Genomic DNA, 288,358 nt, shown 5'->3' on the forward strand with positions numbered 1-288,358 from the left:
AGGCAAGCGCTATGTGCTCACAATTGTGGAGGCCACCACCGGATGGCTGGAAACCTACCCTGTGCCCCATGCAACCACCCGGAATACCATCCTGGGCCTGGAAAAACAAGTCCTGTGGCGACATGGCACTCCCAAAAGAATTGAATTGGACAACGGGACTCATTTTCGCAACAGCCTCATAGACACCTGGGCCAAAGAACACGGTATCGAGTGGATGTATCACATCCCCTACCATGCACCAGCCTCTGGAAAGATCGAATGGTACAATGGGCTGCTAAAAACCACTTTGAGAGCAATTGGGGGTGGGACTTTCAAAAATTGGGATACCCATTTAGCAAAAGCCACCTGGTTCGTTAACACCAGAGGATCCACCAACCGGGCTGGTCCTGCCCAGTCAAAACCTCAGCGCCCCGCAGAAGGGGACATAGTCCCCATAGTGCACATGCAGAACATTGTAGGGAAGACAGTTTGGGTTAGTCCTACCTTGGGGAAAGGCAAGCCCGTCCGCGGGATTGCTTTTGCTCAAGGACCTGGGTGTACCTGGTGGGTAATGCGGAAGGATGGGGAAGTCCGATGTGTACCTCATGGGGATTTGATTTTGGGTGAGAATAGTTCATAAATAAATAAATTGTATAAAGTTAATTGTTATAATAACCCTGTCACACTCTGTTATCACTGTTATAATTATTATATGTTATACCAGTAGTAGCATATTAGGAATCGTCCGGATTAAAGAGGGATGGAATTTTTGATGAAAACCTAGCAGAGCACAGCGATGATGGAACTGGACCTGGTTTTCAACAACTGGCATCCAGCAACTTCATCAAGATCAACATCTCCTGCAGACTGTGGGCACGGGCCACACCAGATACATCAGCCGTGAGCTCTGGATGCAGCAAGTGACCGCCCATCACCACACATCACCTCTCCTGCCACGGAAGACCATTACGACAGATGGAGCCCGAAGTCATGGATTAAATGAACTCAACGGACACTTTAGAGTGATGATCCATAGACTAAGGGAATGATATCTGGAGACAGGAGAAGTGGTGGTGATCAACTGGACAATGGGGGATCTGGGCATGACATAGATGGTATAGAATAAGGGGTGGATAATGTCCTGGGTTCGGCCCGGACAGGGTAAATTTTCAGCAGACTCCAGGAAGGGGCACTGCCGGGCATGCTGACCCCACCTGGCCAAACAAAGCCCGGTATTCCATACCATGTGCCGTCATGCTGGGTTCCGATGGGGGGGCGGAGCTGTGCGGTGGGAACTGTCTCGTGGCTCGGGAGGGCACAGCAGCGGTTCGGTCTGGGAGAGAGAGCGGCTTTGTTCTGCTGGTTCGTTTTGTGTATTCCCCTTATCTGTATCGTTGCTGTTCCTGTTCCCTTTGTTTGCTGTTCTGTTCAACTGCCCTTATCCCAACCCACCGGTTTCTTCCTGTTTCTTTCCATTCTCCTCCACACCGCGGTGGGGGGAGGGGAGGCCGTATGGTGCTTTTGTTGCCGGCTGCAGCCAAACCAGAACAGCAATGCATATTATAATAAAGTTAAAGCATGGTATGCTGCTCATTGAGTGTAACAAAACGTCTTTATCTAGAAACTGACCTATGGAGGATTCATCTTTCTAGGGACAATAATTTGAAGATATTAATAAAATATAAGCAAAGAAATTTTAAGTACAAATAATCACAGTTTCAACACTAGATGCCCTATTTTTCATCCCTGATGGGGTTGTATAATGATAATGAGGGACATCTACAATATGGAATTTAATATACGTTCAATAAAATTCTGCAAAGAGGAAGAACTCAAGATTTTTTAAAGACTAAAAAAGATCTTTGTCTTAAAAAGTAACAATTATTTCAGATGTTTATAGAATGAGGAGGAAAAGGAAATGTCTCAGTGTTAGATTGATAGTGCATGATACAGAATGTTTGGGGGGGGGCTGTTAATGTCAGACTTAGAGATGTGAGCAGGAAGAGTTGGATGGCTTATCTTACTACCCATCATTTAAGTTGTTGCTTCAATAGAAGCATAGATATCACAGAATTACACAAAAGTCAGGTTTCCAAGGGACCTCTGCAGATTAACGGACCTAACCTTCTGTTCAAAACAGGGACTTTGGTGAGTTTATCCAAGAATCCATCAAGCCAAGTCTTAAATAATTCCATTGAGGGCGTTTCCATCACTTCTCCAGGCATTCTATCCCAATATTTAATTGTCGTCAAACTTTCCTTTTTTTTTTTTTTTTTTAATATATTCTGTATATAGATTCAGTCACTTCAGGCATTTCCCTTGAAGTGACTTCTTGTCTGTTGATTTGTGTCCTGTCACTGTGCACCTTATAAAGAATGTAGGTCCATCTTCTGTTTTTAACTGTATTTTGAGTCCTGGAAGACTGTGATTAGATCTCCCATGAGTTTTCTCCTTTCTATATTGAACAAATCCAGTTCCTTCAAACTTTCTTTACATGTTAAATACTCTCCAGTAGCTCACCTTGGAAGACTGTCAAATTTTTAAATAACACTCATGAATGAAGGGGAACAAACCTGGTCATAGTATTCAAGGTATGGCACAGCAGGTAGCAAGCAGAGTGAAACAGTCACATGCCTTGAAGTGCTGATGCAGCACAGGACATGAGTTGCTTCACCACTACACTTTCCAGCATTGCTACACCCAATCAGATCTACTTCAGCATGTACTTCTGCTGGAGATTAGTCTGTCCCAGATGCAGTACTTTGCATTCCCTTTTGTTGAACCGCTTGGAGTTTTTATTGCACAATGTTCTGGTTTTAGCTGGGATAGAGTTAATTTTTCTCCCAATAACTGCTGTGTTTTGGATTTAGTATGAGAACAATGTTGATAATACACTAATGCTTCAGTTGTTGCTAAGAAATCAAGGACTTTTTTCCAGTTTCTCATATTCAACTAATGAGCAGGTGTACAAGAGCTGGGAGAGAGCACAGCTGGGCAGCCAGCCCAAGCTGGCCAGCAGAAATATTCCATACTATAGATGTCATGCCCATTTTATAAATGGGAGCTGGCAGGGGGGCAGGAAATCTCTTTTTTGTGGATAGGTTGAATCTTTTCCTTGAATTCAAACCTTTTTCCATGAGTTTGGCCTTTTTCCATGAGTTAGGCATGTTCTGCAAAATTCATGCGTTCAGCAAAATCCATGAAATCTGCGAGATCTGCGAAACCCATGGATTCCATAATCACTGCTCAGGGACTGGTTGTGCATTCAGTCATCAGGAGGTAAGCAAAATTGCATTGTATATAGCTTGTTTTGCATATTCTTTTATTCTTCTTCTTATCATCATTTCCTTTTTTGTCTTATTAAACTGCCTGTATCTCAAACCATGAGTTTTATTTTTTTCTATTCTCCTTCCCATCCCACTGTGGGAGGGGGAGGAACAAGTGAGCGACTGTGTGATCCTAGTTGCCAGCTGCTTGTTTAAACCACAACACCCAGTCTTCCATTTCTTCCTTCTACCCTGTCTACATCCCCCCTCAGGTTGGTGTTACTTGCAAATGAGATGTCAGTGCATTCATGCAGATAATTTATAAAGGTATTGAATAGTATTGAACCCAGTATCAGCTCTGGAGGAACTCCACTCTTGATACTGCCATTAAACACCATCCTCTGAACTTGTCTGTTTAGCCAATTTTTCATACAACTTGCAGTCCATCTATTCAATCCATCTTACAACAAAGATGTCATTGGGAGACCACGTCAAAAGCCCCTCATCCTTCCCTTCATCTTCTTAGCAAGCTGTTTCACCATGCAAAACAATCAGGTTGGTCAAGCACAATTTCCCCTTGGTAAATCCTTACTGCCTTTTCCCAGACTGCTTCATGTGCCTGGTAATAGCTGCTGTGAGGATGTTATGCAGACACTGAAGTGAGATTGACTCTTCTGTAGTTTTCTGGATTTATATTTTTGATCTTTCTGTACACGTGCACAGTATTTATCCCCTGGTCCCAGTTGCCTTATGCCTAGTGGGGGCAAAACACGCAAAGGGTGCTAGCTAATCCAGACTTATGACTTACCAGTAGCTGATCTACAGACCTCACAGTTTCTCCACTATTTGGCTTGGACTGCCCTGGTTCATCCAGTAGTCAGTGTTCAAACAGCTCTGATCTCTCCAGTATCCAGGATAGACTTATGGCTCAATACTTGGCTCCCAAGCCACTTATTCTACTCTCCAGATAGTCCATCTTGATGTCAACCAGTGCTTACACACTGACTTATGTATACACACAATATTTGTGTCTCTCCAGTTCCTGACACCCCAGACACACAGGCCCCTATGACCTATAATCCCCATTCAAGCTGACGGAACTTAGACTTCACATACACTTACACACACAGAACAGAGAGTTCTTCTGCTCAGAAAAATATCCATAAATGGAGCTGGACAGATTCTGGTGATCAGGTATACAGCATGACCAGACAAGCATACTTACCAGCAGTCTATTTACATGTCTCTTTAATTCCCCCGTCCATCTATTTTCCCATGTTTGTTCCTCCCCAAGGCATCTTTACCTCTCCCTTTCCCCACCTTTGGTTTCTCCAAAAAACACTCACAAATGTACAAAGTAAGTCTTGTACATGCTCTAGATGGTCTTCCCCTACATCCTGTGCCTGGACAATGCACTTAATCATATGGTTTAGTTTTAGATAGTCCTGTGAGGAGCAAGGATTTGAACTCAATGATTGTTATGGGTCCTGTCCAACCCAAGAGATTCTATGATTCTATGATCCCATAATGAGTCTTGTACCTCTATATTCAGTAATCCTCTTTAGTGTGTACAGTGATCTAGATGCTCTGCCACTCATTCGTAGTGAAGGATGTCACCCCTGACACATAGGATTGATCAGCCTGTGACAGTCCTGGGAGGAGCCATGGAAGTTTCCTTCCTGTTCTCTGATAAGGTTATTGGAGCTCCTCCATCCGACATTGTTCCTCTATGCCCCTTTGTATTTGCCAGGATAAACCTTTAATTCCAGAACCCAACCATGAGAACAATATTTCTATATTCTGCTTTTGGAGTCTGTTCCCTTTACTATCTCTCATATGTTTCTTGTATTTGAGCTCACTCTTTAACCAGGTTGATTTTTTTTTTTTTTTCCAATTTCTTGCTTAGGGGGATGGACCACTTCTGTGCTTTGAAAAGATCCTTTATCAGTATCTCCGGCACTCCTAAGTTCCTTCGCCCTCCAAGGCAGATTCCCATGGCATCCCTTCTAATAATTCCCTGAGCAAGTTAAAATCTTCTCTTCTGAAGGTCATGGGTTTTATTTTGCTATTTGTCTTTCTCACCTGCCTTAGGATATTAAATTCTATGATCTTATGATCTATGATCACTACAGCCTAGGCTGCCATCTAGGGTCACATCTGCTAAGACTTTCTGCTCTGCGAGCATTAAATTCAGAGGAGCACTAATCCTAACAAGTGGCATGCCCAGGTGCAGAATTATGAAATGTTCCCTAACAACACTCCAGAAATATGCTAGATTTGCCTGTACATTGCTGTGTTGATTTCCCAGCAAGTATCAGAACAGTTGATGTCTCCCATGAGAACCAGGGCCTGCAGACCTGAGGCTTCTTTAAGTTGTCGACCTATTTTCCCTGACCAGGGGGTCTGTAGCAGACATACTACAAGGTCCCACAAAGCGATACCTATAATTTTGACCCAAAAGCGTTCTACAAACCTGTCCTTTTCTCCATAGCTAGCCTCCATGCACTTTAACTACTCTCTTCTATAAAGCTCAAACCCTACTCCGCTTCTATCCTTTTTGTTGTTACTGAATAGCTTGCAACCATCCACTGCCATCCTCCAGTCACGTGCAATGTCACACCAGTTGTACTGTGGAGCTCAGAACTGGACACAGTGTGTGGCCTCAACAAAGCTGAGTAGAGCGAAAATATTGCCACCCTGCACCTTCCGTTCGCCAGCTTGGGCTAGCTGCCTTGCTATGCTCCCTCCCATCTCCTACACACCTGGTCATTAGTTGAATATGAGAAACTGGGATAAAAGTCCTTGATTTCACAGCAACAACTGAAAACATCAGTATTATCAACATTCTTCTCGTACTAAATTCAAAACAGAGCAGTAACTGTGAGGAAAATTAACTCTATCTCAACCAAAACTGAGACACATATAGAAGAGTCATATGTAAAGTCCTGCAAACACAGAAATGTTTGTGTCTAAGCACAAGACAAGCTAACAGATCACAGCTACCATCCACAAAACTTTTGTAGGGGCATTCAGATGTTGATTATTTCACTTGCACTGCCCAGTTTCCTGGGTACTGTATGAGTTCTGCTAAGACCAGAAAGTGGAATTTGAGATTAGAAATTATGTAAATCATCCTCACAGAGCTGGCAGATATCATACAGGGCCTACTGAGGTTTGTGTCCTTCCGTCACAGCAGCTCAAGGCTAGACATGATATCTGGACTTCTCAACTGTCATTTGTTGCTCCATATAACTGAATGAAAACCACAGTGGAGGGAGATGCAGTCAACACAGTCGTTGAAGTCTGTCCATCCCATTGTAAAATGCTACGTGTAGTAACCCAGACTGTAGAAATTTAAAGTTAAAATTAGCTCAGTCCCACCCAGTCTGTGTTTCAACTCTGGGTGGAGGGCTTGTTATTCTGGACATTGGCAAAAGAAGGATCTTAAGCACAGGTGCCTTAGAAGCAAATGTTTATTCGAAAGGCACACAAGAAATCTGTCAGAGATTTAAAATTTGTATGTAGTTCTATTGATCAGAGCCTAGCTCTTCAATCCCAACCCTTTATTTCTGGAGTTACTTCAAAACATTACTTTTGGAAAAGTACAATAGTATCATCATTTTCTACAATATTATAATCACATAATATTTTATGTATTTTTAACATTTAAATTCTACTGACATACAAAATTAATTATATTTATCTGTATAGAAAACACTTGACCTAATCAATTGAGTTGTGCTTTTAATTGCAAACAACTCACCGCATATTTTAGGCTGTTCTTTACTAGAAGTCATGTTGTTTTCTGTATTTGCAATGTACTTTTTGTCCACCTGCTGTCTATAAAGAACCACAACAAATAACACCAACATATTTGTGCATTTCAACAAGCTCAGAATATTTGCCAACTAAATCAGTTGGCCTCTATCTGACTGATTGCAGGTAGCAATAAGAATAATTTATTTTTTTCTTTTTACTGGACGTTAAAGCCGTGAACAATGGAACTGTATTTTCTACTTACTGCATGAAACACCATGTGCATTCTTCATTTTGCCAGTATCCCATGTGTAAAGGCATCAGGCAACTTGCTCTCGGCCAGGTGGTAAAAACGCATGTCTGGCCATTTTTCTGTTTTTCGGGTTGCCTGTGTTACTTTGTGTTTTGCTTCCCTCTTACTTATTTGTTCTTGAATGTGTTCCCTTGTGCCCTTGCTTTGCCATAAAATTGCCTTTACTCAAAGAAACAGTAAGCTGTGTGTTCATGTTGTGTAGGCTTGACACTCTGTTTTCTCTCAGTGGGTTTCCCAGCACCTGCTGTAGTATCCATAATCTGAGCCTCCTTTTTCTCCAGTGTTGAAGTATTTTTTATTTTTGGAATGTAAGTGTCAACAGGTGTGACTGAAGATAATGAGATATGGTACTACAGTTGGGGCGGGGGTGTGGGGTAGAAGCATGCAGAACAGATGGCCCACACAGACATATGCTGGTTGTCCACCTGTAACCAGGATGATTTTCAGTATACTGTCTGGATTACATGAATAGATTAAACTAGGTCAAATCATTAAAATATAACAAAAACACTCAGATACAAGCTATAAATACAGCCATTAGAAGGAGAATTTCAGAGTTTACTTAAACTCCAGTACTAACATTACATGACATTATGTTTGCCTGATGCAACACACCTTCATTAAGCTAAATACAAGTAATTGTTCACCAGTTCTAGAAGGCTTACGCTGTTTTGAAAACTGAAGCTTTAATCCCCTCTACTTTAGTTTAGACACCAAAATGGTGTCTAAATCAGAAATACAGTTGTTGCAGTTTCCTTCTGTAGTTCAAGAAAGTAAACACTTTCAGGATCTTTTGTATCTCCAAAATCTGAATCTGAACACAAAATTCAAATGGAAGAGGGCAATAGTTATGCAGAGATTTCCAGGGACTGCAGTTAGGCTTTGGAACGTCTCCCTTCAAAAACACAGAACACAATGAAAGTTACGGATAAATTCAACCCCTCCCTGAGATACCCCAGTGAGTGAATTTGAGAGAAATTAAGTCAGAAAAATTGATTTATGTCATCAAGATTTAGGATTAAGATTCAGGTCATCTTAAATTTAGGTGTTAAATATAGGTGTCCACAATAACATAGTCATCTAAGGTCACATTTATGTTAACAGAGAGGCAATCAGCGCAGCAAATGGAGTCTTTCTGAACTGAAGAATTCTCTAGACTATATTCAGCAGAGTTTTACTGAGTATGATGACCTCGCAGACTCTTAGTCCACTTGAATACAGCTACACTGCAGACAGCTACATTTAGAAACTTAGTCCCACCCTAGGAGTGAATTTTGCTTCCTACTGGTAGATTTCATCTACCTAAACATGGACATCTACTGGACAGTGTAGATATGACATCCACTCAGATACAGAAGATAAAGGACAGAATACGGAGGGGACATGTTTCTCTGAAGCAGCAGCAAGATGTTATGCCAAGGAATCTGAAATTACAAAGAATATAGATGTATAGGAAAAAAAAAAATCACTACATGTCTACAGGTGTAAATCTCTACTGAACAAGTTACTAAAGATCCTCCCTCATATACAACAGACACCTAAAGATATTTTTTCATTTGAATAGTGTGGCCAAGTAAAGATCTGTACCTTAGGATGAGAAGGATCACTCCCTAAATGTACTCATCTTTCCCTGTTGACTTAAGAAAAATCATAAAATCATAGAATCATAAAATAGTTTGGGTTGGAAGGGATCTTAAAAGGTCATCTAGTCTAATTGCCCTTCAATGAGCAGGGATGTCTTCAGCTAGATAGGCTTTCAGACCCCATCCAACCTGACCTTGAATGTTTCCAGGGGATCTACCACCATCTACAACCTCTCTGGGCAACCTGTTCCAGTGTCTCATCAACCTCATTGTAAAAAAATTTCTTCCTTATGTGCAGCCTGAATCTAACCACTTTTAGTTTAAAACCACTACCCCTTGTACTATCACTACAGGCCTTGCTGAAAAGTCTAACCCTTTATTCCCCATAAGCTCCTTTTAAGTACTGAAATGTTGCAATAAGGTCTCCCCACAGTCTTCTCTCCTCTAGGCTGAACAGCACCAAATCTCTCAGCCTTTCTTCATAGCAGAGGTGTTCCAGCCCTCTGATCATTTTGGTGGCCCTCCTCTGGACCTGCTCCAACTGATCCATGTCTTTCCTGTACTGAGCTGGACACAGGACTCTAGGTGGGGTCTCACCAGAGCAGAGTAGAGGGGCAGGATCACCTCCCTCGACCTGCTGGCCACGCTTCTCTTGAAGCAGCTAAGGGTACGGTTGGCCTTCTAGGTTGTGAGAGCACATTGTTGTCTCTTGTCCAGCTTTTCATCCACTAGTACCTGAAAGTCCTTCTTGTCATGGCTGCTCTCAATCCCTTTATCCCGCAGCCTGTACTGATACCCGTAGTTGCCCCAACGCAGGTGCAGGACGCTGCACTTGGCCTTGTTGAACCTCATGATGTTCACAACATCCCACTTCTCAGGCTTTTCCAGATCCCTCTGGACCATCTAACCAATTCCTCATCACCAAACAGTCCACCAATCAAATCCGTATCACTGCAACTCAGAGAGAAAGATGTTGTGGGGGACTGTCCCAAAGGCTTTGCAGAAGTCCAGATAGCTCTTCCCTTGTCCACTGATCTAGTCATGCCATCACAGAAAGCCACTAGGTTGGTCAGGCAGGACTTGCCCTTGGTGAAGCCATGCTGGCTGTCTCAAATCACCTCCCTGTCTTCCATGCACCTTAGCATAGCTTCTAGGAGGATCTGCTCCATGATCTTGCCAGGCATAGAGGTGAGGCTGACTGGTTGGTAGCTCCCAGGGTCCTTCTTTCTACTCTTTTTAAAAATGGGCACAAAGTTTCCCTTCCTCCAGTCGCCAGGGATTTCACCTGAGTGCCATGACCTTTTAAATATCATGGAGAGTGGCTTGGGAACTACACTGGCCAATTTCCTCAGGACTCTGGGTTACACCTCATTAGGTCCCATAGACTTATGTGTTTTCAGGTTCCTCAGGTGGTCACGAACCTGATCTTCTTCTATGGTGGGAGGGACTTTGCTCCCTCAATCCCCATCTTTCAGTCCATCCACTTGAGAGATTTGGGAAGAGAGGTTTCCTGTAAAGATTGAGGCAAAGAAATTTTCGAGTACATCAGCCTTCTCATCTGTTGTTACCAGTTTGACTGTCTTGCTCATCAAGGGGTGTACGCTTTCTTTGGTCTTCTTCCTTTTCTGGCTGACATATCCGTAGAAGTTTCATTATTCTTAGTATCCCTTGCCGAGTTCAGCTGCAGCTGCGCTTTGGCCTTCCTGATACCGTCCCTACACAACCAGCCAGCATCCCAGTACTCTTCACGGGATACTTTTCCCTGCTTCCACCGTCTGTGCATTTCCGTCTTGCCCTTTAGTTTGACCGGTAACTCTTGACTGACCCATGCTGGTCTCTTGCCTTTCTTTCCTGCTTTCTTACACCTGGGGATTGACAGCTCTTGCACTTTACAGATAGCATCCTTAAAGCTCTGTTCTGCTCCCTTGATCCTGAGGGCAGTTTCCCAGGGGGTCCTATTGACTAGCTCCTTGAAGAGTTGGAATTTTCCATTCCTAAAATTTGAGGTCCTGACTTCGCTCTTTGCCTGACCCTTATCCCTCAAGACAGCAAACTCCACCAGTGCATGATCACTGCAGCCCAGGCTGTCTCTAGTCTTGATGCCACCAACGAGCTCACTTCAGTTGGTGACCAACAGGTCTAGTACCACATCCCCTCTGGCAGGGTTGTCTATTACCTGGTTTAAGAAGCTATTCTCAATGCAGTCCAGGAGTTTCCTGGATTGCGTATAGCTCAGCGCACTACTTTTCCAGCAAACGTTGGGATGGTTGAAGTACCCCAGCAGGACAAGAACCTGCAAGTGAGATGCCTCCTGGAGTAAGAACTCTTTGTCAGTAGGCTCCCCTTGGTCAGGCAGCCTGTAGGAGACACCAACCACAAGGTTCCCTCGTTTGCCTCAGTTGCAGATTCTTACCCATAAGCTTTCAACCTACTCGTGGCTATTCTTCAGAGACAGCTCTTCACACTCCGTCTATTTCTTGATGTGGAGGGCAATGCCTTTGCCCCTCCTTCCTTGCCTGTCCCTTCTGAATAGCCTGTAGCCATTGGTAGCCACACTCCAGTCATGGGATTCATCCCACCAAGTTTCTGTAATGGCAATGAGGACATAGCTTTCTAGCAACACAGTGGCTTCCACCTCCTCCTGTTTGCTGCCGATGGTACTTGCATTGGTTTAAAGGCGCTTCATCTGGGCTCTTAGCCATGTTACCTTTTTAGAGAAACACCCCTTAATTCATTTGAGGTATTTCAATGGTGTTTACCTGTAGGCCCTTATTACCTCAGGAGCCCCTAGCTCATTTCCATAAGACTTCGAGTGTGCTGCGGCGTAGCCAGCACATCTCAGAGCAACAGGCTGAGGGTCCTCACTATTACCCCATCTCCCTAACCTTGGTGTGTCTGCGTCATCCCACTGCTTCTCACGGGCAAGCCTGTTATTATCCCCCTTTGTCTTTAAGTCTAGTTTAAAGCTTTGTCGATGAGCCCCGCTAGCTTGTGAGCAAAGACCATCTTCCGACTTCGAGAAAGGTGAATCCCATCTGACGCCAGCAAGTCTGGTGCCATGTAGGCCATCCCACTATCAAAAACTCCAAAACTGTGGCAGTGACACCAGCCTCTAAGCCATGTATTAATAGACTGGACCCATCTGTTTCTTCCAATGTCACTTCCTGCAGCTGGAAAGAGAGAGGAAAAAATAATCTGTGTTCCAGATAACCTTGCCAACTGTTCCAAGGACCTGAAGTCTCTTTTGATTGCCCTTGGACTATGCATCCTGGCTCTATTGCCACTAAAACCCCAAAAAGGATTCTTGGGGGGAGGGGGAGGACACAAAGTTAAAGCAAAATTTAGGTCACATTTTTAAATAGCTTGTAAAACATTTTTCAAGAACTGTCCCTAATGTTAGAATTAGCATATATGTTTTTTAAAATATTCTGTGGATAAGATTTCTAAATCAGTGAAATTTCTCCTTCTTTCTTCCATAACAGTTGCATTTTTTACACATAAAAAATTTTCTTTCCACAGTGCTTTAGGCAATTTTCCAAACATCTACACCTACGTATTTTTGTAATGGATTATGACTGAACCAGTGATTCTGCTCATGAAGTTTCAATAGTAGGGTCTTTCCCGTAATACTGTTGTCACTTATTGCAGGGGGAAAGAAACACCCAACGATGTGACACATCTAAGCTCAGTTTATGAAGTGACAGAAAGACACAGAAGTAGTACAGCCACCACTTTTATGCAAAAGCAATGTGTGCCCCACCCCAGCTTCAGGTAGAAGTCCTGCCTGCCTGCAGGCAGCCACACGTTCCATTCAACACAAAGGGCACTCCCCTCTTCTAGTCATGCGAAGTGTTGTGACTGGAAGGACATCAGACCAGAAAGTCCCTTCCTTACATACACGGGAGGCGCCATTTTGTTTCAGCTACTGTTTCATAACAGGGTGCTGCCTGTCTTAAACAGATGTTGTAACACATATGTTTTTGCAGGTTTTTTGGTGTGTTTGCTCTGACCTAGCAGCCATGAATCAAGACACTCAGTTATTCAGCTCTTGACTGGGGCAAGATCATGATGTTCCTGTGACAATTTTTCTCTGTTTTTTTTCAAGTTTGCTGCAGGTTTCTTTGCTCTACACAATGTATTATATGGAATTATAGCCATATCATAACATGTTTCTGTACTGTTTTCATCATAAACTAAGAAGAAAGGAAATACAGGAATATAATTATTTGATAATGTTGGAAACAAGTACGATTGATTAGGGTAGTACAGAATAGTTTAGATTTTTATAACTTGGTAGTTAAAGTATAGAGGGGGTTGCCATGTCATTACTATTGCTTTCAGCACACAATGGTTGAGATTTTGATTTGACAAAGATATTTCTATTGAAGCTGAACTGTAGTTGAAAGTAGAGAGTAAAAATAGAAATATCATGTGATCCCAGCCTTTATTTCTGTGGTGTCTTTACTTACTAAGTTCCAGTTAATTGTAAACATGACCCTCAGAATCTATCCTTAGAAGTCAGAAAAGCACTTTAGACTTTGAGCTTCAGTAGACAGTGAGAATAGAAAAGCTGTGATGACATTTTTCAGCTATCTTCTGATGTGATTTGTTCCTGTCAGATATTAAAAAGACTTTCAGGTGTTCTGTAAGTTTTTTTACTTCTCTTGGAGATAGTTGTTACATCTAGAGGAAATTACTTTGGAAAACATTTTCCATGTCTGACACATAGTCAAGAGAATTTTTGATATGCAAAAGTGCCTCTCAAGTGTCTGTGTTGTATACAGGACACCACCTATACACACATGCACACACACGCATATTTCATACTGAAATATTTCAGAACTACTCCATTTTGCAGCAGATTGTGCTACAGTCTTAATGTTTAAGCACTTGTTCATCTCTTCAATTTCATTCATCACAAAATTCATCTGTTAAGTGGGGGTGAAAAAATAGGTGTCCTTTACTCTGTTAGGACAATGAAACAAAACATTCCAAGTAACTGACTCCTCAGAGAAAGTCCAAAATAAAGATTGTTTTTTAAAAAGACCTTTAAAAATCATACATTTGATATTTTTACCTTATCACATTTTATGCAAATGGCAGATGTTCAAACTGCATTATGTCAATTTTCTAATTCCATTAGAATCATCTTTGAATATGCCTAGTGCACTTTTTTTTTTTAGTATTGCAAGCAAGACACCTACTAGACAAATACTAGTAAGTAAACTACCGAAAGAGGAACCTTACATTTTAGATCACACAGAAAAGCAACAAATTGTTTATTTTACAGTATAAATATTTTTATTGCATATGACTTGCATTTTTAAAAAAATTTATTATTTTTCCATATAAAGAACTAAATTAGAACACATTGACATGAAATCATAACCCTTCAGTCAAACCTGTGCTATCACTGTGTTACTAAGCAGTGAATCACATGTATGTATAAAGACAGAATCTCTTACTATAAGAAACCCTATGGTAAGTTTTTTATCACTTCACATTATTGTAAACTTCAGATACAAAATGTATTGGGAAACTGGATTTTTCTTACTTCTCTTTGCTGTGCTAAGAGCAAACAAACAGCGTCTTTAACATATTTATTTGGTATCTGCTGTTAGTTTTGATACACCGGAAAGTAAATTGCTTATTCTAAGTTTTTGATGAATTGTTTAGTTTAAGGTGTTTATGGAAAATGTAGTTCTTCATTTGTTCTATCTTGCTTTATTTGCTTCTGCATAAGAACCAAAACTGATATTTGAAAAGCAGAACTCTTCAATGTTAGTTTGTCCTCTATTAATGCTGTTTCACCCTATATAAAAATAAAAATCATCCTCATTCATTGACAATATCCAATTATTACTATGTTGGAGGGACCATATCAACACTCCTTCTGCTGCATTTTGTTTTTTTCACATTTTTCCTGCTCTCCTTATTAGTTTCCAGTGAAGGAGTAGCAGAGGGATGTAGAAACTGATTTTTTACCTCATACATCTTTTGGGGGGGTAAATGGGGACTATGCCTGGAAGGGATCAGATAGTGCCAGAAAGACTTACTAATGTTATCTTTTCTCTGGAAGGCAACCTGAAGCTGTTCCTATCTGACCATAATCTTATCTAGACCATAACCCATCAATGTCTCAACCTCATGCTCCCCTTCTACACTTTTAAACTGGTAGCACCTTCTTATCAAAGATTAAAAAAAAAAATGCACATGAAAGAAGAACAAAGCAAAGGAAAAGACTAACAAAGAAAACCATGAAAGTGCAAGAAAAAGAGAAAGGAAAAGAGAAAACAAAGAAAACAAACTTTTCAGAGTTGTGCTTATTTTGAAAAGCTAAATTTTAAACAAAAAAAGTATTTAACGTAAAAGGTCTAGCTTTTTCTCTCTACCTCTGTGATAGAATAAAGTCAGTTTCCTGTATCAATTACGCGATATTTTTCATTACCAATGTCTTCTACCTCTTCTAAGGCAACTTGTAATGGAAATTGTGGAAGAAATTAAGAGACAGGGCAGTTTCCGAAGCAGAGATTCTCAAGAGGACACAATACTAAAGTCCTACTGGAATGCTGATTTACTTGTTCACAAAGACTTGTTTAAATATAAGACTTCAGAGAGAATGGGTCAGAAAAGGCATGCATAGTCCCTGTACAGATAGTACACCAAGTACCATCCTGATATCTTCATCAAGCAGAGGTGTTTTCACACTCAAATCCATGTAATGATTTTAGTTTTGAATTTATTTCAGAGCATTCTTCAAAGTTTGCTTTTTGGAAGTTGCACAGTATCTGCCTCTGTGTGCTGAGCATCCGTGGGTGGGAAACCTGTAGGATCATTTGTCAAGATCTACGCTTAGAAAGGGTTTTCTTTGGAATGCAGCAGAACTCCAACATTTAACGTTAAGCAGCTGTAGGCTGAAGATATTTTCTTCGCCTACTCTCTGAGCATTGAGGAAGGCTTAGTCCACATTCCTGAAAACACCCACTCCTTAATATTAGTAAGAATACTCTTAGTAAAAGTTCATTATGGTAAAATGAAGTATGTACAAGATAATTCAAAGGTGGAGTGTCTTTTTAAAATACTTCACCATGTGAATTTGGTTAATATATCAAAGAACAGATAAAATAGATAATTGTACCAGTTTATACAAAGCATGGATGTCCTACAGCATCTTATTAAGTATTCTGCAGCAGGATTTCTTCCTCTGAGACACTAGAAAAGCAGAGGAGAGTACAGAACAGTAAGTATGGAAGAGGCAGCACAAAAAATATTTCTACAGCTGGAAAGTGTTCTGATCTGACAAAGACTTCTCATTTATAGACTGGGAAATCTTAGCAGAATTCTAACACATTTCAAGCAAGTATTAAGAAGTCAGGTATTGACCTTTCAGTCACCAGAGAATCCCTGCAATTAAAATTACAATAGTTGTGTGAAACATGACACAGATGATGTGTCTCCTTTTAGACATGAAGTCAAGGAGACAATTCAGGTGTTTAAGAAAATATTGTCCCGAAATACGGACATCACCAGAGAGATGGTCATAAACAAGCTCTACAAAATATACTATGCTGCTCAGGAAAGCTGCTTATAAGGTATTGTAATGACTTGGATTCATGGCATTTGCAAAAAAAGAAAAACTTTGTGAAGGGAAGCCCACCTGAGAAAATGGGATGTCTGTCAAAGATTCGTGGACACACAGAATGATCTTCAAGAGACAACATACAGAAGCAAATGGGATGACAACAAAAACCTTTGCGCTTCCCATTAAGCAAGCCTCATGTGGTACAAGACAGACTCTCAATGCTTTCTCCTGTTTAGCTACTTGAAATTGTATCAAAATTTCTGTGAGGAACTAAGCAGTCTCATTTCTCACAGATGTCAGTGGGAGTTAATGGGGCTCAGTGCCATGCAGAATTGTAGCAATAAATGACTGCAGAGAACTTATTCTTTTTTTTTTTTTCTGTATTTAATGAGGCTAGGAGTATTCTGCAAGCCTATAAGTTCATAACCAAGAATTTATTTAGACTCTATTTTGTACTCTAATATCTTAAAATCTCTGCAGAAACCATAGCAAATAAATTTATTTTAAAAGTACATATTACTGAGAAATGAAAATGAAAATACAAAGTAAACATTTCCTATTCAAAATAAATAAGCTGCATAGATATTATAATCTAAACTGTTTTAAATAAAATATAGTGTAATACTTTTTTGTTAAATTCTGCTACTTAACACTACCACTTAGCATTTCTATTGTGCAGTTCATCCAAGGATATGAGAATGCTTTATAAACTTGCAGGAATTAAACCCACAGTAGTCTCATGTGGAGGCAGTGGAACAGAGGAGTCATTTTACATGCAACTTAAATGCAAACGCCTTTGTGGTGAAATGTGCCAGCTCCTTAAGGCTTCATAGCATCATTAGACATTAGATTCAGAGAAGAAGTGATTTATATTCAACTAAAACAACAGAATTAATGTACTTAGGTAAAGTCTACTTATATTGTGGTTTAATCAGAGCACTAAAAATGAATAATAAAATTCTATGTAAAGCATTTATACTTTTCACAGAATCACAGAATCACAGAATAGTAGGGGTTGGAAGGGACCTCTGTGGGTCATCTAGTCCAACCGCCCCGCCGAAGCAGGGTCACCTACAGCAGGCTGCACAGGACCTTGTCCAGGCGGGTCTTGAATATCTCCAGAGAAGGAGACTCCACAACCTCCCTGGGCAGCCTGTTCCAGGGCTCCATCACCCTCAGAGGGAAGAAGTTCCTCCTCATGTTCAGACGGAACTTCCTGTGCCTCAGTTTGTGCCCATTACCCCTTGTCCTGTCACTGGGCACCACTGAAAAGAGCTTGGCCCCATCCTCCTGACACCCACCCTTCAGATATTTGTAGGCATTTATAAGGTCCCCTCGCAGCCTTCTCTTCTTCAGGCTGAACAAGCCCAGTTCCCTCAACCTCTCCTCGTAGTGGAGATGCTCCAGTCCCCTCACCATCCTTGTAGCCCTCCGCTGGACTCTCTCCAGTAGCTCTTCATCCTTCTTGAACTGGGGAGCCCAGAACTGGACACAGTACTCCAGATGAGGCCTCACCAGGGCAGTGTAGAGGGGAAGGAGAACCTCCCTTGTCCTGCTGGCCACACTCTTCTTGATGCACCCCAGGATCCCATTGGCCTTCTTGGCAGCCAGGGCACACAGCTGGCTCATGGTTAACCTGTCGTCCACCAGGACACCCAGGTCCCTCTCCGCAGAGCTGCTCTCCAGCAGGTCCACCCCAAGCCTGTACTGGTGCATGAGGTTGTTCCTCCCCAGGTGCAGGACCCTGCACTTGCCCTTGTTGAACCTCATCAGGTTCCTCTCTGCCCAGCTCTCCAGCCTATCCAGGTCACGCTGAATGGCAGCACAGCCTTCTGGTGTATCTACCACACCTCCCAGTTTGGTGTCGTCAGCAAACTTGTCGAGGGTACATTCCAACTCTTCATCCAGGTCGTTGATGAAGAAGTTAAACAAGGCTGGGCCCAGTACTGACCCCTGAGGGACACCACTTGTCACCAGCCTCCAACTAGACTCAGCGCCGCTGATGACAACCCTCTGAGTTCTGCCATTCAGCCAGTTCTCTATCCACTTCACCGACCACTCATCCAGCCCACACTTCCTCAGCTTCCCCAGGAGGATATCATTTATTTGTTCCTTCTTCCTCTAGGTAGACAACCAACCCGCAGAAGGGAATCCCCCTGAATTTCTAACTCTTCTTATTGCTACTACTTATTAAGATACATTATAACTATCATTTAGGACTATTTTAAGGTAATAGTAGGGCAAACATTTTCTGCTTTCTAGCCTCTGTACTTAAAAAATTCTACAGATTGTTGACTTTTTTATAAAAAGGCTTCCTTCAGTTCTATATTAATGCTGTCTTTCTGTGGTTGCTTCATCTGATCTATCATACTGCAGAATTATTTCTGTTTAAATCAATCTCTGATACAAAGAAAAAAGAAAAAAATTTGGTATAACTGTTCATTTATAGAGAAGCCAAAATTTCCTCCATTTTAGACAGCAATGAAGTAACAACAGTTGTGGTAAAAGCAGACATTTTTAAGACATCATAAGGACATTCCTTGTCCTAATCAGAGTGAAATAAAGAAACATATGAAATTCACCATGATTAATGTTTTTTTTTTTTAAATATAGTTTAAAAGCCTAAGTATGATAGAGAATTTAAAAAATTCTCATTGGAAGAATAATATGTAGTGAATTATTTTGACAAGGGACCACTTTTGAAAATTATATTCTGCAGCCAGGACACATGTGGGTTAACAGGTTAAATAGCCTTAGCATATGAATTTTTGCAAAATTTGATATGCTTACAACCTGGCCAAAATTCTGTAAGAATTTAACATCAGTGCTAAAAGACAGAAAAGAAACTCCTGACACATATTTTAAACTTGCTCAAAATCTATTTACTCTTATGTCAGCAAACATGAAGAGCAAGAGACCTGAGAAAATTTACTTCACGATCTATCAAGTTGAAAAAAGTCAGCACAACAGATCTAGAGATGGGAAGGAGAAAAAACGACACGCAATTTTGGAAGATTAGTACAATAGTGAACTTAAATAAAACACATAAGGGCTTTGAGTAACCTGTAAATATTTATATCAATGTTGACTTGAATAATGGATTAAAAGAGTTAAGAAACAGAATTTTCTGCACAAAAGCCACAAAAAATGCCACTCATTGAGAATGTTTAGAATCCTTTGTCCCCACCCCAGAACTCAGCACTTCTTTTTGTGTTGCGCCATGAACATTTTGCTTGTATTGAAAAAAATTAGGTATGTATATTGCCTGTAATATCACAGTGTAAGCATACACACAAGGAATAACAGTAGGCCATCTATACATTATTTCAGGCTAGCACAAATCTTCTCAAGTATGTAACAGGAAACTAAGTTGTTCACCTCTAAGATACAGACAGAAGTATTAATTTGTAAGCATGAGCATTCATTTTTATATTGTTGGCTCGTTAAGTCATGAGGTGACAAAATGTAAGGTATGAACATACTGATTATGCTGGGAAGATGATTTGCTTCATGCTTTAACAACAGCTTAAGGATCTGTTATCCGAAACTGAACTGGAGTGTCTTTTTGGAGAATATATGGTCACGATCTGCCAGTTTCGTAAGCGATAAGGGACATCCTCTCCTTGTGCATTTTATTCTAGGACCCACTCTTCCTTACACTTTCCTCCATGAGATGGGACTTACTCTCCCCAGGCTTGTTCTTTCACACACTTACTGATATCACAGACACACAGATTTTATCCAAATTAAGTCTTTAACTATGTCTCTGCCTTGGTTGAGAACATAAATGACAGTGGAAAAGGTGAAATGGCTAGGATGGCACTTAGGATCTCCAGCACCTGTTAGTTAGAAAGAGGAGGATGCAAACAGGCTACAATTCTTCACTTCTCTTGGAGTCTTGAAAGGATGGGGGTAGGAGGCAGATGAAAGATTTATTGCGTTCTATTACCCAACAATGGTGCATTTTGTGGTTTGGGTGTTTTTTTTTGGGGGGTGAGGAGGGTGTCTCATAAGGGCCTGCACTTGAAACCAATAAAAGAGTTTTAGCACCTCCATGTTCAAAAAATCATGAGATATGTCCTAAATTAATCTCAGATACTAGAGGAAGGAGTACTGGAACGTCATTGGAAAAATTAGTTGTGCTAGTTTTCCCTCTTAGGGGAAAAAAGAACAGAAAGGTCTTCTGAGAAGATGACTGAGACAACTTTCACACTCAAAATCCTGTTATGACCAAAAGTGAGCACACTATTTATATGGAACTAAAACCTCAGACAGTACAACTAAAGATTTAAAAAGAAAGAACTTGTCCCAGCCTCTGGCAGGCTACTGCTGCCATGAGGGCTGCAGTGCTGCAGGGGTGGAGGGGATGGAATCAGAATTACGTTTTCTATTTACTGTAGAGAGCGAATAGGGAAACGTCCTCCTAAAATGCCACAGCTGTGTGCCCAAAGTTAGGTGGGATTATTCTAACCTGAAGTGCCTTAAAACCTGGGGGGGCGGGGGATGCTTGGGGTATGTATTTATTGATTTATTTATTACTTCTTTTACTTCTGTTTAAATTATTACGTTACATTTAAGATGTCCTTTCTAGTGGCCATGAAGTACCATGAAGGTTAAACACGTTTTACATTTTCAAAGGAAAGCTGAATTTACTATGGCTCCACAAACTGGGCTGTATGGAAAATGAAAATTACGAGAATTTTCTGTCCTTGAAACTAGGGAGATTTTACTCAGTATCTTCACTGTGAGCAAATATTTTAAAGAAATCCTGCAAAACTTACAAGAAAATTTAAGTGGCATAACTGAGAACTTTGCATACATGTTTTTCACTGTGTTTTCTCCCTTCCCCCCTACCCCCTCTCCTGCCTGACAATTGAATGCTTAACAACGGAAATTCAACATTCAGTTATCGCACATTTGGTATGGAGTAATGTTAATAGTATTACACAGAACCTTTCCTTGGAAATCTGGTTTTGATTTTGGTCCTTCTGTAGGCTGTGACAGGTGGAGAGAGATATTGAGAGCAACATGTGAGTAGCTCAGGCTCCCACCAATGGAATTTCCTGAGCTCCCTTTGCTTTGTTGCTAAGGAACAGGACAAGCTAACAGCTGCTGCTCCTCTCTCTGAAAACCACAACACCTAAAATGTGATTGAGAACTGTCTGTTTTCATATTGAAGAATCATAGGTTTTAAAGCTTCAAGCCCAGGATTCTCTGAAGCATAATGGAGAAAGGAATAAATTAAAAACAGGAGTAAGAAATTCTTACTAAAAATGTCTCAAGCAAGCTGCTGCTCTTTTACTTGAGCTATGTATAAATACAGCTATTTATAATCTGCTGCTGCAATCATTATGTCAGTATATTCAGTGCAAAACTCTTTGCAAATAGTGCTGTGACTCAGGAGATATAAAAATTTTTGTCAAGGGCACTCACTGTGCAACTTGTATCTCCCTTATATCTTTGAGAATTCTGTGACTCTTAAGAGAGTTATTTGATTCCAAGCTTACAATTGTGAAGTGCATAACTAATACTATGGCGCATTATTATTGGTACGTAGAAATTAAAATCTTCTCATACTGTCGCAGTACTGATCCAGAACTTTCCTTGCCTCATACAGCTGATGATTATGAAAAGATGTAACAGACAGTGAGGCTGACATCTAGGTTTATAGTTGGAAAGAAAGGTTAAAGATGAGACTTTTGGTTAAGTTCAAATATGGGATTATAGATAGGATTTTTCTTATAAAGACAGCAACATCTACAGCTTCAAAGCCATGACAGCATTACAAAGATAAAAACACGAAACAGCATTAAAAAAGAAGACACTGAAGATAAAGGTTCTTACACTGGAGTGTGACAGACTTTTTCATGTTGCCATATATTAAATATGTATTATTATATACATATATATTGGGTACAAATAATGTTTCGTCTATATGATCACAATTATTTTTGTGTTTTTATGTATATATAAGAAAATATGTGCACGTATGACTGTTATACAGACACCGATTTATAGCAAGTTAGACTTAGACTCTTCTGCAAGTTAATTTTCACTTTTGACAATTACTTCCAGGAAGAAAAAAAAAGATAAGTAAGCACAAACAAAACATTTGTATATGTAAGGACTAATAAAGTGCTTGAAATCTGTATCCAAAGCCAGTTCCAAGCACTCCAAATCATGTTTGAAGAGAAAAGTGAATAGGCTGTGTTTGTTAACTCCAGAACATGTGTCATACCAAAGCAGCAGAGTTCAGATGAACCGTAAGTACAATACACATGAGGAACACCCACTCTTAAAGAACTGCGGGAATGGAAGAAGCACAATCAAGTATTAAACAAGGTCTGCGAGTTTTGAACGGGCGTGGGCACCACCATTTCATGTCTGTTATTGTTTTTTTATGTCAGAAAGTATCTTCTTATTTACCCAGCTATTCACCAATGACAAATTCCATATCACTTCGGAGCTGCGTTGAAGATACTAATAGAATCATAGAATCATGTTTGGGTTGGAAGGGACCTTTAAAGGTCATCTAGCCCAACCTCCATAATATTGATGAGCAGCTGCAACTGTGTCTGCAATAGGGTTTTGATAAGGATAAAAAGCACCATTTTGAAGCAAATCTCTTTATCATACCATTTAGTGTGCTTGGTTTGCACCACGGAATTAACACTGTGCTCATGAGATAGACATATGTATGTAGTTAAACCTGAAGATATCTAGGACCATATCTAGCCACAAATAAGCACTGAGTCTGTGGAATAATCCAAATTTACTTTTGATATAAATAAATAAATACATGCATAAATAAAGAAAATATGAAATGTTTCTAGTGTAGAATTCTCAGGACAAAATATTTCACTCTATATATGCTTCTACCAATCTGCTTTACCTGCTACTGCAGGTGTAGCCTATAAGGATTACATAACTTCCCTGTGAAGTCCCAGTAACTTTTATGGAAGGTCAGTACAGGTATTATACATACAAATGGATTTTACACTCATAAGGCAAATTAATGAAGTAATATATTGCAGTCTGTAAAATTCAATAATGTCTAACACCAGCTAATGATCTGATCCTTTATATGATTTTGTAAGCAGCAGAAGTAGCAATCAGTGTCTCAAATCCTTCAAATAAACCAACTTTGAGAGCTGTGTTTTTCTGAAAGAGTAAAAGAATTTTTATGAGGAGGAACAAAAGATTTTTCTCTTTTCTTTCTGCAAATTTGACCTTTTGAATATGAATTCTAATTAGTTCTAAAAATCACAAAAATATTTTTTCAAACATGGTTTTATACTCAGTACATCTATGAAATTACTGTTGTTTAAAACAGTCCTGCTGAAATGATAGAACAAAAGCCAAAGTGAACAGTAACAGCAGATAAAAAAAAACAAAACAACTTTTATAATTAATTTCCTTGGAAAATTGAGAAAATTAAAGCCTTCTTGACCTGAACAATAATTTCTATTTCTTCTGTGAATAAGATAATGCTAAGTCACAGAATCACAGAATCACAGAATCACAGAATGGTATGGGTTGGAAGGGACCTCTGTGGGTCATCTAGTCCAACCCTCCTGCCGAAGCAGGGTCACCTACAGCAGGCTGCACAGGACCTTGTCCAGGCGGGTCTTGAATATCTCCAGAGAAGGAGAATCCACAACCTCCCTAAGCAGCCTGTTCCAGGGCTCCGTCACCCTCAGAGAGAAGAAGTTCTTCCTCATGTTCAGCTGGAACTTCCTGTGCTTCAGTTTGTGCCCATTGCCCCTTGTCCTGTCACTGGGCACCACTGAAAAGAGTTTGGCCCCATCCTCCTGACACCCACCCTTCAGATATTTATAAGAATTTATTAGGTCCCTTAACAGCCTTCTCTTCTTCAGACTGAACAAGCCCAGCTCCCTCAGCCTCTCCTCGTAGGAGAGATGCTCGAGCCCCCTCATAATTCTAGTAGCCCTCCGCTGGACTCTCTCCAGTAGCTCTTCATCTTTCTTGAACTGGAGAGCCCAGAACTGGACAGAGTACTCTAGATGAGGCCTCACTAGGGCAGTGTAGAGGGGAAGGAGAACCTCCCTCGTCCTGCTGGCCACACTCTTCTTGATGCACCCCAGGATCCCATTGGCTTTCTTGGCAGTCAGGGCACACTGCTGGCTCATGGTCAACCTGTCCTCCACCTGCACTCCCAAGTCCCTCTCCGCAGAGCTGCACTCCAGCAGGTCCACCCCAAGCCTGTACTGGTGCATAGGGTTGTTCCTCCCCAGGTGCAGGACCCTGCACTTGCCTTTGTTGAACCTCGTCAGGTTCCTCTCTGCCCAAATTTCCAGCCTATCCAGGTCATGCTGAATGGCAGCACAGCCTTCCAGTGTGTCTACCACACCTCCCAGTTTGGTGTCATCAGCAAACTTGCTGAGGGTACATTCCAACTCTTCATCCAGGTCGTTGATGAAGAAGTTAAACAAGGCTGGGCCCAGTACTGACCCCTGGGGGACACCACTTGTCACCAGCCTCCAACTAGACTCAGTGCCGCTGATGACAACCTTCTGAGTTCTGCCATTCAGCCAGTTCTCAATCCACTTCACCGACCACTCATCCAGCCCACACTTCCTGAGCTTCCCTAGGAGGATATCATGGGAGACCGTGTCGAAAGCCTTGCTGAAGTCTAGGTAGACAACATCCACGGCTCTCCCTTCGTCTACCCAGCCAGTCATATCATCGTAAAAATCTATTATATTGGTCAGGCATGATTTCCCCTTGGTGAATCCATGCTGATTACTCCTGATAACCTTCTTTTCTTCCACTTGCTTGATGATGGCCTCCAGGATAAGCTGCTCCATCACTTTTCCTGGGATGGAGGTGAGGCTTACCAGCCTGTAGTTCTCTGGGTAAAAAAAGTCAAAGTGTCTTTCACACTGAAATGTTTTTTAAGGACTGAACTGATGCATCCTTTTAAAGATACAATTAGTTATGCTATTATAAATATGTTAGTCTTCTCTCTGTGATTCTATATGGGGGGCAATAAAGTGCAGGTGACTTCTTTGCCTTAGGACCTCATCTGTATGCTGTATAGCAACATGCTACACAGTACAACCATGAGAGCATTATTTCATAAGCAGCAAGACATCAGTCTTCCTCCTCTACAATTCTTCATCAGGGAGCTACCTTTTTTAGTGGAATGCTGATGGGTTACAGTTCAGGTTGTTATGAACACTGAATAACAGGGCATAGTGGCATATTTAAATATACTGTAAAAACAAGCTGGTTCTTTTAAATTTTTTTCCATAATCTTAGTTACTTTGGACTGATTTGCTTCTGTTAGAATCGATTAACACAATTTATTTGTCCTGGAAGCAAAACCATCGCAAATTTCAGAGAAGTAGGGGACAACTGAAATTTCATCTGGCCTTGTATACAATTTATGACAAAGCAAGATTGTAATATTTTAGAAAGGCTTTATAAATTTACAGATATTCTCAATTTTTTCTTGTGAATATGCTGAAGTGTCATTGATTATAGTGATCACTCTGAAAGCAAGAAGTGGGAGATGAAGACATAGCAACATCAGCTGGAGTGAAGTTGACAGAACTGGATCACTTCTGAGATACAAAGGATTATATAAAATCATTCTTTTCACAATTATAGCAATGGAAGTATTTCCTCTACATGTTAGGAAGCTTGAACAGATGACACTTTTTTCCTACATATTCACATGGATCCAAAATAGTCTTTTTAAATGTAATTTCCAGGGATTTAGACACCACAATGTAGCTGATTTTTAGTATCCTGGCATGTTGATGGATTTGGAAATGAAAGGTAAAAATCAAATACTCTTATGTTTTGTGTCTGCCAGGACCACAGATAACTCCAAGTGTAATATGCTACTAACTGGATACCTGCAGCAATCCTTCAGTGTAAGGTGAAACAAAATACAGAAGAATATATATGTAATGTCTTTCCTCTCATATTGGTTACTTATCTAAATAGATTAATTGCAGATCATTTGCTTAGCGTTAGTTTTGTGCAGGAGCCCACAACCTCTGAAACATTTTAAAATTGTCTTTTAATAACGTCTAGCATCCTGCTAGTGTATGCCATAGTGCTGAAAATACAAAACTAGTGAGCATTAAGAATATTTCCCATTCTACAGGATAAGGTCTCAATTACTGTTACTATTAGTTAATTACTTATTACTTGCTTACTACTTTGACCGTAGATTTACCACATATTGACTAGATATTTACTAGTATCTATTTCTGTCTTTATTTTCAGTAAGTCTGTCTCTACTTCCATGTATGACTCTGGGGGAAAATCAGACGGTCTGATCATTCAAGATCAGTGTGTTTCCAGGAATTTCTTGGCAGTTTTCAGTTTACCAGCTTGTCAGCTAGCAGATTCAGCAATCTTACACCCGTCACTATGCAATATCATGTAATTCTCCAGGTTTCTGTAACTGATAACTTTTTATTAAATTGATGCAGCAGTTTTACTGTATTTTTGGGCAGAGATGCATTGCTTTGACTTGCTAATTATGTAGCTGCTGATAAAGGAGTTCCCCTTCAGCAGTTTCAGAATCAATAGCAAGAAACACAACTGCATGCCATATGCTTGCTTCTTACTTTATTACCTTCCTTTTTGCTATTATTGCAGTCTGGGGGCTCCCTAGACAGCTAACATGGTAGATTTTGATATTCTAAAATGTCAAGCTGCTGCCAGGACACTATTTGAAGATGTTTGCTATTGTCATTTTGGAAGGATAGCAATAGCAAAAGGAAACCTGGAGAGAAAGCAGTTTCCCCTCATTTATTTTTGACCTGAAGGTTCCATGTAGCACACATCTGTTATCCATGAAAAATATCATCCTGCATATTCACTGGTTGCTCTTACTTTTTAATGTATACTGGGTAACAAATTACAAATCCATTTTCCTGAGAAACAGTTTGTATTTCGCAGCCATATCTCTAGTTTTGTGTATTGCAACATAAAGGTTTCCCTGTACCTAACAGTGAAATCATATCCACCGATGTTGTAGAACCCAAAAAATTCAAAACGACCTTCACCTACTCTGGAAGATCTCTTTATATAGTTACGTAAATGGATTGCATAATCCAGCTGCTGTCAGTTTCTGTCTGCGTTTTGTCAAAAGTGTTTCTCAATGTACCTACTTTGATGGAACCTTTCAATTTCTCCTCTTCCTTTCTTCTTAGGTGACACTGTCATTCTCAGTAAGCCTTCATAACCCCTTTAACTTTAAATTAACAGAAAAGACGTAGACATTGAGGGAGAGGAACTGTTATCAGGAAAGGAAAAAATTATTACTCTCTAATTGGAAATATTTAAATCCTAAATAACATAAATAGCATATGCAGTGTTTTCAGACTGCAAATATATGTACAAACAAAAGTACTGTTAATGAGATCTGAAATGTAAAAATCAATATGACAGGTGTTGAAAAGTATCCTTTTCTTCATATCTTTCTCTAGATTCATTCAATCTCTACATATTTATTAATGTTTTAAACTTTTAGTTATTTTTAACAAATGTTATGATTTGGCTGCAGCTGGCAACAAAAGCACCACACAGCTGCCTCTCGCGCCGCCGGGATGTGGAGGAGAGTGGAAAGAAAAAGACAGAAACCGGTGGGTCGGGATAAGGGCAGTTTAGCAGAACAGCAAACAAAGGGAACGTTAACAACAATGATACAGATAAGGAGAAAACACAACACAAACCACACGAGCCAGAAAGCCGCTCTCCCGGAAAGCACCACCACCCGCGCTCCCGAGCGGCGAGAGTACCCGCCACCCCGATCCCGCCCCCACCGGAATCCAGCATGACGGCACATGGTATGGTATGGCATACCCTGCTCTGTTTGGTCAGCTGGGGTCAGCCTGCCCGACTGTGTCCCTTCCTGGATTCTGGTGAAAACTAACCCTGCCCTGGACAAACACAGGACATCATCCACTCCTTATTCCATACCATCTACATCATGCCCAGGTCCCCCATTGCTCTCAAAGTGGTTTTTAGCAGCCCATTGTGCCATTCGATCTTTCCAGAGGCTGGTGCATGGTAGGGGATGTGATACATCCACTCGATACCGTCTTCATTGGCACAGGTAACTATGAAGCTGTTACGAAAGTGAGTCTTGTTGTCCAACTGGGTTATTTCGGGAGTGCCATGTCGCCACAGGACTTGTTTTTCCAGGCCCAGGATGGTATTCCGGGTGGTTGCATGGGGCACAGGGTAGGCTTCCAGCCATCCAGCGGTGACCTCCACTATTGTGAGCACATAGCGCTTGCCTTGGCGGGTTTGTGGCACTGTGATTTAGTCAATCTGCCAAGCCTCCCCATATTTATATTTTAGCCATCGTCCTCCATACCACTGAGGCTTTAACTGCTTGGCTTTCTTGATTGCAGCGCATGTTTCACATGCATGGATAACCTGTGCGATGGTGTCCATGGTCAAGTCCACTCCTCGGTCACGAGCCCATCTTTATGTCGCTTCTCTTCCTTGGTGGCTCGAGGTGTCATGGGCCCACCGAGCTATAAAGAGTTCACCCTTATGTTGCCAGTCCAGATCCACCTGAGCCACTTCAATCTTGGCAGCCTGATCCACCTGGTGGCTGTTTTGATGTTCTTCAGTGGCCCGACTCTTAGGGACGTGGGCGTCCACGTGACGGACTTTTACAACCAGCTGCTCCAGACGGGCAGCAATATCTTGCCACAATGGGGCAGCCCAGATGGGTTTGCCTCTGCGCTGACAGTTGTTCTTGTTCCATTGCTGCAGCCACCCCCACAAGGCATTGGCCACCATCCAGGAGTCGGTGTAAAGATAGAGCACTGGCCACTTCTCTCGACTGGCAATGTCTAAAGCCAGCTGGATGGCTTTCATCTCTGCAAACTGGCTGGACGCATCTTCTCCCTTGGCAGTTTCTGCGACTTCTCGTGTAGGGCTCCATACAGCAGCCTTCCACCTCCTCTGCTTCCCCACAATGCGACCGGACCCATCCGTGAACAGGGCACACTGTTTCTTATCTTGTAGCAGCTGGTTATACTGTGAGGTCTCTTCAGCACGTGTCACCTCCTCCTCTGGTGATGCTCCAAAATCTTTGCCTTCTGGCCAGTCCATGATTACCTCCAGAATTCCTGGGCGACTGGGGTTTCCCATTCGGGCCCACTGGGTGATCAGCAAAACCCACGTACTCCACGTAGCATCGGTGGCATGATGTGTAGAGGGGAACCTTCTCTTTGAACATCCAGCCCAGGACCAGCAACCGTGGTGCTAAGAGGAGCTGTGCTTCAGTGCCGACCACTTCTGAAGCAGCTCGAACGCCTTCGTATGCTGCCAGAATCTCTTTTTCAGTGGGAGTATAGCATGCCTCGGATCCTTTGTATCCCCGGCTCTAGAACCCCAGGGGTCGACCTCAAGTCTCCCCTGGTGCTTTCTGCCAGAGACTCCAGGTTGGGCCATTCTCCCCGGCTGTGGTGTACAGCACGTTTTAAACATCTTGCCCTGACCGGACTGGACCAAGGGCTATGGCATGAACTATCTCCCGTTTAATTTGTTCAAATGCTTGTTGTTGTTCAGGGCCCCTTTCAAAATCATTCTTCTTCCGGGTCACATGGTACAGAGGCCTTACAATCTGACTGTAATTTGGGATGTCCATTCTCCAAAAACCCACAACACCCAGGAAGACCTGTGCTTCCTTTTTGCTGCTTGGTGGAGACACAACTGCTATTTTGTTGATGACATCCATTGGGATTTGATGGTGCTCATCCTGCCATTTTATTCCCGAAAACTTGATCTCTTGCGCAAGTCCCTTGACTTTACATCGCTTAATGGCGAAACCGGCTTTCAGAAGGATCTGAACTATTTTCTCCCCTTTCTCAAAAACTTCCTCTGTGGTGTCAACCCATACAATAATGTCATCGATGTACTGCAGATGTTCTAGAGCTTCACCCTTTTCCAGTGCAGTCTGGATTAGTCCATGGCAAATGGTGGGACTGTGTTTCCACCCCTGCAGCAGTCGATTCCAGGTGTACTGGATGCCCCTCCAGGTGAAAGCAAAGTGTGGCCTGCACTCTGCTGCCAAAGGGATGGAGAAGAATGCATTAGCAATGTCAGTTGTCGCATACCACTTGGCTGCCTTTGACTCCAGCTGATATTGAAGTTCTAGCATGTCTGGCACGACAGCACTCAGCGGTGATGTGATTTCATTCAGGCCACGGTAGTCTATTGTCAGTCTCCACTCTCCAGTAGATTTTCTCACTGGCCATATGGGACTATGAAAGGGTGAGCGAGTTTTGCTGATCACTCCTTGACTCTCCAGCTGGCGGATCAGTAGATGAATGGGGATAAGGGAGTCTCGGTTAGTGCGATACTGTCGCCGGTGCACCGTTGTGGTCATGATTGGCACCTGTTGTGCTTCAACCCTCAGCAACCCCACAACAGAAGGATCCTCCGAGAGACCAGGCAAAATGGACAGCTGTTTAATTTCTTCCGTTTCCAAAGCAGCTATGCCAAAAGCCCACCGATACCCCTTTGGGTCCTTGAAATACCCTCTCCTAAGATAGTCTATACCAAAGATGCACGGAGCCTCGGGGCCAGTTACAATGGGTTGCTTCTGCCACTCCTGCCCAGTGAGGCTCACTTCAGCCTCTAATACACTCAGCTCTTGCGACTCCCCTGTCACTGCTGAAATACAAATGGACTCTGACCCTTTGAAATCTGATGGCATTGAAGTACACTGTGCACCAATGTCCACTAGAGCTTTATACTCTTGTGGATCTGACATGCCAGGCCACCGAATCCACACCGTCCAATAAACGCGGTTGTCCCTTTCCTCCACCTGGCTGGAGACAGGGCCCCTCTAATCCTCGTCAGAGAATTTGCTGCTCACCTGCTGTAAGAATGACTTGGAGGTCCCTTCCAGAGTATTGGAATCAAGATCAAACTGCCTACCTGGTCTGAAGAGCTGGCTGCTGGAAACTGGAGCGGCATTTTTCCTAACAGAATCCCCTTTAGTGATTGTTTTACCTCGCAACTCATGTACTCGTGCCTCTAGACTTCAGGTGGGTTTTCCATCCATTTGCTCATGTCCTCTCCGTGGTCACGCCGGTAAAACCACAGGGTTCCCCGTGGTGTGTAGCCTCTGTATTCTCTCTCCTGAAAAGAAGAATGCTTGCCCCTAATATCTGAGATGCTGGCCCATACAGGTGGGGAGTAGGACATGCTCTCTTCGAGTTGCTGAACCTTCTGGGACAATTTCTCCATGACTGAAACAAGGGAGGAAGAGAGGCTTTCTTATATTGCCGGAGTTGGACAGCTACCTCATCCACTGTTGGTGCCTCCTTACCTTTCCAGTTTACTACTGCCAGTGAGTTGGCATATGAGAATGGTGCGCTTCGCACAAACTTCCTCCACATAGATGCTGTGCACTGGACTTCATCTGGGTCTGCGGGTGACTGCTCATCGTCTGGTTCATTATAAACCATCTCCCACACAGCTAATTCCCTTCAAGTACTGAATACTCCTCTCCATATTGGTCCACTTGCCAGGATAGCATACAAAATTGTCACTGAAAGGGTACCTCTCCCTCATGCCTGACAGAAGTCTCCTCCAGAGGCTGAGGACTTGTTCCTTCTTCCCAATGGCCTTGTCAATGCCCCCATCCCTGGCCAGGGATCCCAGCTGCTTGGCTTCCTTGCCCTCTACTTGCAAGATGCTGGCCCTGTTATCCCAGCACCGCAGCAGCCAGGTGACAATGTGCTCGCCTGGGTGGCGGCTGAAATCTTTCCGCATGTCTCGCAGCTCGCTCAGGGACAGGGACCGGGTGATGATCTCTGTCTCTATCTCCTGCGATGACCCTGGCTCATTGTCATCCCTCCCAGAGCGATCTGCTCTCTTTGCGTCTTTCTTTAGTTTTACAGGGGCAACTGCTACTGGCACAGGTTGTTTATTGGCCTCAGCCGCGATGCCTGCTGCTGGAGCTGGGGCTGGAGCAGCTGCCGTGCCGCTGGGGAAACCGAGGTAGACCCTGCAGCTGTGGCAACGGCAGCCGTGGTGCCGGTCGGGGGTGCTGTGACTGCCTGCTGGGCTGGAGCGGCTGCAGGGCCGGCTGGGGGGCCAGGGCCAGCAGCAGTGCCTGCCGCTTCATTTCCCCCCCTTTCTCCTTTAGGGCACTGAACAGTGTTGAACAAGGTTGCTTGGTAGGTGTGGGCCAGACCCCAGCACAGTGCTGTGATTTGTGTCTCTCTGGAGTTCCCAGGGTGGCAGCACACTTTTTGCAGATATTTTACTAGTTTGTCCGGATTCTGCATTTGTGCAGGGGTGAGTTTATAAAACATCGGGGGTGTCCACTGCCCTAGGTACTTGCCCATGCTGTCCCACACACCCAGCCACTCACAGCTATCCAGCCCCGGGGCAGGTCTCTGCACAATGTTCTTAACTGCTTGTTTAACCCTAAACAAAGCCTGCAACCCATTCAGGAAGCATAACAATAGAAACCCGCTGGCCTTAGCATCCCAGGGGTACTCGAAATTCTCAAAAGCCATTAGGACTAGCCTGAAGGAGATGGGGTGGGCCGAAGGAGTGGGGGAAGGTATCCCCTCCGGTTTTCCCCACAGATTGGGTTTGATTATTAACAAATTCAAAGACATACAATCTGAGGTATGGAAATGACCGCAGTGCCGCATGCAAATACAAGCCTAATTTCATGCACAGTGATGTTATCATGTCATAAGTCTATATCATACAGTACAGCAAAATCGTCATCCTGATCTTTTTCCCCGAGATAACAAACAGCACGGCAGCGAACACATACAACAAGTAAGGATTTACGTAGCAGAGACTTTTGATCAAAGTCAGAAACATTTTTACCAGCGACTTTAACTCACACAATAAATGAATATAATAAATTTGAACAAAATCTAAGACAGCTGTTTTAACACCCGCTGCTCAGCCCTGCTGTTATCCCCGCCCCACGCTTGGGTGTCAAATTAAATGTTCTGGTTTGACTGCAGCCGGCAACAAAAGCTCCACGCGACCTCCCCTCCCCCCACGGAGGTGCGGAGGAGAATGGAAACAAACAGGCAGAAACCGGTGGGTTGGGATAAGGGCAGTCTAACAGAACAGCAAACAAAGGGAACAGTAACAACAACGATACAGATAAGGAGAAAACACAACACAAACTTCACGACCCAGGGAGCCGCTCTCCCTGACAGGACCACTGCCCGCGCTCCTGAGCCGCAAGTGATTTCCTGCTGTCCAGCTCCACCCCCCCCCCACCGGAACCCAGCATGACAGCACGTGGTATGGAATACCCTGCTCTCTTTGGCCAGGTGGGGTCAGCCCGCCCGGCTGTGTCCCTTCCTGGATTCCAGTGAAAATTAACACTGTCCTGACCAAACCGGGTACAAAAAGTCACTCTATTGCATGACAAAATAGTTGTACTTTTATCAATCAAGATAAAATACTTTTTTGTTTTTAAAGGAAGAAATGAATATGTAGAGATATGATTTTAAACTCAACCCTGCAGGTACTTCTGTCTGTGGCATTTTTTTCTGTGATCAGTTTCTAGATAGTTAGTTGCAAGTCTATAAATCATATTTAAAATTACTTTAAGCAAAAAGGTTTGTTTTTTTATCACAATTCAGTGCTGTGAACCGAAACAGAATTAAAACTGTTAATTAACTAATTACTTAGTCAGAGGGAACAAAACAAAATCTTCAAATAAACTATCAGCACACTTAAGCAGAATTATTAGTTTATCTGTGACTTAAATAACTGAATATTATCAGGTATGGAAACCTAACTGATAATCCATGCAGATGATCAGCTGTAAACAACCAAAATTAGACAGTTGATCAAATAGCAACCATTTGGATATCAATTTAAAAAAAAATCTTTTGCCCTAGATGTATTTGACATGATTTATTCTCCGCATGTCAGATAAATCTAAGCAAAAATACTCTGATCAAGGATATCTGAAGGATATTTCATGAACAGAGTCTTCCTGCTGCACTCCTCACAAGATGAGATTGATTCATCAACATGCCTTGTACTCTGAGACTTACATTAGTAATAGATTTAGCAATTTCAGTGTCAGCAATCATTAACCGAGAAGGTACTTCCAAAGAAAGTTGGATAGATACCTGGTCCAAAATATTTTTATTATTATACTTAACAGAATGTGACAATGCCCTAGATTTAAAGTGCAGGAAGAATGCAGGAGTCTTTAGGCAAAACAAGAGGTAGTATTGCCTATTCAGAGCCAGGATCAACAGTACAATGATGCACCTTTTATCCCTTCTAAAAGTGGACATGAAGAAGTCCATCCAGCACATGTGGAATACAAACCTAGATATATTAAACAAGCCATTGGATTTGATGCTGTTTTAGAGCATATTTCGTATACTGAAGAAGACGGTCTTCCACCTTCACATGTGATTGAGACAGGGGAACTACACAAAGTTTGATTTCTGGTCTTCATCCAGATCACAAGCATTATCTTTTTCTGCTGGAGTCCCAGAGATGTCCATAGTTGTATTTCTGCTGAGACCTTGTTTTTTTTAGTGTCCTCCTAGGTAATGAAAACCCAGCTATAGTTCCAGCATCTGCAGGTCCCTACTTCATAGACAAGGAGCTCAGCTCTGATAGGGCTCTAAATTATTTTGAAAGTATATTCATAATACTATATCATAAACTTCAATTAAAAGCACTGGATCTCAGTAAAATTGCATAGTGGGTACTAGTAAAAATTAATCAATTACCTCTGTATTATAAAGAAAAAAGTTATGAAAGCACAGTCAGTACTGATTCTCTTAGAGAGGTTTACTGTCACCAGGGTGTAGAACTCAGAACTTGGGAAGGTGTCAGCAGAGTGATGAAGATAATACATGTTCTAGAGTGGTGGATTAGTTGTAACTGATTTAGAACAATAAAAAGAGCAAAATTCATGACAGTTTTCTTACAGAGAATTTTTACAAGGATAGTAGGTCACGAAATACTTTATTTTTCATCTATTTTACCCTCTGAACAAGTTTTTTCACAATTATTAAAATAAGATAAACAATTTTTTTGGTAGTTTTGAGGATGTGATTTAAGGATTTGAAATGGAAACATCAAATATGACGTAGAAGTCTCATTGCAGTTTCATAACATAATTCAAGTGATAATAATATAAAAGTTGTTTAATATACATTATCAATAGCAAAATTACTTGGGTTTTTAAACTGAAGTATTAGCTTCTTAGAAGTTTTAAACTGGAAATTGGTTTAAACCCTCACTGATGGCATACATTTCTACTATAACAGTGACCAATGCATACTAGGCATGAAATAATTGTGTTGCTTCTCGTGCAGACCTCAGTTCGATGTTAGAATGTTCACCAAATCTTCTTGTTTAATATAACCTAATATTTAGACTCTTATTTTAATGAGATGTATGCTAATTATGCTGAGTATTCACGTAGAATTAATATTTACATTTTCTGAGACAGAAAATTGTAGAATTACAATATATTCATAAGTAAACTTAAACATTCTCAAATTAAAAACAGACTGATAAAATCACATAATAATACGCTGAATATAAAGACCAAAACATTCATAATATAAAAAATATCTAAGACTGTTGAAGAACAGAGATCTATTTCTTGTGTTTCTTGAACACATTCTCTTGTATTGTTCTTATTTGAACATTTGCTGCCAAGTCTGAAATCTGCATGTCCAAAAAAGTTTTGCAAACTTGAAAATCTTATTACATGTGAAAAGATCTATTTTGAATATAGAATTTTGATAAAGTATTTTAGATCTTTAAATAGGAACAGCAATCTCTCACAATCATGCCTAAGCCTTAACTTTCTTTAGAAACACAGTTCAGGACTGGGTAATAAATCCTGACTTTGGTCAAAGAGAAGAACATGTACCTTTAAGTGGCATAGAATTATAGAAAAGTTTGAGTTGCAAGGAACCTTTAAAAATCATCTAGTCCAACTCCCCTGGAATGAGCAGGGACATCAACTAGATCAGGTTGCTCAGAGCCCCATCCAACCTGAATAAACCGGGTTTGCATGGCAAGGTTTTGGTAATGGTAGGCTACAGGGGTGACTTCTGTGAGAAGCTGCTAGAAGCTTTCCCAATGTCTGACAGAGCCAATGAGAGTCGGCTCCAGGATGGGCCCACCACTGGCCAAGACCAAGCCAATCAGCAACAATGGTAACGTGTCTGTGATAACATATTTAAGAAAGGAAAAAAAAAATACGTAATGGCATTTGCAGTGGGAGAGTGGAGTGAGAAGATGTGAAATAACTCCACAGTCACCAAGGTCAGTGAAGAAGGAAAGGGAGGAGGTGCTCTAGGCTCCAGAGCAGAGGTTCCCCTGCAGCTTGTGGTGAAGACCATGGTGAGACAGGCTGTGCCCCGGCAGTCAATGGAGGTCCATCGTGGAGCAGATATCCACCTGCAGCCCATGGAGGACCCCACATTGGAGCAGGTAGATGGACCTGAAAGAGGCTATGACCCTGTGGGGAGCTCACACTGGCACAGGCTCCTGGCAGTATCTGTAGACCCATGGAGAGAGAGAGGAGCCCACACTGGAGCAGGTTTGCTGGCAGGAATTGTGACCCCGGGGGACACACACACTGTGGCAGTCCTGAAGGACTGCAACCCGTGGAAAGGACCCACATTGGCGCAGTTTGTGAAGAACTGTGGGCCGTGGGAAGGACCCACATTGAAGAAGATTGTGGAGGGCTGTCTCCCGTGAGTGGGACCCCATGGTGGAGCAGGAGAAGATTGTGAGAATGAAGGAGAAGCAGAGATTAAGTGTGACAAACAGACGGTACCCTTATTCCCTGTTCCCCTGCTCCGCTTAGAGGAAGGATGTAGAGAATACGGGAGTGAAAATGAGCCTGGGAAGTAGGGAGGTGTGGAGGGAAGGTGTTTTTAAGATTTAGTTGTGTTTCTCGCTGTCTTACTCTAATTTGTTTGGCAATAAATTAAACTAATTTCGCCAAGTTGAGTTTATTTTGTCTGTGATGGTAATTGGTGAGTAATCACTCCCTGTCCTTATCTTCACACACAAGCCATTTTGTCATATTTTTTCCTCCACTATCCAGCTGAGGAGGGGAGTGATTGAGTGGCTTTTGTGGGTACCTGGCATCCAATCAGGCTAAATCATGGCACTGGCCTTGATTTTCCAGGGAGGGGGCATTTACCACCTCGCTGGGTAACCTCTTCCAGTGTCTCAGCAACCTCATCATAAAAGAATTTTTCCTTATATCCAGTCTAAATCTACCCTCCCTTAGTTTAAAATTGTTACACCTGGACTGATCTGAACAGGCCCTGCTAAAAAGTCTGACCTCGTCTTTCTTACAAGCTCCCTTTAAGCACTGGAAGGCTGCTATAAGGTCTCCCCATAGCCTTCTCTCCTCCAGGATGAACAACCCCATCTCTCTCAGCCTTTCCTCATAGAAGAGGTGCTCCAGCCCTTGGATCATTTTGGTGGCCCTCCTCTGGACCTGCTCCAACAGGTCCATGTCTTTCCTGTACTGTGGGCTCCAGAGCTGAACGTAGGACTGCAGGTGGGATCTCAGCAGAGCAAAGGGGCAGAATCACTTCCCTTGATCTGCTGGCCATGGTTCTCTTGATGAAGCCCAGGATATGGTTGGCCTTCTGGGCTGCAGGCACACATTGTTGTCTCCTGTCCAGCTTTTCATCCACCAGTACTACCAGGTCCTTCTCCTCAGGGTTGCTCTGAGTCCCTTCATCCCCCAGCCTATACTGGTACCGGGGCATGTAGTCCCTTGGACAGACCTAAAGAGATGGTAAACTGAATTTTAAATGTATGATGTAGAAGAGCAGGGAAACAAAACTCCTTCACCTACTCATCAGGTATTTTTATTTCTTGTTCTTTGAAATTAAACCAAAGATATTTTCATTCAGCACAAAGGAACTTCAGGAGACTCAAAGTTATCTTTTACAGTGGGAAAGTATTTCCTGTCCTTCGTTATCTTTAGAAGCTCTTACTGATTCATTTAACATTGTAATTATTACCTTAAAGTCTAATGAATTTAATAGTGCTATATTACCCGTGCCCTATTACGCAAAAAATTTAGTTTTTATTTATTTATTTACTTGTTATTTTTTATTTATACACAACACCAGCACCGTGTAACTCTTCTTAGAAGCAGAACTATCAGGGAAAGATCATAAGGCAGAATATATTATTGAGTATATACTAAATAATAACCAGACATAATGTTCCCTATATAATCTATACAGACCAGAAGTCTTAGAATACAGATTTTCACTAACTAGATTAAGAAGAGCTTAAAATCAGTATGTTGAAAACTAGCTGAGAGTCTGGACAACAGAAGTTAACATTATAGGTAGCAGCGCACACTGTTCTGTGTAATGTTTAACAGATTTTAAAGTGCTTGGAGTTTTCTAGTTCTGCGGACAAGGTGGATAGTGGTCCTTAGAACAAAGCTTTTTGATTCATTATTGACAGTGGAAAGTTAAAAATCTTGTGCTTATATCTCAGATTGTAAATTTTAAAATCTTCAAGAAAAATATGAAAATGTCTGAAATGAGTTAAAAAAAACAATAGACAACCAGAGGAAAAAATGTTGCTAAATGGAGCAAATTTTTATCAATCCAGTGTATTCCAATATATTACACATCAGAGAATAAGACTTTGGAGAAGAAATTGACACAGCAGGGCTGTTAGAACCACAATAGGTGAGGAAAATGAAATTTTGTTTTGTATAGACAATGATTTTCATAGTATATTTGTGAATAGAGGTGCATGAACTACTGTATAGGCACAGATGAGATAAGTGGCTCGTCCAAAATTAGAATTCACTCTCTCCCGGTCTGACAAGTCAGATACTTTTGTGCTTCTTGCACCATACCTTGATTATCTACTAAATGTAAGAATCTCTGATTTCATTCAGGTGGACATTGAAGTGAAAATACATTTCTTATATCAAGCACATATATTTCTAACAGGCTGCCTCTTACGTTTCAATTTGAAATCTTACTGGGCATTTTCAGTTTGATATTTACTTATTTTAGGTATAATTTTCAGTTACACAGTAAGGCAAAGGTCAGTACATTCAGCTTTATTTTCAATATTTTTTATTTACAGGAAAAAAGGAAAAGTCTTGAGTTTGCTGTTTACAAAATATGAAAGTTCATTTAAACTTCTTCCACACTTTAATTGTATTCATTTCCAGGAATTCCTCTCATGTTTTGATATCTTGTCAGAAGATTGTTCTATAAACATACCAAACTGATGCAAGCTGGTTTTCCACCCCCTGAAACCAATCTTTTAATGCTGTTAAGTTCATATTCTGCTACCTACACAGCACCTTTCTCATCATGTGGTTTTGCTGATGGCATTCACTGTTTATAGGAATTTAATAGTAGACTTTTTAGATTTGTACTGTTTTTTAGATTAGTATTTTGTAGTAGATGTAAGGAAGTTATTGGAAGAGTTCAGTCATTGATGGTGTTACTCAGCTTGAGATTCAGAATCCAGACTTCAGAAGCTTGATTCAATTGTCCACTTGAGATGTGCATTTCCATTTCCATCCATTTTCCATTTCCTCCATGATATTTGAAAAGTCATGGCAGTCAGGTGAAGTCCCTGGTGACTGGAAAAAGGGAAACATTGCACCCATTTTTATAAAGGGTAGGTAGGAGGACCCTGGGAGCTACCGACCAGTCAGCCTCACCTCTGTGCCTGGCACATGGAATAGATCTTCCTAGAAGCTATGTTAAGGCACATGGGAGACAGGGAGGTGATTTGAGACAGCCAGCATGGCTTCACCAAACTCAAGTCCTGCCTGACCAACTTAGTGGCCTTCTGTAGTGGAGTGACTACATCAGTGGACAAGGGAAGCACTACAGGTGTCGTCTATTTGGACTTCTGTAAGGCCTTTGGCACAGGCCCCCATAGCACCCTTCTATCTGAGTTGGAGAGATTTGGAATTGATTGGTGGACTATTCTGTGGCTAAGGAATTGGTTGAATGGTCACGTCCAGGTAGTGGTCAATGGCTCAATGTGGAGATGGAAGCTGATGACAAGTGGTGTCCCACAGGGGACCAGTGCTGTTTATATCTTTATCAAGGATATAGGCAATGGGACTGAGTGCACCCTCAGCAAGCTTGCAGACGATACCAAGCTGAGTGGTGCTGTCAAAACACCTGAAGGATGAGATGCCATCCAAAGAGACATGTACAGGCTTGAGAAGTGAGCCCATGTGTACCTTACGAGGTTTAGCAGGCCCAAGTGCAGGGTCTTACACCTTGGTCAGGGCAACCCCCCATATGAATACAGGCTGGGAATGAAGAGATTGACAGCAGCCCTACCGAGAAGGACCTGGGGGTACTGGTGGATGAAAAGCTGTACATGAGACAACAAAGTGCTCTCACAGCCAGGAAGGCCAGCTGTATCCTGGGCTGATCATACAAAAAAATGATCAGAGGGCTGGAACACCTCTGCTGTGAAGAAATGCTGAGAGGGTTGGGGTTGTTCAACCTGAAGGAGAGAAGGCTCTGCAGAGACCTTATTGCATCATTGCAGTACTAAAAGGGAGCTTATGAGGAAGATGGGGTCAGACTTTTTAGCAGGGCCTGTTCCAATCGGACAGGAAGTAATGATTTAAAACTAAAAGAGAGTAGATTTAGACTGCGTAGAAGGAAGAAATTTTTTTTACAATGAGGTTGCTGAGACACTGGAACGGGTTACCCAGAGAGGTGGTAGTTGCCCCATCCCTGGAAACATTCAAGGTCAGGTTGGACTGGGCTCTGAGCAACCTGATCTGGTTGAAGATGCCCCTCCTTGTTGCTGGGGAACTGGACTAGACAAAGTCTAAAGGTCCCTTTCAATCCAAACTATTTTATGATTCTATGATTCTAATAATAAACATATAGATTAGTGTAAACTCCCAGCCAGCCTCATAATTTTTTCTAATTTCTTAACTTAGTAAATTTAGAACATAAAAATCAGAAATAAATTTTGGTCAAAAATGTTTTATGAACTTTCTACCCAAAATACAAGAAAAATTTAAAGAGAAAATTTTAGTGTTTTTAAACCATTCAAATAAAATACAACAATCAGCTTTCCATTAATTTCAGTAAAGTTATAAAATTATTAGAAATACCTGTGTTTTCAAAGTTTCACATCAGGAAAAGAGGAAACGATATTTTATTTCCAAAAGTGAAATTTGATTTTGTTTTCTGATCTGGCTTGTTTTTCGTGTGAATAGAATAGCCATATTGGAGACATGGTGAATCATGGTATGGACAGAGAATGATTAGCATGATGCAGCCAAACCTTGCAGAGACTCTTTATAGCTGAAAGGAAGCAAGAACAGAGTGTCTGCCAAGCTCTGTTGACTAATGCTGCAGTAGTTCAGCTTCTGGGCCTGGATTCAGTCTTTATGCATATATATACGTATACAGACACAAGGGAAGAGCGATTTGTGGAGCACCTGTTGCTCCACATCTACTTGTACTTTTTAGTAAATATCTGAACTGATCCTTTGCTTTTCAAAGCGGTGATGACAGCAAAGTTACATTATTTAACCAGCTGAGAAGAACAATATCCCTCAGAATAGTCATACTGACCTGTTGGGAAAACACTGATTATACAAATAACCTTAGTAAGTCAACCTTAACAGAGGTGACACTGGCTTTGGAAAAATGAACAGCTCTGAAACACAGGGAAAGTTAAGCTTCTAAGGCACTGCAGAGTAGGTGGATATTGAATGATGTAGGGCATGGTAGAAAATTCTGGTATAGAAGTATACATTAATTTTGTCAAAACCATAAAATCTCCAGATACTGAATATTCAGGTTGTTGTGGGAATATGCCAGTGTGAATGAAACTTCAGTTAAAGAAATACCGGAAGGAAGGTTGGGCTGACTGGAAGAAAAGAAGGTTGGGCTGACTGCACATCTGCTTGCTCCAGAGCCACTAGCAGCAATGAGATTAGAGTGTTCAGCTGTACTTTGCCTCTTTTCTGTCTGACTTTGGCTCTTTTTCTCTGCTAAGCAGACACTTAGCTATTTTGGAATGTCTGATTCTCACTTTCTTCTGCTTGAGCGCTTCTATTTCGTATAAATACTGAAATATTTATTAGAAAATAAGTAGATTATTCCACACCAAGCATGACTATTGTAAATGCTGGGTAAAACTAGAGGAAGATGAGGATTAACTGCTTTGGAGTTAGGTCTCTTTTTTTTTTTTTTTTCCCTTCTTGAAAACTTTGAATGTTCCCTTATTATAACCATATCAGTCAGCAAGAAAATCCACCAGTTATGCATTTTTCCAAACTTTCTGGCCAACACTGCGTAAAAGCAGTTGGGAAATCTCAAAAATTTTCCAAGGCTGGGAAAACTATGTCTCTCTCTAGATCAGCACATTAGACTTCTACTGTCTAGCAATAAGAAGATGTAGCAAGTTTATCAGCACAAGAGCGACTTCTGGCCTTTCATGAAGTACTTACACTTTATTCACAGTTTTGCACAATTTGAGCTAGTATTTAAATAGTAGATATTGTAGTAATTTCTGTAAGCCTTCTTTCAGCGTCTGACTGCCATCAGTAAGTTCTAGATTCAAATTTAAGACATTATCTTCATTTTCCATGTAGACATCTAGAAAAATAAAACTAAATATTCTGATGCTCAGCTAAATAATTTGCCCCACTAATAACAAGAATCAATCAGTTTGATAAAAAATATTCTGTTAAAGGGAAGAAAAAAAAATGTGGTAAACTAGCAACAAAATGGGTAAATACTATCATATGCCATACACAACTATAAGAATAGAACCAAAAGTATTTCATAGTCTGTGAATCACTTGGGTGAGGCTAGTCCAGTTTACTGCTTTACCTCTTAAGTTGGAAAATTTTCACATTAGTTAAAAAAAAAATCCCTTTCAAAGGTAATCAAACAACATGCAGGATCTGATAATTTCTAAGATTTCCACTTTGATGTCTTAATCAATATCTTCTCCTTTTCAGCAAATGTCATGAAATTATCTTTTGGGGTTCATCTTTCCTGAGTAATGATCTTTTTCACGGGACAGAAAGGAGGTTATGGTTGTGGATGTTTTACTTTTTTGGTTAGTGCCTCAGCCACCAAGTTTATATCGCCATAGAAAGCAGCCCAAGAAAACATAAAATTGTAGAACTTCAGGCCTGGAAAAGACGTTTTGTTCAACCCTTGCACTACAACAAGGCCAGGAATGCTTGAATGACGGTACCAGGTATTGTCTTCTCTGTTTAAAAATAATATCAGAAAATTCCACACTGCCTATCAGCAGTTCTTTCCAGTCAACTGTACTGCCGACTTTTAGTAATCTCTGGTTTCAATTGTCCTTATTTCAATTTCAGCTGACTTCAAGTTGTTTTGTGGGGAGGCATGGTGAAAAATTAATTATCTGTACCAATGTGTGAAGTCTACTATCATGTTCCCTTTCCGTTCCTTTTTACTTTTGTTTTCATTTAGTAGGCAGAGACCTTAATATGTCTGTACAAATTTTTGTCTTCTTGTTGGCATGCCATCTCCACAGGCAATCAAGATAATTTTGAATTCCAGTCTCGTCTTCTAAATCTTAGCGATTCTCATAGCTTCAAGTCATCTACACTTCTCACTTCAAGGAATTACCATTGGTAGCTGATCTAAATACTGACTGAATCCAAACAAATTTCTGAAAAGTTATACAGGTGTCTTTTCAGTTTACAGTGAATAGATATAACTCTTCTTTTGAAATTATTTTTTCATATATGTGTGTGGATATTTCTATTTGTACAAGATTTACTTAGAATATAATGTAAAGAACAAGGTATTAACAATGAAAAATTTACTGAAGTTAATATTTATGTACTTTCCCTTCATCCAATAAAACAATTTTTTGTTAAAGAAGATAATCAGATTGTATATGAGTATGACTTCTTGGCCACCCCGTTAGCTATACTTTTGTGTTTATTATATCCACTAAGGATTTTTTAATATTTCTTTAGTAATTTATTCCAAATCATTTCAGACACTGAAGACTCTCATTACAAATCATTCCAGAGAATGCTAAATAGTTTACAGCTCCTCTTTGTCCTTTTTTTTTTTCTTATTACTGAGGCAATATTTGTCTTTTCTAGTCCTCCAAGATCTCCTTCGTCCCCTAAAAGTCAAGGAAGATAATTGCTAATCATTTAGAGGCTGCTTTGACTATCTTTTCTTAAAAACTAAGGGCATCAATTTCATCGGGTCACACCAACAAACCAAATATCTATATCATTTATATATATCTGCCATAGTTTATCAAAGCAGCTGGCAACTACATTCAAGACAGCCATTTGCTTACCCCTTCCCCTCCCCCACAGCAGGATAGGGAGGAGAAATAGACAAAAGTGAAAACTTGTGGGTTGCAATAAAGACAGTTTAACGAGACTTCAAAGGAAATACTGACACTAATACTAGTCCTAATACTAGTAATGGTAATAAAAATCACAATAATTAATATGCAAAACAAACTATATACAGTACAGTTTTTTTCACCACCTGACAACTAAATCACAGCCCAAAAAAAGTTTGAGTTCCTGGCCAAGTGAGGATTCAAAAAAAACCTCCCGGAAAACCAAAAAGCCAAATAGCTTTCTCCCCCTGGCCAACAAAAAACTGAGCATGATGTCTATGACATGGAGTATTTCTCCCTCTCGTCTCCTGCACACCTAATCTTTAGCTGCATATGCAAAACTGGAAAAAGTCCTTGATTTGTAGCAACAACTGAAAACGTCAGTGTCATCAGCGTTCTTCTCATACTAAATCCAAAACACGGCAGCTACTTCTAGGAAAATTAACTCTATCCTAGCCGATACCAGGACATTACCCATCCAAAAAATCTGTTGCTTTCCTAATCTAGGCAGCATCGACCAAATCACCGTTATTCTGTATTTAGTGAAGACAAAAGTAAAGAAGGTAATGATGCCACAGTTTTCAACTTTTGTATGTTCTCTGCTTTTTCTTAATAATGTTTCTTACTGTTTCTTTATCTTGTTTTGTTTCTGTTTATATGATATATTAATAGATTCTTTTCTTGCTACTCTTTAAATCCCTGTCAATTAAAATGTACCTTGCACAATAATTTTACTGGTTTTACCACTAAGGTTATTTTTTTTGCTTTAGTTACGTTCCCTTTTGTTTTCTTTCCAACTTTTTACATGTTTCATGTTGATTTTCAGGTCATCATTGAATTATAGAATGATAAGGTTTGGAAGGGACCTTAAAGATCATTTATTTCCAATCTAGTTCCATCCATTCAGAATATTTTCTTTGTATACTTTCTGTATTTTGTAAATATCTGGATAATTTTCTCCAGAGCAGTTAGTATAGGCTCTATCAGTAACTGATCAGCTCTCCTACCTTTCTTTTTCTTTGATTATATTTCTGAGACTATCTCGAGCATTTTTGGAAGTTTGCTGAAATTTATTTTTTTTTTAAATTCACTTTCTTCCTTTTTGCCTTCTTCCTTTAGTGCTTTACATCTGTCTTGTCTCACTGTACTTAATTATGTAATTTCACAATGATGTTTAGCTATATTCTTATCTATTTTTATGTTTTCACTCAAATTTCTCTCAAAAGAAAAACTAGAATATTTGCCTGTATTGCTACTTCATTCATTCATCTTCTTAAAGATTATTTCTACCCATCACAGTTCAAATCAGACAGACAGTGAGTTCAAATATATTATCTTTGTGTGTGTATGAGGAGGCTTCCAGTGAATACTTTGGTATTTAAAAATATTAACAAATTCTGTCTATTGGGTAGATGATTAAAATAAAATCCTCATTTACTTTTTCCTTTTGTCTGAAATCTAAAATTAATCACCTTTTGCAGATTTTTTATTTTAGAAAGTGACCTTTTATTTTACCCCAATATTCTTTTCAAGCTTGCATCAGAACTGTCAGGTTTTTGGTGTAAGAATGCATTTTTTTCATTCTCAGTTCTTCCTAAGTAAAGTTTTCTAGTTGTGTTCAATAAAGACTCTGGGATGCAAATTAGGTAATAATTCTGATATGGACTAACAGCGGTTTACTGCAAATAATATCTATACTCTCCTTATCTGCGTATCAATATCTCAAATTTTCATCAAAGTCTATGCTATTTGTCTCAGTTATATCCTACTGTTTTTAATCACCTGTTCTTCTATTTTCCACAACTGCTGATATTACCAATATTACTAGATTTTAGATTTTTTTCATGTGACTTTTTCATGCTTGTTCAAATCTCCTGTCATTAAGTTTACAAGTGGCTATATGAAGGCACTCTTTTCCTTCTTTATAAGTAAAATCCACTTCTCTTTTGCACAATGCAAAATGTTGATCAAAAAAGCTGGAGGTTTCCTATCTGCACACCTGTGTTTTAATTTCCATTGTTCTTCTCCAAGAATAATTTATTCTTCTATGCTCAGCTGGGACTAAAGGCAAGAATCTAAAATACACTCACAAGGAGATTACATCATTTACAATTACTTAATAAAAATATTGAGGAATTCACAAATAAAAAATATTTGACTTTCTAGCAAGGAATAGCAAAAAAATCATGAAGTTTCCCTTCAGTTCTCTCCTAGCTCATCAAGTAATTTCAAATACATAAAGTATTTCTCAAGTTTCATATACGTACATGAGAAATAGTGGCACTTCTTAAGTGGAACTGGCAAACTTACATTAGAAGTGATTAATTGGTGTCTAAGAAAAATTCACTGTTCTCAAATATATTAAAATAGTCCTTTAATCTTGTTGATTATGAGTGGTTTGGTTCCTTGTTACAGGGCACTGAGGCACCCATATGCCAACCTGACAGGGAGGTACGCGAGGTATACTGCCTTCCGGGAGCTAAGGTCTGAGATGTGGCTGAGAGGGTGCCACAGCTTGTAAAGGGCACAGACTACTGTCTGCTGTTACTCTTTCACGTAGGCACAAATGACACTGCAAGTTCAAACCTTGGCAGAATTAAGGAAGACTTCAAAGCCCTGGGTGTGCAAGCAAAAAGCATTAGTGCCCAAAGTATCTTTTCCTCCATTTCACCTGTTAGAGGAAGGGGATCAGCCAGAAACAGACGTATTATGAATATCAACTCCTGGCTTTGTGGCTGGTGCTGTCATGAGAGTTTTGACTTTGTGACAATGGGAAATTCTTTAATGATTCTTTAATTATTGTAGACTGTTAGGGAGGATGGGATCTACCTGTCTAGCAGAGGCAGAGGGGATCTTTGCCAGCAGGCCAGCCAATCTGGGGTGGAAGGCTTTAAACTGAAGGACATTGGGCGTGGGGGGCAAAGTCACAATGCTCAAGCCATCACATCTGGCAGGGGAAGAAGTATGGCTAGTCAGAGCAGTGACAGATGTTCCTCAGCTGTGTTCCAAGCTGAGAATCACAGAATCACAGAATCACAGAATCACAGAATGTTCGGGGTTGGAAGGGACCTCTGTGGGTCATCTAGTCCAACCCCCCTGCCGAAGCAGGATCACCTACAGCAGAAGCAGAAGACCAACAAACTTAAGGGTGGATATGGCTATGGCAGATCCTCTTGTATGTCTTCAGGGAAACCAGCATGCTTGAGTTCCCCTCTGAAATGCCTCTACACCAATGCACGCAGCAGGGGGAATAAGCAGGAAGAAATAGAGATCTGTATGCAGTCACAGGGCCATGATCTCATTGTAATTACAGAGACATGGTGGGACAACTCACAAGACTGGAATGCTATCATAGATGGCGACATAAATTTTAGGCAAAACAGGTCAACAAGGTGAGATGGTGGAGTTGTTCTGTATGTGAGGGAGCAACTGGAATGTATCGAACTCTGGATGGGGATGGATGAAGAATGAGTCGAGAGTTTACATGTTAGCATTAAGGGACAGCCTCATATGGGTGACAGTGTTGTGGGTGTGTACTACAGGCCACCTGACCAGGAAGAGGAAGTTGATGAGGACTTCTACAGGCATCTGAATGCAGCCTCACAGTCACAGGCTCTGGTTGTCATGGGGGACTTCAACCACCCTGACATCTGCTGGGAAGACCACACAGCCAGGCACACCCACTCCAGGAGGTTCCTGCAGAGAGTTGATGACAACTTTCTGATGCAAATGGTGGAGGAGCCAATGAGGAGAGGTGTGCTGCTGGACCTTATACTGACAAATAAAGTCAGGCAAGTTGAGGATGTGAAGGTTGAGGGCAGTCTCGGCTGTAATGACCATGAAATTGTGGAGTTCAGGATCTTGCATGGAGGAAGCAGGGCAATAAGAAGGATCACAACCTTGGACTTCATGAGAGCTAACTTTGGCCTCTTCCAGGACCTACTTGAAGGAATCCCAAGGCCTCTAGAAGGTAGGGGAGTCCAAGAGAGATGGTTGCTATTCAAGCATCACTTCCTCTATGGCCAGGATTCGTACATCCCCATGAGTAAGAAATCTAGAAAAGGAGACAGAAGACCCCCATGGATGAGCAAGGAGTTTCTAGCAGAACTCAGATGGAAGAGAAGGAGTGTGGAAAGAGGGACAGGCCACTTGAGAGGAACACAGGAATGCTGTCAGAGCATATAGGGATGCAACAAGGAAGGCTAAGGTATACCTGGAATTCTATCTGGCAAGGGATGTCAAAGACAACAAGAAGGGCTTCTTCAAGTATATCAGCAGCAAACAGAAGACTAGGGAAAATGCAGGACTGCTGCTGAATGAGGTGGGCGCCCTTGTAATGCAGCATAATGAGAAGATGGAGTTACTAAATACCTTCTTTGCCTCAGTCTTTACTGCTAAGACTGGAATCCCAGGGCCTGGATGTAAGAGAGAAAGCCTACAGAAAGGAAGACCTTCCTTTGGTTGAGGAGGATCGTTTGAGAGATCACTTAAACAATCAGGACATCAATAAATCCATGGTCCCCGAGGGGATGCACCCACAGGTGCTGAGGGAGCTGGCAGATGTCATTGCTGAGCCACTCTCCATAATCTTTGAAAGGTTCTGGAGGACAGGAGAGGTACCTGAGGACTGCAGAAAAGTCAATGTCACTCCAATCTTCAAGAAGGGCGGTAAGGGGGACCCAGGGAACTACAGGCTGGTCCGCCTCACCTCCATCCCTGGAAAGATAATGGAGCAGCGCATTCCAGAGGTCATCATTATGCAAGTGGAGAAAAAGAAGGCTATCAGCAGTAGTCAACAAGGATTCATCAAGGGGAAAGTATGCTTGACCAATTTGATAGTCTTCGATGATGGCGTGACCGACTGGCTAGATGAGGGGAGAGCAGTGGATGTTGTCTACCTTGACTTCATCAAGGCTTTTGACATTGTCTCCGATAACATCCTCTTAGGGAAGCTCAGGAAGAGTGGGCTGGATGAGTGGTCGGTGAGGTGGACTGAGAACTGGCTGAATGGCAGACAGAGCTCAGCGGGCTATCATCAGCGGCTCTGAGTCTAGTTGGAGGCCTGTAACTAGTCATGTTCCCCAGGGGTCAGTACTCGGCCTAGTCTTGTCCAACTTACTCAACAATCTGGATGAAGGGACAGAGTGTACGGTCAGCATGTTTGCTGATGATGCAAAACTGGGAGGAGTGGTGGATACACTAGCAGGCTGTGCTGCTGTTCAGCGAGACCTGGATAGGCTGGAGAGTTGGGCAGAGAGGAACCTGATGAAGTTCAACAAAGGCAAGTGCAGGGTCCTGCACCTGGGAAGGAGTAAACCCATCCACCAGTACAGGCTTGGGGCTGACCTGCTGGAGAGCAGCTCTGTGGAGAGGGACCTGGGTGTCCTGGTGGATGACAGGTTAACCTTGAGCCAGCAGTGTGCCCTCGTTGCCAAGAAGGCAAATGGTGTCCCGGGGTGCATTAAGAAATGTGTGGCCAGCAGGTCGAGGGAGGTTCTCCTCCCTCTCTACTCTGCCCTAGTGAGGCCCCATCTGGAGTACTGTGTCCAGTTCTGGGCTCCCTAGTTCAGGAAAGATGAGGAGCTACTGGAGAGAGTCCAGCAGATGATTACGAGGATGATGAGGGGAGTGGAGCATCCCTCCTATGAGGAAAGGCTGAGGGAGCTGTGCTTGTTCAGCCTGGAGAAGAGAAGGCTGCGAGGGGACCTTATAAATGCCTATAAATATCTTAAGGGTGGGTGTCAGGAGGATGGGGCCAGACTCTTTTCACTGGTGCCCAGCGACAGGACAAGAGGCAACAGGCACAAACTCAAGCATAGGAAGTTCTATCTGAAGACGAGGAAGTACTTCTTCCCTCTGAGACTGACAGAGCAGTGGCACAGGCTGCACAGGGACGTTGTGGATTCTCCTTCTTTGGAGATATTCAAAAGCTACCTGGACGAGGCCCTGTGCCAGGTTTCCTTTAGGTGAATGTGCTTTGGCAGGGTGGTTGTACTAGATGATCCTCAGAGGTCCCTTCCAACCCCTATGATTCTGTGATTATGTGATTCTGTTTTTCACGAGAGAAGTCATAGTACCTTTATATTCTACGGAAACATGTTGTCTGGAAGTGATTTTTATCACAGAAATCAATTTCTGACTGAAATGAATTAGAAATGCCATATACATTCTTAAATTCATTGCAGTCTTCACTGGTGATGTGAGTATAATAGAAATGGTCCTCAGGCGCTGATCTCTACCATACTGAAGATTTTATCACGTGTTTATGAGGAAATAGCACATTAGCACCAGTTCATTCACTGTCTGTATCATTCTGTCTCTCAACAAGAACTAGACTGTTTTGTTGTTAGTAGGAGAAAAAGATTGGTTTTCACAAATATTATATTGTTATATCTAAGACAACAAGATTTTTTCACACTTGCTGCAGTATTCTTACAGTTATCAACTACATGTTGCAATGTTCTCTGGAACAATAGCTTATCCAGCTCCTTCACAGAGCCTTCCTGCCCTTTCCAAACATATCCAATCAAGCTTACCAGACCATCATTACTGTTTAAGCAAAATTAAGCTCTATATTTTGAATCAGAGCTGAATGTGTGATCTAGAGTTCTCTGAAAGTATTATGTCATTGTTGTATGATGATTGTAGTATTTCCTGTACATCTGGAAGCTGAACTATGTTTTTCACTTTTGTGCTTTGCCATTCTGCTGTTCACATCTTCCCTTTTTCTTTTTCTTTTTTGACTGCTGTCTTCCACAGTTCTTTACATGTACTTACGTTGTACATTTTATCATGTTGACACTTTTAGTCATCCCCACCTACTAATCTTAAAAGGGAGATGTTCATACTGTTTTTTTTATACCTCAATGTTTTTAAGTGCACAATTTTTCATACAAATATTTTCCAGAATACTTCCCTCCCTCCCTTCCTTCCTTCCTTCCTTCCTTCCTTCCTTCCTTCCTTCCTTCCTTCCTTCCTTCCTTCCTTCCTTCCTTCCTTCCTTCCTTCCTTCCTTCCTTCCTTCCTCCCTCCCTCCCTCCCTCCATCCCTCTGTCGTTTTCTCTTTCCTTCTCTCCCCACATTTTCTCTTTCTTCCCTTTCCTCCCTGTCTTTTGTCTGCATTAAAATCCATAATAGGGAATCATTGTATAGAGGTGAAAAAACTGTTTTAAGAAAAAGGTCTTGAATAAACAATCAAAATATTCATGAACACCAGAATTTTATTAACCAAAAAAATGTAGCAGGCTTCTGGAACAATGCAAAACAAAAGAGTTTCTTAATTAACCAGTCTGCATGTAAAAGACTGCAGCATAACACAGAACACATAAATTAGCATTGCATATAAAATACAATATGTGATGGCAAACTTTACTCTCAGGCAGTCAAGCCATCTAAGGCAGTCTCACATTTTTCAGGACAATACTTCAGATAAGTATCTACGTGCTTCGGTTTCTGTAATTGAACGAAGTTATGTGTCCTCCTTGATGGTTACCTCTATTTATGTCTTTATCCTTCACTTAATACTATAGCCCCTTTGCCACAATTTTCTTCCAGCTACCCAGAAGAGTGGATTTGTGCATACAGCAAGAAAAGTACATGAAAGAGTGACAGGTCTTCTGTCTGGGAGTTACTTCATTGTATAATGATTTTGCGTATAAATGTGAGCTTGAATGAATATCAGCTTTATGAAATTCTTGAGGCAGCTATATTTTTGACATGTAAGGAAACACATAGCGTTGTAGTAAACAAATAGTTGAAAAAAAATATTTGTGAATGCTCCATAAGCATCACAGTGATTCAAGTTTTTCTTTTATTATTATGTTAAGATTATGCTTAACCATATTGCTGGGAGAATAATAAGACAGCATAAAACATCAGGTTAATTACAATAACTGTTCTACTGGATGAGAAAGTCTGGGGGGGTGATTTTCAAAATAGCAGGCAGTCAATTAAGAATATAGAAATGCATGCACAATTCAATGCTAGGGATTGTTTCACATCTGTGACAAAAATAGATATATGAATTATGGTTTACAGGTTTGACTCTAGAGTAACAGTAATTACTCACACAGACTGTCTACACAAATGGACACCTGTTTTTGCTCATGCAGTTGCTAGTCTGGCCCTTGGGCCATTAGTCTCATTTAGAATATAATCCCTGTGCAAATTAGACTCTGTTGTATGAAGTGTAATTTTCTCCTTTATTCTGGCTGAGATATATTATCTGACTGACTGTATAAGAGGTCTTAACTTATCTCTCTGCACATGACTACCTCCAGACAGCGCTGTAGCTGTCCTATCCATGAGCACCTGCAGACCTCGTAAACTGCCGAACTCATGAAAGTCGAACCTCCAGAGTGGGAGTCAGGAAATACATCTCTGGTCATAAAGACATTGGCAATATTTTTCCTGACTACTTACCTGAGGATGAAAACCCTTGCATCAAATACTACTTTAAACATACATTAAAAGTACAGAAATCCATAAGGTAGAATGTCTCTGACTCAGCACTTCTAGTGTTAATCTGTTAAAAGCTTCAGCTAACTCTAAGTACTCTGGCAAAATGATTACTACAGTCAATACAACTTTGGACTTATTAAGGCCAAAAACCCAATGCTAGATTCTGTTACTGAATAATCTGGAAATTGAATAAAACAGAAAAGCGTATGCACAGTGTAAGTTTTGATTCTGTGTATGTTCTTGAATATGAAGAATTCTGTCGCTTCTGTGTATTAGGAATAACTAGAGCAGAACTGAAAATAAATAAACTAAAAAAAGAACCCAAACCTAATATAGAACAGTTGAAAAAAAAAAGGAGATTAAAAAGTGACTGTAATGTGTAAAATAATAGCTGGGGAAAAAAAAAGTTAAATCAGAAATTCAAAATCTAATAATAATGTCTTGTTTTGCATACCCCAAATAAATTATAACATAGGTCCTTTATAGCTATAATGAAACAGTGTAAAAGGAGGCAAACACTGAGAAGCAGACATGAAAAAAAGTGTTTTCAGATGAGTTTTGAAACAGATGGAGAATCATGAGGCAAAAAATCCATTTAAATAAATGGCATTTCAAAAATTCAGGAAAATGGTGGTGTTAGACTGAAAATAGGGTATCAGGACAAATTAAAAAATAAAAAAGTATGAGGCAAGAAATATAACTTAGACGGTGACCTGAGGGGGGAGAAGAGGGGGGGAGGGGGAGAGAGAGTTTCTCCATATAAGTACTTACTATTTCTTTATGTTAGTTAATCCTAGTTGCCAAGAAGCTGAAAAAAAATACAAAAAAGTAGAAGTTAAAATTATCCTCTGTTCTACATTCATTCAAACCCTCAACATCTACAAGTTATATGTTAATTTACTCTTCCTGAGATATTTTAAAGCATTTTTTGAAAAATATACACTATTATTAATATACTTTAGGACATGAACAATCACTGTGAACAATTTTAAACATATAGTCATTGAGAATTTTATCAATGTTATTTTTACTGTCATATTCCTGTATGTCTTTTAACTGAAATGCAGGACCTCATGTTATTTTTCCTGCACCCATACAATTATCATCTATCTGCTAAGCAAGAAGAAGTTTAGATCAAATGACACTAAACTGTTAATATGGTTGTAGACTGCTATTCTTGATATAAGTTCCATTTTTATTACTCTGAATTTTAAGTACTATTACTACTGCATAGAAGTTCCATTTGGTATTTGGGCTATAATTTATTGACTGTTAGGAATATGCTTGTGGTGGTTTGACCTTAGCTGGCTTCCAGATGCCCACCTAACTGCTTGCTCCCCCCACTGCTCAACAGGACAGAAGGAGAAAGTAAAACAGAAAAGCTCATGGGTTGAGATAACAACAAGGGCATCACCTAATAATTACAATCATGGCAAAACCAGACTTGACTCTGGGAAAAACAGTTTAATTTATTGCCAATTAAAAAAAGAGTAGGATGGTGAGGAACAAAGAAAAACTAAAACATCTTTGCCCCACCCTCACCTTCTTCCTAGGCTCAACTTCATTCCTTCATTCCCAGCTTCTCTAGCTCTCCATCCCCAAGCAGTGCAAGGGGGATGGGGAAAGTGGTTTGTGATCTGTTCATGCATACCTGCCTCTCCTTACTCCTCACACTATTCCCCTGCTCCAGCATGAGGTCTCTGCCACAGGATATAGTCCTTCAAGGACAGACTGCTTCAGTGTGGGTCCTCCATGGGCCACAGTGTGCATATCTGCCCCAATGTGGCCTTCTCTATGGGCTGCAGTGACTACTTGCTTCGCAGGGGTCCTCACAGGCTACAGGGGGTCAACCTGTATCACCAGAAGAAGAGAAGGAACACATACACATTTCAAGCAATATATTGACATATATCTGCATATTTTTCAGAGTCTGAATCAGCCAAAGTATAAATTTCTAAGCATTAATTTAGAAAGTGTAGGAATCAATGGCCTTTATACTACCAATTGCAAAATCCTCTTGCACAGCGTCTAAACTTTTAATCAAAAATTAATGGTCAAAGATTGGTTCTTACTATGATTATGACCAAGTTAAACGAAGAAAAATCCTTTGTATGCTTATAACTCTGAAAAAAATAGTGTGTAATAGTCCGTGTTTGAGAAGTCGGAAATGAAATTATATATAAATCATGTCTATCCTTGTGGACATTTCATTTCTGACTGGTTTTGTGTTTATATGTCCCAAAATCACTCTCTATGTTTCTCATTACTGTTGGAAATGACTCCCTGTTACACTAAATGATATCTTATCCAGCCCAAGGTGTTTAAATACTGATTGAGCTTGATCAACATGTTGGATTTACCCTAAAGAAACAAGTTTTAAAGCCACTTTTTTTCATTGTATATCAGGAATACGTAGTATTCACCTATCTGTTCTCTGTCCTGAATCCATCTTGCGTGTGTTGGCACTTTTCTCTTAAACTTCCTCCATATATCATGCATTTCCAGTATTACTCAGTTTGAGGTTGTGGGCACAGACCTAATGTGAAATTTGCACAAAAGCCAACTAAACCAGAAAGGACAATGTCAGCTACATGCCAGTGTTTTCATTTTCTGATCAAACGTCTTAGAGTTCCAGAAAGCCAGAGACATTTAATAAGCTTGTCTGGCAAGTAGGATCAATTTTCACGTTTAAAGGATCTAGGAGAACAAAAAATTAATGAAGATTCATGTATTAATCAATTCCTTGAAAGAAAAAGGAAAGTAAATGCAAAACGTTGTACTAATGAAAATTGCGGTCCGCAAATTAAAAATTTATTTTATGTTCTATATTATAGTGCATAAATTAATGTATCTTGCAGTGTACACAGTTTGCTAATCAAGAAAGAAACAGATGATGAATCATAGACTCAGAATCATAGAATGATCCTAGGTGTAATGAGACTAAGACTATCTATTTACAATATTTCTAAACATTTTCTGTAATTTTTTTATGAGTAATCTTAAACATTCTACAAAATTTATTCTTAATTTCTGATTATTCTTTGCATTTTACATAACAGGTGACTAGAACAATGCATTTTCTGTTAGAAATTGCTGCAAGGATCCATACCAATACCACTTGCAGATTCCTCCTCAAGGCATGAAGTTAATAGTTTAAAAACTTGAAAAGATCCAGACTCCTTATTCAAATAGAATACACCAGAGAGAATTTTATGGCCTTAGAAAAGTTCTTAACATTCTAACTAAAATGAAATAAATCTTGAGTGGGAGAAAGAAAAAAATTCAGTGCAAAATCCAAGTGATGAACAAGAAATTTGAAGAAGTTTGTGCTTATATTGACTTTTATAAAATAACTGTATGCAACTAAAAAGAGTGATTTTTTCTTAGTACATCAAGAAAAATTGTGAAAAAGGATAAATATGTTTAACTGGGTCTGTACTGGATTATCTAATATTTAAAGACTTGCTGAAAGAATGTCCTTCAAATTAAATGAGATTTAGAGGTGTAACCCAAAAGAAATAAAATAATGAAAACAAACTTCAAAGAATTGTTAGTGACCCTTTTTATATACATATAAATCATATGCATATACTAGACACACACATAATTTTAATTATAGAATAATCCTCATACTTTTAATTAAGAATATATTTCTTCAAATAATTACAGGGAGCTTTCAGAAAAAAGGCAAGAATTACCTTTCATTCTGAATAAGTTAAGATACAAGGTCAGTTCTTCAATAGACAGAAAATAATTGATTCTGCTCCCCAAATTCAGCTTTTAATGCAACATGAAAAAACAAAACACAGAGTCATTACTAAATGGCTAAACATAACCATAACAGAATATCTCAGTGTGGTCAAAGAAAGTTTGCGACCTGATCAAAATAAACTGTTTTGATTTTTCTGCTATATTTTTTGCACGTTTAATAGATTCTCATAGGGCACATCTTCTTAATCCAAACAACTTTTTTTGCTTGACCTCTACCCCTCCCCCATCACATTGGGGATGAATGTGCTTGTATCAGCATTTGTAAGGCTATGAGAAGTACAATATATATGAAGAGGCCTTTCTGGAAACTGTTCAGACTAGTTACATCAAAATATGATGCACCCTCCCATGCAAATTAGAAAATAAAACAAGTGAAACAGCATATATGGTGGTAGCACTAATTAACTTTGAAATATAGAACATCTCATGAAGGAAAACCAGTTACACTAGCTTGTAGAGTAAAAGCTTTGCATGCATTTATGATATTTTGAAAGAAGTGAAATGAAATTGTGTGATCTCAGAAGGCATTAATTGAAGACTTCAAGACATTTATTTTTAAAGAAGTCAAGCCTGAACTATGTTTATAGAGCAAAAATCCCCTGAACTAATGGATTGTGTAAATGGCCAAAACAAAAGGTCCATGCTAAATATTTTCAAATTCCTGGCAGTTTCAAATCTGAAGCCAGTTTATGCTGTTTGACAGCATTTCACAAATAGAGTTAGCAAATTCATCATTATTATTCCAGAAGCTTTATATGTCTCATGGTTATATCACTTATACATTTATGAATTGAAGTAAAATAATCCCTAAATATAAATATTGTAGAGTTGGAGTTGTCTCCAAACCCAAAGAATTCAGACGTTTCTTAGGATGTTACAATACAAACAATAACCAATGACTTAGTAAAGAAAAATATAAAAAAAAAAAAATTGGGGGGCACTTGGCTACTTTTTTCAAAGTTACGAGTTGCTTAATCATCTTTAATCAGTTAAATATTACAAATGAGAAACAGCATTTCATACAAATGGCATGTTACCGATAATGCAGTATTGTGACTCTGAATTGTACAAAGGTGAATGAGTTAAGCTCAAACCAAAACAAAAATTCATTAAATGTGTGTAGTTTACACTGAAAATACCAGGGAAAATAATCTCAAGCAATAAATAAATACTGACAGACCTGCATTTATGAAGCTTGTGGCAAGACAGAAGTGTAGTGAGAAATGCTTGTGTTGAATATAAACAACTTTAAAAGCTTTCAGAGAAAAAAGGTCTCTGATGTTATTTAGAAGACTGGAAAATGTTTTCGGACAACCAAAAGGGATCATTTCACAAACACTACAGGCAAAAGGAAGAAAAGCGGTACTACAGATATGTCCTTGTTTTGTTCTAGAAACCATAACAATATGTCTTTCATTTTAGAAACAGACAGAAAATTAAAGTGCTTCACTAACAGAGCAAATAAATTTCCCTTATGTTCAAAGGGTGGAATGACTGTTAACTTCTTAAGAACAATAATGCTTTTTTATAATAAAAACCACTTGTCAGTGAAGGGACTAGAATTTATTATCTTTTAGTGTTGAAAGGAAGTTACAATGTGGTGTCTTCTACCTTGTACTGCTTTAGTTTCTTCACTGGGAGTTTCCATCAAAGTGTGTGTTGTTGATTACAACAAATGGATGGCATGAGGTCAGTAATGCATGCAGCAGAGGACATAATGTACCTCAGTAAAAATCAGAGCTTCTAACTTAGTTTTAAATTCAAACATTTCAGATAGAAATTCTGACAGAATCCCAGTACAAACAAAGATGGTGATATGTACTAACGTATTTAAACCTACTTGATTAGATGGTTTGGGAAACAAAGCCATACAAATTAAAAATGGATAGAACACAGCAAAAAATTTTTGGAATTATACTGTCAACGAAATTTGTGTAAGTGTCTTATTTTGACATACTTCTGCTTGCTAGTTGACAGAACAGGTCCTTCAAGATGCTCTGCCCAGGGGAGAGCTCAGATGAACAGCTCCTAGCAAGAATGAAACAGAAGGAATAAACAGCTTTAGAATATATTGATGCTTTTTGAAGGCCTATTGACAGCCTTAGAGGCTCCTGAAGAAAATAGATTCTGACAACAATTTTAATATTTCTTCAGCTGAACTGTTGAATAGATCTCCATAGTTCAGACAGAAAATTGTTGAAATGAAAGGTGCTATTAAAAGACGTAGTTTTAAGGCTGAAGAAAGCAGTCAGTTGTATGAAAAAAACCCACCCAACTAAATAAAGCAAACCAAAGGAAAACAAGGAGACTGAGTAGCAAAGTATTAGCAGGAGTAAATGAAGTTCATATTTCAAATCAAAGTGGACAGAGTTATAGAATTACTAACAGGGAGTGGTTTTGGCTGACAGATGGTCATTTCCTCCTTCTCTGCTAACCCCTTAAATGGCAGTATTCTTTTCCATATGCACTCTGTGGTATTTACTGATGTGAACCACAGCTTGTCCCACACAACTGGCACTCCCCAGTTCCTCACAAAGTATGTCTATACCATGCTGCAGTATGCAGGAAATCTCTGTGGTGCTAATTTCCCTTACTGTGCACTTGGTATGCACTCATATGTTTCACTGGTGCACTTAACAATGGTGCCCTGACGTGGTACCAGGGTTGAAGCTGTGCACTAAGGGACCTTTGGAAATTACCCTCTTGCAATGGGTATATTCAGTCACCTAGCACTTTGCTGTCTGTGCTTGTGGGGTGCACGCCTCAGACCAGCGACTGACATGAGCATCATTGCTGATAAAGTTGTCATCTGACAGTGAATATGTGGAGTCATGGTGTGTCAAACCCTGGTCCTTTTCTCTTTGCCTTTTCTTAGCTGTTAATAAAGATGCATCCGGGGTGCACTGTCATACTTTTCTGATGTTTTATATCCTATTCAGAGTAAAGATGACTAAACATGGTTTACTGTGTCTAATTTTGACATTAAGAATGTGTCCTTTTTTTCATTCAAAGGATTTATATTTCTACAATTTTGGCAAAATGAGTGTTAAAGACTAAACAATATCTTTTTTGCGTATTAGTACTTTTTTAATCACAGATTGCTTCTCGGAGCTGATAGCCTGTTTCTCAATATTAATTGTGCATGCTCCCAGGATGGAAAACATCACCAACTTCACCCTCTGTCCTCCTTTTTCTCCAAAGGTCACATCTTGAGAGAATTGCATCCGTGAGCCCCACTATAAGCAGTTACAGTTATTACTTATGATGAAGCAACAGCACACTGTATGGTCTGAATTGGAGAAGTGGTGCTACACATAATTATTGGAAAATCTGCTCTATATAAATCAAACACAGCAGTTTTTATGCACTGCTAGTAGCCACAGCTAGGGATTATTGGTAGAATATCCTGAAATAATAGGAACACAAGGAAAGTAATTCATAAAGACTGAGAAACATTGTTAGGTAATGTCTAGTACAAGGCATGGATTAATACAAAGAAGAATCTAGGGAGGTCTTCAGAATTTTGCTTAATCTCCTGGTCTGTCCTATTGCCTACATTGTGCCACAGGTCTCAGAGGACACATGTAGCTAATCTTCAGAAGGACTTTCAGTTTTTATACATACATGTATATATATATATATATATATATATATTTCCTGACACATGTACCCTATTACAGCAATACTCAAACTGCACAGGAGAGTTGCTAAACAAAGTAAATCCTTAAGGTGCCTCAGATACCTAAATTATCATATTGCAACCAGTTATCTTGTCCATATGGACAGAAATTCTCTGAAAAAGACGCATGGTCTATCTTTTAACACTGATCACTGTTTGTATGCGTTTCTTTTACCGAGAATGAGAGTGCTTGTTCTGCTTCTCTTCTGTTATCTAGGGTTTCCATAACAGTATCGTAGGATGTCTAAATAAAATCTCCATGTATTTTTGCAATGTTATATGCAACTGTAATGCATAGTAATGAACCATCTGTCACACTTGAACTTGAGCATTTTTTGTCTTCATCTGGAGGAAATAAAGATATGGTGGGTGAGATTCAGCTCCACATTAAAAGGTCAGAGTTTGTGCGTCTGCATATACTTGTTTATATCTACATGAATGAGGTGAAAGAAAGTCGCAGTTTGAGAACTGATCCTAAAGTACCTCCTGTAAGGTATTTAGTTCATATGAGGTCCAGTGAGGAAATGTAAAAAAGGCCAACCGTATCCTGGGCTGCATCAAGAGAAGCGTGGCCAGCACATTAAGGGAAGTGATTCTGCCCCTTTGCTCTGCTGAGATCCTACCTGCAGTCCTGCGTTCAGCTCTGGAGCCCTCAGTACAGGAAAGACATGGACCTGTTGGAGCAGATCCAGAGGAGCACCTGTCCTGTGAGGAAAGCCTGAGAGAGTTGGGGTTGTTCAGCCTGGAGAAGAGAATGCTGCGGGGAGACCTTGTAGCAGCCTACCGTTACTTAAAGTGGTCCTATAAAAAAAATTGAGAAAGTCATTTTAGCAGTGCCTGTTCCGATCGGACAAGAGGTAATGGCGTTAAACTAAAAGAGGGTAGGCTTAGGTCAGATATAAGGAAGAAATTTTTTATATTGAGGGTGATGAGGCACTGGAACAGGTTACCCAGAAATGTGGTAAATACCCCATCTCTGGAAACATTCAAGGTCAGATTGGATGGGGCTCTGAGCAACCTGATCTAGTTGAAGATGTCCCTTCTCATTGCTGGGGAGTTGGACTAGATGAACTCTAAAGGTCCCTTCCAACCCAAACTCTTTTCTGCTTCTATGATTCTATGACTCTTTTCCCATGTACTGCTTTTAGAACACTAGGAAGTATTTTTTTTTTTTTCTTTTTTATAATTTTTAAAAATTTCTCATTTTTCTTTTTATAATTTTTAAAACTTTCTCATTTATTAGTTATATTATTTTTCCCAAAAATCTATACGTACAGTGGTACTGAATTTTAACTCATCCTCTGGAAAGCTTAAGGAAGATAAATAGCCATTCATATTTCTTAAGAACAATTGTGTGGCATTAGAAAGCAAGATACTAACTTTCTGCTGTCTTTACTGAATTAAAAAAAAGAAAATTCATATCATTATGCTGAATGTTTGAATGTAACTTTTAACTTCAACCTGTTAGGCTCTGAAAATTACTCATATACACTAGTGGATGGAAGAGTACAAGAATGTATGTTTTATAAGAGATTTTAGTCACAGAGAACTCCTTTTTAAACTAGCAACAGATTCATTTCAGACCAAGGGTAGCTAGGATAAAAAGAGTCAGATGCATTAGTGGTTTTAATCTAATACCTTAGAAGCTTTTACATTTTTAAGGATTTTGAAGGGCCATTGTATTTTTTCTTGATTTTTAAGTCTTCAGTTCGTTCTGAGCAATAAACTTTCAAATCATAAAGCTGGAGGAGTCAATGTATGTTTATTTTTTTATTTCTTTTATTTTTCTGTTAGTAGTTCACTTGCAAGGGGATAAATATTCCTACTTAAGAATATTTTCCTCTTATTTCCAAAAAATGGCAACTGATTAATTTTCAGAAAAAAATCCATAATTATTTATAGCTAATTTCACACCTCCAAAACCACCAACCCTAAATCTTAGCTACAGTAGTCTCCCTGGAGTTCCTTTCTTGAGAAGAAAGCAGTCAGATACCAGAAGTCCCAGTTAAATAGAATTTATGCAGGTTAGTTTAACAGAATTAAGAGAAACTAATTAACTAACTAACTTTTCAATATCTAACACTGTCTGTGCAGGCAACACTCTGCAAAATAGGCTTCTATAGTGCCAGTCTCTTGAAGGCTGTACAGTTTGCAGAAAAATATAAAACTCTCCCAAGGAGCTACTGATAACCGGGGTGGCAAGAACCAGCCAACAACACAAAGGTGATATTGAAATGTCCTAAAAATAGCTAATATTGTGGGCCTCATCTCCCTTTTTTGTAAGTCGCATATTTAAAGGTTTCTCCCAAAACATGAGATACCACGGTGTTGCTGTCTTTCAATAGAAGCAGGTTTCAACATATAGGTGCAAGGATTACTTACAACTATTTAAATGGAATAAGAAATGATAATACATTGTTGTTTTGTTTCCTAAAGGAGGTGAAGGGTTTTGTTTATGTATCTGTCTGTTTAGAGACACAGTCCACTTGTCCTTTCTTTGACAATTTGAAAAACAATTTGAATATGTGAACATGTTACTTCTATGGTTTAATGCACTAAGTGTCTCTGTTTAAACTGGAAAAGGCATCAAGCTGTGTTTTAAATTAGCTTTTAAAAAGAAGGTCCTTGCAGTTGTTGTGGCTAGAATTCCCTTTGTAGAGGACTAATATCAGCAATCCTTTTCTAATAATACAGGTATATCAGAAATTGTTGAAAGTGGAGTAGTCATTTTGCACACAAGACACTTAACGTGATATCGGGAATATTATAATCTTTTATCTTAAAGACATTTCACAAATCTACTGGCCATTTCTTATTTTTATTTTCATTTTCATTTTTTTATTTGAAGGCCTTATAGTTCATACCAAATTCTTCTTAATGTATTGCATGCTCTGAATATCTAATCACTTTCATGCGATTACATCTACATTAATTTTTGCCTCCAGATATTTTAAAAAATTTTCCTGTTGATCCTTGCTGCCTACTTTTTTTTCAGAGATGAGTTTACTTTATTTTCATGTCTATTTGCTCTCAAAATTGTTTTCTTGCTCTCCCCAGGAACAGGAATTGTCTTTTTGTTTTGCTAGAACATCTTTGAAAAGTGATCAGTTGTCTTTTCACAAAGACCTAAAGAAATAAGTAGTTTGAATATTTCTATTTTTTTCCCTTGAAGCTCTGTATTTCCAATTCTGACTTAAATGTGCTTGAAGATTAAAAAAATAGTGATAAAGAAAATAAATTCTCTGATTTTGTAAAGGTATTTTGGGGGTTTGGGGCAGGTGGGGTGGGGGTTTTGTTGTTGGTGTTTGTTTGGTTTTTTTTGGCGTTGGGTTGTTTGGAGTTTTTTCCTGAGCTGAAGGAATATGTTCACATTTCTTTTCAGATGTGTTAAGTTCAAGGGCTTCTGAGCACTCTTCATTTGCCATGTATGAAGAAACTGTACATGTGGAAAAGGCCACTGACCTGCAATGTACTCTAGACCTTTGCTGCAGCATAGGGATGTACAGAATAACATATTTATGCATAATAGAGGTGTAGATGCATCCAAAAACATTCTTGGGATTTCCAAGCATTTTCAAGCCTGGAGAGAAACAGCAAAGGTTAAACAAGCAAGCAAACAAACAAACTAACAAAAAAACAACCAACCAAACAAAAGTGACAACTTGTTTGTTAAAACTAAGGTGCATTCTGCAGGTAAGTACTATCAATAAAATAAAAAATACTCGTGGTAAAATATTGTTTCATTCTGATGCAGTTGCTGATATGTGAAGACTGTGTAGTGATAGGTTTGAAAATTGTAAGTATAGCATGGAACTGGCTACAAAGCATACTGAACTACAGTTAAAAAAATTGCTTTAAATAAATAGTACTGTACTCATATCTTGATCTCCTCTGGACATGTTTGTTATAGACTTTGTGAATTTAGGTATACAACTATGTGTGATCAGCATTTTGTCCTCAATAACATCTACACAGTCTAATAACTTTTGAAACAGCTGGTCATGGAGACTGAGGAAGTAGGACGCACCTTTGAAGGGCCCTGAAAATTAAGAAAATATATCTGTCACTGTTCTTCAAAATATTTTGAAGTGGAAGAACCCAGTGCCTCTTCAGTAAACAAACTGTGGAATGTAAAAATTTCAGGAACACCACGTGGGTAACAGCTGAAAACTGAAAAGAGTTTGAGTATGCTTTGAACACCCACAATCAATATGTGTAACTTTATACAAGATGGAAATCACAGAAGAATCACACACTGTCGGTGAAGTGAGTCATGGCTGATAAAGACATAAACAAAATATATGACAAAGCTGAAACAGAAATTGTGAAAGTGTGTGGGTTTTCTCCTATTATTTGTGTGGATATTAAACTAAGGAAAAAATAACCATGTATTTTCAGTAGTTATGGTTTTTATATTCTCTCTCAAACAAAAAGAAAATAATTTGGTAGTTGCTGGGTTTCAAATGTACCCTAACATTCCTTTAGTAAACCTATCTAATATGTAATCAGTAACCGAATTACTCCAACAAAAGAATAAAAAAGGATACTTTTAAGAGAGATCATAGGACAAGAGGTTATATTTGATAACAAAAACTATGGAAGACTTTTTTCTGGACTATAAGTACTTCAGTATTTCTCATTGGGGCTAGGATTAACATGCTTTCAGTAAGACCATATCCAAAAGAAAATGTGCCATCAAATCCTGCCAGATATGCCTTGCTATGTCTCACTTGGTGCCACTGGATTTCTTCCAACATTCCAAAGGAGCTTAAGGCTAGGAACTGTTTCTCGTCTCTAAAACTGGGGAAATTACACTTCATGTGTAAGTTGCTGCTAAGATCCTCACATGACTGCTGTAATAAACGCTTCAGCTTAATGCCTCTGACCTTCCTCTCTCACCACATTTAAGATATTTCTTGTTTAAAGCTTTGTGCAGAAAGGTCTCAGTTAGAATAAATAATCTAGCATATTTGATTCCAGCTGTAGGTTTTACCAGACTTCTTGTTTGCTTGTTTCTTCTAGATAAAAATTTAGCACATGTATTCTGTTTTTATTTCATATCAGCCATCAAAAAACACTTTCTGATTTCATACACATTTGTTTGCATAGGCAATTTTTTAATGAATTGTGCCTGGAACTTCAAAGGGACAATTGAAATGAATGAAGCCAAACTGAACTAATCGGAAGGGCAAAAATGTTATTTAACTACATGCCTTGAATCATAAGTGCAAGCTTTACTTATCAGAATACAGATGCAAAGGATGCTGAAGCCATAAACCCTAAACAGTCTTCAGAGACTCTGTGTCGTACACAGAGGCATCCTGAATTTGCCTGATAGTTTATAATTAAATATTTTATTTATTAGGAAAAGTGCATCATGGTCTACATAGAAGTGACTTAAATGTTTCTCAAAAGAAGCTATTTATCAAATTCCTTCCTTACATTTTCTTTCAAATATTTAAATAATTCTAAATTAAACTTAGTTTTTGTGCTGAAAATTAGTGAATAAAACAGTATTATTAATAAAGTATCGATAGTATCTAATTTACTTGCAACTGGTTACTTTTTCCATTTTTGATCGTACTGCATCACTCATCAACCCACTTAGTTTCGTCACACATGTCCATTATATTAGTGTAAGTCTGTTGCTACAGAAGAGTGGGAAAAAGCCTAAAGAAGTTACACCTTATAAGATTTCTGTGTATTCTAAAGAACTGTCTGGGTTAAAAAAAAATGCTATTGGTTTTAATTCATAGAGACTTCTTAATTAGTACAAGAGCAGTCTCTATGTAAGCAGAACACATTTCATATCACAAGGTTTTATAGTGAATCACAAACTGATTCATCATATTCATATGTGCATTCCGCAAATAGCTGTGTCCTGTAGAGGTTTTTTTCGATTTTGAAGTTCAATCAAATATTTCTCCACTCATTCACAGAATCACAGAATAGTAGGGGTTGGAAGGGACCTCTGTGGGTCATCTAGTCCAACCCTCCTGCCGAAGCAGGGTCACCTACAGCAAGCTGCACAGGACCTTGTCCAGGCGGGTCTTGAATATCTCCAGAGAGGAGACTCCACAGCCTCCCTGGGCAGCCTGTTCCAGGGCTCCGTCACCCTCAGAGGGAAGAAATTCTTCCTCAGGTTCAGACGGAACTTCCTGTGCTTCAGTTTCTGCCCGTTGCCCCTTGTCCTGTCGCTGAACACTACTGAAAAGAGCTTGGCCCCATCCTCCTGACACCCACCCTTCAGATATTTGTAAGTATATATTAGGTCCCCTCATAACCTTCTCTTCTTCAGGCTAAAAAAGCCCAGCTCCCTCAGCCTCTCCTCGTAGGAGAGATGTTCCAGCCACCTCACCATACTTGCAGCCCTCCACTGGACTCTCTCCAGTAGCTCTTCATCTTTCTTGAAGTGGGGAGACCAGAACTGGACAGAGTACTCTAGATGGGACCTCACTAGGGCAGTGTAGAGGGGAAGGAGAACCTCCCTCGACCTGCTGGCCACACTCTTCTTGATGCACCCTAGGATCCCATTGGCTTTCTTGGCAGCCAGGGCACACTGCTGGCTCATGGTCAACCTGTCGTCCACCAGGACACCCAAGTCCCTCTCCGCAGAGCTGCTCTCCAGCAGGTCCACCCCAAGCCTGTACTGATGCATGGGGTTGTTCCTCCCCAGGTGCAGGACCCTGCACTTGCCTTTGTTGAACCTCATCAGGGTCGTCTCTGCCCAACTTTCCAGCCTATCCAGGTCACACTGAATGGCAGCACAGCCTTCTGGTGTATCTACCACACCTCCCAGTTTGGTGTCATCAGCAAACTTGCTGAGGGTACACTCTAACTCTTCATCCAGGTCGTTGATGAAGAAGTTGAACAAGGCTGGGCCCAGTACTGACTCTTGAGGGACACCACTTGTTACCAGACTCAAACTAGACTCAGTGCCGCTGATGACAACCCTCTGAGTTCTGCCATTCAGCCAGTTCTCAATCCACCTCACCGACCACTCATCCAGCCCATACTTCCTGAGCTTCCCTAGGAGGATATTATGGGAGATTGTGTCGAAAGCCTTGCTGAAGTCAAGGTAGACAGTATCCACGGCTCTCCCTTCATCTGCCCAGCCAGTCATGTCATTATAGAAAGTTATCATATTGGTCAGGCATGATTTCCCCTTGGTGAATCCATGCTGACTACTGCTGATAACCTTCTTTCCCTCCATTTGTTTGTTGATGACCTCCGGGAGGCAGGAGACCTGCATGGTTAAACAAGGAGCTTGTAGCGGAGATCAGGCAGAAGAGAAAGTTCCGTGGAAAGTGCAAAGAGGGACAGGCCACTTGGTAAGAGTACAGAAACGTAGTGAGAGCATGCAGAGATGCAAGGAGGAAGGCCAAGGCTCACCTGGAATTGAAGCTGGCAAGGGGTGTCAAAAACAACAAGAAGGGCTTCTTCAACTACATGAGCAGCAAAAGGAAGGCTAGGAAAAACGTGGGGCCTCTGCTCAATGAGGCGGGTGTCCTGGTGACGGAGGATGCAGAGAAGGCAGAGCTACTGAATGCCTTCTTTGCTTCAGTCTTCAGTGATAAGACTGGCCCTCAGGAATCCCAGGCCCCAGAAGTAAGAGAAGAAGCCCACAAAGAGGATGACTTTCCCTTGGTAGAGGAGGACTGTGTGAGGGATCGCTTAAGTAATCTGGATGTCCACAAATCCATGGGCCCCGATGGAATGCACCCACGAGTGCTGAGGGAGCTGGCGGATGTCGTTGCTGAGCCACTCTCCATCATCTTTGAGAGGTCCTGGAGGACAGGAGAGGTGCCCGAGGACTGGAGAAAGGCCAATGTCACTCCAATCTTCAAAAAGGGCAAGAAGGAGGACCCAGGGAACTACAGGCCGGTCAGCCTCACCTCCATCCCGGGAAAGGTGATGGAGCAGCTCATCCTGGAGGCCATCATGAAGCAAGTGGAAGAAAAGAAGGTTATCAGGAATAGTCAGCATGGATTCACCAAGGGGAAATCATGCCTGACCAATCTGATAGCTTTCTATGATGACATGACTGGCTAGGTAGACGAAGGGAGAGCCGTGGATGTTGTCTACCTTGACTTCAGCAAGGCTTTCGACACAGTCTCCAGTAATATCCTCCTAGGGAAGCTCAGGAAGTGTGGGGTGGATGAGTGGTCGGTGAAGTGGATTGAGAACTGGCTGAAAGGCAGAACTCAGAGGGTTGTCATCAGCGGCTCTGAGTCTAGTTGGAGGCTGGTAACAAGTGGTGTCCCCCAGGGGTCAGTACTGGGCCCAGTCTTGTTTAACTTCTTCATCAATGACCTGGATGAAGAGTTAGAATGTACCCTCAGCAAGTTTGCTGATGAGACCAAACTGGGAAGTGTGGTACATACACCAGAAGGCTGTGCTGCCATTCAGCATGACCTGGATAGGCTGGAAAGTTGGGCAGAGACGAACCTGATGAGGTTCAACAAAAGCAAATGCAGGGTCCTGCACCTGGGGAGGAACAACCTCATGTACCAGTACAGGCTTGGGGTGGACCTGCTGGAGAGCAGCTCTGCGGAGAGGGACCTGTGTCCTGGTGGACGACAGGGTAACCATGAGCCAGCAGTGTGCCCTGGCTGCCAAGAAAGCCAATGGGATCCTAGGGTGCATCAAGAAGAGTGTGGCCAGCAGGACGATGGAGGTTCTCTTTCCCCTCTACACTGCCCTAGTGAGGCCTCATCTGGAGTACTGTCTCCAGTTCTGGTCTCCCCACTTCACGAAAGATGAAGAGCTACTGGAGGGAGTCCAGCGGAGGGCTACGACGATGATGAGGGGACTGGAACATCTCCCCTACAAGGAGAGGTTGAGGGAACTGGGCTTGTTTAGCCTGAAGAAGAGAAGGCTGCGAGGGGACCTTATAAATGCCTACAAATATCTGAAGGGTGGGTGTCAGGAGGATGGGGCCAAGCTCTTTTCAGTGGTACCCAGTGACAGGACAAGGGGCAATGGGCACACACTGAGGCACAGGAAGTTCCGTCTGAACCTGAGGAAGAACTTCTTCCCTCTGAGGGTGACGGAGCACTGGAACAGGCTGCCCAAGGAGGTTGTGGAGTCTCCTTCTCTGGAGATATTCAAGACCCGCCTGGACAAGGTCCTGTGCAGCTTGCTGGAGGTGACCCTGCTTCGGCAGGAGGGTTGGACTAGATGACCCACAGAGGTCCCTTCCAACCTCTACTATTCTGGGATTCTGTGATTCTGTGATAAGCTGCTCCATCACCTTTCCCGGTATGGAGTTGAGGCTGACCGGCCTGTAGTTCCCTGGGTCCTCCTTCTTGCCCTTTTTGAAGATTGGAGTGACACTGGCCTTTCTCCAGTCCTCGGGCACCTCTCCTGTCCTCCAGGACCTCTCAAAGATGATGGAGAGTGGCTCAGCAACGACATCCGCCAGCTCCCTCAGCACTCGTGGGTGCATTCCATCGGTGACCGTGGATTTGTGGATGTCCAGATCACTTAAGCGATCCCTCATGCAGTCGTCCTCGACCAAGGGAAAGTCATCCTCTCTGTAGGCTTCCTCTCTTACCTCCAGGGCCTGGGATTCCTGAGGGCATGCCTTGGCACTGAAAACTAAAACAAAGAAGGCATTCAGTAGCTCTGCCTTCTCTGCATCCTCCGTCAGAAGGACACCCGCCTCATTCAGCAGCAGCCCCACATTGTCCCTAGCCTTCCTTTTGCTGCTGATCTAGTTGAAGAAACCCTTCTTGTTGTTTTTGACATCCCTTGCCAGCTTCAATTCCAGGTGGGCTTTGGCCTTCCTCCTTGCATCCCTGCACGCTCTAACCATTCCTCTCATAGCAAATCTCACATTAATCTAAATACCTTCCTTGCTTTTAAATTATGTATGTGAGAAATATACCTTCTTATTTATCAGATTAGTCATAATCAATTTAATCATTTGCTAAATTTCAGAGCAATAGATTACCAGTTTGCAGTAATGGAAGAGAATATCTGAAAAGAAGAAAAAAACAAAAGCATGATTGAAAATATGTTTTTTGAAGTTCAGTTATGATTTCTCCAGTGTCTCTGCATCTCTCTTAGTTTAAGCCGGGATTTCCATCTGGGATGCAGCTCCAGCTTTTAGACACCTGTCTGGGTTCGGCCTGGATAGGATTAATTCTCACAAGAAGCCAGGACGAGACACAGTTGGGCTGGCTGACCCAAACTGGCCAAACAAAGTAGGGTATTCGATACCATGTGCCATCATGATCTGTTCTGTGTGTGGGAGCTGGCCGGGGGACAGGTGAGTCGCAGCTCGGGAGTGCATGGGGCACTGGGCAGTGAGAGTTGTTCTGTGCATTTCGCTGTTGTTTTGTATATTCTCCTTATTGCTTTTGTTGTTGTTACTGTTTGCTTCGTTTGCTGTTCTGTTAAACTGCCCTTATCCCAACCCATGAGTTTTGCCTTTTTCTTTCCATTCTCCTCCCCACCCCAGTGGTGGGAATGGCAATAGAGTGACTGCATGATCCTTTGTTGTTGGCCACAGACAAACCGCAACAACACCTCAGTTTATTTATCTATCAAAGTTTACATGTGAAATAGGCTATCTAAACTCACACTGAGTTTAGTGGAAATCTGGCCTAAATCTATGTGTGTCCACACACAGGTGTCTAGTATCATTTGATAAGATTTAGAGCCTAAAATACATCCACACAATAGAAGAACACACAATAAAGAACTTATCGGACACCTATGTGCTTCTGGAGTGACAGCCTGACGGCAGTCCACTTTTGCTGGAGTATATCTCCAGCAAAGTTCTGGAGGCTGAAGAGTGTAAAACTACATTGAAGTTTCTTTGTTAAAAAGGAATTTTGGCTACTCTAACCACCACTAGTAAGATGTACTAACATAAAGCAAAAGGCTACCCTTTTCAAACCCAAGCTGAGATTCTTTAATTTTGTTTCTTTTCTTTCATGCTTAAGAAAATCTTTCCCTATCTCCAATAATATGGTGTTGATACAACTCGATAAGGAGTAAGGTGTTACTTCCTACCCTTAATTCTTGGCTTCAGATTATTTATTTCTGTTACAGTCTGAAGGCGTGCTGCTAAAATGTTATGAAACCTGAGATTAAAACTCAGGGGAATCTGCAAGTTTATTACTAAATTTGTATTTAACATTATTCTTTAAGACCCTTAGAAAGACTAAGTGTGGTAGCCAATCTGTTGAAATTTGGAAGATATTTTTTGGGTAGATTTTCAGTAACTTACTGCTTTTACAGACTCTTGTTTTCGTAGCATATCTGGTTGAAAATAATCATCAAATATTGTAATACTGTCTAATGTCTTCACATTACGAATTTAGCAGTCACAATGTAAGAGACTCATAATCTACATTACGTTTCCCGTTGCAAGATCAACATTTGCATATGCTGTCTTTATTTAAAATTTTTAAAAGCCTGAAATGAAGTACTTATTTTTTTCTTTTGTTAGGACTTTCTATTCATGCCTTCAATGAGTCCTCCTTCAAGTAGGAGAGGAAGAAACTTTTTAAAAAAATTGCTAGCCCTTGTGATTTAACCCCAGTAGGCAGCTAAGCCTCACACAGCCATTCGCTCAGTTCCCTACACTGGGGTGGAAAAGAGCATCAGAAAGATAAAAGTGAGAAATTTCATGGGTTAAATAAAGATAGTTTAATAGATAAAGCAAAGCTGCACACACAAGCAAATCAAAGTACGCAATTAATTCCCTACTGCCCATCAGCAGACAGATGCTGAGCCATTTCCAGGGAAGCAGGGCTCCATCATGCGTAACAGTCACTTGGGCAACCCAGGTAACTTGGTGTGAAACACTCCTTTAGTCAGTTAGGATCAATTGTCCTGGATATGTTTGTTCCCAGCTTCTTGTGCAAGTTCAGCTGACTTGCTGGCAGGGCAGCATGAGAAACAGAAAAGACCTTGACTCTGTATAAGCACTGCTCAGCAATAGCTAATACATCTGTGTGTTATCAACACTGTTTTGGTCACAGATCTAAAACACAGCCTCATATGAGGTGCTGTGAGGCAAATTAACCATACCAGCCAAAACTAACACACTCCTAGACTTCTAATACATTGCCAAGGCTTATAAGAGATAAACGAACTTTCCCAACAAAATTGAATTAAATAAAGTATCTGTTTCTACTGATTTTTTCTCAGTAACTGAGACATCTTTTCTATTACTTTTCTAAAAAACAAAGGAGCTACAGACTTCTGAAAAAATACGCTGTATAGGAACTTACGAGAGGAAAAGTTAGAAACTACATATTGAATGTGGAGATGGTTATTTGTTTTACCTAAACTGGTATGTCTCGTGTCTTTTCAAGCTAGATTTTTTGGTTTCTGCTGTAATCAGAATTCTTTGATCTCTTTAACCTGAAATCTTTTTTGACACATTAATCTTGAATCACTACAGCTAGGCAGCTTCACAGTCTTGACTTCGGATTCTCAATTTCATTAAAATATTTACATTGAATCATAAGCTAGAACACCAGAGGAACAATTGAGATTGTTATTTATTAGACTTGCTGTCATCTCAAAACGTCTCCTGCACCCTCTCCAAAAAAAGTCTCAAAGCACATTAATTCATATTAGCATGTAAAGCCTATGTTTCAGTGGAAAAAATGAAATTCTCTGTGTTAATTGTAGCCTGCTGTATTAGTTTCTTTACAAATATGTCAGAGGAAAATCAACCCAGCAAAATTTGCCATTTGAATTGTCAATGCAGAAATTCAGTAGTAGGCATGCAACTTCAGAAATACTTCTTTTAAGTATTTGTTCTATATGTAAACTGATGCGAGCTACCACTTTACACAGCTTTAACCCACAAACAAGTTTACTAGCTGACCAAATCCTTCCAGTCAATAATGCAACTAATTTTGGCAATGTGAGCTGGTGGTTTAGCTGTAATGCCCATTAGGACTTATTCAAGTACTTTGAGTTCATTTCATAGAGGACTGGAAAATGTATCAGAGAACAATAACTTTTATAAACAACAGACTTTATTCAAATGAATGACTTAATGTCTTTTTTTTCCATGAACACACTATTTAAGTAGTAATATTTTGTCCAACACTTATAGCTCTGAAATAAGAACTTGTCTGTAAAACAGAAATGTCACAGAAGTATGACTAAATTTCTACTAATTTTTTATCATAGAATCATAGAACAATTTGGGCTGGAAGGGACCTTAAAGACCATATAGTTCCAATCCCTCTGCTGTAGGCAGGGACACCTTCCACTACACCAGGTTGCTCAAAGCCCAAACCAACCTGGTCTTGAATACTGCCAGGGAGGGGACAGCCACAGCTCCTCTGGGCAACCTGTTCCAGTGCTTCACCAGCCTCATAGTAACCAATTTCTTTCTTAAATCTAATCAAAATTTACCCTCTTTCAGTTTACAGCCATTCCCCCTTGTCCTATCATTCCATGCCCTTGTACAAAGTCCCTCTCCAGCTTTCTTGTAGGTCCCCTTTAGGTACTGGAAGGCTGCAATTCATTTAATACACTGTAAATGAGAAAGATGAACAAAAATATTTCATCAAATACTTGAAACAGAATTCTGTAAAGCTGTAATGTGTTGGATAATATGAACACAAAAAACTGCAGCACACTGTAGTACATTCAGTTTACGTGGACGTGGCACATAACTCAGACATGATTTATGTTTTCAAATATTTACTTGGAGTATTGTGGAAGTATGATATACAAACTACAGAAACCATTAATCATGCTGTTTGATTCTAAACACTGATATTAGCTCATTAAGTCCCATGAAATTTAAATCTGTTTCCATTAAGCCAAAAAATTTTCCCATTAACATTAAGCATGAGTCAAAAAGTTGATATTCCAACTTCACTCATATTGTGTTCTGTGAATGTTCAATCTGCAAGATATTAATCTGAGATGAACCAATCATCAGAGTTAAAAATCATGTACACTCCAAGTCCTGCCTGAGTCCATTTGATTGCAATCAAGAATCATCTGATCATCTAACCAGGAGTGCTGGAAAAAATACATATTTTGATTTTTTGTGATATCTCACTTAAAGGATATATAATTCTGTCCTCCTTCATTCTGAAGGTGTTGGTTGGCAGTCTGGTTGTTTACCTACTCATGTACTCATGTGATGATCCCTGAACAAAAAATAAATTATGTCCATAAGTACATCTGTATATCATATGTAAACATCAGAATACACACAAGCACATCATCCTATAAATAGCACATCTTAACATGTATAGTATTACTCCCAAACCAAACGTATTTAGAGATAATTTTAATAAGAATGGAATAAAATAATATACTTTTCTGTAATTTAAGAAATTCTGTGACTAATCACAACTGACATATTCTGTGCTTTAGTCAATTCTTCCTCCTTGTTTCTTAAATTCTGATTTAAAAAACCTATTAAAAACAAAATACATTTCAGATATGTTTTAACATTAGTTTATACAAATCCTGATAATTGGTATGCCTTTTTAAGACACAGAAATAGCATTACAGAAATATTTAAATAAAATATATTTTTAGTGTACACACATCACGATGTTAATTTTACTCTCTATTTCGTCTTCCTGATTTTGATGTGCATATTTCTGTTATTTTAAACACTTGTTATATAAAAAAGATATTTTTACATCACAGCTGTCCCTCTCATCTGTAATGATGCTGTCCTAATCTGAAGAAGATTTCTATGTTTATCATTAAGAAAATGAATTTTTTAAATAAAATACTGCATTGATATCTGTCTTCCTTTAAAGAAGGGTAACACAGCTACTGTTTCGTGGATACTTTTATTCATATATTGTCAAGAAATAATAGAAGCTACTCAGAGATAACACCACTTTTTATTTCTGTAACAAATGTGATTCAGAAACAGAAGGGAATTCATAAAAGGGAAACTGTTTAGTCCAGGTCCAACTGTGAAAACTCTGCGAATATTCTCAGTAAAAACAGAGACAGCAGTTGTTTCACAGATCAATTAGTTTTATAGGTCAGTCAAGATAAAAATTTTGTTTCTTTTAGGCCTCAGACATGTGGCACAGAGTGCTATTAATATAGTATATTACACAAAAAAAGCCACATAAACCTAATTTTGGATTATTATCCCATTTGCACATTTTTTTTTTAAACAAATCACATTCTACTCCTCTTTACAAGCAATTCTCTCAATTTCTTCTGAAAGATAGATTTTGACTATACAAATAATACATTGAACGATTGATCCTTATTCTTGAAGGTAGTAAGGAAACATGGAACTGTTCTCCTACCACCAAAGTTTGTACTATGCAGTTAGTTATACAGACACCTGCAGAGTAAAGAACAAAAGGGGTGGTTTCGGCAGGCAAGACTTTCCCCTCTGTAGCATTCCAATACTACTATGGATTAATCTCAGAAGCATTTACCTTTATTAGACACATCAGGAAACTGGGTGACTAGCGATGTAGTAGATTTTCAGATACATGAGGAAAGGAAACAAACCCCCTTCTAAAAAGAAGACAGAAGTTCAGAACCATTCGTTGTAACATAAGAGACTGATTTTGAAATTTCATGTATTAGACGTAAAATAAACATTTTCAGTCTTCATTTTAAACCCTACTGCCGAGTTTCAGCATCCATGAAAGGATGGGAATGACTCTCACACGCATTGGTACGATGCACAGTCAGATTCTTTATTCTCCCGCTTCTGTGGTTATATACATTTACCGTATCTGTACACACGATTACGCTTATATCGGATAGGCTACAGACATAAATCACATGCTGTTCACACGCCCCACATTCCCTTGTGATTGGTAACTATGCACTAATGCCAATAGCAACAGACTGCCTCCACGTCCTTGAACACATCTTGTTTTTGCTAACGCACACCATGTGCCCTATCAGAACTTTCTCAATGGCTATTCTTAGCTGTCTTTTCCAGCAGCTTGTTCAATTATGCTGTTTTGCTTAAGCGGCCTAGTCGTGCTAATTCTCAAGCTACATCGACCCCAACATCTCCCCCTTTTTCTTTTCAAAAAGTTAAGCTATCTTATCATTACCTTAAAAACATTTGATCAATTTGTGTTAGTTGCATCACAAAAATTTTCTTCACAGTTACCTCTAGTGCCTTTTGTGTTATACGTATTATACACGGGACCAACAATCACGCCATAATCATTACAACAATAAGCAATAACATTTTGATTAGTGACATTAACCAGTCAGAAATTCCCCATCTGTTTCCTGCTGCATCAAATGCTTCTGCAGCCCCAATAAATCAGAATGCAGATACAATAGTCTAAAGTCAGAACCCGGAAAACTTACCAAACCAAAAGATGCAAAGGCAGTTACTTAGTCCAGACAAATCCATTAGATCACAAAAACCAAATAAATCTATCATAACACAGAAATACAAACACTATGACAAAAAACACATAAAATCACGCATTTATGGTCATGACCACACACACACACACAGGCACACCAAGTTTTCAACATAAATCCAAATATTACAAAGAGTTATGAACAGACAGCAGGCAGGCAACAAAAGTAATACTGGAAGAATACCTTTGTCTTATTAATAGTCCCTGCTCTGAACGTTTTGGTCCAGTGATCAGAGGTTCTCCCCGAGAATCCCTCGGTGCCGGGTGGAGGTCCTGCGATCCCTGGGACCATTGATGTTCAAGAGCAGGGTCCTACCTGGGTACCCAAACTCTACTACCAGAAAGGAGCAAAACAATTCACTCTCCAAAACTTAACCCCGGAGCCCTAGAAAGCAGACACTCATATTGACATTCGTCAGATAGTACAGATAACAGCTATACATCGTTAGGATTTACCATCTTTGTTAACCGAGCCCACTGTCTTTTTATCACCTCCCCTTCTTCTTCCGTGTTCATTCAAGATGGGTTTGATCCATTTCGCCGGCACCCACTCCGTCTGTCCATTATCTGTAGAAATACAAGCATATCCCCTCCCTCAAGTGAGCAGTCGTACTGGACCTTCCCAAATCCCTTTATCCAGGTGGAATACTGTTACTAACACCACATCATTGTCATAGGCATTTTTGTTTGTTCCCCTGTGCCGAACAGCGGGGGGGTCACTATGACCTCCTCTAACATTCAACCAATTCAGGACAAAAAGGGTTTTGTGTAGACAGTCTATTGGGGACTGCGCTCCCCCCTTTTTTAAAATATTTAAATGACCTTTTAGTAAGCTATGGGAATGCTCAACAATAGCTTGACCGGTGGAGTTGTGTGGGATGCCCCGTACATGCTTAATACCCCACCGCTGAAGGAAACGGGCCACCACCTGAGACCTGTAGGCTGGGCCATTATCAGTTTTAATTTGTTCAGGTACTCCCAACACAGCAAAGGCTTGCGCCCAATGTCATTGGGTTGCTTTGGCATTGGTAGAAGTAGCTGCTGTTGCCCAGATGGCAGCCAAACACGTATCGACAGAGACATGGATGTGCTTCAAACGCCCAATCTGGGGGAACTCGGTCACATCGGTTTGCCAAAGTTGTCTGGGCTGTAGACCTCGAGGATTTACACCACCATCCTGTGTAGGAGTGAGTCTCGCACAGTCAGGGCAGGCTGCAACAATAGCACGCACATCTGCTTTAGATAATGAAAACTGTCTTTGCAGCGCCGCCGCACACTGATGGAAAAAGTCATGCGCTGCTTGTGCAGCATCAAAGCTTGTGGACAGTTGTACGGGAGTGGCTGTCACTAGTTGGTCCGCACGGTGGTTGCCTTCTGCCAGGCCCCCAGGAATGGAAATATGACTTCTAATATGAGCTACAAATAGTGGTTCTTGCCGCTGTTGAAGCATGTGCCATAACTGAGTTATGGCACTGAACAGCAATGGGTTTTGTATCTTACTGATAAATGCAAAATGTAACCTTTGTACGATACCAACGACACACAGTGAGTCATCACAATATTAAGAGGTTGTTGAGGCCACCGTTTCAATACTTCCACTACTGCTAAAAGTTCTAAAATTTGAGCAGATCCTTCCGCCACAAGGCTGTGCGAGTACCTGTAGCCATGTAGTTGCCACACAAACCCAGCACACTTCGATTTGCTGCTTGCATCCGTAAACATTGTCAATGCGTCTAGCGGGCAATCAGTCACAATATTCCGTGGCAACAACCGTAAACATGTCTTAAACAATGGGTGACGTGGGTAGTGATTATATATTACAAACGTTTGGTTCAATACAGCTGCCGCAAATTCATCATTAGTTTCACAAAACTGTGCGACCAATTGGGATGTAAGTGGCATTGTTACTTGGTGTGGTACAGCTCCAGCAATAATTTTTGCTCGTTGGCATCCTTTATGGATTATAGCCGCAATAGCCTCAGTCTTGGTGGTCACAGTTCGTTTGAAATGGCTAGGACCGAAAATCCATTCCAGGATGCATAATGGGTCTGATAGTTGCTCCCGCCATTGAGCCAATATCCCAATGATCTCTTCCCGAGAGTCATAGATATGTAACTGGATTAGGGAGCCTTCAAGTATCCGGGAGACAGAACCGTGTGAAATCTTCTGCGTGATAATTTGAAGTGCTGCTTCTGCTGGTTGTGTTAAGTGACGTGGTTAGTGAGGATCCTTTCCGTCCTGCAATAGTTCATACAGGGGCTGTAAATCCGTATTGGTTATTCCACAAATGTTCCGAATCCATTGAAGGTCTCCCACCAACTTTTGGACATCATTAAGGGTTTTGACATTGTCAGCACGTATAGTCAACTTTTGCGACATAATCACGGTTTCAGTTAAAGTCATGCCCAAATATTTCCATGGGGGTTGTCGTTGACTCTTTTCAGGAGCCACCACTAAACCCCAATCTTCCAACATCCCCTTTAATTCAAGAACAATGTCATCTTGGATTGGACATCGTGAGGCCAATAATAAGTCATCCATGTAATGATAAAAAATTAGTTCCTAATGAGATCGTCGGAAAGGTTGCAGCGCCAAATCCACATACCATTGGCACATTGTTGGTGAGTTTTTCATACCTTGTGGTAGCACTACCCATTGGTATCGCTTCGTGGGTGATGCTCTGTTAATGGCGGGTACTGTAAATGCAAACTTTTCACAATCATCCGGATGTAACGGGATGGTAAAAAAACAATCCTTCAAATCTAGGATCAGGATATCCCATTGTTCAGGTATCATAGCTGGCGACAGTAGTCCGGGTTGTAGCGGCCCCATATCCTGCATTACTGCATTAAGTGCTCTTAGGTCTTGTAAGAGTCTCCATTTTCAGGACTTTTTCTGAATGGTAAACACAGGAGTATTCCAAGGACTAGTGGACGGGACCAAGTGCCCCAACTTCACTTGTTCATCCACCAATTCTTGGAGATGGGCGAGCTTTTCAGTAGAGAGCGGCCATTGGTCCACCCAGATGGGCTTTTTTGTCAACCACATGAGCTTCAGTGTAGGTCTGGATGCGCTTGCTTCAATGGCCGCTGTCAAAAAGGCGTCTGAATGACACAACCCCATTGTGATAATAAGTCGCTGTCTAATAGCCAAATAGTAGTATTCAAGACATAGGGGTGTGCTTGTGCCAGCAACTTATCATCTTGGTCTACAAAGGTAATGAACTCAGTACTCATTTGTGTCGCTGTTGCACCACCGATTCCTGTTACCATGCCCGACACTACCATCAATGGCTATGACTCTGGCCATTGGGCCCTCGGGATTATAGTAACATCTGCTCCGGAGTCTAACAACATTTTCTGGTCTTTTAGTACAATGCCGTTCGGTCCTTTAATAGTGATCTTTCTTATGGGCTGTTCTGTGGAAAGAGGTTGTACGAATGCCACCAAGGGGGGTCCACTTGAGCCAAAGGCGTCACTTCCCCTATAGTTAGGGGTTAGGGGGACCTGAGCAATAAACCTGAGCAATAAAAGGAATCAGTTGGGCAACCTTGCTGCCTCGTTTGATGGTTAATGGCGGCGTGAATACCTTTAACATAATCCCTATTGGGCCTGTGAAATCTGCATCAATTACCCTTGGTAGGACAAAAATTCCGTGACTAGATGCAGAGGATCACCCCACCAACAACGCACTCAGCCCATGACCTAAAGGTCCTGTGACTACTGAGGGGACGACATGCACCTTATCATCTTCTATAGTGATGTCTTGTCCCACGGCCAGATCGACTCCTGAGGAGCCGCTAGTGGCGGCTCGGAGCTCGTCGAGACAGCCATAGCTGTGGGGAACTTTCTTGTCCTCGCGCCCCCCATCCTGACTCTGCTCTGCCTGTTTCCCGACAGGGGGGTACCATCCTTTTTAAACTGTGACCTGCATTGAGCTGCTTTGTGCCCGAACTTGTCACATCTATGGCATGTCCCTACAAATTAGTCAGCCACCACCTTTTGCTTCTTGATCTGAGGACAGTTTGTTTTGTAATGGTCTTCCTCTCCACAAATAAGACAACCAGTTTTTGCTTTAACACCTCGATCCCCTTTTCCCGTTTGCATGGCAGGTCGTAAAGCAGTGGCCATAGCAGCCGCATGTATTCTGGCCTTCTCTCTTTCCTCCGCTAAGCGAGGTAATCGGGAACAAGCCTCCACGTACCAACTAAGGGTAGACCCACTAGGTAGGGATGCAATTATCTGTTGACATTGAGTGTTGGCATTTTGAAAAGCTAAATCCTTTCCTACTGCACCTTTTGCTTCACTTGGCAGATTCGGTGCCGCATCTAATGCTTCCTTTAATCGGTCTATCAAGTGCATGTATGGCTTATCAGGACCCTGACGAATCTGCATATAAGGTAATACAGGCTACCCAATCTGTGGTAACTCAGTTAAAGCGGCCAGGGCTAAGCTCTGTGACTGTTGCAATATTTGAGGGTGTAGCGCTGCTTTAGCCGCCCCATCGTGGAAAGCGCCAGTACCCATGAGCTGGTCTAGTGTAACTGCACGTAAAGGATCATCGGCACCTAGCTGAAGGTTTTGCATCATTGCAACCTCACATTTATCCCGCCACTTATCCTTCCACAACATAAAGGCAGTGGGGGGCAACACCAATTCTAACAAGGCTCAGGCATCAGCTGGCACTAATATCTGATTTTTGAAAAAGGTGGTAACCAGCGTCATAACTTGCTTGTTATCCAAACCATAGTTCATTACGGTTTTTTGTAACTGACTCACTGTTTTCCAGTCAAAAGGAGACCATATCTGTTGATTCCCCTGCGTAAATACGGGGAATGCTGTTAAACTGTTTGGTAGCATTTGTCCTTCAAATACAGTATTTTCTATTATCCCCATCCATCGTTGTCCCATATTAAAATTAGGGTCGCGTATTGGGGGCGTCCCGTCTCCACTCTGACCTCCAGTGGCCACACCACCCCCCTCTGTACCGCTGGGTCCCTGCAGACCACAGCCACTGCTCGCACAATCAGGCTTTTGAACACCAGATGCCCCCTATCCTTGCTCTCTCCACTTCACGCCCCTCTTCCATGCCTCACATTTGTCATCCCCCTCCCCCTTACCGTATTTGCTGCATAAATAGTGATCGGCGTCAGCTAAGCTCATTTCCCCGTCTTCCAGCATGAGCCTAACCCAGTGCCATTGTGAATGCCCTGGTGGTAAGCTTATGTTAATGCTTTCATTATTTGACCCCCCTGAAATCACCTCCCCCATCCCGTCCGACTCCCCACATATCTGCTGCTCGACCGCTCGCAAACCGTCCGTTATGACTTGGTGAGCCTTTCAATATGCCTGTTTAATCATGGCGTTACGGGATCCTTTATCTAGTCATTGCATCTCGTCCAACAGCTTTGTCATTTGATCCTGTTGCTTTCTCAATGTGTCCGTAAGTTCACTTTTATGAATCTTTGGGTATAATAGCGATGTTGCTCCTTCGGTCGAGTCAGTATCCATTTCTTGAAAATCAGAGTCCAGGAGCGGCACATTCTCCGGCAGTGGTGGGGCTGTAGGTGGCGCTGGTGCCCAGTCTCCCAATTCTATACACGGTCCTTCCCAAAACTCAGTTTCACTAGGACAGATGGGATACGCGGAAGGCACCGTACAGGGATCTTGATACTCTCCCGCCGGTTGACTGATTACATAAACAGCTCTCGCGGTGGCTGCAGCCACAGCAGCATCGTCCTTCATATCAGCAATCATATTTTTAACAGTTCGGAAAACAGGGGCTAATTGTCGCGCCTCTTTGTTTCCGACCTGCACAGAGTCCCACAAGTCCATCCCAACTCTGTGCCATGCATCCGGATCGAACAGCTGTTCCATTGTTATCAGCTTTCAGCGGCGGCACCATAATAATAGTCCCGATATGTCTCCTTTAGTTAGCTTAGCGTCGGCTCGATCCGCCAATTCCAACAGGCTTTTCAGCGCCGTGTTTTCTGACGCTGATACAGTGGAACCCATGCTGCCAATGTTCATGCCCCTCCCCAGCGTGCCGCAGATCCACTCCTGACTTTCTTGGGCAGCCTGACTTACCTCGCCAGCTGGCAGTCCCCTGCCTTTTTTTTTGGCTGCGATAAATCCTTAGGGTCACCACAATGCTGAGTTTCAGCATCCATGAAAGGATGGGAACGACTCTCACACGCATTGGTACGATGCACAGTCAGATTCTTTATTCTCCCGCTTCTGTGGTTATATACATTTACCGTATCTGTACACACGATTACGCTTATATCGGATAGGCTACAGACATAAATCACATGCTGTTCACACGCCCCACATTCCCTTGTGATTGGTAACTATGCACTAACGCCAATAGCAACAGACTGCCTCCACGTCCTTGAACACATCTTGTTTTTGCTAACGCACACCATGTGCCCTATCAGAACTTTCTCAATGGCTATTCTTAGCTGTCTTTTCCAGCAGCTTGTTCAATTATGCTGTTTTGCTTAAGCGGCCTAGTCGTGCTAATTCTCAAGCTACATTGACCCCAACACCCTATAATTTTAAAGAAAGAAATCGTTGCTGCCAATAACACCTCCAAGTGATCCTTTGTCTTTCAGGTCAGAACACAAACATATTTAATCTCCCTCTGCAAAGATCATTAAGTGTATGAAGTCTGAAGGTTAAAACTGCTTATAGAAGGAAGGAAAAGTGGGTATATGATGATAAAAGGATAAAAAGGATGACCTTTTTCAAGTCTGGTATATATGCTTTTTATTTTAAGCAAACTTATAGTCAAGACAAACAGCTTGATAAGCAAGATGTCACACTTGGTTTTTATTCACTTTGACATACCACCTTTCCATCACATCAATTACAGTATTTCAAAGTCTACAAAACAACACTTTTCAAAGAAGCATTACGATCACTAATTATAAGTGTATTAAAATAATCCTGAATGTTTTTGCACATGTTAACTTACTGTTTTTGTGTCTAAATAACATGCTAACTAAATCTGTTTTATCTGGCTAGGATGATTAGGGATTCTTGATAGACTCCGTAGAAATGTAGGTAGCAAACCGTCAGAGACAGAGGAAATTAACTTCTTAAATTTTCCTTTACTTTTGTTATGCAAGCTGTTATAAAGTAAATATCCATGCCCTCCATGACTTTTATCAGCTATGCATATCATCTAGTGCAGTTCCCTGCACTATATCCCCAGCAAGTGGTATAGCAAATGAAGAAACACTGTAAGTGTAAAAGATGATTATTGAAATCATAACTTCAAGAATCACTTGCCGTAACTTCATATCATCATGGACATTTTAAGCAAATCTGCAGCTGGGTTACTGACAAAAGAAGCAGATTTTCTTTGCTTATCCCAGGCTGTTGAGTTGTTTTTTTTTTTTTCTTTTCCCTGTTATCACGTTAATTTGGCAGAAAATAAACCCCCGTTGCATTCTAACTCTCTTCACCGGGGTGAGAGGCTAGGTGTCGCTAGGTTTAAATTCTGAGTGATGTCCAATTTACCACTACCAGTCCAGTCACATTCAATATGTATATTAAACTATCATGATTCTGGATACACTAATAGCAGTTTGCACCTTCAGTCCAGTCATGCTCATGAACTAGCATGGCGGCGCTTAGGGTTTGGTTGAGTTCAGTGAGAAACTGTGACAACTGGCTACTTAAACAGTGCACTTCTATTGGTGCAACAGGTATATAGGTTTTTTGAATTGCCGGTGATAGTGACTGTCTGCAAGAAAGCACATGCAAATACAAAACGCATGAAAAGGCTACAAATAATACAGCCTGTCTATAAACATTAGGGAGTAACTCTCTAGAGAGATTTCTAAGATTCCTGAGAAAAGCGCTTAATTTAAGTCTCACCCAAGGTGTCCCAAGGAGGGGAGAAACAAGGCTCAGCCCGTCAGACAATCCCAGTTGTCGGAGGCAGTCTGAGATGGAGTTTCCCTGACTTGCTCACAGTGTTATCTTCTTCTCTGAAGATCCCCTTTTTCCCTGGCTATTTTTATATCCTTTCTAAATTTAAGGTGAAGTTTGAGTGACTGTAGTCATACATACCTTTTATCACGATTGAAGTAATAGTCTCTTGCTTCACGTTTAAAGGTATAGTTTACAAAAAATTGAGAATGCAGACTCGAAGAGGAGTGGTCGCACCTTGGAGGCAGGTAGCCTTTGGGATGGAGGTATGTTTGGGTATTAAAATGATATTAAAACGAGCAAAGTTCACGAGAGGATAGCACTTTGGCAAGGTTTCGAAAACCTGTTGGCTCAGGGGTACAGATGAGCTGCTTATCGGTTCTCGATGACCATTTCTTCCCACTTTATCATCATGGAGCATGGCCATGGAATCTTCACTCCGCTCCATCCTCTATGGTATGTTGCAGGGAGTTGCTGTGTTAGTGGATTCCTCGCATGCCTGCTGCAGCTGTGTCCCACCCTCAGAGCTCCTTTTGATTTTATGCTTTTCCTCAATGGGTGAACAATGCTACGTTTTTCATATAAACCTTAATTTTCAGATGTAAAACCTTAATTTTACTAATAATTCCACACCTGTAAAACAAAAAAAAAAAAAAAAAAGTTTTTGCTCTGATCACAGAACCAATACACGTTGGAATTACCTTCCACAAATGCATGTTTTCTTGGATTAATTTTGTTTCAAACAAATACCTGTTTTTTTTCACTGTCTGCAAAGAAAATCTAGGACGACTGACCCAGAGGTAGAAGTCGAAGTTAAAGACTTCTTCGTCTGGTAACATGACTCTCATTGATAATATCTGGGGACAGCCCTAGGGTTTTTTCCACCTTAGCCCTTTGTGAAAGGAAGTCACTGGGTTCTTGACAGTTGCCAGGTCATCAACCACCAAATAGGCTTGCAGCAGCCCTTTCTCAAGTAGAAACCATTGCAGACTTCCATTATGACTTCTGAATTAAAGTAAGTAATTTCAGTCCCCAGATGAGACATTAAAACAGTTTGGACCTAAGCAAATTACATTACTTTATTCCCTGCTTTTGAGACAACACAGATGCAGCATAATATTTCATCCTGTCTACCTAATACTCTTTTGTTGCTTGTCCCTCAAAATTTACCTTGCACAGAAGCCATTAAGCTGGTGCAGAAGAGGACTTGAGACCAAAAGTTAAAGAAAAATAGAAACACTGGGTTATTTTTACTCTTCCTTCCCCTACTCCCAACAAGAAAACATGAAGTACTGAAATATATGTTGAGGTTTCCAGTTCACAGTAATATAATGCAAATATGATAAAATATTTTTCCTTTAGTTCATCATTAATCTAGACTAATCAAATCATGTTTTGTTATATGGGAATCAGATAATATAATTAGCATATACAAACTTGTTAAAGTAGAAGGAAGTCACCAAGCCAAGCCAAGAAGATGCCATGTGAATGCACTTCTTAGACCCAATGTTTCTTATTTTCTTCCAAGTAAAGACATCTCTTTAAAGCTATTTTTTTGTGGGTTTGAGGCTAAAACATTACCGAATCATAAAAAAAAAAAAATCTGAAGTCTTTCACAGGTTTTCTTTCCCAATTTTTGTTTTCTTTTTATATTTTATGTAGTGAGTAGCCTTTTGAAAAGTTTGGTAGACTTAAAAGAGATTATTACTCGTTTCACATTAGGATACTTTTTCATCTTATTACACATCCGTACATATCTTTGTGCAGAAAGATTTGTCTGCTGTTGTGTTTTGGAAAAACTCTGCAAAAGAGGACTGAATTCTAATAGCATGAACACATGGTAATTATTAAGCAAAAATATTAGTGAGAATAGTATGAAAAAAGATTACTCAGCAGTAATACATAACAGAATTAACATTATTAACTGGTCAATTTTAAATTATTCTTTTTCACAAATCCATTTATGGATTAAGGTGAAAGTTCAGCAAAACCCTGAATTATGTTTTTAACTTCAGCCACACAGCATACTTTAAATACTTCCTGAAGTATTTTAACAGAGGATAAACAACCAAAAAAATAGTATAAAAGATTAATGAAAAATAAAGATTGTTATATACTATAATTCAAAATTTTAAAGTTATTCTCCATAAAAGTATGAGTTTTTTAAATTGTTCAACAAGCCAATGAATTTTCAGTGCACATAACATTTAAAAACAGATCTTTGTGATCTTTCTTTCATATTTAAATTTTAATAAATTTCTTCACCAAAACTCATGCAATTTCAAAAAGTGTCAACCTGCAGAAAACATTTGAAATTTTGTGAAGTGTTTTGCTAAGGTGATACTTCAGCTTTTAAGTATACATACTATTTAATCACAAATTATTGACATTATATTTGCTGCAACATTAAAACCCTTTGAAAGACATTAGTGTTTTTAATAGGCAATAACTATGCAACACCTACTTAAAGGGAATATTATTAAAAGGTCTGTAATCTTACTGGTTCCATGCGAACATAAGGAAAAGTTTCTGTATTGTGACGATGACTGAGGACTGCTACAGGTTGCCCAGAGAAGCTGTGGAAACACCACCCTTGGAGGTATTCTAAAGCTGTCTCTTTTCAGTGGTGCCAGCGACAGGACAAGGGGCAATGGGCACAAACTGAAGCACAGGAAGTTCCAGCTGAACATGAGGAAGAACTTCCTTACTCTGAGGGTGATGGAGCACTGGAATAGGTTGCCCAGGGAGGTTGTCGATTCTTTTTTGGAGATATTCAAGACCCGCCTGGACAAGGTCCTGTGCAGCCTGCTCTATGTGGCTCTGCTTCGACAGTGGGGTTGGACTAGATGACCCACAGAGGTCCCTTCCAACTCCTAGCATTCTGTGATTCTCTGATTCTGTGATTCTGTCTGGACATGGTTCTGTGGAACAAGTCCTAGATGATCTTGTCCGAGCAGCGGATTAGACAAGATGACCTCCAGAGCTCCCCTTCAACCTCAACCGTTCTGTGATTGTGGTATTCTACAATACTCCATGACAGAGTTAAAAACAACTCTGTTTCTTGAACTGTACTTTTTCATTCAACTGTGGTATGGTACTTACTTGAAACCATATTTTTGTTCTCTTGGTATACCAAATTGATATTGTTCATAAGATTTTTTGGGGTATTTGTTAGTAATAGTTCTTCTATTTTTTTCTTTCTTATTTAGATACTCAAAGAAAAAATAATCAAAAGTGGAATATGACTGACTTCATACAGATATCAAAATAGAATCTATGAATTGTATCCAGAAAGGCATCTGTTTCCTTCTTTGATAATAAAGTGACCTGATGTGATAACTTCCCCCATAGATGTCTGAATTTAAGGCGGACGGATTTTTCCTTAATAATGTTCTATAAAATGATCATAATATTATGTCAACAAAAAGATCACAGAATCATAGAATGATTTGAGTTGGAAGATATCTTTATATATTATTTTGTTGAACTTCCTTGCCATGGGCAGGGACACATTCCACTAGACCACATTGTTCAAAGCCCCATGCAACCTGCCCTTGAACATTTCCAGGGAAGGGGCATTCACATCTTCTCTGGGCAACATGTTCCAGTGTCTCACCACCCTCATTGTAAAGAATTTCATCATTATATCCAGTCTGAATCTACCCTCTTTCAGTTTAAAACCATTGTCCCTTGTCCTGTCACTACATGCACTGGTAAAAAGTCTCTGTCTTTCTTATAAGCCCCTTTTAAGTACTGAAAGGTGGCAATAAGGTGTCCCTGGAGCCTTTTCTTCTCCAGGCTAAACAACCCAAACTCTCTCATCCTTTCCTCACATGACAGGTGTTCCAGCCTTCTGGTCATATTTGTGGTCTTCCTTTGGGCCCGCTCCAACAGGTCCTTGTCTTTATTTAGCTGAGTGCTCCTGAGCTGGAGGCAGTACTCCAGGTGGGGTCTCAGCAGAGCAGAACAGAGGGGCAGAATAACCTCCCTCAACCTTCTGGGCACGCTTCTTTTTGTGTAGTCCATATAAGAGATGACATGCAAAAATGAAATGTTATTACCTTCAAACACACAGAAATGTTGTACAAACAACAAACATCTTTGTATAATTGCTTTAAAAACTAAACATCTCAAGTTTTTGTTGAAGTCACAGAATTTAAAGATCTCTCATACTTCAGAGGGAAAAACGTAACAGTAGTAACCAAATCCAACAATATCGATCATGATTCATCTTTGCCATACAGAAATTCCATTATGGGAATCTAAACTGAAGGAAACTAGGGTGTAAAGTAATCATATCCTTACTCAACAAAACAAAAAGGACGAACAAAAATAGATCTTTCATTTGGGTGTTTTAAAAAATAATTGTCTAAGTGAAAGCAATATACCAATACAAAAATTATCAGCATTCTTCTATATATTCACATGACTTCTTGTTCTTTTTCTCTTTGCTTTTGTATTCTTGAAACTACCTTTGTATTAAAACATTACCCATGTCCTGAAGGCTAGATGAAGTATTCAAACATCAGATCTGCTTGAAAACAGGTCTTGAACTTTATCATGTACTATCTGCTATTCATATATAAAGTGAGAATTTAAAAACCAGTTCAGAATAAATGTTAGACTCAGACTTTGTATAGATATGTATTAAAACCAAATAATGTATGTATTTTTATATATAATAAAATATCAGACTTGCTTATTTCCTCAAAGGCCACTGCACTCTTTCATCTACGTGCTTGGTTCTGGAAAAGACGGGTTTGACTGCTTCCTTTTGTAGAAAATACCTTCTGTGACTGCAGAAGAGCTCTTTAAGCTTTTCTGAGTTACTGTCTAGTCCAGGAACAAAATTCTGAATACTTTTCTACTGCCATAATTCAATGAATGTGCCTGACAGCTAATAGTTAATAAGGTAGTTGAGTGCAAGACTAGCATAATTACTATTTTTTCATATCTTTTAAGATGTGAACTACCTCATCAAAAGGTCACAAAAGTTTTGTTGCTTCAGCTAATAGTGTCTATGTGCAAATGCAGCTTTAGAAGCCTCAAGAGTATCATGCAATAGCCATTTGCACATGGATTTTGGTAAAGTGGAAAAACAGAGCACTGAAGCAAACCTAGCTCTTGAAAGAGGGCAGGTTTTCCCTCAATTTGGTGAACAGGTTATTTTGCAAGATTTCTTGCAGAAGAGAGAAATCCACAACAAAACCTAACTTTCCATAGAGCATTATTGATAAAGACAAATTTGACGTAAATCAAGAATTATGATTTTAAGGATAACGCACAATTCTTGCCAATTGCTATCACATCAGAAATGATTTATCTGTATTGTAAGAGAAAGCTGAGGAGGACATGAACTGTACTTTTCAGCACTGCTTGTGCTCAGTGAGGATTATTCAGCCCTCTAAACACTGCTGGCTGCTTGTCACACAGTGGAAGTTGTGCTGATGCGAAAGTAGCTTTGATGATGTCTCACATATATATTCATGCAGCTCCCTCTCATTTTGCTTCTGATTGACTGCAGACACCTTACACAATTTCTCTTAAAACTGTTAAGTTGATCAAAGCCTTGTAAAGTCTTTCATCGCATTTCCAGCTACCAAATCTGTTTGATGATCAAGTTGATGAATAAGCTGTAAATTTTTGGAACTTTTTTAAGCCCTGTGCAAAGCATTTTCTTATATTCTGTGCTACTAGTCATTTTGCTAATTACTTCTCTGTTGCATTTCAACAATATTTTCATTGAGAAGCTATTGAGAAGCTAATAGGTTAGAAAAAATAGAAACAGACTTAAGAACAAGTCTTATGAGAGCTGGCTGAGGGAGCTGGGGCTGTTTAGTCTGGAGAAGAGGAGGCTGAGGGGGGACCTTATTGCTCTCTACTACTACCTGAAAGGAGGGTCTAGTGAGGCAGCTGTTGGTCTCTTCTCCCAACTAACTAGCGACAGGATGAGAGGCAATGGCCTCAAGTTGCATCAGGAGAGGTTTAGGTTGGATCTTTGGAATAATTTCTTCACTGAAAGAGTGGTCAGACATTGGAACAGGCTGCCCAGGGAAGTAGTGGAGTCACCATCCCTGCAGATGTCCAAAAAATGTATAGATGTGGCACTTTGGGACATGGTTTAGCAGACATGGTGTTTTTGGTTTGATGGTTGGACTTGATGATCTTAGAGGTCTTTTCCAACCTATGATTCTATGATTCTATGATTCTGTTGTGAGGTGTTGTGAGGAAAAAGACATAATACTATAAACACATACAATGCATTCCAGATGCAACACCAACCTTGTTTTCAAATAAAACAATGAATTGATTAATGTTAAAGTTCTTTGGCATTTTATCCATACTGTGAATATCCCTTGATCTGTGAATGTACATTATAGAAAGATAGATCAATGTAAAAAAGACCGAGACTAAACAAGAAGTAGGTTTCCACAGTTTCAATTGGGAACAAAATTAGCTATAGATCACAGGATTCAATTAAGCTTATAATTTTTACTGTAATTTTAGGAAAACAAGTAATATTAATAATAAGAGTGTGAGGGAGACATATGTAAACAAACCTGCTATCAAATGGACTTGAAAGTTTTTTTCTCTTTTTATCCTTTCTTGTTGTCCTTTTGATGAAGTTTCAGAAGAAAGAAGAAGCAAGGCTCTTTATTTTGCAAAGACACTGAAATTGACTAGAAACACAATTTGAGATTCTATGAAGACAGGAGAACAATTATGTTGCCTAAATATGGCTATCTAGAGCCATTATATGAAAGATATACATATATATATAACTCTGGCACAGGAGGATAAGACTTACAGGAGCCCCACTGAAGAAACAAGAGTTCAAGAATGAGAGCCAGGGCATCTAAAATGGCTCTAGAATTCCATTTTTAAGCATCTTCTCACACTATGAGGGTCAAATTTTCAGCTGCTGAGATGATGGAATGGTATAACCTTATTTCTGTCTCAGACCTCATTATAGTTCAAGAGGTGTAATGATATATTGTATAAGCAAATATGCAAACATTTTTTTTTTTTCTACTTCTTTGAGGGTTTTGTTTCATATGATGAGATTTTCACAGGTACATTGCTAAACATGCAGTGGTTGTCTGAACATCTTTGTTAGTGTAAAAATGGATACTTTCACTTTAAAATGTGAAGACCACCTTTTAAGAGAACATTTTAAGGAAAACAAACAGTTTTTATTTGATTTACAATTTGCCTAAGCCCACAATACCATGATGGAATATTCTAGGATGTTTATATATTGAATTTACAGGTCTTGAGATTCTGAGATTCTGATAAATATGGAGATGCACAGGTATATAAATCACTCACTCTGTTCTGGAGGTAACACCATCTCTATAGATACTGTTTCTGAAAAAAGTATCTGGGAAAAAAATGGAAGATTAAGAGACAAACATTCATGCTGTGACCCAGTGATTTCAGTGGTTGTGTATGCATTTGTTCAAAATCTAAAGTGAGCAAGACCCATGGAACTCAGGCTTACTAAAATAGATTGGTAAGCATAAAAGACAAGAAAGAGGTTTACTCTGTTTTATTTTACATTGGGTTTGGCTCGTCTAAAATGAGGTGGATGGAAGAAGAAGGTTCTTGTCAGCCACAATAAATGAGATGACAGCCTAATTAATACATGTTCAATATATGCATGGATTTACCTCCAAGTAAGTTCTGCTAAAATACATTAAACACGAGTCAAGGCTAATGATCACATATCTAAATAAATAGCTTTGTGTTACTTAAAGCAACATATCAATGAAAAATATAGTATATAGTGTACATAAAGTAATTTCATGCTTCACTTTTCACTTTTTTATTTTTTTTTCATTTTTAGATAAACAGTTACTGTCCTTCCAGTTGTTTCTGGGTACCGTAGTTACTGAAGGTTCTAGTGTGCATACCTAAACTAAATTATTTAAATGCAGTAAAACATTATGCTTCTTGAAACAGACCTCCTAAAGCACATGCAAACAGCCATATCAGTTAAATGTAAAGGTTTATCTGGCTCAGTCTCTAGAGGTAGTTAATGGGGAAAATCTAGGGAAAAATACAAGTCATTTTCCATATGGGTATTTCTCTAGAAAAATTCCCCAAAACTGTATGTAATAGAGAGATTTTCTCAGTTAAAGCACTTGTCTTTGCAGTTAATTTCAACATGTAGTGAAGTGGAGGGAAAGACAATTTGCAAGGAGATGCTATTCATTCTTATTGAGATAGGTAAATTTGGTTGACAGTTGAATTCTGCCACAGTTAAGAGCATATGTCTACTAGGCTCTTTAAGCAGGTGAACAGGTTAAGTGTTTACATGATCACATTGTCCTACTTTAAAGAAATGTTAAATAAATTTCTTACGGGAAAAATTAAAAACAGGTTCCTATGTATCATTACACCAACATAAATAAATAATTTTAAGCAACTAAACACAGACTTAAAAATTTACAGGTTAGAAATTCCTTCTCATATTTTCTGGCAGAACCTCCTACTTTGCTTTTCTTCTGGCACTTTTAGAAAGGAGATTATTATAGAGAAAGTCAGAATTTGTAGTGTTTTCTGTCACTACAATGCACATGCACTGTCTTTCCTTTACCTTTTCTGAATTTCCTGGCTTGAAGTGCTGCAGGGATCGTCCTTAGGTTATTCAGCAAGCATACACTGAGAATTTTTCTTCAAAGTTAGTCAGATCAATCAGAAATTTAAAGTAATAATTTTCTCTCTCCCTCATTATAGAAGCAAACTTTTTATGTCTTTGTTATAGTCCGTTCTGTTCACTGAATATGAGACTTGGCATAGCATTAGAGAATGAGATGCAGATGCAGGCTAAATATTAACAGGAAGAATAAAATGCTTATCACTGTTTTTCACAACTACCCATAAAAGAAAAAAAAAGATCCTAGAACCAGAAGTTAAGGACGACTTCGATATTAGTCTGAAAGACTACAATAAATTTGGGAAAGAAAGGAAATTAGGAAAAGGGAAAAGTCACATAAGGGCTGACATTATTTAGATCAAATAATACAATTCCACCCAACAGTGGTAGAATGTAGACAAGCCATACAAGTATGCAGAGTGCTGATTTTTCTCTTGTAACAATCTTTGGCAGCATACGTCTCTTAGGAAGAATGGTCCAGTACCTAAGACGTACCTAAGACATGTATAGTACATCATCAGCAAAAGGAAGGCTAGGGACAATGTGGGGCCGCTGATGAATGAGACGGGTATCCTTCTGACGGAGGATGCGGAGAAGTCAGAGTTACTGAATGCCTTCTTTGCTTCAGTCTTCAGGGCAAAGGCAGGCCCTCAGGAATGCCAGGCCCTGGACGTAAGAGAGGAAGCCTACAGAGAGGATGACTTTCCCTTGGTCAAGGACAACTGTGTGAGGCATCGCTTAAGCGATCTGGACGTCCACAAATCCGTGGGCCCCGATGGAATGCACCCACGAGTGCTGAGGGACCTGGCAGATGTCATTGCTGAGCCACTCTCCATCATCTTTGAGAGGTCCTGGAGGACAGGAGAGGTGCCCAAGGACTGGAGAAAGGCCAACGTCACTCCAATCTTCAAAAAGGGCAAGAAGGAATCACAGAATCACAGAATCACAGAATAGTAGGGGTTGGAAGGGACCTCTGTGGGTCATCTAGTCCAACCCCCCTGCCGAAGCAGGGTCACCTACAGCAAGCTGCACAGGACCTTGTCCAGGCGGGTCTTGAATATCTCCAGAGAAGGAGACTCCACAACCTCCCTGGGCAGCCTGTTCCAGTGCTCCGTCACCCTCAGAGGGAAGAAGTTCCTCCTCATGTTCAGACGGAACTTCCTGTGCCTCAGTTTGTGCCCATTGCCCCTTGTCCTGTCACTAGGCACCACTGAAAAGAGCTTGGCCCCATCCTCCTGACACCCACCCTTCAGATATTTGTAGGCATTTATAAGGTCCCCTCGCAGCCTTCTCTTCTTCAGGCTGAACAAGCCCAGTTCCCTCAACCTCTCCTTGTAGGGGAGATGCTCCAGTCCCCTCACCATCCTCGTAGCCCTCCACTGGACTCTCTCAAGTAGCTCTTCATCTTTCTTGAACTAGGGAGCCCAGAACTGGACACAGTACTCCAGATGAGGCCTCACTAGGGCAGTGTAGAGGGGAAGGAGAACCTCCCTCCTCCTGCTGGCCACACTCTTCTTGATGCACCCCAGGATCCCATTGGCTTTCTTGGCAGCCAGGGCACACTGCTGGCTCATGGTTAACCTGTCGTCCACCAGAACACCCAGGTCCCTCTCCGCAAGAGCTGCTCTCCAGCAGGTCCACCCCAAGCCTGTACTGGTGCATGAGGTTGTTCCTCCCCAGGTGCAGGACCCTGCACTTGCCCTTGTTGAACATCATCAGGTTCGTCTCTGCCCAACTTTCCAGCCTATCCAGGTCACGCTGAATGGCAGCACAGCCTTCTGGTGTATCTACCACACCTCCCAGTTTGGTGTCGTCAGCAAACTTGCTGAGGGTACATTCTAACTCTTCATCCAGGTTGTTGATGAAGAAGTTACACAAGAATGGGCCCAGTACTGACCCCTGGGGGGCACCACTTGTCACCATCCTCCAACTAGACTCAGTGCCACTGATGACAACCCTCTGAGTTCTGCCATTCAGCCAGTTCTCTATCCACTTCACCGACCACTCATCCAGCCCACACTTCCTCAGCTTCCCTAGGAGGATATCATGGGAGACTGTGTCGAAAGCCTTGCTGAAGTCAAGGTAGACAAAATCGACAGCTCTCCCTTCGTCTACCCAGCCAGTCATGTCATTGTAGAAAGCTATCAGATTGGTCAGGCATGATTTCCCTTTTGTGAATCCATGCTGACTAATCCTGATAACCTTCTTTTCTTCCACTTGCGTGGAAGACCCAGGGAACTACAGGCTGGTCAGCCTCACCTCCACCCGGGGAAAGGTGATGGAGCAGCTTATCCTGGAGGCCATCATCAAGCAAGTGGAGGAAAAGAAGGTTATCAGGATTAGTCAGCATGGATTCACCAAGGGGAAATCATGCCTGACCAATCTGATATCTTTCTATGATGACAGGACTGGCTGGGTAGATGAAGGGAGAACCGTGGATGTTGTCTACCTCGACTTCAGCAAGGCTTTCGACACAGTCTCCAGTAATATCCTCCTAGGGAACCTCAGGAAATATGGGCTGGATGAGTGGTCGGTGAAGTGGATTGAGAACTGGCTGAATGGCAGAACTCAGAGGGCTGTCGTCAGCGGCGCTGAGTCTAGTTGGAGGCTGGTAACTAGTGGTGTCCCCCAGGGGTCAGTACTGGGCCCATTCTTGTTTAACTTCTTCATCAACAACCTGGATGAAGAGTTGGAATGTACCCTCAGCAAGTTTGCTGATGACACCAAACTGGGAAGTGTGGTAGACACACCAGAAGGCTGTGCTGCCATTCAGCGTGACCTGGATAGGCTGGAAAGTTTGGGCAGAGGGGAACCTGATGAGGTTCAACAAAGGCAAATGCAGGGTCCTGCACCTGGGGAGGAACAACCCCATGCACCAGTACAGGCTTGGGGTGGACCTGCTGGAGAGCAGCTCTGCGGAGAGGGACCTGGGTGTCCTGGTGGACGACAGGTTGACCATGAGCCAGCAGTGTGCCCTGGCTGCCAAGAAAGCCAATGGGATCCTGGGGTGCATCAAGAAGAGTGTGGCCAGCAGGTCAAGGGAGGTTCTCCTTCCCCTCTACACTGCCCTAGTGAGGCCTCATCTGGAGCACTGTGTCCAGTTCTGGGCTCCCCACTTCAAGAAAGATGAAGAGCTACTGGAGAGAGACCAGTGGAGGGCTAGAAGGATGGTGAGGGGACTGGAACATGTCCCCTACAAGGAGAGGCTGAGGGAGCTGGGGTTGTTCAACCTGAAGAAGAGAAAGCTGCGAGGGGACCTAATATATACTTACAAATATCTGAAGGGTGGGTGTCAGGAGGATGGGGCCAAGCTCTTTTCAGTGGTGCCCAGTGACAGGACAAGAGGCAATGGGCAGAAACTGAAGCATAGGAAGTTCCAGCTGAACACAAGGAAGAATTTCTTCCCTCTGAGGGTGATGGAGCACTGGAACAGGCTGCCCAGGGAGGTTGTGGAGTCTCCTTCTCTGGAGATATTCAAGACCCGCCTGGACAAGGTCCTGTGCAGCCTACTGTAGGTGACCCTGCTTCGGCAGGAGGGTTAGACTAGATGACCCACAGAGGTCCCTTCCAACCCCTACCATTCTGTGATTCTGTGATTCTGTGATACCGTAATTCCAGGTTCATAAAAGAACTAGCAATCCTGATACATCCTTTGATACAGTACTGATGCAATATTATTCAACACCATTAACAAATGTTTATTTGTAATGTCTGTCCACCCACTCTTCAGAAACAGGTACAACCAACTATGGTAGAAAGCAATAGTTTAGTGTACATTTTTTCATATAATTCAGGACAGAACTGCTTGGATTATTTTTTCATTCAATGGCACTGGACAGCATAACAGAATTAATTTCATTGATTCCTAGACACTCTCTGCACTTACCATCCGTGAAGCTCAGACTACTTCTCTCACCTGATTTCGCTTTATTGACTTCAATCTCTCCATCATGTACAAACATGGTTAAAATTTCACTAATCCTACAGCTACATAAGCAATAAGATGATGACAAAGGGATTATCGTGAAAGAAAGAAAGTGCATAATCATGAACTGTGGGAAAGAAAGTGTCTTTAAAACAAAAGGTAAAAATATTGGAATCTCTGTCATATAGAAATAGATGCATAGGCAGATGAAATATGGATCCAGGATTATACAGAGATGTGAAAAGATTTGAAGAAACACAGAATTTTCCCGCCCTGTAAAGACAGAGGTTAATCAAGAGATTAAACCATGATTTGGGAGATGTAAAATCTGGAAAATAAGTGCATATTGTTTGTCAATTCTTTTGCATCAATATGTACTAGTATTAAAAAGAAAAAGCTATGTGTTTTTTAATGTTAATTATTACAGAAAAAAGCTTAATAAATATATATTTATCTGCTGTAAATCAGGGTAGTAGAAGTGATATCCAAATAATTAATTCATCACAGCCAAGAAACTCTTTCCTAAAATATCAAAACCACAACAAAAACTGTGAATATGCTTATCTGAAATGTGCTTAGTTTTGAAGAGTGGTTCATGCAGTCCTGATAAATTTTTGGTTTTGAAAACACCATGTATCTGAACTGATCGTGGGTGAAAATTAGAATAAATCAGGGTTGACCACTTGGGGCTTCGAGGAGCTCCTTTAGAGGCAAGATCTGGACATTCCCAGATTAGTGTCTTATGTCAAGGACTGGGGACTTATCTTATAAATTTGAAATGGTTCAAAAATAGTTCTAATCACATTCTAATAGCAATAAGTCCAATTTAAAGTGTCATTTGCATAAATGGTTACAGACTTTAGCCTTTACTCCACTCAAAATGCCAAAGAACAGTTATTTAAAAAGCTGCCAATTCATATCACAGAAATATCTAAATATCTACCCAGTCATTTCCTATATGATCCACATATGTTCTAACACTCTTTATTCTCACTTTTCCTATACAAGCAGCAGAGACATCCTGTTATTACTGTGCAACAAGACAGCTGTAGATTATAAGATTTAATTTGTAGTCCTGATATGGCATTTATCCTCATAATGCTAGTGTCCTAGCTTTCAATTGGAATGAGATCTTTTTACTTCCCGTATTTTCCTGGTTATGCTTCTGAGGAAAAGGCAGAATGGTGGTTCTAATTTGATTTAATTTTTTCTTGCTTGCTGAATTTACTAGCTCACCTCCACTTTTCCCTATACTTACCTTGCGATTCTTAAATATGGAATATTCCTTTCCTTTCCTTTCCTTTCCTTTCCTTTCCTTTCCTTTCCTTTCCTTTCCTTTCCTTTCCTTTCCTTTCCTTTCCTTTCCTTTCCTTTCCTTTCCTTTCCTTTCCTTTCCTTTCCTTTCCTTTCCTTTCCTTTCCTTTCCTTTCCTTTCCTTTCCTTTCCTTTCACAGAATCACACAGAATCACAGAATGGTAGGGGTTGGAAGGGACCTCTTGGGTCATCTAGTCCAACAATCCTGCCGAAGCAGGGTCTCCTACAGCAGGCTGCACAGGACCATGTCCAGGCGGGTCTTGAGTATCTCCAGAGAAGGAGACTCCACAGCCTCCCTGGGCAGCCTGTTCCAGGGCTCCGTCACCCTCAGAGGGAAGAAGTTCTTCCTCATGTTCAGCTGGAACTTCCTGTGCTTCAGTTTGTGCCCGTTGCCTCTTGTCCTGTCGCTGGGCACTACTGAAAAGAGTCTGGCCCCATCCTCTTGACACCCACCCTTGAGATATTAATAAACATTTATTAGGTCCCCTCACAGCCTTCTCTTCTTCAGGCTAAAAAAGCCCAGCTCCCTCAGCCTCTCCTCGTAGGAGAGATGCTCGAGCCCCCTCATAATTCTAGTAGCCCTCTGTTGGACTCTCTCCAGTAGCTCCTCATCTTTCTTGAACTGGGGAGCCTAGAACTGGACAGAGTGCTCCAGATGGGGCCTCACCAGAGCAGTGTAGAGGGGAAGGAGAACCTCCCTCAACCTACTGTCCACACTCCTCCTAATGCATCCCATGATCCCATTGGCTTTCTTGGCAGCCAGGGCACACTGCTGGCTCATGGTCAACCTGTCGTCCACCAGGACACCCAGGTCCCTCTCCGCAGAGCTGCTCTCCAGGAGGTCCGCCCCAAGCCTGTACTGGTGCATGGGGTTATTCCTCCCCAGGTGCAGAACCCTGCACTTGCCCTTATTGAACCTCATCAGGTTCCCCTCTGCCCAACTCTGCAGCCTGTCCACATCACGCTGAATGGCAGCACAGCCTTCTGGTGTATTTACCACTCCTCCCAGTTTGGTGTCATCAGCAAACTTGCTGAAGGTACACTCTAATTCTTCATCCAGGGCATTGATGAAGAAGTTAAACAAGACTAGGCCGAGTACTGACCCCTGAGGGACACCACTGGACTCCAACTAGACTCAGCACCACTGATGACAACCTTCTGAGTTCTGCCATTCAGCCAGTTCTCAATCCACTTCACCGACCACTCATCCAGCCCATATTTCCTGAGGTTCCCTAGGAGGATATTACTGGAGACTGTGTCGAAAGCCTTGCTGAAGTCGAGGTAGACAACATCCACGGCTCTCCCTTCATCTACCCAGCCAGTCATGTCATCATAGAAAGCTATCAGATTTGTCAGGCATAATTTCGCTTTGGTGAATCCATGCTGACTACTCCTCATAACTTTCTTTTCCTCCATTTGCTTGATGATGACCTCCGGGATAAGCTGCTCCATCACCTTTCCCCGGGTGGAGGTGAGGCTGACCAGCCTGTAGTTCCCTGGGTCTTCCTTCTTGCTCTTTTTGAAGATTGGAGTGACATTGGCCTTTCTCCAGTCCTCGGGCACCTCTCCTGTCCTCCAGGACCTCTCAAAGATGATGGAGAGTGGCTCAGCAATGACATCCACCAGCTCCCTCAGCACTCGTGTGTGCATTCCATCAGGGCCCATGGATTTGTGGATGTCCAGATCGCTTAAGCGATGCCTCACACAGTTGTCCTCGACCAAGGGAAAGTCACCCTCTCTGTGGGTTTCTTCTCTTACCTCCGGGACCTGGGATTCCTCAGGGCTTGCCTCAGGCTGACGCAAAGAAGGCATTCAGTAGCTCTGCCTTCTCTGCATCCGCCTTCAGAAGGACACCCGCCTCATACAGCAGAGGCCCCACATTGTCCCTAGCCTTCCTTTTGCTGCTGATGTAGTTGAAGAAGCCCTTCTTGTTGTTTTTTACACCCCTTGCCAGATTCAATTCCAGGTGGACCTTGGCCTTCCTCGTTGCATCCCTGTATGCTCTGACAACATTCCTATATTCTTCCCAAGTGGCCTGTCCCTCTTTCCACATTCCATGGACCTTTCTCTTCCACCTGATCTCCACTAGAAGCTCTCTCTTCAACCATGCAGGTCTTCTTCCTCCTTTTCTAGATTTCTTTCTCATGGGGATGCACTGCTCCTGAGCATGGAGGTAGTGATGTTTAAACAGCAACCAGCACACTTGGACCCCCCTGCCTTCGAGAGCCCTGGCCCATGGGATTCCTCCCAGTAGCTCCTTGAAGAGACCAAAGTTAGCCCTCCTAAGGTCAATGTTTTGATCCAACTTATCGCCCTGCTTCCTCCACGCAGGATCCTGAACTCGACCATTTCATGGTCACTGCAGCCGAGTCTACCTCCAGCCTTCACATCCTCAACCAGTCCCTCCTTGTTTGTTAATACAAGGTCCAGCAAAGCGCCTTTCCTTATTGGTTCCTCTACCACTTGCATCAGAAAGTTATTATTGATTCTCTGTAGGAACCTCCTGGATTGCGCCTGCCTAGCTGTGTGGTCTTCCCAGCTGATGTCAGGGTGGTTGAAGTCCCCCATGAGAACCAGGGCCTGTGACTGTGAGGCTGCTTGTAGCTGCCTTTAGAAGGCCTCATCAGTTTCCTCCTCCTGGTCAGGTGGCCTGTAGTACACACCCACAGTAATGTCACCCATATGAGCCTGTCCCTTAATTCTAACCCATAAGCTCTCAACTCGTTCTTCATCTGCCTCCAGGGAAAGCTCAATGCATTCCAGTTTCTCCTTCACATATAGAGCAACTCCCCCACCTCTCCTTGTTGGCCTGTCTTTCATAAAGAGTCTGTAGCCATCCATTACAGCTACAAATTGGGAGGGACCTCTGGAGGTACAACTCCCTGCCCAAAGTTGAGTAGTGTTATATTAGATTGCTTAGGGCTTTGTTCATCTTTCGAGGGATGGAGACTCCACAACCTCTCCGGGCAGCCTGTTCCACTTTTTGACAACTGTCACTGTGTTTTTTTTCTTTATATCTATTTGGAATTATTCTTGTTGCGATTTGTACCTGTTGCCTATCACCCTTCAATGTGCACCTCTGTCCCGTCCCACTCACTGAGTAAGGGGAGATGAGGTTTTTCAGTTCTCTGTGCAGTATCCGGGAGTCACGACAATGAGCCAGAAGGTTTGACTAAAAATAAAGCTTACTTGGAATTCAGCAAAATTACAAAAGACTGTAACTTCTTGACTTTATAACAACTTTACTTTTAATGCAGTGGGGTTACAACTGGTATTAACTTGGCAAAACTTACAACTATATAATGTCTGATTTTGTGAAACTGTAAAATATGGGGGACTGAGAAACTTACAACAGCATTACTCTTATGTGCCTATAAATCAAATCAAAGAGAAAGAGAGGAAAACAAAAGGAAAGATAAGACAAAAGATATCACCACCTTTGGATCCATTGGTGGTTTCTGCTGTTGGTCGGGGTCCTCCTGTGGTGGGTGTGCGCTGAAAGGCCTGCCCATTCTCCTTTTATACCCTTTGGGTGCCTCTCGTGCCTCCTCAGGGGAGAATTACTGTCAGGAAAGTTCTTCAAATGGGTTGGTGGGCATGGGAGGGTCTTTCTGGTCTCACAATCCCTCTCTGCGGAGTTGACCTTCAGGCTTCTATAAATGTTTAACTTCCTTGCCTACATGGCATCTCAGAGGGAGAGAAGTGGCATTTGCCACACAACATCCCTCCTCCACAGGGTTTCACTTGCCTGCCATGGTCCCTTATTCAGTGAGGAAGTTTGCCTGAGAAAGTACAAAATACAATGCCTACTTTGTAAGTTTGCTTGATTCGAGCATCTCTGTCTCGGTTTCTCAAGATGGATGCTTGCAATAATTGCTCACTCCGACCTGGGGCTGTACAACCTCTGCGAAGAGTTCATAAATTTTTTTCTCTATTACTACTCATTAGGTAGCTAAAGACAACCAATTTTCCCTTCCATGGGCAGGGGGTGGGAATTAGGTCTCTTCTTCAGGGCGAATAAACAAAAAGTTCTCACTCTACCCATCCAAGCTCCCAGTCATCTTTGTAGCCATTTGCTGAACTTTTTCAGTTTGCCAATGCTTTCCTCGTATCTGGGTCCTCTACACTTTATCAGTACCAGGCACTACTGCAGATGCAGTCTTACAAGTGGTGAACAGTGAAGAATAATTACTTCCTTGGACCCACTGGATACTTCTGACTCGGGACTGTGCTCCCACTGATGTAGTCAACGGTAGAGCTGGCCTTCACCACCACAAGGCTGATGTGCAGAGACACATTGAATTTGGTGTCCATCAGGACCCTCATCACCATTTCTGAAAAGTTGGTTTCTAGTATTGCTGGGTAACCTCCATTTCTCTGTTATTGTGAAAGACACCAAGTCTGACACATCTGTTCATAAACTGAGTGGAAGTTAACTATAGTTTACATAGAATTATAAGGGAAATGGCTTGTCCCAGGTGAAGAAAGGGATGGCACAAAATGGCACTTCGCATGGATCACGTCATCCAATTTCGGCAAAAAGGAAGTAGCTTGATATGTTACACGAAACTACCTATAGAAATGAATACATATGGAGGAAGAACATGAGACAACTAAACAACTTAACTATTAGAGGAGCAGCCAGATAAATATTATTCTAAGATAAAGAGATGAATAGAAGGAGATATTAGATGAAGCATAAAATTATGAACACTTGGAAGATGTTGAACAAGAGTAAAAAGGAATAAGTAAGTCTGAGAACAGAATACAGTAAATTGACTAGAGATCCAAAACAGAAATTGAATACAGGAGCAAACAATGAGCAAAGAATGTAAAGCAGCAAAAGAATATGGGAGCAGAACTGTGACCCAGGACACCTTGTGTGATGAGACAAGGCAGATGACTGGAAGATCTGAACTGAATATGTTGGCAGTGAGGTATAAGTGTTGACAAATTACTAAGTATATGAAATGAATAAATGATAGAAAGATTTTGAAAAGCTGTACAGTGTGGGATTACAGTAGCTAAAATAAGCCTGGAGAACTTTCTTTCAGGAGAGATTTGCCTCAAATAAATGAGGGAAAACAAATCTCATAATTCTGGCAAGAAAACATAAAAATATCAGTATGAAGCTTGACAAATATGAATCCTGGAAGAGGAGATAATGAGGACTGAAAAATATGACACTTTTGCAGTCATGCAAGAAAATATGAGAAATACAAAAACCACAAAATCCAGAAGAGTTATTACACGAATTCCAGAAAAGAGCAAGCATGAGCAAATAAGAAAACCAATCTGCAAGAAGGGAGAGAAGAACAAGTGAACGAACTAATGAATATTAACTTATTATTTCTGCTGGCATTCACAAGGATGCTAGAAAGGTGAATGAAGAAGTACCTTTCAGTCCTGCACCTGGGGAGGAACAACCCCATGTACCAGTACAGGCTAGGGGCTGATCTGCTGGAGAGCAGCTCTGCGGAGAGGGACCTGGGTGTCCTGGTGGAGGACAAATTCACCAGGAGCCAGCAGTGTGCCCTGGCTGCCAAGAAAGCCAATGGCATCCTGGGGTCCATCAAGAAGAGTGTGCCCAGCAGGTCCAGGGAGGTTCTCCTTCCCCTCTACACTGCCCTGGTGAGGCCCCATCTGGAGTATTGCATCCAGTTCTTGACTCCCCAGTTCAAGAAAGATGAGGAGCTACTGGAGAGAGTCCAGTGGAGGGCTACAAGGTTGATGAGGGGACTGGAGCATCTGCCCTATGAGGAAAGGCTGAGGGAGCTGGGCTTGTTCAGCCTGGAGAAGGCTGAGAGGTGACCTCATAAATGCTTAGAAATATCTGAAGGGTGGGTGTCAAGAGGATGGGACCAGACTCTTTTCAGTGGTGGCTAGCAACAGGAGAAGGGGCAACGGGCACAAACTGAAGCACAGGACGTTCCATCTGAACATGAGGAAGAACTTCTTCCCTCTGAGGGTGATGGAGCCCTGGAACAGGCTGCCCAGGGACGTTGTGGAGTCTCCCTCTCTGAAGATATTCAAGACCCACCTAGACGTGGTCCTGTGCAGCTTGCTGCAAGTGACCCTGCTTCAGCAGGAGGGTTGGACTAGATGGCCCACAGAGGTCCCTTCCAACCCCTACCATTCTGTGATTCTGTGATTCTGTGACTTTTCCAGGAAAGTCCAGCATAATATAGATCAGATTCTTGTGATAACACAGACTCTGGGAAATATCAGCTATTAGACAACCCATTACAGTAACTTCAAAGGACTCAAATAGATTTTTGATTACATTTCAAATAAAAGAATATAGAATGCCCAACAACTGAAGAATGAATGGCATTTCCAAGCAGATAAACTTATTGACACAAAATGTCTTTAGAGAATTAGTAACAGCAACAAGAGCAGATGAAAACCTGACCAGATGATTGCAAGCCAACAGAGAAGAAAGACAAAGATATTAACACATGTGTTCGTTGGAGTGATTAAAGCAGAAAAAGCTTTTGACCTGGGACCCAAAGCAGGAAAACTCATAGTGTGTGAGAAGTCAGTGAGAAAACTAAAGGGGAAACCTTAGATGTACAAATGATGTTGACTTCATAGTCTAGTTCAACAGCTCTTTACAGACAATGACAAGACAGACTCATTAAAGCCTTGAAGAAATTACTTGAAATCAAGATAAAGCACTGAATTAAAAAGAGTTGAGCCAATCCTAAAATTAAGATGTGTGCTGAAGTACTCAGCAGGAAGAGGTCCCTCCAGCTACCAAAAGGAAGGGCATAAATTAAAAAGCAATTAGCTAGGTTTTTTCTATAAGATTCAGAAACACTTCAGCTTTCAAGGTATTGATCCACGAATGAGTGGTGTGCACAATCCATAGTGAGGATATCTTCAGATGTACATCAGTTCTAATGAGTGTAAGTTAGGGCATGCTCCATTACATGTCCATTAGATGTTGTTTCTTTCGTAAGTCTTCCTCTCTTTTGGAGACTATTCAAAGAAAGACTGAAGAGATAGTGGTCTTGCACTATATTCACAAGAGAAAGAGGCTATATAAGTTGTTTTTATTTTGCTCCCCTCTTTCTTACTGTTGTCCTTTCGACAGTTTGTATCACAGCTGCAGTATTTTAGCAGAATTAGATCTTTCCTACTAAGTTAGTCATCAGAGACTCCGAGTGTCTGCTCTCAGTGCTAGTTGACAGCACTGGACAAAAGCTGGTAACTGTGAGACATGAGGGCTGTTGCTCCCCTATAGTTCTGACATGGCCTCTATCTCTGAACAATGCCTAAGGATCCCTCAGTAATGCTCTGTGTGTACAAAAAGAGACTGGCTATTTCATGACAGAATAACACATTTTACATCACTGAAAAAGGTGTCTCTCACATTTTCCCTTCCTTTCCTCACCTTTTCCCTCCTCTAAAGAAGTCAGCACTTTTTAAGTAATCCAAACCCTAAAAACATCCTGAGTCTTTGAAGATGAGTCAGATTTTTTTTCTCTGGGCCTCATTGGTCTATTACTAACTCTGAAAGTTGTTGCATTCATATTGATCCCATCCTTAAGAGCATACTTTGCAGTTATGATGTACACCAACATTCAACATATTTCATTCTGTCACGACTGTAACACAACTTCCCCTTTTATCTTCTCTGACAAAATAACTTATATTTTTTAGAAATGTCCACATTAATTGTGGTGGGTTGACTTTGGCTGATCATCAGGTGCCCACCAAGCTGCTCCACCACTCTCCCTCTTTAACAGGACAAGGGTTGAATATATAATGAAAAAGCTTGTGTATAAATATAAGGACAGGGAGATGACTTACCAATTATCATCACAAGTAGAATGGACTTGGCTTGGGGGAAATTAATTTAATTTATTGCCAGTTAACAAAAGAGTAGGATAATGAAAAAGAAAACAAAGCTAAAACCACCTTCCTCCCACCCTTGCTTCTTCTGTGGCTCAACTCCACTTATAACTTTTCTACCTCCTCCCTCCTTGAGCCATGCAGGGGGATGGGGAAGGGGGGTTGCAGTCAGTTCATTCATAATGCTTTGTCTCTGCCACTCCTTCTTCCTTGCTCTGTTCGCCTGCTCCTGTCTGGGGTCTCTACCATAGGATACAGTCCTTCACAAACTTCTTCAATGTGGGTCCTTTCCATGGGCTGCAATTCTTCAAGAGCTGTTGCAGTGTGGGTCCCACACAGGCCATAGTTCTTGCCAGAAAACCTGCTCCAGCATGGGCTCTTCTCCACAGGACACAGCTCCTTGCCAGGAGACTGCTCCAACATGTGTCCTCCATAGGCTGCAGCTTTCTTCATCTGCTCTGCCACAGGGCTCTCCATGGGCTGCAGTGTGGATATCTGCTCCTCCATTAACCTCCATGGGCTGTAAAGCAACAACCTGCTTCACCATGGTCTTCTTTGTGGGCTGTAGGGGAATCAGGTGCCTGGAGCATGTCCTCCCCCTTCTTCTTCACTGACCTAGGTGTCTGCAGGGCTGTTTCTCTCATATTTTCTCACTCCTCTCTTACACAGCTGTTGCACATCAGGTTTTATCCTTTCTTAAATATGTTATCACAGAGGCTTCACCAGCGTTGCTGGTTGGTTCAGCTTTGACCAGTGGAAGGTCCATCTTGGAAATTGTTCTGTTGGACATACGAGCAATTCCTGGCATCTTCTCACAGGAGCCACCCCTGAAACCCCCATCCCACTACTAAAACTTTGTCATGTAAACCCAATACAAGAATAAATGATAATTCTTTTCTTTATTTACTATTTACTGGATGATATTGCTTGGTAAAATGATGTGCCTGGGTGGCAGAGAGAAGGTTGTCTGCTTCCCAAATGCTAGCTTGTGCACTCTAGGTCAGACAGAATCTTTTGTAAGTAAGAAATGTAACCAGAGTTTCTGGAGTGACATGTTGCAAAGAGAGACTAAAACTGAGGTGAGCAGAGCATCTGCAGCATTAATGGAGACTGGAAGGAACAGTGCATAGAAAGATATACTGTCAGTCCTCACAGATAATAAAGACTGTTTTTCTATTTTTGAACCTTTTGGTCCTCCACACCTCATTCTTCCTTGTTAAGACTCCCTGCCCCCTTCATTTCTTCTGCTCAAGTACAGCTTAATTTAGTAAAGTCTACAGTTAACATACATAATGAAAAAGCAGAAGATCCATGACTCCTGGCCCTAGACATTGTCACTCTATTGGCAATGAGAGTTGGAAAGGACACCTTGGGGTCTGCTGTTCTCGTACAGAACTGCCAGTACTACACCAACCCACATTTCTAAGAATGCTCAGAAAACAGCCCTTACCTGGGGTTGGGGGGGGGGGGGGGGCAGGAATCAAGAAAAATTTGTGAAGTTCTGGGTCACTCATCCCATACCTACTACAAGAATTCACTCAATCTCAGAGCCAAGGGATCTGAGGTGCCAATAAGGAGATAAGGGAGAGGCTGGTACTACTTACAGTATCTTCCCCTCTGCCTTTCCTTTTACGATAGTTGTATTCAGTTCAGACCAGGGCTATATTTTGTCTGACCACTTTAGTCATACCAGAGCTACACAGGAAACACCCTCCAGTGAACCTAGCAATAATGATAGGCTATTGCAATAAATCACCCTATAGGCTTAAAATGCACAAAGAGCAATTTTAGCAGCTCTCTATGAGATATAAGCAATATAGATTTCATGTTGTAACACAAGAGGATAGCAGATATATCTGTCTGTACTAAACCTGTCTAAGCAGCCATGGAATCTCTCTCTTGCTGAAGGAGGATTAACTTCTTGTCAGATACTAAAATCTATAGTCATAATAACTCAAAGGCTTGGTGAGTCTTTTTGTGCAATGCCGAAAGGATCTAGCAGGTCTGTTGAGAAGATGAAAATTTTGAAATGGGAAACTAATTAAGTGTTATTAGTACTTAAGCAGGTATAGACTATGAGAACTGTGATTTAAGTGTGTGGATTTAAAAGTTTGAGAGGGGCTAATTAATAATTATAAATAAAATATTATTATTAAGCCATTGGTACATGTCAGAAATGATACAATTCTTTGTCTGACTAAAATTTCACTGTATTTCTAACTCATTGGCCAAATGGACTGAAAAATATTTATATACCACTGAAAAATGATTGTTTTTTAACAGGGTTGTTGAGTCCCACCTATGCGGAAGGAAAAGCGACTCAGGTTCTATGAATCCCCTCGGGATAAATTAAGGTGAAATGACACCAAACGACCAATTAAGCATTTTATTTACAACAGAGGTTACTTGGAAAATAGAAAGCATTGGCAAGGTAGGTTGTTATCAAAAATGTCAATAAGAGGGAGAGGGAAGGAAAAAGAAGAAAAGAAAGAGAAGAAAAGAAAAAGCAAGAATAAAAAAGGTATCACCACCCTAGGATCCTGTGATGCCAATGACAGGAGTGGCATCTTCTGGTGGTGGGCATGCACCAGGCTTTTTGCAGGTGTGTCTTTTGTTGCTCAGTCTCTGCCCTTAGTCACACCTCTTGGCGACTGATATGGTAGTTCTTCTAGAAAGTTCGTGACCTTCCGCGCAGGCACCAGTGGAGGGGGAAGGCATCACGAGGGGTCTCTCGGGTCATCTCAAGCCCCTTCCTCAAATGAGCTTTATATGACCTATGGCCATATTTGGGTAAGGCACATCAGAACATGGAACTCTGTATCCTCTGATTCGTCCTCCAGATCCTGTGTTACCTTGGTCCTTCTTTGCAGTCTACTGTTGCTGGGCAGACCCCCACTGTGGGTGGGCACCGTCCTGCCCACTCAGGACAGCCCCGGGGCTCGGGCGGCTATTTTACCCCAATGTTTGAGGCATTAACATGTATTAACCTTTTCAGTCTCTCACAGAATCACAGAATCACGGAATCACAAAATCACAGAATCGCAGAATGGTAGGGGTTGGAAGAGACCTCTGTGGGTCATCTAGTCCAACCCTCCCATCGAAGCAGGGTCACCTACAGCAGGCTGCACAGGACTTTGTCCGGGCGGGTCTTGAATATCTCCAGAGAAGGAGACTCCACAACCTCCCTGGGCAGCCTGTTCCAGTGCCCCGTCACTCTCAGAGTGAAGAAGTTCTTCCTCATGTTCAGACGGAACTTCCTGTGCTTCAGTTTGTGCCCATTGCCCCTTGTCCTGTCGCTGGGCACCACTGAAAAGAGTCTGACCCCATCCTCCTGACACTCTCATAGGAGTACTTCTCTTAAATGTTACTGGACATAGGTTTTACAAGAAATGCATTTGATTAAGGCATCACTGCTTATTGTTGTAGGCTTAAGAATGACACTTTAGCTTCATGACAATGTTCCAAGGTTCAAACTTGATTTACATTTTATATTGGAGCTTTTGTTTTTAAGACAGAATTACATACTGGATATTTTCAGGCAAGGTTGCTCATTCCCCTCTTAGTGAAGTCTAGTCTGGGTGTCCAATCCTTAACAAACTGGGAAGGGGGTGTCCCGTCCTGCTCGTTGGGAGTAGGGGAAGGTGATCTTTTTAATTCTCTGTGCACTACTGAGACTCATAACAATGACCAAGAGGCTTGATTAAAAACGAAACTTTACTTGGAGTAGCAGTGGAATTTCATAAGATGATAATTTTGGAACTTCGTAACATTACTATTAGTGCAGTGGGGTTAGAAATGAATAATGACTTGGCAAAAGGTCTCCACCACACAATGATTTCACAAAATCTCAGACTACAGCAGGTTGACAAACTTATATCAACATTACCCTTCCGTGCCAAAAAAGTCAGAGGTAGAGCAAGGGAAGAATTAAGAGAAAAGACATCAGCGTACTTGGATCCAGCAGTGGTTTCTGCTGGTGTTCAGGCCCTCTGGTGGTGGGCACGCAGCTGGTGGTCAGGGTCTTCTGGTGGTGGGCACGCACAGCAAGGGCTGGCCCCCTCTGCTTTTATACCTTTCGGGTGCCAGTCCCATAGCTTCCCAAAAGCTCTTAAAAATGAGTCAATGGGCAGGGAGGGGTTCTGGTAGTCTCACATTCCTCCTCCAAAGGCAAGTGTCCAAATTCCTTGCCTAGGTGACACAGGTGGGTTTCACAAGCCAACACCCTGCGTCCACAGGGTTTTACTCAGTCTTCCGCACTCCCTTATCAAGATGAGGAATTTCCCAAAGCACAATGCCTGATTTTGGAGTTTGCTTGATTCAAGAATCTTTATCAGTTCCTCAAGACAGATGTTTGAGACAATTGCCCACTCTGGCCTGGGGATGTTTGTGACAACTGTCCACCCCAGCCTGGGGCTGTACAGCCAATGGAGAAAAAAAGATTATTCTGCCTTTTGGCTTGATGAAGTAGAACTTTTCAAGATAAACAAACAAACAAACAAAATATTCTAATCTAAAAGCTTTGAACTAAAGCTTCATTTATTTATATTTTATTTATGTAGCAGAAAAAAGTCTTACCAAAATAAAGATCAACAGAATCCATACATTACTGTTCATTCAGTGAATAAGCACTACAGAAAGATTTGCTTTGTGTGAAAAATCAATTGAGAAAATATATCATTCTGTACAACATTTATTGGGACACTAAGAATGCAATAAGCCATAATTATCTGATTTTTCCCCCACCTAAAATGAAATGGTTGCACCAAATGAAATGATTACACCATTAGGACTTATTTTTTCATTAGTTTATCTTATCTAGTAACAGATAGAAGTACCTATAAATCAGTGAAAATGCTTTTTTTCATTATTGCATTTTCATGCAAAATGCAAATTAGAAGTAAATGTCTGGGGGTCTTAAGATTATGAACAACAGCGGGAATAATCACAGCTGTCCTCCTACCGATTCACTAGCTAATGACAAAGTCAAATACTGATATAGGTCTTCAAAATTTTAAGGCTTTACAATGCTAGGCAAGTGATAAACTACAGAGTGATTAATAAATTATATTGATGTTATTTTTACTAAGAAAGCAAAAATAAAGTTTGCATATGTGCTTCTAGTATGATATTCCTTGGTAATATTTTTTAGATTCCCTACTGAAAAAAGCAAACGTTGTTTCTCTGCCATGGGACTTATAAAGTCCATTTTCTTATGGGTTTATATTCTCTATTCCATTCATGATCTGCTGCAGCCAAATGCCTATGATAAGATATTATATGTAGAATGGTATTTTTTCCTGTGTCCCTCACTCCGTGCTACAGAATGTGTTTAGCTTCAAGATCCTCAGCTTGTTGAGCAAGCAATTGCAGATCTCTGTCTGCTTTGGAACTGTGCTTCTGCCTGCCTAGCAAACATGTGTATAAAACAAAATAAAGGAGGACTTATTTTTCCTAATTCCATTCTCAGTGCAAGGATAATAGTAGCTCTATGCTCTACTTCAGTTCTTAGCCCGTTGAAAATATTTAGAGTGGAATTTAGGTCTCTAATGGCTCCAACCAGTTACCTTAAGGTGGGTTCCTACTATCTACTAAGGTGCCTAGAATATCTGAGAAATCAGAGCAGATTTGACACAGAAAATACAGAATATAGCAACATATTTCTGGGATGGTAGCTGGAGGTCAAGAAGGAGAATTTAGAACACTGCAGATGGAACTGCATGCTTAGGGAATACCTGAAGAAAACACTGACTAAAGAATTCTACATGTTACCCAGATGTCTCAAATCTCATTATAGTCAGTTACAGATGAAGCTGGAACACTGCAAAGTCTACTCTGAAGTAAATATATACAAAGAGATTGGACAATAATCTTACATGGAGATTTGTACATTTGGGAGATTAAACTTGGATGTCTATGGTCTGAACGATGAGCCCATCCTCATGATTAAATTCATCTGTGTGTCTACAAGTGGGGAAAAAGACACTTTTATCAGCCTGTTCAACCTGCTGATGAGAGCTTTGAACGAGGCATATCAAGGGAGGGAGATGATGACTCCAAGTGAAATGAGGAAGCAGTGGATCAGGTTGGCAATCAAAGGATGAAGGATGATGTGGACAAAAGAGATCTTGAGAATAATAAAAAAAACATCCACAGCCAGGACTCAAGGGGGACAACCTTGAGTGTACGTAAATAAATAAAGATGTGTCAAGAGGACAGTATTATGAGGGAAGCTCTCACACTTTTTCTGAGAAATCAGCATGACTTGGTGCTTCTCTGAAGTGCTTATACACTGAATATTGGCTGTCTTATTGGTTATCTCAATTTTAACAAAGCTTTCAGCAGTACCTCCCATAACACCCTCATTGACAAACTGATGCAGTGCTAAATGAGCAGAAGCAGACTGCAGACTTCCAGGCTTGAAGAATTGTGATCAGCAACATGAAAACTCAGCTGAAAGCCAGCCACTGGAGGTATACCCCAGGGGTCAATAGTGAGGCCAGTGTTCAGCAGCTCCACTAATGATCTGGATGGGATAGAATGCATCCTCAGAAAGGGTCATATGCAGATGATATAAAACTTGGAGGAGTGGTTGATACACTGGATGTTTGTACTGATATCCAGAGGGACTCTGATAGACTGGAGAAATGAGCTGACAGGAATCTAATGAAATTTAATGAAGGGAAATGCAAAATCCTGCCCTTGGGGAGGAGTAACCCTGTGTTCCAGGACAGTCTTGGAAGTGACTGCATAGAAAATAACTTTGGAGTGGTAACCTGGGGGTCTTGGTGGACAAAAAGTTGAATATCAGCTAGCAATGTTCTTTCGTGGCAGAGCAGATCATCAACAACCTAGGTTACATTAGGGAGAGAATCTCTAACAGGTCAAGGGAGATAATCCCCTCTGTTCAGCACTGGTGAGACCATATTCGGAGTCTGATGTCCAGTTCTGGGCTCCTCAGTAAAAAGCAGACATAGACAGCCTCGAGTGAGTCTAGGGAAGGGCCACATAGATAATGGAGGAATTGGAGTGTATGTTATATGAGGAGAGACTGACAGCTGTGGTTCTTTAGGCCTTGAAAAGGCTCAGGGGGTTCTTATCAATATGTCTAAATACCTAACGAGGCGAAGTAACCCGATTCTTCTCAGTGGTGCCTAGTGAAAGGACAAAAGACAATGGCACAAACCAAAATACAGGAATTCTCTTTAAACATGCGATAACCCACATTTTTACTACAAGAGTGGTTAAACATTGGAACAGGTTGCTCAGAGACGTTATGGAGTCTCCATTCTTGGCATTAGTTAAAAATAAACTGGTGGTGAACAACATGTTCTTGTTGATTTTCTTTTTGACCCCCCCTTGTTAGGATATATAGAGACATGGATAAATAAATATGGATTAATAGCTATCCATATTTACATATCATCAAAGACAATGATATAAATTTGCATAAAAATTGAGATGACTGTTACCACTTCAAATTTCAACTGTTTCATATCTGAAGTAGATCAAGTATAATTTTTTTGTTTCTACTGTGAATTTTGATTGCATTTCGTTGTTGAAAATAATACTCATCTTCATTGAGATTACTTACATTTGATTGACATTTCATATTGTATCATGGTTTATTTCATATGGTTATTCCAACCAATCATGTGTATGTATTTATTTATTAACTGATAGTGCTAGTGGCCCAAAGCTTTGCCTCATTTTACCTGTAAAGGTCACAGCAATAATGGATAAAAATGACAGGATACTCTAGAAGAAAAGGTTTTCTTTTCCATGGTAGACAGCTATGATAGGTTGAATGTCCATCTGGACAAAGCTATTTTTCCCTTTGAATATAAAAAGGTCCTGTATAACTAAACTAAAAAAAGATTAATTTTTTGGATGCCTAAAAATAAATGAGATGAAAGTCAATGCTAATGCTTAAAACTGTTATGTAACTCAGTGTTACTGAAAACTAAGGTTTAGAACTCAGATTTGGCACACTGCATGAAATTTCTTACCCAGAGAAAAAGAAGGGGAATCCCTTTGCTCTACTAGCAAATAATTTTTTTTTTTTACCAATATAAAATACTTGTCTGTGTGACTTCAAAAACTATTTCTTTTCTCTGAAAGCATGTCTATGCAGAATTCAGAACAAGATTAGCAATGGTAGATCCAAATAATAGATAATGTAAGCAGTTATTTGAACATTTCCAGCTTAAAATTTTGCCCTTTATAAACATATTTGATGCTTACAGCAGGCCTCCTGGCTGATTATTTTCTATTACATCTGTTTGGATGGCATCATGCCTATTCCCAAACTCATCAAACCTTTACCCAAGGGCAAAGCTGCCAACCAAGCAAGCACTAGTTAAAAAAAGGCCAACCGAGAGGATACAACAGACTGAAATAACAGACTGGGAGATAAGGAAAATAGGAAGCTCCATAGATGCTTCAAATATAGAATAGCCTTTGGTAGTATTGAACATGCACCTTGGAGGAGTGGGAGAGATATTTTCTGAGATAATAGTACACCAGAGTTGTTGAAACACTGTCTGAGGTAACAGGCAACATTTTCTAAGGTATCATGGTAGACGCAAATATGTGTGCAAATAAGTACAGAAATAAATATTACCTTTTGTTAGCAAAAGATTTATAAACACAATAATGGTGGTACTAGTAAGATGAATAAGCAAGCAGACGGTGATGCATGTATTTGTAGTTCTTCACTCAGCCAACATTTCAAGCACTTTAATTAGTTCAGCTGTCCAACCCTCTTTCTCCCCCATGTAATCTTTTATATATTAAGTCAATAGGCAAGAAATATTAGAATTATTATCCTTATGGTACAGATGGAAAAGTGAGAGAAAATGATACAGAAATCATAAAATAAGATAGTAGAAATGCCTTGGATAAAATACCATTTTATTTCCAGTCATGGAGTATAATTTCAAAGAAAAAAATTGAAAATGACAGAGTGCTTAAAGCTACAGTGTATAAAGATACACAAATCCATCTGGATAGCTAGAGATTTAACAAAAGCAGAATAAAATGGTGTTTATAATCACAATAATGAGTTGCACTTTCAGTCTATTTTAAGTTAGATTAATAAACAGCACAGGTATTTAACAAGATACTTGAAGATACTATTCTTGAGGGTACTGGGAATAGTTATTAATAAAAATCACAATAACTGTTGTCTGGAGAATAGTTCTGGGTAGAAAAAAGGGGGGTTCCATTCCAGATTTCTCTGTTTCTTTCGTCATACAACAATTCTTTTACTTGCAATGTCAGCAAGCAAACAGAATGTGCATGCAACCCTGGTTCTCATTTCAGTTATTCAGAACATGCTATGAATGGAATTTTTGTATTAAAAAAAAAAAAAAGAAGGGAATTTAGAAACCCTATGCACACTTTCTGAGCTTAACATGCATATGCTAATTTAAAAGTCCTAGTTAAATCAAAATTCATTATTGAATTAACAGTGAGTTAATGAAGACAATATTTCATTCCTGCTTTTAAAAATTTCAGGTATTTTGATGTCTTTCACTTTGCCCTGGAATTATTTTTCTGTGTTTCATGGTAAAATCACCCATCTTCCTCAACACACAGATGTGCCCATGACGTTCTGTACAACCATAGTTTGCATAGAGTCTCTGCCAGTTTGTAAACTAATTTCACATCTACTTTAGTATATGCCAGTCGAAGTGATGACTGGTAACCAGGGTCGTTTATTCTCATGTTTGCTTCAGTGATTTTCTTCATGAAAATATTTGCAAGTTTGTTTTGTAAGCAAATTTGCAATGTACATCATTTTTTTACTAAGTTAACACCCAGGACAACATCAGTTGTCTACAATGAACTAAAGTAAAATTGCAATCTATGAATATATGTTTAAACTTTGTCTACTACTGCTTTGTAAAGTATAATAAAATAAATAGCTTGTGTTGCAACCAAAGACTAATCCCAGAAAATAATGGTAAACTTCTGTTAAAAACTTTCAACCCAAAGTTTTGTCTACCTAAGTATTGCCAAAGCAAGTCTATTAATCCTAGTAACACATACAATATCACACTACAATAAGAACATCTATGTTAATTGCATAAAAATGTACATATACTGTTACTGGTTTGATCTCAAACTATGTAAATATAGGCTATACACTGAAAAATCTATTTAGGACTGTAGTCAATCTCAGCAAGTCAGTGCGGATAAGTGGGCACCTCGAGAAGACAACCATCGTGCTTAGAACTGAAATTGCTTTGAGAGCTAACTTTGTCTCTCCATAGAAGGAGCTTGCAAACAGGACACCAGGTGTGCTGTCTTGATGAAGTGCTTATGGATAGCTCACAAAATGAATGTAAGCTTTGTTCCACTCTTCAAGGCCCACAAGTTTTAACATGAAAAAGACAATGCAACCCAATACAGGCAACGGGTTATTCAACAAAGCTGAACTTGGCAACAGCATTTAGTTCCAGATTCATACAACTAACTTGCAGCTATATGTGAATTAGATGGCTTCATAAACAATAGAGTCAATATATCAATACTGAGATATAGTCAGTACCGTCAACAATTTGAAGAGCCATTCATTTAATCACAATGTAAGCACCCACATGTGTCATTTGGGTAGTTCTCTAGGATCTATTAACTAAATTCACTACATGCACCCCCATTAAGGGAATTTAAATACACCTAGTTCACATACAGGTATCTTTAAAAAAGACACCTAAATTTGAGGTGAACTAAATCTGTTAACTTTGATAAATGGATAAGGTTGACGAATTTTACCGTGAGGGACACTGAAATATCTTATTTTCATTACTTAAAATACAATGGGTCAGATTTAAACAGACTGAGAAGCAATGCTAAGCATTATCATACTGGACAAGAACTACATCCAAATATGGAGGTAAGTCTCAGTCTCCTGTAAGTCCTAGACAAAAGCTCAGATGACGTGCTGTTTAGCAACCCTATAAATTCCTTCAGCTCAGTTAAAACCTTCTTTAGTGGACTGTTGAGATTTTTTGTTTGTTTTGGTTTGTTGGTTGGTTGATTGGGTAGGGGTCCTTTGTTTTGTTTTCTTTTCCCCTTCATATTTCAATCTGTGCTCCTGAAATATCCAGGAGACTGGCAAGATAGAGGCATGTGAACCCAAACTTCGCTAATATCCACATTTACACAAAGAACCACTCAATAAAATTTGTCAGAAAAATCTCTTTTGGTCAAACTATGGCTAACTCCATCACACTGTCTCCAGCAACTTCCTACTTAGGTTGCATCTTTTAAAAGGCACCAGAGTGGTCATAATCCATACTTACAAAACAGGAAACCTAAAGATTTCAAAACTACAGCTTATGCCTCTCAGGATATTGCTCCAACCACTCATACATGTAATATTGTGCATGAGTGTCTATCTGGTCTTAAATTCATCTGATATGCAATTAAAAGTACAAGATGCATGTATCTGGAAGGCAAGCAGTCAAAAAAAGAATATTCAGTGATCCAGACACCTGAGGTTGGGAGATCTGTAGCTCCATATTGCTTTATTTATCTACATGAAAATATAGTACACATCGTAATCTTGCTCAAGGACTCTTCTTATGGAGTAAACAGAACAAAGAAAGCAAGATAAACTTAGAAAGACCTGCATCATATTGCAGAAATCAAGCTGGGTTTTGATTTATAGGTCTCACTTTTGCAGACATTCATGACCTTAAGTGAGGTTGTTACCATGGAAATAAGATAGGATCACAGGATGTAGCATCGAGTTCCTAGAATATGTCTGTATACTGGACATGTCTGTATTCATTTGGTTTTCTATCACCTAAATTATTCCACACATGATCTGTTTCTAATCTTTGCCTTCAGCTCATGATAACATGCTGCCGTTTCCTCTTCAAAATGGTATTATGTGTGACATTAAGTGTTTTAAAAGAAAGAGTAGCATACTGTATTTGCAGCAGGTGAATTGTAATACCACCAATGCAAGATTAAGTATTACAAGAAGAGAAAAGTCTTCTGAGATCAGAAAAACCTTAAAATATTCAAGCTGCCAAAAAGAAGTGGGGATCTTGATGGCATATTTTAACTCCTTTAAAATCCCCTGGGAGTCTCACATAGCCCTGTTCACTTAAATGCTGTAAAACACAGCATGCAACAGAAAAAAACATCAAATAAGGTACACAGGTACATACAGACTTTTGGACAATCATTTTGATCACAATAGCTTTACTTATCTGAATTATGTTTACTTGTGCAGAGTTTTACTAATTTCAGCAATATTATTTCCATGAATAAAAGTTGCTCTAGAGACAGAATTCAATGTTCAAACAATATTTTCAGTAAAAAACAGCCAGTATTTTCAAGAAAAGAAAAAACCCTGTAAATCATCAAGAGTATTCAGGCTTTTCAATTTAACAACACTGTCTCTACTGTATTCTTGATTCTTTCAGTGCTTAAATTCTGATAATAAATTATGTCTTAATCATAAAATCATAGAATCATAGAATGGTTTGGGTTGGAAAGGAGCTTAAAGACCAGACAGTTCCAACCCCCTGCCATAGGCAGGGACAACTTCCACTAGCTCAAGTTGTTCAAAGCCACATCCAAACTGGCCTTGAAAATTTCCAGGGAGAGGGCAGCCACAGCTGCTCTGGGCTACCTGTTCCAGTGCCTCACAACCCTCCTAGGAAAGAATTTCTTTCCTATAACCAATTTAAATCTACCCTGGTTTAGTTTAAAGCCATTAGCCTGTTTTCTGTTACTACATGTCTTTTTAAAAAGTCCATCTCCAGCTTTCTTGCAGGCCCCCTTCAGGTACTAGAAGGCTGCTAGATGGTCTCCCTAGAGCCTTCTCTTCTCCAGGCTGAACAGCCCAAACTCTCTTAGCCTTTCTTCATTTGAGAAGTGTTCCAGTCCTCTGATCATCTTCTTGGCCCTCCTCTGGACCCGCTCCAACAGGTCCATATCTTTCCTGTGCTGAGGGCTCCAGAGCTGGATGCAGGACTCCAGGTGGGGTCTCAGTAGAGTGGAGGACACAGGCAGAATCACCTACCTTGACCTTCTCACCATGATTCCTGTGATGCAGCTCAGGATACCGTTGGCCTTCTGGGCGGTGACCACACCCAGTGGAAGCTCATGGTGAACTTCTCATCTACCAGCATTCTCAAGTCATTCTCATCAGGGCTGCTCTCAATTCATTCCCTGTCCAGCCTGTATTTGGGCTTGGGATTGCCCTGACCCATGTGTAGGACCTTGCACTTGGCCTTGTAGAACTTCACAAGGTTCACACAGGTCCACCTCTCAATCCTGTCAAGGTCCTTCAGGATGGCATCCCTTCCCTCCAGCTTGTCAACCGCACCACACACCTTAGTGTCATTAGCAAACTTGCTGAGGGTGCACTCAATCCCACTGTCCATGTCACTGACAAAGATGTGAATCAGTGCTGGTTCCAACACTGACCCTTGAAGAACACCACTCGTCACAGGTCTTGACTTGGACAGATAGCCATTCACCACAAACCCTTGAGTGCGACCATCCAGTCAATTACTTATTCACTGCGCGGTCCATCTATAAAATCCATGTCCTTCCAATTTATAGACAAGGATGCCATATGGGACAATGTCAAATGCTTCGCTCAAGTCCAGGTAGATGACGTCAGTTGCTCTTCCGTTATCCACCAATGCAGTAACTGCATTGTTAGAAGGCCACCAAACCTGTTAGGCAGAATTGGCCTTTAGTGAAGGTAGATTGGGTGTCACCTGTCACCTCCTTTTTTTCCATGTGCCCTAGCACAGTTTCAAGGAGGATCTGCTCCATGATCTTGCTGGGCACAGAGGTGAGACTGACTGACCTGTAGGTCCCCAGGTCTTCCCTTTTTTCTTTTTTTAAAAATGGGGTTTATGTTTCCCTTTTTCCAGTCAGTGGGAACTTCACTGCACTGCCGCAACTTCTCGAACGTGATGGAGAGTGGCTTAGTAACTTCATCCACCAGTTCCTTCAGGACCCATGGATGCATCTCATTAGGTCCCATGGACTTGTGCACTTTCAGGTTCCTTAGATGTTCCTTAACCTGATCTTCTCCTAAGGCAGGTGGTTCTTCACTCTGCCAGTTCCTGCTTTTGCCTTCCGCAACTTGAGCAGTATGGCTGGAGTACTTGCCAGAGAAGACTGAGGTAAGAAAGTCATTGAGTACCTCAGCTTTCTCTATATCCTGGGTAACCAGGTCTCCTGCTTCTTCCTGAAGGGGGCCTATCTTTTCCCTAGCCTTCATTTTTATCACTGACATACCTATAGAAGCTTTTCTTGTTGCCTTTGATGTCCTGGCCAGACTTAATTCCATCAGGGCTTTAGCTTTCCTAACATGCTCACTGGCTGTTTGGACAATTTCTCTGCATTCTGCCATGGCTATCTGTCCTTGCTTCCACCCCCTGTAGGCTTCCTTTTCGTGTTCGAGTTAGTCCAGGAGCTCCTTGTTTATTGATGCAGGCCACCTGGCATTTTTGCCTGACTTCCTTTTTTTGGGATGCATCGGCCCTGAGCTTGGAGAAGTTGATCCTTTAATATTAACTAGCTTTTTGGGCCCCTCTTCCCTCCGTGGCTTTGTCCCATGATACTCTGCTGAGCAGATCCCTGAAGAAGCCAAAGTCTGCTCTCCTGAAGTCCCAAGCAGTGATCTTGCTGTACGTACTTTATGCTTCCCTAAGGATCTTGAACTCCACCATTTCATGGTTGTTGAAGCCAAGGCTGTCCTTGAGCTTCGTATTCTAGCCGCTCCTTGCTGTTGCGCACAAGGTCCAGCATGGCACCTCTCCTCATTGACTCCTCTGTCACTTGCAGAAAGAAGCTATCATCAACTCATTCCAGAAACCTCCTGGGTTTCTTATGCTCACCTGTGTTGTCCCTCCAACAGACATTGGGGTGGTTGAAGTCCCCCATCAGGTCCAAGGCTTGTGAACCTGAGGCTGCTCCTATCTGTCTCTGGAGGGCCTCATCCACTCGGTCTTCCTGGTCAGGTGGCCTGTAGCAGACTCCCGCTTTAATGCTGCCAGCCCCTTCCCTGACTTGAATCTTTACCCCTAAGCTCTCAGTCAGCTTCTCATTCATCCCCAGGTGGAGCTCCATGCACTCCAGTTGGTCATTAACATAAAGGATGACACCCCCTCCTCATCTCCCCTACCCGTCCTTCCTGAAGAGCCCATATCTTTCCATTCCAACACTCCAGTCATAGGAGCCATCCCACCACATCTCTGTGATTCCCGTAAGATCATAGCAGTGTAGGCATGTACAAATCTCTAACTCCTCTTGTTTATTCCCCATGCTACCTGCGTTTGCATAGAGGCATTTAATTTGGTCCCCCGATGGAGATAATTTACTGGCTGGAGCAGCTGCAGTTCCTTTGTGCTGCTCTTCAGGTGCTCCACTGCTGACCTGTGATCCTTCCCCAAGCTCTGAACATCTATTGCTAGAACTGGCATCAAACTGGAAGGAGTGGGATGGACTGAGGCTCTCCTCCCCCTGAAATCCTGAATATGCCCTTCCCTTTCTTCTTTATAAAAATAATAAAATTATTCTGCACCAGATTCTGATAATCGTGCAAGAAAGAGTGAAATTTGACTTAATCAGTTCCTCCAAGGGAAACAGCTATGCAACAGCTATGAACTTTCGGACTGAAACTCACATTTGTCCTATGTTTGTAATGATGATGTTGTTGGGTGTCAGCACTGTGCCTGTGTACACTTCCAGCACTCTGAGTTCATTAATTCACAGAGTGGTTCAGGGTATCCTCAGCTGGTAAACTACATGGATGAGCTAGTGGACTTGTTTGGTATAGTGAATGTATGTGAGACAAGGAGATTGATTGGACTCCAGACTCCACAATAAATGTTTTAACTGATTGGTGTAGGAACTCTTCCGATATGATTTTTGGTCTGCCCTGCAGATTGCTTCAGGAAGTTGCTGCTGTCCCTAGACCAATCCAAACTTTTCAGTATGTTGAGCAATACCCTACGAGCCTTTTTTTCTCCAGGCTAAACAGTTCCAGATGTCTCAGCCTTTCCTCATATGCTCCCTCATCCTTCACTGATCTCTCCCATGTATGCCCATGTCTCTCTTGTACTGGGGAGCACAGAACTGGACGTAGTATTCCAGGTTGTGGCATCACCAGTGCCAAGCAGAGGGGAAGGATCACCTCCCTCAACCTGCTGGAAATATTCCTTCTAATGCAGCCCAGGATACCATCAGCCGGCTTTGCAGCAAAGGCACATTGGTGTCATAGGTTCAACTTGATGCCACAGAATCACAGAATGCTAGGGGTTGGAAGGGACCTCTGTGGGCCATCTAGTCCAACCCTCCTGCTGAAGCAGGGTTACCTACAGCAGGCTGCACAGGACTTTGTCCAGGCAGATCTTGAATATCTCCAGAGAGGGAGAATTCACAATCTCCCTGGGCAGCCTGTTGCAGGGCTCCATCACCCTCAGAGTGAAGAAGTTCTTCCTCACGTTCAGACAGAACTTCCTGTGCTTCAGTTTGTGCCCTTTGCCCCTTGTCCTGTTGCTGGGCACCACTGAAAAGAGTCTGGCCCCATCCTCTTGACACCCACCCTTGAGATATTAATAAACATTTCTTAGGTCCCCTCGCAGCCTTCTCTTCTTCAGGCTAAACAAGCCCAGCTCCCTCAGCCATGTCAACAAGAACCCCCATGTTCTTTCCTGCAAAGCTGAGTTCCACACGGAAGGCCCCTAGCATGTATTAGTGCATGGAGTTGTTCCTCCCCAGATGCAGGAATTTGCACTTCTCTTTGTAAAATTTCATCAGGTTCCTGTCAGCCCATTTCTCCAGCCTGCATTAAACATTACAAAATTTTGAATCTTTTCCATTTAAGAGACATCTAAACATATTCAGATTTAGTTCAGGTAGCTAAGAAGCAATTCAAAATCTCAACACCTTCACTGAACTGTTTGACATACCCCTAATGAGAAATGCTTGTAATCTGCAAAGTAAATTTGCGTAACAAAGCATTTCTGTTTAACTTCTGTTAATTATTTTGCTGTAATTATTTTTCAGGTGCTGTCCTCATTTTAGTTTGTGACCCTTTATGCACTCCACACCTGGATACTAATTTATTTCACCTTTGCTGAAGCATACGTGAAAGTGCATATCCTACTATAAAAGGCACAATCTCTTTGTCTTGGAGTTTTGTACAGATTTCTGTTTCAGTACTGTTTCTACAATTATTATACAGAATTCTATGTAAAGTTGATCTTAAGGAAAATCTATAAAAAGCAGCTGGGTTTTTTTTCAATATATAGAATATCAGAAATCAGTTTTTGTATTTGTAAGTAATTGAAAACACAACTTTTTTTTTCATGTTTTTCAATTCTTTTGCACTTCCGTGAGGCACAGAATATGAAGCAGTTATGGTAAAATTAAAAATACAACTGTGATACAATTAAGCAGATATATAGGATAAGATATGGAGTAGGTTAGTTAGGCATTGCTGAATCCACTAGCTGGATAGAGGCAAGGGTTTTTCAGCTCCCTGTTCCCTCATCCCACCAGTAGAGCGGCTGAGTGTATGTTCTCGGTAGGTACACAGAAACACATCTATACAATATGCATATAGTTATAAGTACAGTTGGACACACAGATCAACACTGTCAGGAAATACAGTACTTATACAAGCACAAACAGCACCAACAGTCTTGTTCCATTCTCCTCTATGGCAGTTCAGGATGAAGGTCTGTTAGTGGATCCCTTCAGTAACTGGACTTAGACATTCAGTCTGTCTCTGTATCTCCTTTCTCCCCCATTGCTGGTATCTTGGCATGTGAGTCACTGAGACTTGCAGCCTCACTCCAGTTCCTGGAAAAAAGCTCAATTTGCATGCATATGCACACATACACACAAGATCCTTCCAGTAACTCCCCCTAATCAAACACTCTGTCTACCCAGTCACAGGTCCTTAGATCTCCTTTTCTCCATTTGCCTTATGTGTGCACACACACGCAAATGGATTTCTTGATTGTACCAACAGCATCTCCAGTAGCTGACTTGGACCTCCTGGTCCCTCCAGTAGCCAACTTGTAGACCTTCTCTTTTCTCGAGTATTTTTTCTGGCCCAAATATATAGCTCCCAAGACTCTTATCCAACTTGCTGGCTGGTCTGGCTTGGTATTTTCTAGTGACCACATATCAATGTATGTTCCCTCCCTGGCTCCAGCTGCTGGTACCAGAGCCACATGGTCCCCTCTGACCCATGATTCCAGTCCATGTTCTGGTGTATAAACCTCCAGACACACACACAGAGGTACACAGAATAAAGGAAAGAACTTCTCACACAGGAAAACAGTTACAAGTGGAGCTCAATTTAACAAACTGGTCATCAGTTGCAGACTATGATCAGGCAACTGTACTGACCAGCAGCCTGTTTACACACAGCCATACATTTCAACCCTTTATCCATCAATTTTCCCATGATAGATCCTTCTCAAACAACGTCGATGTCTCCTTTTCCCTTCCTTTGATTCTTTTTCTAAACATACTGTATGTCCTGTACAATCCCAAAATGCCCTTCCCCTGCATCTCATTATGTGTCCCATGCCCACTAAGTTTTACTCACTCCGTCTACCTACACTGCTAATTGCCACCTAAAAAAAATCCTTCCAATCCCTTCCTCCTCTGAAATGTCTTTGAGAGTTCAGGTTCTGTCCTTAGCATTGAAACAAATGATAACGGATATCAGTTTTACTGAAACATAGCAAGGCAGGTATTTTGAAACATGCTCACAGAATTTTTCATAGCTAGTATCAACGATTTACTAGATATATCCAACAACAAGAGAACAGGAATTAGAAAAGATTAAAAGTATGTTTTGCGAGAATTCTGTTGGATATCATTTTATTTGGGGTTGCAACAAAGTGCAGAGATAAGGGATAATGTGATATCTAACTGTATTAAAGGTTAAAGAAAAGAAAAAAAGGAAGCCTTCATAGTTAATTTACTGTAAGACAATGACGCATATGGTTTATAATGTAACATAAATAAATTAATGCATAAATTATTTTGTGCATGAAAAGCAAATAGAGCTAAACTGCACAGCCTGTACGTTGTCCAAGTGACCTTTGAACTGTATAAAACACTGAGAAAAGAGAAAATTCATCCTCAGAGCGGGAAAAACGTCCAAAACCCCACTGCAAACTGAGAGAATATTCTTTGAATAGCCTTTCAGGGGGTGAAACGTAAGACATGGTTATATTACAATATTAAGAATCTCATTTGTCTGTTTCAAAAGAATCATGAATGCATAGTGAGACGGGAAAGAAAATTTTTGTAATACTTTGATACACTTCTACTCTTACATTTCTTTTCTGACTTTTTTCCTTGCCATGTGGGCGACTGAAGAGCAATAATGATAAACTCCAAATTAGTTCCAAATTCTTCCAAATCCCCTCATAGAAACAAATGTTCATACATTGCAGCTAGAGGTGCATTCAAACTTTATAGCTTGGGTTTCTAGTTTTCCACAGCCACACATCTTCTGGGAAACTCCAGTGATCCCTTTTTGAACAAATCATATTTCTCATATTAATTTCTGGGGAAAAAGCTTGTAGTGGTGGTCTGCTAGTCAGAAACTGTTTGAAGGTGCAGTCTCCAGATGGTTCTCCAGAGTTAAGACAACTTCTGGGATGCTATTGAACAGGTCCCCATATATCTGGTTCTACGGTCAAAATTGTCAAAAAGAGAGCTTAATAGCTTATTATAGAAATATCTATCTCAAATCTCCTGATCTATTCAGATGCTTCTGGGAACAAACATAATCTTCTTCAAATAATTCCATAAAATACCCTCTAGTGCACTACCTTTTCCATTTTCTCTCCCTTAAATAGGCTTTCAAAAGGAGATGGCTCCAGATTTTTCTTCATTGTCTCCATTAATTATAGCTAAGAAAATATTTTCCTCTGATTACTATGGATACTCCACAAAAAATTTTATTGGAAGAGATCATTAATTTGAAGCTACTTATTTAATCAGGCTGTGGGCAGGTCAATGTGTGATCTGCAAAATTAAACTTACAAAGCAAAGGACTAAATTCTATCCTGTAGAGCATGCAAATCTTTTTCCAATAGACAAAAATGGGGGTCAGGAACTATATTTAGTTTTAATCATCTGAAAATCACTCATACCTGGGCATCTTGACAAAGCAAGTCTTCTGCCCTCCTTCCCCTGAAGAAAGACAGGGATTTCTTTCGCAAAAAGGCTCAGAATTGTTAATTCTCTTGTGCATCTCTATGCCCACATGTAGAGAGACCCCTGAAGTCTCAATACCTGTGTTTTGGAGAAGTGATGTTAGGTGTGGAGATTCCCGTCCAAATATATATTTGGCAGTAGTCTTTCGTTAACCTTTTTTTTTTAAGTAAGAATGAGTTTTTAAGTGGAGATGAAGATGAAATTGATTGAAGTGTTCTGTAACATGCCAACAGCATTTAACTTATTTTTATGATATAAAAGTAAATGTTATGAGAGTAAAAAAGCTCTGCAATGAGATACAAATGATCATATTTAGGAAAAAAATCCTCTTAATAGCTTTGGAATTCATAACTTTAAATACAGGCAAGCTTTGAAAGCTGTATATTCTTCCTGAACAGAAGGTTGAAGAAATAAAAGAAGTGTTTAACATCAAAGAGGTCTTGAGGGCAAGAGCCAAGCAGGGAGGTAACAGGGACTTTTCATTTGAGTCTGAGAGGAGTAGAAACAATCTGAAATAAGCAATGTCACCCCAGGAAGAATGAACAGCTCCACTGGAGAACTGAGCTTACAAGAGTCAGTGTTAAACAATCAATTTAGGAATCAAACGTGATTTTCCATAAAGCATATGATTCTATTGAAATAAATCTATTCCATTTCTGTTTAAGACAAAGTTAGGGATGTGCAAATGAGTTATATGGTAATCTTGTATAAACTATCCAGACAAAATGAATTTTAAAAGTAATTAGCCAAACAGAATCGTGTTATTTTTTTCTACTTCCCCTTATACCTTTCTCAAAACCGAACTCCAACTTGATTTTAATTTCTTTTTGCATAGCAGATATATCTAGCCTGATATAAATAAGTCTAGAAATAAAAAAAGCATTTTCACTGCTAAAATGAGTAATTTTAGCTTTTTTTTATAATTAACAAAAATATAAATGTTTTACATTTACAGAGTAGACATGAAGTATTTATTTTATTTTTAAACTACTACTTCATTTAAGGGGAAACAGTCAATGCAGCATTCAGCTGTGCACCCCACCTAGCTTGGGCTTCTTGTCAGAAACTGCACAAAGTCTTGTCATACTAGGGGAAACCATTTGATGACAACAATTAACATCAGGCTGTATTTTTCTGAAATCTGTCCTGGGTTTGGCCAGGACAGGGTTAATTTTCACTGGACACCAGGAAGGGGCACAGCCGGGGGGTGGGGGCTGACCCCACCTGGCCAAACAGAGCCTGGTATTCCATACCATGTGACGTCACGCTGGGTTCCGGTGGGGGGGGCAGCGAGGCAGGAATTCACTCTCGCGCCTTGGGGGGGGCGCGGTGCCGGTACTGTTCACGAGAGCGGCTGTCTGGGTCGTACGGTTCGTTGTTGTGTTTTCTCCTTATTTGTATCGTTGTTGTTACTGTTTCCCTCTGTTTGCTGTTCTGTTAAACTGCCCTTATCCTGACCCACCAGTTTCTGCCTCTTTCTTTTCATTCTCCTCTGCACGCCAGCAGGGGGAGGGGCGGCGGCGTGGCGCTTTTGTTGCCGGCGGCAGCCGAAACCAAAACATTTAATTGGCTCTCAGACGTGGGGCACGGATAACGGCAGGGCTGAGCAGCGGCTGTTAAAACTGCTTTCTTAGATTTTGTTAAATTTTGTTGTAGGCATTTTTCTGTGTTACTTAAATAGTCGCCGGTAAAAATGTTTCTGTCTTTCATCAGATGGTTGTGTTTTTTGAATCCGTACTTGCTGTACTTGTTCCCTGTGGTGCTATTCATCGTCACGGGGAAAAGGATCAGGATTATGGTTTTACTGTACTGTACGATATCGACTTATGACATGATAACGTCAATGTGCATGAAATAAGTCTTGTATTTGCATGCGGCACTGCAGTCATTTCCATACCTCGGATCCCATGTCTTAGAATTTGTTAATAATCAAACCCAGCCTGTGGGGAAAACCAAAGGGGATACCTTCCCCCACCCTTTCGACCCCCCTCTCTCCCTCAGGCTGGTCCTAACCACTTTTGAGAATTTCGAGTACCCGTGGGATGCTCAGGGCAGCACTCTCCTTTTGTTATGCCTCCTGAAGGAGTTCTGGGTTTTGTTTAGGTTTAAGCAAGTCGTTAAGAACATCGTGCAGAGACCTGCCCCGGGGCCGGATAGCTGTGAGTGGCTGGGTGTGTGGGACAGCATGGGCAAGTACCTAGGGCAGTGGGCACCACCGGTGTTTTTTAAACTCACCCCTGAACAAATACAGAATTCAGACAAACTAGTAAAATATCAGCAAAAAGTGTGCTGCCACCCGGGGAACTCCAGAGAGACACAGATCACTGCAACGTGCTGGGGTCTGGCCCACGCCTACCGAGCTGCCCTGTTTAACACTGTTCAGTGCCCCAAAGGGGAAAGGGGGGGAAGCGAAGCGGCAGGCACTGCGGCTGGCGCTGCCCCCCCAACCGGCCCTGCAGCCCCTCCAGCCCAGCAGGCAGTCACAGCCCCCCCGACCGGCACCACGGCTGCTGCAGCCACAGCTGCAGGGTCTGCCTCGGTTTCCCTGGCAGGCACAGCAGCTGCTCCAGCCCCAGCTCCAGCTGCAGGCATCGCGGCTGAGCCCAATGACCAACCTGTGCCAGTAGCAGTCGCCCCCGTAAAACTAAAGAAACACGCAAAGAGAGCTGATCGCTCCGGGAGGGATGACGATGAGCCAGGGTCATCGCGGGAGATAGAGACAGAGATCATCACCCGGTCCCTGTCCCTGGGCGAGCTGCGAGACATGCGGAAAGATTTCAGCCGCCACCCAGGTGAGCACATTGTCACCTGGCTGCTGCGGTGCTGGGATAACGGGGCCAGCAGCTTGGAATTAGAGGGCAAGGAAGCCAAGCAGCTGGGATCCCTGGCCAGGGACGGGGGCATTGACAAGGCCATTGGGAAAAAGGAACAAGTCCTCAGCCTCTGGAGGAGACTTCTGTCAGGCGTGAGGGAGAGGTACCCCTTCAGTGACGATTTTGTATGGTACCCTGGCAAGTGGACCAATATGGAAAGGGGTATTCAGTACCTGAGGGAATTAGCTGTGCGGGAGCTGGTTTAAAATGAACCAGATGATGACCAGTTACCCACAGACCCAGATGAAGTCCAGTGCAGAGCATCTATGTGGAGGAAGTTTGTGCGGAGCGCACCATCCTCATATTCCAACTCACTGGCAGTTGTAAACTGGAAGGGTAAGGAGGCACCAACAGTGGATGAGGTGGCTGTCCGACTCCGGCAATATGAGGAAAGTCTCTCTTCCTCCCTTGTCTCAGCTGTAAATAAATTGTCCCAGAAGTTCCAGCGACTCGAATAGAGTATGTCCTACTCTCCACCTGTACGGGCCAGTGCCTCAGCTATTAGGGGCAAGCGTTTCTCTGCTCAGGAGAGGGAATACAGAGGCTATACACCACGGGGCACCCTGTGGTTTTACCTGCGTGACCACGGAGAGGACATGAAGAAGTGGGATGGAAAACCCACCTCAAGTATAGAGGCACGAGTGCGTGAGTTGCGAGGTAAAACAATCACCAAAGGGGATTCTGTTACGAAAAGTGCCGCTCCAGTTTCCAGAAGCCAGCTCTCCAGACCAGGTAGGCAGTTTGACCTTGATTCCGATCCTCTGGAGGGGACCTCCAAGTCATTTTTACAGCAGGTGAGCAGCAAATTTTCTGACCAGGATTAGAGGGGCCCTGCCTCCAGCCAGGTGGAGGAAAGGGACAACCGTGTCTATTGGACGGTGTGGATTCGGTGGCCTGGCACGTCAGATCCACAAGAGTATAAAGCTCTAGTGGACACTGGTGCACAGTGTACTTCAATGCCATCAGATTTCAAAGGGTCAGAGTCCATTTGCATTTCGGGAGTGACAGGGGGGTCCCAAGAGCTGAGTGTACTGGAGGCTGAAGTGAGCCTCACTGGGCAGGACTGGCAGAAGCACCCCATTGTAACTGGCCCCGAGGCTCCGTGCATCCTTGGTGTCTTAGGAGAGGGTATTTCAAGGACCCAAAGGGGTATCGGTGGGCTTTTGGCATAACTGCTGTGGAGACGGAAGAAATTAAACAGCTGTCCATTTTGCCTGGTCTCTCGGAGGATCCTTCCGTTGTGGGGTTGCTGAGGGTTGAAGAACAACAGGTACCCATCGCAACCACAACGGTGCACCGGCGACAGTATCGTACCAACCGAGACTCCCTTCTCCCCATTCATCAGCTGATCCGTCAACTGGAGAGTCAAGGAGTGATCAGCAAAACTCACTCACCCTTTCATAGTCCCATATGGCCAGTGAGAAAATCTACTGGAGAGTGGAGACTGACAATAGACTACCGTGGCCTGAATGGAGTCACACCACCGATGAGCGCTGCCGTGCCAGACATGCTAGAACTTCAATATCAGCTGGAGTCAAAGGCAGCCATGTGGTACGCTACAACTGACATTGCTAATGCATTCTTCTCCATCCCTTTGGCAGCAGAGTGCAGGCCACAGTTTGCTTTCACCTGGAGGGGCATCCAGTACACCTGGAATCGACTGCTGCAGGGGTGGAAACACAGTCCCACCATTTGCCATGGACTAATCCACACTGCACTGGAAAAGGGTGAAGCGCCAGAACATCTGCAGTACATCGACGACATCATTATATGGGGCGACACAGCGGAGGAGGTTTTTCGAGAAAGGGGAGAAAATAGTTCAGATCCTTCTGAAAGCCGGTTTCGCCATTAAGCAAAGTAAAGTCAAGGGACCTGCGCAAGAGATCAAGTTTTTGGGAATAAAATGGCAGGATGGGCGCCGTCAAATCCCAATGGATGTCATCAACAAAATAGCAGCTATGTCTCCACCAAGCAGCAAAAAGGAAGCACAGGTCTTCCTGGGTGTTGTGGGTTTTTGGAGGATGCACATCCCAAATTACAGCCAAATTGTGAGTCCTCTGTACCATGTGACCCGGAAGAAGAATGATTTTGAATGGGGCCCTGAGCAACGACAGGCATTTGAACAGATTAAACGGGAGATAGTTCATGCCGTAGCCGTTGGTCCAGTCCGGTCAGGGCAAGATGTTAAAAACGTGCTGTACACCACAGCCGGGGAGAATGGCCCAACCTGGAGTCTCTGGCAGAAAGCACCAGGGGAGACTCGAGGTCGACCCCTGGGGTTCTGGAGCCAGGGATACAAAGGATCCGAGGCCCGCTATACTCCCACTGAAAAAGAGATTCTGGCAGCATATGAAGGCGTTCGAGCTGCTTCAGAAGTGGTCGGCACTGAAGCACAGCTCCTCCTAGCACCACGATTGCCGGTCCTGGGCTGGATGTTCAAAGAGAGGGTCCCCTCTACGCATCATGCCACCGATGCTATGTGGAGTAAGTGGGTCACTCTGAGCACCCAGCGCGCCCAAATGGGAAACCCCAATCGCCCAGAAATTCTGGAGGTAATCATGGACTGGCCAGAAGGCAAAGATTTTGGAGCATCGCCAGAGGAGGAGGTGACACGTGCTGAAGAGGCCCCACTGTATAACCAGCTGCCAGAAGATAAGAAACAGTATGCCCTGTTCACGGATGGGTCCTGTTGCATTGTGGGGAAGCAGCGGAGGTGGAAGGCTGCTGTATGGAGCCCTACACGACAAGTCGCAGAAACTGCCGAGGGAGAAGGTGAGTCCAGCCAGTTTGCAGAGGTGAAAGCCATCCAGCTGGCTTTAGACATTGCCAGTCGAGAGAAGTGGCCAGTGCTCTATCTTTACACCGACTCTTGGATGGTGGCCAATGCCTTGTGGGGGTGGCTGCAGCAATGAAAGAAGAACAACTGGCAGCGCAGAGGCAAACCCATCTGGGCTGCCCCATTGTGGCAAGATATTGCTGCCCGGCTAGAGCAGTTGGCTGTAAAAGTCTGTCACGTGGACGCCCACGTCTCTAAGAGTCGGGCCACTGAAGAACATCAAAACAACCACCAGGTAGATCAGGCTGCTAAGATTGAAGTGGCTCAGGTGGATCTGGACTGGCAACATAAGGGTGAACTCTTTATAGCTCGGTGGGCCCGTGACACCTCGGGCCACCAATGAAGAGACACGACATACCGATGGGCTCGTGACCGAGGGGTGGACTTGACCATGGACACCATCGCACAGGTTATCCATGAATGTGAGATATGCGCTGCAATCAAGCAAGCCAAGCGGGTAAAGCCTCAGTGGTATGGAGGACGATGGCTAAAATATAAATATAGGGAGGCTTGGCAGATTGACTAAATCACAGTGCCACAAACCCGCCAAGGCAAGCGATATGTGCTCACAATGGTGGAGGCCACCACCGGATGGCTGGAAACCTACCCTGTGCCCCATGCCACCGCCCGGAATACCATCCTGGGCCTGGAAAAACAAGTCCTGTGGCAACATGGCACTTCCGAAAGAATTGAGTTGGACAACGGGACTCATTTTCGCAACAGCCTCATAGACACCTGGGCCAAAGAACACGGTATTGAGTGGGTGTATCACATCCCCTACCATGCACCAGCCTCTGGAAAGATCGAACGGTACAATGGGCTGCTAAAAACCACTTTGAGGGCAATGGGGGGTGGGACTTTCAAAAATTGGGATACCCATTTAGCAAAGGCCACCTGGTTGGTTAACACCAGAGGATCCACCAACCGGGCTGGTCCTGCCCAGTCAAAACCTCAGCGCCCCGTGGAAGGGGATAAAGTCCCTGTAGTGCACATGTGGAACATGTTAGGGAAGGCGGTTTGGGTTAGTCCTGCCTCAGGCAAAGGCAAGCCCGTCCGCGGGATTGCTTTTGCTCAAGGACCTGGGTGTACCTGGTGGGTAATGCGGAAGGATGGGGAAGTCTGATGTGTACCTCAAGGGGATTTGATTTTGGGTGAAAATAGTCCATAAATAAATTGTATAAAGTTAATTGTTAATTAACCCTGTCACTGTCTGTTATCACTGTTATAATTGTTATATTTTCTACCAGTAGTATCGTAGTAAGAATCGTCCAGATTAAAGAAGGGTGGACTTTTTCGATGAAAACCTAGCAGAGCACAGCGATGATGGAACTGGACCTGATTTTCAACAACTGGCATCCGGCAGCTTCATCAAGATCAACATTTTCCTGCAGACTGTGGGCACGGGCCACACCAGATGCATCAGCCGTGAGCTCCGGATGCAGCAAGTGACCGCCCATCACCACACATCACCCCTCCTGCCACGGAAGACCATTATGACAGATGGAGCCCGAAGTCATGGATTAAATGAACTCAATGGACACTTTAGAGTGATGATCCATAGACTAAGGGAATGATATCTTGAGACAGGAGAAGTGGTGGTGATCAACTTGACAATGGGGGACCTGGGCATGACGTAGATAGTATGGAATAAGGGGTGGATAATGTCCTGGGTTTGGCCAGGACAGGGTTAATTTTCACCGGACTCCAGGAAGGGGCACAGCCTGGGGGTGGGGGCTGACCCCACCTGGCCAAACAGAGCCCGGTATTCCATACCATGTGACGTCACGCTGGGTTCCGGTGGGGGGGGCAGAGCGGCGGGAATTAATTCACTCTCGCGGCTTGGGGGGGTGCGGCGCCTGTACTGTTCACGAGAGCGGCTGTCTGGGTAGTACGGTTCGTTGTTGTGTTTTCTCCTTATTTGTATCGTTGTTGTTACTGTTTCCCTCTGTTTGCTGTTCTGTTAAACTGCCCTTATCCCGACCCACCAGTTTCTGCCTCTTTCTTTTCATTCTCCTCCGCACGCCAGCAGGGGGAGGGGCGGCTGCGTGGCGCTTTTGTTGCCGGCGGCAGCCGAAACCAAAACAAATCACATATGTTTCTCTGAGCCTTGACTTCTAGAATGTACTAATTATTCTGATAGTTTGTTTTGGCTTTGCTTTGATTCAAATAATTTCCAAGAAACATGCATCTTTTCTGGAAATAGAGTTAGAGAGAGAGGTATTCTAGTACTTAGTGTTAAAAAATTTTAAGCTTAATGTTCATGATAATTAGACAAGCCAGTGAATGCTAGGAAGTGCAAAGTGTATTCTAAGAACATCCTTCACTTCTTTAATTTTTCTACTGAAGTTTTTGTAGGTTCTAAAATAGATTACAAGAAATTCTCCAGTTGTTGGGCATCTGCATAGTTATTTACGTAAATATAGAAGGTCAAGGTAGATTACGTTGCCCAATGTATGCATGCAAGAACAACTGTTACTCTTTCCTTAGGTTTTCAGAGACTCACAGAATCACAGAATCTTAGGGGTTGGAAGGGACCTCTGTGGGTCATCTAGTCCAACTCCCCTGCTGAAGCAGGGTCACCTACAGTAGGCTGCACAGGACCTTGTCCAGGTGGGTCTTGAATATCTCCAGAGAGGGAGAATTCACAACCTCCCTGGGCAGCCTTTTCCAGTGCTCTGTCGCCCTCAGAGGGAAGAAATTCTTCCTTGTGTTCAGACGGAACTTCCTGTGCTTCAGTTTGTGCCCATTGCCCCTTGTCCTGTCGCTGGGCAGCACTGAAAAGAGTCTGGCCCCATCCTCTTGACACCCACCCTTGAGTTATTAATAAACATTTCTTAGGTCCCCTCGCAGCCTACTCTTCTTCAGGCTGAACAACCCCAGATCCCCCAGTCTTTCCTCATAGGAGAGATGCTCTAGGAGAGATGCTCCAGTCCCCTCATCATCCTCGTAGCCCTCCGCTGGACTCTCTTCAGTAGCTCCTCATCTTTCCTGAAGTGGGGAGCCCAGAACTGGACACAGTACTCTAGATGGGGCCTCACCAGGGCAGAGCAGAGGGGAAGGAGAATCGCCTTCGACTTGCTGGCCACACTCCTCCTGATGCATCCCCAGATCCTATTGGCCTTCTTGGCAACAAGGGCACACTGCTGGCTCATGGTCAACCTGTCGTCCACCAGGACACCCAGGTCCCTCTCCATAGAGCTGCTCTCCAGCAGGTCCTCCCCAAGCCTGTACTGGTGCATGGGGTTGTTCCTCCTCAGGTGCAGGACCCTGCATTTGCCCTTGTTGAACCTCATCAGGTTCCTCTCTGCCCAGCTCTCCAGCCTATCCAGGTCACGCTGAATGGCAGCACAGCCTTCCGGTGTGTCTACCCCTCCTCCCAGTTTGGTGTCATCAGCAAATTTACTGAGGGTACATTCCAACTCTTCATCCAGGTTGTTGATGAAGCAGTTAAACAAGGCTGGGCCAAGTACTGACCCCTGAGGGACACCACTAGTTACCAGTCTCCAACTAGACTCAGTGCCACTGATGACAACCCTCTGAGTTCTGCCATTCAGCCAGTTCTCAATCCACCTCACTGACCACTCATCCAGCCCACACTTCCTGAGCTTCCCTAGGAGGATGTTATGGGAAAAGATGTCAAAAGCCTTTCTGAAGTCAAGCTAGATAACATCCACGGCTCTCCCCTCATCTACTCAGCCAGTCATGCCATCGTAGAAAGCTATCAGACTGGTCAAACATGATTTCCCCTTGTTAAATCCATGCTGACTACTCCTGATAACCTTTTCTTCCACTTGCTTCATGATGACCTCTAGAATGATCTGCTTCATCATCTTTCCCAGGATGGAGGTGAGGCTGACCATCCTGTAGTTCCCTGGGTCCTGCTTCTTGCCCTTTTTGAAGATTGGAGTGACGTTGGCCTTTCTCCAGTCCTCGGGCACCTCTCCTGTCCTCCAGGACCTCTCAAAGATGATGGAGAGTGGCTCAGCAATGACATCCGCCAGCTCCCTCAGCACTCGTGGGTGCATTCCATCAGGGCCCATGGATTTGTGGGTGTCCAGATTGCTTTGGCGATCCCTCACGCAGTCCTTCTCGACCAAGGGAAAGTCATCCTCTTTGTAGGCTTCCTCTCTTACCTCCAGATTCCTGAGGGCCAGTCTTAGCACTGAAGACTGAAGCAAAGAGGGCATTCAGTAGCTCTGCCTTCTCTGCATCCTCCGTCACCAGGACACCTGCCTCATTCAGCAGAGGCCCCACATTTTCCCTGGCCTTCCTTTTGCTGCTGATGTTGTTGAAGAAGCCCTTCTTGTTGTTTTTGACATCCCTTGCCAGATTCAATTACAGGTGGGCCTTGGCCTTCCTTGTTTCATCTCTGCATCCCTGTATGCTCTGACAACATTCCTGTATTCTTTCCAAGTGGCCTGTCCCTCTTTCTACATGCCATGGACCTTTCTCTTCCACCTGAGCTCCGCTACAAGCTCCTTGTTCAACCATGCAGGTCTTCTACCTCGTTTGCTAGATTTCTTTCTCAGGGTGATACACCGCTCCTGCGCTTGGAGGAAGTGATGTTTCAACAGCGACCAGCGCTCTTGGACCCCCCTGCCTTTGAGAGCCCTGGCCCATGGGATTCCTCCATGGGATAGCTCCTTGAAGAGGCCAAAGTTAGCCCTCCTGAGGTCCAAGGTTTTGTTCCAACTTATCGCCCTTCTTCCTCCACGCAGGATCCTGAACTCCACCATTTCATGGTCACTGCAGCCGAGTCTACCTCCAGCCTTCACATCCCCAGCCAGTCCCTCCTTGTTTCTTAGTAGAAGGTCCAGCAGAGTTCATTTCCTTGTTGGTTCCTCCATCACTTTTATTAGAAACTTATCATCGATAATTTTATTCAAGAGCATCGTGATCTGTTAAAGATTTGTTTCTAAAAGCAGTAAGTTCTTGAGACATCTCCACGTAAATGCTTCTGGGAAAGAGGCTTTCTCTTCTAAAGGAGATTTCCTTGAATACACATGGCTGTGTAACTAGTCATAAACAAAATTGATATAATCAGGAAAAAAATGAATAGATGTTTAATTCCTTTTATTTATGAAAGAAAGTTTAAAAGTTTTAAAATTTTCTTGTCTTAGCCACTGAGACACCTGTTAGAAACCTAGTGTTGCAAAGTAGACACAATGCTAAATACAAAGGCAAATACAGTAATCAGTCTCATATACCTACCTAAGTATGTTTGTATTCTCTGTCACCCATATTTTATGAACCAGATTCTGAAAAAAAAAGAAAAATTTAGCCCCTTCTCTGCATGTGCTGTTCTGTTGGTATATACACAGTGAGTTTGACATATTCAGGGCATGCTAGATTTACTCAACTTGTACAGATTGTTGGCATCGGCAGCAGATATGATTTATACCCAACATATTAGATATATTTTGTGTATATTTTGCCAGTGGTCTGTGTACTATAACATGTTTGACATTTCTGGTTGTCCTGTGGCCGTGTCAAAACTACAAATTCTGAATAGCATGTCAGAAGTCCTCAAGCTCCACTTGAACAAAATTTATTTGTAGAAAGAAGAAGAAACATTTTGGCAAACATGAAAATATGATAGGCTGAGTCTTATTTCCTGCAATCTTATTTTCACATAGAAAATGATGAAGCTGCAGGACATTGAGTGTGAATCAGCTTCTGAAATGTTACCTAGGAAACTCTTCTAGTAGGAATTAATAATTGTTCTATCTTGCTCCTTTCTATTTGGGTAGTCCTTCTTCACCCTTTGTCCCCACACCAAAAACCCAAGAAAATATCAAGATCACCTAAGGTTTTACATCACACTTTCAGGTAAGGCTTGAGGCTCAAAACACTTTTATTGTAAATGCAAACATAATTAAGATTTTTTTAATTCATTGTTAAAGCATTATGCTTACTTCATTTTTCATTCATATTTTTATAAAGCAGCCTATCTATTATCTTAAATTTCTTACTTCCATAGAAGATAACTCTAAATTGTGAGGGTATGTAGAAGGAGAGTATCTGCTCCTTTAAGGGTAGCCAGTCAAAGCAGCCATAAATCAGAACACACAGAGACAAACCTGACCAGCGAATGATAACGAGGGTCCTGATAAGGACAAACCTGATCAGTGGCATGAATTGGTAAGAGTATGTAGGGTATGAAAATGTTTATTTTTCCAGCTGGGAGGATAAGAACACAGCAAGAGACAAAGACACAGAGACTGACCAATTAGAATCAACAAAGACAATAACCATAAATAAACGTGGCCAGTCTCACTCGTTGATGGGTTATTAAGAAACTGCAGGGAAACCAGGACTTTGCAATGGATGGGGATGCAAACCTGAGGGTCCAGAATGTTGGAGGGGGGCAGTGGGACTATGCTAACTGATGAGGCAATGAGTAGGGGAAGGAAGATCAGGGAGGAATGGAGAAGGGGGTAGGCAGACAGAGGTACAAAATTCTTAAATCTTTTCTTAACTACCTCTCACCATAACCTCACTCACTATCCCATGTGTGTGTGCACTGCAAGGACTCAGTGACAGCTGCTGGTGAGACCTTAGTGTGTAGGAGTGAAATTTGGGGTCAGCTATTGGAGTCAGACCAGGGGGTGGGTGTCCCTGGCCCATGGTGTCAGCTATGGAAAAGCAGTAGCTGCATCTGTAGCTCACACCTGCTTTCTGGGGCATGGGGCTGGGATCCAGCTGCTGGAGCAGGAGGGGTTCTGGGGTAGAGCAACTGGAGAAGGCAGCAGCAGTCCTAACATCGCTAACACAAATCATTACCAAATTCATTGGCTTGTGAATGAGTAACTGTGGAGGTATTTAGGGAGAAAGAACAACTGCTATGGTGAAGTATAACCTCTCACTGTTCCTCTAGTCTTCTATTCCCAAATAAATGATGTAACTGGGTTTATTATACTGAATATCTTGCTTCAGGCAAAAATTAAGCACAACTTATAGGTGAAGCTGAGAGTCTACTGTCCGTACAATCCATGACAGTATAATAGCCCAAATCCTTGCTCTAATTACAGAAATAGTCATTCCTGGTCTAGTAAAATAAATTTCAGTAGCACAGGTCCTCCTACCTGGAAGGGATGTGAGGTTCGCGATGGAGTTCTTGTCGTCTTTGTTTGGAGGAGAATGATGCTGATGCTGACATTAGTTCTTACTTTCTCCTTAGCCTCGGGCTCCCACTTGGAGGTCTGGCTGTGCATTCCCTGCCCCCCCGCTGTCTGCCTTCTAGTGTCCCCAAAAGGGAGGGCAGCAGGAGGAATGAACCAGCTCCAACCAGTCAAGGCTACCATAGCCCCCTGAAAGACACCTGCCCTGCCTCTGCCGGGGATGGCAACAGTGAGTGAGGACCCTGCTGTTCTTTAAATCTTCAGAAGCACACTGATCTTGCTTGAAATCATGCTCACCAATTCATATCCTGCATGGAAAGAATGTCCATGCCGAGTCTATTCCATTTGTTTTCTACAGTTAACAGTCATTTTGTTCCTGTTTTGTTTTTAATAGCGGTAAGTACAGAAATGGAAAGAGAAAACTGTTTCTATGGAAATAGATGAAAAGTTGTGAACAAAATTTGAGTCATTGTGTATTTTTAACACTACACCACTAACAGACTGATTGCCTAGTACTGAAAAATGCTCACAGAAATTATGAACCTGCATTATTTATTTTTCAAAATCATGCATCATCTCATCGGGGAGGGAGGGGTAGTTTTAAGTACATTGGGTCCTTTGGGAGTAGAGGTTGGTGCATCGTTCTTATAACAGTATTATTCTGAAAACTGACTGATTCTGCTACAAAGGTCTTTGAAACACCTCTAAAGCTGGAATAATTCAGGATTTATGACTGCGGTTGATTGTCTAGAGATGCAAATGCCCTATTGCATGAAACAATGCAAGGGGAGCTGAATCACAGCTTTCTAACAGAGATAAAATCTATTTGTTTCCTATAGAATATTGTTACACAGATCAATTCCTTGTTCCCTGTCTTATCCTACAATTATTTCCACAGGCTAAAAATTTTGCATGAATTTATTTCTATTGTCTCAAGGAGAAGATGAAATGATTCCTCACAGACATTGCTATGTGCTTTTAAGGTCTGAAAGCTGAATATGCAAATAGGTCCTGTCAAGTGCTACTGGCAGTGTACTATATATGTACTATGAATTTATAATTTTTATTATTTGCCTTTTTTTATTGTTGTAGCATTTGATGACTTTAGTTGGAGATCTGTACTACTTCTAGCATGCTAACTCACTGGACTTTGAAATTATGATCTTGTACCATTGCTAATTCAACACATCTTCCTAAGTGTAACATATAACAACAAAGGGTTCTTTGTTGAATGTCATGTTCAGACCATAGTCCCATCTGTTCATAAGGATTTTTTGCTGGCTTAGGCAGTGCAATATTTCTGAAGCATATTTTTCTAGGCATTCATTTTTCAGACTGACGTGGAAAAAAAAAGAAAAAAAAAGATGGAAATACACAGTTATGTGGTAAATTATCTATTTACACAGGGTGGAAATGCATTCACTTTGGTCTTATTTCTACAATTGTTTTCAACCGAGTAAAAAGAAGAGATACAGGCTACAGGAAGAAAGGCATTTATGATCTTTAAACTCAAAAATCTTGTATTTCAGAAGTAGTATCCTTTGTTCAAAGGTACTTCTCTTTTAAAATGCTTGGATAACACAAAAACCTTTCAAAAATTACAGAATATGAGACATTTTTATGCTTATGATCATTCTGCCTTTTTTGTCTGTTTTTAATACAATACAGATAAAACTGTATGTATTTTTATTGCTGATGTTTTTATGAACTTTTTATATCAGAAGTTCTTTTATAAGGACCACAACATAAGAAATTATGTTCTTTCAGTACAAAACATATCTTAGAGACAGTATGTGTCTGGGTTTTTATTATTGCTGTAAGATGAATGTTCATAAAAGACATCTATTGACATTATTTAGAAAACATGCATCTTCCATTTGTATTGTATCTTGACAGAAATTAAATACAAGTTATTTGAAGTCGTCAGCTTAATATGTACTTGAATCAGATGATACATACCTGTGACAAAGGATACCTTTAATATTCAGTGATAGTTCTAGTTTACAGTAATTTAGATACAAGTGATGTCACTCGGAAGTAATATAAAAGCCAACTACTGATTTGTCATTTCCATTAGCTTTCCTTGGTTTTGAAATTTATCTACTTTTCTTTAATTCTCAGGTATGTAAAAGTAAGGAATCAATTCATTGACATATTTAATATAAATCTCAGGAATACTTACAACATAGTATTCCTGTTCCACTCCTAAAGGTCACATGACTTTTTCTTCATGGAAACTCAGAATCTAAACAGTGGCTCATGAAATGTGCTGGTGCATACAAAACCATGTCAACCTTAACATAACAGTTTATGCTCAAACATACTGCCTGGTAGCATATTTGTCAGACAAAGGACTTAAATAAAAACGAAGGAATTCTACTGGCTAACTAGCAATATGGGCCATCTAATTATTAAAAAAATTCACTGCGCTTACTGTATGATACAGTTCCACATGAACATCCTGCATTAAGTTCCTGTTGTTCAAGCATTGCTATTCTGAGAAAGAGTAACTTTATTCCCTTGTTCTATTATGATTTATTTAGGAGATAGAAATTTAGTGGCTGTAAAGAAAAAAGAACCATTAATTTTGTGTATGCAGTTAATGCTTCTGGAGAAATAGATTAGATACAGTTTATACTTTGGCAATATCACACCATACTGCCAATGAAGTGTTTTTTGACTAGTGCTCATTATCTAAGACATAGAAAATCACTTAAGTCTCTACTAAACCTTTCCTGTACTGGAAGAAGACAGTTTCTAAGTCCTGCTTCTTCATCCCTGTTTTTTCTGTTTCCTTTAGAAGGTAGTACAGAGTTCCTTCTTCTCAATACCAGTCTTTATATACCCTAAATAATAGTATTTTCAGTAGGTAAAAGATACGCAAAAGAATCTTGAGGGTTTTTTTATCTGCATGAGAAGGAACCGTTTTGCAGTCATCATCTATTGATAGTAATTTCAGGATCCAATATAATTTCAAGGAGTCTATGAACCAGCGACTGTATGACATTCTGTTACATCCTGATTTAGATGGATTTAAACCAAATGTCTAATCACAGCTTTAGGATGGGAAGATTGGATAAAGGAAGTGTTGGACTGACTTCCATGACCTGTGATCTTTCAGTGACGACTATCTGAAATTATTATCACACTTCAGTATATTGACTTAGATATCCAAACCCTACTGTTCTGTGATTCTGTGATATGCAGTAGATGGATGAGATGGGTAAGCAAAAATCAATATGTTTTGAATTTCTGACAGACTAGCAGGGGGAGCATTTATAGGAATATTGAATTTTATGAATTGGGATTTAGGTGCTTCAGTCGTATTGTTCTTAATTTATGCAATTTTATCATTAGAACATTTAGACAACAGAACAGATTTAATTCCTATACACTTCTCTAGGTTTTTTTTTTTTTTTTCTAGTTCAAAAAATGTAAAGTATAAACTGCAAAAAACAGAGTAGGAAAGAAACCTCAGGTCTACATATTCTTGGTAATGTGTTGAATCCATTGGAAAACTCAGGCTTCTTTTGGCAGTGCATTCTTCTGAACTCAGATACGTTCTTGACTTCGCAGCGACCCAGTTTCAAAAAAGTAATGCCTGGGCTGTTTGCTGGTAGATGGGATTCTGAGGATTTTTTTTCCCCCCCTAGGGAGATCTTAGGTGTCTTAACTTTCAGTGAGCTATAGTTCTACAGAAATCTTTTTTTCATCTCTGTTGCTAAGTGTCTTCCCTTCAAAAGGCAGTTCAATGTTTTAAACTCCATGTAGAAGGAAACGTATACTATGAAGTCATATGTGAAAGACCTTTTTTAATCATCCTTCTGGTTTCTTATTTTTATATTTGTTGCCTGTCATGCATTAAATCAAGCAGAGGCATTGAGCTTTTTTTTTTTTTTGTGGATGGAAAGGGAAAGATTCTCTTTTAACACAGTGACGTGGCCTTCAGAAGTGTTTAGTTTTCTTCACTGACGATAGAGGTTGATTAACATCTAAATTAGGAATGCAAAGAACTAGTTACCAGTAGGAAGCTAGTCTTTGATTTTACAAAGACAAAATAAGAAATTTAATGTAGCAGGTTAAAACTAGTTCATAGGTTTCTTTTACTTTCAGTTAGCTCCTCCCTCTCCAGCCCAAGGATCACAAAGAGTGTTTGTAAGTGTAATCACAGAGGCTTCTTCTGAGAAATTCAGGCAAACAACCTGCTGCTGTTCTGTCTGTTACTCATTTCAATAGGAAAAAAAAAAAAAAAAGACAAGTTTGGTCTATCAGAATGTTTTTTCAACCACAGACGAAGCCACAGCTGTAATGGAAAGTAAATTGGTAAAGTTTTTTCCTTTCTCTTCTAGAATTATCTTCTGGCTATGAACCATAGTCTGGTTGAATAATCTGGCCATAACAGAAGCTAATTTTGCAATGTGAAGCACTTTAATAATACGTCTACTTCTGCTTCCCACCCATACTCTTTCAGCAAAGTGAGTAAGGACAAGTTGTCCCATTTTCAACATCAGAAAAGCTCATGTCTGAAGAAACTCATGAAACATTTTTATTCTTCAGAATTACTGATGCTCACAGGAAGAGATGAACTATCAAAAAAATACTTACAAGTAAGACTTCAGAAATCTTGTGATATCATGCAAAAAAACCCCAACAAACCCAAACCAAAAAAAAACCATTCTCATTTCAATATGATGCAAGGTACACACACTGACAGAAATTATGCAAGGTCCAACACAGAGTTTAGAGAAGATCTAAATAGCTTAAGAAGAATAATAATGGTAACTGGTAGAGAACATGAGAAAAAAAAAAAACAGGAAGAGGAAGAGAAGAACTATCCTGACATTTGACATTTCATGTGTACTAATAAATGCTCTTCTATTTTTCATAGGAAAAAAGTTAGAAGAGCAAATTTTGCAACAGTACCAAGATATGAAGTACTAAGAAATGTATTTTTTTGAAAATTGCTAAAGTAATTTTGATCGTTAAACAGTGGGTTTGTAGTAATTAGTAAAAATTTATTTGCAAGTGGTTACCAGAGCACTGTCTGTCTGTGTGTGTTTAAATGCATGTGTGTCTTCTAATGGATCGTATATTTTGCACAATCTACTTTTCGACGACCTTAGAGCTGTACTCATGAGTGACTGGGTTATGCTAATAAAACCACAGCTTAAAGACTGCTGAAGAAATATGGGATTGTATCAGGGACTCTCAGAAGAGCAAGCACAAGCTGACAGCAATAGCCTTGAAAGTGCAAGTACTAGCTGAGGTCCCAGGCTATAAACACAAATCACTAATGATTAATTACTGATCACTGAAGGAACACAGCCTTTGCAGCTGGGTGAAATCCGTGTCAGTGTTAAAAAAGAAAAGAGAGACGAAATCTCAAGCATTTGTAAAACACACCATGTAGAGTAAAACTTGAATGCAACATGGAGTTTACGGATGAGAGAACAAAGAGGAAGTAAGTAAACTGTGTTAGTAAAGGTTTTTAAGAAATGACCCAAGCAAATCCAAGAGTGAGGAGCAAGAACTCCCACCATTAACACCACACCCTACCCAGTAAAAAGGAGAAGAAACACCAAGCATCACCCTCATAGTCCTCCTGATGAGGAACTGGAGTGTGTAAGAGTCCAAACAATATGAGGTAAAATGTCTCAAATGTCTTGGTCTAAGGTGCTAATGTGAAGAACAAAGCCTGTGGGTGTTGGATACAGTAGTGTTCTTCTTATCTTGTGCTGACGAGTACTGGGCCTGAGCACAGAGTTTGCTCTTCTTAGAGCCTGGTGGTCTGGTGCTAAATCAACCAAGTAACATCTGGACTGAGGGAGAGACCCTCACAGCCCGACGCTATTCTGGTAAAGCTAAGCAGACCACAGAATCACAGAATCACAGAATAGTAGGGGTTGGAAGGGACCTCTGTGGGTCATCTAGTCCAACCCCCCTGCCAAAGCAGGGTCACCTACAGCAGGCCACACAGGACCCCGTCCAGGCAGGTCTTGAATATCTCCAGAGAAGGAGACTCCACAACCTCCCTGGGCAGCCTGTTCCAGTGCTCCGTCACCCTCAGAGGGAAGAAGTTCCTCCTCATGTTCAGACGGAACTTCCTGTGCTTCAGTTTGTGCCCATTGCCCCTTGTCCTGTCAGTGGGCACCACTGAAAAGAGCTTGGCCCCATCCTCCTGACACCCACCCTTCAGATATTTGTAGGCATTTATAAGGTCCCCTAGCAGCCTTCTCTTCTTCAGGCTGAACAAGCCCAGTTCCCTCAACCTCTCCTCATAGGGGAGATGCTCCAGTCCCCTCACCATCCTTGTAGCCCTCCGCTGGACTCTTTCAAGTAGCTCTTCATCTTCCTTGAACTGGGGAGCCCAGAACTGGACACAGTACTCCAGATGCGGCCTCACCAGGGCGGTGTAGAGGGGAAGGAGAACCTCCCTCCTCCTGCTAGCCACACTCTTCTTGATGCACCCCAGGATCCCATTGGCTTTCTTGGCAGCCAGGGCACACTGCTGGCTCATGGTTAACCTGTCGTCCACCAGGACACCCAGGTCCCTCTCCGCAGAGCTGCTCTCCAGCAGGTCCACCCCAAGCCTGTACTGGTGCATGAGGTTGTTCCTCCCCAGGTGCAGGACCCTGCACTTGCCCTTGTTGAACATCATCAGGTTCCTCTCTGCCCAGCTTTCCAGCCTATCCAGGTCACGCTGAATGGCAGCACAGCCTTCTGGTGTATCTACCACACCTCCCAGTTTGGTGTCATCAGCAAACTTACTGAGGGTACACTCTAACTCTTCATCCAGGTCGTTGATGAAGAAGTTAAACAAGAATGGGCCCAGTACTGACCCCTGGGGGACACCACTTGTCACCAGCCTCCAACTAGACTCAGCGCCGCTGATGACAACCCTCTGAGTTCTGCCATTCAGCCAGTTCTCTATCCACTTCACCGACCACTCATCCAGCCCACACTTCCTCAGCTTCCCTAGGAGGATATCATGGGAGACTGTGTCGAAAGCCTTGCTGAAGTCAAGGTAGACAACATCCACGGCTCTCCCTTCGTCTACCCAGCCAGTCATGTCATCGTAGAAAGCTATCAGATTGGTCAGGCATGATTTCCCTTTGATGAATCCATGCTGACTACTCCTGATAACCTTCTTTTCTTCCACTTGCTTCATGATGGCCTCCAGGATAAGCTGCTCCATCACCTTTCCCGGGATGGAGGTGAGGCTGACCGGCCTGTAGTTCCCTGGGTCCTCCTTCTTGCCCATTTTGAAGATTGGAGTGACATTGGCCTTTCTCCAGTCCTCGGGCACCTCTCCTGTCCTCCAGGACCTCTCAAAGATGATGGAGAGTGGCTCAGCAATGACATCTGCCAGCTCCCTCAGCACTCGTGGGTGCATTCCATCGGGGCCCATGGATTTGTGGACGTCCAGATTGCTTAAGCGATCCCTCACACAGTCCTCCTCAACCAAGGGAAAGTCGTCCTCTTTGTAGGCTTCTTCTTTTACCTCCGGGGCCTGGGATTCCTGAGGGCCAGTCTTAGCACTGAAGACTGAAGCAAAGAAGGCATTCAGTAGCTCTGCCTTCTCCGTATCCTCCGTCACCAGGACACCCACCTCATTCAGCAGCGGCCCCACGTTGTCCCTAGCCTTCCTTTTGCTGCTGATGTAGTTGAAGAAGCCCTTCTTGTTGTTTTTGACATCCCTTGCCAGCTTCAATTCCAGGTGAGCCTTGGCCTTCCTCGTCGCATCCCTGCATGCTCTCACCACGTTTCTGTACTCTTAATTGCCTCTGTACCCAACTCCCTTTTTACAGCTAACAAGTGAATAGTCCTGCACCATGATCAGGTCAAACAGAAGTAACTGTGGTAGGGGGAGATCGCTGCCACCACTGACTCAATTCAAGAGTGAAAAGGCTTGCCCCTCACACCTGTGAGGAGCATATGTTTCCACTTTATGTGGAAAGTGAGGTTAACTTGGTCTGTAACAGAAAAGATGGTTATCACCAACTAATAAATTAGCATGAGAAGCAAGAAACTGAGCTAAGGGGAGGGGGCTAGCTGCCTACAAAAACTGGAAAAAAAAAAATCACTGTAAAGGAGGTGTCCCCCAGGACTTGAACCCCCCCTCTGTTGGTCGGATCAGCTCTGGACCCAAGACTGGTGATATCTTTCTTTCTTATTCTACATCTTTTCCTCTCTAACTTTTCTTTTCTGTCCCCCCTTAAGATCTTTTCCTTCTCTTTTGAAACTATAAAAGCAAGGCTTATCATACTCATACCACAGTAGTTTGTCATAACTGTACTACTTTAGTTTTCTTGTCATAATGGTACCATTGTAGTTTACTTGTCATAATTGTACCACCTAAGATTGCTTCAGTAGTTTACTTATTGTAATTGTACCACCATAATTTGCTTATCTTAATTTCACTACTGTAGTTCTCTTGTTGTAATTGTACCACCATAGTTTGCTTGTCATAATTGTACCACCAAATTTTGCTTATCATAATCGTGACCATAATCGTGCCTCAATAGTTTGCTTATCATAAATGTATCACCATAATTTGCTTATCATAATCATGCTTCAGCAGTTTGATTGTCATAATCATGCCGAAATAAGTTGATCTATCATAATCATGAATAAACCTTGTAAAATGATACAGGATCTCTGATGTCATTTCACCTTAATCCAACCAAGGGGATCAGCGGATCTGAGTCACTCTCGTTAATCAAGTGAGGCATTTACTCACTCTTATTATTGGGGTGTGACAGGGTGGTGGCTGCTTGAATTATCAAATCTTTTGAAGGGTGAACAGGCACCAGAGAAAGGCATAAGTACTAGAGTTTACTTTTGTCAGTTTATGTTTGCCAATTGCAATAGGACTGGTTTTTTAAATGACCTCTGATACCTGTATCCGTTTAATTGCATTGAAATTGTATTGTAGAGACTTAAGCTGTGCCCACATTAAATTGTGCAGGGTATGTAGTATGGTACTCCAGCCTTGAGAAATATTTGTTAAAATTTGAATGCAACAATCTATTTTCAGGCCAACCGGCTGTGTTTTGTAATGCAACAAAATCTACCCTTTCCAAAACCTTTGGCTTTAAATTCAGTTACTTGATTGAAATTAAACTTTTCTAGAGCATAAAAGTAGTAATTTGAATGTAATTCAGGTAAAGTTTCCTGATGGCAGATCACATCTCAGAAATACATTTGTGCATATGGTAGCTGTAATTCGCTGTTGCAATAGTCAGTCTTCCCTTCCCTTTCTTCAAAAATACATATGAAAAAGAGTACTGCATATTGCTTAGATTTACTGGAAAATAAGCTGATAGACAATGACTTCCAATAAGACTTCCCTAGAAATGAACACAATGCAGTCTTTAAAGGGTTATCTGAATTTGTGTGTCTTTCCTGAAACAAGGTTATGTTTAGTTATATTTCTGAAGGAAGGGATTAAAAGGGATTTTAGTAGAAGTAGCATTACCTAATAGTTGCTGTGCATTTAAAAAAACTGATAGTGCTTATCTATTGTGTAAATTAACTGAAGCAGAGAGTCTTGCATCTCCATACAAAGGGGTTAGTTCCTGATAGGGGCTGGGAGTCACCTAGAACTGGCTAAGATTGACCCTGCTGTATGGATGGGAGCCAGGAGAGAACTGAGTTTGTATAGAAATAAAGGTCAATCAGCAAACACAGTGATGAAGAGGATGGGCCTTCATCTTGGGTCCCCTGATGACCACCACCAGGAGACACTGCACAAGCGCAGTTGGGAGGAGTCCATGGAAATTATTTCTTGGAACTGATTTTAGTATGAAGCAGGGATAGGTTATGCGTAGGTATAGGCGTATTGGTAACTCTAATGCATACGTAATACTTGATTGTAAAAGTTGAAGAGACACGTTGCTGCTCGGTGCACATGACTTTGGTGGGGCTACCCCCCGTGCTGCCCAGTGCCGAATAAACATACATACTTTACAGTCTTACAGATTGTGGAGTCTGCTTTCCTCACATCATTTCAGTTTTACCCAGTCTGTGTTTGAGACTAAATGCCAAGCACTGATGTTATGGCAAATGAATGCATCGCAGATGTTCTAGCGGTTTTCAGCTTCAAAATTTTCAAATACATTTTTAGTTAAACTCTTTTAGAGAGAAAAGATGAAAGAAAGGTTTGTGTGCATATAAAAATTGTTGCTTAGATGTGATATGAAAATGAGCATTCAGTTGTTTTGCTCTTTTCTGAATATTTTAATGTATGTAGTCTTTTTTTTAATTGAGAGGCCTTTATTCTATTTTATTTGTCTTCTGATGCAAGGTAAATACACTGAAACTTGTGTCTTTCTATTACTGCAAGCTAAAATACTATGAAATTTATTTACTTTAATTAATAAGTAGCAGTTGACAGCTACAATGAAATGTGAAGTATCTTTCTGCATATTATTTGAAGGAACATCCAGAAAATAAAGTCATAACAAGGTGCTCAATATACAAAACCTGCCCAGATGTGAAGGTTAAATTTCATAGATTTTAGAAGTAGAAGATTTTTACCTAAATTTTTCCAGCAGATAAATTAATCCACTTTTCCTCTTGGTATGTATGATAAAAATATCTGAAAAACACAGGTTACCAGAAATAGACTGAAATGAGATGTGAAATACCAGTCCCTACAGTGAAGAAAGACCTTCGCAATAAGTAACCAAAATGCCTTCCCCATTTGACTGTGATCACTGATACATACTTAGAACGTGTACTTTTCCCCCCAACCACTTACACATTTTCATATTGTGGTTATATTTAAACTGTGGTTCCTAAGTTTTATTGTAAGATAACATGTGAGACAACGACAGCTATAGAAAATAAAAAAATCTATATCACATACTTAGTTCCCACTACTTATTCGAATACTTAGGCGGATAAGGCATGAAGCTAGATTAATTTCATATTTTTTGACAAAGTGTCATGTTAAAAGGGGCAAGGGAGCCTGATAAGCAGCAAAAGGAAAGCCCTCGCATTGAGTCACGAGGTTCAGAGCAGACCCCCTTGTGTTCTAAACTCTCTCTCAGAGAGGAGTCTGGGTACAGCTGGGTCAATTCCTAGTCCCAGACTTGTTCAACAGTTTGTGTCTAAAGGGCTAAGTGTGTAGCCACTTGTCAGATTCAGCTTGCCTGTCAGAGCCCCTCCAACGACTTTCACTGAAACAGTTTCGCAAAGTTGAAACAATAGGTAATTTATTCAAGTGACAGGTATCACAGATTTAAGATTGCCTTCGATAAATGCACTGTCTACAAAAGTTGAGCTCAAGGTAGTAGTTTAGTTAACAATGTGCTCCTGGGGATATGTCTGACAAAGTCAGAGGCATGACTCTTACCAAAAAGGCATCTCTTCTTGGGGGGGGGAAGAGAGGTTCAGGCTCGTCAACCTGTCCATCAGGTGAAGTTCTTACTTGGCTCAGCCCCCCAAAGAGAGCTTTCAAGTGTCAATTTTTATAAGTTTGACAATCTTTTTGCAAGGTGGGACTAAGTCAATTATTATATGTTGATTGGCTCTTGGCATGGAATGTCGTGTCATCACAAGCGGGACTCAGCAGTCTGACATGCCTATGGAGTGGGCATCTTCATATGTGCTCAAGGGAGCCAAATGTTTAAGTAACCTCTGGCTGCGCGACCTCTGTCACGTCCCGGAGATTACTTGATGTGGACTGTCCCCCCTTCAAGATAATCACAAGTCAATTGCTCCATTTGTTAACTCCTCGGCTCTTGAGCCCGATCATGTCATGGACAAGTCCAGCAAGGCCATTGACCACAGAGAGCTATCCTTCTTCTGATGCTACATACTTCAAAATTAATTGTTTAATAATGTATTGCCGAGTCATTTCCCAGATAAAAATTAGGCTGACATATTTAATTCCTTCAGTCCTCCTTAGGGCCTATGTCGTCTTTTTCTACAAATTCTTTAAAGTAACACTTCAAAAGCACTTTTCACTAGTTCTGTCGCTTTAGGGTCAATTTCCTTACGCTTTGCTGTAGTAGAGATAACAGAAAACTTCTGTTGCTTGCTCTTTCTTTCGTCTGGCCTACATTCTTATCTCGTTGTCAATATTATTTATATGCAGTATATGATTAAAATTAACTTTTTTTGATAATGACTGAAGCAAAAAAAGTGTAGGAAGTTACTGAAGACATTTCCATATCTGTTACCAGTTTTTCTTTCCTCTTCTGTACTGTATCTGTATTCTTCCTATCTGTTTACCTATATACGGAACCTTTCCTTGTTAACTCTGTGTTTTGGTTTGGCCAGGAAAAATGCCAGGTGCCCACAAAAACAGCTCTATCACTCCCCCTCCTCAGCTAGAGAGGAGAGAGGAAATATGATGAAAGGCTCGAGGGTCAAGATAAGGACAGGGAGAGATCACTTACCAATTACTGTCATAGACAAAACAGATAGAACTTCGGGAGAAAAGGGAGTTTAATCCATCACCAATCGAATCAGAGTAGGATAGTGATAAACAAAACCATCTCTTAAAACAGTTTCTCCCCACCCTTCCTTTCTTCCCGGGCTCAATTTCAGTCCTGTTTCTCCACCTGCTCCCCTGCCCCGAGCAGCGCAGGGGGACAGAGAATTGGGGTTGTGGTCAGTTCATCACACATTGTCTCTGCCACTCCTTCTGCCTCAGGAGGAGGACTCCTTACACTCTTCCCGTGCTCCAGCATGAGGTCCCTCTCACAGAAGACAGTTTTCCACAAACTTCTCCAACGTGAGTCCTTCCTACGGACTGCAGCTCTTCAAAAACTGTCCCAGCATGGGTCCTTCCCATGGGGTGCAGTCCTTCAGGAACAGACTGCTGCAACGTGGGTCCCCCACAGTGTCACAAGCCCTGTCAGGAAATCTGCTCTGGCATGGGCTTCTCTCTCCATGGGTCCACAGGTCCTGGCAGGAGCCTGCTCCAGCGTGAGGTCCCCACAGGATCACAGCTTCCATCAATTCCTTTGTCGAAGCACCAGCTTCTTGATCAGATCTTTCCGCATGGAGAGCTTATGGGTCAAGATTCAAGGCAGGCCAGGGATGAGGAACATTACAGTGGGAGTCTGCTACAGGCCACCAGACCAGGGCAAGAGAGCAGATGAGGCCCTCTATAGGCAGATAAGAGAAGCCTCACGTTCAAAAACCCTGGTCCTCATGGGGGACTTCAACCACCCCAACATCTTTTGGAGGGACAACACAGCAGGGCACAAGCAATCCAGGAGGTTCCTGAAATGCGCTGAGGACAACTTCCTCCTCCAAATGATAGAGGAGCCAAAAAGGAGAGGTGCAATGCTGGACCTTGTTCTCACTAACAAGGAGGGGCTGGTGGGGAATGTGAAAGTCAAGGGCAGCCTTGGCTGCAGAGACCACGAAATGGTGGAGTTTAAGATCCTTTGGGCAGCGAGGAGGGTGCGCAGCAAGCTCGCTGCCCTGGATTTCAGGAGAAAAGATTTTGGCGTCCTCAGGGATGTGTTTGTAGAATACTATGGGATAAAGCCCTAGAAGGAAGAGGGACCCAGGAAAGCTGCTTAATATTCAACGGTCACCTCCTCCAAGATCAGAAATCATGCATGTCGACCAAGAGGAAGTCAGGCAGAAACGCCAGGAGGCCTACATGGATGAACAAGGAGCTCCTGTACAAACTCAAGCAGAAAAAGGAGGCCTACAGAGGATGGAAACAAGGACAGGAAGCTTGGGATGAATACAGAGAAATAGTCCGAGTAGCCAGGGAGCAAGTTAGAAAAGCTAAAGCCCTGACAGAATTAAATCTGGCCAGGGATGTCAAAGGGAACTAGAAAGACTTCTATAGGTATGTCAGTCATAGAAGACAGACTAGGGAAAATGTGGGCCCTCTCTGGAAGGATGCTGGAGACCTGGCCACCTGGGATGTGGAGAGAGCTGAGGTGCTGAACGACTTCTTTGCCTCAGTCTTCAACAGCAAGTGCCCTAGTCACACCACCCAGGTTGCAGAAGACAAGGGGGGGACTGGGAGAATGAAGAATCGCCCACTGTAGGAGAAGATCAGGTTCGAGACTGCCTAAGGACCTGAAGGTGCACAAGTCCATGGGGCTTGATGAGATGCATCCATGGGTCCTGAGGGAACTGGCGGACGAAGTTGCCAAATCACTCTCCATCATATTTGAGAGTTCGTGGTGGTCTGGGGAGGTGCCCACCAACTGGAGAAGGGGCAGCATCACCCCATTTTTAAAAAGGGAAAAAAGGAAGACCATGGGAACTACAGGCCAGTCAGTCTCACTTCTGTGCCTGGCAAGATGATGGAGTAGATCCTCCTTGAAACCACACTAAGGTACATGGATAACAAGGAGGTGATTTGAGACAGCCAACATGGCTCCACCAAGGGCAAATCATGCCTGAGCAACTTGGTATCCTTCTATGATGGGGTTACAGCATTGGTGGACAAAGGGTGGGCAACTGACATTGTCTACCTGGACTTTTGCAAGGCATTCGACACTGTCATAGAATCACAGATTATCCCGCATGATATCCTTGTCTCTAAATTGGAAGGACATGGTGTAGAAGACCGGTACAAACTGGTTTTGTCTCGACATCGCTATTGCCATCTCTTGCTGGCCTCTGGAAGGAATCCGCCACAACGACCTGCAGGAAAGCGCTTGCGCGCAGAGTAGCCCGTGGACGGGCAAAAACGGACTTGTCTAAGTGGGCAGCACGCATGGCAGGAACTGCACGTATGCAGACATGCTCTGCGCATGCGAAAATGCCCCTATAAAAGGGCAGCACATGCTCCTCGCCTCCCTCTTGGTCTCCTCGCCGCCCTCTTGCTCTCCTCCTCACTGCCTGGCTGATGGGCCCTACTCTCGCCGGGGCTCCACGCCTGCACAGAGACTGAGCCGACCGGACATCGCTGGACATCGTGGAATCCGTGGTGGTGGTAACTGATCCTCTCCCCTCCCCCGCACTTCTTTTCCTCGCCCTCTGGGTTTTTTCCGACTTTACCCTTTTTTTTTTCCCTGTCTCGTCTTCTCCGCCCCTCCCCCGCTGCTGTCCCTGCCAGACCTCCAATTCCCGGTTCACCAAAAATAAAGTTTACAAGGTTGCATGGCATATGACTGTGTTTGCATCTTAATCTCGTCTCCTGGGATCGAATCGAAACCTCCCCGATAATGGATCGGGACACATGGATTTGACAGATGGACCACTCATTGCATAAGGAACTGGGTTGATGGACGCATTCAAAGAGTTACAATCAATGGCTCGATGTCCAGGTCAAGACCTGTGACGAGTGGTGTGCCTCAGGGCTTAGTACTCGGTCCGGTGCTGTTTATCTTTGTCGGCGACATGGACAGTGGGACTGAGTGCACCCTCAGCAAGTTTGCTGATGACACCAAGCTGTACGATGTGATTGACACACTGGAGGGAAGGGATGCCATTCAGAGGGACCTTGACAGGCAGGAGAGGTGGGCCAGCATGAACCGCATGAAATTCAACAAGGCGAAGTGCAAGGTCCTGCATGTGGGTCGGGGCAAGCCCAACCACAAGTACAGGCTGGGCAGAGAGTGGCTTAAGAGCAGTCCTGAGGAAAAGGACTTGGGGGTACTGGTGGATGAGAATCTCAACATGAGCCTGTAGTGCACGTTTGCAGCCCAGAAAGCCAACCGCATCGAGGGCTGCATCAAGTGAAGTGTGGCCAGCAAGTCGAGAGAGGGGATTCTGCCCTTTTACTTCTCTCTTGTGAGACCCCACCTGGAGTACTGCATCCAGCTCTGGAGCCCCCAGCATAAGAAGGACATGGATGTGTTGGACCGAGTCCAGAGGAGGGCCACCAAGGTGATCCGAGGGCTGGAGTACCTCTCCTATGAGGACAGGCTGAGGGATTTGGGGCTGTTCAGCCTGGAGAAGAGAAGGCTCCAGGGTGACCTTCTAGCAACCTTCCAGTACCTGAAGGGGGCCTACAGGAAGGATGGAGAGGGACTTTTCAGAAGGGTATGTAGTGATAGGACAAGGGGGAATGGCTGTAAATGAAAAGAGGGCAGATTTAGATGAGATACTAGTAAGAAATTCTTTACCATAAGGGTGGTGAAACACTGGAACAGGTTGCCCAGAGAAGTTGTGGCTGCCCTCTCCCTGGAAGTGTTCAAGGCCAGGCTGGATGGAGCTCTGAGCAGCCTGGTCTAGTGGAAGATGTCCTTGCTCATGGCAGGGGGGTTGGAACCAGATGATCTTTAAGGTCCCTTGCAACCTTTACCATTCTATGATTCTATTCTTCATCCTCTCTTACTAATCGATGGTATGGACCCGTTGCTCTCCTTGTCCACTGTTTTTTGCTTTTCACTAGTGGGGCAATTACTGTAGTTGTTGTTGTTTGGGTCCCTACCTCAACTCTATTGTCCTCAGGTGCAGTCTGGGTTCCTGCCTCAGACACAGTCTTCTGAGAGTACTGAACAGTGGCTTGATAGGCACAGGACAGACCCCAGTGCAGTGCTAGAAACTGCTGGTTTTTACTGGGGTAAACAAGGCACCCTTCTATCAGGTGGCGCGTAAGTTTGCCCAGGTTGTTTGCCTGTTTAGGTGTAAAATCCCAGGCTATGGGAGGTGATAACCGTTCTAGGAACCTGCCCAGATCCTTACACACACACTGCCACCCAGGGGATGGCTACTTTAGGGCACATTTCACTATCACCTCATCCAGAATCTGTTTTCTCTTACACCAGGACAAGACCACATTTCACAAAATCCGTAATATGCCAACAGTATTAACTAGTAGTATTAGACAGCTCACATGAGGGTGAACAAGGGCCTCAGGAGCCTGCCTAATAAAACCATCCACAGAAATCCCAGGTGGGGAAAGGGAGATGCATTCCCTCATTATCTCCACAAGACAGCTTCTGCAGTACAGCCAGACTGTCAACACCAGGACAAAGCACATAGCCATCATTTGTACTAACATGCTCCAAAGCTCAGCAAAACAAAGAGAAAAGCAGCACAAACAACCAATTCTGTGACCCACACAGGAGCTTACCATTTAATAACAACTATAGCTATAGCACATTTAGTACAAATCTGTTGTTGTATTCGAGCCGTATGTTGGGCACCAAGAACTGTTGTGGTTTTGCCTCAATCTGCAATAAAGAACCATGCAGTTACTCTCTCACTCCTTCCCCCTCCCCGGTGGGATGGGGAAGAGAATCAAAAGGAAAAATGCAAAAACTCCTGGGTTGCTATGAGAACAGTTTAAGAGAATGGCAAAGGGAGAAAAAAACAACAATCAATAATACTGATATAAAGCATATAGAACATGCAGTGTTCTCACCACCCGATATTCATCTTGCTCCTGAGTAGCAAAAAGACTCTCCTTCAGCCAGCTCCCCACTTAAATACTGAGCATGACATCACATAGTACAGAATATCCCATTGGATTGGCTGTTGGGTCAGCCCAGCGAGTTTCTTGTGAAAATTAGCTCTATTCCAGCTGAATCCAGGACACTCTGTTTCGCTAATATACACAATTTTAAAACTTACTCTTTCTAGCTTTTTCATCATTTACTTACTTGACCTATTTCTGTTTACTGATCCTTCGTAAAGTGACCATCTTTCTACTTTTGCAACACATTTATGATTTCCAAGTCATTGACCAATTGCCAATGCATTCTAAATGATAGCACACTCTTTTTATTTCATAATGACAGTTTGTAATTTTCAAGTTATTATACCTCATTAAATAAGTCCAGTCCCCTTCCACTCTCTTAACCCACAGATAATTTTTCCCGTGATTCTACAAACAATATATTTCAAGTATTAATTACAAATTTGGTAGTAAATTCATTGACCATCTATGTTTGGAAAATATGTGTTTTATTAATTTCAACAAGACTTCAAACTGAACACTCTTTTTATAATATTCTCTTTAGTATTTTAAAGGGATTTCTTTGTGGTTAATTATACCTCTAAGTACAGAAGTAATTGTCTGCTTGAGAACCTGTAGGTTTCAGTGAAAGAGTTGACATCCTCAGATGAAAGCCCGTACATACGTCTTTTAAAAAAGAAGGCATGTTGAAATTATTAAAACAAAAAATATTCTCTTCTTCAGTTTAAACAGGCAAAAGGATGACTATAGAGACACGTAATATATATGGCCATTAACAAAATTGCAGACCCAGACATTACTTTTACAAATTACAGATTAATAATGAAGAATAATCATATACTCATGTCTCAGTGCAGTAATTTTTATAAGAATATATGATAATTTCTAAGAGGAAGAAATCAAATATATCTTTGCCACTCAAAAGAACAAAGCAAAAACAGGTCCTCCACAAAAGATGCAGGAACTTAGAAATGACAATTCATAACAACTGTAAGTGCATCTTGTGGCCCACAAAGCCTCCTTCCACTAAGTGGCAAAGTTACAGCTCGTGATTTGTCATTGTCTATTCTCTGTTCACATGACACATATGATGAGATTCAGATCACAGATTAAAACATCTATAATCTATAAAGAATATTGTATGTTTATATGACACACACAATGATGATGTCCACATGTAAGTTAGTCATTTAACCTCTTATTATAGCCAAGACATATGTTTTCAGTACAGTCACAAGTCTAGAAAGCTGGTCAGTAGACTGTATAAATATTTTTTGTTTTAGGGAGAGCTATGTAATTCCACTGACTGTTCTGACTAAATATCAGTGACTGGTGGGAGCTTGACAAATCTAGCTCACATTTACACATCTGTTTTCCAGGCTTTACTCTGTAAGCAAAATCTTATTTTTAAGGCTTATTTCATTTCCCAAAGCATACATATCTCACATTACCTTAAATATCCTGAGAAAAACCTCTTTGGCCTTTATCTTCCCTTCCAAAGGGCCTGGATCTACCACTAATTCTGTGTCATTCCTATATTCTATGTCATACCTCACGGAAATATGTTTGCCAGTGTAGAGCACCTCAAGCTGTATTGGATACCCCCCTATGGGCGACTGACTTCATCCATTACTCAAATAGAATTTATGTTATGCAAATGTTTTTTATCATACACTGTAAATCCCTCCAAAGTTTTCTCTCAAAATTTGGCCAATAGATCCTAAATTATTAAACCAGTCTGATAATTTGCATATAATAACCAGTCTCTATTGTGTCAGACTTGATTTTGCATGACAAAATTCCTAAAAATTACTAGAAGTGATCACTTTTTGAACTCTTATTGATAAATCGTTTTCTCTGTCAAGGACAATAGAAGTGGTTATTAGACTAGATCTGAGTTTCAGGTGATTGATTTGAGAGTTCATTGGGCTTGATTCTCTTTGCTGTCTAACTGAGCCTGTTGAGTGAGAGATAATGAACAGATGAGGAGTTATGAACTTGGGGTGGGGAGAGAAAAGTATTTGAATCTATGTTATTGAGAGAATGTAAATATTGAACTAAATATTTTTCAGAAAACATCAGGTAGAAACAATGGAAAGTTTTGGACAGTTGCTTTCTTTAATTGAAGTTGTTTTCCCACACAAAAAGGCACAGAAGGCCCTTTGCAGTTAACTGGAAATATTATATCACATCCACAATTTCCTCTTTTTTTTGAACGTGACTTGTAAAACAACTATATTACAGTATAGAAGCAGAACTTACTGTCATAGTTAACCATTTTGTGGAAAAAATTGCCCCAAAGTAGATTTTTGTGGCTACTTTATAAATCTTTGCAAAGCAACATGTTTAGCCTATTTATCAGTGGAGCCCATAAACATATCCAAAATTCAGGATCTGGCTTGTAGCATAAACCGTATAAATCTTTTACAAAAGCATAAAAATGAATCTATCATTAATGATAAGCAGCATAAAAATGAAAATTTTAAAATAGAAAATGGTTATTAATGACACATAACTCATACTTTTTCTTCTTTTAAATTATTTTTATTTTTCTTTTAAAAAAAGTCAATAGCCAATTGTAAAGTTATAAGTAACCACTGCTGTGTTTAGTTTACTGAAGTAAAAATCAATATAGCTGTTACAATAATTTTTTTTTGACAGATGGTATGGCATTTGAAATTTGTCTTTCATCTTTTAATTCCTCCATAAAGTGACAGTGGTAATATGTATACTACTAATACATTCTCTGCCTCTGAGTGAGAATGACACAGTCATATAGCTATGCTTTATTGCCCTTCAGACTGGGGTGGCTCTTATCAAACTGTTCAGTGCTAATGGTTCCTGCCCATGTCAAGCCCTGAACTGTGCCTAGGCTGTTTCATGAAAGCAGTGTTTGACCCAGGTTAACCCATGCTGGAATTGTGCTAAAATTTGCAGTAAGGATAATAAAATGCCAGTGTTGATGCTTTTGCCTTCTTTACTTTAAATAGCATAGACACAGCTATTATGTACCATATGACTCTCATTCAGTAAGGTAAATCTGAAAATATTCCTATTAAATGTAAGGGGGCTAATCAAGTTCTTACAGTTACGTACTTACGCTTCTTGTTGGATGAATGCCATAAATACAAAGAAACCATTTTCATCAGATTAGGACTGTGATCTGTTCCAAGTAATCTCATAATCCTAAAATATAGTATAGCACAGGATCTGAAGTTAATATACAGCTGGAAAGAGATTACTGGATAGATCATGCTAACTGACATTTTCCAACAGATGATAAAGATAATGATAAAGAGATGGACAATGCCCTTTGTTTGAATCTTAAGATCTGTTCTTGGATAACGTATAACAATGTTTCTGTTATTGCCTATGGCAATATAAGTATTAAAAAAAATAATAAAAGATTAATCTGTATGCTACACTGAGAAATCAAAGGGAGAATCATCAGAAAATGTTAGAATCTTTTAAGCAGGAAAGACAAAAGACTTCAGAAACCTTTAAGGAAACAGCAATTTGAAGTAAAGTGTTATCGGACAGGTAACAAGGCTGATTTTCAGTTGTTTTTATTTAAGAAAATAAGGGGTATAATTTTTGTTCTTCTCTCTTCCCTGAAATTGAAGCAATCAGACAGCAAAAGCCCCATGTAAAAATACCCAAATGAGAAATTAAAAAAAAAAATCCAAGATAAAAATAAAAGCCTTGAAGACTTAAGAACTATACACTTCTTCAAGCCCGGTGTTTGCTCTGATAGTCAGGATGCCTAAATGATATGGAAGGGATGTTTCGTCTCTGTCTTGATCACTTTCAGTCTCTGGATCTTTTCCTTTTGTCTTCAGTATTATTTAAGACAACTAGAGTTTATCTCTTCTAGCTAATTACTAATGAAATTTAGAGAAAAAAGAGCTTGGATTAGGAAAAGCCCCCAATCAGAAGTAGAGGAAAATAGTAACAGGAAAGGGAGAGAAAAAAATCTTCTTTATCTTTATATCTTATTCCTTGTTTCAGACCTAACGTCCTGCAAGCAAGAGAACACCCTGTGAAGCAGAATAATTTTAAGCTGAGTTATTGCTTAGTTTGACATATATCTCAACTGAAAATTTGAGGGAGAAATTGTGTAAAAAGCTTAAGAAAGAAATAGTGTAATATAGAAAGAGTTTAAGAAATGTTTTATGTTAATACAGTTTTATTGGTGCAGCATTAGCAGAAGAAGTTTCAAAATACATTAGTAATCTCAGTAAGTGGGTAATGATCAGGACCTGCATGAGATCTGTAGTTTAAAAAAAGATTTTCATTTTTTCTCATATACCTGATACTTATTCTACCACTTCTGAAACCTAAAAAGCCTCATTGTTTTACTATATTTATTGTTATTTTCACAGGAAGGTCTTGAGAGCAAGGACTGAGCATCTCCAATACAATAGCCACAAAGGTCTATTCCAATATTCTTTCTAAACAGAGTGGCTGTAGAAGAAAAATTACAAAACAAGAGCTGATGTTAATTACCCTGTTTTAAATTACTTTTCCAAACACATGATTCCAAAACAGTATTTTCTACTTCTTTATTGTTATGATTATCACATACATTTATTTAAATGTTTCTGTAACCTTATCTGTGAATTTCTTAGTACACTGATGCCTGCTTATCTGGGCAACATTTTTGCATTAATTTCTCTCTATTGTAGAAGAGATACACACTGCTTCGCTCATTCAACTAAATTTAAATATTATCTCTAATTTCCGGTTATAACAGTGGGTTATGCATCAGACCTATGTGTCACAATAGTGTGATTTTTCAGGAGAATGCGGAAAAATAATTTTAGTGCAAATTACATGTTTAGTGTTAACCACATGATGAAAAATTCAGTCCATCAAGCCTATTGATAAAAAACTTTGCCATGTTCATTCTTGCAAACTGAAGAAATCACAGAACAGCAGTTTGTGTGTGTGAAAACAGCAGTTCCTGCAACAGTACTCCAAGCCTTAAGATAACTTAACAAACAAGTGGTATTCACACTAATGTTGTCCATGGAACTATCACTTCAACATCAACATGCAGGCAATTTTATTATTTTAAACAAAAGAAAATATATAACTTACTTATTGGGCCCATTTATTTCTTTTTCAGTAAAACTTTTGTTTCTTCTCATATTTTTCTCCTCACAGCTGTTTCGCTCTGTGAGAACAAAAACTCTTTGAAGTGAAATCAGCACATCTTATATCTGCAGAAAAAAAACAGAAGCAATCAGCCTGACATCAGCAATTGCCTCTTGTTTATTATTGAAGTATCATTTTAATCTTTCTCATATCCCTGCTCAGAGTCCTTTTTTCTCCCTGTAATTTATAAAAAAGCATTCATTTTATAATTAGGTAAAGTGTTTCAGCCTGCCTTGTTCTCCTTCCACTGTTTCATATTTCTATTATTTTGTGTTCTCTTTAGCTTTAGCTTTCTCTGTGGCCATACCTATAGGTGCACACTGTGTTACTAAAGTATTTAATACATAGGCCCTGCTTTAGAATGGCATGTTCTGCAGATACTTCAATGACTGTTAAAGCATACACACCTAAAAACTGGAGCATCATTTCTGGTTTACACAATACCTGCCAGTTACATGAAAATGGGAACAGAAGCTGCACTTAAATTTGTGTATAACATAATCTTCTCTGAAAATAATTATCTCAGTAATATGATGAAAGCAAAATAGTATTAAAACATTCTGATTTACTCATTGACAGAACTAGGGGAAACTGCCACAATAATTTTGGCCGAATTATGTCATTTTGTCTCTTGCCATTGGGGTGAAATATCTGGCATTGTATAGGTTGATTTGGTCAAAAAGAAAAACTGTTTAATTCACTATGTCTCTAATTTATTGAGATAGTAGATACGTGTATATTCGTGTTCAGTGAAGTTAAGCAGCTTCATTTTGTCATACACAAACTTAAATGCACAGATAGCTTTTTAGTGGAACTTAGTTCTTCCATAAATATTTTCAGTAGTGAGGTAATTCCCATGTCAGTTTTTTTTGTAGAGATTGTGTAGAATCTTTCTTCATTTCTTTTCATGAAATTTCTTGGAACCTTTGGCAGTACTTATCAGTGAAACACCCAACTCTGAAATCATTACAAAAAAATGATGTACAGTACATGAAGTTCATGGAAGCCAGCACAATGTTTAGGGACAATATTTCAAATAAAAGGATGCCAGTTCCTCCCTGTGACCGGAGTTCTCCAAAACTCAAAAGACACAATTCCTTTTCCTTAAGAGACTACCATTGGACATGGAGTTTTAGAGGGACAGGATTCAAACCTGAATCTTTAACCTTCCAATTATATGACTAGGTTGCCTTGTACTGTATCCAGTCCAGTTTTGAAAACCTCTAAGTATAGAAAATCCACAACCTCTGTAGAAAACTTGTTCCAATTCTTGACTCTCCTAGTAGTGGAAAAGTCTGTTCTTGTATCCCATTTGAACCTTTTCTGTCACAGCTTATGACCATTAGCTCATTTCTGTGATGCACATAAGTAGCCCCTCTCCCTCTTGTTTATGACCACCACATAGTGATATCGCGAGGCTGCTCTTAGGTAACTAGTGCTGGTCCCTTAGCTTCTCATTCAGGGCAAGCTCTCCAGCCCTGACAATCACAGAATACTTGAGGTTAGAAGTCACCTAAGAGGGCATCTGGTCCAACGCCCCTGCTCAAGCAGAACCACCTAGAGTGGGATGCTCAGCACCATATTCCAACAGCTTTTGAGTATCTGCAAGGAGGAAAACTAGATGACCTTTCTGGACAACCTGTGCCAATGTTAAGTCACCATCAGTAAAAAAGTGCTTCCTGATGTTCAGATGGAAAGTCCTGTGTTTCAGTTTGTGCCCAGTACCACTGGGAACCACTGATAAGAGCTTGTTTCCATCTTCTTTGCACTTCCCTTCAGGTGTAATGCACATCTTCCCCTCTCTTCTTCCCAGGCTTAACTTTACTCCTGATTCTCTACCTCCTCCCCCTGAGCAGCGCAGGGATTGGGGAATGGGGGTTGCTGGCAGATTGTCACATGCTGCCTGTGCCACTCCTTCCTCCTCAGGAGGAAGAATCCTCACACTCTTCCCCTGCTCCAACGTGGGTCCCTCTCATGGGACACGGTTCTCCAAAAGCTGCTCCAGCATCAGTCCTTCCCATGGGATGCAGTTCTTCAGGGACAGAATGCTCCAGTGTGAGTCCCTCATGGGGTCACATGTCCTGCCAGCAAACCTGTTCTAGTGTGGGCTCCTCTGTCTCCACAGGTCCACAGGTTCTGCCAGAAGCCTGCTCCAGCACAGGCTTCCCACAAGGTCACAGCCTCCTTTGGTCATCCACCTGCTCTGCCATGGGGTCCTCCATAGGCTGAAGGTGGATATCTGTTTAACGATGGACCTCCATGGGCTGCAGGGGGACAGCCTACCTCACCATGGTCTGTATCACAAGTTGCAGGGTAAAATTTCTGCTTTGGCGCCTGGAGCACCTCCTCCCCCTCCTTCTTCACTGACTCTGGTGTTTGCAGAGTTGTTTCTTTCACATATTCTCACTCTTCTCTCTTGACTGCCGCCCCACAGCAGGTTTTTCCCCTTCCTAAATATGTTATCACAGGGGTTCTACCAGCTTCGCTGGCTGGCTCAGCCTTGTCCATTGACGGGTCCATCTTGGAGCCAGCTGGCAATAGTTCTGTCAGACATGGGGGAAACTTCCATCAGCTCCTCAAAAAAGCCACCCCTATAGCCCCCGCACTACCAAAACCTTGTCATGCAGACACACAACAGGGGTTCACGTTTTGCTCATCAATTTACTTGACAATTTAGAAGCTAATCATATATTTCAGTAGAGCTGGGAGTCCATTATAGCTGAGCAATATGTTGGGTTGAATAAAAAAATATGTGGTCATTGAAGAATCATTTAGGAAGTCAAAACAAATTTAGAGTTAATTCTGCAAATGGTGGTGTCTCCCTTTTACAAGCATCTGATAGCAATGTTAGAGTCAGCAGAATATTAGAAATTTTTTCTAGTAGGAATTTGTAGTTTCCTGCCAAAGGTTTGCATTCTCTAAGTCCATAAAAACCATCACGCCATCAGCTATTTTGAGTAAATCTTATATTAATGACAGTTAAGTTTACAAAAAATATGCAAGCTATTTAGTACTACCATTAGAATCAATTTTTTACATTATATCCTAATCATGAGATTCTAGATTTTTGCTGTATTTGACTAGCTGATCTCTGAAACATCTCCAAGACATAAGATGGAGATAGGCAGTCTTAAAGGTCACAGATAATTTTCATTTCAGTGATGAAGAACAACATTTTAAAATCTGTTATGAAGCTCACAAAAGCAAATGTATATATAGTCTAGTTATGTAAAAAAGTACCTTAATCAGTGGACTGTTGAATAAAAATAAAAATTAAAAAAAACTACAAAGAAACAAACAAAATCAACAATGTGAAGTTATCAACTATTTGCACAAATATAAAACCCATCTCTGCAGACTAGATGACAAGACTAGATACTAAAGTTATCTTTAACATTTTTCAGCATCCGTTATATGTGCTATAGGCAAAGTGGTAATTTAAAGATATCCTTACAGGAATCAGTTTCTTTTTGTGTCTCAATTTGTATTCTTCACCCAACATAAATCAGTCCACTTATAAACAACCGAAAATTTGGAGGATCAAAACAGAGATCTGTGATCGTGTAAATATAGAGGAATTTCCTAATGTCTCACTGAATAGACCAGTATGTAGCACTTTTGACTCACAATTCTTGGTACAGCCACAAAAGTAGCAGGTTTTGCTGTTTTTCTTTTATTTTTAAATCACTCATAAAGGTTTTAAGCTTTGTAAGACATTTACTGTTTGATTTCCCTCTGGTCTTCTTATTTCCTGACCTATTCTTTATCTTCATAATTAGCATAGTGGTTTTGCAATCACATTTCACAGACACTTACTCATGACACTTCCTAATTTCATGAGTTGTTCTTCATCTTTTCAAATGAGTTTTCAGGTCAGGGAAAGTGTCACCCATTATGCTCAGGTTTAATGTTCTTTTAACAGTAGTAAATGTAGTATTTCCTGACAGTAGGCACTGATCTGTAGACTGTAAGAGATTGTTGACAAATGTCAAGACTTTGAAAGAAGAACTTTGATTACTTTGTATTTCTCATCCTCATCAGAAGACATGATAGATTTCAACATAATGTATGTGTTTGAAAGAATTCCTTTTCCTTTAGTTCTCTGTCTTGAAGTGCTAAAACAGTCAGCACTGTCTCAAAAATATTTAACTTAGAATATTTTTTATTTCAGCATATTGAACTGTGGCATATAACAATGTGGATTTTTTTATAGCATAGGTATATAGCAAAAGCACACATACAAGCCACACCTGTCCTTAGTGTAAATTACCATGCAGCTTGGGAAAACCAAAAAATATTAGACATTATTAAAATAAACATTATCACTCTATATTTTACAGGATGACTTAGAATGTTATGCATGCTTTTATATATTAATTTTCTAAGATTTCCATAGCTTTGAACAGAGACAGTGTCTCCCACTAAAATAAAATTTAAGTGCCAGAATATGAACTCGTTTGTCACCATGAATCAAAAATAGTTGTTAAAATCACTTGAAAGGTGTCAGAACTTGTGCTTCGCTCTCTCAAAGTGTATTATTAGTTGCACTATCATAATGACGACACAAAGTATGTAATAACTTCCGAACATAATAATACTGTTTTTCTTCTTTGAGTCCATTTGACTTAATTTTCCATTAAACACTGATATTCTACTATAGTGCTTCCTTAATTCTTATAATCTAGATTATTGTCCTCAAGCCATGTGAGACAGAACATTTCAGAGTTCAAAGTGACATGTTGGAGATCAGTCCAGGACCTTAGAGTGTCTAGAAATAAATAATAGAAGACCGTAGACTTTTTCCTAGCAAAATTTTGGGAAAGCACTGGACATGCTTAGCAGTTTTGCTGTTTTTCTGAGTTGTCTGCTTAAATTTCAGCTTCTTGCTTCATGCTATGTGAAATTGAGAAAGCAATATCTAAATCTCAATTCTTTGAATAATCCTATATTCTAGATTTGCTTTATTTATATATAGGAGGATCTCATTGCATTGAATTCAGCCACAAAAGGAGAAACACAGACTGAAATTACAGATATTTCCTTGAAGAGAAAAACTGGATTTTTAACTCTCTTCAGTTTAAAGTGTAATGAGCCTCCTACGTACCAGGAGAGAAGAGATGTTCTAATAAAAGCAACATTATTTTCAGTGCTTTAGTCATTTAAACAATGGGTTATTTTGTTCTTAGCTAATTAAGGCAAACCTTTCCCTGAAAAGTCAGATGGTTCTCAAGTACCCTAGAACTACACAACCCTTACATTGCCTACTAACTCCACTTTGTCCTCCTTTGTCTGTCACAGCTGATGCAGAAATAAGTCAGGAATACAATATCAGTTTTATTAAAGAGGGGAGTCGTCTTCTACTGGATAAGATCCTAACAGGGAAGTATAAAATGTTGAGTTTCTGATTCTTGAACTGTTTCAATACTTCATCTTAGGCTCTGAGTGGATTTTGAAAAATGAAGCTACAGATTGACATACTGGCGGAAGGATTCCCTTTTTGTCTTCCAAATTCTAAAATTTTGTATTCAAGGTCAGTATCTGGATTTCAGCTGGGCACGTGGGGTCCACCTGTTCTTTAAATAGTTTTTCTTTCTGGATGAAAACTATCTCCTAAAACGTAGGAATCATGGGCCCTTCACCCCCAGTCTGAGTATCCCCATATATAATACCCCACATTTTTGAACAAATCATCTGCATTCTAATATAAATTCATACAAAAAGGAATTAATGACTCATGTATCTAAGGCCACGACAGGAATTTAAATAATTAAGATTTACTTTGTGGATATACTTTGTTGCAGTCCTTACAAAGAACGCAGAAGCTGAAGTGCATCAGTCCGAGGCAGCAAACCAAGTTCAAACAATCAACTCCTGGTTGTTCTTTTAGGCATTCTAAAGTCCCACCTCTTCCCTACCTACACTGTGCAGAGTTAAGAGGACCTAAATCATCTTTACAAATTCAATTTTTGGAGCTGGGCCAGTTATTTTTTATCATATTAGTGGTCTCTTACTGCATAAAGTGATAAGAATAAATTCATTAGAAATACTCAAAAATTGGCCATAAACTGTAGAGATACCTGATGAAAACAGTATTGACTTTACTGGCATTAAGAAATGGAAACCGAAAATTAGTATCAATGTGCCATGGAAAGTATTCTGTTACTATATCAATATTTCTAAAACCCATGTACTGTGGGAAGATAAAGTCTAAAAAGCTCATCCTTCCAAATATAAAATATACTAGGTTTGATAAAAATCCTTGAAGGAAGGGCACAATGTGTGTCTGTGGTTCTAACCACGACTCAGGTGATTTGCGTTATTCACAGTACTAGTCACATTGACTTGAGTAATATTATTCACAGGAGCAAAATAAACAGATTTGGCTCTTGGTTTTTCCAGATTGATCAAAAATTATCACTATCAACAAATATTTGAGGATTTTGAGCACTAAGAGATATGCCGTAATTTCAGTTACATCTGTTCAGCTGAACTAAATTAATGGAAATACACTGATAAAAGGGAAGAACTTAGTCTTAATTGTAAAAGCTGGCCACTTTTTTTGTGCTTGTGCTGACTGAATCTGCACCTCATTCAAAGAGCAGCATATGACTGTAAGGAAAAAAGAAAATACTTGAGATAAATTCTTAAACATAAACTCTGATGGAGCTGAAGAGTTAAGCACATGGCTAATTTTGTGTGTGAACATTTATAATATTGTCAGGCTGACTTTATGGATTTTACTGAATATTTAGGAGAAATATTTTAATAATTATGATAAGAGCAGGTATCAGGGAAGAGAGGAATATGAGAAAATATATTCAAAGATTAGAGGTATTAGCTTTTTAACTCTGGTAAAAGAGCTGGCATTAAGACTTCCAAGTCATTTTAAAATGGATTATAGGAGGTGGTAAGGAATATTGGTATAGCATAATCAACAATCTTGCACATGCACCAGAACGGAGTGGGAACCCAGAACAGAGGTCTTTTTCATCTCTAAAATCTCTGATTCGCTGGCATAGTTACGTAATTACAATTATATACAATTTCATAACTTATAATTAAAATTATGTATAATTGTAAGTGCATGTGTGTAATTACAATTATGCGTAATTACATAATTATAATAACATTCATGTTTCTGAAGATCTAGCATCAGTTCTACCACAATGAAATCTATTTCTTTATTGAGTAGAAGAAAAAAAGTACAGTCATCATGCAATAGGAGGCTGATCCAAATTAGCCACATTAAAAGAAAGAAAAATGTACATAGTTAAGAAAAATCAAAGAGTAATGCAGAACAATTCTGTTAATATTGAGATATATGAAAAAAGATAAACACCATTCATTCAGCCCAAGGTGAAGAGGAACAAAATGCTTAAAAACTTTCTTTGACCATTCCTCCTTTTTTTTTTGGTTAATCCATATATATACATTTTCAGTCTTCGATATACGAAAACACATAGGCCAAAACTTATAAAAGATGCCATGTACATTAAGTATTAATTTCATTAGCAATGACTCTTTTTGATCAAAAAAGAGAAAGGAAAAAGTAAATATCAAAGATCTTTTGGTCCAGTCAGAGCTTTGTATCCAGTATTATTTAAGTAGCAGAAGTACTACTGTATGAAAGTCTTTTATTTTGAGGTCGAACTTACATGATTTTATTTGAACTGAAATAATTTGATTCTGAAAAAAAAAGATATTTTACATTTTCAAGTGAAGTTGATCCTCAAAAAATCTCATCTAAAATACAATCCTAGCAACAGTTTTGTACAATTTCTGTGTCATATTATTGAATTAACACAGTTAAGTTACTTACATCGGCAGGTTTTTTAGGTTGGTTTTAGTTTTATTTTGTTTTTAAATTTCAAAAAAATAATTTAGCAATTGCCATGGCATGCTGTATTTCTTTTAATGAATGTTCACAGTTTTCATTGAAGAACCATACTTAGTGCTCCCATGCAGTCTTTTGAATTTTGCCACTCTGAGAAGGGAGGAAGAAAAAAAAGACTTTACAAACCACATTTCACAGTGTACCATAACACAACCTTTAATCTAGAGCATCTCTTCAGTGGCATAATGCCATTTTATTCTATGTTTTATTCCTTTCCATTAATTTGCTCTGAGCAGCCTTTGAATACCAGACATAACTTCATTTGTATTACAGATTAGTGCCACAGAATTTATAATATTCATTCTCTTTCTATCTATGGAATAAACAAAAATGATAACTCTTTTATCAAGAATATACACACATTTGTGTAGATCGATATATGAACAATAAGAACGTATTTTCTTTTTATTTTGATCTAATTTCTGGCTGTATAGCTGTATTGATTTTAGACAAAGAGATGAGACAGGAAGAGGTAAAAAGAGACTAAAAATATTACCAAATTTCAAACCCTGTTTTTTAATTACCATATTATTTATAATGGTATGTTTAGGACTCATGTTAACCCATTTTGTAACAAATAAAACAAAACACAGGCATGTTTCTATTTACACTTAGGTGAATCCCACATTCTCATACATGCATACATACATTTACAGCTAATATGTTTAATAAAGACTTCCTTATGTATCATTCCCTAAATAGTTCCATGACTCTATGGTGTACAAAGTGAACTGCTATTCCATTCTGCCATTTTAGTAACATCTGTTCTTCAACATACATCTCAGAAGAAGTGATGGGATTTATCTGAATCAATGCAGAGATCTATTTGGTGAACTAGCTACACAGATCCAGTTATCCTAGGCTGTTAATAAAAATGAAGATACAGAATTTATATGACAGTTTGACTCATGCTAAAGAAGAAATCCAAAATTTCTGAAATGAAACTAATAAGAGGTCCTGTTCCTTCTCTAGTGACTATTAATAAAATGTATGAAACCATAGATGTAGCTGTCTATAGTATGTTCTTTCCTCTGCCCCCACCCCTTAACAGTTACTGTAGAGATCCTGGCAGTTTTTCTCTCTTTAATGTACTACAAAGTTATCTATTACCAGCAAAGTCTACCAAGGGCAAAAAAGGATTTCTGGGAGACATCTGGTATTAAAAAATCAATCGTTCTTCAGAATTTGTGTGTACAATGAGGACAAGACTAAATTATGTGAACTGGCTTACTTCTATACACTTGAGTTCTGTACTTTCAGGGATGGATAGCCAAGTCCGGACTGACTCAGACACTTCGCCAAAACCTAAGCAACATGAACAGAAATTCACTGCATCAGCTCATTCCTTGATACCTTTATTTAGCATTATTTTGTCCAAAAGATTTTAAAAAGGAAACTAGTATACTCAAAATATGACAGTCTTCTCTCAGAAAATATTATGGCTCCAGAAATAAAATAAAAAAACACAAATACATAAATCTTAATTAATCTTCCAAAGAAGCAACAGGAATGTGACTGTTATGAAAGGTTAATACATTAATCCAACTAATGTTGTGGTAATAAATTAGTTACTAGAATTAAATTTTTAATATCTGGAGCTAAAAAGAAGATAAACTTCACTTTTTATTTTTCACTCCTTTTTTTTTCTTTTCTTTTTTCTTTTTTCTTTTTTTTTTTTTAGTTCTAGGTAAGATTGAATTAAAGCATTGATGATACTATTTATAAATTTTTATTGAGATATCAGTTAAAGTTCCAGGACATAATTAGAAATACATCCAAGAATCAAACTAACAGAGTTTAAGAATGAATTTGATTTGAAATAAAATTTAAAGGTCTCAGAACATCAGTAAGTTAGGCTCTAGAAAAATAAATTCTTCCACGTGTTGTTCTGGAAGCAGGAGGTGTTTCACCAACTAGGCCACCAATGGCAACAATCACCTGAGCCATTTTGGCAGTGGTGTGTACAAAATTCTGTGTTAGCAAAGACAAACTAGGCAGTAATTGGGCAGAAAATTGCTAGGACTGACCAAATGGCCATGCATATGGTGGATATATGAAAAACAAGGATTACTTCTTCTGCTGAGGTAGATGTTGGGTTGTTTAATTTATTAGATACCATCTGGGAGAACAACAGGCAGTCGTTCCCTACCTTCCTGCCTCCCTCCCTCCCATCTCTTTACAGACAAAAGAGCAGCACACCCTGCTCTCTGGCATGCTCCTTCGCTTATAGTTGTACCCTTTCTCCCTCTCTCCTTTTAGAATAGAAGCAGCAATTTGGCACTACATGTACTATTGTCCTCTCATTTCATGTCACAAAATTTGATTGCAAAAACAGTACCAATAAATTAAGCCTTAAGATATGAGTTCTTTCTAATCTTCTTCAGTCAAAATGGGTAATAGTATATTCAGAGGTGCAGATAGGAGGTCTTTTTGAACTTGACTAGCTTTAACAGGTTAAAAAGTATTTAAAAGAGCCACTCTATCAGCAGTAGTCGTGGTGGGAATTTTTCAGTAAATGTGGTGGGTTGACCCTGGGTGGACACGAGGTGTCCACCAAGCCACTCTATAGACTCCCCCTCCTCAACTGGACAGGGGAGAGAAAACATGACAAAAGGCTTGTGGGTCGACATAAGGACAGGGACATTACTCACCAATTACCATCACAGGTAAAAAGGCTCCACTTGGAGAAAACAGTTAGATTCATTGCCAATCAAAAGTCACAATAGGGTAATGAAAAATAAAAACACCTTCCCCCACCCCTCCCTTCTTCCCAGACTTAGCTTCACTCCCGAATTCTCTACCTCCTCCCCCACAGCAGTGCAGGGAGATAGAAAATAGGGGTTGTAGTCAGTTCATCACATGTTGTCTCTGCGACCTCTTCCTTCTTGCTTTCTTCCCCTGCTCCAGTGTGGGGTCCCTCTCACAGAAGACAGTCATAGAATCACAGAAACTTAGAATGGTAATGGTTGGAAGGGACTTTAAAGATCTTTGGGTTCCAACCCCCCTGCCATGAGCAGGGACATCTTCCACTAGGCCAGGTTGCTCAGAGCTCCATCCAACCTGGCCTTGAACACTTCCAGGGAGGGAGCAGCCACAACTTCTATGGGCAACCTGTTCCAGTGTTTCACCACCCTCATGGTAAAGAATTTCTTCCTAATGTCTCATCTAAATCTGCCCTCTTTTAGTTTAGAGCCATTCCCCTTGTGCTATCACTACACACCCTTGTAAAAAGTCCCTCTCCATCCTTCAGGTACTGGAAGGCTGCTAGAAGGTCACTCCGGAACCTTCTCTTCTCCAGGCTGAACAGCCCCAACTCCCTCAGCCTGTTCTCATAGGAAAGGTACTCCAGCCCTCTGACCATCTCCGTGGCCCTCCTCTGGACCGGCTCCAACACATCCCTGTAGCTGCCCCCCCCCCACTGTCAAGCATTATGTGGCAAGGATAAAACAGAAAAAAGAATGCTTCTATCCGAAGGCTGAGTTACAATGGACAAATGATTTTATTTGCTCATGCTGTCATTTTGTTTTCCCCTAGCCACTCATGCAGATCAAAATTAGAATTATATAATAGGGTTTCCAACCCCTACCATTCTGTGATTCTGTGATTCTGTTTAAATGATATCACTTCAAAATCAGGAAAAAATAAAAAGAAAAAGAAGAAAGACAGGTGTTGTTTTAGGTGGGGCTTTGGAATTCTTTTGAGAAGACAAGGATTTTTTATTCTGACTTAACCATCAAAGACAGATAAGGCTAGTATTTTTCACTCTACCTCACAGCTGTCAGATTGTACCTAAATACTGTGTAAAAGTATCTGGCAATGTTATATCCACTTAATCAACTTTGTCCCTTCCACCTTCATCCTAAAATGACAAATCAAAATTTTAATAGGGATTTCACAGTATTAAATAGCCTAATTATAAAGATTTCATTTGATTCTTACTACAATTAGCATTTCAATAGCATCAAAAGACATAAAAGAATTCCTTTTGTCATGTATTTTTTCTGACCTGTTATGTTGTGGTGGGTTGACCTTGGCCAGCTGGCAGACATCCAGCCACCTGCTCTCTCATTCCCTCTCCTCAACAGGGTGGGGAAGAAAACAAGATGAATATGTTTTGGGCTGCGATAAACACAGGGAGTTCACTTACCTATTGTCATCACTGGTAAAAGAGACTCATCTTGGGGGAAAAAGAATTAATTAGTGGCCAATTAAAAATAAAGTTATGTGGTGAGAAATAAAGACAAAACCAAAACAACCTTCTTCCCATTCATCTTCTCCTCAACTTCATTCTTTCATTTCCAACTCTTCTCCTTCTTCCCATCCTGGAGCATCTCCTCTCCTTCCTTCTTGTCTCACCTTGGTGACTGCAGGGTTGTTTCTCACGCTTATTCTTCCATCAGGCCTCACACATTTCTGGGCAGCATTTTCCCCTTTCTTAAGCACGCATTCCCTGAGGTGCTACCATCTTGACTGAGGGGCTCAGCTATGCTCTGTGGTGGGTCCATTATAGCTGTCTGGAACCAGCTGTGTCTGCCACAGTGGAGTCCTGGCCTCTCCTCATAGAGGCCACCCCTGCAGTGCCCCCTTTACCAAAGCGTTGTCACATAAACCAAATACATATGTGTGTCATTTCTTGACACCCTTCATATATGTCAGATGATGTGACTAAAACTCTGGAAGATGAAGACAACAGAGATTCTCTTACACATATAAACATGGCAGAGTAATGAAGACATCAGCAATTTATTTGTTTTCCACTAAATCATCTTTATTTTCTGTTCACAAAAGAGAGAATATTTTTTTCTTTTTACATACAAATGTAAAGGGAAGTGAAGTAGACTGTCTCTTCACTATTTTTACTGAAAAAGCACCGAAAATATCACTAATGAAAGGCTAATCTGTGTAACTTAGAAACAGGTTATCACTTTGCTCAGTCTTATGTAATCAACTTCTCTTGGAGTAGATCTTTTAGCATGAATTGAAAGGCCTAGGCCAGTTGTTCTCAGTGTTTTTGTAGCTGACTGTAATTCAAAAATTAGAGAGATTTGAAGACATGCTTTACATAAAGACATTGCCGAAGAATTTAGGGATGATGTTAGGAAAACCAAAGCTCAGCTGAAGCTGAGACTTGCAAGGGATATCAAGGATAAGAAGAATAATTTTTACCACGATGTTAAAGTTAAACAAAAATGTGGTATTATTGCAGAATGGGGTGAGTGAATTTAGTGACAGTGAGCACAGTGAGGCTGGGGTATTCAATGCCTTCTTTGACTCAGTCTTCACCAATAAGGTTTCCCAGGCCTCTGTGATTAGTTGAAGGATTCAAGGAGAAGGAGAACAACCGGAAGAGGATGAGGATCAAGTCAGGGGTTACATGAGACAATTAGACCTGTACAATTCTCTGAAACCCAAGAGAGTGCATCAAAGAACGCTGAGCTGTCAGAATTCTTTGTGAGGCAGATTTCTACCATCTTTCAAAGGTGTTGGATACTAGAGGAGGTCTCAGACAACAGAAGCATTGATAATGGTAGAATTCACCACCTAAATGACATTCCTATGACAGCACTGAATAATACTATTTCTTACACAACAATTTTTATCTGAATGTCGGAAAGTGCTTTATAGTGGACTGGACAAAGACCTGAGCTTCCTGGCCTCTCCTCAGAGCTGACCCTGCTTTGAGAAGAAGGTTGGACTGGAGACCTCCTGAGGTCCTTTCCCACCGGAACAAATCTGTGAGCCTATGATCCTTAAAGATACAGAGTAGACAGTTTTAATTTTTTTTAACTACCTTTTTTTTAAATACTTCTGTGCACTTAAAGTTGAGGTTTCCATTAGGAGTACAGTACCATTACAGGTAGTTTAGGACAACTAGCTTGATCAGAGTTGATGGACAAAAAATATAACCAAAGGAAGATACTTTGATCAGCATTATTAATTCTTTGTGACGTCATGAATGGCATTAAAACCAATATAAGAGTGGGAATTCATAAGAGGAAAATAAGGTAATGATGTGTCGCGGTTTGGCCCTGGCTGGCAACAAAAGACCACCCGGTCACTCTATTTCTCCTCCCCCTGCTGGGGTAGGGAGGAGAATGGAAAGGAAAAAGGCAAAACCTGTGGGCTGGGATAAAGGCAGTTTAACAGAACAGCAAACGAAGCAAACAGTACCAATAACAATACTGATAAGGAGAATACACAAAACAAACAGCGAAACGCACAGAGCAACTCTCACCACCTGATGCCCAACGCATTCCTGAGCTGCGATTAACTTCACCCCAGCCAGATCCCCCACTCATAACCCATCATGACATCACATGGTATCAAATACCCATTTTATTTGGCCAATTTGGGTCAGCTGTCCTGGCTGTAACCCTTCCTGTCTTCTTGTGAAAACTAAACCTGTCCTGGCCGAACCCAGCACACAATGTAGACTTTGATTCCCTTTAGGCGTTCAGTTCACTTAAATTGCTCATAAAATTGGAACAGAACCTTTGACTGGTGAAGAGAGCTCCTGCGTGGTTTGAAAACATGATTTCCTCTTCTCTGCACTAGATTCCTCATCTATAAAGCTGGATAAATTACAGTGCTTTTTCAGAGTTATTTCAGACATATTGTAAAAAGTTCATTACAAGGCTGTAAAATTTTTGTAATAATATTTTATTTCAAAGTATTTTTTTTCCAGAAATATTCCTAACCGAGATCGCTTACAGCAACTAAAGATATTAATTAACATACAAGGAGCACTTACTATACAGTTCAGTAGGATGAGATTATTTGGGACATTTCTACTCTGTAAAGTATCTTTGCAGAGGATGGAGAATCCTAGCAGAGGGAAATATTCTGCACAGAAGAAAAAGCAAAAGACTAAAAGATTTAATTTGCTAGCAAATAGTCAGATGAACGCTGATTTATCAAGAGGAACTGGGTCACAGTTGTTATTTGGATAGATTGGAACTTCAGATATATGTAAGTCAAATGTCTAAGTTCCTATTACAGTCATTGTGAGCTAAAAGTAGCCCTACTTTACACTCCTGAATCCAGTTAGCTGTGGCAGGAGTCCGTTCCTTAAAAACAGTTTCCTGAGGCAGTTTTAGATGTCCTAATTTACTCCATCTGGCCTCTAACTGCTGCTCTGGAAGATCATAGGTAAACTGGGTCCTCTGCCAGCTCCATGTGAAGGCATTAAATAACCTCAAGTGTCTCAAAAAATGTTATTCAACATCTGAACTTAGGTAACTGAATCACACATTTGAACATGCCTACTCACTCTATACAGAATCCACTGGCTTTAAATGGAAACTTAATATAGCTAATGTGTTGGTGACTGAAAAAACAGATGAATCACCTGTGACAGAAGATAATGAACAGGGAGTTGACATACTTGAATTCTGGTCAAAGCTCCACTATAGCTTGCTGTAAAGCCTCTATTTTTGTTTGTTTTTGTTTTTGAAGAAGATAGTAAGACTTACCTTCACTAAAGAACTTTCAGATCTTCAGATGAAAAATGTTGCATAAGAACTATCAGTATTATTCAGTGCTGCCCTAAGGATGTCAATTAAGTGATTAATTCTACTATTACCAGTGAAGCTGACGGTTATAATAACTGCTGAAGCTTGTGATACAAGGGCTTTTATATTTTTTAAATTATCCCTACTCATTAAATGGTTTCTGGGCATAAATAAAAGTTGTTCCAAAGTGATAAAGCCTCTCAGCTATATGAAGAAGACTGTTAAAAATATTTTTTGTTACAGCTTGAAAATCAACATGTTTATTAATTTAAAGTTTCAGTATCATGACATAGCATAGTAATGACAAAATGCAAGTGTGATCTATTCCCTTTCCCTAGAAGAATGAAAATTGCTCAGTTAGTCTTTCTCTCTATCAACTGTTTCAAAGGAAATATTTCAAAATTTCAGATTACAGTGCTTATGCTCTGTTTTCCATACCTTTAAGACTACAAGTTTACCCAAATCAGGAATCATTTTCTCCAAATCACTATGAAATCATCCACCTTCAGGGCTTCCATGGAGCTATCAGCATTCTGTTAGTTTCTTACTTGTACAAGCCCCTGTTTTATTCCTTCTGTCTCAGGTTGGAGATATTTATATTCAGTAGTCTAAAGCAGCATGAGAACTGAAAGAGAAACACACATTTTGGTACTTCAGAGTATAAGCAGGCCTATTAAAACACACATGCACGCACACACACACACAGAGATTTTTTCTAATGGTCATAACTTCTTCCTCCTAACTGAAAAAACTAGGTATTAGAGATTAAGAACTGAAGAAAAATATACGTTACCAAATAAGTTTTATTTACAGCAGAGAATCAGCATACAGCTTATAAGTTTATTGCATCTCTGGGGCATTTTTTTGTTTCTGTTCATAAAAATGTTTCATGGAAGCAGCCAAGTTATCATTTTACTGTCATTCAATTCACTCTTCTATACATATCAGCTAGTGACAATTTGTATGCTGTTGCAAAAAATCTGGTAATGTACTCTGAATGTGTTGCAAAATACTTTGGAAGGAAAGGCTAAATGATTTTATATGCCCCTTTGTTGCTGTGTTTATTCTAATAATGAGATATTTGGGTTGTGTGAATTGAAAGAAGGGAAATCTATTTCTGTGCATGTTTTGCAAATCAAGAATCAAAAATCAAAGCGAGAATGTAGATATAAAGTCAGACAGGTAGATGTGTTAGGAACAAAAATGTCCTTACCCAGGTAAAATTGTCTCTTTTTTTTTGATGTTGCTCATTTATTAAAGAATGAGACACAAATGAGATCTCATCATGCTCTTAATCTACCTCACAGAGTTCCATTTCTTATACTTTCTGCCCTCTTTCTTTTGTCCTTATAACTTGTCCATTCCTTATTTAATTTTAGCCTTTTACAGAATCACAGAATGGCAGGGGTTGGAAGGGACCACTGTGGGTCATCTAGTCCAACCCTCCTGCCGAAGCAGGGTCACCTACAGTAGGCTGTAGAGGACCTTGTCCAGACGGGTATACATTTAGTACACATTTCAAGGGTAGGTTGTTTTTTTTTTTGCCTTATCTTCAAATGCTTGACGCTTTTCTAAGGTAAATCCTCTTAGTTCAGCATTGCTATGGTAGTGGAAGGCATGACAAGTCTAATTACAGCTGTCTCCATTGTATCTTTTATGTATGTTTTTAATTTCTCAGGCATTTCCCTTCTAATACCATTTAGCTATTTCATTATTGATGCTAATTTAACTTATTTGAGAAGTCATTAAGAAATACTAGGCTAATTAAATCAGATGGATTTCAGTGGTAAAGGATATTTATTTTTTCATTGGGAGGGATGCAGAAAAGAGGAAGATAAAACAAAAAATATCTGTGTATTTGTAACAAATTATTGAAGGAAGAGAACTGAATATATATTTATGGGGAATATTGTTTCCTAGTGGACAGCACAGTGGACTGGTACTCATAGACAAGATTTTCTATTTGTTTTTTGAACGACCTTGGACAAATTATTTCACCTCACTATGTGTCTTTCTCCCGGTCTGTTATAGCAAGATAATTTCAATAGCACAACTATTTTAGTTGCTCTTAGCTAAAAATTGTTAGTTTTTCACAATGGAATTCAATTTTTAAAGAAAATACCAATAAGTCTACTTAGAACACGCATTCTGAGAGTACAGTTGGATGTTAATAGGTACATAAACCTACTTCTGGATCTCACTACTGGAGGAATTTCAGCTCCAGTAATTAAAAGCAGAGCCTTTTTCTTTCAATACTGAAGTTTAACAAAGCTCATAAAGTATGAGCTTCCCACTACATGACAAAGCAGTTCACGAAAATATTTCTCTCATTGCCTATTTTACACACAGTGACAGGTAACACTGCACCTAAAAGGTATATTTGTATGAAGCTGTCCTGGGTTCAGCAGGGATAGAGTTCACAAAAATCTACTTGCGCTGATCCAAACAGCCAATCCAATGGGATATTCCATACCATGTGATGTCATGCTCAGTATTTAAGTGGGGAGCTGGCTGAAGGAGGGGCTTCTGCTACTGTTATGGTTTGGCTGTGGCTGGCAACAAAAGCGCCACGCGGCCGCTCCTCCCCCCGTCGGGGTGCAGAGGAGAATGGAAGGAAACAGGCAGAATCTGGTGGGTCGGGATAAGGGCAGTTTAACAGAACAGCAGGCAAAGGGAGCAGTAACAACAGCGATACAGATAAGGAGAATACACAACACAAACTACACAACCCACAGAGCAGCTCTCCCAAACCGCCGCCAGCGCTCCCGAGCTGTGAATGAGTTCCATTCGCCCAGCTCCCCCCCACCGGAACCCAGCATAACAGCCCATGGTATGGAATACCCTACTCTGTTTGGCCAGGTGGGGTCAGCCCGCCTGGCTGTGTCCCTTCCTGGATTCTGGTGAAAATTAACCCTGTCCGGGCCGAACCCAGGACAGCTACTCACAAGAAAGCTGAGCATGAGGTGGAGAGAACACTGCATATTGTATATGCTTTTTATCAGTATTATTGATTGTTGTTTTTTTCTCCCTTTGCCACTCTGTTAAACTGTTCTCATCTCAGCCCACGAGTTTTGCCTTTTACCTTTTGATTCTCTTCCCCATTTCACTGGGGAGGGGGAAGGAGTGAGAGCATAACTAAGTGGTTCTTTTTGGCAAATTGAGGCAAAACCACAACGGAAACACTTTTCTGAAAAGACAGAGAAATTATTACATGGAGTGAAAAGTTAATTGTAAGCTTGCAACTAAAATGGTCTAAAATTTTCTTCATTATTCCTTGACAAAATATTAAAGCAAAATGTACAAATTTTGCACTGTACTAAATGGATCTTCTGTACCCTGCCACCATATATATAACTCTATGTCTAAAGAAATGCAACTGGAAAGTTCTCTGCAACCATAAGGACCTAACAACTAGCAAATCAGTTTCAGAAGTGTGCTCTTCCATCTCAGGAAACATATTTTATGAAGTAAAAGAATTTAGGTAAAAAAATAAAGACAAATTCAGTATTGATTTAACTGGATGGTATGCAAAACTAAGTACACTCGAAAGATACTTAAGTAAGAAAATTTGTGTATGTTTCTAATCAGGAATTATGGCAGTTGAATACTTTTAACTTCAAGAATTTTATGCAGCTTTGTATCAACAACTTGGCAACAAGTACTCTTACTAAATGTGTTATTAGCTGAGTTTTTACAAGCTTTCTCCTTCAAATTAAACGCAGTTTCCTTAATCTCCTCTTTATACAGGCTGAATTCCCAGTAGAACTTCAGCAAACATTAGACAAATTTCAGATCAATGCAAGGTCAGTTGCTTTGCTTAGAAAACATAAAAAGAGCAGCCTGTATGTATATTTAATAGAAGGACATGCAATTAAGTGAAGGGTAAATAGGTAGGTGGAAATACGAGTATGTAAAATCCTCTCCAGAAGAAAAACTCATAATGAATTATTTACTTCTATTGGTTCTGGCGTCAACAACAACACTAGAACAAAATGAAACCATAAAACTGTCTACTGGTGGTGGCTATAAACCTTCACAAGCACACACTCATCTGTTTTAAGACTCACTAGAAAGAATTCAGAGTTAGGCAATCAAAAGATCAGGGACAGAAATGTGCTTCAGAAACCGTAATTTGATCATCCATTTTGTATAAATTTGGATATAATCTTCACTTACATTAACTTTTCCCATTACACCCATGATATGGGCAATGTTCCCTTAGTAAGCAGCTCCTCAATTCTTTCATTTCCCCAACGTTCAACGTATGGCTGTAGGCTTTATTTACCTTATGCGAATTTAGAGCTGTTCTAAATTCAAAATTATTATTACACACAGTTCTTCTTTACCTTTTATTACAACAGTATGGGAATACTCTGTTAATTAGGCAGCACATATTATGGCTACATCACTGTGAAAGAGATATTATTACCCTGATTTTATGCAGAGTAAGACAGGCCCAACACCATTATCTTCTACTGCCCAATTCAACAAACTTACAGCATGATTTTTCAGGCTATTTATTCTGCAGTGTTCTATACGTTCAAAGTGCATTGACTCAGTACTTCTACCAAGTAGACTATTGCTTTTCATTACTACTCCATGAAATGAACATTATTAGAAAGCCACAAAAGGTAGTTTGCATTATAGTGACTATATTATAACAAGGAACTAGTTATAAAAAGCTTTAGGTAGCCATATATCTTTTAACCCATATTTTAGACGCCTGAGTGAAGAAAAGTTCTCATCGCACATTGCTAAATCATGAGGTAGCCAGGATATTAATCTGAAATGGAATAGCATGGATATCCTAGGTTTCCCTTGATAATTTCAGTCAGTGTAATTTCTCTATCATCTGTGAAAAGTCATGGTAATTAGGGGAAAAAAAGAAAATGTCAAATCTGACTTCAGGGAGAGACAAAGGAGGATTCAGAGAAGTATAGACCAGTCAACTGCACTTCAGCCCCTGAGAATGTTACAGACAAAAGTCCTCTATAAAGCCATTTCCAAACACATGTAGAAGAAGAAGGTGGATTTTAGCAGCTAGCATGAATTTCCCAATGACAAATCATGCCTGAGAACCTGATTATATTCTATGGCATGTGACTAGCTTTGTGGATAGTAACAAAACAGAGAATGATGTTTATCGTGACTTCAGCAATATTTGCCATGCTCTCCCAGAGTATCCTTATTGCCAGGGCTCCGAGTGAACTAATAAGACTTAATGACACTGATGAACCTCACCTGGGCTTCCCACCCAAGCACCCTAACTGTGAGCATTTAAGCCCAGTCCTAGGCTTTGCTTCCCTGAGTGAAGTATGTTGGAAGAGCTTTGGTCTCTTATATGTCATATCTGTACACCCTGTTGAACCAGAACTAAAACTCTGGACTGCTTTTTAGCTATAGTAATCACCTGCCTGATGATCATTGGGCCTCATCTTAACCCTGACCTGTGAATAGGTTTCCTGGTTTGACCTTGAACCTATCCTTTCACTATAAACTTGCTTGATGATTTGGGCTTCTGGTTGGACTTGGACTGCTACCTTATTTTATCTGACAGTTCTTGAACTATTGATAGAGCCTATTCCTGTCACTATTCTGTTCTTTTCTCTGGTGCTGTGGCCTGTTGGGGAGGTCATTGCCTGGTCAGTGTGAGGCAGTGATGAAAATAAATCTGATTAGTCACACTAATTGATAAAACTATGTGGGAGTGTGAGGATGTTTACTCCAGCAAGGTTATCTGACCCAAAATCTCATAACTGGGAGGACAAAAGAAAAAGAAGACAAAAACTCTGAACATAGAGACAATGACAAGAAACAAACCTTGCCAGTCACACTAACTGGTGGGCTATCAAGAAGCTACAGCTCATACTTTCTTGAGGATGAACCTGGACTTACAAGAGGTAAACTGTAAACCAAGGGGAATTCCTAACACCAGACTGGGAGGGGCTGCTGGGCAGCAGGTGAGCTGTGTGGGTTCTTGGGGGATCTGTGAAAGTACTTGTGCTTCACAGAATCACAGAATGGTAGGGGTTGGAAGGGACCTCTATGGGCCATCTAGTCCAATACCCCTGCCAAAGCAGGGTCACCTAGAGCAGGTTGCACAGGACCTCATTTAGGAGGGTCTTGAATATCTCCAGAGAAAGAGACTCCACAACCTCCCTGGGCAGCCTGTTCCAGTGCTCCACCACCCTCAAAGTAGAGAAATTCTTCCTCCTGTTCAGATGGAACTTCCTATGCTTCAGTTTGTGCCTGTTTCCCCTTGTTGTTTCACTGGGCACCACTGAAAAGAGTCTGGCCCCATCCTCTTGACATCCACCCTTGAGATATTTGGAAGCATTTATAAGGTCCCCTAGAAGCCTTCTCTTCTTTAGGCTAAACAAACACAGCTCCCTCAGCCTTTCCTCGTAGGAGAGATGCTCCACTCCCCTCATCATCCTCGTAGCCCTCCGCTGGACTCTCTTCCATAGCTCTTCATCCTTCTTGAAGTGGGGAGCCCAGAACTGGACAGAGTACTCCAGATGGGGCCTCACTAGGGCAAAGTAGAGGGGGAGGAGAACCTCCCTCGATCTGCTGGCCACACTCTTCTTAATGCACCCCCAGATACCTTTGGCCTTCTTGGCAGCCAGGGCTCACTGCTGGCTCATGCAGGCCTCCAACTAGACTCAGCACTGCTTATGACAACTCTCTGAGTTCTGCCATTCAGCCAGTTCTCAATCCACCTCACCCACCACTCATCCAGCCCACACTTCCTGAGCTTCCCTAGAAGGATGTTATGGCAGACAGTGTCAAAAGCCTTGCTGAAGTCAAGGTAGACAGCATGCCCTGCTCTCCCCTTATCTACCCAGCCAGTCATGCCTTCATAGAAAGCTATCAGATTGGTCAGGCATGATTTCCCCTTGGTGAATCCATGTTGACTACTCCTGATAACCTTCTTTCCTCCACTTGCTTGATGATGAGCTGCTCCATCACCTTTCCCGGGATGAAGGTGAGGCTGACGGGCCTGTAGTTCCCTGGGTCCTCTTAATTGCCCTTTTTTGAAGACTGGAGTGACGTTGACTTTTCTCCAGTCCTCAGGCACCTCTCCCGTCCTGCAGGACCTTTCAAAGATGGTGAAGAGTGGCTCAGCAATGACATCTGCCACCTCCCTCAGTACTCGTGGGTGCATTCTATCGGGGCCCATGGATTTGTGGGCATCCAGGTTGCTTCAACAATCCCTCACACAGTTCTCCTCGACCAAGGAAAGGTCTTCCTTTCTGTGGGCTTCTTCTCTTACCTCTGGGGACTGAGATTCCTGAGGGCCATCCTTATCAGTAAAGACTGAAGAAAAGCAGGCATTCAGTAACTCCTCCTTCTCTGTATCCTCCATCACCAGGACACCCACCTCATTCAGCAGCGGCCCCACATTGTCCCTAGTCTTCCGTTTGCTGCTGATGTACTTGAAGAAGCGTTTCTTCTTGTCCTTGACATCCCTCACCAGATTCAATTCCAGGTGGACCTTAGTCTTCCTTGTTGCATCCCTGCATGCTTTGAGAACATTCCTGTACTCTTCCCAAGTGGTCTGTCCCTCTTTCCACATTCCACAGACATTTCTCTTCCATCTGAGCTCCCCTAGAACCTCCTTGCTCATCCATGTGGGTCTCCTGTCTCCTTTTCTAGATTTCTTTCTCAGGGGGATGCACGGCTCCTGAGCGTGGAGGAAGTGATGTTTAGACAGCGACTAGCTCTCTTGGACTCCCCTGCCTTCTGGAGCCCTAGCATATGGGATTCCTCCCAGTAGCTCCTTGAAGAGGCCAAAGTTAGCCCTCCTGAAGTCCAAGGTTTTGATCCTACTTATCGCCCTGCTTCCTCCACGCACGATCCTGAACTCCACCATTTCATGGTCACTGCAGTCGAGTCTACCTCCAGCCTTCACATCCTCAACCGGTCCCTCCTTGTTCATTAGTACGAGGTCCAGCAGAGTGCCTCTCCTTGTTGGTTCCTGCACCACTTGTATCAGAAAATTATCATCGATAATTGTGCTTGCGAACCTTGAGAGTGTCATACATGTGCTGTACTTGTGACCTTCTGCCTCTGCCAGCTCATAGGGAGGAGGTGACTTGTCTGTCTGGGCTTGTATCTGATGTGAGTCCTGTATGTAGGTGCTGTTGAAACCACCACCTTGTCTATGGAAGGCTGTGTGACCAGTCTTGTCAGCGTCCTCTGTGTGTGTCTGGGATACATGCTCAGCTGTACAGCTGGATTAACCTGTAGATGGGAATGCAGTAGCTGCATCCTTCAGCCTGGACAGAGAGGCACTGAATGCTGGATGATTACTAAAGAAGTATGAAGTCAACAATAATCTAGGGTAACCTGGAGAAAGGTAAAGGCAGCAGGGGGAGATCACGACCACTAACTCAATTCAGAACCAGAAAGATGACACCCCCCCCCAGCTTGTGAGCATGGCTAGTTAAACAAAGAAGGAATATACCTTTAAGATGAGTGCATAATGTAAGGAACCAATCAGAATGTAATAAGTAATTTCCTTGGTTTTGTAAGAGTATATTGTCCTTGTGACTTTGCTAGAAGGTTTGCTAACTTTGTGGAATTATCACCTAGCACTCATATCTGCCCAAATACACAATAAAGAGAATATCTCCGCTCTGTGTGTAGACTGTAGTGCTGCACACCAGGTAAATGATCCCACTTTTGGGAAAACAACAGGGCTATGCACACAAACATGCCAAAAATGAGAACATCGTTTGAAGGACTAGACTAGATGATCTCAATAGCATCCTTCAAATGCAAACAATGCTGTGATTTGGCAATTAAAGTATCAACAAAGCAGAGTTTTTAGTGAAATGGAGGCCTTAACTTTACAATTGAAAGCAACTAATAATGCAGCTGAAATCTGAAATTCCAGTACAAATCTTCAACCTGATTACTTTAGCTGTTTTTCATATCTGTACCCAGAGCTACTCTATTTATAAAGCATGTTCTTGTATCTGTAGGAACATTTTTCACTTGAATTCATTAACTGTGACTTGTATCACAGAGTCACTTTAAGAATGTTAGGCAAAGATCCTCAAATTCAGTAGTGAAGAGTATGCTATTTAAATTAAAATGAACAAATGTGTACGATAATAAGACAACCAGAAGCACACATATGGCACTGAAGCTACGCATTTATGGAAGTACTTCAAGCAAGCTTGTAAAAGATTCTCTGCACTGCTGTAGACCCAAATGTCAAAACTACGGAATGAAATCGTTCATTAATAGAGTTTTGCAGTCAGTTGTTTTACCTTTAACGTTAATGCAACAAAGCAAAGCACAGTTACTATTTATAACAGAATATTTTAAAATTACTGTTTTACTTAACAAAAGCCAAAGGGTTTATAGGAGTATATTCTGAGTGAATAAAATCATGTGTCATCTTCATCTTACTTTGTCATAGCAGTAACATACAACAGAGATTCCACAGCTGTTTACTGCTCATTTTATTAAAGAGTTCATAAGCAGTTTGATAATTGTTATCTTGGTGAGTAGGCAGTTAGTTCCACTAAAAGTAGAAACAACTACTGACATGTATTTTTCCACAAATGAGATTACAGTATGTAAGGCAGAAAATGAACTATACTGTAAACTTATCCAAGAAAGATACCATATTATTTCTGTTTCCTTAAACAACAGAGATCATCAAGAATTATGATCTGTACATATGATAGGTACTCAATTTAGAGAATACAAAGTATATACAGCTTTTTATGTGAAAACTACAGTCTATGCTATTTATGAGTACTTGCAAGGATAGACTATCCTTTCTCACATGAGCTGTTCTTTTCTTCGGACCTGCTCATTGTAGAACTGAACAGAGAGAGTAATTCAGAATATAAGTACATTCCTACAGTAGCAACATTAAAATGATTTTGGGTTTATTGGTACATAAAGTTCAGAAAAGAAAAAAATGTTAAATAGTGCAATGGAAATAGAAGCTGCATCAAGCAGTGGAGCAGGTTGACCAGAACTATTGTGCAGTCTCTGTCCTTGGAGTTTTTCAAGACTCAACTTGAAAACATCTGAACTACCTCATCTAATTTTACAGCTGATCCTGTTTTGAACAGGGGGTTAGAGACCTAAAATCTCTGAATTACCCAATGACTGTATGATCCTATGAAAACTTTACTACGTGGTAAACCTTCCTCCCCCTAAATGCACCAACTTGGCACATAAGCACAATTTTAGAGAGAGTCTGAAATATGATTTGAAGTGAAATACGGCAATAGAAATACGTGAATATACTTTCTTCTGCATGGAAACTGCAAGTGTCTGAGAGTGTCTGAGATGAACACAGTTTTATAAGATAGAATTCAGACAATGCAGAAAGGATATTTGGGGGGTGAAATCTCTACCTGTTATGCATTAATACAAATTCACCTGCTAACATCAGATTAGTTCCATTGGTTCTACTACATTGCATTTTATTTAACATTCTGTTACAAGATACTGCAAACAAAGAAGAACGAGGATCCAGTCAATTTTTAATTTCATAAAAGATATCTGGGATATTTAAAGCTTCTAAGGCTTTATTCCTTCAATAAGCTTTGCCTAACCATTGGTGATTTACTAACAGTCGTGATATCTTTGGTACCATGCTGTTTTCACACATAAAAGGAACTTCTCTGACCTGTATTCTTGTGCTGAGCTCACATGCGGCAAAACAGGACTGTGACATCTGTGTTAAACAAATTATTTAGCATATAATTGATATTAGTTTGCCTTGAATCTAAATAGCAGCATACATTTAGAGTGGTCAGAGTAGCTAAAAGTGCATAATCACTCTGTAATGTTGTGATAACATAGCTAAACACTATATAAGCATTGTACAGAAGTATATGAGCAATATAACTACCAAGAGGTCAAAGACTTCTAAAATTGCACTTGAGGCGCATGCAGCAATTTCTAAGATAAAGAAAAAAGAACAAAACAAGTGCAAGGGACTGCAAAAAGGCAGAGCATCCTGCTGAGCACACCAGAAATACGACTGGCAAGACTGAAAACAAGATAGATCAGTATCAGGAGTAGATGATGAGGGGAGAGTGAGTGAGGAGCACCAAAACATGAGGCATAAGTAAGGAAAACTGGAGAAAAAAAGAGGTCACCTGCTAAATTTCTCACTTCTTTGGTATTATTTAACATTACCTCTCCTGCAACATATACTCGCAGATAATTTAGAAAGTAACTGTTAAGGACTAACAGGTTTTTATATGCAGTGATAAATAGTGATAATGATTAAGAATTACTTCTTAGCACAAAATGTGTTGTTAATGAATGAATAGTTGTTTTGATCTTAAAGTTTTTTTTTTTGAACTGGACTAAGTTTAGTCTTCTAACCACTCTCATTACAGAGGTATCTATTTATTTCCAAACTGATATAGGTATATACACACACACATATAGAAGCATAGAATTATAGAATGGTTTGGGTTGGAAGGGACCTTAAAGACCATCTAGTTCCAACCTCCCTGCCGTGGGCAGGGACATCTTCCTCTAGACCAGGTTGTTCAAAGCCCCATCCAAACTCGCCTGGAAAACTTCCAGGGAAGGGGCATCTACAGATTCTCTGGGCAACCTATTCCAGTGCCTCACCACCCTCAATACATACATACGTATATTCAGTTGCAATACATAGTTCACTCTACACAGGATATCTACTTGTTATTGATATTTAGTATTTACTGAAATGTATCAAAATTACTATGATAATAGGCATTATACCAGACAACAATAGAAAATTAAGCCAATATTAAGACAGATTAGGTTATAAGACAGTCACTGTTACAGCTACACAAGCTGAAAAAAAAGTCTGCAGTCCAAGATAAGTTCAGATAAAAAGCCTGACAAGTCCTTGTCCTGAGGCCTTGCAGAGTGACTACAAAATTTGAGGCCTGTCACTATCAATGGTAATAGAATATTTCTTGGGCTACTGGCCTCAGTGTGCAAGAGAACTTCTCTTTTCTGTGTTAGTCATACACTAAAATTTGTCTGGTACACAGCTGGAAAACACTCACATGTGTGCATCCTGGTATATACTGAGACTTTGTTGTTCTAACTACATTATTCACTACAGTCAAACCTGTGAAATATATGTAGTTTAATTTACATAGTTTCAGAGTGAAGGAAGCAAAACTGAGAATTCAGGAATGACATAGTTTGATGTTGAAGATATGCATACCTGTGTTATAGCAATAGAACAGTGTAAATTTTGGAAACTCTAGCAGTGGTCATTGTACCTGTGTCTAAAAGAGCAGTCTCTAGATCCGTTGTAATTTAAATTTGCTCTACCTCCTGCCAGTCTTCTAGCCACACAGACTGAAGATTTCTGTGGGTTACTTGCAGCCAGCCCATGGTGTCTGTGCCTGGTGGGAAGTATGTATATTGAACATGTTCAGGCATAAGAGGGTCCTGTGTATTTTGCAGGAAGTGCACTGACTGTGCCAGAGCCTCCTCTTGAAGGCTGAGTTTATACACAGCAGACAAATGTGTTTAGTATGTTCAATAGTCTGAAGACTATTTTCAAAATACAATGTAGATAATGCTTGTGTTTATAACAGAGGCACACAGGTTAGGTACCTACAGGAGTATAATTCTCAATAGATAATTAGGGGAAGTAAAAATTAAAAAAAAAACCCCATGGTTTGGAGAACTAGCTAATCCTTTAACAGAAATAATTTGGAAATTTATTAATTTGGTTTTGAACCGTTGCACAGCCATTATAAAGAAGATTTCTGCTTTCACTGTTGAAAAGTCTGTGATATTTCTGCAGTTACTTCATTACTCTTTTGTGTTCTCCCAAATTTATATGTAAACACATTACATGCAGATAGCCCCAAATCACTTGAGTCAATAACTCACTGAATTGTTCTAATTTTGCTAGAAAAACATTTATCACAATGATTGCATAAATTCCGTGAGAATAAAAAGAGATCACATTAATACATGTGTTAGAGGAATCCTTGGAGACTTAGAGGTTTAATGTCTCTGCAACAGAAACTTACTGGACAAAAATAATTTCAGAGCTCTTTGATTCTGAATCCAGGTCTGCTAAGAAAGAAAATCTGAAAATTTGAAGATAAATGTTAAATAAAGGACAGTATAATCAGACACCATTTTTCAATTCCAGTGTCTAGTTTGGATTTAATTTGTTTAATAAACTCAGTAAATATGTACTACAATAAAATAATTCTTTTCAAATATTAAACTTCTGACACATAGATGTCATATAAACTTCAATAAAACTTGCAGTGAGAGAAGAGAAAAAAAAAGAAAAGAGCCACTTGTAGATACATGAAGGCAAAACAATCTGTGAGTGGATGTACAATATGTATTAAGACAATGTCATGCATGGCCTCTCTTGAGAGATAATGGTCCGTCAGATACCTTGAGCTACAAAGAATGAATGAATGACCAGTTTCCTGTGTCATATATAATATTCAAATACTAGTTGCTACAGCAGATTTCTATCCAATTTTAAAGAATTAGTTCAGACTGGCCAAGTGAAATTAATCTACGGAGGTTTCCCAGAAGCAAAGAACAGTAATATGTTAAAGATGATGGGTCCTACAAAGCCATTAATCATGCTTACATAGAGAAAATACAAAGCCTATCAATAAAAGAAGGAAAACAACATTAAATATTTTCAGAAAATTATTAAAGCGTATGCCTTTGTATACCAAAATCTCTCTCCATAGTAATAAAAGTGGAAGTAGGAAGAAACAGAAATGTGCTCTTGACAGTTGGAGTTTCCAGCTATGAAACACGGATTTCCAATTTTATTAGCTCCAACACAGCCCAAATAAATTTAGGCTATGATATTAAAGCAGCTATTAAGAGTTACTGCTAGGTATGGACTAAAACTATATTTTCTTTAAAAGCTTCTAGCCACTCATGGCAGCAAATGCAGCTAAAGACCAATTACAAAAGCCTTGAAAATTATAATGAAAAAAAAATCCAAACAACACCAAAAACCCCTAAACTTTGCTTTGGTTTCTATAATGCTAAGTTAAGAATGGACGGCAAGGTTAACTGAGATGGACTAACTCCATGAATGTAGCAAATGTAATTAAAGGCTGTCTATGAGCAGTAGTTAGAGACTCATTCCTCTGAATATGTTTTTCTGTGTTGAAAAGATGCTTGTGGTGTTGGGCAGCAATTTACATCTCTGACAGAGGCAGATGGCAGAAAAATAACCTTTTGCTCATGAAGTAAACTTCCAAATATAATAATAAATATTTCACTTTGCAGGTCTACACAAGAAAACTCTTTTCTGTAACAGTATTGAAATGATTCTAACTGGAAGTAATTTTGTCTAAATAAATTTTTCTTTTTATTGTTAAAAAACATGAAAGATAAATATTTTAAAAATACAAAATATAGTTTTTTGCTTCCAGTCTGTCTACTGTATTCTGTTTAGTCTTGAACTTACTAAACTAGACGTTAGAGAAAAGAAATTTAGAATAAACATATTTTTTTAGTTTTTAATTATTTAAAGTGCCTCTGGCCCTTCTTCATTCATATTTAAGAATACGTTACAGTCTGTTTTCAACAAAAGGAAGTATCTCAACCTCTAAATCACATTGACCCAAATGCATTTTCCTGTATTTCGCCTGAATCAATAAATCATAAATCATAGAATGGTTTGGATTGGAAGGGACCTTAAAGATCACCTAGTTTCAACGCTTCTGCCATGGGCAAGGGACACCTTCCACTAGACCAGGCTGCTCAAGGTCCCATCGAACCTGACCTTGAACACTTCCAGGGAGGGGGCATCCACAGTTTCTCTGGGCAACCTGTTCCAGTGCCTCACCACACTCATAGGAAATAATTTATTTCTTGTAGCTAATCCAAAGGTATCCTCTTTTTGGTTTAAAGCCATTACCCCTAGTCCTATCACTACATGCCCCTGTAAAAAGTCCCTCTCCATCTCTGTTGCAGGCACCCTGCAGGTACTGGAAGGCAGTTACAAGGTCACCCCGGAACCTTCTCTTCTCTTCTGCAGGCTGAACAACCCCAACTCTCTCAGCATGTCATCATAGGAGAAGTGTTCCAACCCTCTGATCATCTTTGTGGCCCTCCTCTGGATTCACTCTAAAAGGTTCATGTCCTTCTTCTGTTAGGGGCCCCGGATCTAGATGCAGTACTCCATGTGGGGTCTCATGAGAGCAGAGTAGAGAGGAATAATTCTACTCCCCTCACATAATTATAGTCTTCAGAGGAATTTCTCTTTTCAGAAAGAAATTGTCTATTTCTAGTTGTGATTAAATATACTAGAGCTTTTATTGATGTTTGTCCCAGCATCTTGCCTTGTTAAGCTTTTAGGATGAAAGTCTGTTCAAAAACCTGTAAAGCTGAGGCAGAATATGTATTTTCCTCCCCATTAAGCTCCTTTATTCTTCCATAGAGAAAGCCAGAAGAGTTTGCCTGCAGCATTCTTAAAGCTGTTCCTTACACTCGGATTTCTGGTTCTTTTAATTCATCATGTTCCACGCTGTGATATGCATCGTAATAAATCCTCCTCTATCCTGTTAGCAGTCAGGAAAAAAAAAAAAAAAAGAAAACAAAAAACTCAACTAGGTTTTCTCTCATAATACCAGAATTACCATTCATATCCTAATTTTTCTAAGAAGGCTGGAAGATGAAGGAGTATCAATTCTGGGGAAGCAATTGCTACAGGCTTTTCTTCCATCTTCATTTGTTGACAGTTCTGCTTTTCTTACTAGCCTTATTTTCCTGATCTGTTCTCTCTTGCAAAAACAGAGGACAGATATTCAACCCATACAAGAAAACTGCAGTTTAAGTAATTCTGAAACATTACAGGGTTTTTTTTGACTTTCAGATCACCCAAACTTCCCCCACTCCTTCACTAAAGTATTGGTGAAAATTGCATTTAGATTCTAATAAACTACTTAAGTCTGTAAACATTGTTAAGGGAAAGAACAAGATGTTCTAATACTTTTATTATTACTGTTGAATGCCTCCTTTTCCCAAACTTGTGCAGAATTAATAAAGACTAATTTGGATGCTTTGAATTGCTCTCTAGAAGACTGTGTGTGTGTGTCTATCTAAAATTCTAACCAAGGCACTGTAAACTTATCCTAAATTAAAGCAATAGGGGTACTCTTACAACACTCCCCTGGCACTTTTATGTACTGGTTTTGTCTGGGATAGACTTAACTTTCTTCATAATAGCTCTTATGGTTCTCTGTTTTGGGTTTGTGATATAACACACCCATGTTTTAGTTATTGTCTGAGCTGTACCATCACAGCATCATGGCCTTTTCTGCTTCTCAGACTGCTTTTCAATGAGTAGACTGAAGGTGCACAAGACGTTCTTGAGAGGTAATCAGAGTGTAAAATATGAAAACAAAGAATATAAAAACAGTGCAAATGGAGCTAAATTAACTATTTTATTCAAAGATTATATGAGAGGCCAGTGTAAAAATTTGAATATTGAAACACTTTTTAGTGGAGATAGATAGGTCAGAGTAGCTACTATGCCTGTGTAAAGAGATTTTAAATGAAATCAGTGAAAAAAAACAGTAAAAAAATGTCAGTATCTGATGGTATATGCAATGAGTTCTAGGGTAACTCGGATATGAAAGCAGCTTTGCAGAACAGGACCTGGGAGTCCTTGTGGAACACAAGCTAAACACAAAGCAGCAATGCATCATTTCAGCAAAGAAAACCAACACTCTCCTGTGCTACATTAGGAAGAGTGTCACCAGCAGGTCATGGGAGGTGATCCTTGCTCTCTGCTAAGCAACTGGTGAAGCCACCTCTGTAGTGCTGGGTCTAGTTCTAGATTCCCCAGTACAAGAGAGGCACATACATACTAGACAGAGTCTAGCGAAGGGCCACCAAGAAGATGAAGGGGCTGGAGCATCTGTCATATGAGGAGAGGCTGAGACATCTGTGACTATTCAGCTTGGAACAGTGAAGGCCTGAGGGGTGAGGGGATCTTGTGAGTGTGTACAAATATCTCATGGTGAGGGAATAAACAAAAGAAAGTCAGACTCTTCTTAGTGGAGCCCAGTGGCATGATGACAGGCTATGCACAAAGTAGGTACACAGGGAATTCTTCTTATGCATAAGAGAACACTTTTTATTATGAGGGTGGTTGTATTGACTGTAGGTTTCAAGATTATGGGAGCAGGGTGTGCTTCATGGGTGGCATCTGTGAAGAGAGACCACGGGCTGCCCTGTGCCAGACACAATTGGTTCCTGCTGACTCCAATGGACCTACTGCAGGTACAGCTGAGCCCCTCAGCCAAAATGGTGGCACCCTGGAGAACGCATGTTTAAGAAAGGATAAAACACAGAAGCAGCTTTGTAGGTGCTCAGCTGTCAGATGTGGTGAACCCGCAGTGATCAAGCACAGGAACAGGTAGCTGAGAGAGGCTGTGGAATCTCCAACCTTAGAGACACTAAAATCATAGAATACTTTGGGCTGGAAGAGACCTTTAAAGGCCATCTAGTCCACCCCCCTTTGAAGAGCAGGGAGATCTACCACTATATCAAGTTGTTCAAAGCCCCATCCAACCTGTCCTTGAATGTTACCAGGGATGGGGCATCCACCAGAAAAAAATGAACTGAACATTTTCCTGAGCAACCTGCTCTATCTGAGCCTGCTTTGAGAAGAAGGGGTGGGCTAGATGATCTCCAGAAGCCCCTTCTGACTTCAACCATACTGTGATTCTAAGAAATTATGTATGGCCTTAGGCCTCTTCTAGCTAGAAGGCACAATTATGTATAGGCATGTGTTTTCAGCCTAGGGTAGATAAAATGATATAAGAACTTTATTTTTTTTTTTTTTACGGCTAAGCAGAGTGGTGTTATTCTGCTATTTGTAGTACCCATTGTAGTCCCTTAAACTCTGCACAAAATCGTGCACAGGAGTTTGAGGTGAAAGGTTTTCTGAGACAAGGTTGGAGGGATATGAAGGAGATTGGAAAGAAAACTTTTGCCTTGCCTGTATTACTGATAAAGATGATCATTAGAACTACCTGTCCTTAGAAGCACAGAGTTTTGTTTTAGAAGTAGCTCCTTAGAAAACTCCCTGGAAGGAATTAAAGTTTATGAGATGTGTCTGATCAAAGGACTGGAATCTGGAAGTGAATGGGAAAATCAGTTATTGGATGTATGGGCATAATCCACTGTGCACTATGACTTCCAACAATCTGATGAAAAACGTTCCTCACAAATTATGAGGTTAAGAAAATTAATGCACAGAGCAAACAGAATACAAATACAATTCTTCTTAGTGATAGATGGGCTAAAACAAATGGTCATTTGTTCTCTTATGAGAATGTATATACAGTTCAGCAGCTTTGACCAGCTGTAAGAGAGCCCATCCGTTCTATGGGTGCAGCAGTATGTGAAGTATTAGAAGCACTTGTAGGTATGACCATGCACAGATAAAGCTAGATTGGCTGGAGACTTTACTAGATATATTTGATTGTGCACAAGCAAAATACTTATTCACGGATTTTATCTATCAGCAAAATGTAGACAGATTTGCACAATAATATGAGGAAGAGGTATCCTTTCTGAAAAAGCCAATGGTTTATTTAAGTTTAAAAACATTTGATTTCTAGTCATTTTCTAAGAATCAGGTGATCACATAATCCAAAATTTTCCCAAAATTCAGTGCTATCTGACTATCATACAAACCTTAGCTCAATTCTGTCAAAAGCATGACTAAATTTAAGCAAGGTCTGAAAACAAGAAGACAAACCCTAATAATCAGGCAGTGTTACAAGCACCCTATTACTGTGCCCACATAGTTAATCCATGCTTGCTAATATGCTAAACTGTATATGTCATACTCACTACAGTTACTACCTATTTACATTTCCCAGAGCACCTATTCACTACACAATGTGTAAATCTATATATTATAGACTAAATCCTACACTTAAGAGTTTTTCACATGCCTGTCACATTAGGTCAGAATAAAACAGGCTCATTAAAAAAGTCTTTTTGAAAATGGTACTGTGATGTCTCACAGAAATGAAAATTAAGAACTTTATATTTTCATCTTCCTGATTCTTTAGCAATTTAACACTTACTTTGATAATTTCAAGACAACTTCTCCCTTAAAGCTGAAATAGCAGAATACCTCATAGGTCTCTCATAAGTACAGTACATTATTAGAGATGAAATGCAGGTGGCATATTGTTATGGTTTGGCTGCGGCTGGCAACAAAAGCACCATGCGGCCACTCTTCCCCCCACCGGGGTGCGGAGGAGAATGGAAGGAAACAGGCAGAAACTGATGGGTCGGGATAAGGGCAGTTTAACAGAACAGCAAGCAAAGGGAACAATAACAATAAGGATACAGATAAGGAGAATACACAACACAAACCGCACAACCCACAGAGCTGCTCTCCCGAACCGCCGCCCGCGCTCCTAAGCCGCGAGTGAGTTTCCGCCGCCCAACTCCCCCCCACCGGAACCCAGCATGACAGCACATGGTATGGAATACCCTGCTCTGTTTGGCCAGGTGGGGTCAGCTCGCCCGGCTGTGTCCCTTCCTGGATTCCGGTGAAAATTAACCCTGTCCTGGCCAAACCCAGGACACATACCAAAGAAGAAATTCAAAAGCATAGAACATATGTATTACATCTTTTCTGATATACTGCATTTTTCTTCTAGAAGCAAATTATTTCAGGAAAAGGTGTAAAATATTCAAAAAGTTGGAATTTCTTATTTGTCCAAACAATAAAATATATTAGAAATTTAAACTTCTGAAACCATTTTTTCCAACCCTCTGCAATAATATTTTGTTGCTGACATGACTAATCTGGTTTCAATAGCATTTGACTCACTAATGTTGCTCTTTCAGGGAAATAGATCTATAAAACAACAGAAAACCCTATCAGTCATCCTCCACAGTTCAAGGTGCTCTGATTACACAACTCGTTTCTTTTAATTTATCTTAGAGATTTCTAGAGAATATTATTTGTGTACTTGTGAGGTTTGTCAATTGTTTTAAGAAGTCCTGATAAGGGTAGTAGCCATTCTTGATGAGACACAAAAGGTATGGTTGCTTTCATCATGCAAATATATGTGTACCAAAAGAAAATGACTATTTTAAGAAACAGTGGCTTAAACTGCTTTGACAATAGAACGTTGTTGCAGTTTGGCCACGGTCAGCAACAAAAGGCCACACGGTCGCTCTGCCGCCCCTCCCCCCACTGAGGTGTGGAGGAGAATGGAAAGAAAAAGGTAAAACTTGCGGGTCGGGATAAGGGCAGTTTAACAGAACAACAAATGAAGCAAACAGTAGCAACAACAATACTGATATGGAGAATATACAAAACAAAGAGCAAAACATACAGAGTGACTCTCACTGCCTGGTGCCCCACACGCTCCAGTCTTCCCCCCGCCCAGCTCACCCCACCCATAACCCAGCAAAACGGCACATGGTATCGAATACCCTGTTGTGTTTGGCCAGTTTGGGTCAGCCCACCTGGCTGTGTCCCCTCCTGGCTTCTGGTGAAAATTAACCCTGTCCTGGCCAAACCCAGGACAAATGTGGGATGGGAATATTTTCCAGAGGAAAATCACTGTAGGCTATTTCAACATTTAGTGACGGTTTATTGTCAAACATAGCAAGACAAAAGGTTAATTCACTATGATGAGAAACTGGATATTTAAGTTGAAACTTAGGCCTATATGAAATAATAGGCTTTTCTTGTATAACATTGCATTGATAAAGAATTTTCTTCATGACGGTAAAAGTAAATGCATATACATATTTCACTGAGAATCCATGTTAAATATTTCATATACAATTTTTTTTAAATATAGACTTTTTTCTATGTGGGCAAATCAGTGTAATGCAGTAATAGAAACATATTATGATGCTTTGTATCATACAAAATATTATGTTCTCAAAGAACTGAGCAATCATAATTATTGCATTAATATATATTACTTTTTCATACAGGAAAATAAATAATAAATTTAAAAATTATAGTTCTTGAATAAGAATTCAGCAGTACACCATTTAATAGTGACTTACTTGTCATAAATTGTTTCATGTATTCATATAAAACAACATTTGAGTCAAAAAATCTAATATATTTTAACACTGCTTTCAGAGATTTGTGCAGGTCAGCAACCATAAAATTGATCATATAAATCAGAATGTTTCAAAGTGTCTTACCAATTTCACAGGAAAAATATCTCTTTCTTTTATAAAAATTAAACGTGTGCCTTTTCTGAATGCTGCCAGAGTTTATTCCAATTTACCAGTGAATGATAGGTGTATACTTTTTGTACCATGTATGTAACTGAATATATGGATAAGTCACTATCCTCATGGTATTGAATTAAAATTCAGCAGAAAAAAACCCACTAATGAATAATAACAAATAAGAATACAATTGCATCTTTTATATGTCTGTGTCTAAATTTAATTACCTTTAGCAATGTATTGAGATGTTAATTTTTCCATGACTTTTCAACACAACTTCGTTATATGCTATTATTTACATTATTCTACAGTGTTTAACTTTCAGTGTCTATAGACAACTCAACATTCAGTTTAAAATTACTCTTATTTTGTGTTAATCTGTATTTTCATAGAGCATAATTAACAATTCATATCAGTATATGGGGAAAAAGATATGGAGATGATCCAACCAAAAAAAAAATATTTTAACGGTTACAATACGTAGCTACACTGATATGTACACCACTGCTCAGTATTGTTGGGTCTTCTAATCTAACTCACCAAATGTCTTCCTAAAACACAGAATACGTTTTACTGGCTTTTTACTTTTACTTGAGTCTAGCACATGGATGTTTATACAGTTCAACACAGAGTTGTAAACTGTATAAAACTGTATAGAGGCATGCTATCTGGGTATATGCATTGAAGCATTAGGATATCATCCATTAGCAAGCTGATGCCTGTGGATAGATGCATGAAATTGCAAGCAATTTCTGCTTTGTCATTGCTTGTTATAAACTTCATGTATTTAGGCTCACATTCTTACCCAGTAACTAAATGCATTCAGTTACACGGAAACCAAACACCATCAAAATAAGTGATTACATTAATTACTCATTCAAAAGACCTCTTATTTCTGATATGTAATTAGGGAAAAACTTCCTGTTAAGGGAACACAGAAAGTTCAATGATTTTTTGCCTGTATACCTGCTAAAAAATTACAAGAAACTCACTCTTTACACAAAAATTAACTGTATGTTGGACCTCAGATGCTCAGTTGCTTTTGGATTGCCTTGATCCCCTGCTGTTCATGATTTGACCTGTTCCTCCACTGTATACCATGGTGCTATTTTCTCCTGAAAAGAGATGGAGAACTGGAAACTTGATTCAGGTAAAAAGATGAAGGAATGTAAGCATCATAATATATTTTTAAAAATTCAACTGAAATAAAAAAAGGTGTATGATTAGAGCTAAAGGAAAGGCAGGTAATAAACGAAGAATTATACCCTTAAAATCATAGAATCATTAAGGTTGGAAAAGACCTCTAGGATCATCAAGACCAACTGTCAAAGGAAAATGTCAAAAGGAAAATAATAGCTGTGTTAGTATTTGACATATCTTTTGTTGCTGTTATTTCTTCTTTTTTGTGCCCTGTCCTGGGTTTGGCCAGGACAGGGTTAATTTTCACCGGAATCCAGGAAGGGACACAGCCGGGCGGGCTGACCCCACCTGGCCAAACAAAGCAGGGTATTCCATACCATGTGCTGTCATGCTGGGTTCTGGTGGGGGGGAGTTGGGTGGCGGAAACTCACTCGCGGCTTAGGAGCGCAGGCGGCGGTTCGGGAGAGCAGCTCTGTGGGTTGTGCGGTTTGTGTTGTGTTTTCTCCTCATCTGTATCGTTGTTGTTACTGTTCCCTTTGCTTGCTGTTCTGTTAAACTGCCCTTATCCCGACCCACCAGTTTCTGCCTGTTTCTTTCCATTCTCCTCCGCACCCCGGTGGGGGGAAGAGTGGCCGCATGGTGCTTTTGTTGCCAGCCGCAGCCAAACCAGAACATGCCCTGAACTTAAAAGTAAGAATTTGTATGTCTTTCATTTTGTCATAATTTGCATATATTGTAAAGAAAAAAAAATCAGAATGACTCATTTTCCTCTGGAATATTTGAAGTGGGGACTTTAATCTACTGTCTATTGACTGACGGCTAATATTGTTTTACCCAGAGATTTATTTCCCCTGTTGGATCTAATGTGAGGTAGGCCAGATATAAACTGCCAATATTTAGTGTATTTAACATTTTTAGTCTGCTGTTGACTTATTTCTAAGGTAAATTTAGGTGTGGCAGGAGTCTCAAATGTGTAATGCAAACATGGATTCAGTTTTGTATTCCTTCTTCAAAAATTTAAATCAAAATATGAAAGATTTTCTTATCTTTGAGTTAGAAACACATAAACTTAGTCATCTGCAAAGGTATAGATATGGCTAGAACAATTGTCTCAACATTCCCTTTCCCAGCAAATAAACCAGAAGAAGTAAGGTACATGACAGCATGAGAAGACTGATAGACCTATAATCTGGTTTGGGTACTTTCACCAAAAGAGCTTTTAAGCAATTAGTAACAGTGTTAAAATATGGAAAAAAAAAAAAATGACATTTGTAAATGGGACTTTTAATTTACTTAATTGATTTCAACAGAGACAGGCATGTTGCACTAAATGCACATATTGTGAATTAAAAGCTTGACGAGCTTGTTAGAGCTCTAATTATAATTTTCATTTTCTTTAATAGTGGGAAAGATTTAAGAGTAGCATCCAGTAAAAACAGTTTCAAAACGTTAATGCAAATAGTGCCATATTGCTGTTGTAAAGAAAGCATTCTTAGGTCTTATATTTTTAACTAAATTGTATGTTTATATTTGTATATTCCTCCTACAGAATATCTCTTTTCATATGCATTAGTTGGTCTTAATATACATGTACAAGTGTCATCTGTTTGCCTCCATAACTTGCATCAGATTTCCTTGTACAAATTCATATAGTGCAAACTCAAATAAAAGCAATGTTGTTTTCTTCATACAGTATAGAAACACAGCTGTATGCTGGACTGATAACACATTTAGGTAACACTAAGGAGATTCAAAAATGTAAATATCACCTCTGAGAAAGAGAAACCAAACAGATTATAATAAATATAAACTAGATTGTATTTTCTTTTCAAGTGAGATCATGGATTATCTCTGGCTTAAAGTTCATGGTAGAATTCATTTAAATTACTTCTACTCTACATTTTAAGTACAGGTGTATCTTTCAGCCCTGTCTGTGTCAGATGTACTTACTCTCCAAATTATTGTGTGTGGATTTATCATAGAATCATAGCATGGTTTGGGTTGGAAGGGACCTTAAATATCATCTACTAGTTCCAACCCGCCCTACCATGGGCAGGGATACCTTCCACTAGACCAGGTTGCTGAAGGCCCCATACAACCTGACTTTGAACACTTCCAATAACAGGACATCAATATCTTCTCGGGGCAAGTTGTTCCAGTGTCTTACCACCCTCCTCACAAAGAATTTATTCCTTATGTTCAGTCTAAATCCACCCTCTACAGTTTTAAACCATTGCCCTTTGTTCTATTGCAACAGGCTCTGCTAAGAAGTCTGTCCTCATCTTTCTTACAAGCCCCCTTTAAGTACTGAAAGGCCGCAAGGTCTTGCTGGAGCTTTCCGCTGTCCAGGCTGAATAACTCCAACTCTCTCAGCATTTCTTCACAGGAGAGGTGTTCCAGCCTTCTGACCATTTTTGTGGCCCTCCTCTGGACCTGTTTTAACAAGCCCGTGTTTTTTTTGTACTGTGGGACCAGAACTGGATACAGTACTCTGTTCGAGCGTTGGTGTTTTAGAAAACACCTGAAAAATATAATTAACAGTTATTCTCTGTTTTAGAAAACCAAGAACAGATTTACAAGTGCTGTGGATGAGCGGGGAATGGTCACAGATTGCCTGCTTATCTTTAAGCCACCAACATGTATTTTGCATGCCCTGAAGAAGTATCATGTAACTGATGGAGGATGGACAAGGTTTTTTTAGGCTTCTTGGGTGCAATATGTAGGCTCTGAGTTATGGGTATCATAAGGCCCCCATGTGAACAGATGGAATGAAGGTCACAGAGCATGCTGTGTTTCAGCCTGCTTCCTAGCCATCCCACTGGGGACCTACAAATATACCCATAAATAAATATATCTTCATTAACTCAAATGAAGCCCTGTTATCATTGTGCTAGCTGAATCCCAGTTCAATAGAAATTTGCATTACATGATATTAAGCAGAAAGTAATTTAGGTGGACACAGAAAATAATGTATACGGACAAAGTAATTCAGAAAGTTTAATTTAAATTGATCAGAACTACAATAGGGTTATATTAGCTTAAAAATTAGCTTAATTTTTCAGGTTTTGTTTAAAATGAATCAGATTATATTCACTGTTTCTCACCATGCACATGAAACTATTCCTCTTCAAGATGACTTCATTTCATGAAAATATGGATATTAAACTGTGAATCAAAATATTGCCAATAAAAACTTTAATTGTAATTTAAATTATCATGATCTATTAAAATGCCAAAATTTTCTAATGGAATTATTATTGCAAGAGGTTTTGGATAAACAAAAACTAGATTACTTTGATCTCAGAACATAAGCATTCATATTGTTTTTTACCTTGGTAAATTTACCCTTCCTTCATAACTCTAAAATTGTGACTCCCTTTGTAATCAATTCTGAATCAACTGACCCCACAGCATCCTATATAATTTTTGCTCTAACCCAGGACCATGCATTATTAAATTATAGAAAGCAGAGTCTAAAGAATTTACGTTGATACTACTATAGCTTTTGATAGTAACTCCTTCACTGCAAATCAAAGATCTTGATGTTGAGGGTGAATGACCATATATTAATATTCTGCTGATCCAGTCAGTGTTATTTTTGCTGTGTGAAGTGTAGAATCACAATTCTCCTACAGCTTGGCTTTAAGAACAATATCTGCTCTTATAGTCTCACTCACTAACAACTGTTGTTGTTGTCATAACCTTAGGTTTCTGTATCAGTGCCTCCAGAAATAATTTTTCTTGTTATACACTTCAATTATACACTAGAAAAAAATGTAATGTCCTCCTTCAGAAAATGTGTTGAAGAACAATGTCTTTCTCCGTGGGTCTCATTTTTTAAAACATAAACTATGACTATGTGTCCATATTTGTACCTCAAATATTTGAGAAATTCTTAATTTAAAACTAAAAATAGGCACAATTCTAATTAACTAGCCTCCATTCCTGGAATTCTTATCTAATTAATGAGCTGCCAAAAGGAATCTGGAGACAAAAGGCTTTTTATCCCCTCAAGTATTCTCACCTCTTTGATACCACTTTCTGGCTTTTTTTCATACATATGTGTCTCTCTATCAGTGCATCTACATCTACATCTACATCTACATCTACATCTACATCTATGTCTATATCTATCTACATCATCTATTGACAGATATCTGTGAGATTGCTCTAAGATCAGCCTTGGATGGGCAAACAGTAACTACAGAAGGGATAATATTTTCTGTTGTTTGATAAACAGTGCTGAATGGATTAGTACTACGACAGAGGTTCATAATCCCTAAATATTTTGGCTCATTACATCTTTGAGATACTCACCTAGTCAGGCTGCTTTTGCCATCATTTAAATTATAGATACACTGAAATTTCATACCTGAAACTCCAACACTTCTGTCATTACAGATCCTCTGCTCTCAGATAACAGAACAGAGAGAAATTCAGCCTATATTTATAAATAGCTGTTTTCATTCTGTCCTTGAAAGGCTGTGTGTGGAAATCAAACTAACACTCAAAATACAATCATGCATAAGCCAATCACATTGTGTTGCTCGAGGCTAATAGTTCTGCAAGTATGCATCAAGGAAACACCAACTTCTTTGCTTTTTTCCTGCCAGCACATTGCCACTCCTGCTGGGACCCTTGAAAGCCACCATACCCACCTTTCCTATAGGCATTCAGTGGTTGACAGTAGCTGTCAGTCATGCAGAAATTATAGGCAGATTCCTCATGTCTTCTGTGTCTTGTTAATGAGTCAGGATCATAAATACTGCCACTGCTGACAGTCATAATCACTCAGGGAAATCCACTTCACTGTACCCACATTTGCCTTATAAGTAACATAAATGGGCTCATCTCAAAAACCTGACATTCAAGGGAAATACAACTCGAGTCAGAAAGAGATGTGAGAGCTGACAAGTGATGACAAATGTCAGTAGTTCAGCTATACCATAGACACGTCTGCTCTTGTTAACATCAACAGTATTAGTAGAATGGTGAAATAACCATTTACCAATTACTTGCATGCCAAGGTTTTGCTGTCAACAACTTCCCCCTCCCCTGTAGCACCCTCCACCTCAGTGCCAGCTACCCAGCCATCACTGCTCCCATAGAGGCCTCTTGGATACAAATGTATTTTTTCTCACCAAAATAAAAAGGTTAGATAAAACATAAAATTCCTGAAGCTATCATGTTCTAAACAAACCCCACATGTAAAGTTCTGTTAAACATCGCATTACAGAGGCAGATCTGTTTGTTAATGTACTTATAAGAGATCCGTAGTTACTACGGACTATACAAGAAGCACAGATTAAGGACATGTGTAAATAAACAAGTTTCTCTCTGTAAGTGTGAATTTGTAGCTTACTAAACAGTCATAGTGATGGACGACAGGAACTCCTGATCCCAAGACTTCACCTTTAAATCCCTTTGTCAGTGGCATGGAATGATCGCTTTGCCCTGAGTGTGGAGGGAGAGCCTGCACAATGGTGGCTATCAGAAGAATAGGTTCCTTTGTGTGCCCAGATCTCCAGTCCCTGCCCAAAATCTGGGTGTTACACCTCCCAAGTCTGAGACAGTGTGCTACTGTGGCACATTTCAGCGTCCATGGGTTGTCCATCCACTTTTACCGCAGTTCATGCACTATATAATCTTGAGGAAGCCCCCCTGCTTTACTTAGAAGAGCACTTCGACATGCAGTAGATCTGCCCTGGTCCCCACAGCTACTGTGATCTCCAGCAGTGCAGATGCTAATGGCTCTTGTCGTTTGGCTGCAGCTCCAGCCAAAACTGAAACATAAGCAGCACAGCAGTGTCATTCATCCCCTGTGATTCTGCTTATGAGGTCTAGACCCAAATATCCTCCAGGCTACTAAAACAAGATAGTCAGAACTTCTGACAACATTAGAGTTACTCAAATCTCACTTTTTTCTAAAGTGTAGGTGTCTTATCTATGCCTCCTGATAGCTGCTTCCTTGAGATTTGGAGTTTACATGTATCTTTTTTCCTGAAGATGAGTACTTCTAGCCCATCTTTAAAAGGGCAGCTGAAGACATCCTTTTATTAGACACATTTGATAGAGACTTTCTTTAGTTCTTGACACATAATCTTTCAAAAGAATAGAAATTAAAACACTTATATTCTTCTGTGGGATGTTAAATACTCAGGTTCATTTTAATCTAGATATTCCATCTATAGTGAGAAAACGCTTTCTATGTTAGACACCAGAAGCTTTGAATCATGGGAATTTATTTCTTCCTGACTTTCCATCATAAATCTTTTCTATACTGGCAGGAAAATGCAGTACCAAAAAATAAAATATTTAGAAAAAATGCTTTCTTAAATTGAAAATGAATGTTTCAGCACTTCCAACCTTTTTATGTTCCTGATGTTGCCGAAGGCTCTAAATTCTTTTCCTCCTTGTTTTTTTTTTTTAAAATGCAGTAGATTCAATGACATGGAGGCTGTATGTATCCCTTCTATCCATCCTGCAGTCTGGCTTTCTTGTCTGGAAAAAATAATATTAAATTAAAGATCAGTAAATAAAAGATACAGCTATCTGAAACTTTTTACTTCCTCCTCTCAGAAAGTTTTAGTGTCTTTCAAGGTCAGGTGGAAGAGGTGAATTAGAAAGAAAAGTGTATAAAATGCTGAACAGTTCAGTGGCAAATAGGGTAAGAAAAAGAAAGAAAATATCTGAAACATAAAATGTCAAAGTGCTGAATAGAAAATAAATTATTTCAAAACTAAATTTTTTTCTTAATTTTCAGCCACTTATTTTGACTAGCACAACAGCATGAACTGTGAGAAAGGTGTTACCAGATGTATGTCAACAGGACATAGTTATACATTCATTAGTGATAAAGTCAAACTGGAGCAAGAGAGTTGTGCTACCCTGAAGACCTATAAAGCACTAAGGTGGTTCTTAATCTTCATGGTGCTAGGACTGATATATGCTGCCTGAAAACCCAGTCATAAACCTAAGCTCTTTGTTACTTATTTATAATCAAAACACCTAATAGCTAATTTATCTGACAGGTATGAGTTTCAAATACTAATAAAAATAGTGCAAACACATAAAAGTTTGCTAGTTTTTTCCTGTCTCTGCAACACATCAAAAAAAAGAAAATTATTTTTTTGCCTTCCAGCTAGGTGTCCTTGGAAAAAAAATAACCTCTTTATAAATTCTTCTTTTTTAATAAAAAGACATTTGATAAACATTAAGTCAGTTTTAGCTATTCAAAAGTAGGTGAAACTTGCAAGTAAAAAGTAAATATTTTGCACATTATCCAAAATTTGCACAGAGTAAGGGGGGAGCATAGGGGGCTGTATGTATTTGGAAATAAAGCATTTCCCTTTTTGCCTAGAGATGGATTTCTATATCGTAGCTTTCCAGCTTTCTCTCTCTTTCACTTTTTTTTTCCCCTGCAGATAGAGTTCATTGTGCAAATCATGGCAACCGAAAAATAAATTTGTCTAGAAGTGGCACTAGTTCTATTTTATTTATATTATTTTGCTTTATATTATTACCAGTCCACTTAAATCTTAGTGCTTCTGAATTTGCAAAAAGTAGAGGGAAATGAAAAATAAAATTTAAGCTTCTAAATATGTGATTTCATTATGTTAATTTTGGTAGGGTAGAAAAGTGTATTTTATATGTGTTGCCAAAAACACACAAAGCAGCTGTCATAAAATCTTCATGGACTGCATACAAATACCTGCCTTCAAAAGGCAAGTGTCCTTCAGCTTGGTGAAGCACCTGAGCCCAGCTTCTACAAAGATGTAGAACAAAGAGTGTTTAACTTATGCTTCTGCTTACCCAGTTAAATTCTTCTTCTCTTTCTGTCATATATCTTTTTCACATGCAAACATGTCATATACCACTCAGATAAAGCACAAAGAGGATCCCTGCCGTATACAGTCTAAATCAAATATGACATAACAAGTCAGCTTATAAACAGACATGGTGTGTGTGGAGGGAAAACAAAGGTTAAGACTGAAAAAAATTATCATGCTGTTAGTCAGCCATTTACTCAGTCTGATGGCTCATTTTCTCCCACCGCAATATTTTTTTCATGTTTTTCCCCTCTTTTTTAAGAATTCAGAGGTTGAACACACTTCCCCTCCCTTTGTTGAGAAGGCAGTGAGCAGACAGCAACACGTCTGTGGAAGTTACAGTATAATCCCTTTTAATATGATTATAACACAAGCAAATTAGCCTTTATTGCCTTTTAATATGCATGGGGCTGGGGGTGTGTGTGTGGGGGGGGGTGATGTTTTGATACTTTTTGGCTGTGTAAAGTAACAATTGTCTCTCGGGGTGTAACTGCAATCACAGGGTGGTGGGCTGACCTTGGTGGGCTGCCAGGTCGCCATCAAGCCTCTCTGTCACACACCCCCTTGCTTTCAACAGAAAAGGATGATTTGCACATGCTTTGGTTAAGAGCTGCAGTGTACTCCAAAAAGGCTTCACTGAAGCTGACCCCAAAACACACTGATGCACATGCCTGTATGTAAGGCCAGATGTCACTAAATGAACTGTCCAGTGAAGCTAAACCTGAGAAGATGGAGAACAGGGAGGAGATTTTGTTTCGCATTCATACAACCTATGTGCAAGCCTGCAGTCCTAGAAGCAGAGAAACTGAAAATAGCTCAGAATCAGATAACACATGTTAAAAAGCCTGAAAAATGAACAAGCCATGAGGAAAAACATGAAAAACTGGAGGGATTTGATGGGCTGAATCCAAAACAAAGGGAAGCACTAGCATGTTCAGAGAAAAGCAATCCCTTGAGCTTCACTATGGCAGTACAGACACAGAATTTGGTATCTGTATTACTCAGCATCCTGTACACCCAAATAAGCAGGTGTTTCTCTCTTTCAATGAAGATTCAGACATAGTGGCAACGAAGAGGCAAGTATGCTCACTTGTTAATACAGGGTTTATTAAACTATAAAGCAGTTTGAATTAAGCACTTGAAAACATGCCAGTTTAGATAGTCTACCTACCCAAAACAGAGGCTGTCCATGAATCGTGCTTGAATTTCCTTGACAGCAAAAACTTCCATTCTGTCAGATACAATGGGAAGGTGTAAATAATCCACTTCACCTTTGTGCTGCAGGGTTTGACTGAAGCTGAAGTCTCCCCTAGTAAAATAGAAAAGGGCTGGTAGGGCCTACCTGTTCTCCACCTTTTCCCAAGGGACAATCTTTACTCCACGGCCAGACATCTCCACGGCTCTTCTGAAATAATATAAACTGCCATGAAACTGAAAAAAAAAAAACAACAAATAGTCCCACCTGTGTCAATTTTATCACTAATCTGTACTACCTTATAAACTATGCATTTCTGAAGGCAGTAGTATGTCTGAAAATATCTTTAAGACTCGGACTTAGATTTTTAAATTATTTAGAATGTTCTCCTCAGTTCAACATAGAAGCCTCAGATCTTTGTAGCCTCTGTGTATTGCAGGAAGAAGCTTTTATATAAACTACAGAAATAGTCCTGGAATCAAGGAGTAGAAATCAAGCTTTTCTTTTCCCAAATAAATACTGAAAGTATTAGGCTAAAGAATTATCCTCAGTTCTGTTCAAAAAACAGCCTGACAAATATTAATCTTTTTATTTTTTTGCATCTTTGTACACATTTAACAGCTTTGTCAGAATGGATGAGGAATACTTTTACTTAGATAAACGTATAGTCTGGTTATTACGGCACTCTTTTGGCAGACAGAGCAGGGAATCTCCTCAGGCTATGACAGGAACTGAACACCAGATACCTATGGTCTAGATGAATGCTTCATGAAAAGTCAAATGAATAAAAGAGGCTATAATTCTGTCATCCTATGTCAGTGTTTTAAAATACTGTGATAATGGGAACACATAGTTCAGATCTAGACGTGAGTTTGTTTGTGTATTTGTTTGGTAGATGCATTTTTTCAAAAGGCCGAAGACTTTATTTTGCATGCTTGTTGGATTTAAACAGGATTAAAATTCCAAAATGCTCATCCTGTCCCTTCCTGTGCAATTTTGGCTATATGATGAGATATAATAGTAGATGTTGAGCTAATTGGAAACAAAAAATTAGGCTGCTGGCAGCCATTAGTTACCCCCATGACTATATTCAATAGGCAGGAGTATTCAGGATCAGAACTTGACTTTGGCTTTTAAAATCTTCATATGTCCAAACCTCTGGATTTTAAAGCTTCTTTTTAAAGTATACTGTTAATGCCTGAAAGAATCATAACTGCATGCAAAATTTGCTGCTTTAACTTTAGCTTTTCCAGGGCTTTTTAAAAAATTATTATTATTTACTTTTATTACTGTGTAATCCTATACCTTGAAAAGGCTGTGCATTTGAGTAGCTAAGTCCTGATTTGGGTCTGGCCTCCAATCTTTGAAATAATGAGTGGATCCATACGGAAGTAACTTGAAACATTTTGGATTTTAGCTTTGTGATCTTCAGCTACTGCTGTTTGACTTTGAGCTGCTATATTTTATCATTTTCATGTGCACTGAAAGTGAGAGGCTTATTTTGGATTTGATTCATTGGGATGTGTGAAGAGGAGTTCTTAGAATATTTTAAATATGTAATTTTCTATTCATTATTCAATACAATTAAAGGTTGAATTGGAAAGTGCTATTTTTAAATTTTTATTTACATTTGTTCTTATTCTCCACATAAATACTATCAGTAAGACATTATGGTAAGCTCTACAGTTACTGTATCTACAAAATACCTTAGTCATTAACACAATATGTCCGCTGATATATGTTTGCAGAACTGTTTCTTTTTATACAAATTAATTCTGACCAACAGTCATGTAACATGTCAGTACTAATGCTAACCTTGATCCACTTCCATGGATTCACTTCGGCATGCAGGTGGGCAGTGCCACAGAGAAACTTTAGTAGATCTACAGGATCTTTTACAGAAAACCACCAGCTCAGTGTTTCCATTCAGCATTTATTAACATAAGTTCAGAAAACAATTTTGGACACAGAAGAAGGAATTCTAAACTACTGCTGTAGGTATTTCTTTTACTTTGTGAGGTTTTCACAGATTTTAATAGGTGAAGAAGAGAAATTAGACTATAGCAAGGGAGATATCATTTCAGGCCTACAAAAACTTGATCATCCTTCCAGAATTGAAAGCAGAAGCTTTGGCATCCCTTCTGTGTTCTGTAGAGTGAAACATCGCACTAATTTTTTTTCTGCCTCATTTTGCCCTTACATGCAACAGAATGATTGGTGTTTAGGTCGTCCTCTTCTTTTCCCTGCTTTTAAAGTCCAGAAGAAAACCCAAATGTGAAATAATATGCATGAAAAGATTAATCTCCACAAATACTTGTAAGCTGAAAGCCTTATGGGGTGGGTTGACCTTGGCTGGCCCCCATGCCGCTCTCTCATTCCCTCTCTTCGGCAGGACAGGGAAAGAAAATAAGACGAAAAGCTCATGGATAGAGATAAAAGCGATCTAATAAATAATAAAAAAAAAGGACACACACGGAAGGAAAGAAAAGCAAAAAGATTTATTATCTACTTCCTATCAGCAGGTGACGTCCAGCCACTTCCTGAGAAGTAGGGCCTCAGTATGTGTATCAGCTGCTTTGTAAGACAAACACCTTAATAATGAATGTCCCCTCATCTCCTTCTTTGTCTTATCTTTTATTGCAGAGCACGATATCTTATGGTATGGAATATGCCTTTTGTCAGCTTGGGTCAGTTGTCTCAGCTGTGTCCCCTCCCTCTGGAAGAAGGAGCAGGGTTGGAGAGACAGCATTGATGCTGTACAAGCACTGCTTAGCAGTAGCCAAAATATTGGTGTGTTATCAACACTATTCTGTCTACAAATATAAATCACGGCACTACGAGTGCTGCTATGGGGAAAGTTAACTCCATCAGAGCCAGAACCAAGACACATAATCATAAAACTAAAAGCTGAAATTATTAAATATTTGTCCTAACTCACCATTAATTTATTAAAATGAGATATGACTTAGATTATATATAAAATGTATATGAAAGATTGTGTGAATATGAAAGACTTCGGGAATTATTTCTTTGCACTTGTTTTGCTCACTGCTCCTTAGAATATATTTGTTCCCCACACTGCTCCTAACTTATTTAGGGGCTACTGTAGTTTTGCAAGCTCTTTCAAAAATGTCTTGAAATAAATACACATATTTTTTGTTCTCTTTTTGTTAGGGTCTTTTTTCTCAAACTTTTCTGACAGCTTCCAAATACCTTATAAGTAAGAAGCAATGTATTTTTCCAGGTCTGTTATTCACAATAAATGAAGACCTTCACAGAATACATTCTATAAAAAGCTAAATATGTTTTTATATAATAATTTTCATTTTTGTTTGTCAAAGTGCATTTAAAGTGTTCTAAGAAAAAATTGATTGTTCAAAAGGTGTGGTTGAAATTATAGTGCAGAAAGTTGAGATGAGGTAAATACTGAAGTGAAGCTGCTTTCTCTATGCTGTTATCAAAAATACGGCCCACATGAGCCATGATTAATATTAAATACAACCTGAATTTCTAGTGAATAAGATATTAACATTAGGATCTAACTTTGACTGATGTAATTCTTAGCAAGATGTGAGTTTTCTGAAATTGCTTGAAATGATAAGAAGTACAGTTCTGGTCCTCCTAATGATCATCTGCAGGGAAATTTGAGCAAATATATTATTGAAAAGTTGAGCTGCTGCCTGGATATCTGTTTCTTAAGTATTAGGAGTACTTTTAGGGGTATTTTAACCTGAGCTGAATGAGTTTTCTGTTAGAGGTAAGTACTTCCTTCAGAACACTATTTATTATGCAACTTTATTCAAAAATTTCATGCATTCAGTCTTCATATAATTCAATAAAGGTGAGCAGTGTTATAGGCAAATATTTCCTTCTTTTTGGCTTCTTCTGTAGGCAAAAAGTGAGTTAAAGCATGGGCTTGAGAGAAGACTCAAGCTTCCTGTATGTTGTGTTTCTCATTTTTCCCTTCTGCATTTCTGTTTATAGAAGAGACATACTTTCCACCCTAAAGAGTACATACATTTGACTCGTGCTGTAGAAGTCATTGTACCCTTCTTCTGTGAGTACAGATCTCCCAAAATACTTACATACATCTCGATATATTTTACAGTGTCATTGCAAAGGATGTTAGCGTATCTTATGGACATGGAGTAGGTTCAGCCTGTCAAATCTTTACATATAAAGCATGAAACTCCATTAAAAATTAAAAAAAAAAAAAAAGAAAAGCAGTAGCAGTATAGTACAGTATAACTGAAAGTGTACAAAATTAGACTTTCTGGTACTGACAGCCAAAGTGCATCTTGAGTATCAGAAACATTAAAAGCAACATATCTAGTGAGAATTTGTTCTTGAAATGCATAAGAAAGAATCCAATCATGCTCACAAAAAAGCAGTCTTCACAGAGCTAAGTAAATGTAAATAGATTACTTTTCTAATTGCTTTCAATCAAATAAAATAATTTTGTTTTCAAATTATGGCTTTTTTGTCTATTGTATAAATAGACACAAAGATAATCTACTGCACTGAACGTTTTGAAATTATGTTTAAAAAAATCTTCTAGAAAATAGCTACTTTATGAAAGATCTGTTGAGCCAGGAAATGTCAACAACTTTTATGTCCGTAGGGAAATACCTTTGTATTCCTATAAAACATACTGAAAGAAATATAGTATTTTAGACAAAATATATTGAAGAGTTTTTTGTGGAATATGGGACATTTCCTTAGTTGACTTAAATCAATATAGCTGTACTAATGCCAGAGGTGCTTCAATGTACATATTTCAGTGGATATACGCTAATTAATATCCGCTGAAAATCAAGCCTTTAAAATTGTAAATTTGTGTAAAAGTTTATTCATAATCCTGGATAGTAGGAAGGGACATTTGGGAGGATTATTCAGTCATTTTAAAGATTCAGTTAAGACATACATATAGACTTTTTGTAATGTCTTTAAACAGAGGATTGCTACTTTTAAATAACCTTTTTTGTTACAGAAAGACAGATATTTACGAATAAATTCACCTCACAAAGAACAATTCTACTGACAAAAAGAGTCCAGCACACAGGTAGACTGCAGCCCAAGTTTCCTATGAACCTATACGTGCATTTAGGCTGCTATAAGTAGCTGAAAAAGGTCTTAATCACCATTAGTACTCAAGTTCAGTAAGATCTAAATTCCTATTAATAGGACATAATGCTAGCTTAACCCTTGCATTTCTCCACAGTTTCCCTTAAGTCATGTAAAAGTTCTACCTGCCTTAGAGAGACTTTCTCAGTCTACACATCAGTAAGCATCCTCAGGTGATTTGGGCCACATAAAACTCAAAGAAAATTGGCTAGGAAAGCAAAAAAATAGTGTGCTTTCTTGTAGTCCTTAGCCCATGCAAGTGGAATATGAAGGCTTTGGATTTATATGCCTGTTACCATTCTGTTCACAACAGAGCATTTTGGGGTCAGAGTCCTATTTTCAGTGGTAGTTTCCTAGTACTAAGAATTGGAGAACTTTTGTTGTTAAATTGCATAAGATGTGACAAAATTAGAGAAAAGCTACTTAATTATCTTAACTAAGATAAAAAAATCCATATCTATCTGAAATGGAACAGTGAAGAAAAGGTTTCTGTAGTTTTTAGTCAGAAAGATAGTGGCAGATTAACTATAATCCGAGTTTTAGTGAGTTTAATTCAGAATACTGATTTAGAATACTTATAACAGAGCTTCCTCTAAGGACTGTTCAATGGGTTCTTGAAACAGTGCAGTCTATTTTCTCTCTCTAATATGCAAGTACTAAACTACATAGTCATAACTGTTCTTATGCTCTTTTTGGATTCATAATAAAATTCTTCTTTTTGTGATGTATCAGCATTAATATAAACAGAGAATGAGAGAATAATTTAGGTTGGAAACGATCTTTGCAGGTAATTTGGTTTCACCTCCTTCTTAAAGCAATGTTAACTTCAAAGTTACATTAGGTTGCTCAGTGCTTTGTGCAGCTGAGTTTTAAATATCTCAAAGGCTGGGGATTCCACATCCTCTTTCAGCAACCTGTTTCAGTATTTGACTACTCCTATTGTGAAGATTTTTGTTTTTCTTATATTTAATCAGAGTTTTCCTTGCAGCAACCTATGCCTGTTACCTGTTATCTTTTTCACTTTGCATCACTGGGAAGAGTTTGGGTCTGACTTCTCTCTGACCTCCCATTCGGTAGCTGAAGACAGCAGTAAGATTCCCGAAGCCTTCTCTACATTAGACTGTACAAACCCAGCTCTCAGTTTCTGCATATGTGCACCATCCCCTTGACAATCTTGATAGCTCTTTGCTGAATTAACTCTTTCTTGTCCTGGGGACCTAAAACTTGGCTGCAATTGTGGTTTCATAAATGCCAATAGAGAATAACCCCTTCCCTCAGCTTTCTAGATATACTCTTACATGTGCAACCCAGTCTACGACTAGTCATCATCATCACAAGTGCACACAACTGACTCACACGTAACTTGTTGTCTATATGGAGTTCAAAGTCTCTTTTCTGAAAGGCTCCTTTCTAGCAAGTTTGAGGTACCCAGCCTGTATATGCCTTGTTTTTTGAATTTCATAGAATCGTAGAATTATGGAATTGTTTAGGTTGCAGGAGACCGTCAAGATCATCAAGCCCAACCACTAACCTAACACTGTCAATTCCACCATTAAACCATGTCCCTAAGCTCCACATCTATACGTCTTTTAAATACCTCTAGGCATGGTGCCTCAACCAGTTCCCTGGGCAACCTATTCCAATGCCTGATCTCTCTTTCAGTAAAGAATTTTTTTCTAATATCCAATCTAAACCTCCCCGGATGCAACTTGAGGCCATTTCCACTTGACCTACTGGCTGTTACTTGGGAGAAGAGACCAACACCCACCTTGCTGCACCTCCTTTCTGGTAGTAGTAGAGAGTGGTAAGGTCTCCCCTCAGCCTTCTTTTCTCCAGACTCAACAACCCCAGCTCCATCAGCTGCTCCTCATAAGGCTTGTGCTATAGACCCTTCAGCAGCTTTGTTGCCCTTCTCTGGACTCACTCCAGCAATTCAATGTCCTTGTAGTGAGGGGCCCAAAACTGAACACAGTACTCGAGGTGTGGTCTCATCAGTGCCGAGTACAGGGGCATGACCATTTCTCTGATTCTGCTAGCCACACTATTCCTTCTACAAGCCAGGATGCTATTGGCCTTCTTTGCCACCTGGGCACACTGCTGGCTCATATTCAGGTGGCTATTGATCAATATCCCTAGGTCCTGTTCTGCCGGGCAGCTTTCCAGCCACTCTTCCCCAGGCCTGTAGCGTTGCATGGGGTTGTTGTGACCGAAGTGCAGGACCCAGCACTTAGTCTTGTTGAATCTCACAAAATTGGCTTCAGCCCATTGATCCAGCCTGTCCAAATCCCTCTGCAGAGCCTTTCTACCCTCGAGCAGATCAACACTCTCACTCAGCTTGGTGTCATCTGCAAACTTACTGAGTGAGCACTCAGCTTTGCTGAAGTCTAGGTAGACAACATTCACAACCTTTCCCTTATCCACTAAGCATGTCACCTTGTCACAGAAGAAAAATCAGGTTGGTCAAGCAGGACCTGCCTTGCATAAACCCACACCGTCTAGGCTTGATTACCTGGTTGTCCTGTGTGTACCACATGATGGAGCTCAGGATGATCTGCTCCTTAACCTTCCCTGGCACCGAGGTCAGACTGACAGATCTGTGGTTCCCTGGATCCTCCTTTACACCCCTTCTTGTAGACGGGTGTCACATTAGCTAACTTCCAGTCAACTGGGACCTCCCCAGTCAGCCAGGACTGCTGACAGATGATGGAAAGTGGCTCAGCAGTACACCTGCCAGCTCCTTTGGCACCCTTGGGTGGATCCCATCCATCCCCATAGACTTGTGTGTGTCTATATGGTGTAGAAGGTCACTGACCATTTCCTCTGGGATACTGGCAGTTTCCCTCTGCTCTCCATCAGTGTCTTCCTGCTTAGGGAGATTTACAGAAACATTTTTTTTGTCTTTTATGCCAGGCTAAGTTCTCGTTGGGCTTTGGCTCTTCCATCTTACTCCCTGCGTAACCTCATGGTACCATTATAGTCCTCCTGAGTGGCCTGTCACTTCTACCAAAGGACATAAACACTCCTTTTTTTCTTGAGTTTGAGCAAAAGGTCTCTGTTCAGCCAGACCGGCCTTCTTCCCCACCGGCTCATCTGTCGGCACATTGGGCCTGTGCCTTTAAGACTTCCTCCTTGAAGAACATCCAGCCTTCCTCTTTTGCCCTTCAGGAATGCCTCCCAAGGGACTCTATCAGCCAGGCTTCTAATAGGTCAGATTTTGCCCTACGGAAGTCCAAGGTGGCGGTTTTGCTAACCCCCTCCTAACTTCTCTGAAAACTGAAAACTGTCATTTTGCGATTGCTGTGCCCAAGATGGCCTCCAGCCGTGACATCACCCACAAGTCCTTCCCTGTTCACAAACAACAGGTCCAGTGAGGAGCCTTGCCTATTTGGCTCACTCATCAGCTATGAGAAGTTGTCTTTCACGCACTCCAGGAACCTCCTGGACTGCTTCCTGTCCACTGTATTGTATTTCCAGCAAACATCTGGAAAGTTGAAATCCCCCAAGAGAACAAGGGCCAGTGATCGTGAGACTCCCCCCAGCTGCTTATAGATCATTTTGTCTACCTCTTCATCCTGATTGGGTGGTCTATAACAGACTCCCACCATGGTATCTGCATTGTTGGGCTTCCCCCTGATTCTTACCCATAAACACTCAACCCTGTTGTTGCCATCATCAAGCTCTAGACAATCAAAACACTCCCTAACATTCAGGACTACTCCATCACCTCTCCTTCCTTGTCTGTCCCTTCTGAAGAATTTGCAGCACTCCAGTTGTGTGAGTCATCCCACCATGTTTCCATGATGGCCACTGGTCAGAAAATCATAGTTTTCCTGCAGTATGACAGCTTCCAGCTCCTCCTGTACGTTGACCATGTTGCGTGCATTCGTATAGATGCACTTCACCTATCCCCTCTCTGGGGGACATGCCTCAATTTCTATGTGACCATCTCAGGCTCTTCTGTGGCTTCTAACACCTCAATGACCCTTGTGCCTTTGCTGGCACATGGCTCTCTATCCCCTACCTCCACTGAAATTGTAGACTGAAGGACCTCGTGAGCACATCTTCCCTTGCCTGTTGGTGTTCTACCCCAGGCTTATCTCTAGCTAGCCTGTTATTGTCCCTTCCCCTCTTCAAATCTAGTTTAAAGCTCTTTCAGTCAACCCTGCTAAACAAGGATCCTTTTCTGCCTTTCAGACAGGTGTACCCTGTCTGTTGCCAGCAGGCCTGGTGTCATGTAAACTAAGACAAGCCATGATCAAAGAACCCTAAATCCCACCAATCCCATCCTGGCTCGGAGCAAGGTATTGATCTGCTGGCTCTTCCTGTTTCTTCCCTCCTTGTTTCTTGCAACTGGAGGGATGGAGGAGAACACTACCTGTACCATGGTAGGAAGCTTTCTCTTCACATCTTTAACCTGGGTCCCAGGGAGGCAGCAGGATTCCAAAGAAGTGAATCCAGTCTGCATATTGGGCCTTCTGTTCCTTTCAGAAGTGAGTCTCCTATGACAATGACCCATCTTCTTTTCTTTATGGGATCGGTTTTGGTGCAGGATGTAGACTGACTTAACCTTGGTGACACCTCTGAGCTAGATGAACCATCATCCTCATTATTTTTTTGGTTCCACTTGCAGAGCCTCATACCTGTTACCCAAGGGTACCTGGGAAGGTGGTGTAGTCCCAGAGGGGGTGCACCAGTTGCACCAGGCAGGAACTTGCTGCCATTGCCCCCTATCCCTTAAGTCACTGTGTTTGGAGAGGATGGGAGAGGATAGGGATAGGGAATCCTCCGTACCCTGTGTCCTGGCTGCATGTCGGGCCTGTCCCAGGGAAGGTAGGGTGTGATTTCAGTAGACAATCTTTCTCCCACACTCTCTGATACTCTTCAACCTACTCACCTCCTCCTGGAGCTCTGTCACTAAGTGCAGGAATTGTTCTACCTGGGTGCACCTCCCACAGCTGTGCTCACTGCTGCTGTCCCACACTAGTGCAAGAATAAGGCACACCCTGCGGCCTGGCACCTGGGCGGCAGTGGGCTCCCACTGCAGCTCTGTCTGGGAACCTGCATCCATCAAGGTGGTTGCAGAGCTTGGAGCGGCCATGGCTGTCTGCCAGGTGGACTCCTTTGCACCCTGGTAGAGCTGGCAGAGCTTCAGCGCTCTTCCTGTGCGCCCTTCCTCACAAACTGCCATGTCACCCTTTCTGATGCACCATGCCCTGTTTGCCCGCACTCTTCACAGCAGACCTGGTCCCTAGCGCTCCCTAAGCACTTTTTTTATACATGGGGGAGATGCTACTCCTATCCCCACCCAGGCCTCCTCAGCCTCTGTTGTGCAAGCTGCTGGCTCCTGGCGGCTCTCTCAGCTCCCCCTTGAGGCTCCCTCGGTTCAGAAAATCACCCTGTGCACCGCACTAGGGTTCTCTGCTGTCAGATCATGCCGGCACTTGAGCTCCTTGCCTTGGCAACTTGCCTTTATTAAAAACCAGGAGATTTCTGTCGTCCTGTTTCTCCAGCTTTTTGATGTCCCCTTAAATTGTAGTCCTGTCCTCCAGCATATCATCTATACACTGAGTGTGTGCTCCACCCCATCATCTCTGTCAGTAATGGCCATATTTGTTCCAGTATCAGCCTTTAAGAAATGGCATTCATTGGTGGCTGCAGGTTGAACTTTGAACTGCTGATATTTGTGCCCAATGGTCCAGCGAGTATTCACCATTCCTTTTAATCTACCTATCTAATCAATACCTCAACATTATATTAAAACACTACTATGGGAGACCACATTGAAAGCCTTGTTAGAGTCAAAGTAAACAACATGGTTCCTCTCCTGTTGTTCACAAAGTCAGTTATTCCACAATAGAAGTCGACATTGTTGGCCATACACATTGCTAAATAAACACTGGGTCTTGCCTATCATTTCTTGTCCTTCACATGCCTGGACATGGCTTCCAGGAGGATTTGCTCCATTATGTCCCTGGGGACTGTTGTTAGCTTGACCTGCTTTTAATTCCATACATCCTCTTTCTTGAAGAGAGGTGCGACATCTGCAATCCTCAAATTATGAAGGAAATCTCTGATTGTCAAAACTTTCAAAGATGGCATAGATCAGCTTCATAAAAACATTAGCCAGCTCTTCTAGATGTAATCCATCCTCCACAGTCTGCTTAAATGGTCCCCAGCTTGATCCTTCTGGTTGTGCAGACAAGCTTTTATCACATAACAGAACAACGAGATCTCCATAATGTATCCACCATAATCCCACATTCAGTGCTAACTTATCTCTTATGCTGACCCATAAACTCTCACCCATCCCTTAGGTATAGAAGTGTACACTCAATGTATGCCTTCAAGTAGGCTATAAGCCTTTTCTTTGTCTCCTCTCTCTTTAATGCTTAATGAAGAGCTTGAATCCATCCATCCATCCATCACTCTAATCATTGAAGCTATCCCACCATATGTCTCATCATAGTCATGTTGTGATTCTATGACTGAGCGTCACCTTTCAATTCCTTCTTCTTCTTATGCTTCGTATGTTCGTGTACACATACAGGAGACAGGACTTTAGCTCTGCCATTTACCATGGGCACCGAATACTACACTGTCTCACCTGCCGTCCCCTCCACCCTGGCTGTTTGGTCCCTGTAGTCACAATATTACAGTTACAATAAGAGACATAGCAAACGTTTCCAAAACAGTATCCGAAAACAGCTGTTGGCTTTCTGGAATTGATTTGAATATATTTTTGGTCAGAGAGGGATTGATACAAATATTTTCAGATGCACATTTCGTTCATGGTCCACTAATGTTAAAAGATGGACAGGTATTTCCTTAACTCCTTTCTGCTTGTGTAAATTTCAAAAGAAAAATTGTAAAAGTACACCTGTTCATATTTAGAGTACAGATTGTAAGCATTTGTCTTTAAGAGACGTTTCGGGTCCATAGATTCTCTGTGGTTAGAAGCACTTTCTTACAATCCTGAGTTAAAAAAATTATGTTAAATGTAACTCTGACCTCAACATTTGTAATTACCTAGCAGTACGTAGCTGCACCGCAAGGGCGGTTCTCTGTTCAGCTTTCAATCTGTTTTAGTCTTTAATTCTTAAGCACCAATTATTTTCATACATTGAAGAGAGAAGAAAATATTTCACACTCAATATCTGTTTGTATTTCAGCAGCTGGGTATCTAAGCATTATTAACCAGGTTAGATTGTTTTTTGTTTTCTCCTGGACTTGTGCCTGAATTTTGTTTGTATTTCTAATATGTTTCTTAAGATTGACACTGAATTTCACAAGAGAAGGAGCCTGGAGCACACAGCAGGAGAAACACAGGAAACACAAACAGCATACCAGAGCTGCTTGGTAAAGGTTCTTGTTTGATTCTCAGTATTGTATAAGCAGTAGTACTTCATAGTAAGGCTCAGCAAGCCAAACACACATATAAAATACAACTGTCAAAGTGTATTTCCCCATGCTCCTCACAGTTAGTAAAATGGAATCTGATGGTCCTCAGGGCATTGGGGATTCCTCCTTCCCAGTCTGCCAGAGCCTGATTTGATGCACTCTCACACCCCAAGGAATCAGAGACTGGTAGTTGTAGCTGCTAGCATTTCCCTCAGTAGATCCAACCAGTAAATACAAGTTTCCAAAAGACACATACGCGTGTGTGCGCACACACCCACATGCACAGACACAGAGACCAACACAGGCCAGTGTCTTTAATGGAAGCAGCACTCACATGAACATGGACAACACTGAATCCAATGCCTTCACTCCAGATGACCAGGAATGAAGTTTTTGTGGATAGATAGACGCCCTTACTCCCTAACCCACAGTCCTATCCACATTCACAGATCTCTTGAGTATGAGCACAGTCTTTAAGTTCATCCATGCCTGGATCCTAGGTCCTCACCTCATTCACTAACTCCGACCCTGGATCTTTCCTATGCTCCTCCTACCCACTGACTAGCCCAGCTTGAAGTTTACTAGCAAAACATACATGCAGATACACACAAAATACAGGTCTATCCAGCAGCTGACCACAGATTGAGTCTTCTGTCTCTCAAACTGCTGGCACCTATATCCATATCTGGCCTGGAGTTCACGAGCAGTTGACGCACACGGTCTCAGATTAAAGAGTGCTCTCATACAGAAAATAGTGAGGAAAAAAGTTTAATAGGAATGTTGAACAGACTGAAATCACCAGGCACAGGACTTAGCCGAAAGCAAAATGGCCAAGGGTCTTTTTTACATGCCGTCACCCACTTGTATCTTCTTGATGCTCCACTTCCCCACATTTGTTCTTACCTCATCCGTATAGATCTCTCTCTCTTTCTCTTCCCTTTTCTACTCCCAAATAAGTAGTTCACAACTAGGTATTCCTTTTTAGTCCCAGGTCTGCACCCAAACCTGTTTTTTCTAATAGGCAGTGCTAGCCTTGCAAGATCCCAGTCCCTAGCAGGTGTGTCCGTCTCTCACAGAAGTTCCCTTAACCACACACAAAATCCTGCCATTTCTCATCATGCTGTCTGAAGCTTTTGCCAAGTTATTATTTTCTTATTTGTTATGTTCAGCAGTTTCTCGTGCTAAGCTCATGTTCTCATGTTTTTTGTGTTCTGTTCAGTTGGCTAAGTATCAGGTCAGGACAGAGTCATCTTCCGGCACACCTTAACACTAGTATTTATACATATAAATGCATGTGTGTGTGTGTTTATTTTGCTTTAATCATCCTGTTTTGATGGAGACACAAAAAACATTGATGTATACCGATATCACACAAGAACAGATGTGCCAAATCTACTAAGAGCTTATTAAAGTAAGGTGTAAGTGCTTAACATAAAAGAAACTGTTGCTCCCAGTATTATCTACTACAAGACTTCATTAGCCTCTCTTTCTCCATGTGTATGGTGAAATTCTGATCATAAGGAAAAAGTAAGAATGACTGAATATTCTTTCGTATAAACACAATCAGAATTCCTTCTTTTACATAGAAAAAAACGTAAATACTAGCTATCTTATGTTAAAAAAAGGTGAAGTGACTGTAACTTGAAGCATTAGAAAATAATGTTTCTGCTTCTGTTACTTAAGAACATTGCTCAGAAGAAAGGTGCAAAGCACACAAAAAGAAAATTTTCCAAAGAACTTGATATAACAATCCTCTCAGCCCTATGTCAACCCTATTCCCACTTAACTCATTCTGAAAGAAGGGAAGGAGAGGCAAAAGGAGTTTCATTGAGCTGAAGTCATGAATTTACACATTTTCAGTGGCCAACCAAGTCTGTTATCTAGGAAGAGAAAGAGACAGTTGTATCCCAGTTGCAGTTTCAATGTAAGGGATGGGAGGGCAATTATGTAAGTGAGAAGGTGAGTCAGAAGCTGGTTTTTGTTGGATGTTTCTCTTCTTCCAATGCTGTCATGATTAAGCAGGTATAGTAGATGCAAGAAGCCAACAAAGGAGAAATGAGGGGTGAGAAAAAAGTGAAAAAAGTTCTTGGCTGCCTTTTCTGTGGAAGATAGTATCAGCTGTCATTTAGCTGCTCCTAAAGCAGCACAAGGATTGCTTTAGGGGAAATTTGCTGACTCCCTGGAGAACGGTCTCTGAGTGACAGTGCAAAAAGGCTAAATGGCAGCAGAGAAGAAATTTAGTTGTCAGTTCATATGAATGATGCTTGGCAGGCATATGATTCTATAAAAAATGGTACATTATGGTACAGGAGATGTTACCTTTAAAGCAAAGAATAAACATACTTTTTTTCATTATCCCATTTTGTTGATAAAGAACTAGAAAAGGTCAGCCTGTTTCATGTAACAGTGGAGACCACAGTTTACAACTGTTTTGTCAGGGCTGAACCTTCATTCACCTGTGATCCTGTAGACATTTAAATCAAAACAAGTAAATGTTTCATAGGACGTAGCCATACATTTTCTATATATTTAATTTAGTAAGGAAATAAAATATTTTCCTTCCCCTATGCAAAATAAACCTGAATATTTATGACTAAATAAATAGTTTATCACAATTATTCCATCAAGATCTATAAAGACACACTATGAAAGTCTCTTTTAGATTTAAAGAAAATTTTGTAAGAACCATCACAAAAATAAGCATCATTTTTTTGAATTTTATGAGTTGCTGTTATTTGTAAGTCAGCAAGGCTTTTCTGTATTCAGCTACCTTGGATTATTTTATTAAACCCTTTAAACCATCCCTATTGGGCTTTTGTTTTGATATGGCACAAACAATTCTGCATGTGTTCGTTCAAACTTTTTTTCAAAATCTTTTTACTGCTTTAATGTATTCATGTGCTATCAACATTTCAGCATCCATGAAAAATAAAATGAAATAAACTGTCTATGATGATAATTCTGTAATCTTCACTTTGAGTGGAAAGATTTCTTTCTGTGATACATTTGTCATTGAGGAAGTAAAACTAATTTTGTCTTTTTAGTTTACAGAGCTGAAAGAATAATTTGTATCACACTCATTTCCAGGACTTCATGATTGTTGTAGCTAACTATGGAATGAATACTCCTTTTTTTGTAGTTGTTGAGAACATGTTTTTATTTGAGAACAAGACAGAATATCTGTGTAAGAGATCACTTATTTCTGAAGCACAATTTCAATATTAAGAAACTTTGAACCACTTTCAGAATTTCAAAGTTCTTAATAGAAAGCGAATATCTCACACCTTGCTTCTATATTGACTGTAAATAATATGAGGAAAAAGTCATAAAAACTAATATAAACTGTGTTACCATGCTGTAATTTTCCACTAAAGGATAAAAAGATTGTATTACTTTATCACATTACTTACTATTAATTTAAGAATAAGTATTTTATAGCACAGTCTAAAGTCTAAAGTTATTTCTAATTTTGATTTTAACAAAGACAATTAATTTTAACATGTTTTATTCCAAGTAATAAAATTAATATATCTATTTTGAGTCAATACATTTTCGTTTGTCTATTCTAAGTAAACAAATGATAATTTACATTGCTTTGTTTAGAACACAGGGTTAAACAGAATGATATTAATTTTAGTTCTACCATATAAAATTCCAGTAAACCTTATTCTGACAAAAAGCCTATGGCACTCATAAGAAACACACACATTGATGGATATGACCCACTCCACAAGAACAAATTTCAATATATAAGTAGCTACATACAAATCAACATAGACACATTATTAGACTGATCAGATGGACCAGTTATTATTAGACTGAGCATGAGCAGCATAATATTTTTTGAAAAAAAAAGAAAAAGAAAAGAGACAAGACTGTCCTGCAGAGCACTTACGTAGTGCAGTTATAGTCCCCGTACTCCACTTGAGCTGATATTTAGCCATGAATAATAGGGTTAGACTTATGCTGGAGCTAGAAGTTGAAGACTTGGGGATTTTTCAGTCCCTTCCCAGAAGATGATTCTTTATTTCTTTCTTTCCACATTGTATTTCTATATAATTATATGCATTTGTTTCTGAATTAAAGCTTTCTTTTTATATGTGTATGTTTAAATGCAGGACAAATTTACCAGCTAATCTGTGTGGTGAAAAAAAGAATAAAAGGGGAAGAAAAAATTTGAGGCAACTGGAGAAGAATGAAGGATAGCAGTACTTGTCTCAAATCCCTGAAGTCAGTGGTCTGAGGACTCAGCAGATTATGGAAAATCTCAATTCCTTTCTCTCCCAAAGGGATTTAAACCAGTATCTCTACTTTTGGGGATTCTAGATAAACTATGACAGTGCAAAGAGTAATCACTTCTTTTCTCCTCTCGCAGCTGATCCAATTTTACTTCTGAAATATTCCAATACTCTATTCAGAGGATGTTTCGTTTTGCTCTGGTGGGCAGAATATTAATACAGACAGCAAAAGGGGAATGGCTGCATTACAGCCCTATCTAAAGCAAATTTTTTATTATTTGTATAAAGTGGATGAGCTCCAGCAACAGTGTTTATGCCAGGCTAAGTATGTACTTGTGCCTGTGGTATTGAATTTCTAGCTTAATGGTGTAACCTAAATCAAGGGCCTGTTATGTACATTTTTATCTATTCAGCAGTAAATATTCTTAGCCCTTCTCATCCCAAGATAAGTAAAACACTAAAAAAAAAATAATCAGTGTTTTTTAAACAATTAGTTTAGGTCCTAAATTTGACACCAACCTATTAAAACTGCTTGACTTCACATGGTGCGACATCTTGCATTGTCTTCAGAGGCATTTGAAAAAGAATCTGTGCTCACTCTTTCCTTTTTACCATCTACATTTTCTTTGAAGTGTATTTTCTGAGTCCATATTCTTGTCATAGCTGAAAAATATTCTAGTCTTTCTTGTTGAGTAAGATCTTTACTGTTTGCTGATCTAGTAAAACTATTGTGCAGATTCAGTAGACCGGATCTTTCACTTGCTTCTATCATTGTAGCAAAGCTGTGTGAGATGGTGTGAAAGGAATGACAAAAATTAATATTGTTTTAATTAAAACAGATTAAAGGAAGATAGTCCTAAGCAAAATAGTCATCCATCATTGTTCTGCATCTTACTCACAGGTTATCTTACACTATCTAGCTTTGTCTACAGGTTGTGCTTATATTCTTTGTTTGAATATTTTAAAAAGCACAAAAGAAAGTGTATCCACACTTCTATATCGACATGTATACACACCCACATATGTATATAGTAATATATACCATTTTCCTTGAAAGTTCTGATGCTAGAAAGGTGAAAATGTAATTAACTCTCTTCAGAAATGTCTCTTATAAATGAAAGCATCTGACTTTTTTAGTGTCAGAATTGCATTGCTAAATCACATCTTGATTGCTCCTTGTCCTAAACTTTTATGATAAATATATTTACTGGAGAAACATAATTGTTCCTTTGGAGTCATGTATTTTCAAGCACAAACTCCATTTCTCAGACCTTGCTCTCTGACTCTGTTTCATCCTCCTTAATTCTAGCTAATTATTCAAATCACAGAATGTGGGATCTTTTTCTTCATGAACTCAGTCTGTGGTTAGTTGAAAGTGAAAAAAAAGAGACTTTAAAAAGTAATTCAGTCTTAGATATACCAACATCTGAAGAGACTATCTCTTTCTACTTATTAGGGAGGAAGCCCAGATGATCATATTCCTCCTCTGTGACTGTCAGCTAGATGCTTGTTTCTAGGTGGAAGGACCTGTTCTCTTCTGCATACACTTCAGCTAAATTATCTTTTATCAGCCAAATACCTTTCATGCTCCACTAATTAAGGCTTCATAAACATAGCAACTACTCTTTATATTTGTCTTCCTAAAGAGAAAATCACCATATTCCTATGTTACAGAGATAAACAATCTTTGTAGAAGAAATGCATTTCCCAAGATAACAGACAATACAAATAAGAACTTCAGTGCATGTTTTTACATGTTAATTGGGGGGGGGAGGGGGGTAGTAAATTGACCAACGTGCATATGCACAGCATTTTTTACCGGTTTTGGATTTGTCTCACTTCATTCTCACTGTCTAAGAAGTATAAAGTAGTTGTCAAAGTTATTTCCCACTTTGGAAATACCTGTTTTCTCTCTATAACAATGGATGGAACTTTGCTGAATGGATTGTACAGACACCAAATTTGTATATGGCTGAAGTTAAACGAGAATGGCATTTTCTCTGACTAATTTGAAATTTTCTTACAGTTGCACACACTCAAAATTTCTTGGTTTTGAAAGCAGAACACTAAGGATCAACTGTTTAATTTTGGAAATCTTAAGGACAGACATCTGCAGCTGAAGCAGTTATGAGGGGAACCCTTTACATTATTTGGAAATAAATACTTCTAGGGAATAAACCACAACAACCTCACATAAATATCAAACTCTATTAACTGCACTAATTAGATGCCCATTGCATAATAAGAATTAAGAAGACTTTTTCACATATATTAGTCATCCTTTATAGAAAGATGCAGACAGATGGCTACAGGTGAGGTGAATCTTATGCTGAGTGTTTGTGTTAAAACTAGTAGAAGAATATTTGGAGGTGCAGAAATTCAACGAAGCAGAATACCAGATCAGGTAACTCATAGTCCTGAGCATATTCATCTCAAGCAATTAAGCATAAGATTCAACTCAGTCTTAGATGTAAAAAATGCAGATGTCTAAATCTGATTAAACATGCTGGACTGCTTTTACAGTCAAAGGAAAAAAACAGACACTTCCAGAGAATGGTTCATCTAATTTATGTCACCTTCTCATAAAATAAGATAAATCACCTCAGGGAGATGCTTATTTCTGTACATTAAAAAATAAGACAAGCTTAAGGTGACCTATTCAGGCTTAGCCATCTAATGTGCAGACACTCAGGTTAGACCAGATTAATCCCACCCATAAACCTGAGAGATAAATGTAAAGAAATATCTGATATCACCATTACAAAATTTGTCCATATAGTTATGAATGTGTAGTTGATGGGAACTCTGGGAGATAATCAACAGAATAAGGACATCCAGATTACAGTCATAAGCCTTTGTTATATCTCTGGTACTCCTTACCTCTGATTAGCCCCGCCATCATAACATACATCCCATCCCTCCATTTGCCCAGTGAATAAATACTGTCTTGATTTCCCCACCTAGCAAGTGCCCTAGATGAGTCCGTTATAAAAAAATCACAAATACAGCTCCTCAAGGAAGTAGTCAATAGGACCCCCTGGGAAACTGCCCTCAGGGACAAGGGAGCAGAACAGACCTGGCACGTCTTTAAGTGTGCTTTCCATAGAGCACAAGAGCTCTCGATCCCCAGGCGTAAGAAATCAGGCAAGGAAGGCAAGGGGCCAGCATGACTGAGTCAAGACCTGCTGATCAAACTAAAGAGCAAGAAGTAAATGCATAGGCAGTGAAAGCAGGGAAAGGCATCCTGGGAAGATACACTGCCTGATTGTGTAGAGATGGGGTCAGGAAGGCAAAAGCATGGCTGCTGCTGAACTTGCCAAGGACAAAAAGAATAATAAGGGCTTCTACAGATATGTCAGTCAGAAAAGTAAGGTCAAAGCAAGCTTAACCCACCCTGATGAACACGACTGGAAAACTAGTAACAAAGAGAGAGGGGAAGGCTGAGGTACTCAAAGACTTCTTTGCCTCAGTTTTCACTGGCAACATCTTTTTGCACACCTTTCAAGTGCATGGGCTGCAGGACAGGGACTGGAGGAGTTAAGTCCCCCCCACTGTAAGAGAATATCAGGTTAGACATCACCTGAGGAACCTGAACATACATAGGTATGTTCTGTGCCTGGGAAGACAGATCCTCCTGAAAGTTATGCTAAGGCACATGAAGAAGAGGGAGGTGGTTTAACACAGCCAGCATGGCTTCACCAAGGGCAGGTCTTGCCTTACCAACATAATGACCTTCTATGACAATAGGTTGACCATGAGCCTGCAATATGCCTTTGCCACAAAGGCGACCAACAGCATCCTGGGCTGCATTAGAAAGAGCTTCACCAGCAAGTCAAGGAAGACAAGACTTCCTTTCTCCTCAGGTGAGGTCACATCTGCAGTACTGTGTCCAGATCTGGGCTTGCTAGTGCGGGAAAGATACTGACTTAATAGAGCAGATCCAGCACTGGGCCACAAAGATTATTGAGGGTCTGGATCATTTGCCATATGACAACATGATGAGAAAGCTGGCATGGTTTAGCTTGGAGAAGAGAAGGCTTAGGGAAGGGACGTACTATGAATGTGGTTAAATAAGTATCAGATGAAGTGAGAAAGGAAGACAGACCTTGATTCTTCTCAGTGATATGCCATGACAGGACAAGAGCAGTGAGCACATATTGAAATACAGAAAATTCTACCTAAACTTAATAAAACATTTACTGTAAGGGTAATCAAACACTGGAATCTGTTGCCAAAAGCAACTGTAGGTCTCCATCCCTGGAGACACTCAGAATTTTACTGGAAATGGATCTAAGCAATCTCCTTCAGTTAGCCCACTCTGAGAAGGGATGTTAAACTAGATGGAGGTCCAGAGGTCCCTTCCAACCTCAACAATTGTTTCAGCAAGAATATATTTTTTAAAAATCTAGATTTTTACTAGTTTTGTACTTATCAATATCAGATTTTAAAACTTTTTCAGAATTACTTGAGGAATCTTTTATCGAGTATTTGTTAGCCTATAGACTGGTCATTGCATTAATTACCATGGTTATTACTGAAAAAAAACGAAACCCGAAAAATTATTTGGTGTTTATAGGTTTCCATCAGTTCCCCAAAATGTGTTTTTTTTCCTTTCTTCAAACAAATAAGGACATTCTCACAGACAAAGAAACAGTATCCATGGCCATACAACTGCTTTTGGAATGAATGTAAATTTTTGCAAGCATTTGTAATTGTTTTCATTCTGTGACCATTTCAGAAAACAAATATTTCTGCATTCAGCCTTAGAAAAATTGCAGTCATAACCTTTGAATATTTCCAGTGAAATTTTGCCATTATTCTAATAAACAGTTAGACATTTATTTTTCAGTAAGCAACCAGCTGTCTTACTGAGTTACTAAATGACTGATTTCTTTTTGTAATCAAAACCAAATCTGGAAAATTTTGAGTTGAAATTTTGCAACTGTTACTGTCTCAAATTAGCTTGATAGAACATGTTTTTATTTAAGACAGGTATCTGACCTAGCTTCAGTAAACAAATCTCATAAAATAAAAGTTTACAAGCAACATACCAAAAGAAAAACACCTCATGAAACTGGACCTCTTGAAGGGTTGTTCTTGTTAAATGGCAGCCAAATTAGCAATTACTGACAATTTAGAGTTATTGAGCCCAGAATTTAAAGGTCACTACCCTTCATTTTAAAATCGCAGCTTTTGTCACAAATTAGAGACATGAGAAGAAACAGAAACTTATAGCTCACTAAAGGGCAGTGTATAGCATATCTTTTTATCAAATGTGTGGACATTTATCATTGGAGAGTTGGTTCTTAGAGCGGTCTGTGTTTATCTGCAGTGTGACTAACATTGGATTAGTCACCATGGCTACTAATAGAGTTGCTCTTTCAGGACAGATGAGGTCATCACATTGTGATCCTGGTGTCAGTAGGTGACCATGCTGATTTTATTTATTTTTCTCTGTATAGTTCATGCTCCCAAGTGAACTAGCATTACCACTGTGTGTAACCCTACATCCTTCTATTGTTCCCAGCAGACATTCTCCTAGAAGAGTTTCTTCCCATCTGCAGAAGTGCTCTATTTCTCAGTAGTCACAGGCCAGCTGGAGGTAGATGGTATGGTAAGTGTGGATGGATAACGCAGTTTACATTCACCTGTGGTGATAAAAAGGAACCCTCAAACAAAACCCTTTTTTGTATATATAGCCTGACTGTACTGAAACTTAATAAACAGATACTATATAAATCCTGATAGAAGAATTATACAATGTTCAGTGTATACAGGTCCTAAAATATCTTTTTAGAAGTCACGTCTGTCTTTCAGTAGCCACAGAATGAAGTGATACAGAGAAGTGAAATAAAGTCTACCTTCTGCTTGACACAGGTATTCTGTTTTCAAAGACACAAACAGAAAACTTTGATAGTTGAAATTTCTATCAATAATTGTTACAGATGCAGATCATCCAACTTGCATTCTCCTCAGTGCACAATTTAAGTGTTTCTTCAAAGCCCAAACTTTTTGTGTGTATGGCTTGCCAGTGATAACATGGAACTTCCCTATGAACTGCATGAATAAATACATATCAGATGCAGAGTGGTTTATGGCTGTTTACTGTAACTGGAGTTAATTTGTAGGTTCATTTTAGCTTTCAGTATTTTTTAAGTTAATATTTAAGTTAATAATTCAGAGTATAATTTCAAATACTAGCTATTTTCTGTCTTCTGATTTCTTGCTTGGAGAATGTGTAAGAGAAGGATGTATGTTTTCAACCTGTCTACCATAGAAACAGATGTCTAATATTCATTCACTTTATTCCAGATTGCAAAATACAAATCAAGAATGGTTTTAAAACTGACCCTAAAATTAAATAAAATAACTTACATATTCATTTATGAGTACATAATTTACATTATGATGAAATGTTAATTGGGTAACTGATTCAATTGACATTATTCTTGAGCAAGTGTTATTATCTGCCTTTGTTAAAATTATTTTCTTGTTCTATTTTGTGACATCTACTGCAGAGATTTCTAAATGTATGCTCAAAAAATTAATTTAATCTGATTGCATTTAGTAATGCTTCATGATATATGCTGGACAGTCAGAATTTCTTCTTTGCTCTTTTGGGATAAAACAGACGTTGGCCTAAAAATTCAAGAATGTTAACTGCTTCCTTAGTCCCTCACAAGAAAAAAGGAGAAGATACAAGCAGCTTAATATAACTGAATCAATAAAGAAACACAAACCATTATTCTGAAAGTAAAAGATAAGGGAGAGAAAAATGAACTGCTCTTCTGAGATTTCTGGGACAGGACAAGAAGATACAGATTTTTTTCAAGTGTTGTCTCCCCACAGACATAACCAAGTCTTAAAGACTCTTAAGCACCTTTTTTCTCAGATGTGTGTTCCTTTTCTGTGCCCTTTTTATTGGTTTTTCTCATTCAATTATTCAGAAGCTACTTTAGACTACTAGTAACATAATTATTGAGTTGTTTTTCTTTTTCCTTTCTTTTTTTTTTCCTGCATTTTTTTCCCCTTACTCCTCTCCTTTTTGCTTCCCCACCCACTCCTTTTCTGTTAGTCTATCTGTTGTTCTGTTACTTAACAGTTGAAAATACTTTATAGATCTCTATAGCTTCAAAGCTATCTAAGACATTCTCTTTGATTTTTCTTTTTCTATGTGTTGTGATTTAACCCCGGTAGGCAGTTAAGCCTCACACAGCCCGTCGCTTACTCCCCTCAAACTGGGATGGGGGAGAGAATCAGAAGGATAAAAGAGACACAGTTTTTAGGTTAAGATAAGGCAGATTAATATGTTGTCCTGATCCGATGTCGGGGAGGTTTCGATACGATCCCAAAGATGAGATTAAGACGCAAACAGAGTCAGATGCCGTGCAACCTTATAAATTTTATTTTGGTGAACCGAGAATTGGAGATCAGGCGGGGACGGCAGCAGGTGGGGGACATGAGAAAGAAAAGAAAAAAAAAAAAAACAAACCACAAAAAAACGAAAGAAAGGGAGAGACAAAAGGCGAGGAAAAGAGTGCTGGGGGGGGGTGGGGAGGGGATCAGTTACCACCACTACAGATTTGGCAATGTCCAACGATGTTCAGTCGGCTCAGCCTCTGTGCAGGCGTGGAGGCCCCAGCGAGGACGAGGTCTGGCAGCAATGTGGCGAGCAAGAGAGCAAGAGGGCTCAGAGGAACATGTGCTGTCCTTTTATAGGGGCATTTGCTCATGCACCGTACATGCTGTTCGTGTCATACGTGCTGCCCGCTTAGACAAGTCCTCTTTTGCCAGTCCACACACTAGTCCATGCACAAGAGCTTTCTTGCAGATCATTGTGGCACTTTTTTCGGAGGTCAGGAAGAGATGACAACGGCAATGTCGAGACAAAACCAATTCATAGTGGTCTTCTACACAGGTAAAGCAAAAGTTGTACACTCAAGCAAACCAAACAAGGAGTTCATTCACTACTTCCCATCGACACACAGGTGTTCAGCCATCTCCAGGAAAGCAAGAGCTCCATCACACAAAACGGTTACTTAGGAAGACAAACTTCATAACTCCAAACATCCCCCTTTCCTCTTTCTTCCCCACAACTTTTATTGCTGAGCATGACGTCATATGGTATGGGATATCCCTTTGGTCAGTTGGGGCCAGCTGTCCCAGATGTGTCCCCTTCTAACGTTTTGCCGACCCCTACGCTAGTCTCTGATAGGGTAGTCTGAGGAGCAGAAAAGGCCTCAATGCTCTGTAAGCACTGCTCAGCAATAGCTAAAACATGGGTGCATTAACACTGCTTTCACCACTAATCCAAATCACAACACCATACAAGCTACTATGAAGAAAACTAACTTTATCCCAGCCCAAACAAATACACTGTGGAAAGGAATACATCAAAGAATATTGGAAAGTAAGTTACAAGTTAGGTAGATGGGAACTTGTCATGGTTTAGCCCTGGTCAGCAACAAAGGACCATGTGGTCGCTCCATCACCCCTCCCCCAGCTAGGTTGGGGAGGAGAATTGAAAGAAAAAGGCAACACTTGTGGGTCAGGATAAGGAGAGTTTAACAGAACAGCAAAGGAAAGAAACATTAACAACAACAATACTGATTAGAAGAATATACAACAACAATACTGATAACAAGAATACTGATAACAAGAATATACAAAAACAAGGGAATACAGAGAGCAACTCACCACCCAAAGCCAGGCATGCTCCCCAGCAGCGATTACCCTCCCCCTGACCACCTCGCCCACTCAAAACCAGGCATGACGTCACGTGGTGTCGAATATCCTGTTGGTAGGATCAGTCTGGGTCAGCCGTCTTGGTTGTGTCCCCTCCTGACTTCTTGTGAAAACTAACCCTGTCCCAGACAAACGCAGGACAGAACTCTTCATGAAATGTCAGAGATCCTGTCATGACTGACTGCATCTGCATTCTTTAAAAGTTTTTCTAGCAATTTGGGTTAAAAAAAAAGATTAACTCCAAAGCAGAAACTATAGTCTTTCCATTCATTTCCTTCTTCTTGCTCATAGATACTTTAATCCCTGGAAAGGTTTTTCTTTTTTGTTTTTTGATGCACGTCTCCATAATTCTGCTGTTGTCTACTCTTCTTTTTGATAGATTTTATGCCTTTCAACAATTTAATATGTGGAATACATTTATCATCCTATGAAGTAACAATCACTAGAGGCCAGACTGTATCATTTTGTTTTCAGGAATACTGCCCATTGTGCTTGGAAGTTAATGGTCCCACTTGTCCTTGACAGCTGAAAAGAACCAGTGTCTTCATGTTTGTCACTGGTGGTATTCTTTATTATTACTCTTGTTGCTGTTGTTGAATGTTTTCATTTTGAAACATCGATATCACTGACTGGAAACACAGATCCCCCCAAAAAAAAGAATTCTTTTGAACTATGAGAAATTTTAAGATCTTTTCATCATAGCACAGCTTTCCATGATCTGGAAACAAAAAGAAATCTTAAAATGTGTTTAAAATGAGACAAAGAGGTGCAAAAGAGTGCAAAATTAAAATTCATATCTATAACATTGTGTAAAAAAGAGACTTTTTAAAATTATCTGTTCCGTTCAGGAAGTATTGCTTTATATTCCATCTAATACTACTTAAATTAGGAATTTGAAAGTGAAGTGTGCATGTAAAGACAGGAAGATGTTTTTTAAGTATATAAATGGCAAATTTTAAGCTATCTGCCTTACACATGTATAAATATTTATAAACTAATTTGTTACCAAGCACAGAGTTTGTAACTGCAGAGCCTGTAGAGCTCATCAGAGACAGTAAGCACGACTTGAGGACCTGCAGAGTGAAGAAAAATATGTTTTGAAAAATATCTAAGATGAGCTTGGGGAAGCATAGAGACGAGATCAAGGACATAACTGTGAAAAAGACTGAGGATTATATAGCTGGAAGATACTGTATCAGGCTTCTTGACTTTTGCTGTTGAGACAGAAAAAGGAAAACAGGACACTGGAGAAAGTGTAGTGTCACATATTGTACTGAGAGCTTGACAGGAAGCAATGTACCTGGAATTCAGGAGGACAACACAAAGCTGGATATAGATGACTAAAAACTGGAAGTGGGAATATATTCCAAGATTGAATGGGATGCTGAAGTGAAGGTATTTCAGGAGCAACAGAAGTGGTAGTAGAGACAGAAATCAAAATATGGTTCTTGAGCTGTCAAGACAAAACGCAGAATGTCTTAATAAAAGATAATTCAGGGAGAAAAAAACACAAACAAATTATTAAACGTGACTGCAATGGTCATTCCCAATCATCTCCTTGAAGTTTAAAACAGACATGAACAATGCATTTGATACATAAATGCAGAGCTGTTACAAAGCAATCGTTAGCCATGACAAAAAAAATTCTGGAGACATGTAAAATTGAATAAAATGAATCGTCTTAGTGTATGAATGGAGGCTAAATGTAATTTAAGGTTTAATGTAAATATATTTTGATGGTGAAAGCTGAACATTTTTAGATTGTTCGCTTCTATAAAATTGTATTCAACCTTAAGGTTGATTAGTGCTTAGTAAAAAGGAAGAAAAAAAAAACAAACACAAAAAAACCAAGCAACACAGGCTAAAATGACATCGTCTTGAAAAATTCTGTGAACATTTTTTAATAGAGTAGCATTTATGAAATCTGTTAAAAGATACACTACTAGGCAAGATTCCAAGGACAGGCTTTAATAATGATAAGATGCTGCAGTGTGACAACATTCTGCTTTCATCAGTCTCTGCTGCCTTGAACAATGCATTTTGATAGTACTATATTAGTCAGTCTCACAAACACTTTTAGTGACCAGTGTTTGAGACTATGTCAGAAGTTTTCCCTAGAAATTACAGGTACTAGATGTTGTTCAGTGCTGTTCTCTGAAGGTTTTGTACATGTTTTCTGTATCCTGGATTCATTATTACATTTTTAGATCAGTATTTTTAATCACTGTTTTCCAGCAAGATTATACATGACGAAATTGTCTTTGCAAAGCAAAACATGCCTTGGTTTTCAAATAACACACTCAAATGTATTTGGAAGTTTGAAGTGAAAGCAATATATATATATATATATATAAAAGAAACAATCCTCACAATAGATGACTTCCGGCAAATTTTGTGAAAAAAAAAAAAAACCACAAAAAAAGAAAGACTTTATTTATTAAGTAGTGAAAAACTATGCCAGTTCATTTACTTAAAGAACGCTTCAAACCAAACCCCACATATTTTAATACACATGTGTCTAAATGTGTCTGCATTTGGGTACACTTCTTGAACTGGTCCACTGATTGCTCATGCTGGGGATTTGTTGGGTAGTACCCTAGTTTCTAAAGAACTTGCATGTTGTATTTTTCCTCTATAGAAAACAAATGTCAAGAGAAAATGGGAGGGATTTGGCATGTGACTGATCTATTCCTGACACACAGCTAGGATGCAACTTGGAAGTATACACAGATGGAAGATCTGGTCTCATATCACTGAATCACAGAATCACAGAATCACAGAATGGTAGGGGTTGGAAGGGACCTTTGTGGGTCATCTAGTCCAACCCCCCTGCCGAAGCAGGGTCGCCTACAGCAGGCTGCACAGAAAGAGAATTTTTACTGACCTTAACAAAGCAATTGCATATGCATTTTATGACCTTGTCCTGACACTACTTTTGGTACTTTGATAAACAGTAATGATTGGTACGGCTTCTCAGCTTGGTTCCAGTGAAAAAGAAAATGTGATATGTATATATATATCCTAAGTGTGTGTGTGAATGTGTATGCGTGTGTGAACACATGCATCTGTCTGTGTAGCTTTCTGTCTGTGTGGGTGTGTGCATGTATGAACATAAATAAAGAAATTTGTACAAAAACGCATAGGAGGGTCAGTTACAAGTAACATGCAGCAAATTATCTCCCCAGAAATCTAAATTCTTATATCAATATCCTGCATTTACAAAGGTACTTCAATTATAGTAAATAAAATCTGGAATAAATTTGTGTCTATCTGTCATAGTTTCTCTCCTCAAAAAAAAAAGGGGGATGTCTGTGAATATAAAGAAATATTTAAGAATACAGAATTTCTTCAAGGATGAAAAACTTGTCTCACACTGCTGAATAGGATACCACAAAACATGACTTCTGGACATAAAAAAAGCTATGGTTAGTTTTTATTAACACCCAGTTTAGAAACCTATCTCCTTTATAGAAACTCTAAGTTCAAACTTACTGTGTGTTCTAGTAAAAGCTAGTCTATGACAGCTTCCTGAGGAGCAAGATATCCATTTCACTCCTGTTGAAGATACTTTTTAGTGGAATATATGATTCCCAGTGTCCAGAACACTTGACAAGAAACCTGTGAAAATAGATGCTATTGACTTTGTTTGGTATTTTGAATGGGCTTAACTAATTTTGCAGAATTGGAGGCTTTTGTGACTATTTTTCTATGTGAAAATCTGTGACTTTTTTTATGAAAAAGACAAAAAGTTTAATATTTTTAGTTCTGTGATGAATATTTCATATTCTCCTTCCATTTTACTTATACATATTTTTATGTTGTCTTCCTTCACAAGTATCAAGAACTGATAAGGAATGCTATCCTCATTTGCTATACTATCAATACAATGCTTTGTCATACCCTGCCAAAGGCATTCTTTGATTGCTATCTGAACCAGATTTTATCAACATCTTCTGGGCATTTAGGCCATGTCTACACTGATTTATTAATACACATCACAGTGCTCCGTGGGGCTTTGATCTGTGATCATACTGCCAAGCAGCTGCTTGGATTAAGCCCTTATCCCTATCTCAGCTGTTTCCCTGGATTTCATTTCACCTCATTTTAGATTTCTACAATACAAAAATCTACCACTAGAACTAGTTTTGTAGATGTGAAATTCTTCTGCCAAGCCATGCCTGGTATCTACAAAGAACAGGTTGAATTTCTAGGGTCACTAAGAAATATTGACTCAAGACACTAGTCAGAAACCCGGGAAAATAAACTGTCTTGACAGTCTATATTTTATACCTCTTAATTTGCAGACAAAGAACCAAAAAATGTACTTTATTGAGGGAAGGAAGAAATTGACAGTAAGAAAGAAAAGAAACAGACTAATGTGTGATAACCACATAATTATTTTCCAATATAAAATAATGATCAGATGAAGATTAAATTCTTGATAAGCCATTTGCTAGGACAGTTCCTTAAATTCCACATTTTTTGGTAAAGCTATTGCAGTTGCCAAATCACAGAGCTCTGTCACCTGTTTTGCTGGGTAGCAAAGTCTCATGCAGTCTGCTGCTGATAGTGTTAAACTGCTTGCTATCCAATCTGAAGAGTTGCATCTGGGCTTTAGTATTTTGTTTTTTAAATTGAAGAAAGTAAACATAGTCTTCATAATTAGATACAGTGTTTTCTGCACAAAGTCATCTAAAGCAGATTTTTTCAGTCTTTACAGTTTTGCACTCTGAAACTTTGGGTTTTCTCCTTGTAAACAAAAACAAATTTAGGCATGTCTAGTCTACCTTGAATTTTCGTATAAAATGTTTTCACCATGAATACACTGATTCTTATCAAAAAGCCATTTGAGCAAACTTAATTTTTTTTTTTTTTTTTTTTTTTTTTTTTTTTTTTTACTGGTTTACAGCAGAGTGGTGTTCCCCTCCTGGCTTTCCAATACTATTGAACTCTAAAACTCTTTTTTGATATCTCGGCCACTAGGCTTACACAGGGGAAAAGCAGGAACTCCTGGCCCAGAGTTTTTCTGTTTTAGATATTTATCATTGAACAAGGTGAACTGCACAACAGAAATGTTTCTTGTTACTCTCCATAGATTGTAAAAGGAGACTGTCCAATGAGATCAAATGTCAATGTCAGCAAGTTGGTCACCTAAAACTACATAATATGAATCAAATTCAGATAACAAAGAGATATCTTTCTCTTTTTTTTTTTTTTTTCCTTGAATAAAACATTTAAATGAAAAATATTCCAGGAGTATGAGAACTATGAGATACACATGTAGGAAGTGAAACAGGGAAGAAAATTCATTGAATTAGAGGTTAAAGTCTTGTTATCCTGAAATCTGAAATGAATACTATAAGATTTGTACAGTTTTTATTATTTTCTATCCTGTTATTCTTTTCCATTTAGACTTAAGGTCTTCTGTGTCTTCTTGTGTGTTGAGCGGAATGGAAATTTCTGTATCTTTATCTACTACACCAAGAAGACATTACAAAAACCTCAGAATTATACTACCAATGAAAGTAGTGAGGGGTTATTTCATTTTTCTGCCAGCTACCATAAGATATTTGACTTACAATACTGATCTTTAAAAAGAGAATAAAAAGGCAAGTAGAATGACATCACTATGAACTGCATATAATTGTACTCTTAAAACAAAAGAATATAGGGTTTGGAGAACATTGTAAGTGGGAACAGATTCCTCTCTCCTCTCACTTACACTTTGCTTCTTATTAAGTCCAATCTCCCTAATAATGCAAGAACTTGGTAAATGTCTCTGCCACACACACAGCCTTCTGCAAAAGCTGAGCCGTAAGCACTGGGATTTTCTTTTCCATCCTTGCACCCAGACAAGTTCCTCACTCCCACAAATGTTGTAGCTCTGCTCAGAAACATTTGAGTGACCAGGGAGTAAAACTGCTAGCTAGAAAAGGGAACACTAAAAGCAAGGGAATTACCTGCCATCTTCAGTTCCTTGTCTTCTGCATCACAGAGTGGCGATACCTTGCGAATAGAACTAACAGGGGTGTATCAAAGCAGGGTTGAGGCAGGAAATATTTCAAGAGGATTTGTCTCTGTTATTCAGACAATTCAAATATGTATGTCTAATCTAGTGGAGGGGTACTAATTCATTTACATAACAAAAAGCCTCGAATGTGACATGTATTTTCCCCAATCTTTTGCAGAAATCAATGACTTTTGAGATGTAAATTATTCACTCTCATAAGATTAGAGTTATATCATGATTTATAAAAATATTATTGTATTTATTACAAATAGAAATATTTGTTTATAAAAATAATTAAAAAGAAGACTGCGGCATGTAGTTGTCCATTTGACAGCTTCTGAAGTGTTGTAAAACAGTTTTCAACCTTTAATTTTTAACTTGTAATGGTATTGGATTGCATAATTGAGATTTTTTTCCAACTCATCTTTTATTTTTGTGGTTCCTTTGAAATCAGTGGATTTTTTGAATCAATGAACACAGACCTGGAGCTGTGGAAGCTTATGATCTGAGGCATAGGAATCTTTCAGGAAAGTATTTTTATCCAGTTACCTGTGAAACTGTTTACTCTGTAAACAGAGAGGGATTACAGTTCCCTGGTCTATTGCACAGAAATTCATTCTGTTTTTCCCTCTTATATTCACTATTAGTCTTACGTAATATTAATTGCCAGGGTCAATCTCTTAACCTTGTTAATATCAGTAGGACTATTTTTTCTGTTACTTTTTGACTTTTTTCTTATAGTCAAACACAGTAAAGTAGAAGTACAATAAATCTTTAAGCTATTACTATCAGAAAAAAATGCACATCACTTGCAACAGCTGATTGTTTAAAAAAATAGATGCATATTCTATTTAATTTTCTGCTCACTAGGATGACTTTCTTTTTCCCTTCTTTTGATCTTATTCAGAAAGGCAGTAAGAGTCTTTTTTAGGAACACTTGAAACCCTCAATAGATGCTGATTTTTCCAAAACATCTGCCATGTTCCTATTTTTCCATGCTGAACAGACATTTTTTAAAAAGTAAATGCAGAGCAAACCAGATTTTGCTAAAACTTAATTAGCATTTTTATAAAATACTTCACCCATAGAATTTAATATGAGGACTCCTTATGGCATGACTGGTTTAGCCCAACAGTAGAAGTTGTATTATCATCTAATTTGTCTGCTGGGTAGAGATTGTAGCCCTGATTTAACCTTTCATATGCTTTAAAGCTAAATTTTAAACCAAAGTAAAGCTATCTTTATTGCTAATCTGCTCTTTCAATTGTATCAGTACTCATGCAACTTTTTATAATAACAAGACAGTGGAAACCTTATACTGTGTTTTGGTTTGGCCCAGATAGATGCCAGGTGCCCACCAAAACTGCTCTATCGCTCCCAGTCCTCAGCTGGAAAGGGGAAAGGAAGTATGACGAAAGGCTCAAAGGCTGAGATAAGGACAGGGAGAGATCACTCACCAATTACTGTCACGGACAAAACAAACTGAACGTGGGGAGAAAAAAAAGTTTTATTTATGACCAATCAAGTTGGAGCAGGGTAATGACAAAGAAAACTAGATCTTAAAACACTTTCTGCCCACCCCTCCCTTCTTCCCGGGCTCAGCTTCACTCCTGTTTCTCTACCTCCTCCTCCCGAGCGGCACAGGGGGTTGCTGTCAGTTTGTCATATGTTGTTTGTGCCATTCATTCCTCCTCAGGGGGAAGACCCCTCACACTCTCTCCCTGCTCCAGCATGAGGTTCCTCTCACGGGAGACAGTTCATTCCACAAACTCCTCCAAAGTGAGTCTTTCCCATGGGCTGCAGCTCCTCACAAACTTCCCCAGCATGGGTCCTTCCCACAGGGTGCAGTCCTTCAGGAACGGGCTGCTCCAGCGTGGGTCCCCGACAAGGTCACAAGCCCTGCCAGCAAACCTGCTCCAGCATGGGCTCCTCTCTCCATGGGTCTGCAGGTCCTGGCAGGAGCCTGCTCCATTGCGGGCTTCCCACAGGGTCACAGCCTGCTTCAGGCATCCACCAGCTCCGGCATGGGGTCCCTTCCATAGGCTACAGGTGGAGATCTGCTCCACCATGGATCTCCATGGACTGCAGGGGGACAACCTGCCTCACCATAGTCTTCATCACAGTCTGCAAGGGAACACTCTCTGCTCTGGAGTCTGGAGCACCACCTCCCCCTTCCTCTTCATTGACCTTGGTGTCTGCAGAGTTGTTTCTCTTACATCGTCTCGCTCCTGATTGCTGCTTTCACCACAGTTTTTTTTTTCCCTTTCTTAAATCGGTTTTCACAGAGATGCTACCACCTTTGCTTGGCTTGGCCTTGGCCAGCGGCAGGTCCATCTTAAATCCAGCTGGCATTGGCTCTGTCAGACATGGGGAAAGCTTCTAGCAACTTCTCACAGAAGCCACCCTTATAATCCCCCCGCTACCAAAACCTTGCCACACAAACTCACAAGATACTGTCATACACTGCTTACAAGAGATACTCAGTACTGAATACATTGTGCAATACATCATGGAGGCTTTGTAACTCAAGAGGAGGCACACTGAAATAGATAACTAAAGTTCATGCAAAAAAACCTTATATCTAAATGTTCCATATAAATTATTTAGTCAGAATGTTATATTTGCAGTACATTATATATTACAGTAAAACTCTCTGTTCCTTCAAAAATGACACCATCCTAGGAATAATTTCTGTGTGCTAATAATAAAACCCACCCAAATCTTCAGAAATATAGCACTCAGATAAACATTTTTTTCCCAGCTGAAGGTGCCACAATAATTTGACATACATTTCCTGATGTTCATTTTTTTCTCACTGTCAAATGCTCTCACATTCCTCTGAAAGTTATTATGATGACCAAGCTTCACCTATCATGATATGAGAAAGCCAAATATTAAGTCTTGCTTCTCATTACCACCAAAACCAGCTCATGGGTGTATCTCTGGTCAGACAGTATAATGAGGAGGACTTGTTTCTAATGGGTAATGCAAAGTACAAAAGAGCTCAGTATTGCTGAAATGAGCTGGCATTGAAAATGTACAAAATGCAGAGGTATTTTGTCAGTAATTTTTTTTTTGGGGGGGGAAGGGTCTGAGGCACTCATGCTGAAGTAATACCGCCGCACTGGTATCTTGCGCAGAAGATGTCATTTTTACTTGGTTACTTTGAAGATCAGAAGAGTATTTTAAGTCTATATAAAATCATAATTTCCTTAATTAATAATCTGTTTGAATGTCTTTGTGATATATTTTAATTGCTCTAGAGAGTACTGAGGATGTGCTGAATTAAATAATGAAACCAAATATAAGTTTTTCTTAATTTAATTTGAGAAAATATATATTTTACCAGACATTATGAGAGCAACTCAAACCCCCCAAAAAAAAGCTTATGATACGAAAGTTTCAGAGACTTTTAATATTTCAGTTCTGTTTCCAGTTAATCTCTGATTAGTTGCTGAAAGAGGAGAAAAATTTTATTTCTACTATTATGATGATGTTAGCCATTTTAACTGGCACAGTTTAAAATAAAACAAAGTTAAAGAAAAGAGAAATCTATATATTCAGTTGATGAATTCTCATCTAATTGCTTTGTTCCTAACGGGTTGAATATTAAGCATATTTCTAGCAGTTCTATTAATTTTTTTATTTATTTAGCATGATTTGTATGCTAGAATGGAACTTTTACTGTGATAATGGAAAGTTATATTTAGTATTTTTTCAATACCCATAATTTCTTTCTTCATTGATATTTACTTCTATAGAAGTGTCTTAAACATGAGCCTTCTTCAATATTTTGTTTTCCTGGCAGTCTTTTAATATTGATATTATATTTTTAAAAGGAGTGTGAGGAGGTTACAGTTCTGAATCTTTTGGAAGAGGTAACATTTTTAAGGTTTCTTCATCTCTGCATCTCTAAAAGAAATTCTCTCCAAGCTAATTCTGTTTGTGTGCTACAGAATAGCTGAATTCATTTTATTCCATCAGTTCCACTTTATCCAAAAGTTGCCTTTTATATCTAAATTACTACTGTAACTCCAAGTTAATTTATGAAGTTTTCTAAGTATACACCATATGACTGCTAGCTAGATGATTTGGTACCCAGTTCTTAAGTGCTCACAGATCCTCCTCTCTTCCTAAGTTCCTACAGATCACCTCTGCTTTATTAAGCTTATCGATATTTTCAAGACAGATAAGGGATGTTCTTCTGTCAGCACATCCATACCGTCCAATACAGCCAGTATTAAAGCTGTGGGTTGCCTGACTAGGAGAATTTTTTCACAGTTTGTTGTTGTTGGTACTTGTTTTTTTTTGTTTTGTTATGGTGGTTAGTTTTGTGTTTCATTTTGTTTTTCCCACAAATACCTTCAGCTGGTCTTCTGTGAAGGCTCTGGAAAAAGTGTTGCTTTTCCTGTCTCTCTGGAACCACTGGGGAGTCACTGGAGCAGGAGTTAGAGTTCTGGAGAGTCCCAGAATTCCCTAAGTTGGGAAACACCTTATTCAACTGAAGGTTGTTCTGATATGTCTCTTTAATTGAGTTTGCTGTCTTTGTAGATCAGTTAGCATGCTTCACAGGCTCTTATCTATAGTGGTAGGATACTGAAAAAGCAGTCCTTTCATAACATGCATTCCCCCCAAAGACTAATATATGTTTATTTTTCTACCATACCGATCTATGTTAAAACTTGTTGTATAACTAGTATTAAACCGATATGAATATCAATTTAGAAAAGGATTGAGCCTATACTTATCTCCGTCTCCATTTCCTCTGTTTCTGAAAACTTCTGGAGCTTCTATAAGCTTCCAGATTCCTTCAAGTTAGACAAAAAAATGGGAAGGAAATTAGGAGCTTTATTGGTAAGATAAACGTTAATATATTGTGACATACTGGATCCAATATTTATTTTCTCCTAAATAATTAATTTCTAAGGAACAAGAGGGAGAAATGAAACATCATATATTATATTGCCAATGAAAAAAACCTACAAATTATATGACACAAACATCGTTTAAATCAGAAATGCTTTTCTTTTGATATTCTAAAGCACATTGGCATGTATATTTTATTTCCCAGCTAGACATTCTGACTGGATGAGCTGAATCACTTCACTATCACAAAGTGGTCACAACTCAACAAAACATGTTTTAACAAAAGCAACTTCAAAGCAACTTATCCAGAATGAAGAGTGCAAATTGAAAATATGCATTAGAAGGGAGTGAATCTTAGCAAAATAATCACAAATGAACCCCATGGAAACAAATTCTGACTATAAAGAAGTAAAATCAGATACACTCTTATGAGTTTGTGAAGTTATTGACAATGCAATAATGAAAACAATGCACATGTGTCTGAGTATCCCCAGCAGGTGGAAAAATGGTCAAGAGATGAAACTGACTCAGGAAATAGAAAAGAAGCTACTAGTAAAAAAAGGGAAGCTTGTCATTGTCACTGTAATATTGCAAAAATGTGTGACACTACAGTGCTTATTTCTCTGTGTGGCTGACAAAGCATACATGGTTTGAAGATGATTAGGAAAATTTAACTATGAAATAAAATACACCTTTCTTTTTGTGACTGTCATTAAAAACTGTATCTGCTGACCAGAGTGTTCTGAGTATTTAAAAATAAGATGAACTGTGCTCGTATAGAGAAGTAAACTAATTTATACTCAGAACTCATTTATGATCAAAACTTGTCACCATGGTTATGGTGGTCACCGTGGTCTTTGAATTAAGAATCTCTGAATCACCTTAGTCGCATAACTCCTTCTGGGACAAAAGAAAAATAGTATTTTTTGAAATTTCCTCTCTATCATTTTAACTAACACAAATATGTGAAGAAAATGCCGATCATAAAAGATGGGTTTCAGTGACTCAGCCAGCTAATTGCAGGAATTATCTCAGATCTTTTTGCTTCTTTTCCACAACTAAATACATGCATTCTATATTTTGTCTCTTCCTTTTTTCCAAATCCACCTCTCCTTTCTTTCAGCAGTATCAGGGGTTTGCCGCAACTATACCTAACACACTAGGTATGCTGGGCAAACATTCTAAGACAATATGTTGAATGCTGTTTCTCAAATAAATGGTTGGTATGCTTTTCTAACACGCTCAGGGTTGAAGCGATAACAAAACAAAGGCCCTTTTCACCTAAGACAGATTGGTAGAGAACTTTTATCTTGTGAGTTTTCTTTTTTTTCTTTCTTTGCAAACTTCACTGTGTCTGTCTTCTGGAAAATAATGAACCTACTGATTACATAATTATTAACAACAAACACTAAATAATTATGTGCCTTTATGAAGACTCAAATATCAGTAGCAATCTATTCTATTTGATACTTGTAAGTTTATCTTCATTCATAAATAGGCATGTAATAGCAACATGTATTGTTTAATAGAATTATTCACTTAGGCTGGGACAATTCATCCTTACAGTTCTTCAGACACAAGCATCTAAAATGTACATGTCTGCCATAGGAGGAGAGGAGTCCCATCCTGAAAGATTAAAACATTTTAATCCAATCACATTATTTACGTATAATGCAAGGATATCCAGATTAAATGTAACCATAGAATCACATCTCTGTGGAACGGTTTAGCTTGAGTGGAACCGTTGGAGATCATGTGGTTCAACTATCTGCTTAAAGTGGGGCTAACACCAGGGCAAACAGCTTAGAGCCATCTCCTGGGAAAACTCAAACATGTCTGAAGATGGAGAGTCCACATCATCTCAGAGCAGCCCATGCAATTTTTTATTATATTCCCTCTGAGGAATTTTTCTGATATATAACTGGAACCTTCCTTGTTACAAATAGTAACTGCTGCTATTTACTGTTCAGTGTGCACTTCCAAGAAGAGCCCAGCTTTGTCTTCTTAACCTAAGAAGAACGGTCAAACACCTTCCCATTAACTGAAGACAGCCATTAATACTTCCCTTATTTTCATCAATCTGAGAAAACGTGCTCTTCCAGCCTCTCCTCTTGTGATGTGCTCCAGTCCCTGACCATCTTAGTGTCTTCCTGTTGTCCATGTGTGTTTTTGTACTCCAGATGCACTCTCACAAATACCAAACAGAGAAGCAGAATCCCTTTCCTCAACCTGCTAGTTCTGGCCTTACAAATGCAGCTGAGTATGTGACTGGTCTTTGTTATCACAAGGGCTCTCTGCTGACTCACATTCTTCATGTTATTCATATTGACACCTTGGTTCTTTTCTGCAAAGCTGCTTTCTAGCCAATTAGCAGCTTCCAGCCTAAATTTTCACATGGGCTAATCCTATACCAGGAGACTTTCTATCTGACTTTGCTGAACTTCTCAGCAGCCCTTTTCTTTGGCCTCTTAAGAAACTCGTTAATGACAGCCCTGCCCTCCAGCATGCTGACTACTTGCTGAGTTGAGCAGAGCTAATGTTAGGTCAGATTGCCCAGAGCCTTCTGACAGAAACTAGACTATGTCACGCAGAGTAAGGAAGGTTTTTGTTTGTTTTGTTTTATCTTTTAACGAGCTTAATACTTAAAAATACACCTTGCAGGTCAGATAAGACTTTGGAGGACTCATTTAAATCTTGCCTCAGTTCACGCTTCTTTCAAATTAATTTTATCTAGAATAATTCTACTGTTTTATTATGCATTTGTTAATTGGGACCAAAATATCTTTCAGCATATACCCTTTGGGAGAAGCTGAGGGAAGGCTGAGAATGAAATGTCCCCCTTGCCTAGTTTCCAGAATTGCAGATTTTTCATAAAAACTCTTCCATCTGTGAGAATATGTTGTCCAGGAAAAGCTACTTCTAAACAGGATGAAATGTAACTCACTTTGTTGCAGGGGGGAAGGACTGAAGAAGATTAAAAGCTGGGCATTCAAGTACCTCTTACTCATCTTTTAACTGAGAATCCAACTTATTCTGTTTGTGCCTAGAACGTCCAAGGATAAAACTATAAGCACTTTGAAGCTGCTAATTTGATTTCACTTTGATTCAGGTCACACTCTTACAAGAGTCTGCAGGCATTTTCCCCTCTCATTATTCATGTTTCATGTTATTTAACTGTCTTAGTTACACTTAGGTAAAAAATGAGGATCAAAGATGAAATAAAATACAAATGTTTGTTAGGTGAGAACCACGTGTTATTATAACTATAACTGATTTAATCACAGTATTAGACTTAATCCTTCTCCCCCTTTCACCTGATTCTTTATTTCACCTTTGGCTTCATGTCAGTGTCATTTTTGCTTCCAGTTCTATGTATCTTATTTACTTTTCTTCTGTATGTTTCTTGTCCCCAACTGTAATTGTTATATTTGTTACATGAATTTCTCTCATACATAGAACTCATGATCATAGCTCATTTTTTCTCACTCAGTCTGTTTGATGTTTGAAAGTATATATATGCCTGATTTGGAACATTTTAGAAGTTAGTAGCAATCATTCATTGTCAAGTCAACAGACAAAATGTGGCTAATCTGAATTTTCATGAGCTCGCTCATCAAACAGTGGTGATGCTGACAGAATTCTGATCTCACAATCTAAATTCCAGGGACTCTGTTTCTTAACTGTCCGTTCAGTTCTTGCAGTTCTGCATGACAGGTAGTGCAAGTATCTTAAAGATTTTGTTGCCAGCATAACAGTGATAAAACAGGGATATAGCAGAAGAGATTTTGCATATTTTTGAAATATAGAAGTCTAATTGCATTTCTGATAGAGGTGGATAACAGGTCTGTGCCTGGGTGCACACCCATTGCTCTTCATCAGGAATTCCTGCGGTGGTCCAGGACCCCACCAGCCAGTTATCACAGAATGTTAGGGGTTGGAAGGGACCTCTGTGGGTCATCTAGTCCAACCCTCCTGTCAAAGCAGGGTCACCTACAGTAGGCTGCACAGGACCTTGCCTAGGTGGGTCTTGAATATCTCCAGAGAAGGAGATTCCACAACCTCCCTGGGCAACCTGTTCCAGTCCCCCATCACCCTCAGACTGAAGAAGTTCTTCCTCATGTTCAGACGGAACTTCCTGTGCCTCAGTTTGTGCCCATTGCCCCTTGTCCTGTCACTGGGCACCACTGAAAAGAGCTTGGCCCCATCCTCCTGACACCCACCCTTCAGATATTTATAGGCATTTAGAAGGTCCCCTCTCAGCCTTCTCTTCTTCAGGGTGAATAACCCAAGCTCCCTCAGCCTTTCCTAGTAGGAGAGATGCTCCAGTCCCCTCATCATCCTCGTAGCCCTCCGCTGGACTCTCTCCAGTAGCTCCTCATCTTTCTTGAACTGGGGAGCCCAGAACTGGACAGACTACTCCAGATAGGGCCTCACTAGGGCAGAGTAGAGGGGAAGGAGAACCTCCCTCGTCCTGCTGGCCACAGTCCTCTTGATGCACCCCAGGATCCCACTGGCCTTCTTGACAACCAGGGCACACTACTGGCTCATGGTCAGATTGTCATCCACCAGGACACCCAGGTACCTCTCCGCAGAGCTACACTCCAGCAGGTCCACCCCAAGCCTGTACTGGTGCATGGGGTTGTTCCTCCCCAGGTGCAGGACCCTGCATTTGCCTTTGTTGAACCTCTTCAGGTTCCTCTCTGCCCAACTTTCCAGCCTATCCAGGTCACGCTGAATGGCAGCACAGCCTTCTGGTGTGTCTACCACACCTTCCATTTTGGTGTCATCAGCAAACTTGCTGAGGGTACATTCTAACTCTTCATCCAGGCTGTTGATGAAGAAGTTAAACAAGACTGGGTCCAGTACTGATCCCTGGGAAACACCACTAGTTACAGACCTCCAACTAGACTCAGTGCCACTGATGACAACCCTCTGAGTTCTGCCATTCAGCCTGTTCTCAATCCACCTCACTGACCATTCATCCAGCCCACACTTCCTGATCTTGTCTATGGGTATGTTATGGAAGACTGTGTCAAAAGCCTTGCTGAAGTTGAGGTAGACAACATCCACGGCTCTCCCTTCGTCTACCCAGCCAGTCATGCCATCATAGCAAGCTATCATATTGGTCAAGCATGATTTCCCCTTGATAAATCCATGTTGACTACTCATGATAACCTTCTTTTCCTCCACTTGCTTGATGATGACCTCTAGAATGAGCTGCTGCATCATCTTTCCAAGGATGGAGGTGAGTCTGACCGGCCTGTAGTTCCCTGGGTCCTCCTTCTTGCTCTTTTTGAAGACATTGGCTTTTCTCCAGTCCTCGGGCACCTCTCCTGTCCTCCAGGACGTTACAAAGATGATGGAGAGTGCCTCGTTAATGACATCTGTCAGCTCCCTCAGCACTCGTGGGTTCATTCCATCGGGGCCCATGGATTTGTGGGTGACCAGACTGTTTAAATGATCTCTCACGCAGTCCTCTTCAATCAAGGGAGGGTCCTCCTTTCTCCAGGCTTCCTCTCTTACCTCCAGGGTCTTGGATTCCTGAGGGCCAGCCTTAGCACTACAGATTGAAGTTAATGGACCGGCTTGAGACAATGAATGGACTTGGAAATACGTGACTGACTAAACCTTCCCATTGAGAATTTCACTCATTGTTACAGTATCCTTCCAAGTGATAAAGTTGGGCAGCTCTAGAAAGCCTCACAACAGCTCCTGCCGTGCCCAGCCCAATTTGAGTGCCTAAACGTCTTGATTAACATCCCAAATGGAGTGCTCTAGAATAGTATTAATTTTATATTCTGTTTCAGTTAATAAAGAAAGGCTTCAGCTGTCAAAGGTCTATCTTATTGCCAGCTTGTCCAAAGGAATGAAAAACTTTTATAAATTCTGTCTGGTCACGAAAGAACACATACGCCATGTGTAAAACATCTCATACAAGAAATGTTTGGTGATGACAGAGAGTTTATATGAAAGTTAGAAAATTACAGGTGATTTTACTTATATTAACTATCTTTTAATATTTAAAATTGTATGTATGTTTGATATTTAATCTAAATCTGCATCAGTACAGGCTTTGGGTGGACCTGCTGGAGAGCAGCTCTGCGGAGAGGGACCTGGGTGTCCTGGTGGACGACAGGTTAACCATGAGCCAGCAGTGTGCCCTGGCTGCCAAAAAGGCCAATGGCGTTCTGGGGTGCATCTAGAGGAGTGTGGCCAGTAGGTCGAGGGAGGTTCTCCTCCCCCTCTACTCTGCCTTAGTGACTCCCCATCTGGAGTACTGTGTCCAGTTCTGGGCTCCCCAGTTCAAGAAAGATCAGGAGATGCTGGAGAGAGTCCAGCAGAGGGCTACAAGTATGGTGAGAAGACTGGAGCATCTCTCCTATGAGGAGAGGCTGAGGGAGCTGGGCTTGTTCACCCTGAAGAAGCGAAGGCTGCAAGGGGGACCGAATATATGCCTATAAATATCTGAAGGGTGGGTGTCAGGAGGATGGGGCCAAACTTTTTTCAGTAGTGTCCAGCGACAGGACAAGGGGCAACGGGCACAAACTGAAGCATGGGAAGTTCCATCTGAACATGAGGAAGAATTTCTTCCCTCTGAGGGTGACGGAGCACTGGAACAGGCTGCCCAGGGAGGCTGTGGAATCTCCTTCTCTGGAGATATTCAAGGCCCACCTGGACAAGGTCCTGTGCATCCTGCTGTAGGAGACCCTGCTTTGACAGGAGGGTTGGACTAGATGACCCACAGAGGTCCCTTCCAACCACTACCATTGTGTGATTCTGTAAATCACCATGAAATAATGGTTTACTTTTGTTTTAGTCTTGGAAGTACTCTGTGTATATCAAAGAGACCAAAGCATACTGGAGGCAGGTGCTATCTGGTACTTATTACAGTACGAAGAAAGCATCATGTGCTTAATTCACTTCTCCATATATAGGCTTCTAAATCTTCTGAGACACCTTGGAACACCCAAGACATATGCCAGCAGCTGACAGATATGATATACAGAAACTTTGTGAAACCCCAGTCCTTCTGGAGCAGCTCCTAGTGGTGAGGAGGAATATTTAAAGGCATCTCAAATGACATCAAATACCCCTCTCTGGTCAAATCAACTGTGTTCAGTTGTACGTATTATATGCACCCTCATAGAATTTGATTGTACTTGAAGAAATATTGATGATTAGATCACAATTAACAAAATAAGTTTTGTAACACTAATGTGATAGATTGACTCCTTCTTCTAGGTCTAGAAGTTGTCAAATGTATTTTACTTTAATTTACAGCTCAGCAAGTTCCATCTAAAGGTGACCTTTAAGATAATTTTTAAACAGCTCAGTGAAGAACATATGCATATGCCGTTATTAAAAAAATAAGGAAAAGGAAAATAAAAGCTATACCAGAACAAAATAAAATAAAATACAAAATGAATATGATTAATTTACCTTGATTTTTGTCATGTATTATACCTGATAAAAACAAATATATAAAAACTTTCCTCGTGTAACCAGTATGATCAGATTTCATGAAAAGAAATTATGGGTTCAGAATTTGCAGGCATGTGGATAAAATTAAAAACAAAACTTAGATAAAATCCTTCAAAAGCTGTACACAAGAAACACATGTGCAGAAAACAAGGAAACTTCATAAAAGTTGGAAACAATTCTTTTGCAAATTTTTTAGTCAAATTTTGCAGCTATTTACTGTTGTAGATCTTCCATCATCTCTCCCCAGTATTGTCCCAGATGCATTTTAATTCTCTAATTTTTCTGGAAAAGGTGTTAATAATGTGTATGATCATAATGAGTATATGATTTTACTGTTTAATGTGACTGTATTAGTCCTAAACTTCGAAGGATGCATTCTCCCCACAAGATATGAATGAGTTTTCCATCTCCTTTTCTTCACAGCAGATTCTCTCTACCTGATGGTACCATGAAGTTTTAAGTAACGATTAACATCCCTGAGAATAGTCATACTGTTTTTCAGTGACAGAAAAATTGTAATGATATTTCGTTTATCCCATAAGGAAATCTTCAGCAGATATTCAAAACCAAGCAAGCTTTTATATCCTGGTAGAGGAGATGTTTAGTACAGGACTGGTTGTTCTTCACGGCTCTTTTACCAGTTTATCAATAGATGGCAGCAAACAGCTCTTTTACCTCTGGTCTACAGCCCAGAGGGTTTACACACGCTTCTTTCTTTATTTCGTATTCTTTTCTATTTCTGACTTTCTCTCCAAAAAAGGTCATGTACGTGACTGTATGTGAAAAAGTACTTTTACACTATAGAACGTATGTAACTTAAGTAGGTAATGTCTTCACCTGCTCCTTGCTATAGGCAATTCATAGTGTTTCACTGGGAACTGTAAACAATTCCTGCCAAATCCAAGTTAGCAAGGAAGTGTGTACATATCTTGTATATGGAAATTCACTGAAATAGTAGAGTCACAGACAGAAATATCCCATATTTAAGTTCCCATTTATTAAGGAACCACAAAAATCAGTCTCTAAAATCAAGGTTCCAACACATCCATCTTATAATATTTTTCTTTTGTTCCTCAGTTTCAGGTTTTGGAAAAGATTTTGCTCCACTTCAACACTTCCAGTGTTCCTTGTGCAGCTTGTCCTAGAAAAGACCCTTGGGCCTAGTAAGTCTGGATAGAAAGGATGTGTAGTTATTTCCGAGGGAAAAATGCTTTCTAAAACTGCAGAAAAACTTGCAGATTCCACTGTATGTACTCAGAAATATTTCTTCACTTCCTACAACTGTATTCTGAAAAGATTTGCTTTCAAATTTTGGCATTTTGTCTCTTTTTTTTTGAAAAAAAAAAGACATGAAAGCAGACTATAAAATACAGTACTTGAATGGCTCTCTGCTCACATTATTATATAGAGAATCTAGAGAAAGCTATAGTAGGGTAAACTTTGCTTAAGCTCCAGTGAAATCATCTCTGACTTTAGAACTAGTAAAGATATTTCAAGCACAAGGGGTAACTTTCTTAAAGTAAAAACTTGTAGAAAAACAAAACTTGAGTTAACGTTGACTACAATATTTCAAACCTTCATATTTAAATACTACTGTGCAAATTAAAATGAAAATGAAAGCAGATATCACGCTCATTTGATACAGTAGTCCCTCAGAGAATACAAGAAAACTAAAATGAATCAGTAGAATACGTCAAGAAAACTTTGCTGAGAATCTCCTTTGCAATCGGTTTGCTGATATGTGAGCTTTACACATTATTTACCTCACACCACAGTAAGAGTACACTTCCTCACAGTGTGTTGCCATGATGATGCTCTTGGGATATAAAAAGAAGATGGTAAAAAGAGATTAAAAGATTCCTAAAAATTTTTTGATGCAGTGTACTTTAGAAAATGAAAAGAAAAAGAAAAAACACATTAAAATGTCAGCTTTTGTGTCACCTCTATATAACAAAAGTAGTTAAATGCTTTTTACTGAGCACCATGGGCCAGAATTATCCCTAATAAAAAAGGACGACTGGAAGAAATGCTGAGTGTCCATGTGAGATCCCATGTAGTTTGAGGACTTCATTTACTATCTTAATACATCCCAGTAAAGTGAAAGTTATATGAATAATGTTTGTTGGGGGTTTTTTTCCCAGACAGGTAATTTTTAATTTTTTTTTTAGATATATGTTTTTTTTCTATTAGGAATCTGAATTCAGCTTGGATTGTTCTATATGATTTAATCACAAAGTAAGGTAGGTATAATATAAGAACAGAACGGACAAAAAAATCAGAATATATGACAATGCACCATTTAAAATAGTCTGCAAATGATAGATGTTGAAAGTGCATTTAAATAATCACCAAAGTGAAATGAATTTAACACGGGTTGTGTAATTTAGTAAGTCTGGCAGTGCTCAGTTACTTAAGCCAATGAATTTCTTGATGTTTGGAAAGGAAAGTGAGAGTTTGTCTTCATTTACTCAAGAAGTCATTCATTTGTTATTAAAGTTTTAATTTATACATATTGCAATTTCTACAAAATTAATTTTCTACACTAGTCATAATTTTCTCTATTGAGATTTAACATGTCATATCTGAAATGAATTATAAAAGGTCACGTTCTACCACTGCATCTTTACCCAGTGTTGTGATGGAACTGAAAAACACTGTGTTCAAAGTTGAAGCCACTAGAGTTTCTCTCCTTCCTACATTACCAGTGAGAGAACAAGGATGTTGCCAGCTTAACAAGCACTCTTGTACAAAATCAGTGTGGTGTAATTGCCAGTGATCACTCCATCACTTCCTGGTAAGTTCTCTTTTCTGTTTTCTTAAACTTTCATGTTTTAACTATTTTTGGAGAAAATGCTATATGAAAATCCGTCACTGGGATATTATAGGCAAACAAACATATTTAATTGTTGCCAAATTCAAGGACAGCCAGCATAGATGTTACATAGAGCATGGGAAAACTTTGGTTTAATATATTTCTGTGTAGTGTTATCCAACATGAAAATATTAGAACTTAATGTCTGACCACAGGAAAAATAAAGATATTGCTTTATTAATATATTTTTTTTCCTTGAGAAAGAACATTGTTTTATTCGGTGCTTAGCAGTATTATTAGCATTGTATTGTAAAATGTTTATAATGTGTGGAAAGTCAGAGATGGAGATCTAGTGTAAATCATATAACTTAGCTAGAACTTTCAGTAAAAGTTGTTAATTTCATTTTTTGTGTTGACAGTCAATGAACACTCTATGTATTTTCAGCTGAAGTGGTTGTGTTGCTATGTTAAAATAAAACCAAGGAAGAAATACAGGCTCTACTACGCTTAAATTCTTTCTGTGATGCAGGAGGGCAAATGCAAAAATGACTTAAGGAGAACTTCAAGCTTAGCCGTTTCTGGGTTTCATGCCTTAGTATGCAATAAAACAATCTGAAGTTTAATTTGTGTTACTTGGTCACGGACTGAGGAACCAGCACAGAGGACTACAAAGCAGTAATAGAGTTCTGTTTCTCTGGGTACACCTGTATACAAAATACTTCAGCTACTGATTAGCAATACACTGAGATGAGAGGCCTTTTTATGATTAACTAAACTAGTTTACTCCCATTTTGAAACTATGACACCTGCAGATGTTCTCCCCCACAGCACTGTTACCTCTGAGGTGTCACAGCTCCAGCAGGGGCAAGGATGGTCTCTCTCCCACACCAAGGGTGGCCTTGGGTGGTAGGAGGTAGCTTGAAGTAATTTGGAGCCCTCTGGAGTCATTCCCTCCCCTCCTCTGCACTCACATGATGCTTGCCCATGACTCTCTTGTCTGCTTCTGGAAGTACTTGTGGTGTGACGTCCTCTACATGATCATGGTCCTTGTTAAAGGGAAGCTGACGATGGTGAACTTCAGGACCCAGGGCAATTCTCCTTCCTGGCCTGCTAGAGCAAGGCTGCTGTGATCCTCTGACACTATGTCCAGCCAAAGTCACGGCTGAGCAATTGTCCCTAGGGTACATGCATGCATGTGCATGCACACACACAGAGGCAGCCAACCACCGGTAGATCACCACAAACATAAGAATGATGCCTTTACAGGTACCACACAGAAAACCAGCACTAACATAAACACAAACAATACAAATGTCCTGATCCTGTTCTTACCATTTTCAGTATAAAAGTAGAACAAGAGAAAAGACAAGTAACAAGTAAAAAGGGAACAAAGCACAGTGTGAAGTCCTGGCTGGACGAGAGGGGACATAGCTTGGTGCCGTTGAGCAACCCAGGTTCCGATCCGGAGGTGAGCCTTAAGAGCGGCGAACACAGAATCCTGTTGGGAAGGTAGAGCCACGAGCTCGGGACACTGGAGCAGGGGGACCGTCACATCGCCATTTCCTGCTGCACTGTCACTTCCTGCCATGCTGTCGTTTCCTGCCACAGCACTGCTTCCTCATCGAGAGGCGTAGCCTTGCGCCAATCGCAATGAGTTGCAGTAGTTTTGCCTATATATGGTTAGGGGTCTAACCAATCAGATACTGTAATTGCTTTGCTATATAAACCTTGTTTTGCTAACTAATAAAGGTTGAAAGATCAATACTCATATTGGGATGACATCATTATAATGGATCCGTAACCGACGCCAACAGCAGAGAACCCAAGGACATGAGATAGGGTGAGAAAAAATTGGTAGGATTATGATCATATTTTGCATTTCTTCCTTTCCTTTCCTTGCCTTGCCTTGCCTTGCCTTGCGTTGCCTTTTTCTCCCCTCCCCTCCCCTCCCCTCCCCTCCCCTCCCCTCCCCTCCCCTCCCCTCCCCTCCCCTCCCCTCCCCTCCTACCAGTCACTCTTTAGAGGTTTCTAGGTACTATGCAGAACTAATTCCTTCCATCATCTGCTTACCTAAAACCCATCTCTCCCTTCACATCTTTTCCAGTTCACTGTGGTGTTCAAAGTGCTTCACTACCGTTATCAGTCAGTCAGGTTAAGATGCAAATAACACATTCTTTGTTTTAACATCAGCCTTTTCTCACTTCCTCACTTGGCAGCTCTTCAGTGGGTTGTTTCGGGGCCTGTAATACTTTTGAATAAAAGTGCCTCCACTATGTGACTTGTAGTATGCTGGAAAAGATTTTAAAGAAATTCTGTACCTTAAGAGTCTAATAGTCTTTGTTTCATGGATTTCATGCAATTGTCCCAAATAAATCAAGATGCTGAACAGCAAAAACCGTGAGTAGGGTGTCAAAAAATCTTGAAATAATCAGGATTCATGTGACTTAAAATACATCATATGTTTATACAAACGTAGTCTGTCTTGTGCCTTTAATTATCTCAACTTTTGTATTCAAAAAAGTTTAAGAACACATTTCCATCAAACTAATTTTATAAATATTTTTGCAAATCCAGAAATAATCATGCTGTATCTCTTTCCTGTATTTTGCACAACAACATACTTCCTCTAACTCTGGCATGCAAGCCCATTCATTGTAATTACAGATGAAGGAAAACAAAGATTTTTTTTAAACACAAAGGTTCTTTGGAACTGATAGCAAATTGTTGACTAGAGTATAACCTGCATTTTAACTGCCTGAATAGTAACAAGAAACATGGGTTACATTCAGTTCCATAGCATTTATTTTCTTATTGATTTTATTAACACATATCAACAGAAACTTTTGAGTTCAGTGCACAAACATTTCTCACATCACTGCCTCCTCATCTCCTCATCTTGTCTGTACATTCTTGTCCCTATGTTGAAGGTTGCTACGGCACTATAACTTGGCAGATAAGAATAAAATTGAAAAAAAAAAAAAGATCATTACAATATCATCCTGGGCTCCTATCTTCTCCTTAATGCAAATCTCCATTTTGAAATTGTTACATTCTAAACCCAGAGGTACTGAACATATTTTTTTAATGTTACTAGCATAGCTTCTTATATCTGTCATGGTGGCAGTAACCTGTGCTTCGCTGAAGTGTATGAAACTATAAGTACTATGCTACAGATTTTCTAAGAAAAGAACTTGAAAAGATTCTGCAGTAGAATGTGACACTTTTTAATGGTGTGAGATAGAAGTTTAAAACTTATATTACTGTGATCCTAATTAAATTAGATAATTTTAAAGAGTAGTGTGTCTGCCTGTTATATAGCTAGAAACATGGCTCATCAAGAATTATTATTCTGAAAATATATTAATAACTATAAATCCTTCTTATAATTATAAAAAAATGTTATATTTACGTTAGTGAAAAGCTATATTTGAAATGACAAAAAAAGGATGAAAGAGTATGGGAAAATCAGATGCAACAGAATGCAGAAAGAAAAAGCTAATAATAGCCTCATTTTGAAATAAAATGTGATCATAAAAAGGAAAATTAGATGGAACAGAGGAATAAATTAACCTGCGTGTAACTGTAGCTCATAGTAAGAATATGCAGAGTTCTTTAAAAATCTTTAACCAAATTTTCACTTTATTATGCTCTCTTTTTATTTAGTGATATTATGTAAAAGGGATGAAAACTTCAGTTTACTTCTTCATGCAGGATAATGAATTACGTTCAGTGTTAGTGGCAGTGTCACAGAATTTGCACTTCTGAGAAAGCACAATATGTGAACTGCATGATCACTAGGTATTTTTATTGTTCTGTGTGATCTTAGATTCAGTAATGAGTATAAACACATTTTCTGACAGTTTGAAATGGGTTTATAAGAAAACTTACAGCTGCTGGCCTCCAGCAAAAAAAAGATACTGTGACCTATTCCTTCCTCTAACCTACTATTAAGAAAATTAAAGACAAAACACAACAAAATAGCTGCCAGGAGAAAAAAAACAAACAACCTGTAGAAAATACATCAACCTTCAAAAAAACCCCAAAACCATTCCAACAACAAAAAAAATCAACACCAAAACAATAAACCTCAGTTTACTCTACACTTTGTTTTTAAATACTGTCAAGAATATAAAAATCTATGTTTTAATTTAGTCACCATTTAGAGCAGGGTGGCAATAAACAGAGTGGCAGATGCTCTCTATTAACCCCTGTTAGGAAGGGAAAAAGGAGGAAATAGGAGAGAGACTTACAAATTGAATATTAAAACAGTTTTACTAAAAACACTAATAATATTAATAATATTAATAATAAGAGAAATAATGTAAAATATACAAAACTGATACTGAGTTTCCCGGAGTTGGGTGGCAGGGCACTGGTGTCCCACCAGCAGCTTCCAGGCAGCACCAGGAAGTCCCGAGCTGGACTCAGCAGTAGACGGGAACTGGACTCGGGAATGCACAGATCAGAATCTGGATCAGGATCACAGGCAGGACAAGAAGCAGGGTCCTCTTCAGTAGGCGGCCATGGACAAAGAGAGCAAGACCCTTATGATCTCCCAGCTTTAAACTATGACGTGCATGGCATGGAATACCTAGTTGGCCCATATCGTGTCACCTGTTCTGTCCACTCCTCCCTGCAAGTATGGCCCTTTATGACTCCTCACTTGCAGGACTGAAGACATCTATCAGTACCTTGGCTGCCATAGTAATAATTATAAACAGGGGCCTTTTTCTGCTTTCCTTTCCTACCTTTAGCTCAGTATAACCATAAACATTAGGTATTATCAGCTTTGGAGCAGACAGTGTCTGTAAAATAGGCAGCCATCTTCAGAAAAATGCAGTTCCTTAAAACTTAGCTGTAAGGAAGATTCACTAAAAGTGAATCAGTTCTGTTTTAACCAAAACCAGGACAATTTTCATGTGGAGATTTCTATAAAGATGCACACTGCTAAATTGCTGCTACATGAGTGAAGAGGCAAATTCTCTCACTAATTATTTAAAAAGGCATGGAATGGTTTGTTTGCTTTATCTACCTCTCAAACTAGCAACTCAAAATCAATAAAAATAAATAATAACTCTATATTCAGTATCTATTTTATTTCTATCTCCTGATAGGATCTTTTTTGTAATTATTAATACTATATTGACTATAGCAATAAATCAGAATTTGAAAAGAATTTACAGTTATAAGAAGGTATTATCTAGTCAAAATGCTTTTAGACTCATGAACCCATGGATAACAGATCAGAGGAGACATTAGAAGGACTCTAGCATCAAAATACCAAGAAATAAAGGGATATAAACCTATATTTTCAATTCTTTTTGAAAGAATTCTGTGTCATTGTCTCCTGTGTACAATTTGTAGCGCTGGATTCGAGATTATCTATGAATCATTTAAAAAATAAAAACCTGCTCATCATGTGTTTTAACCGTTCATTAAGTGTTAGCTAACCACAGGACCAAGTAATGATCGAAATTTTAACTTGAATGAAAATGTACACATCTACGCAATCACTTGTTAAATTGCATATTTTGTTCAACGAACTTAGTTCTGTAGTGTCTTTAATGAAAGCCAGTAGTACTTTGGGTTACCTTAAGTTTCTCAAAGTGAGCTGTCTAAAACTTAGATAGCCATAAGCTTGCATTTAGCTAAGGGAGATTCATCTTGCTGTAATCCAACACACATGAATAACAGTCTAGATTTACCCTTTTCTCTTCTGACTGCAAAGGGAGACAATGGGGATAGCTTTCATCTTGACACATAATTTTTCACTTTCTGAAGCTAAGGAGGCACACAAAGAAGTACTCTGTTTCAAATAAAAAAAACAAATAATTAATACAGTTGTGTGTATGTGTATTTGTATGAGAGTGTCAAAGACTCAGAGATTTGTTTGCTTGTAACAGGAACTGTTTTTCAGAGGAAGTCCAGGTGCTTGCTGGAATAATATGTATGAGCACCACATTTATCTGTAAGTAACAAGAAATTTTCAGAAATTAAAAGAAGAAACTAAAAGAAATGGAACAGTTCTCCAATAAATTTAACAGACAGCTTGTTAGGGACATGTGTCTTTCTAGAAGAGATAAAGATACATATCATTATTGTTCATAATAATAGAGGTCTGAAACCATTGCTTGAGAGGTTTTTTCCAGGCGTATTTCTTACAATTCCAGTGAGCTGCCACGTCACTTTAAGCTGTATTTCCAATGATGTCAAGAATAACTTCAGTCTTTAACTGCTGAGCAGGTGGGCAACTCAACTCTCCATAAAAACTTTCCTCATTCATATATTACTTATACTTTCACTTCTCATTAACAGTCTTACAGTAGGCTACATTTTTAGAACAGAATTTAGATTGGTTTCCACAGTAAAACTAAATTAGGGAAAGGTATTCTTTCATCTCGGTGATTAGTAACTTCATGCAAACTGCAGGTGACCTGATTAAAATTTTTGCAACTCTGTGAAGAGAGTTTCCAAGCTTCTAACTTGCTATGAAATACATTGATGGTCAGAAATTCTCTAAGACAATAATGTCTAGGAATTGGAAACAAGAGTACTTCAGCTGCTCAAGGAGAACTATCTGCATAAGACATGCCTGATCCACTCAGCTAATGTACTGTACTTTGAATTACAGCATCGAACAGCAACAATGAAACGAAGACATTGAAAATTTTTTTTCTGATATAGTGGTCTTTGTGACTCTTTATAACAAATAACACCTTCAATAAACTATGAGCTTTGCTCATAAACAATACGGTGGTTTTTTTACAGCATTTGATTTAATTATGTCTTTTAAGATTTGATAGAAACCTTGGACAAAGAATTCGTTACTAAATGTTATCAAGCATTGAGTAAAATGCCAAACTCACCTTTTCTCTCTTTTTTTTTTTTTTTAAATTCGTTGATTCAGAAAAGAGAAATTGGTTTATTTTACCTGAAAAAAAATTGAAGGTCAAAATTAAGCAGTTTTCAGGGGAATTTTAATTAGATAAGGTTAAAGCCCCACAGAGCTTCTCTGTCTTCTATCTTTAATTCCCACTCTGCAGGAACCTTCTGAACTTGCCCTGCTGCTTTATTCAGATGTAATTTAAAAGAGAATTCACTATAGTAAAGTGATTCATTTAAATAGGTGAAAATGAATGCCTCTGATGGTAGCACTGCATGTTCTAAAATCAAGGTAAGGTCTTATAGGCCAGCTGTAACAACACTTCTCACAGCTGAACAAAATTTATATCTGTATATAGATATATCTACACATAAAGATATAGATATGCCTATATAAATAAAATTTATGATTGTCTCTCAGTGTTTTAAAAGCATTTTGGAAGTGTCTCTTGAATACTGAAATGTAAGTGAATGTTCTTTTGTTTTATTCCCCTTTATTTTCCAGATGAGTGTTGAATATAAGAAGCTCAAGAAAGTCTAAACTATTTATAGCCATATAGTGAGTCAAAAATGCATATGAAAGGAAAGAAACTGGGTTTTGTAATTCATAGTCTCTGGCAGTAATTAACAGGATACAACAAAGGGGATTTTCAATTACTTTACACTTGATGTAGGCATTTGTTCATGTACTGTAACTGTAACCTTCTGACAAAATTTTTTATCTGATGGCATTTTAAAATGTTCTTTCACTCATCCAGGTCAATATATGAGTGACTAAAGATATTGAGCAGCTTGAATAAAGAAAATAAAGCATATTGTCAAAACTTAGTGATGAAATACTTTTGCATTTAAATCTATAGGATAGTGGAAAATCACTCGTCCTGCCTCCAGTGGAGGTATCAGTATTGCAATACATAAAAAGAGGCAATGTTTGTAGGAAAATATATACTCCTTCATTAGACCAGGTGTGTATTCAGAATAACTGAGAAGCTTTCAGGCACGCAAATCCATTTTTAGGGTTGAAATGGAAGCAACAAGCTTGAGATTACATGCAAGCTGAGAACAATTTGTTTGGAGTTTAATTTAAAAGTATGTTAATCATTGAGATAGTTTGATGGAAGAGTTCATCCATAGCCATACAAGGGAAAGAAAGCATTTCTAATAGGAAAGATGAGGATGTCAGTATCTCTCATGAGACAAGAAGAGACAAATCATCTAATAGTCGATGTTGGCACTAGTGTCATCTGTAGTGTACTGTGAAATATAAGCTCAGTGTCACTGAGATTGCATTTAACCATTTGGCTTACAAATATAGTTTCTGCTCTGTCTTTGTGCCTCTTGAATATAGTAACGGAGTCAGATACTGAGTGACCGCTTTTCAAGAAATAGTCTAGACTTTATGATTGCATGCTGGAGATCTTACTATTTTCTTAGACTGGACTACTTGGTGTAAATGATTACTACTCTACTGTGTAATTTGTTCCAAATTTTTGATGCCTGTAAATTATGCTGTCTTATAGGAGCCATATTCTAATGTCAAAGGCAGCGTAATCAATAAAGCTTATACATACTTTGCACACCTATACACACTTATGCAGAGAGAATGTGGAAGCGTAAGGTTATGTGGAAGGAACGTGTCTGCTCCTTTGAGGGCATCTGATCAAAAGAGCCACAAACCAGATCAAATCCAGCCAACGCACGATAAGGGAGGTCCTGGTAAGAACAAACCTGGTCAAAGGCATGATCTGGTAAGAGTGTGAGGGGTGTGAAAATATTTATTTTTTCAGCTGGGAGGATAAAGACAGAGCAAGAGACAAACACACAGAGACATAAAACCTGACCAATTAGCGCTGACAAACAATAACCAGAAACAAACCTGGTTAGTCACACTCATTGATGGGCTACTAAGAAACTACAGGCAAACTGGGACTTTGCAACTGGTAAGGATGCAAATCTGAGGGTCCTGCATGTTGGAGGGGATCCATGGGACAGTGCCACCTGATGAGGCAATGTGCAGGAGGAGGGGGAGCAGGGAGGAACTGAGAAGAGTGTAGGCTGACAGGGGTATGAAAGAGGCCATCTGTGAGTAAAACAGGGCTAGTCAGTATGCTTGTCTGGCTGAGCCCTGTGCCTGACAGCCGCAGTCTGTCCTGTCTTCTTATATCTTACTAAATTGTTTCTTAACTCTCTCTCTGTGTAATCTCGTTGTCTGTCTTCTGTGTGTGTGCTGCAAGGACTCAGTACCAGCTGGGGACTCAGCATCAGCAGCTGGAGTGAGTGGGAATCTTTAAACCCCAGCCTACTGGGCCAGGAATGATGTGTGTCCTGAAAACAAACTTCTGAGGGCGACCAAGGTGAGTGAGGCGAGTGAGAGGCTCAGCTTTGGTGGCTAGAGCAGGACTGTGGGTCACAGCCCGTGTGCATGGTGCCAGTTGCTGGTGGGTGAGTATCTGTATCTTCTCCAGACTGGGAGTGTGTGGGGTGTTTATATTCACTAGGAAACATTAAGCTGTACTCACTGATGACTAGGGGGGCCTCACATCTCAACAGGGGCATCAGGTGAGGGTGGAGTCTATGCTGGCGTTTGAGGGAGACCTACGAGTGTGGGGTGCCTGTGGGACGAGTGTGTAAGTGCTCTGTTAAAAGTGAGGTTTATAAAAGAATATTTTGTTTCACGAGACACAGTTGGTTTCAAAATACTTCATTCTGAATGAAAATAAAATTTTAGAGCTCAGAATCTTTTTAAAAATAATTCAGTAAAGGAAAATTGCATCTGACTCTATCCACAATCAGACCAAGAGTCACCCGTGAGAATCAGAGCATAGATACTGGATAGCAGCCATTTTAGACAAATTCAGGTGATATTATTTTGCTTGTAATAAAGTAGGGAAGATTCTCTAATCGGCCTTACAAAGTGACAACAAAGCTTGTGGCATGTATATATTGCTTTGATTCTTCTATCCATAAGTCTTTTGAGCCTAGGGGTATGTAGCCTACTTCCAGCTGAGGCTATGCATTACTAGTTACATGTGTGCAATAGCTAACATCTGGTTCATTGGAAATCTTTTGCTGAATTTATTTACATTTTTTTGAATTTTTTTGATTAGATGTTATAAAACACAATAGATTGCACACAGTACTCAGGGAAGAATGAAGTTTATCTTTTTACAAATGTTTTAAATTAGGTAGGACTTTATTGAGGGCAGTAAGACTGTTTAAAGAATCCAAAATATGTCTTGCATCAAAAAAAGAATAAATCTTCTTTATTTGAAATACAAGATTATAATTTCTCCACAATGGAAATAAGTAATTTGTCTTAGAGCTCATTTATTTAGAACGGATTGTGGTTTTTTGTGGACTTAAGAGTGTATTCTACATACTTACTAGCAGAGAAGATACTAAACATCAAGCCAGTGAACTGGAAAATCAGAATAACTACAGTACTTAGAGTATAATATTACTGCCCAGTGGGATTTTTATTAGCCACTAGCCGTAACAAAAAGCACTGCAATATGACTTACAGTATATAGAATTTTAAGCACTCATTAGTATTATACGACCATCGAGAGAAGGGTCGTAATTTTTACATAGCTGCACAATGTCAGTCAAAATTTCATTCTACAAAAACAAAAAAACTGACTGGAAATTATTTTCCATGGATTGAAAATTGCTCATTTAGTCCAAAGAAATTGAATCATTAAAGTCAGGGGCATAAACGTTCAAATGAGTTTTAATCAAATGTTTATTCAATAATAAAAAAAGCTGAATTTAAATCCAACATCAGATGATTCAAATGAGCATTGCTACGGGATGTACAAAGGTATGAATGATCTGCCATTTGAGACACAAATTACAAAGCATTCTGAGTCAAAGTCAGTGTCCTGGGTTCGGTCAGGACAGGGTTAGTTTTCACCAGAAGCCAGGAGGGGACACAGCCTGGCCGGCTGACCCAAACTGTCCAAACAAACAGGGTATTGGACACCATGTGCCATCATGCTGGGTTCCAAGTGGGGGAGCTGGACAGGGGCTGGAGGGGGGGAAGTCAGTTGCGGCTGGGAGGGCGTGGGGCTTTGGGTGGTGAGAGTTGTTCTGTGTATTCGCTGTTTGTTTCGTATATTCTCCTTATCAGTATTGTTGTTACTGTTTGCTTCATTTGCTCTTCTGTTAAACTGCCCTTATCCCGACCTACGAGTTTTGCCTTTTTCTTTCCATTCTCCTCCCCACCCCAGCGGGGGGAGGGGCAGCAGAGCGACTGTGTGGTTCTTTTTTGCGGGCCATGGCCAAACTGCAACAGTCAGGCAAGGACTTTTAGGCATTGCTTCTCTTGATGACTGGGTAACTGTTACATACTCCCTTCACTCACTACATATTGAAGTTTACTGATATTAAAGCTTAATTAAGACTAAATTTTGATCTCCCTGAGCACTATTTTTGCATAGTACTTATAGCAGAATACAGATTAACTGTTCTTAAGCATGGCAAATAATTCTTTTAATGAAAACAGCTACATAAATATCTTCAGTCTAAATTCCTACATCTCACTTGTACTCCTTTAAAGCTCCCATTCTGCTGTTCTCTTCGCATTTTGCTGTTAAAATAAGCTTCAAACCATTGACAGGTTCTTGGAATTAAAGCTTTTAAATACCAATTAACTTCTGACCAGGTAGCATTACACTCCACACCGTCATGTTCCATAATCTCATAGATTCTGAAATACTGAAATAAGCCTAGAGTAGAATTTCAAGAGACTAGAATTGTCACCGAAATTGCGAGTAAAACTTCTTAATACCAATGTAACATTAAAAAGCAGGCATTCTTTATTATGGTGCCAGATGCACGGGGGATCGCTCCTCCTAACATGCATGCCATATGTCGCCTCACCCCAAGCTTATATACCTCTGTTACATGCATGTGCATTAAGTTTCTCAGAATGATTACATACATATTAAATCTATTTCCTGGAACTAATTATCATATTTGCATAGTCATCACGCATGCATCTTTGGTCTCTGTGGGGCTTCCATGGGGTCCTCGATGGTCTCTGGTGGTCCCTGGTGGCTATTGAAGTGATACTTCCTAGTGTTCTGCCCATGAATTCTGAGTCTTTCCTGCCATATATGGTCATGAGTTGGCTCACTGAGATGTTTGTGGCTTTCTCAGGATCTTGATCTCTGCTGGTTTATCTGCACTTCTTTAGGATGTGCATGTTACATGTCATTTGGTGCATTCTTACCTGAGGCCTCTGATAGTCAGTCCTTTGTTTTCTGCCTAATCTTTGTGAAATTCCCTAGCGTTCTTATGCATCACATACCCCTCCTGTATATCACACCGTGCACCCTAGTTTACAACAGAATGGTAGAAGTAGGATTAGTCTTTTCAGACTAGTGTGATATATTTCATGTAGTTGTAATATGGGTTCTTAAGTGTAAAATGTGTTGCAAGTCATGCATTTAAGCAATTGAAGACAACTACAAAAAAATAAGGCATGGAAAAATCTTATGCAAAAACATTGTCAATGGCTTAGCATCAATTAATCTTTGAGATTTCTTTCGATATAGATACATCCCCTCTCATTACCAGAGCCCTGTACCTGTACTCCACCTGAATGTCTGCAACAGGGAGGAAAAAAAAGAACCTTTTAAATTTTTTTTCTCCAGATGAAAATTGCAAGAGTCCACTCTTTCTCCAGATGAAAATCACAAGAATCTACTCTTTCTCCAGATGAAAATCACAAGAATCTACTCACCAAGGAGCTGGGAACCCAGCTATTTGCTGAGACAATAACTGCCAAGAGAAATGGTTGGCTGTCAAGCAGGAATACTCTCAGAACAGACAGAGAAGATTTGTGCCTAGTTGCCTTTGGAAACTGGTAGTGAGGAATGCCATCAAACCAAAAGTGCTATAAATAGGTCATGTGAAAGAGAGTTAGGTAGTCCATTCAACAGTTAGTGTGAATGGGGTAACACCAAAGGCCCAGATATCCTGTTTGAGATCACCAGTCAGCTCAGCACAGTGATAGAAAAGGACACAGTCCAATTCATGTGACATAGACTAACAAAGGCATTGACCCGAAAGGGGCTTTGAAGGGGGGTGTAGTCATTGAATCTTCAGCTGCAGGGTGAACCTGATGCTCTTCTTTTAGGTGGCAGCTGGGAGTGACAGCAGCTTTGCCGGCAGGACGTGTGCTCTGGTCAAGCTGTTAAATCACAAAAGATGGATGAAGGAAACGGTGAGCAGACTACATAACATTAGGCAAGATATTTGGGAGAGTAAAAGGATCTCTGCAGAGATCTATCTGTCAGAGTCCAGAGCCTAAGTAAGCCCCATGTCACACAGAGGGAGGAACATTCAAAAGCTGTGCTTGAGCAGGAGTAGGACTAGGATTCCCAGGACCATGGGAGCTATAAATAAGAGACTCTCAGGCCTAAATAAAAGGGGCAAAGTGCAAGTGGTGATGTCCTCAATCATACTGTTAAAGGGAAAGGAGACAGAAACACATGCGTCCTTCAGGTCAAACCCTGGCTGCACCATTGTTGTCACATTCAGGGCCTTGGCTCTTATAACCATGAATCCACCTCAAGGAATAAGAGCTGCTTAAGAAAAACAGGGTTCACCTGATACAGTGGGGCAACACAGTTGACTAATGCTAACAGAATGAACAGAGCTTTAAGCAAGGTTCAGTGGAGAAAGGAGACCAAAGATAAATAGGAGAATATGTGTAAGAAAAGGCAATGGGGGAGATGCTTCCATTCCCCTTGAAACAGTGAAGTGAGCAGACATCTATCTGACCTGCCTTTGCTCTCGTGTGTACACTATAGGAAAGAAACAAGGAACTGGATGTCAATAAGAAACTGCAGAGAATTTTAAATATATAGCAGGTAGCATGAACAACTGCAATATTATTATGTATGGAGAGTAGGTCTTTGAAAAAGATAGGTAGAGAAGGTGACGAGGGGTGTAAGTAGTAGCTGAATGCAGGCCCTGAATGAGCTAACTTCAGGTACTGCTGTGCTTGTTCAGCAGCTGAGAAGTAAAGAATAGCGGGCTCCTTATAAAGATAATGGCTGGCAGCTGTGACTACAGTAACCCTGAGATGATAGAGCTTGAAGATCCTGAGGAAAGAGAAGGAGGTAAACTGCAAGGAATTTAGACTTCAAGAGAGCAAACTTATTCAGTAAACTGGTACTCAATGTTTTGAATTCCCAGTGGGAACTTAAACAGTGAACTTGCTGTCTGAATATCTGAAACAGGTTGTTTTGATTTTTACTCACAGTTCTATCTTTTATGGAGCTCCAGTTTACTAATCTTAATTTACAAGCATGGATTCAAAGAATCAGGGGAGATGATTGGTAAAAGGCCTAATTTTTCAAGACAAATCAAGTGTTATACTAGAGACTCCCCCTCAGCTTCAAAGGTATGTAGGTATTTATCTAATAGTTTATATATCATTGCTAGCCTTTAAAAAAATCATTAGCTATTTCATTATCCAAAGTACTTTAAGTTCCAATACTTCTGAAGCATACACAGTTAATTAATCTTCCTCTATGAATTAGTTGAGCATAAGTTCTAGTAGAAACCTTATTAACAGAACATGGCTAACACAATGTCGGCAGCAATGATATGGTAAAAATGCTTAATATATAGGAATTTGAGGTTTAGTTATATTTCAAATGTTTAGCCTAAAGACTAAGGATGTGTGCTCAGGTTTTCTTCTAGTTTAGCTGTCTTTAAATCTATATTCTACAGGACAAGCAGTACTGAGACTCCCTGTGTGGTCAATTGAAAGGTGTAAGTGCCTTTGATGAACAGTTTAGAACAACAAAAAGAAACATCTACCTCTTTATATATTGAAGTATTAACTAGAACAGGCATGAGCACCTCTGTAGGCAATTTAATGCTCTAACAATCGATCAGGAGCTTCATATAATCAGCCATTAGAAATATAAGATACATGGATGTGTTAAAGAACACTCATCTGAGAGCTGAGTGATCTTCACATCTCTTCACCTTGGAATTAGAATGCAACGTATTTTCCTGCAACTGGGTTCCTTACAAAGTAGAACGAAGAAGTTAGGTTATAAGTCTTTTCCATAATAGTAATTCAACAGGATTCTTTAAACACTTTTATCAGGTACTGACAGAAGAATGATTTCTGGGAAAGCTGTCTCTTTAGCCTCCTGATGAGACTGTTTATTTAGGAGACAGCTTCCTGTGCTCTGAAGATCTCCTAGTCCAACCTCCCTGCTGAAAGTAGAGGCACCTAAAGCTGATTGCCCAGGACTATGTCTGGTCAGATTCTGAATATCTCCATAGCTGGATACTCTGGACAATCTGTTCTAGGGCTTGACCACAGTCACAGTCTCCTGGTATTGTTATATGTATCTGTTTTCTTTACTCTTCCCCATCAGATACTTACACACATCAACTAGATCTCCCCTGAGCCTTCTCTTCTCCAGGTTAAACCATTTCAGTTCTCTCAGTGTCACATGGCATGACAGATGCTCGAATCCCTTAACCATATCTGTGGCCCTTCGGTGTGCCTGCTCCAGTATGTCCATGCCTTTTTTGTTCTGGGCAGTCCAGATCTGGATCCAACACTCCAGATGAGTCTCACCAGTGCTAAGCTGTGGGGAAGGATCACTACCCTTGACCTATTAACAGTGCTTTTCCTAACTCAGAACAGGATAAAATTGGCCTTTTTTGTTGAAAGGACACATTGCCCACCAGGACCTTCTGTGAAGAGCTTCTTTGCAGCTGGTCAGCTTTTGGCCTATAGTGGTACATGGGGTTATTCCCCTCTTAGGGTTAGGACTTTGAGGTTCCCTTTGCTGAACTTTCATGACAGTCCCATCTGCCCATTTCCAAATCCTGTCAAGGTCCTTCTGAATGGCAACAAAAACATTTGGTGTATCGTCCTCTTCTCCTGGTTTTTTATTATGTGCAAACTTTCTTAGCATGCACTCTGTCACTTCATCTATGTCCTTAATGAAAATATAAAACGTATAGTCCTCAGTATAGACCTTGAGGCGTGCCATTAGTGACTGGACTCCAGATGGACTTCGTGCCATTGATCACAATCCTCTGAGCCTGGCAGTTCAGCTGGTTTTCAGTCCACCTCACAGACCCCTTACCTAACAGGTAGTTCTTTAGTTTATCTGTGAAGATGTTATGGGCAGCAGTTTCAAAAGTCTTGCTTGATTTGAGAAAAACAACATTCACTACTCTCTCCACTTATGCACTGTGTAGTCAGTTCATGATAGAAGGCTATCAGGTTGGTCAGGTCTGATTTACCCTTTATAAATACATGTTGACTAATCTCTGTCACATTCTTGGCTGTTATTTCCTTCAAAATGTTTTCAGGGTTATTTACTTCATCGTATGAAGGACCAAGTTCCCTGGATCATTCTTTTTGCCACTCTTGAATATAGGAGATATCTGTTTCCTTCCAGTACTCTGGAACCTCCTCAGTCGCCATGACCTTTCATACATTATCAGTGTGGTTTGGTGACAATCAAGTCACACACTGGGTGCCTGGTAAAATAATTTGTCACTATTTGAAAATTTATGTGTCATGGTGAGCTAGGCTGCTGTTCACTCTCTTTGTGGTGATTTCCTTGCCCACACCTTCAAGAGTTAATTTATGAGCTGATCAGAAGTATTCCCTCAAGCACCTGACAGTGAATCTCCCTAGGTGTGTAACAAATGCTATTTAAATACATTAGAAAGGAAAACTCTCATTATTATTATTATCAAAGAGTATCCTTTATTTGTGTAATGATTTAACATATGGATTTCAACATAAATGTTTTCTAAATGTGCAAGGAGCAAAATGTCCTAAATGCATTTCTAATATATTCAATGCTGCTGAAACTTATAATAGATTTTTTTGCCAGCTGTGAAAATGATATATTTTGTGTGTTATAACAATGGGAGACTAGTGTAGAAGATGAAACTATGTAGATTCAAAATCAGCTTAAATAAATTATTTTTCTCACAGAAAAAAATATCTGATAAAATATCAAATATCAAGAAAGAAAAAAAAAACAAATGCAAGACACACGGAACAACACTGATATCACCTTGAAAGACAGATGATAGAAAAGTTCCTTTTTTAGTCTCCTGTTAAATTAGTTACTAATTGTGTTTCCTTGCAGAAAAGGATGGGCAGCTAATGCTGCAATGATTTAAGCCACTGCAGAGATGAACATCAGGATATAAATGAATCACAATCCACAGGAATATGTAGTATATGTTCCTCTTTTTCTAGAATAAAGAGGATGCTTCTCTAAGTAGCTGTTGCATCACAGTGACTTTCTTGACCTGTTTGGGTGCAGAAAGAGAGATGTGGGATCAGATGCTAAGCTTTATATCAGTACAGAATACTGAGCAGTAGAACTACACCTAAAATTCTAGACCAATATGGTGAAAAATATTATTCCTGAAATATTGAATTTTAACATACATTTAAATGTAATCATGTCTTGTGATTATGGGAGCAGTTCGGTTGCATAAACGTAGACATCTAGTGCCAGTTGCAATATCCTGAGATCTCAAAACATTCACGGAACATCGACAAGGGTCTCAAAGGAATTTGACACTACCTCTATGCTTCTGATTTGCAACCAGAGTCAATGGTAAGATCTAGAATAGGTCAATTTCCACCAGTGATTTGTTCTTGGTCAGCTAAAATGAGCCTCAAGGAGAAGAATTTACTGTAGATGTCTTCCATGCCGTTACATCTGCCTGAGTTTTTCATGTAGGCTTCTTTATACATAGTGAACAGAAGTAATGATTTCTGTGATGCAACTCATCTGATGTATTTCGTGTGTCTAGAAATGTCTCTGAGTTGATACATTCGGATTTAAAAGTGGAAATCAACTCCAGATTATAGAAAATAAATTTAGTCACCAAAATATGAGGCTTTACCTGTGAGTTGAACTGTCATTATATTCTGGGGGCAATCTAACAAAGCTTTTTAAAACGAAGTTTGCTATTAAGCCTTGTGTTACAGACGTCTGATTTTAGGTGTCTCCATGTCTGCTAAGTGATTAAGCTTTCATTATAGACAATGAGAACATAGTCAGTACACTCAGTGGATTTTGTCTTAGCTGTCCATAAAGTTGTACAGTGCTGTTTGAGATGCCCTGCAGCATCCTCCAGGTATCCAGCTGCTAATTTGGAAGGATGGAGGTACTCTGTAGATCCTGTGTCACATCTTCCAACCCCATGCAAATACTCTGGGTATCTTATAAACTCTCAAATAGTACTCAGGCCTATTTTTAACCCGCTGAACTGAGCCCTATTGGCTGTATTGACTGTGCCTCCATCAAATATGATAGCTTTTCAGTATGTGCCTGCTTAAATACCTAATTCTGTCTAGATGACTAGAATATGGGGCTCAATTCCAGTCTGTGTGATAACAGTTAATTTTTGCCTGTCTAAGCACATTCATGTATAATTTATCAACGCATTATTAGATGATGTATTACTACTTCATTCCTAAAATCCATGCATTCACTTTTTCTGTCAAAAAGTAAAACTCTAACATTGTTCTTTGTTTACTTCTACCATATAAATGACAAATTGGCTAAACATCTCAGCTTTGTCATAACATTCTGCTGATATTTAATAATTGCTAAATTCTTAGACAACATCTGAAACCAGAAAAGACAGAGCTAAACTTGTATTTCTTGATTGGCAAAATGTTTCGGCTGCCAAGAATGTATCTTTTCTTCGTTATGTACTGCCTTTCACACTAATTTTTATTTTATAATCAAGAAAACTAAAAATCATCTCTTAAATTATTCACTGCATCAGACCTCGTAATCTGTATCTTCATCAAGTTTTGTGCAGGTAGACATTTTTAAAGATATGTATGTTCTTAATAAAAACTAAGTAAGGAAGGAATTCAAACATAATCCATTTTTAAAATGTTCTTAATGTGCTATAAATCTAGAGACATTTCAAAAGAAGGGCTATGTTTTAAAAATATTTTAGATGACACAAACAACTTTTCAAAATTTTATGAAATTTCACATCAGTATGCTACTTAATTAACACTACTGCAACCACAGTTCTGTAACATAGTGGAAAATTTAGAGTAGCTAACAAATGTATTCACAGGAATGAGAGTGTTACAGGTTTTTTTTTTTAATATTCTGGAAGATGAAGCACAAAATAAGTCACTCCTTACTTTTATTACCAAGACTGTGTCATTTTCCTTCTCACCATCTCATGACAGTAGACATGAAAATATTGCACTTCACAGATCAGATAAAAACAGTCTTTCTATATATGTGCCTGAATTCCGTATTTTATTTGCACAAGTTTTCCTCTCTTGAACATTTCTCTTACAATCTCTTTTTCTGCTGTGTTTACTGGCATGGTAAAGCACCTTTGCACATAGTCTTGCTAAGACAGACAACAAGCTCTGTTTCATTCTACTAGTTTTTGCAGTGGTTTGTATTAATTGTACTAAATACTTTGAAACTTTACACTTTGGTGACAGCTGAACAGACCTTTTACAAAAGTGACTGTGGAAAATTGTGACAGACTTCAGTAAAGAGAAGAATCATTTAAAAGGCCTGTAAGAACAGAGAGCGCAATGCTGTCATGTCTGTTCTGTAAAGCTTCAACGTTTCACACTCTAAGGTCTAAGTAAAATGTCTTCAAATAACCCCTGGGTGAGCTACTTGCTAACAGGTTACATAACAATTAGTTGGGAGTCATAAAATGAAAGATTTTAAGATGAAAAAGAGTGCCTTCATTCACAGCTCCAAAGCATTTCTAACTGCATCAAACATTTCATTATTGATTTGATAGCACTTATGAATGCAGTTTAGATGTCATTGCTTCACAATGGAAGTTTAAGCAAGCCAGATCAATTTGAAATCAATAGTAGCATTAACAATTTAAATCTGGATTTACTTTCTCTCAAGAAGATAAAGAGGGGAGAAGAAATTACACTAGAATAATATAGTATATACTATCAGGAAGATAAATATAAATAAAAACAATTTCTAAATAACAATGATTAGTATTATCACTATACTGTTACAGTATATGGCAGAAGGGCTAAAGAAGGTTATGTGCACTATCTTTGCATACAATCCTCTCAGTACATTTTATTTATCTGATTTGCTAATTGGTAAATGAAAAAATGAATAAGGAGTCATGTGAAGAAAGTAGAATCCAGAGCTGTTCTCTGTTTGGGGAGATGTCTTAGTAATAAACTTCCTGTTCTTTGACTGCAGCCCTAGAAATCTTGTATCCTTCTTGGAATAGTACCAAAGTTTCCAAAATAGGGATAGAGACACTTTCTACTCTATTTCTCACTGGTATGGGACTGATAGAGTTAGCACAATCACAATGATGTGGAACAAGGCACCAGCTGCAGCAATTGCTCTGACACATTAGAAGACTAGGCTGATCTGAATGAGGAGAGAAGGAGGATACAGCCATGTGTGTCTGAGGCTGCAGGGAGTGCCTGCTGCTTCTCTCCGAGGCTGGGTTGGAGGCATCAGTGGCCTCAGAAGAAGGAGGCGCTCTGGGTGAAGCACCAGGGGAAGGACCTGCAATAAGATGGCAAACAATGGTCGTGATATCTACTCAAAGAATGAACAGGAAATAGACAGATTCTTCAGAGAGACCCTGCAGAGACAAGATGCATGCTGCATAGGGACAGCTAAAGACTGCCAAATAAGGTGACCAGATATAGTTCACTATTGTCTACATGGTTAATTTTACTTCCAAAAACTGAAAAATCTAATTTAGACTGATTGAAAATATGATTGATATTCAGGTTTTTTAAACTTAAAATTTTGCTTAGTGACAAAAATTAATTTCAAAACAAATTTAGTATTTTCCAAGTATGATCAGAATCTTGGGAAAAAAAGAGGCTGTAAGGAGATCAAAAACTATGTAAAGAAAATGCAAACTGAAATTTGAAATCTAGCATCTTTCATTGTTTAAGTGCTGGTATAAAACTTTCTCCAAAATACTGCCAAGTCAGCTAGTTGGTTCTCGAACCAGCAGGTGAAGTGTGATTTTTTTTAGTTTGATAACAAATAAAGAAGTAAATACACAAATTAATAATATCTGTGTTATTCTGTTTGTAGACCCACCTAATCCCATTGGGTTGAATGAAATTACTCTGTTGCCTGTTGGCAATCTGATCCTACAAACTCCAGTTACAAAATGTTACATTCAGCCATGTAACAGGCAGACACATCAGTGATTACAGTCTTTATCTGGGGTTGATGAAACAAGAGTTCAGTTCTTGTTCAAATACAAGCGTCTTTTTAGTATTTAAGTGAATTTCCACAAATTATTTGTGCCTATCACAGTCACTACTGAGCTGCAATTTAAGAAGCTAGTCGTCTTCTTCTGCTAGATACTGCCTCTTAGCTGAGAAAGAGTACATCTGTGACACAGTAGAAAGGCCTGCCATACTCAAATGTATTTTGTAAGGCCCCATATTTGATATGTTAGCATTCAACCACTGAGTTTGATCAACTATGTATATATCCATCTAGGCCTACCTTGAAGTTTTCTGGACCTTAGTTGTCAAGCTCTGAATTGAAGTCAATAGTAATTTCCTGCTTGACAGGATTTTTCTAAGGATAATTACATTAGATATGCAGGCATATACAAATAGCATGGTATCTGAGATCATAAGGATAGTTTAACATCATTATAAGAATAGTCAGGTCATTTATACCTGGCTTAGTAATAGCTTATACCTATTTTTCACTCAATTGTATTGATTCAAACCAGTCTGTGTTTAAAAGACTACACTTTTTAAAATCTTCTGAAAGCATCTCAACCTAGATATGAACCTTATGACATTGGTTAACTTTGGAAATCATTGATTATTTTTAAATGTATGTGTTTGAAAACTTCTTAAATAATTAGAATGGTTCTGAAATAAAAAAAAAACCACACTATTTTTATTCCTCACTAAAGCTGTTATTGCAAGATCTTCCCATACCAGCTACTTTTTTGTTCTTACTCTGCTTTTTAGTTGGTAGTTAAAAATTAGTTTTAACTTCTAAAAAAACTTGCTTGTGTAAAGAATTTGTTAAAAGTCAAGGGCAATATTTCTTTGTTCGGGCTCATTAATTTTAAAGACTGAACTGTATGCAAATAGCAGCATGGAAAAATACACTCTAAAAATAATAATTATTTTACATTTTATTACCTGGCTCTTAGTTTGTAAGTAATGAAGAGTTATGAGTGCAGGTTTACTTTGCTTACATCTCGAAAGTTTTACATACATTTTGTAGCATCTGAAGTAATTTTAAAACTGACACTCGGCTCATTTGTTTTGGGACAGTTTTATGAATTCAGGTGGAGATTTGGTTTTTAACATGTGATACACAATCTAATATTAAGCATGTTCTCAGAAATCCAGCAATTTAAGAAAGACTGGGGCAACCGTTCTTCTGCCATCTTACCAATGCATGTTATGGTCTGCAAGAAAGGAGAGAAAGTGTTAAGGTTAGACATATTTTTAACTGAAATTTACCTACTACACGTTATACATTGACAGTTATTTGCACTTTATTCATCTTATTTTCCAGTTCTTTTCCCCTGAAATAAGCAAATCAGAAATGCATTAAAAATGTTTAATGAAGAATACAGTTGAAACCTGTATGTTTCCTTTATTTTTGGAGCTGGGCCCAAGGCAGAACTGGAGAAAAAAATAAATACGACTACTTCAGTTGAGATTTTTTATAAGAGTTTTATCTATGGGCTGTAACTTCCAGTATGTGAGCCAAGTTAAAGTAGAAGGAATTGAAAATTAATCTCCTGCTTGCTCATGTTTTCCTTTCCTCCATCTTTATTTTCAGGCCAGAAACCTTCAACAGGTGGCAAGAAATTTTTCATAGTACCTGTTAAAGGTTCCAGAAAAAGTATCTTTTTTAATCCTTTATGAGTCCTTACTGCATATTTTTCCTCTTTTTTGTGTTCCTTGCATCTTCTCTTGCTACTTGTGTCTTCTGCATTTTACCTTGAAAATCTTTTCCTCTAAGTAACCAGAATCAGCAAAATCTCCTTGTGTCCCTAACTGGTTCCTCACGACTGAGTGTACAACAGCCACAAATTATCACATTACTTCTACTTCTCCTTGTTTACTTGGTTGAGTTGCTTTTTTCTATCAGGTTTCTTTATACTCTTGTCTTTAGTGGGTTTTTTTTAGTTACTGCAAGAAAGATTTTTAAGAAATAAGTCTTGAGGAGTTCATAAGTGAAAATATTTTCTCCTGCTTTTCACTGTGGATACATAAAGAAAATCTGTGGAACAAAGAATTTAATCACTGTTTTGTAATTAAGTAGACGTTTTCTCTGAATTCAGTATGAGACAGTTTATCTGTCAGGAAGGAGACAGTGATACCTGTTAGTGTTGGTATATCTCCCAGTTGTACACTGTGAATCTCTAGCTGCCACAGATTACCATGCAACTAGAAGTATCTTGTTGACTCCTAGGTAAACATGTTTAAGTCTTCTGTGCACATCAGAATAAGCAAGTAATTGAGGATGTCAAATTAGAATCAAATTACAAATCAAAAACTGTGTGATAGCAATTTTCTGGAGGAGTTTTCTAAAGCAGGACCAATATCCTCAAACTTTGAACAAATATGATTATATAGGTACTAGTACATCATTCAAAAAAAATCAAAACAAGCCATTAATTTTATCTTAACTTTACAATAAATAACTTCCCTACATGGTTCACACATAGCTTTAGCTGTTTCCCTGGAAAGTAAGAAAAAGAAAAAAGAAACGGGAAAAAAATTCCCTATGATAACCAGTTACAATTCATAAAAATGTGTATCTATAGTTATAAAAAGTTGAGTTAATAATAGAAAAGGGGAGGTATGTTAATATAAAACTTTATTTCAGCTGGGTTAAAAAATTATATACACTCAACACACAATAAAAATTATTGTAGCATGATTAAAATATTTCAATTACTATCTTCTCATCAAGGATCAATTATGAACAGAAACTAGCAGGAAAGTCTTAACTTACCAATTTATCACTAGTAAGTGATGATTGTGGTATTCACCTGATGAAGTTGCAGGTCTGATGATAGAAGTTTCTTGTGGGAGGAAATGTAAAATTCAAACAAGCAAAAGCAGCAAGATAATAAACAAAGGCCTGAACACAAATTGTGTGAGTCTCATGGCTTAAAATAATCTCTTTTAAATTTAACATACAATATACACTCTGTTGTAATTTAATCTAATTTAAGCCATCGCCTATCAAAGAAAATGGGGAGAGGATTGTTTTTCTTCATTTACTGCAGATTTACTCTGAGAATAAATCTCTTTTGTGTGAACTGATATTTTTTCAGCCTCTAGTTGAAAACAGATGGAAATCTTTAGGCAAGCTGTCTCTTACACTATACAGACAACCCTCCAAAGCACAGCACAATCTAAGTTTGAACTGAGAGAAAATGTAGCTGTCTTCCAGTCCATGCAAAACAGGAACATCTTCATACCATCCCAGCTCAAAGAGCAGTAAAGCATAGCAGTTCTTCCTTGTGTTTGCTGGAGTTTCTCAGCCTCAAACCCATTGCACTTCCTGCATATTTCTGATTTCAAAATACATGACTTTGTTAAAAAACACAAAGACTACTTTTTATATTCTTTGAATATATCAGCTATTAATATATTAAAGTATGTTCTATACCAACAAACAATAATAACAGCAATTATTTTAAGCTTTTGTATTCACGCTAAATTTTGCTGCGTCATATTTAAAGATCATTTATCCTGAAAAATACAGTTTACTTCCCCATTCTAGAATACTATATGCTATGCCATTTAGCCCTAGAATAATGAATAGCTTTCTTTTAAAGCCACTGCATCAAATATTTGCCATATATTGAGCAGCACAGTCATTTATTTCAGCTTATTTTGAGGGTCTATCTGACTTTCACTTCCAAGGGAGAAATCCTTCCCACGGCACAATTTTCAAAATTAATCGTAGAATCATAGAATCATAGAATGGTAAGGGTTGGAAGGGACCTTAAAGATCACGCATAGGAGAAATACATGAGAAATATTTTGCTTTTGCTCGATTTGAAATACAGTCAACTGAAAAATTAGTAGGACTCTTTCATAATTATGTACTCTTCCATACTACAGTATTTTTCTCCATGGCTGCATGATTTTGCAGTGTAAGCAGAAAACTTTCTTGTTTGTACAGTATACTTATACAAAGCCAACAGTCAGAAGATTTACTCTTTTCCTTTACAAGAAAATAGCAGCACTGATTAAATGGTACATTTTGAAAACGGAAAGTTAATCCAGCAGAAATCTACTTTAATGAAAAAAGGTTCAATCTTCACATAACAGCTGCAGATGTAACCCTTGAAGTATGAAATTCAGATAGAAACTCAAAATGTAGAAATGTGATGGAATGTGCTCAAATCACTGTTAAACAGGCAACATTTATGAATTATATATAATGAAGTTCAGCTACTAAAATATTTCTGCTCAATTCTGTGAGAAGTAACCTAATATTAAACTAGGAAAAAAACTCCACAAACATGTTATGTACGGCAATTTTTGTCAACTAACTATATTAGATCTTGAAGTCTAAATTCTAGGATCCTTACATTTTGTTCATTAAGCTTTTTAAAGAAAAATATGTTGATTTATTGGAAATTTTTGTCCAAGGAAGAGATCTGAGTACTGTAAGAATAAATAATATAAAACTGAAAATTATTTTAACCTTCACATTGATGTCAACAATCGTAGGTGTTAATGTGAAATAAAGTCAAAATATAATGGAAGGTTTTAAAGTGCAACTAGCCTTCCATTTTCCTCTGTGTTTAAGAAAATATTGCCATTCAATAAGATGCTTTCCTTAGAAAAAAAAAAAAAGACACACGTATAGTTCCAGAGCTTACCAATGGGATGTCAGTTAACTGTTGCTCATTTTTAGTTATTTCTTCTGTTGTAAGTACTTCTTGAGTGTAACACCTGATGTATTCTGGAAACAGTTTATTGATTTAATTAAGCTTTTATTACATTCTGTAAGCAAAAAAAAAATTTGAAGAATTTGCAGGTATTTCTACTATTAGGTCTTGTTTCTATTGGTCTTGAACAGCTGGAATAAAGATGTCTCTGTTGGAAACATGGCCCAGAATCTTCCAAACACAGAAGTAATTATTTAGTTCCTGCCTCTGAAAAATTGTTAGGTTGGCAGTCCTTCTAATTAGAAAATTGAATCCTTCTTCCCTCTTATCTGAAAGAAAGTTATTATAACCAAATCTTTGGCCAGCATATGTCACCATAGGTCTGTTTTCCTTATGTCCATTTCTCAAGAATTTAGTTCTTTTTCTTAAAACTGATGTAGACATGTATTTTAGGAACAAATTCTTGTTTTAGTAAATACTTTTTCTCAGTTTCTGCACATAGAATTATTGACTCTGGTTTTGCTACTTATTTCACATTTCAAAATATTCCTTTTTTCTCTTGCATATACTCTATTTGATATAAGGATAATGTAATACAGGGACTGGTGGCTTGATCTCTTTATAACCCTTTGAAACAATGGGACAGTTTACTCATCTCCTCGGTCCCATATAAATTATTAGATCTTCAAGATTGATGTAATTTATGAGCAGCTTCAGGTCTTACAGTAACAGATAAAAACAAAGATGCAGCAAGACACTAGCTTTGAACGTAATACTTGTAAAATATGAATAGAAGAGTGCCAAATACTTTCATAACTCTACTGGATTTTCATTGTACAGGTAAGATCACACACTAAGACTCTTACTGCAGGTATAAAAATCTATGTGAGCTCCTGTAGGGGAAAAAGATAGTCACAGAAAATGACAGAGAACTGTCACCTACTACAGAAGTTTTGCCAGGCCCGGTATAGAAATGCATAGAAATGAGCTACAATTAAAAAAATGAATCTATTAATCTTTTTACAGCACATTGTTGAATATCAAAAAAAGTTGTAAGTGGTGGTACTGACATTAAAGACAACTGTTTTCCTTCTCCTGTTGGGCTGGATGCAAACCGCTACTGGAAGTTACATAAGGGCAATACAGGAGCATGATTTTGTGCTGTAACACAGTGAAAAAAAAAAAAAAAAGCTATTAATACTAAACTAGAAATCTTACTTCCAAAGTTTTCATTATCTTTATAGGTCATTATAACAATTATGACTCATACTACAGCCCTCATATGGACAAAGTTTTCTTATTTTTAAATAACATTTTTATCTAGAAAAATATCTAAAAGGCAAAGGTAAAATTTTTCAACACGTATTCATCATTATGTTAACTATAAATTATTCTGCATTTCTTTGCCACCATATGGAAGAAGAGAACATATGTAAGCTTCATCCTTAGCCTAATCTTCATTCCTGATTTATTCAGGCAAATCACTAAAGCTATTCTGATTCCATGACTCATCACTATGAAAAGAAATTCTAATATCACAAACAAGAAATCGTGTTAATGCGGTATGAATCATTGGCACAGCATTTGCAAGTCATCATATATTTAGGGGATTTTTTTCTACCGTATACATTAGCAGTGTTACCAATACTATCTCACAGTAGAATAAGGACGTGAAAAAAAGGGGAAATAGGATAGGACTAGTTGAAGTAAAGTGTGTCTGCATCAAGCACTGTTGGCTGAACTAATTTCAGAACATGAACTACCATACCTACAACATCTATATCAGCACGATACTGCACCACTGTGTCAAGAATAAGGCTTAATGTTCTTTTTTAAGGACTCCGGCTGTCATTTTTCTATTATGCTGTATTCTGTGGACAATTCAGCCTGTCTGGAGCTCACACAGGACTCAGTACAGTGTTCTGTTTCATGCTATTGTTCAAGATTAAAAGAGAAAATACAGATTTTTACACCAATTTACATCCTAAAAATGCACAGGATTTAAAGTGATTTTTGCACAATCTGAGCACATAATTCCCCTTAGAGATGATGAAAATGTTCACATATATATCTAGATATATCTGCTACCTATCTACACATCTATGTATCTATCTATCCTAAATGTCATTCCAAACAACAAAAAAACTTGACTAGATCTCAGTAGTTCAACTGGCACTAACAGCATCAGCCATTAAATTTAATTAATTTTAAAAATAATTTTCTACTCTGGAAAGTAAGCACTTACTGTGCAGTTTATATTTAGGATTAGGATGTACGTGGATTTACTTGTTGGCATTTATTGTTATTAATTAAATACTTGTATTGAAGTATTGAGTGCAATAATTACAGATATGCTTTTCAAAGTATTATTTAAGATATATCTTTATTAATTATTCCTGCATACAGGTACTGTCCAGTGACTCAGATCATGAATTCATGCTAAATTCTGCTTAAACATATGATGTGAAAAGGAAGAAACAAAGTTCAAACACTAGCTGTTTATTAACTATAAACCTTATTAAAACTGAGAAATACATAGTTAAATTCAGCGCTAAATTCACCTTTGGTTCTGATCATTCGACTTCAGATAATAAGATTCCAAATTATGGTACAACTTATCAGCATAGCTTCAGTGGTATTATAGCAAAATATTAAATGCAGAAGAAAGTTACACGTAGCAGCTGATGTTTGAAAAATAAATTATTACCTATATGCTAGTAGCTGTTCTCAGTGACACTGGTAGCTGTTACATCGTAGTGTGTGATCAACCTGATAAACACTAAATACATTTGTGACGGGTTGTCCTTGCCTGGATGCTAGGTGCCCACCAAACCACTCTATCACTTCCCCTCCTCAACTGGACAGGCGAGAACAAATACAACAAAAGTGTCATAGGTCAACATAAGAACAGGGAGATCACTCAGTAACTGCCATCAAGGACAAAACTGACTCTGCTCAGGGAAATTAATTTAATTTATTGCCAATCAAATCACAGCAGGGTAATGAGAAATAAAACAAAATCTTCAAAAAAACCTTCCCCTCACTTGTTGGGCTCAATGTCAGTCCCAATTTTCTCTATATCCTGCCCCCCACGAGTGACACAGGAGGATGGGCAAGAGGGGCTGCAGTCAGTTCATCACACTTTGTCTCTGCTGCTCCTTCCTCCTCACACTCTTACCCTCCTCCAGTGCGGGGTCCCTCCCATGGGAGACAGTTCTCCACAAACTTCTCCAAAGTGAGTCCTTCCCATGAACTCAAGTTCTTCACAAACTGTTCCAGAGCGGGTCCTTTCCACAGAGTGGAACTGACCTTGGTGTCTGCAGAGTTGTTACTCTCACATAGTCTCACTCCTCTCTTTTGGTTGCTGTGGCACAGGAGTTTTTTCCCCCATCTTATCTATGTTACCACAGAGGCACTACCACCGTCACTAGCTCAGACTTGGCCAGCGACAGTTCTGTCTTGGAGTTGGCTGGCATTGGCTTTACTGGACATGGAAGCTTCTAGCAGTTTCTCACAGAAGCCACCCCTGTGATCCCCCCTGCTACAAACCCCCCTGGGTTTCCAGGCAAACCCAATGCAACATTATAAAGCTGCTGTAAGTGTGGATCACCCTTTTCTATGACATGTTTTCCTGGCAAAGAGTTAGTTTTCTTTCCAGTAGTTGCAGTGTTTCTGATTTAATATGAGAATGCTGATAATAGATCAATGTTTTTAGTTGTTGCTAAGAGATCAAGGGCTTTTCTCAGTTTCCCATGTTTGGCTAAGAAGCAGTTGTACAGGAGCTGGGAGGGAGCGTAGCCAGACAGCTAACTCATGGTGACCAGTGGAAATATTCCATACCATAGACATCATGCTCAGTTTATAAAAGGGGGTTGGCCACGGGGCAGGAATGGGCAGATTCTGTGACCTTGTCGAGTTCTGTAAGCTTGGCAAGTTCCATAAACTCAACATGTTCCACAAAATCTGTGAGTTCCATGATTGCTTCTCAGGAACTGGCTGTGCAATCGGTCAATGGGTGGTGAGAAGCATTGTATTATGTATTGCTTAGTTTGCATATTCTCAGTTAGTAGTATTATTACTATTCCTTCCTTTGTTGTTTTATTACCATAGTTTTACCTCAACCCACAAGTGTTACTTTTTGTCCATTCTCCTCCTCGTCCCACTGCAGGGGAGGAGGAGTGAGTGAGCAGCTCTGTGGTCCTGGTTGCTGGCTGCTGAGTGAAACCATGACACAAGAAATTCTTTACAATGAGGGTGGTGAAACACTGGAACGGGTTGCCCAGAGAGGTAGTGGAGGCCCCATCCCTGGAAACATTCAAGACCAGGTTGGACAGGGCTCTGAGCAACCTGATCTAGTTAGCGGTGTCCCTGCTCACTGCGGGGGGGTTGGACTAGATGACCTCTAGGGGTCCCTTCCGAACCAAAACTTTCTATGATTCTATGATTTTATGTATGTATTGCACAGAGCAATGCACAATTTAAATGTTTTTGTGATACTGAAAGTGATCATCAATGTCATTATTATAATACAGATATAATTGAACTCATGTTGCTGTCTTCAAACATGAGGAAGTATACTCCTGAGAGCTGGAAGGAAAGACAGGATCAATTTCTCCAACAGATATGAAATGTCTTATTTGAAAGTTAATGTTGGTGTGTGATTAGACAGTGAAAAATATGAGAAGCTGTTCTCACAAAAAGTCAGTCTCAAATGACAAAAATTTTGAAGCATAATATTATTCTATCAAATCACTGTTGCCTTAAGTCATGATGATCATGAAATCAACCTTTTATATAAGTCTAGATTTTTTTCCCCATCTGTCTCAAGGTCTCACAGGAATGAATGTCCTACGAGGTTAACAGTAAGGAAAAATATATATGATATTTTTCTCAGGGAGAAACCATTCTGCTTATGTGATTTCATTCAAACCAGGATCAAAGCCATTTATTGTAATATTAATGGCAGGTAATTAATCAGGAATCAGTGAATTCTATATTCAGAATCAATATAACAAATACAACAGATAAATCATAATAGTAGCTATTTTTAAAATGTTAGTAAAGATCTAAAAACTTCTAAATATCCTTCTAGAACTATTCCCAAGAAGCTCTCATCATCTGCCCCTGCATACCTGTGCACACATGTAGGCACACACGCACACCACACTCAAACAGTGAGAAATGCCACCTCCTTGTCCATGGAGGCTGCCTTCGCCCCCTCTCCATCTATGAAGGTTCCTCTCCTTTTAAAGATGCATCTGTCTCAGCTTTGAGTGCCCCCCTGTGGCTCCTGAGACCTTGCCAATGCACCCCCCAGTGAGGAGGTGCCCTGTGGGCTGTCAGCTGACCGCTGGATACGTGCTGCTCCCAGTGCCCCACAGGGAAGTTGCACTGACTGGCTTGTGCAGAAAATAAAAGTTTCACGGTTGTTGAAAAAGAAAAGAGAAAGTGAAGAAGTTATTTTTCTGATCCAACCCATGCATAAAACTAATAGCTTCATTTGGTCATCAACTTTATTTAGAGTCAAATGTGTATAGTTATAGCGCATTTCAAAATTTACCAGGAAATAAGTAACTTCCATATGAAAGACTTATTTCTAAATTTACAAATCTTTTCACTTTTCATTTCTTTTTGGTAAAAATACAGAAAAACATTGTTACAAGTCTAGATTTTCATCTTACTCTCTTTTTGGTCTTGATTGTATTTTCCATTCCTTTTCCCATTTATCCTTTTTCAAATACTTATTTTTATACCTCCGTTTCTAGGAAAATTCTTTTTTATTTAAATTGAGTAAGAACAATTGCATCCCACACAGTTTTAATTGATTTGTCATGCTGTCATCATCAGATGATGTTATCCATCAAATTTGTTCTTTTTTCTTTTCTTTTTTCCTTTGAATAACATTCTCTTCCTGTACTGAACAGTGCATTCTAAGATTGCAATCCTGCCATCAATACTTCTGTGAATATTTTACTTAGAAAAATCCTCTTGCTCCCAGTTGTGCACCTCTTTCCTTGAGGTGCTTTGAATTCAGTGTTTCCAAACCACAGCCAGGGAAAAGGCTAACAGTTAAAGAGTGTAGATGACCAGTCATCTCATCCTCTGCGTTGTTCCTGGCCTTTTGTTACTTGGCAGTGTAGATACACCTGGTGGAACTCTTTGACTGACAATTCTGAATGGTCGGGACTTATATCCACCCTTACTGAAGTGAAAAATAAATGGAATGCATATTCTGAAGCCATTTGTATCCCAGTGTTTCAGAGTTTGTCATCATTCCACTCTGTGCCTCTCCAATACCGCCTACATTCAACCAATCCCACCAAGCTTTGGGTTGCTTGTTTACTGAAGTTAAATAAAAGCAGGTTTCTCTAGGCTGCGTTAGACCAAATTATTTACATTTGCTAAACTGATTTTGTCAGCTATTAAGACTTAAAATATTTATGATTGGAAAGCAGTATTTAAAGTCTTATTAATTTAGCTACATTGGATTAGACTGTTCAGCACATTTAAAGGAAAAATAAACTATCATCTGTGTGAATCATAGAATCATAGAATCATAGGTTGGAAAAGACCTCTAAGATCATCAAGTCCAACCGTCAACCCAACACCACCATGCCTGCTAAACCATATC

Source organism: Opisthocomus hoazin, chromosome 1 (assembly GCF_030867145.1).
Source record: "Opisthocomus hoazin isolate bOpiHoa1 chromosome 1, bOpiHoa1.hap1, whole genome shotgun sequence".
NCBI lineage: Eukaryota > Metazoa > Chordata > Aves > Opisthocomiformes > Opisthocomidae > Opisthocomus > Opisthocomus hoazin.